Consider the following 240258-nt stretch of genomic DNA (forward strand, 5'->3'; position numbering starts at 1 on the left):
GAAAATACAAACCGAGGGAACTCTGGAAATGAAAATCTGGGTAAGTGAACAGAAACTACAGAGACAAGTATAACCAACAGAATACAAGAGATAGAAGAAAGAATCTCGGGTGTTAAAGATACTATTGAGGAAATAGACTCATTGGTCAAAAAAAACACCAAATACAACAAATTCTTAACACAAAACACTCAGGAAATCTGGGACACCATGAAAAGACCAAACTTGAGAATAACTTCAGCTCAAAGGCACAGAAAATGTATTCAACAAAATTATAGAAGAAAACTTTCCCAACCTAAAGAAGGATATCCTTATGAAGGTACAACAAGCTTACAAAACACCAAATAGAATGGATCAAAAAAAATCCCCTTGCAATATAATAATCACAACACAAAACATACAGAATAAAGAAATAATATTACAAGCTGCAAAGGAAAAAGGTCAAATAACATATAAAGGTAAACTTATCAGAATTACACTTGACTTCTCAATGGAAACTATGATCCAGAAGGTCTTGGATAGATGTGTTGCAGACACTAAGAGACCATGGATGCAAGGCCAGACTACTATACCCAGCAAAGCTTTCATTCACTGTTGAAGGAGAAAACAAGATATTCAATGACAAAAACAGATTTAAACAATACATATGCACAAATCCAGTTTTACAGAAAGTACTAGAAGGAAAACCTCAACCCAAGGAAGCTAACTACATCATCAATAACACAGACATCTGATAACCCCCCACCAGCATAACCCAAAAAAGGGAAACATAAACACTACTAGGAAAAGATAAGCAGAGCTAACAACCATTGGTCATTAATATTGCTTAATATAAATGGACTCAATTCACCTATAAAAAGGCACAGGTTAAGATAATAAATACTAAAACAGGCTCCAACATTCTGCTGTTTACAAGAAACACACCTCAACCTCAAAGACAGACACAACCTTAGATTAAAGGTTGGGAAAAGGTTTTCCAATCAATGGACCTAAGAAACAAGTAGGTGCAGCTATCCTAATATCTAACAAAATTGATTTCAAACAAAAATCAATCAGAAGAGATGGTGAAAGACATTTTATACTCATAACAGGAACAATTCATCAAGATGAAGTCTCAATCCTGAATATCTATGCCCCCAATACAAGAGCACCCACATATGTAAAAGAAACATTACTAAAACTTAAATCGCACATCAAACCCCATACACTAATAGTAGGAGATTTCAACACCCCTCTCTCAACAATGCATGGGTCAACCAGACAGAAATTTAACAGAGGAATAAGAGAACTAACAGATGTAATGAATCAAATGGACTTAACAGACATTTATAGAACATTTCACCCAAACAAAAAAGAATATACCTTCTTCTCAGCACCTCATGGAACCTTCTCTAAAATTGTTCATATTTTCAGTAATAATGCAAACACCCACAGACACAAAAAAATTGAAGTAATCCACTGTGTCTTATCAGATCACCATAGAGTGCAGTTAGGATTCAACAGCAATACTACTCCCAGAGAGCCTACAAACTCATGGAAACTGAACAGTCAACTACTGAACCACTCCTGGGTCAAGAAGGAAATAAAGGGGGGCTGGAGAGATGGCTCAGTGGTTAAGAGGATTGCCTGTTCTTCTTAAGGTTCTGAGTTCAATTCCCTGCAACCACATGGTGGCTCACAACCATCTGTAATGAGATTTGGTGCCCTCTTCTGGTCTGCAGGTGTACATGCAGGCAGAATACTGTATACATAATAAATGAATAAATATTTTTTAAAAAGAAGAAAATAAAGAAATTAAAACATTCCTTGAATTCAATGAAAATGAAGGCACAATTTATCCAGACCTATGAGACACTATGAAAGCAGGGCTAAGAGGAAAGTTCATAGCTCTAGGTGCTCACATAAAAAAAAAAATAGAGAAACCTCATATCAGTGACCTAACAGCATGCCTGAAAGCTCTAGAAAAAAAAAAAAAGAAAGAAGCAGACTCACCCAGGAGAAGGAGAAAACAGAAAATAATCAATTTGAGGGCTGAAATCAACAAAATAGAAATACAGAAAAACATACAAAAAAATCAATGAAACAAAGAGCTGGTTCTTTTAGAAAATCAACAATATTGGCAAACCCTATCCAAACTAATCAAAAGGTAGAGAGAGAACATCCAAATTAACAAAATCATAAATGAAAACACGGACATAACAATGGACACTGAGGAAATCCAAAGAATCATTAGGTTGTACTACAAAAACCTGTACTCCACAAAACTGGAAAATGTAAAAAAAAAAAAAAAAAGTGGACAATTTTTTGGATAGATACTATCTATCAAAATTAAATCAAGACCAGGTAAACAATTTAAATAGACCTATAAGCTGCGAGGAGATAGAAACTGTCATCAAAAAACTCCCAAATGAAAAAAATCCCAGGGCCGAATAGTTAGTTTTCATGCAGAATTCTACCAGAACTCCCAAGAAGAGCTAATACCTATACTCCTCAAAGTGCTCCACATAATAAAAACAGAAGGCTCACTGCCAAACTCTTTTATGAAGCTACAGTTACCCTGATACCAAATCCACACAAAGACTCAACCAAGAAAGAGAATTACAGACCAATCTTACTTGAACATGGATGCAAAAATTTTCAATAATATTGAAGCAAACCAAATTCAAGAACACATCAAAAAAATTATCCATCATGACCAAGTAGGCTTCATCCCAGAGACGCAGAGCTGGTTCAACATACAAAAATCTACCAATGTAATTAATCCATCATATAAATAAACTGAAAGAAAAGAACCATATGATCATTTCATTAGATGCAGAAAAAGCATTTAACAAAATTCAACACCCCTTCATGTTAAAGGTCTTAGAGAGATTAGGGATACAAAGATCATATCTAAATATAATAAAAGCAATATACAGCAAGCCGACAGCTAACATCAAATTAAATGAAGAGAAACTCAACGCTATTCCACTAAAATCAGGAACAAATATATATCTCTTCAACATAGTTCTTGAAGTCTTAGCCATAGCAATAAGACAACATAAGGAGATCAAGGGGATTCGAATTGAAAAGGAAGAAGTCAAACTTTTGTTATTTGCAGATGATATGATAGTGTCCATAAGTGACCCCACAAACTTTACCAAATAACTTCTACAGCTGATAAATACCTTCAGTGATGTGGCAGGATACAAGATCAACTCAAAAAAAAAAAATCAGTAGCCTTCTTATACACAAAGGATAAAGAAGCAGAGGGAAATCAGAGAACCATCAACTTTCACGATAGCCACAAAGCTAAAGCATAAAGTATCTTGAGGTAACACTATCCAAGGAAGTGAAAGATCTATTTGACAAGAACTTGAAGGCTTTGAAGAAAGAAATTGAAAAAGATACCAGAAAATGGAAGGATCTCCCATGCTCTAGGATTGGTAGGATCAACATAGTAAAAATGGCAATTCTACCAAAGGCAATCTATAGATTCAATGCAATCCCCATCAAAATCCCAACACAATTCTTCACAGACCTTGAAAGAACAATAATCAACTTTATATGGAAAAACAAAAAAACCCAGGATAGCCAAAACAATCCTATACAATAAAGGAACTTCCAGAGGCATTACCATTCCTGACTTCAAAATCTATTACAGACGTACAGTAATGAAAGCAGCTTGGTATTGGCATAACAACAGAGACATTGACCAATGGAATCAAATTGAAGACCTGGATATTAATCCACAAACCTATGAGCACCTGATTTTTGACAAAGAAGCTAAAATTATATAATGGAAGAAAGAAAGCATCTTTAGCAAATGGTGCTGGCTAACTGGTTGTCAACTTGTAAAAGAATGAAAATAGATCCATATCTATCACCAAGCACAAAACTCAAGTCCAAATGGATTAAAGACCTCAATATAAATCTCACCACACTGAACCTGATAGAAGAGGAAGTGGAAAGTAGCCTGCAATACATGGGCACAGAAGACCACTTCCTGTGTATAACCCCTGTAGCACAAACAATAAGAGCAACAATAAATAAATGGGACCTCCTGAAACTTAGTAACTTCTGTAAAGCGAAGGACACTGTCACTAAGACAAAAGGGCAACCTACTGAATGGGAGAAGATCTTCACCAACCCTGCAACAGACAAAGTTCTGATCTCCAAAATATGTAAAGAACTCAAGAAACTAGATGTTAAAGTTCTAAATAACCCAATTAAAAAATGGGGTACTGAACTGAAGAGAGAATTTTCAACAGAAGAATTTCAAATGGTCAAAAGATCCTTAAGGACATGTTCAACTTCCTTAGCTATTAGGGAAATGCAAATCAAAACAACTTTGAGATACCATCTTACTCCTGTCAGAATGGTTAAAATCAAAAACACCAATGATAACCTATGCTGGAGAGGATATGGGGTAAGGAAGAACACTCATCCATTGCTGGTGGGAATACAAACTTGTGCAACTACTTTGGAAATCAGTGTGGCCGTTTCTTAGAAAATTGGGAATCCAACTACCTCAGGATCCAGCAATACCACTCTTGGGAATATACCCAAGAGATGCTCAATCATACTACAAAAGCATTTGTTCAACTATGTTCATAGCAGCATTATTTGTAATAGCTAGAACCCGGAAACAACCTAGATGCCCCTCAACTGAAAAATGAATAAAGAAAGTGTGGCACATCTACACATTTAGAGTACTACGCAGCGGTAAAAAACAATGACATCTTGAATTTTGCATGCAAATGGATGGAAATAAAAAAACACTATCCTGAGTGCGGTAACCCAGACACCCCCAAAAAAACAAATATTGTATGTACTCACTCATTAGTGGATTCTAGCGATAAATAAAGGACATTGAGCCTATAGTTCGCAATCCTAGAAAAGCTAAGTAATAAGGTGAACCCAAAGAAAAACATATAAGATCTTCCTGGAAATTCAAATCAGATAAAAATTTGAGAGAAGGGAGGTCAGGAGGTAGAAAGAAAGGGAGAAAGAGAGGTTGAGGAGAACTTGAAGGAATGGGATAGTCAAGATATAGGAAGGACAGATATGAGAGCAAGAAAAGAGATATCTTGATTGAGGAAGCCATTATGGAGTTAGCAAAAATCCCGACTCTAGAAAAATGCCCAAGAACCTACAGTGATGACCCCAGCTAAGACCCTAAGCAATAGAGGAGAGGGTGTCTGAACTGGCCTTACCCTGTAGTCAGACTGATGATTATCTTAAATATCACCATAGAACCTTTGTCCAACAACAAATGGGAACAGAGGTAATGATGCACATCAGAGCACTGGACTGAGCTCCCAAGATCCAGTTGAAGAGTGGAAGGAGTGAGAGTATGAGCAAGGAATTCAAGACCATGAGGGGTTCATCCACTGAGAGAGTTTGCTTGAGCTAATGGTAGCTCACAAACTCCAACTGGACTGGGAGTGAATGAGCATAACAACCAAGCCCCTTTGAAGAGGGTTGACAGTTGGGGCAGACTGAGGGGCAACTGATAGTGACACTGGGATTTGACTCTACTTCATGTACCGGCTTCTTGGGATCCTATTCCCTATGATGTAAATCTTGCTCAACCTAGATGTAGTAGAGAGGGACTTTCCACAGGGTGGGGTGCATGGCCCTCTCTTAGGCTTGGAGGGGGTGGGGTGGGAGGGTCTGTGAAGGGAGAGGGAGGGGAGTGAAAAGAGGGGAGGGAGTAGGAATTTGGAAAAAATGTTTAAATAAATAAAAATGAAAGAGACTTATCTTTAAAACTAAGATGGACAGCCAGGCGGTGGTGGCGCACGCACGCCTTTAATCCCAGCACTCGGGAGGCAGAGGCAGGCAGATCTCTGGGAGTTCGAGGCCAGCCTGGTCTACAAGAGCTAGTTCCGGGACAGGCACCAAAGCTACAAAGAAACCCTGTCCCGAAAAACCAAAAAAAACACCTAAGATAGAGAGGGATAAAGGAAGACACTGGGCATTGACCTCTGGTATTCACACATTTGTATGTACACACATACACACACCCCACACATGCACACACACGCATGCACACACAGCGTACATATACACATTCATGTGCACATTCACACGTGTATATACACACACACACACAGTTTTCATTGTCCAGAAACAAAAACAGAAGTAACTGAGTTTGGGGGCCATCTAATGTCTATGGCTCTGCTGTTTGGTGCCAACATTGTTCTTGGGCTGAAAAACTTTTCTGTTCATATATGGGAAGTTTGATTTCAAATCAGAGACTGTGATAGAGACTCTTTCTGTGGAACCTCTGTCTTAGGAGAATTTCCTGAAATACGAGTCAGTCTATGTTATCATTTTAGCCACCAGAGGGCACCAACCAAGCCTCACTGTATTTCTCAGGCCTAGCATACAAAAGGGAACAAAAATTCTAAGTAACTTATCAAACCATTAGAAGACATTTAAGAAGTTCTAAGTAAACTGATACATTCAAAAGTTACTTTTTAGAATTAAATATTTTTATTTATTGGATAAATATCTACTCCTCCACAGCCCTAAGATGAATAAAATTACTCTGCCTACTATTAAACAACTGACTCTTGCTTCAGCTTTCCTCAGGTTGCTTTCCCTCACCACATCTATGCAACTATGGCCCCTGCATCTGAACCCTACTGTATCTGGACCAGTCAACGCACAGATCGCTGCTTGGGTTCCACACCTAATCTTAAACATCTCATAACAAGCTGCCTTTGCTTTCTGGCATCCTCCTCTAATCCTCTTCTGGAGGTCCTAATCCTTTAAACTCATCTCAAATTGGTGGAATTAAGGAAGAGCTGACAACATAGTTAATCAACTGAATGGATGAGTGAGGAGTTTAGTATTGGTTCATCCCTAAAGTTTGATATCTATTTCTCTCTGCTTAGGAGCCAGGTTTATTTGGGAACATATAGGAGAACTATCTGTGAAGATATTTTGGAGGCCTCTAAACAAAAGTAAAAGGAAGCAAATTTCTTCCCAGATATCTGCACCTTATAGAGGAAAGACACACCCAAGAAAGTTTCTTAACTACTATACAGTGACTTTGGCTACACAGTTCTGATCTTGCCCACTGAAAGATGAACACAACAAAGACAAGAAAAAGCTGAGATGTGTTTCTAGGAACCACCGCTGACCCAGGATCTTACTTCTGGTTCACTCTTCCCGATAATGAAGAAGGTGTCCCTTGGAAGGAGATGGAGCTGCCACATTCAGACTGGGATCTCCGAAGAAGCCACTCTCCTGCATTCCTCTCACCAGAACTGTCATGATAAATTATATTAAAAAGCTAAAACGAATAACCCAATAGTGAAAAGAGTTGAGGCTGGGAAGCTTACAATAGATGTGGGCAATTTCACAGGATCGCAAAGTTAAACAAGTTCATTGTCAATGGACAATAAAAATGAGAGTGAAGGGCATCTTGTTCGAGCATGGGAGTAAGGTGTGTAATGCACAAATATCAAACACGCCTGCCACTGAGGACAAACGACTGCAAGAATGGTTCCTTTCCTGTGGTTTTCTGTTTATTTGCTTGTTTGTAGTTCCAGGGATGAGACCCATGGCCTCATACATGATCACCCTTCTTTACCCATGCACCGACTCCCTCTGCCTTCTGATAACCTCCAGCCTTCTTCTACCTGCTCCCCATTCTTAGACTCTCTCCCAAGTCACCCAAGCAAGGCAGAAATCCTACAGGTGGTTCTCTCTGACATCCTTTGGCTGAGGACTCCTGAGCCTTTGAACACTTCATCTCTGGCATGAACGATAACGCCCTGAATTAAGTACACATGTGGCCTGGTGATCTTTGAAGCTCTGGCACCTAGGCAAGTGCAGAGGCATTTACCATGCATTCCAGAAGGGGAGTTCTGTAAGAACCGGGGTGACTATAAAGAAGCTGCTGTGGTGGCCTGCCAGAGGGTTGTTTTCAAAGAGTAATGACTAACAACCTTGGGGAGTTTTAACAATCACGTTAAAAAACAAAAACAAAAAACACCCGAGTGTTTTGTTCTTTGGTTCTTATGTGCATGGAAAACAGCGCTCTATCCTGAGCTGCATCCCTAACTCTTATTGATTTTTTTTCTTGGTTGGTTTGAGTTTTGTCTTAGTTTTTGTTTAGGGGACTAGATCTTTCTGTATACCCAGGCTGGCCTTGACCTTGCGATCCTCCTGTCATCGCCTCCCAAGGGCTGGCGTTAGAGTATGTCTTAATCTTGACTGCAGCTCCGGATGCGTCTTTTTCCACTCATGCACCAAGGATGATTTTGTAGCTCAATAGTATTAGAGCTACTACCTGGAAACACTTGAAAGCATATACTCTCGACTCCACGTTAACGCATTACAGAAGAAATCTAACACCCTAACTCAGAATCCTTCCTTTTCATAATACTGGGATTTTATTTTAAATACCTTTTTAAGATGTCAAGCGAAACCTATCAAGGTTTACAGAGATAGCCTAGAGTTCCTAGTCTCTTGAGAATCCAATAAATGCGATTTTACTTCCAAACCATCAAAGAAAGTTCAGCTCACTCTGGTGTTTTATTGATCGTTATAAAAAGCATAAATATTTATCAAACAAATGGCAGAGTAGAGACGGTAATCTCAAAGCTGTAGCCACAATTCTGCACTAGCAACTACTAGCCTGCTCTCTTTTAACAGTTTATTGGAGCAACAACCCTTTAGAGCCATCATTTTTCCTGATGAATTCCTTCTCTTTTAAATGTCATTGCTCAAGGAACTGGGTTTATATCTACCAGAAAAAAATAAGAGTATATATTATAATATATATATAATTATATATATATAGAGAGAGAGAGAATTATATATATATATATATATATATATATAGAGAGAGAGAGAGAGAGAGAGAGAGAGAGATACTATTTGTACATATGGATTTCTCAATGGACTTTTCCCCATAATTTTTTAATTAAAAAATTTAGCAACAATTGTGTTGTGATACAATCCATTTTATTACTGTGTCTCTTGAGGGCCCATAGCTTATAAGCATGTCCTTAATTTTCTGTCATTGTTTTTCAGGTAGTGATCACAGAACACAGGTATGCCTCCTTCTGAACAAATGATAGAACTATAGTGCTATCTGGGTTCTATAAGACTGCTTCCCTTTCTATTCTTCTCCAAAAAAAAAAAAAGCCTAACTTTGTAAATATATAAAAATTACTATTTTAATATCACCTGTCACATGCTGTTTCCTCTGGATGGAAACATCCCCTAACAGGAGGGTAGATAATCACAAGGCTCAGAAAATTCACAAGACACTCATAAGATGCACAAGGCCCCTCCCCAGGCTCTGTAATTGGCAAACAGCTGCTGGGGAGGTGACCTTTCCATGGTGATGACACATGCAAGTTGCAGAGGAACTGGTTATACAGTCTTTGTGAGCAATCACCCATCACATGGAGACTTAACCTCCATGGTGACACTTTCCTGTGTAATCTGAGGCGGCGTGGAGCGTGAAGCTTTGCTGATCAGGAGTCACTCACGTTCCAGAAAGTAGCCTCTTACATGTGTTCTCATGAGCAACCCCAACAAATTCATGGGTTGATCAAAGCTGGGTTTAGGTGGGAACCTATCTTTGGTCTATTGGTGTTCTGTGTTTGGAATCAACGAGGTATGTCTATGAATCCCCTCAGGAGAAGCACTGGCACTAGTAAACGGAAACATCACTATTCTTCGGTGTGAGAAGTCACATTTCTTTCTGAAACAGAACTGTTTTATGTTTTCATAAGTGCAGTCTCAGAATATAATTGAGTTTGTATGAAAGTATATGCTTAGTTTTTGTCCAAAAAAAAAAAGTGCCACTTTCCTGTTAGGACTTGAGTTTTCTTGCAGCCAACATCAGCAGCTTTCTTGGGAAGGCACATAAAGTCTTCGGACCACATTTTTATTAAAATGTTCCCTCTGCCAACCGGTTCTTAACTAAACTCCTTAAAATAACATTAGGTTGATGTAACTCGTCAGCTGTCCAGTTAAAGTGTTCAAACGCAAAAATAATCTAATGGTCTATGAAACATCATTCAAATATTTTCAGCATCCATAAGTACATTTTAAAATACTTGCCTTCCCCATAATATGGCCTAAATTATCACTAAGAAACCTGGAGTATTTGGAAGGATAGCCAGAGAGAAACTGAGGTCTGCAACAGAGACTTAATCTCAGGCTTCAAGTCTGCAAAAAGTATTTAGATCATCTACTTTTCTCTGCATTGTCCAGCTTCTGTGTCTGAAGTCAACATACCAGGTTGACTGGATGACTAAGCCATATCACCCTGTAGCAAGTATGGTTCAACTACAAATTCTGCCTCAGTTCGGGCAGACATGACTTGGGAACTAGGATTTGCATGTTTGGTGATGTTCATCTCTGATAAAATACACTTTAGCAAAGTAAAAAATAAAATAAAAAGAGCCAAGTGAAAAAAAAAAATAGATGGGCTCCAGCCTGATTTCCTTGAAGGAAGAGCACAGTCCATGGGAAAGAGGCACAAACTACAAATGCACAAACCTTGTACTGACAAAAGCTTTACTCATTGTGCCATCACTTGTAAATCCCAAGGTTGAAAATACTATCCATCAACAAGAGGAAGGCTATGAAAGCCAGGTCTTCCCCTTCTACATAAAGGGTATTAGGATCTGTTACAAAGAATACGTTTGCCTCTACAGATTACTATGAACATTGTACAGATATTAAAATATTCCTTGAAATATAATTTTACACTTATTGATACACAATTTTCAAATTTAGAAAAAAAAGAAATTAAGATTATTTACATTTGTCTAAGAATACATACATATTGCAAACGCATACATACACATGCATTTACTTACATATGTATAATTGGAGTAGTGAGGAATATCTCTGGATAAGGTCTCTGAAAATGGCTGTACCACTTGTCTCCAGGGAGCACAGTGTAGCTGAGTAGGATTAGTGGGCAAGGTGAGATTTCTTTGCGGGGTATGTTGAGACCTTGCTTATATTGATTTGGTTGCTTTTAAGAACCCTTATTTAATGAAAACAACCCATACAGCTTTGTGTTTTGAAAATACAGTTTACAAAATAATTCTGATCACAAGGCTATAATAAACAAGGACCCTGAACAAGGTCAGACCTCAAGTTAGACTTTATTAGTTAATTATTAAGGATCTTTTACAATGTGTTAGCTTTTTTCCAGACTGACCCCCACCAACACACCCAAAAAAGAAAAAGAAAAAAGGTCCTTTTCAGAACATAAGAAAGACTTTATTTTAATTGGAGCGAAATGCTTTGGATTAAAGACTGTATTTAGACATACAAGTATTAATAGCTAAATGTAGATAGATTGACAACACATGGTAAAGAAAAGCCAGAAGTAGGTTAAGGGTTAATAAGTATTAAGCAAAGAACATTAATGACAGTGTTGAGGAATTTAATTAGGACTTGTACATACCATGTCATACAGTGCATATCAGTATTTATTACAGCTAGTAAATAGCCTCCTCTCATTATAAATATGTCAAAACACTTGTTGTCAGACACAATTATTTAGAAGATTTTGATATGAAAAGATGCTTTTGAAGCTCTATCCCATTTTGTGGCTTCATAATAGTTTTGGTGATTTATCCTTTAATTTTAAATAAATCAGAAAATTAGGTTATCAACATGGCAACTTCAGATCGTTTTTCTTGATTTTTATCCTCACTTCAATACCTATACATATTGGAGGCAGGGTCTCACTATGTTTTCCCGGACTGGCTTGGAACTCACCATATAGACCAAGCTGGTCTCGAACTCAACAGAGATCCATTTGCCTCTGCTTCTCTAGTGTCAAGACTGAAAGTGTGCACCACTATCCCCCAGCCCTACTATATTTCATTTAATTACCCCTTTAAAAAACGTTTGTTTTCTGACTTCTTCGTTATTCCCCAATAAATTTAGTGCCATTCTTGCTTTTTTGTTCACACACTTTTCTTTCGTAAATGCCCTCTTAGATTAAGCGCTTTCACTGAATTTGATCCACTATCCCTGGTGAGTTGATAGCACAAAATGAAAATAATCTTAAACCTATATGCAGAATTTACCAAAGAGATTCAAAGTTTGTATTCTCAAGTTCATTGCTATCACCAAAAAAAAAATATTATCTAGGTAATAAGATAAAAAATATTATCTTACGATTTAGCTTCTTTTTACTGTTTTAATCTTTATTGGGATATCACAATTCTGTTTCTTTGTAACAGTCACAATTAAAAATATTGATGCCATCTATATGTCCAGACATGGTAGTGATAATCTATTTTCTGCCTCTGACCTAAAATCTGAGATCTTAAACATTGCATTTGCGGACTAGAATTTAAACTCTAGTTCTCTAGCATGAATAGCAGCAGTCCTTGCCCGTTCTGTGCCCCTCTGAAATCCTGTGGCTTGCTCTCTGGTTGACAGCTTTCTTATCCCATACAGTCACTTCTTTGAGTTAGACAGACTGTGCGCATTTCACAGCTGTGTTCTGACCTCCCATATTTAATTGTTACATGCCTGACCTTGCTGTGTCCTTTCACTTTATAACCAGCTTTTACCTGAAATATCTCCATCAGCCTTCAGTCCAGTTGACTGTAAGTTATTAAGTTCATTAAAACAGCACAATCTGAGAAGATTTTGGCAGGAAAACAAAGAGCAAATGAAAGAATGCATGTGTTTTTCTTCGTTTTTAAGGTTTGTATCTTAAGTAATGGGTTACACGGGTGTTTCATTTCCGTCTGAGGCTCTGGGCTTACACTTTTGGCATCCTTGCTGGGTTAATAAGAAGCACTGAAGCACTGATGCTGCGAGTGAATGTACCAAGTTGTAGCAGCAAATATTTTGTCCTGTCTTATAACTAGGTGAATTAAACTCTGACAAAATAACAAATCATTAACTAAGCACTTATTTGTGTATACTTTAAAAGATCACTAGATAACCTGATCTCTGACTCTGTTTGATATTTGTACATTAGTAAAGAAAATGAGTTTCTATATTAGTTGTAGAAACATAAGCTAATTGTAAATGCAAATGGGTTTTAATTTTTAACAACAAGTTTATTTCCCCAAGATGGCTAATTGCATTCAGAATAGTTATAAACCTTGCAACTTGGAAACACGTAAATTTAAATTATCATTTTCACTGGTAATGTTGTAGGATTATCTAACACAGCAGAAAGATAGAGAAATGTAGAAATCATAAATTCTGGGTTGCACTAAGATTGCATACAATAAGTGTTTTTGAAATACCTATGCAAAGGCAGAAGGACTTCCAGCCTGGAACAGCAGCCAGTTCTTGACACATCCAACATGTTCTACCAAAGAAATATTGCTTCTTTTGCTGTCATTGTGTTTGCTGTTTTCAAACATTCGTAAGTGGCAACATGGGATCATTCTTTCGATTCCATTGTGGCATTAGAACAGTCCTTAGTACTTAAGATGCTTTTTTTTCTGTGAAAAAGACAGCCAGAGATGGTTCTCATTAGAAATGTATAGCATCTAAAATTCTATTGCATGTTAAAAAAAAAAAAACTCTCAAGAAATATACTAAGCTGCAGAGACAAGACTTCAACAAAAAAGTAGTTATAGATGAAGGTAGAAGCATGAATAGAACTTTACATTTTTAAGTACTGTATTTGTTAAAGTGCTTCCCCAAGAAATAATCAGATACACAGGATTATTGCTAAGAAAACCTTACATATTATGAGTCTCCAAAAAAGAAGTCACGAAGGATGAGTCTAGAGTCTCTGCACATTATTGTTGTATGGCTTGCTTTTTGAGTGATTGTTTGTTGTTGTTTTCTGAACTTTATCCGTGAAACAGACATTTAATTCCTTACCTATGACTGTTCAACAGTTACTTAAGAAGGAGACTTCAAAGAGAGTGCGTGCTTCCATCAGGTGAATTCCAGCTGGCAGGTCAGGTTGTAATAAATGCTATACTTAGGGTGGCCTGGCTAGTACAGCAAGAGCACCATGATTGTCAGCAAGTATCCCAAGTGACAGCCGCTCTCTTTCACAAGCTGCCCAGCTGCTGGAGGGGTGAATAAGCCATGAAACAAACAGGAAAACCGGTTTCGCTCTAATTCTACATGATTGGCACAAGAGATTCCCATGATCCAGAGAGAAACATATACAAAAGGAATATTTTATGCAAACATGTAAAGTACAAAATAAATAAATGTATTATTCAGACGAACATGTGCATATATTGGATGACACTTTATCTCACAAGGTTCCTGTTCTGTTCTGCTTGTAAGCGATTTGTTGGGGATAAAGAAAACCCACAAATTACTTCTTCATCTAGGAATGAAGGAGCAAGAAACAACACGTTTCATTGCCTAAGCTATTCTATTCAGGCAATAATTTCTCAAATTTTCACTTTCTGTTTGACATGTATAGTCATTATCCAGATACACTTGGCTCCATTCTAATAAAATTTCTTGACTTTAGACTTTTACTTCTCCAACATATTTATTGAGTTAAGATTTATCTTTCTTGTGCCATTTTGTACGTATCCTCTCTTTTCTAGAAAACTACGTGCATGTGAGAATGCTTATTTTTACCCTCTCCCTAATCAGTAAGAGGTTTCTCTTTCACAAAATGCGTGTTGATGATCATTTCTAACTATCCAATCATTTTCTGAGTATTTGACTAAAACTTAAATTTATTTTTATGATAGGAACATCTATTTTCTGAATCCTTTGCAATATTGCACGTATACTAAGAGCTGTGACTTTTGTTTATGACCTCCAATATTAATCATCATGGCAGATATGATAACTATCGAATAAATTAGAAAACATTGTTTAAGGTTATAAAAAGTGTTCTATTAAATAAATATACTGTTACTATAATGGAAATTGTTAGCATGAGGAACTCTTTACCACTATTGATTTACAAAAAATTAAAGTGTGTAGCTCTGTAATAAAGCTGTATGGCAGCTATTTATTAGCCTGCATTGTGGAACACCATTTAAGAAACGAAAGTTAAGTATTAGGTAATGATACATATACTACAAAAACTTGCTTTTCAGAGAAACTACCATCAGAAAAGAGGAATAAGCCAAGCTTGACTGAGCATAACAATAAGAATATTCTCAAATATAAATATATAATGAATAAAATTACTAAATTCAATTGACAACTATCAGTGATAAACACATTTTTAAAATACCAGATTCCCTAAAGCAGCTCATATTTCAGAAGACACTTCATTTGAACCATAAAGTTAGACGACAAAAGAAATTGGAATATTCAAGTCAGTGAGGATTAGTTTTCTTCTAGCTGTTGTAAGAAGACATTTCAAAACAACAATCTTTAAATTTTTTCAGACAGAACAGAAAGTATAGTTTACCTTCGCTTTGGTCTGCCTGCTGGTGCCTTATTCACCTGGTGCCGAGCAGAGGCTGAGTGGCAAGGATGTCCCTCTGGTCCGGAAGCCTGTCATTACAGGCTGACTCAGTCCTCCAAGCTAAGAGGAGGCTTGCATTAAATCTCTTTATAATCAAAGTCAGTCTCCCTTACAACTATCCTAGTATAAATGAGCATTGCCTTCTTAAAATATCCAGTTTGAATTCACTGACTTAAGGAGAAAGAAGGAAAACCGATTGGGATTTCAGTGGGAAACAGTCAAGAAGGCTGTATAGGTAAGATTTCCAGACTGAAGAATACAAGGGGGTTGAAGGCTTTGTGTACTGTGTGTTACTTTAACAAACAGCCCCTAATGTGCTGGCCTCGATAACAGAATGTCTCTTAGTGGAACATCAAGTATCATCCTGAGAAACTTTATGAACAAACAAGACCTAGTGTCTCAGGACGGTGAGCCACTCAGATAAAGACGTGAGTTAATCATGCCTTTATTTAATGTGTCATTCTCTGCACGTGTCATTAGACAAAATAGATACAAAGCTGAAAACAAGAAGAGTTAGTGTGACTCACACTCTGAAAACAGATGAACTCGGATAAGGACATGCGAAAACTGAAACGACAGCACACAAGGTCCACGGGAAAACAGTACTATTTTGCCTCAGTTGTTCCTTTCCCTACAAAAGGATCCCGTGATTGAAAACAGAGGCCATGGAAGTGGATCCGAGGGATCAGTTGGAATACTGTTTACAGATATCAGAATCAGCAAACTACCTTCCCATTCCCACGGGTTGTGGAGTGGCAAGTGGGTTAGATATCTGACCCCAGAATCCTTAAACACCTCTTCCTGTATAGGACTACACTGGTGGATTGGACCAAATACAAAAGCATAGTTTAAATGCAGAACAGTTGTCTCTATTGTAAGCACAGAAATCAGGAGAGATTGCTCAGCTCTTGGGGAATTGCACTCTTCCCCCATGATAATTATGGGAGTTTCTACCAACCTGCATGTTTCCCACTCACGAGCACCAGAAGGAATGCCGCTCCTCTACATGGCCCCAGCTCCCTTCAGAATCCTTCTCCCGTGTAGCCCAAGATTCCTATTGAGCAAATAACTCACACACATCAGTGAAATTCCCTGTGACAGCTTTCTCAACCATTCAAGTCCTTCACAGGTAGAATGGCCAAGGACTACCAGACACACAATACTAACAGCGTGAAAGAGAAGAAATTAAGGAAGGGCACAGCTCATACTAGAGAATGGGGATGGGGAGGGGAAATATGTAACAATTAGCAACACTTACTAAACAGAATGAGGTGTCAAGTCCATACTCAGGAGGCAGAAGGATCCTGAGTTCAAGGCCAGCCTGGATAACATAAGAAGAACTTGTGTCAGAAAGCAGTCGAGCAATAACAAAGATCTCATATTTTGAAAAGATTTAAGGTGCTGTTAAGTCAGATACCAAAACAAAACTACCATGAGAAAAAAGAAATGACATGTTTCCTCCCAAAGAGCACTTAGAAACTGTTGAGTAACTAAAATGGTATTATAGAGAAAGCACTGAAAAAAAAAGTCAACAATACAAAGCAAAAGTTGCATAAAATCTTTAGAATACCAGAGAAAAAGCCACACAGAACAGATATAGAAAAGTCAGAAATCAAACCAATGGAAATGTCATAAGTGAACAGAGACAGTGAGAAGGCAGAAATCACCTGACAAAATAATAAAGAAAATTCTCCTGGGTCAAAGGCAGGAATCTGTATTTGAAGAGAACTTCCAAAGACATGGTAAAGAATGTTTTTCATGTAAAAATAAATACACCACAAATTTGCTATGCATCAAAGGGTATAATTATAGCATTGTGTTTGTGAGCTGAAGTGCACATTCTTTCTGATTGGAAAGAATGAGTGCTGTGGAATAGCGACGGAAAGAAGCAAGTGGCTAATGGAAAGGCTTGTGTCTAAGTAAAAAAGGCCCAAATAAAAGGGTTGGGTTTTGTTTTTGTTTTTTGCTTTGGTTTGGTTTTTTTAAAAACAATGAATGGAAAGAACAGTATCCTCAATGACAGGCTGCTGCTACTCATGTGACTCACATTAAAGATAATTGTCCTACAGGTTGCTTACATGACATCCCTGTTACAAGATGTTTCCTTCACTAAAGTCATTTGCTGTCCCTTATTAACACTGGACTAACAGAGGATCCTTTTGTTCCTTTTCCTTGGAACTGTATCTTAGATAGATATGAAAAAACGTATGTGTATATTTATCTTTGAGTTAAACACAGTGACTTCTCATTTTCAATAGACGGCTGATTAAGTGTATACCCTGGGAATACAAATGTATGCAAGCAAAAGGGACAACAAGGCCAGAAAATTCCTCATAATCTGCATTTGTCTTCAGATTTTCAAGCTACCATATGAAGAATCTGCCATTCTTCAAATGGCTGGTGAGATAGCTCAGCGCTGAAGAGTACTTACTGCTCTTGAAGAGGACCTGGATAGGGTTCCCAGCACCTGGGTGACATCTCACAAATGTCTGTGACTTCAGTTCTTGGGAACCTGAAGTCCTCTTCTGGCCTCTGCAGGCATTAAATTCACATGGTGCACGTATTTACCTGCATACATACATACATATATACAAGTAGTACAAATGTCTGCAGGCATACACACAGACAGAATATTGTATACACAATAAATAAATAAATATTAAAAAAACAAGTAGTACAAATGTGGCATTCTTTAATTGTATATTATAAAATAAATTTTAATATCATTCTTATTTAGAAAATGGTAAGTGACTGTGGTTGCTAGCAGTCCTTCTACTAATTTATCATGTTTTCCCCTTTCTTCTACAGGTGTCAGTCCTTTTACATGTACTAATTATTTCAAAGACATTTTAAACACTAGATTCTACCTCTGATGTTTTCCTTGGTCGCTAGACAAAGTTGGGCATGCCTCCATTATTCTTTATGTGTTTTATTTCTTTCGTCTTTAAGATGGTAGTAACACTTAATATTTGCCTTTCTCAGTTTATTGGAATAAGATTATTTCTGAACCCTGATATAATAACTGTTGAATAGTTTTCCCTCACTGGGAGACTAGAAAGAACCATTGTTTTCTGCCTGATATAGTGACCAGTTGAATACTTATGAAGAACATTGCATGCTCATACCTGAGACTCTAATTCCTGTAGACAGAGGTTTTATGCTACAGGAAACTGACAGGACAGGAGAATTCATACACACCCTTCAATTTTGTTTTTATATTTCATTGCTTCTTTACCTTTTACTTTTCCCCAGAATACGTGGAATAACTAATTAATGAGCCAATTAATGTTAGCATGAGAATCTGAATGTGACTTTTTATAAATTTCCACATGTGTGCGAGGATGTAGTTAACCTAATAGAACTCTATTTGGACCATATCAGGCAGGAAAATACGTTTTCTAGATTTAGAAAGTAAATAATATTTAGGTCACCACACTCTTTGTTGAATCTGTGAAATAAAATTATTTGGATGACAACTAGATCAATTCTAGTCCCGCAATGACATTTTCACATGAATGACCTTCCAGTGAAAACTGACAAACTGTTTTGGTATAGTGTATTTCAATAAACCAAGATTTACCAAATGAAAGAATTTCCCATATAAATTCTATCATGTAGGAAGCCAGTACGGTTCATCTTTTGGTATTGATGAGTCAAATGAATATTCAAAATTCTCTGGATAAAGTTAATCCCCACTGCTTATTTTTAAAGAGCCCTTTTTATCTCCACAGGTTAGTATCCTGGGGTGTGTGTGGGGGGGGTGCTGTTGCTGCTGGTTCTGGTGCTGCTGGTGTTTGTTTTGTTGTTGTATTCCTCGTTATTTGAAAGTTCACAATCCCCAGAAGACAAAGGATATTTTGGATTTTTGCTTTTTTTTTTTTTTTTTTTGAGACAAACTCTCACTATGTTATCTTGACTGGCTTTAAACTCACTATATAAGCCAAGCTGGCCTTGAAGTTACAATCTACCTCTGCCTTCTGGGGGCTCAGGTTACAGGAGGAAACTATTGTGTCTGGCTCCCTGAGAGTGTTGACCTGTTTCTTCGCTGGCTGACTCAGTATAAAGGCTTTATGTGACAATCTTACATAAGTTCCAAGTGCTCTCTAATCCTTCCTAAGGCTGAAGCCTGTTTTTCCCTTATTCTGTAAAGTACTGTCACAGCTCATACGTACACCTATTTACTGCTTCTTTGTCCTTAATCAGTTTCTAAGCTCCATGAGGACAGGTATATTCCTGTTACCTAGCATGAAGTGAACAGCCAACAAACAATGTGTTTGGAATTTAAGACTAAAAATTGTTTATAAAAGGGTTGAAATCAAAGAAAAATAATATTTTCTTCTCTTTAGTATTTTAAGAAAAAATTGACATTGTGGTAGGGAATAAGAAAAAAATTCAGCAGAATCACAGCTAACGTCATGCCAAGAAAAACTAATAGATTCGATGCAGTTGCAGGAGCCTTGCTCTTCTGCCTCAAGAGATTGGGAGCGCGAGATCTGCAGGACTCTCCATGCCAACCGTGGTAACAGTGGCACACAAATCCATTCTTCATAGTCGTTATTGTCTTCAGCTTACTCCTTGCAGAAATGACAAATCTGAAACCGTGGTCTGTGCCATAGTCCTTCTGGCTGTCCTCCGGCATGTGCAGATAGGAGGAGGACTTAGCTGTCTTTCGAACGCATCGCCCATGGCTGCTACACAGACTGTGACTGCACAGCTTGGCTGCGGATGTTACATTGAGCGCATAGGGGCCCAGCAGCTCTTTGATAGTTTGCTGCACAGATAAACAAGACTCCTGTAGGGAAAAAATTGAGAGATGCTTAAAGAACAGATTGGAGTCCAGAAATAAACACACACATGCACAATTAACTTTACTTTGACAAAAATGTCAAGAACCTATAACACAGAAAAGATTGACTTGTTAAAAAAAAAATGGGTTGGGATGAATTGTCCAAACAAACTTGAACCACTAGCTATACAACATAGGAAACTTTGCAAAAATTGGTTCAAACTTGAGCATTAAAAGCCAGAAACCAATGAAACATTTTCAGAAAACTGGGGTTTTTTTTTCCTGTTTCCTGTCAGTCATGACAATTCTCTTGCATGAGACCAAAAGTATGGGTGACAGAATCAGAAATAAACAAGTGGAACTGTCAGACTAAACACTTCTGCACACACACCGTTAACAGAATGAAAAGGCACCCAACAGAGTAATGCAAAATATGTGCAAACTCCTGTTTCCTACGATATCTGACAACATAACCAAAGTCCAAATGACCCAAAGCAGCACACATAAGAACTGAATAAAAAAATACACAAAGCATCCAAGTTTGGTGGAATAGGTCCATAATCTCAGTTACTTGGGAGGCTGAGGCAAGAGAATCACAAGTCTGTGGTCTGAGTGACCTACAGAATTGAGTTCACGGCCATCATAGGCAACTTTATAAGATCCTATCTAAAAACGTGAAGTAAAATGAGAGCTAGGAATACAGCTCAGTGATTCAGCCCTTACCAAACATATGAGGCCATAGATTCGATCCCTACATATGGATAAATAAAAAAGACTCAGGCATTAGAGCACACATCTTTAATCCCAACACTCAAGTGGAAGGCAGAGTCAGGTGGCGCTCTGAGTTCAATGTGAGACTAGTTTATATAAAAGTTCTAGGCTAGTTATATAATGAGATTTTTGTCTCAAGAAAGAAAGTTTGCTAACTCACCTTGTCATTTGTAAAAATAAATAGAAAGGACATGAATAAACATTTTTCATTTCCAGAAAAGTACAAATCAAAGCTACAATGAACCATTGCCATATACCCATAAGGTTGACTAATATTAAAACCTATCTAGAGATTGCAGGTGTTGATGACATTGTTTGGAACCCTGTCAGCCTATTGTTCAAATACAAAATGATATAAGAGCTATGCAAAACAGTATGGAAGTTCTTCAAAAAATTAAAAATAGAGTTATCATATAATGCATGCATATACATGCACATACACAAGTATGTACACATACACACACATATGGACATAGATACAAAGGGCTTTGAATCATGATCCGGAAGTGACATTCACACTTCTGTATTTAACGCCAGGCTATTCTTTGTAGTCAAGAACTGTAGCGAATCCAAGTGGCCATCAAGAGATGAACAGGTGACAAATTGGGACACACAGAATGGAATATTGTTCAGTTGTAAAAAATGAAGAAAATTCTGTCATTTATGACAATTCTAGTAAATCCGAAAGACGTTGTGCTAAGTAAACTAAAAAACTGAACAGGAAAAAATACTGTATGAGTCCATTTATGCACGAACACTCTAAATAGTCAAATCGATACATTGAAAGGTGCACTCGTGCTAGACAAACAAACACTAAATACCTGCTGTATAGCCTCATATCTATAATTAACAATGGTGGATTATGCATTTCCAAATTTGTTATCAAATAAATGCCATGTTAACTAGTCTAACTACAAAATTTAAAAATGTCAATCAACTATTACATATGTTCAATTTTCCTTTCATGTCCATTTTGGATTATGAGCTACCATCATCATAAAAATAATTGGAAAGAATCCATTCTTCATCAAAAAAAATTATTTTCAAATTTTCATAATAACTTGTGTCAAATATATACAGGAGCATCTTTTTACTAAAATTTCTGCATTGTGGATTTAATTATAGTCCAATTTTTAAATGAAGAAGGTAAGACAGAGAGCAGTTACTTAACATGCCACAAATTATCCCCTTGGAATATAATAATCGGTTTCTTACTTTAGGCTGTCCAGTGGAAGACTGTGTTTGTCCACCCTGCTGTTAACAGCAGTCTGGTATAGAATTGAATGATCAGCATTGGCCACTATAGCCTTTCAATTTTGTGATGGCCAAGGAAACAAACAGTGGGCAATCAACCGGTGTGAGAAAGCATTTTTTTTTATTATAACTCACTCTCTAGAATGCAATGCTAACAGAAAAATCACTACTGACCTTGGAATCAGAATATTCGTATCCTCCCCACAATATTATTCCTGCTGCCCCCAAAGCAGCACTTTCACCAATTGTATGAACTAGGTCTTCCTACAAAAGAGAAGGACCACAAGAAATTTCTGTCAAGTCGTGTTAGGCATTGCTTATTCATTAATATGTTTTTGTTTATAAAGAAAACAGTTATAGAAGAACTGAAAAGGGTGATTTGGGCATTTTAAGTTATCTGATAATAGCCCAGTGTCCCAAGAAACACTCTCAAAAATGAAGCTATGAAAGCAAATAGGTTGCAGTCTCTGGTCTGGAGTTCTGTAAAATGTATTTAAGGTAGACATATATACAAGTAATGAGAATACAGTGAAATGATGCCCATATTTGCATCACACAGTATATATTGATTAAAGGAACCATAGCACATTCTGAGAAGGTTTCCTTGAACAGAAAACATTTTAGGTAGGTCTTTGAGAATGAAAATGTTTTCATAAGACATAGGAGAGAGAGAGGAGTTGGTTTCCTGTTCAAAGAGAAAACAAAAGGCAAGAGGCTCATTCAATTAAGAATGCAGTAACCTAAAGAGCTGCATTGTAGGATAAAGCACACAGGATTTGGAAAAAAAAGTAAAAACATACAGGTCCTTTCCTATAAACAGAACCATGTGCAGAGAAAATTATTTACTTATGGGTATTGAGATAGTGCTGTTCCTAAAAGCCATTGCGTGTTGAACAAAAACCACAATGTGGACTGAGAGATGTCTCAGAGGTTAAGAGCACTGACTGTTCTTCCAGAGGTCCTGAGTTCAGTTCCCAGCAACCACATGGTGGCTCACAACCATCTGTAATAAGATCTTGTGCCCTCTTCTGGCCTGCAGGGGTACATGCAGGCAGATGCTGTATACATAATTATTAAATAAAGCTAAAAAAAAAAAAAGACCACAATGCCAGGAGTGGGGTACTTCATTATGTGCTGTCAGGAAGCTCTCAGAGCCTTGAAACATGGGCTCTTGCCTTTCCTCTTAGTTGCCCTGCTACCTGATGACACCTTAGTGATGAACACACCACATACCTTGCTTGTAAGACATACAAAAATAAAACCAAGACTGAACTAAAAGTTTCCTCCTGACAGTTAAATTTGTGAGTACCAGAAAGTGATAGGTAGGCTGCTAGGGAAGAAAGGGCATTAGTGGTCTCACTCAGCTGTGAATCCTATAAACTATGAGACCAACCTACCAGACAAGATATGCCCACAATTTTTATGGGGATAACCTGCTGATTTGTCTAGTTTGGGTTTGAGACCTGCTCCACAGGAGAGAATCCATGCATGTTACCATAAACCTAGTCAAAAACCAACATCTCTCTAATTAGAATTAAACCTGCTCAAAAAGCTCAACAAGAGGGAGATCATGAAACAAGTTAACTATTCAATTTGTGAAGACAGGTTAGTGGAGGAGGGCCTACAACTAGTAATTTACTAAACCAGCATAATCTCTAGCAACACCCAATGAACACTTGTCTTTGTATTCATGTACAAGTGCAGTCTTCACCCTTCATCAAGGGAACTTCTTTTCTCAACAGAGACATTTATATGGTCCCAATAAATACATCCACAAAACATTTCTGCACCTAAGGCTCAGAGAACATTGTGGGAGAGAGTGTGGAAAGATTTTTAAGAACCAGAGTGCCAAGGAGTTTACTGTAACATTGCATCCCCTAGAAATATCAGAATCTATAGCCATAAAGTCTCAAGAATATGACTGTCCATATGTAGGTTGAACAAAAATGACACCAATATGCATGCCAAACTGGACGGAGAAAAGCTCGTGAGGCCTCAACCCTACACAAAGAACTATAGGCAAGTGGGGGAAGCTGGGGATGGGAGAGGGGGCTATGCCAGGGAAGAGTACACCAATTAGTTGTCAAGTACCAAACATCAACCCTGAAAACATGCATATAGGTAGCATTATACAGACTGAACAGGTTACATTAGGAATGTGCATGTGAGCACGCATGTGTGTGTGTATGTACGTGTGCGTATGCAAGCAATGAAAAAGGAATTTGAAGGAGAATGGGGAGGGTATATAGAGTTATATGTGAGGGTGTAGAGGGAGAAAAGGGAAAAAATGTAATCAATTTATAATTTCAATAATAAAAATTTAAAAACCCTTGGTGAGGGAAGTCAGGCTGTATGACGGACCTGAATACTACTATTTATCCATACTTGTCTAATGCCAATCTGCCTTCTGAATATTTATGCTTATGCTCACAGACAAATGCTACTCTTAGCCTTAACAGAGAAGCTTTTCCTCTCAAAGGCTTCATGAATGCAGATTCATGGCTGCGCTAGGTGCTGAGAAGTGACAGTTAAGTACTCAGCTCTCAATATAACAGTTAGCCCACCCTCTCGAAGGTTTTGGATAGAAATATCGACAAAGGCTGCAAAAGTCTCTTTAAGGCATCACACAGACATTTCAAACATGATGTCAAAGCAGCGCAGTTGCTTTCACTGGAATAACACAAGACTGGACCTGTCAACAGTGGATCATGGATTGGAGGAGCTCATGGGACCCTACCCTCCTTGCCATTCTATTGGCTATTGGGAGATTCTAGCAGAGTCTGTCCTTCTCCAGTTATATATCCAGTGTGAGACCACCAGGTACCAATGGATGCTTCCAAACACATGATCACATGGACAACCCTTGTGAAAATCAAATCACAAAGCTAAATAAAAAGACATAAATATGGGAGAGTTGAAGAAGGGGAAGATTACTGAAGTGGGAGGAAAAAGGAGAGGGTAAAGAATGAGAGGTGTCAAATGCTTTATATAATGTATAAAATTGTCAAAGAACAAATGTTATCAATAAAAGTCTTACCCACAAGTACTTATTCCTGGAACGGTAATAATTTGCAACTTTAGAAAGACACAATTTTGCAGCCATGTAAAGAAAGCATAGGATAGGAACATCAAGATATTAAAAACCAAAGATAGCCGGGCGATGGTGGCGCACGCCTTTAATCCCAGCACTCGGGAGGCAGAGGCAGGCGGATCTCTGTGAGTTCGAGACCAGCCTGGTCTACAAGAGCTAGTTCCAGGACAGGCTCCAAAACCACAGAGAAACCCTGTCTCGAAAAGCCAAAATAAATAAATGAATGAATGAATGAATAAATAGATAGATAGATAGATAGATAGATAGATAGATAGATAGATAGATAGATAGATAGATAGATAAATAAATAAATAAATAAATAAATAAATAAATAAATAAATAAATGCAAACCAAAGATAGCTAGGGAAGATGAAAATTATTTGGGGAAAATTATAAAGGCCCAACAAATGCAATGTCCATACAAAAATAAAAGAAGAAGGAACCTATTAGAGAGTCGTTTCTAATTCAGATATATAATTCTTCATTGCCTGTGCAGCCTAATGGAAAGAAAAGAAACAAGTTCCTCAAGTGACTCCCAGGTTGGGTGACTGAGTGGATTGGATATCGAGGAGGGGGTTATGTTCAGGATTCTAGACAAAAAGCAAAGAAATGAGAAGCAGAAGGAGAGGGAAGGTAGGAAATGCCCTACAGTTTTGCTCCCCCGGGATGTATTAGAGATTCTTCGGAAGACTGGAGCACTCGAAGCTCAGATGGGCAAATTCCACAGCACAACCAAGCTTTCCTGCATTGCAGTAAAGCTCCTCCAATCACACAAATTGAATTTCTCTTATTGGAAATGCTTGGGACCAGAATCACTTCAAATTTCTGACTTTTTCAGATTTTAGACAATCTGCATATACAGAACAAAATATTGCAATGTGAAATCCAAATGTGTTTATTTTCATGTTTTATGGAGATCTCATACAAAATGCACAAAGATGATTTTATACAACAAATGTTTTTAATGTATCTCTCCATGTTTCACCGTGACCTGACCTGAGGTCAGGTGTAGAATGTTCCTCTTATTGCAGCAGGTCAGTGTGCAAACAGTTTTGTATTTTAGAGCATTTTAGGTTTAGGTATTTCTGCTTAGGGATGCTTCTGCTAATCCTTGTGATCTGTAACTTTTCTAAGTAATACAAGTAACACACTCATTCTTCTGCTACATAAATAATAGTACCACATTCCTTAAACGTAAGGCTAGTCCTTTGCTGAGGCATATTTGAAAGAACCAACAAAAATCAATTGCTTAGAAACAAACTTGATTTGAAAAGTTATGTTTCTTAGACAATAAGTGAAAATAATCCATACTCGGTCATTTTCTGGTGCATACAATCAGTAGGAAAGCATTAAACTTATTAATAATAGTTTTTAAGATATCACATAATGAGTACAGTATGTGATTTATTGGCTTGTGAAATAGAGTTCAGAGGGAAGAACCTGTAATTTACATGTAAAGTCTGCAAGTAGGTTCTGGAGAAATGCTTCAGCACTTTAGAATACATGCAGCCCTCGCTGAGGACCTGAGTTTGATTCCCAGCACCTCTACGCCAGGCAGTTCATAACTGCCTGTAACTCCAGCACCACACACCACAACACCCTCTTCTGGAATCCTTGAGAACATGTACTCATGTAGACATTTCACACACACACACACACACACAAGATTAAAAATAAAAATAATTAATCTTTTTTAAAAGCAGAAGAGTAGATAAAAGTGGTAAAAGTACAAGTTGGACTCTCATAAATATGCACATGTTCTCAAGTCGTCATTTACTATTACAATGAACCTCCTAGCTCCTTGGATTATTAGTTTTACTGTTGGTATTAATAATAGTATTCCTGTTTCTTTGTAAGCTTAAATAAATAATTTAGAATAAGTAACTATAGCCTAGTTTTTTATAAATTAGTTTCTTGAAATTTCCATACCATTTTATGCAAGGTGTTTTGATCAAATTCATTCCCCTCTCCCAACTACAACCAGATCCACTCATCTTCCCTCCCCACTCAACTTTGTGTCCTCCTGTTTTTAATTGTTAAAGTCCAATTTGTGCTGCCTTCATACTCCTGGATGTGTGACCATCAAGTGGATCGCGGTTAACCTGGTAGGTGTTATACACCTAGAGAAAACTGACTTCCCCTCTGCCAGTAGCTATCAGTTGCCAACAGCTCCTTGTTCTAGGGTTAGACTTTTGCCCACCTCCTTCCTTTCTTTATGCTGGAATTTTGCTTGGCTTGAGCTTATGGAGGTCATGTGCATGCTGCCACAATCTCTCTGATTAATGCAACACCTCTGGCTCTTACTGTCTTCCTGCCCACTCTCCTGTCATGATCCTTGAACCTGAGGAAGAGTGGGTGTAATATAGACTGAGCATTCCATGGTCTTTTATTATTCTCTGTACTTTGGACAGTTGTGGGGTCTCTGTGTTAATCACTATCTACTGCAAAAAAGAAGCTTGCCTGATAAGGGTTAAGAGATATACTAACCAATGGGTGTAGCAATGAGCTATCGGGAGTCAGTTTAACGCTGTGCCCATTTAGCAGAATAGTAGCCATAGTTCTTTGCGAAGGCCTATTACCCATCTTGCCAAATGTTTTTGAGGCCAATATTAGTGCTAGGCATAGGTTTCATTTTGTGAAATGAGCCTTAAATTCAATCAGACAGCAGTTGGTTACCCATGACATTGGTGCAATTAGTGCACAAATGGACTTGATGCCAGACTGGTATTGGTAGTCACTGTAGCTCAAGGAATCTCTTTGCCAAAAGAATTTTGGGGGAAAAAAGTATGTTAAGAGATCTTTTAGTTGAGGAATAGTTCAGTAAAATGAATTGGAAAAAAAAAAGACAAAATCTTAAAGTATTCAGAGAAGTGACTTTTAAAACAGGACTCATCATTATTAGGAGAGTGTGTGTGTGTGTGTGTGTGTTTAAGTGTGTGTTTAAGTATGTGTTTAAGTATGTGTGTGAAGATACACATGTGCCACAGTGCAAATGTGAAGATCAAAGGACAACTTGCATGAGTTGGTTCTCTCCTTCCACTGTGGATTATCAAACTCACGATGTCAGGTCTACAATGCAAGACATTTTACCTCCTCATCCTCCCAACACAGATCCAGAACCAGCTTTTAAAATAAAGATTTAGTCTATTCTGTACTGGAAATAGCATCAGAACTGACAGTACAAAGTTCTCCAGAGGAAAAGTAACTAACTCTACATGCTCAACAACTTCCTAATATTTAATATTGTCCTAAAATGTAGCTTTCCTTCTGGTACAGAGTAGTTCATCAAAAAAAGCTAAAGCAGAGACCAGACAAAAGTGGATCCATGTTTGAGTGAGAAGTCGATTATATACTGCAGAGACTCCACCAACACTTTTTACATTTTGCCCTAAACTCAGTGATGAATCTACCATTTTGAATGATATTAATAATCTTGTGATGATAAAACTATATTGTCTAATGAATAATGTATAATAAATATTGTATTAACAGGTTTTACTCAGAAATAATTAGGAAGAATTTTTACTGCATTTAAATGCACCTACTCTAACATAAGTGGTCTACAGAAACCAGTTCTAAAAGTCTTACCTCTGTGTTAGTCATTGAAATAATGGAGTTGTTGGCAGTCAGATAGGGGTAGTAATTTTCTCCTGTATCCACCTGCCTAATGATTGTGTCCATGCAGTAATGTCCTAAGTGACAATCTAGCTAATGTTTGAGCACCTCTAGAATCTACAAATTCCTTATTTCCCAAGCAAGCTCCACCACATATTTCCTTGCTTCATACTTGGTGTTAAAGATGACACTTAACTCTGTCCTGACTTCATTTCCCATTGCTGCAATAAAACACCCCAAGAACCAACTTATGAAAGAAAGTGTGGATTTTTAGTTCACAGTTTGAGGTTACAGCCCATCATTGGCAGGAAGTCAAGGCAGCAGGAACATCATGCAGCCATGCAAATCCAAACAAAAGTAGAGAAAGTATGGGTGCCTGCGTGCTTCCTATTCCCCAGCTCACTTTCTCCTTATTTGTATAGTCCAGGGGTCGAATCCAGAAAACACTTTTAGGCTGGGTCTTCCCACATCAACTAGCAGATTCAAGACATTTCCCACACAGATATATCTACTGGGCAACCCAACCTAAACAATTCGTCACTAAGAATCGCTTCCTAGTTGATTCTAAATTGTGTCAAGTTGATTACAACAATTATCAAAATATCTCTTTATATAAACTACTCAATCCATTAGCACTAACTAATCCCAAATCTATTTCCAATCTGGAAAATCACTAGAACCCTTATAAGAAATTCTTCTGAATTCTAAATGAGTTTTTTTATCTTCTAAAATTCTAGATGCATGTCAAATTAGCAGTTGGTTGAAATTTCCTTTAATATTAGAATAACATTTTAATTAGAATTAAATAACCCACAAAGATTTCTTTCTAGACTTTACATATATTCTATTAATCTTATATTGCTTTTATGTGACTATTTTTTTCTTACCTCTGACAGAGCTTCAATACTATGCAAATAAAATGGTCTGGAAAAAATAAAAACTGGCAAAGCGTAGTCCTTTCTAGACATTTCTGCAACTCTCAGGGCTTCTCTCACTCGGAAATGAACAAATTTCAGTGCATTTAAACTCGATTTTAATACTTTATTCAAATATATCGAAGAATAAAGTGCTGTGCTTCTCTCCCACAACCACAAGAGTTGGTCATTGCGGAAAATTTCATCATCTGGGCAATTACCTGTGTAGAATTCTGGATTTATCCGGTAATCATAATTGTAGCAATCTGGGTAAAGATAGAAGCCCCATAAACTCTTTGGTCTCATTTCTAAAGCCAGCGTGAGAGTAATGTTCATAAGACTCCTCCCAGCATTTTCAAACTCCTGTGTGGCAACTGCTCTCACTTTCGCTTCTGGCCAGGCAGGATGGTGGTGTCGGGTGAAAGCTAACGAGTGCTTTTGGTATATTACCCTGCCGCCCCAGTTCCGATCCCACTGGGGTTTCCAGCCTTCCCAGTCAATCACAGCAAGTCCATTTGATCTCCACCAAGTGACAGAGTCTGCAATGTCACTGGCGCTTTTCTTTAGGTGCTCAGAGAGGTTCACATTCTGAGGTATTCCACCATGGAAGGATTTTCCGTCTTCAGAGAAGTAAGGGTAATATCCGAGTTCATGTGGATAAAATATGGCAATGGTAGATCCACTCTGGGTTTCTAATGGATTCGAAATGATGTCAAATTCTTGAAGATTCATATTTACATCAAAATGATCCTTGCAAAACAAAGTAGGGGCAGCCCAGAAGATGTTGAAAGGCCGGTGCTTGATCACCGGAGGCATCGCTGGTTTGAGAACTGCCTGGGTGACCAGAACGAAGAGCATGAGTTCGCCAAGCTGCGCCACCCACAGACTACACATGGGTTGTTGTCTTCAGCATAATGGAACTGTACAAAAAGCAAGAACAAATATTTAGATGAAGGACTCAAATGCCTAATGAGTTTCATAGTGTAGATTAAATAAATTGAATATTTTCAAAGACTTAAGTAAGAGGTTTATTAACACACTTATCCGTGATGTCATCCGGACAAAAGAAGGAAAATGAGACTTTCCCCCCCCCTTGAAATATTGAGAGAACCTTGATGAATAAGGGATAGAAATTTAATTCAAATCTTCATCTAGGTAAGCCTACTATTTTTTCTGGATATAATTTCCTATAACTCTTGAGTTCATAACCCAAATCATCATACACCAGCAGCCTTTGGTGTGAGGTCAATTAGAAAAGAGCTTCTTAAGGAACTGTTACATTTTCCTACTAATTATTAGAAAAGGAACTCTAAGAACATGTGCACTTGGCAATTAGCAAACATTGGCACTTCAGCAAATATTATATAGGACAAAAACATAAATAACAAGTAATACCCTCTATAGAATTTGAAGTGTACTGACCTCGAGGGTTTGTTTATTTCCAAAGCACAGAAGAGTTCCCACTGTAATAGCATAATACGGCCCAGAAGCTAGAGGTGACAGTTACCTATTGTTGATTGTAGAGTTGACAAACACCTTTTCTTAGGCACATAAATAAACCTTTAAAGCTATTATTTCCTTAAGCTATCATTCTCCTATGGAAGAATGAGGCCATATTCTCAGTAGGTAAGCTGCAGGTAAAACTTGACTTATAATCACATATAGTCAGTTAAGACAAAAAACTGCCAAAGAATCTTGCCAGAACACAGGGACTAATCGGTGATGTATTCCAGCCAATCAGATCTGACCTTGAAAGCAAGATGGCTGAAGCTGCATAGCAAAGTTAGCTTGGTATGTAGTGTACAGTTTTTTAAAATAAGGTGGTGTACCGGTTAGTTTAGGCCGTCAACTCGACAGAGTCTAGAATCTTCTGGTAAGAGAGTCTCTAATTACAAATTAAGTAAATGAAAGTTAACCAGTGGCCATGTCTATGAAGTTTCTTTTGTAGAAGATTTTAATCTCCTTTTCTGTGTATATAAAGTAGTAGGGACGCTATCTTTGTCACTGACCTGGAGATAATACACTATTTTATCATTCTTTTTGTACCCCCGCACACATTTTTATAACAAACTTCTAGTATAGTAATATACTATATATTATTATTATTATACTATACTATGTGTATATACATATTATAAATATCATGAGTTTTTTAATGTAATGAAATCTTTCCAATGATTTTCTTTCAAGCCATTTTTGTTATTCAAAGCATAAAACCCAGTTTGTTTTTTGCCATTTATAACACATGCATGCACTTGAATTTATTAGCATCTGATATGTTTTAAACAATGTATTCTGTCAAAAAAAATGCTGTAACAAGACCAATATAACCCTATATATTGCAAAAATGATACAGATTCTTACAAGTACAAAATTATAAGACAAGAAGAAAAATACTTATCACCTTAGGCATGGAAATGCCTCTCTATGTACAGTATCAAAGACATAATCCATGAAAAAAATCATCAGTAAACAGTATCATTTAAGTAATTTTAAGCTGATCTTAAAGAGTGTAAGAAGACAGTGGTGAGCTGACAGCTCAGCAGGTAAAGCACACGTTATGTTATGTATATGAGTGCTTTCACTGCCTGTATGTTTGTGTGCCATGTGCATTCCTGATGCCCTTGGAGGTCTGGAGAGGGTTTCAGATCCCCTGGAGCCAGTGTTACAGGTCTACGGTCACTGAAGTAGAAATCAAACTCAGAACCTCTAGAAGGGCAGCCAATACTCTTAACCACTGAGCAATCTCTACACACACACACACATCCCGAGTAAGTTATGTGTTTATCTTACAAGTATGAGAGCCTGAGTTCAATGCCACCCAGAAAAAAAGAAAAAAAAAAAACTCAGTTAAGAGGCATATTCTTTTTTTTTTTTTATTAATTAATTTATTTAATTATTAAAGATTTCTGCCTCTTCCCTGCCACCACCTTCCATTCCCTCCCCCTCCCCCAATCAAGTCTTCCTTCCTCCTCAGCCCAAAGAGCAAGCAGGTTTCTCTGCCCTGTGGGAGGTCCAAGGACCACCCACCTCCATCCAGGTCTATTAAGGTGAGCATCCAAACTACCTGGGCTCCCACAAAGCCATTACGTGCAATAGGATCAAGAACCCATTGCCATTGTTCTTCAGTTCTCAGTAGTCCTCATTGTCCATTATGTTCAGCGAGGCCTGTTTTGTCCCATGCTTTTTCAGTCCCCGGCCAGCTGGCCTTGGTGAGTTCCCGATAGAACATCCCCATTGCCTCAGTGTGTGGGTGCACCCCTCGCAGTCCTGAGTTCCTTGCTCGTGCTCACTCTCCTTCTGCTCCTCCTTTGGATCGTGAGACTCCAGTCCAGTGCTCCAATGTTGGTCTCTGTCTCTGTCTTCTTTCATCGCCTGATGAAGGTTAATATTCAGGGGGATGCTTATATGTTTTTCTTTGGGTTCACCTTCTTATTTAGCTTCTCTAGAATCACGAATTATAGTCTCAATGTCCTTTATTTATGGCTAGAAACCAAATATGAGTGAGTACATCCCATGTTCCTCTTTTTGGGTCTGGCTTACCTCACTCAGGATAGTGTTTTCAATTTCCGTCCATTTGTATGCAAAATTCAAGAAGTCATTGTTTTTTACTGCTGAGTAGTACTCTAATATGTATATATTCCATACTTTCTTCATCCATTCTTCCATTGAAGGACATCTAGGTTGTTTCCAGGTTCTGGCTATTACGAACAATGCTGCTATGAACATAGTTGAGCATATACTTTTGTTGTATGTTTGGGCATCTCTTGGGTATATTCCCAATAGTGGTATTGCTGGGTCGAGAGGTAGGTTGAACCCGACTTTCCTGATAAACCGCCACACTGCTTTCCAAAGTGGTTGCACAAGTTTGCATTCCCACCAGCAATACTGAAAACGGCTTGGTACTAGCATAAAAACAGAGAAGTCGACCAATGGAATAGAATAGAAGACCCTGACTTTAGCCCACAAACCTATGAACACCTGATTTTCGATAAAGGAGCTAAAAGTATACAATGGAAAAAAGAGAGCATCTTCAACAAATTGTGCTGGCAAAACTGGAAGTCAATCTGTAGAAGAATGAAAATAGATCCATATCTATCACCATGCACAAAACTCAAGTCCAAATGGATTAAAGACCTCAATATCAGTCCAAACACACTGAACCTGATAGAAGAGAAAGTGGGAAGTACTCTACAACACATGGGCACAGGAGAACACTTCCTACGTATAACCCCAGCAGCACAAACACTAAGGACATCATTGAATAAATGGGACCTCCTGAGACTGAGAAGCTTCTGTAAAGCAAAGGACACTGTCACTAAGACAGAAAGGCAACCCACTGACTGGGAGAAGATCTTCACCAACCCCGCAACTGACAAAGGTCTGATATCCAAAATATACAAAGAACTCAAGAAATTAGACCGTAAAAGGTTAATCAATCCAATTATAAAATGGGGCACTGAGCTGAACAGAGACTTCTCAACAGAAGAAGTTCAAATGGCCAAAAGACACTTAAGATCGTGCTCAACTTCCTTAGCAATCAGGGAAATGCAAATCAAGACAACATTAAGATACCATCTTACACCGGTCAGAATGGCTAAAATCAAAAACACCAATGATAGCCTCTGCTGGAGAGGTTGTGGAGAAAGGGGCACACTCATCCATTGCTGGTGGGAAGAGGCATATTCTTGTAATTCCAGCCTGAAAGAGGCAGAGACAAACAGATCTCTGAGCCTCTCTAGACAAACAGCCTTGCCTACCAATTGTTCTAGACGAATAAGATATCCTGACTCAAAAACTGTGCGCATGTAGAACAATGTTTGAGACTGTTCCCAGTCTCCACTCATTCACAGATGTGCACGCACAGATACAGCTCACTCGGATGGAGATGAGCCATCAGAAACCCGGAAAGTCAGTGTTTATTCTGTACAGCACTGACAAGCAGCTCAGGTTGCAGGTATCCCTGGCAGGAAGTCACTGGTTTCAACTGGAGGTGAACTATTGGCAAGCTTCTGTACCCAGACCAGGAAAGACTTTGCTATCTCCACTGACATGGCCGTGCTCATGTCAATAATCCAGACTCACTAAGGACATCTGCTCCCCACACAGAGTAGTTATTTTTCCCTCTTTAGCAGTAAGTCTTGTGACTGTCTTCCAGGAAGATACCTTTTATATGTTGTGAAACTATACTAAATTGTAGAAGTAGGTTAAGTTTGAGATTGCATTCAGATTCACAACTTGAAAATAATAAATGTTTGTATCTATATAAATGAACACCTCTTTTAGCGTATTTCAGGCAAAGACAAAGTTTTCTCTTGAAGAGGATTTTGTTTCCACAGAACTTGGATCTCAGCTGAAGATATCAAGGTGTAACAGAATTTTTTATCTGAAGCTCTCTTATGGTTTTGATTTTTAGAGATATGGGGGTGGAAATTTCATAGAAAGGGAAAAAGAAATGAGAAATTAATAAAAAACAGAATTGACCCAATAAACTGTAGTGCTTAAGATTAGCCCATATCTCGAATTTTTGATAGAATAAAAAGTAAAATCAATTCAGATTTAATTAAGTTTGCATACTAAAAGAAAAGAAATAACAGATTTTCAGAAAGGAATACTGGGATTTTGTATTTTTCTGGCTTAGTTTTTTACAGTTTTGCTTCCTACTTCAAAACCACAATATACATTTCATAGATACAATAACATTATAGTTCATGGTTCTACTTATCCCTTTTCCTTTGAAGATTATAAAATTAGAAAGGGAAAATAAAACAATCACTTTTAGATATTATTTTTATAGAAAAAAGCAAAGTAATCTGAATTATATGAAAGAGCAGGCTAGTTCAACAGGGATTCATGTATAAAATTAATGAAGGAAAGTCAGATGTCTTGATAGCCACCAACATGACTAGAAAGGAAACACAGTGAGCAAAATATAAAAAACTTGTGCAAGATTCCTATAGATGACATTCACTAATCTTTATTAAAATAGAGTTCTGAGCCGGGTGGCGCACGCCTTTAATCCCAGCACTCGGAAGGCAGAGGCAGGCGGATCTCTGTGAGTTCGAGGCCAGCCTGGTCTACAAAGGGAGTTCCAAGACAGGCTCCAAAGCTACAGAGAAACCCTGTCTCGAAAAAAAAAAAAAATGGAGTTCTGGATTCTCCCATGTCTTCTATTCTTTTACCACAGTGCCTTGTCATTATTTTTTTTTTACATTTTTTTTTGTTTTTTGTTTTATTTTGTTTTGTTTTTTGAGACAGGGTTTCTCTGTATCTTTGCAGACTGTCCTGGAACTAGTTCTTGTAGACCATACTGGCCTGGAGCTCACAGAGATCCACCTGTCTCTCCCTCCTGAGTCTTGGGATTAAAGGTTCCAGCACCCACCACCCTGCCAGGCTACAATGTTTCTATTTTTTAGAAGAGCCAGGGGAGGAAGACTGGAAGTTAAGGAGGGGATTGTATGGAATCCTGCTGTGCCGACTCCATCTCCATTGATAGAAGTGAGAGTAGATCTCATGGATAACCTGTGAAATCATTGTGCATTATAAAGAAGACATTCAAAGTCCCTCAAAAGAATTTACTGGGAAAGAGAACATAAAGTTCACATGTAGCCCAAATTTATAGATAGAGACCCTTGGAGTCAACACAATTCAAGAAGCGTTTGCTGGCAGAGTTTGCCTCATTCATGTTACAGTGTTTAGCACCAAAACTATACAGGCAGCATTATCTCATTGAGCTTCATGGTCTGTTGTGTGGGGGTGTATGTATATACACACTGGATGTTTATGTCTGTGTCTAAAACAGCAGCAGTGAGGCAGAGAAATATGTACCCTAAGATACCTGCAGGGACTGAATACATTCTTTTCTTTAAAAAAGAAAAAAAGAAAAACTACCCCATACATTACAAAATTGAGTAAATAAAAAAATATAAAAATCAAAGTTAATATTAATGGCATTCTCCTTGTTATTCAAACATATTTTATATGTATGTCTATAGGCATTTCTCTATACTTCTCTCTAACCTATGGACATCTGCGTGGGTCATAGTTGAGACTGTGTTGAGGTCCAGATGGTCTGTAATTCCTTTCTAAAGCACAAGCCTTGACCCAGATGTGTCCTGTGAAAAACTGTAGGCACAAGATAAAACCTCAGAGGAGTGCCCTCCTTGGATAAACAAGGCCACATAGGCAGTAACTGCGGAAGGAAGAACTCAGATAAGCAGATAAAAGATGACTATTTGCAGGGATATGTGAAAGGAAGAACTCAGAAAAGGGTTCAGAGGGTACTATTTTTTCAAATTCTGCTTACAGTGCTATCTCTAGTAGTTAGCTAAACAATATACAAGCAACTGTGAGAAAAATAGAAACTGTTTATTCTCAAAATCAACCCAGAGTCTTGAGTCTCAGTCTACCATGACCAGGGCCTGTGATAGTCACAGCTGTGCTGGTGGCAACATATGTTAGATGAGGCATAGTCCCCGGCAGCATGGACATCTGGAACTGAGAAACACCACATTTCACAGCTACCTGGAGAGCATTAGAGGGTAAGTATTTAGTATCTAAAGTAGGTTACAGGTCACACTGAAAGAAGTCAGGACAAAACTCTTGATCAAACTCTGACAGTAGGTCATAAAGTAAGAACAGAAGGAAGCATTTAAAAATTAGATTGAAACATCAGGATCAGATGAAAAACTTCCCTCTCTCTTTCTTAAGATCCTCAATGTAAAACTTGAAGAGGCAACTAGGTCAAAAACTCCCACATTTGAGGTCTCTGAGCACTGGTGTTTGAAATCCTGCCACCAAAATTTTTCCCGAACGATGGATGAGCCAAGAAATATACATGTATAGCCATACTCATCATACACATCTTTACAAAGACAATATTACCCTAGATGTACCATTTGCTACTGTATATATCCACCCTGAGTCGGTAGTAGCATATGTTTTCCATGGTTGGAGAAGAATCTAACTGAGGAGAACTATAAAAATAATCTACATGTCATCTGGAGTAAAATCAGTTCCACGAGAGGTCATGTAAGTTTAAAATGTTACCCCACCAAGTATGGTTTCAAGGATCTGGATTCAGCCTGAAAGTAGTGCCTAGGACCTGAAATAGAGCAGAACTCCCAACAGACTAAAGATTACAGAGCTACCTCAGATGGAGGGACTGATAAGGAAAGTTATAGACGATGCAAAAGAAGAGAGGCCAAGACTGTGCCGATGAAAACAGATGTTGATTGGAGGGGCTTTATGTAGAGAGAGAAAGATGTACAATAGGAGGCCAGGTATCGTTCTGAAACAGAATTGAAAGGCCTCCGAGTTTAGCTGATAGTTGACACAGAGGAGGGAAACATCTCACAGAGAAGAGGTGAGGCCAGAAGCTGAGAGAGTAAGGTTCAGTGTGAAGAACAAGAAAAAAAAGAAACTAAATGTTTTGAAAATAATTATAAGGAGAGTGCCGTGTGCCTAAGATAAAGGACATATATTTGAGGAAGTTGTTTTAGTCTAAATATTAAAAAATTCCACAGGTTCATCTGAATGATTATTGCTCTTCTAATGATGGCATTATTTGTGAAGTTCTGGAAACTTCAGGAGGTAAGACCTACCTGCAGGAAGTAGATCACAGGGGGATGGGTTACTGGGGGTGTTGGGTTTGGGGCTCCTTCTTTTCTCCATTTCTGCTTCCTCTCTTGTGACTTGAGCACCACTCCTTTGCTGTGCAGTTCCTAACAGATGCTCTGCTCAACTACATGGAGCCATGAAACTCTGCGAGCCTCCTTCTGTCAAGTTTGCTTACAGTGATATAAAATCTAACACAGAAGAGAATCAGAAGAATGTTGTGTGAATTGGTCCAGTGAAGGCTTCAGTTTCCCTTACATTCAGTCTTTATGGATTCTCCATTTCTCCCTACTAGACTCTCCATTTCTCCTCTCTTTAGCTAGAGTAGAGAAGGGATTCCTTTCTCAAAAAGGAATGTTTGTGTGAGACAACTTTTCAACTTGGGTATTCAATTGAATTCACCCCTGAAGGGCTGAAACAATACTCTGGTGCTAGATCTAAATCTGTAGTAACTAATGAGTTATATGGAGCTTGGTGTCTTTCATTCCAGAAATACCAGGCAGATCAGTCACGTCCAATTTAAGATAGACAGTAACCCTGACTGATACACCAGGTGCTTGCTTCATTATCTAGAAAGATTTGTCTTATTAGGCATGTTGCTGTGCTTTCAATAATTATTTATTAAGATCTCTTATTTTTAAGCAATTGTGAGTATGAATGTCTTAATATTGTCGATTTTTTAAATATCTTCGGCTTCAGCTTTGAAAATGAAGGTTGAGTGGAATCATAGATTGTTATGGGACAATGGCCTTGTACCCTGTCACTGATATTGTTTTAATAAAAGGCTGATTGGCCAGTAGCCAGGCAGAAAGTATAGGTTGGGCAGCCAGGCAGGAAGTAGAGGCGGGTTGACCAGGCAGGAAGTAGAGGCGGGTTGACCAGGCAGGAAGTAGAGGCGGGTTGACCAGGCAGGAAGTAGAGGCGGGTTGACCAGGCAGGAAGTAGAGGCGGGTTGACCAGGCAGGAAGTAGAGGCGGGTTGACCAGGCAGGAAGTAGAGGCGGTGCAGCAAGAACAGGAGAATTCTGGGAAGAGGAAAGACTCAGGTTGCAGTTGTCACCCAGAAACAGAAGAAGCAAGATGAGAACGTCTTGCTGATAAATGGTACCAGGCCATGTGGCTAACACAGACAAGAATTATGGGTCAATGTACAATATAATAGTTAATAAGAAGCCTGAGATACTAGACCAACCGGTTTGTGATTAATGTAGACCTCTGTGTTTTCCTTTGGAACTGAACAGATGCGGGACCGGGCAGGACAGAAACCTCTATTAACAGTAGAAAAACACAGTGTTGATAGCAGTTTGAAGGTGAGATGCCCCTACACATGTGCGCAACAGTTGATTGCCAGCTAGTGGTGTTACTTGGGAGGTTTTGGACCCTTCAGGAGTTGGAGCTTGGCTGGAAGAAGCAGCCTTGATTTATCTCCAACTCTTCTCCAAGCTGGAGCACTCTATCCTGGTGGAGCACTCTATCCTGGTGGAGCACTCTATTCTGGTGGAGCACTCTATCCTGGTGTGAGTCAAGTAACAAGCATCTGCCTGGTGCTGCTACTGTCATCAACAGACACAGCTCCACCTAAAATGCCTTTGTCACCATGATGAGTTTGTGCCCTCTCAGACTATAAGCCAAAATCTTTCCTCCTGTGAGTAGTCTCTGCCAGGTGTGAGAAATGCAGCTATGGCAACATCTTCCAACTCCACTGTTTTTATAAAGAGGCCTTTAAAAGAAGAAAAAAATTACAAATCTGTATAATTTTACTTGTATTTTTATTTTATCTTAATAAATTTAGCTCAATTTTTTAAAAAAAAAAAGGTAGAAACTTTATTTCATCTAATAAAATTATAATTAATGCATAGAAAAAGTCAAGCATTCAATTTAAATGAGCTTTATTTGAGCAGAAGAGTCTCCAGAATTCTTTGATATATAAGAGTAAAGATAAAATGCTCCTATGAAAAGAGCATTCTAGAAAATATTGTTAAAACATTGATAGTAGTAGAGGAGAAAATAGTGATGAAATAATACATTTAAAATTAGCTTTCTGAAAGCCAGGGTGGAAACATAAAGCTAGCGTTAGAAAGCAGAGCTATCTTGTTATACAGCATTACCTTTTACAAGTGTCTGAAGAAGTCTTGTCAAAAATGTCAAAAATTACACCAGTCACTTGGGCAATGGTTATGTTTAAGGATTTCATGCTCAGTTTCTTCTGCCAGACTCATTGATCAGCCAGGTCTTTTTACCTCCTATGGAAAGCCAAAACCGAATATACAAAGAGCACACAAAAGTTATTCTGAAATAATATTCTAGATATTTCTTCTTCCCTAAGATACAAAAAATGTGAGGTAGGGATGTTCCCCTTACAGCTATGTATAGGATGAGCAGATAGTCATATTTGGTAGGGATGGTTTCCGCCCAACAACTTACTGTGATAATTAGCATATAATTATTAGAACTCAAAACTATCTTAGTTTAGACAAGGAAAAAACATTGTATGGGCACATCCCTACATATCAATTGTCCTACATAGAACCAAGAGATGTACAGTCATGGAAGTGGAAAGCTTTTGATATGTTTCTTGAACTTAATAATATGTTTCCTTCTATTTAGCCTACAAAATGCTGTTTAAACATTTATTTATTTATTTATTTATTTATTTATTATGTATACAATGTTCTGTCTGTGTGTATGCCTGCAGGCCAGAAGAGGAGGGCACCAGACCTCATTACAGATGGTTGTGAGCCACCATGTGGTTGCTGGGAATTGAACTCAGGACCTTTGGAAGAGCAGGCAATGCTCTTAACCGCTGAGCCATCTCTCCAGCCCCTGCTGTTTAAGATGAAAGAAAAGTGATCACAAGTTCACAAAATCAAAAGTGAAATAAAAGTGTTGAGTTATCAAATATGTATGACACATTGATTTGTCAACTTTCCTCTTCGTATGTGCAAGTTCTTCTAGAACACTGGGAAATGAATTGTAAGTTCTTATATTTTCAAACTTCAATGGAGAATCTTAGTAATCTTCATTAAGCCAATATATACTTTTTCATTCTTTCTCTTCATGAAAAAGGAATTTCAGGGAATCTCTGGTTAAATATAATGAATACATTGAAATATTTTAGTTCTTCTTAAAGGACCATAGATAGAAAACACTCAAAATTCATTTTCGATATTAATGATCTTTTAAAAATTATTTTTACTGAAGAGTAATTGTGTATTGTCCCTTGTGTCCTTCAGCCCCTCCCATTCCTGCTTTCACTCCCCCTCAGACTGATGGCCTCTTTTTCATTGATTATTGTCTTTACCTATAAAAAGACACACAAATATATAAATGACAAGACCGTGACAATGTATGTGTGAAAATGATTTTGTTTTGTTTTTGTTTGGGTTTTTCTTGTTACTGTTGTTGTTTTGAGACAGGGTCTCTATTTGTAACACTGGCTATCCTAAAACTCACTGTGTAAATCAACCAGGCTGGCCTTGAACTCAAAGAGATCCACTTGCCTCTACCCCCCAAGTGCTGGGATTAAAGGCATGAGCCAACATGCGTAGCAGTATTGATGATTTTTTTTTTGGGGGGGGGGGGTTTCGAGACAGGGTTTCTCTGTGGCTTTGGAGCCTGTCCTGGAACTAGCTCTTGTAGACCAGGCTGGTCTCGAACTCACAGAGATCTGCCTGCCTCTGCCTCCCAAGTGCTGGGATTAAAGGTGTGCGCCACCACCGCCCGGCCAGTATTGATGATTTTTAATGCCACCATCACTAGCACTTAACTCCATGTAACTTTAGAAAATAGTGATTTTAAAGTGTTTTAATAAATGTAATTAAATTTCTTCAGGTACTTTGTTAAGAAACCAGAAATGAATGGGAAATATAAAAGATGTCTAAATCAATCCCATTCTTATTGGCCCAAGAGTAACAAGGAATTACTTGCAGGTAAAGGAAGATTCATTATACCTAGTCTTCAGGGGATTCACAAGTAGTAGATGAAAGTCACAAAAGGCACTACTATGTAGTACATTTTATAACAAAATAGCATTGAGATTTCAAGGAAGTATTTTACTAGCAGGACTTATTGAACAGGCAGAGATTAGGAACTGACATTATTCTTTGAAATTATAATAAACGGCCGCCTTCTTTGGATTGTTGACTACTAGGAAAAAGGAAACATCTATTTTTGCTTGGTAATGAATTTATGAACCAAAAGAATTTATTCAGAAAAGAATTCGTATTAGTAGTGAAGTCGAAGGGAAAGCTAGTTTAAAAAGCATAATTTGCAGAAAATTATGTCCGAAAACAAAAGGTATGGAGCTAAGATGAATAAATGAAAACTATTAGCTAAAATGTTTAAGGTTATAAATGTTGTAGTTTTCAAAGTACTGTATTTTTAAAAGATTTACTTATTTATTATGTATACAGTGTTCTGTCTGCATGTATGCCAGCACACCAGAAGAGGGCACCAGATCTCATTATATATAGCTGTGAGTCCCCATGTCGTTGCTGAGAATTGAACGCAGAACCTCTGAAAGAGCAGTCAATTTGCTTAACTTCCAAGTCATCTCTCCAGCCCTGCCACAAGTATTGTACTTTTAAAAGATCTATAAAGTCCTGCTAACAAAAGAATAGAGTTGAAACTATTGTCTATAAGGAATCTATGAAAGTAATTTTTCCTATGTTTCAATTATTTTCAAGAAAATTAAAGGTAAAAGCATCTTTCAGGGAAATATAATTTCTTTATATAAAACTGTAAAACAATAGAAAGCAGAATTTTTTTAAACCAGATAAGTTGCTGTGAAAAATGTTATAACGGAGATTAAGCGGGTTGGTCAAGAACGCTTTCCTTTGGTGGTATCTGAATTGAGATCTGAAGACTGAAAAGGAAACAGCATTGCGATGATTAGACTCCGAGGAATGAAATTCCAGGCGTGCCGAATCAGAGCAAATGCCCTCGTGTGTCTGAGAAGTGCCAAGAAGACCTGGGTGGTTTCAGGTGTGGTGGTGCAGAAAGCACTGCGGGGGTGGCAGTTAGGGAAAGCCATGCTTCGGTAATAAAGCTAATGCACTTAGAATCTGTTTTATGCCTGTTTTAGGCACTGAGCCCAGAATCCAGAGCCTGTGCCTATGGGCAAGTCCTCTCCCACTAGCCTATATTCCCAACCCTAGAATTTTATTCTAAGAGTACAAAAAAGTCACCAATGAATTTAAAGCAGATGATTGATAAGATTTCTTTCATGTATTAAAAAATTCACGTGTATTGGGGAGTATTATTTTAAGGTGTGTCACTTTTATTTATGCTGTATTTGCTTAATTCTCTGAAGCTATGATTCTTTGTCTAAACACCTTATGGTCCTAATAAAGAGATGAACGGCCAATAGCGAGGCAGGAGCAAGGATAGGTGGGCTGGCAGGCAGAGAGTAGAAACAGAAAAAGAAGCAAGAAAGAGGAGCAACAAGAGAACAAGGAAAGAAGGACACTAGGGGCCAGCCAGCCAGCCAAGGAGTGAAAAGGAAAGTAAGACATACAGAAATAAGAAAGATAAAAGCCCAGAGGCAAAAGGTAGTCAGGATAATTTAAGTTAAGAAAAGCTGGCTAGGAACAAGCCAAGCTAGGGTTGGGCATTCACAACTAAGAATAAACCTCTGTGTGTGACTTATCTGGGAGCTGGGTGGTGAGCCCCCACCCCAGAAGCCAAAAGAGAGAAACACTGTACTACACACACTAGCTTCTTGGTTATAAGAAAAAATAGAATTCCTCGGAGACAGGAGAGTAAATGAGGAAGCCAAGATGGTTTTTAATGAGTTTGGTGAAGATAGAAAGACAAACACTAAACACCTACTTGGTAAGAGAGCCAGAAGGATTTCCTGGTGCATTCGACACAGAGTTAAAAGAAAGAAGAGATTCAAAGACAGTGAGAAATGGCTAAATTGTGAGGTCATGTATTAAAATGGAAGAGAGTGAGGAAAAACTTAAAATTGGGGTGAGCAGGAGTTCTTTATTCACCATAATTAATTTCTCATACTTTCAAAATACCTAAGATACAGAGTTAGGTATTCTGGAAATTGTAAGTTAATTTTTTGTTAAATATTTATTTATTTATTATAGATACAATATTCTGTTTGTGTGCATGTCTGCAGGCCAGAAGAGGGCACCAGACCTCTTTACAGATGGTTGTAAGCCACCATGTGGTTGCTGGGAATTGAACTCAGGACCTTTGGAAGAGCAGGCAATGTTCAATTAACTCCAGCCCTGTAAGTTAATTTTTAACTCAACATTTACTAAGCACTTCAGACATGTCACAGGATCATAAACGTTAGAATTCATGCCTACGCTTAGATATACAGACAATGTACTGGCTTTGTTTTATATAAAAACCACTCTAGTTTTCAGCTTGAGTCTCCTATATATGAATAGGAAACAATGAAAATTTTTTTTCACATTTTAATAGGACGATTTTATTTGAAAAGTAACTGAAGCAAGTTATAATAATTCATAACATTATGCCACAGATAACAGTTGACAATATTACTCATGAAACTTGTGTTCAGAGAGTAAGGCTACACAATCAGAAGTAGTCCTTCAACCCAGGTATAAACCTTTTCACCTAGTACAAAGGGAAGAAGAAACACATACCCCTATTACGCTACAATTCAGGTCACTGAGTGGATTCAGAACTAACATTGGTCTCAAAGGCGCCAAGGTCTAAGTAAGATCTACAGGGGGCAAGACAAACTGTCGGGGCAATGGAAGAGAAATCTGGCCAGCTCTGCCTTTCCTGGAATGCAACTCAAATGACAATTTTTAAATATAGAAGAGACAGGACGGGGAAGCACAAAATCAGCATCCCAGACAGAAGCTGGTAGACAGTGGCCCTCAATGGACAAAAACAGGAGTCATGGGTACAAGTGGAAAAGAGGATGTAAGTAGAAATGGATCACACAACATAAGCTCATGCCGAAGAGAGTAGGAACAGGAGCTCTGAAGTCACTGGCCGAGAAACTGAGTCCCTGCACTGGGGCTGCCTATGGCTGATATTGGTACTGGGGCTGCCTATGGCTGATATTGGTACTGGGGCTGCCTATGGCTGATATTGGGACATTAGTCTCCTGGTACACTACATCACATTTTAGCTCTTGTAATATATTATTATTATAATGAATAATTAGCAGCATATTTGTCTTTGTGTCAGCTGAAGCAAAGAAAAGATAAATCCCATGAGATGGTTCCAGATTTATCCCTTTTATTTCTGAAAAGGCCAGAACCTCATCACATCTCCTTTCATGCCTTAGCTGTTAGAAGGTTAATGCTAAACTTAGCCTGAAAAGTACGAAAAATAGTATTTCCTGATTTTGATTGCATATCTCACTTTCTAACCTTTAATATTTATTGTTTATTGTGGGCTCAACATTTACTTTTCCTTTCTGATGGTAAGTACAGTATAATTCTAAATGGCCCCATGGAAGAAATAGAAAGAATACTTTATATCAGGTCATATGAAAATATAAGCAGTGTAAAGCTACACACACAAAACAAAACATCATGAATAAGAACGTATAAAAAATGACAAGTGGGCTGATTGTCACTTATGATGGGAAATAGCAACTAAATTTCCTCTTTAAAGATCTGAAAAATATCAATTACATGAAACTTCAGAACCTGGTTGTCTGGAAATTTTCAAATAATCTACATTAAACAGTACAGAAAAAAATCAAAATGCCCCCAAATCCTACTAAGAATTCATAGGAAGTAATTATATTTAAAATATTGGAAACAATGAAAATTAAAGCCAGAACTGGTGGCCCAAGCCAGTAACTGGAGCGCTCAGAAGGCAGTGGCAGAAGGATCCCAAGCTGGAGGTCATCTTGGACTCTATGAGAGGCTGTCATAAAGAAAAAGTTAACTAAATTCCAACTCTGTTTAAATTCATTCTAATGTAGCATTTGACAAATACAATGTTCCTTTCTATATAATTAAAATGTCCAGTATCTCATAATCGCCTCTGTTCTTTTATGGCCCTTCTTAAATAAAATGTGTCGGTTTCTTCATTGTCGTTGCTGCTATTCTGGGGTTTGACTTTAGATTTTATTGGCATGTGAGATAGGATCTATTGAACTCCTGATCTTCACTGCACCTTCTAAGTGCTGGCTAAACAAACCTTTTATCTTTATGCCATTAGATGTGTCAAGCTCTTTTGTCATACTAAAAATTGAACTCAGGACCTCACCCATGCTCCACACACCACCAAAAAGCTACACCCCCCGCCCAGTGAAAAATGTCCTGCAATGGTAGAGTAAGTGCAAGTACCTTGTACAGCCAACCCTCCAGTAGCAGGAAAGAATCAAGAGTCTTGAAAGTAATGTTCTGAACCTCTAATGGTTCTCATATAATATTCTTTGCTCATCTCATGCTATTAATTTTTACTTCACACTGAATTTTAAATCTAGCATTGTATTTTCTAGCCTTGGCCACTGTCTATCTTGATCTTTTGCAGTCTGGGTTCAATGCTCTCACCTGCTAGTTCATCGAATACTCAGGGTTTGGCTGTGTCTCCCATGTGGTACATAGCACCTCCAAAATATCACTAGAATCCTTATTCTGCTGTGGTAACTTTCTCCAGCAAGCTCTCCTGGTGCCCAACAACTTGTAGGTCAGTCTTGATCACTTCGGAGCAGAACCAGCCCTGGAAAGCTATATTGCCAGGCCTTCTTTCCCTTTGCTCCGGTTTGACTAGTAAGTGACTCTGTCCCCACTGGTATATCAAACCAGCAGGTTTGATTCCTCCCTTCATCTCAAACATTGAGTGAGAGAGTATGAGAATCTCTCTCCGCTCTCCTTGCTCTCGATTGGTTAAAGAATGTCCATTGCCAGGAGAGACCAAAAACTCTAAGAGGGAAAACTTCACAGAAACACATCTGCTTCCCATTCTTCTCCTCTTCCTGTAATTCCTGTGAGGTCAAAAACAGTTGAGAAGTGCGCATGAGTGTCACATACCTCCACCTGGAAAAGGTACCTTTATCTGCACAAGTATATCATTGACCAGAACTTGCCCTTTCATACCCGTGTAATTATAAGGGAACCAGCAAGGTAAAAGAGCCAATGGAATGTTTGATCTATATCTGACACAGAACCAGGAACATGATTCATACACCCAGACACCTGCTGCCTCCTAATTTCAGCTTTCTTTTGCAAGGTTGCTTTTAGGTTCGAAATAAATATTATTATCCTTGGATAAAAGCAGTTCTAACGTTTGCGGGTTGCAAAGGAATATGGCAATATCATTATAAATCTTTATGAGTTTGACATAATCATGAGCATATCTTTAATACAGAATTTTTATAGCATGACAAAAACCTAGTCTTTCACTTCTTAGGAATAAAGTACAAAATAACTAGAAAGGTGAAGTTTAAAAAAAAAAAAACCCATGAGCAATAAAAGCTAAGCTTCTCTGTGTGTTGTTACTGGCTGGCCAACTTCCATTCACAGGTGTCCAATTATAAAATCCCTATTGCACCACAGAGTCTTGGATAACAGATTCCTGCAACTTTAAATAGTATTGACAGAAGGTAATTAAAACTCACTGCAAAATGTCCTTTCAAATGTGCCACTGACTTTGGGAAGTGTAAGGAGGTAGCACCATCTGGTGGTATCATTTTAGACATTTGTTAAGACTGGTATTATCGATGAAATATTTTTCTGAATGAAAACTTTCAGAGTGCTTTGGATTTGAGTCTTGAGAGACAAAAATCCTCTTTTCAAGAGACAGGATAAATAGAAGGAAGGTTCGGGACTTTTTTGACATGTGGCTTCTGAAGGATAACTACCCAAATGAAACCCAGGTAAATTAAAACAGGCTCCGGCAGTGGTGTAATGTTTCTTAATAATCACAAGTAATTCTCATCAAACAGCCAAGTGCCCCAATTTTTAAGAAACTTCTTGTTTAAACAAAAGTCCTTGGGGCTTTGTGAATCCCTGACTGACTGAAGAACTGTTAGGAAATGGCCAGAAGAGGGCCTTTACACCTGAGGGATATTTTGTTGTTGGTTTTCTTTTCGGGTTTTTGTTTGTTTTGATTTGACTTGTCAGCAATAGAATGAGTGGCTGCAGGTTTTGACAAAGACAATTAGAACAGTCTCGGGACCCCATTCCTTCAGCACACATTTTTTTTCTTGAAACTTTAACCTTGCTTTGAGAAATTAATCTTGAAATTTTATTTGATCATTGTTGAGAAATTAACTTAGAGCAGCGATGCTAGTTACATAACTAACAGTCACCCACTCCTAAGCTGTTTTCCCTCCTTCTCTATGGAACCATTCCTCAGCTTTCTGTCTTTATAGATTTTCATACATTAAAATCTTTGCATGAGTGGAAATCTATTTGTATGGATGGAATCATACATAATGGGGTCATCTGTGACTGGCAGTTATAATTTAACTAATATTTTCAGGCTCATCCATGTTATTGTATGAATGTAAGCTCATTCCTTTCTGAGACTAATTACTATTTACTTAGATGGGGACTTGTCATGTATCCCAGGCTGCCCTCAAATTTGTGATCTGCTTCAGACTACCATATGCTGGGGTTAATAAAGTTTAACCTCATCATACCCAGCTCTAAGGACTGAGATTTTACTAGTCATGCCAATGTGAGCTTGAAGTCTTGATATTTAAGACTTTATTATATCTGTGAACTATGCCATGGCAAGTAGAACCTAAGGCAAAATGAATTGTGTATAATTAAATTCCCAAAGTAGTTTCCAGAAGAAACACATGGGTACTTTAGCCAAATGCACAATGACAATAAAAGACCGACTCAATAATTAAAACTTTTATTCTGTTCCTAATAATGGTGATAAAAGGCACATAAACTAGGCAGTTGCTGTATGCTATGTAGTTTAATTGGGCAGTAGCATGATCTATGCAAAAACATTTCAGCTTTTTTTCCTATTATGCTCTTATCAGTTATAGACTAATGTCCAAGCCCCAATGGTCTGTAGTCTAAATTGCCCATATCCCCAAAGGAAGGGTTAGAAGGACTCATCTCAAAGGCATCTCCCAACTAAAAATTTAAACTGGGTTAAACACAAAAAGAGAATAAAAATAGAAGTTTGGGGTAAGTGGCCAAACTATGGTGTCAATTGCATGACTGGGAAAACAAGGAGAATGTGAATTTGTTGTGTATCAATTTTTTTAGAATTTAAACATTAAGACTCAAGAAGTAAACAAATTTCCTGGATGAAGGAAGGAAGGAAGCAATTTATAAGTCTCAGGAAGTTCCTAAAATTTGCCTGGTTTACAAAATCTCTCCTTGAGGTTTTATGAGCAGTACAGACTGCTGAGGAGTAAGAGGCTCCAATCTGTTAAACTATCTGAAAGTCGTGTAGGGAACCCTAGGAGCGCAACATTCATGAATGGTTATCTAACTGGTGTGAGCTTTTAGTGACTCTGCCTTTGAGTCATCTACGCCCTGTATCCTTATCCATTCTGTAAGTAACCCCACTAAAGTCATTGGCTTGCCAAGGTGGCTTTGGCAGAATAGTTTCTTTGGTTTCTAACTGGGATTTTGTTCATACCTCTCCAGGAAACTCGGACACACAACAGGGTTTCTTCAGATATGTAAACTCAGAATTTTAGAGCCATTCAATTCTAGTATAGAAATAATTGCCATTAATGGTTATATCCTGAGCATCTTGTATAAAATAATTGTGACTAAGTAGTCAGCAGAAAAAGATATTTTGAGTGGGCATCATAATAACCTTCCATGGAAGTCATCTCCTGGATCTAAAGTAGAAGCAGAGTTCAAACAGCAATGAGCATTTAAAAGAATAAGACACCACCCATATTTATAAAAGATGTGTACCAAGTGCCAGAGGAAGCCAAAGGAAACATCTTCGGACCAAAGTCTGTTCTCTCTCCCATCTTCCTAAGAGGGTTTAAGCCTACAGATTTCATAAACGTCAAAGAAGTTAGCTGCAGTTAGTAACTCATGTTGAACTTACCCCTGAGATCAATGCATTGTAATTGGAGATGGCTTCCTTTACAAAATGAAGACACATGAAATCCTTGCATCTTGAATGTATATCTTTATATACACAGTAAATTAGTCATATCACACATTACCAAAGTTTGATTATCTCTTTTTTACAGAAAATGAAATTAGCCCTTAAAGTTGAGCTATTCACTTCTGTCCACACAAGTCACAAACCTTACTAAATATGAACAATTTAGGACTTTCTGAGTTGTCAACATCATGAAAACCAACTCAACTCATCCACACACCTTAAAAACTAATTCAAAGCCAGGCGGTGGTGACACACACCTTTGACCATAGCACTCAGGAGGCAGAGGCAGACAGATCTCTGTGAGTTCGAGGCCAGCCTGGGTCTACAGAGTGAGTTCCAGGACAGTCAGGGCTGTTACACAGAGAACCCTGTCTTAAAAAATAAAAAATAAAAAAATAAATAAATTAATTCAAGAAGTCTGTTCAATAAACAAACTGGTACCTAACAAAAACAGAATGTATAATAGAATTTATTCTTTATTTTTTGGGTTTTTTTAGAATTGATTTTTTAAAATGAACATATAGATATTCAATTATATGTACAATATAATAGGGTTTTTTGAAAATAAACATCCCTTCAAATTAGCCGGGCGGTGGTGGCGCACGCCTTTAATCCCAGCACTCGGGAGGCAGAGGCAGGCGGATCTCTGTGAGTTCGAGACCAGCCTGGTCTACAAGAGCTAGTTCCAGGACAGGCTCCAAAACCACAGAGAAACCCTGTCTCGAAAAACCAAAAAAAAAAAAAAAAAAAAAAAAAAAAAAAAAAAAAAAAAAAAAAAAATTAGTTGAATATAGAGCATGTATAAACAAACGTATCATGAATGAAGTTACAAAAAAAGAATGAATCCAACAAATGCTCCAGGGGTTTAGGATCTAAGAGTGAAGGTGCAGCAGATAACTAGGTGACGTGCCAAAAGACACCAGCTCTGATTCTGTGTCCACCTGTACCCTCCTAGCTCCATAACCCTCAAGATTCCTAACTTCTCTGTGTTTCAATTTGCTCAGTTAAACACCAAGGATAGTCATATGTTCCTTTCTTTAACATTATATATCCAGAAGTGCTTACAAAACATAATGAACTGCCTAAATAAATAAAAAGTGACTCTTCCTCCTCCCATGTGACCTGCCTTTATGATTCATGACACTTATACATATATTTAAGTGTACACATACATATATAGTATTATATATATATATCCATATGTTTATATATGTGGTTCTGATTATCTAGAGAACTCTAATACAATAGTTGTTCTAAAGAATTTAGAATCATAAGATAATATAGAAAACTATAGTAGGGCGATGGTGTCACACACCTTTAATTTCAGTACTTGGGAGGCAGAAGCAGGCTGATCTCTGTGAGTTCAAGGCCAGCCTGGTCTACAAAAGCTAGTTGCAGGACAGCCGGGACTGATACACAGAGAAACCCTGTCTCGAAGAACCATTTAAAAAAAAAAGTAGAAAGTTAGCAAGGATTTATTCTCTCTATATTTTTGTTTGCTAATTTTTGAATATTTTTCAAAAAGCAAATATTAGCCGGGCGGTGGTGGCGCACGCCTTTAATCCCAGCACTCGGGAGACAGAGGCAGGCGGATCTCTGTGAGTTCGAGGCCAGTCTGGTCTACAAGAGCTAGTTCCAGGACAGGAACCAAAAAGCTATGGAGAAACCCTGTCTCGAAAGATCCAAAAAAAAAAAAGAAAGAAAGAAAGAAAAGAAAAAGAAAAAAGTAATAAAGTGTACATTTTGTAATGACAGCATCCATTAATCCATTATCCCACTGAAAAGGCACGTCCAATGCACTTATGTGGGTGATGTTTGCTGTCGTTGGAGGTAGCTGATTTTCATGTGACAGTTTGTTGGTTTGTTTAAGGTGTCCCTTAAATCACAATACCTTAATTGTAGTCACACTCCTGTCTAAATATGCTGCGATCTACTCTCTGAGGTGCAGCTCAGTGGCCTTCAAGACTAAATGTCCAATTCCTCTATCTGAATATGCTCTCTTCCTCTTCTGGTCTCTGTTCCTGGAATCCTATTCATCACTTCCTGCCCAGATTTCAGTCATGGTTATTGTGTGTTTGTGCTGTTTCTACTGAAATAGCAGTGCCCTAGAGGGTGGTATTTACTAAAAAGTCATAGTTTTTGCTATAACCCACCACAGCTCTTTGTCAAAGATGTCTAGATAAATACATGCTAAGTAAACTCTGGTGGGTCGTGTAAGTCCCCTGAGTTTCAGCTGTGTTCTCGAGTTGGTGCTATAACACATCCTATGCATAATTTCTATAAGCATGACTGTCATTTTTTATATATGATGATCTGTTGGGGAATATTGAGTGGATTCTGATAGGATGAGATTAGTAACACAGGACTTTGTCTATCTTTTTAAAAAAAATGAGCTTGACTATTGGAATAAATGGTATTTTAAATGAGGGAATTTTATTAGGAGAGGTTAGGGGGTTTTTTTCTACAGGCTTTGAAATGTACACTGGTGACTTCGCACTAATCAGGGGGCTTCCTGGTTCTCATAGAAAATGTTCTTGATATTAATCAGTGGTAGAAACTGTTTGCTAAAAACGTAACAAAAGCAGAATACGAGAGATCTGTGTACCCACCAAACATTTTTTTTTCCAATGGTATTTCTGTGCCCTGAATGAACAGTGTGTACTTTTCATCTACATTCAGAACACTACACAATATGTGGCACAAAAAGACAGAACATCTTCTTGGGGTAAGAAGCAGAGCCCAGATCTATTTTAGACCTCAGAGTTTTAAAGCTGCAGTTTAATGTTTGCCTTGTACATTTAGGGGGAGCACATTAAAATGTTACAGGTGGACAATGAATGTGTTCTTGAGTCCAGTTCAACTAATTACACATTTTAAGCAACCTAAAACTTCTTATGATAAGTTTATTGCAGAAGACAAGATATAATAATATAATAACTCACTGTGTGTTCAGTTCTTTGAGTCGTTATGTACTGGTAAATGGTGTGTAGTGTGTTAAGTGTGGAGGACTTATTCGTGAAGAAATCACACGCCTTACTCAAGACTGTTGGGAATGGCCACACAAGCCAGTAGAACTATGAAGTTATCATTTTGCTTACTTGTTGTTTGATTTCCCCTGTTGTTCCATCTCTTTTCGTGCCTCTTACCTGAAAAGACACAACTCACTGTCTTTCTGACAATTATTGTTCCTTTCCTGCAAACACGAAGTTGTTGTTGAGCCTGTTTGAAGATTATATACTTCCTCATCTAGGACTGGAAAGAAGTCACTGTTTGTGATTGAATCAGATAGAGTCTGACTCGTCCTAAAGAGGGTTTCCTTGGATTGTTAGGGGTGAGTCCTATTCCGGCTCTGAGGCTTACGAGGCTGTAGACCGGGTGGCAGCAAAGCAGGGGAAGGTCAACCAGATCATATGTGAAAAGGCCATAAGGAAACGTGATACTGTGTAAACCAATTAAAAACAAAATGAAAAGCGATCCAACCCACGGTAAAATGATGGCGAGAAATACATTAGTTACTCAGTTCCTAGTGTGTTGGTTTTCTGATCTCAGAAGACCTGCAGGACTGAAGTGAGTGTGCAGGAAGAAAGTAGTCAGCTCTAAGTAGGTCATGTGGGCTTGAACAGTTGATATGATGATAGGCAACTAGGAAAAAAACCTCCATATGCTTCCTCCATGATGATACAGAATGAGCTGTGTTCTGTTAATTAATTTTAGGTAGGTAGACCAAGTGATTTAGTGCAATATGTTTTGATATTTTAAAATAAAAGGATAATGAATTCTATTTCACTATTACCTAATGCACCAAGTTCACAACCTTTATACTTACACTAGATATAGATCTGTAAATACAGATATACTTGTAATAAATACCAAAGTAGAGACGATATCCTGTGCTAAGAGTTTCTCACAAGAAACTCCATAGTAAGGTGCATTTAGTCGTGTATTTCCTAATTGAAACCCGTGTTTAAAGCATATGTTTAATATTCTGTTTTGTTCGGTTAGTATATTAGAATCAGGTAGTTTTATAATTCATTTTATTGAACTAGGAGGAAAAGGCAGTATCATAGAAGAGCTGCAGGATTTTACATTGTGTGAGAGGCATCATGAACACAGTAAGGCCTGGAAGTGCGCAGGTAGACATTCATGAAAAGAATCATAATGAGTACAAGAGACCCTGGACATTGTTGGCAAGCTCAATCTGTCGTCTCTTTGAACCAAAGTAGTTGGTGAGCATTTAGAGGATATGGAAATCATAACAAAAACTTTAGGAGTTGAGAATGTAGCCAGTTCAGTTGATAGAATACCTGACCACATCACATCAGCTGGGCCTATTGGCGCATGCCTATAACCCACCACTCAAGAATTAAAGGCAAAAGATCAGGAGTTCAAAGAGCTTTCTAGACCAGCGGAGGCTGCAGAGAGTATCTGCTAAAAAATAAAATGTTGGTAATTAAAATTTTGCTTAGAGAATGATTTCTTTACTGCCTGCCTCTTCTTGGTCAAGACGTAGTCAGTTCAGGGGGTGGAGAACTAGGATCACATAAGAGCATATACCAAAATTAAATTTTAAATTCCAGTATACTTCTCATGCCCCAGTCTATGATTCCACACCCATGTGCCTGTGGGCAGCATGACCTTGACTCAGAGGATTTTTTTTAAAGTTGGAAATGAGAAATGTTGGGGGAGGTAGGGGAAGTTAAGAGGGAAAGAAGGAATAGGGGTGGATATTATTAAGAGGCATTATATCCATGTGTGGAAATCAAACAAAAAATTAAAAACTAATTCCAAAAAGTTTTAAAGATGAGCCATGTCCCTATTAAGGACTATTATGGGCCAACATTTTGGATCTTGGAATTTGGACTATTTAATAACTTCATGTATACAAAAAGCTCAGAAAAGATAGCTGATTCTTGCAAGGACCGTTTTATTTTGTTTTTTATTTCTGCACAGGAACTTGACTGTTTTGATAACAGTGGGCTGAAAGTTTTCACTTTCTGGAAGATAGCAGGTCATCATATGCTACGCGTACCGGCGACACCTTTTCCGTGTAATCTGTGCTGCAGCGCTCTGTAGGGCAGCATCCAGCACGCCATGTGCCACAAGATTATCCAGCTCAGAGGTTAGGGACTGACAAGAAGCAAGGAGGAAGCAGAGGTACATTTGAGGAAGAAATGAGAAGTCGGTGGTGGGGCACCTTATCGCTTCAATGGGATACTTTGGCACACTCTCTCGTAATCTTCAGATCGTCAGGACCTAAGTATAATCTTCAGATCGCCATGAAAGATGGTGAAGCTGAGACTGAGAAGTTTATCATGCTCAAGAGAGGTTAGTGATCACATGCTAAAGAAGTAGGAACTTGAGTGTCAGTCCTCTAACTTCTAACTTCCACACTGCCCTCTAGGCCATACAATAGGCACTGTGACCATCTACTCCCAGTCAGAGATTTTGGGTGTATTCCAAGAAAACAAGAGAGTTAATTTTTAATAGACAGTTATGCCTCAACTTGTTAAACAAATAACAGAAGGGGAGCAAAACAGAAACTGGTTTGGCCTAGAGAGAGCCGTGTTTCCTTTCCTGCACTCAGGAAGTCTACTGTAAATAACGGCCGATAGACGAGGTCACAGCTCAGGATCTAACTTTATTCTAAAAGGTTTACGGTATTAAGAGTGATGGCCACGTAACCCGGCCTTGCCACTGCCGGGGTGTACCACATCCTGGAAGGTTCCTTGTTTTCCATAGAGTTGGCAACCACCATGAAAATCGCCAAGAGCAAATCAAAGCTCATTACAGAGTTAAGGTAAGCATATTTATTTTAGCAAAATATACCCAACAAAAGCCTTTTGGAATAATCATCACTAAGTGAAGTTTCTGGAACTCTGTGGGTTTTTTTTTTTTCCTTGCCACAGAGTAATTTCCCAGTAATCAGTTTTGAATGCTGACAGGCTTGTTTTCTTGTCGGTTTCCTATTTCTGACCCCTCTCATTCCCTTCTTTTGCGAAAGAGAATTATTCCAAAATAATCTTTCCCAAGGACTCTGTCGGCAGCTGTTGTAAAACCTCTAAACTTCTGTTCTCCCCTGACCAGCCAGCCCTGCAGTGAGGTCACAGTGAGGCTTGTGGCTCATGTTCTAGTTGAGCAGAGCAGCTTTGCAGCAGATGGAAACTGTGAGGGTCTAGATGAGCCCACGGGAAGGGTTTTAAAGCTAACTATGCTGTTGCTGCTGGCTGTGCTAGCTGCACTGGAGCCCTGACTGCCTTGTAGTTTAGGTCAGTTTGGACTAGGGGCATGTGACAACTTACTTTCCTGAATAAAAATTTTCATGAATAAAAATGAAATTAAAGAATTTTTAAAAGATAACTAGAAAAGCCTCAAAATACCACGAAAAAATGGATTGTTATACTGATGAAAAACTAAAGGATATTCAAAGCCCAGAATTAAACTTTTATCTAGAAAAATATCGTGTTGCTATTAGGTGCTCTCTCTCTCTCTCTCTCTCTCTCTCTCTCTCTCTCTCTCTCTCTCTCTCTCTCTCTCTCTCTCTCCCTCACACACACACACACTCCACAGAGTGACCAAGGATTTCCTGGAGGAAGTTCTTGCTAAAATAGTTTATGAGACTCCTACTCCTTTTATTGAAAGGGTGTGTCCCAAGCTGCTGCTCACGGCGGTGAGTCAGCGCTTCTTTATTTCTCAGGTGCAGGGTTAGCACACCTAAGGAAGTTTCTCTTCAAACTCTTAAAGGTTTCGTTGTCCCTTTGTGCTGCATCGCAATGTACTGACTGATTCCTTACAGTCAGAGTAGTTAAAACCGGAGGTCAGATTTTTGTCTCCTTGAATAATAAAGAATCTTTATATTTTAATAACAATTGTGTTTTCAAAGTTTTGTTTCCCCATCTCCTTAACCTATTCCCAGCGGTGTGGAACACGCCTTACACACACTTAGCTGGGATTGCTGCTCTATATAGTTCTCTTCACGAAGAGAAGATGCACACAGCCAAGACGGTTGGTATTTTCATTTTCTTCAAAGCTTTACTCGTCTGTCATCCCCTTAGAGAAATATGTTACAATGATCCTGGAGATAATTGAGCAATGTAGTCTCTGCATCTTGGTTTTGTATTTTAGAAGGTGAAACTTTTTTTTTGTTTGTTTTATTCTGTGTCTCCTGATTGATTTCATGTAATCACAAGAGGCAGAGTTTTATTTCTCTGTCACTGCTTCCTTAGACAGAGTTTTGATGGTCTCCTTCTTAGCCAGAAAGGCCTCAGTTATGGTCTGGATTTAAATTATTGGCGAAGGCTCATGTGTTGAAAGCTAGGTCAGTACAAAATGTAGATCATGAGAGTGCTAATTTCATCAATGAGTTAGTTCATGATTTCAGTGATGAATTCATAGCAAACTGGGCTACAGTGAGGAGGTGGGGCCTAGATGAAGAAATGAGTCACTGAGGTATTCCTTGGAGGGGTATAAATTGTCCCAAGCCCACCCCTCTCTCTCTGCTGTCTACCATTAGGTAACCGGCTTTGCTCCATCACGTGTCCCCACTAGGATGATCTCTTTTACCTTGTTCCCCAAATTAATGGATCCATAGCAACTGTGAGGCAAGCTTTGCTTCCTTTAAGGCCATTTCTCTCAGGTGTTTAGTAGTCACAATGATGCAATCTGACTGACCGACACAGGCTCTTCACTATGCTGCCGGATCTTAGATGTGAGGAGGCTCCCCGTGGCTAGCCAGGAGCGTCAACCTCCTTGAGTCCCTCCAGCTTGTGTGTGTTCTATACAACACTAGAATCTTCTTGCTTCTGAACACCCTCCCATTCACCTTCAGGTACACGCAGTGGTACTCTAGCCTGTGACAACCTCTGACTAGCCTACACAGAGCCACATCTTCCTCGCAGTCGTGTTATCTTCACAGGCCTTAGGGTATTGACTGTACCCTTCTACTTATCTAAGGCTGCATGCTTGCCTCTCCACAAGCCATGATTAATTTCTGAAGCATGGAACCCAAAAGCAAGCAGTCAGAGGCTTGCACTGGATTGGCCCACTACTGATCAGCTTCTAAATCTGCTGGCAGATGTTGCAACTGGTAATGTCACCAGCCTCACTGAGATGCAAACAGATTCTTTCTTTTACACCACTGAGCAGACCCTGAAAGCAAGCCTCTCCTGATGTCTGCATTCTTAGACCTGAGGGTGCAGCTGGGGAAGGCTTCTGTGTCCTCAGAGCACATGCCTTATCAGTCTGCTCTACTAGTTTGTCCTCTCCCACTCTGTACTCTGACACGATCTAGAATTCCATCCATGAGAACCATCAACCTGAAAATAGGGAAAAGACATCACACAGAGCAGTCAAGCCAATGCACTTATTAATTCAAACGCCGAGGATAAAAACCATCTTTACTCATTTTACATTCTTCATTACAGCCCTCAGCTTGGCATATGTCTTAGTTTGAGTTTCTATTACTATGAAGAAACACCATGACCACGGCAACTTGTATAAAGGAAGGAATTTAATTGGGGCTTGCGTACAGGTTCAGAGGGTTAGTCCATTGTCATCATGGCACGAGGCATGGCAGCATGCAGGCAGACACATTGCTGGAGAGGTAGCTGGGAGTTTTACATCCAGATCACTGGGCATCAGAAAAAGAGAGTAACACTGGGCCTGCCTTGGGCTTCTGAAACCTCAAAGTCCACTCTCAGTGACACAGTTTCTCCAAAAAGGCCACGCCTACTTGAACAAGGCCACACCTACTCCAATAAGACCACACCTACTCCAACAAGGCCACGCCTACTTCAGCAAGGCCACACCTACTCCAATAAGGCCACACCTCCTAAAACTACCACTTCTGATGGACCATTTTCATTCAAACTACCACCCACATACCAGAGGCAAAATGTGAATTTTTAGTGAAATTAAATTAAATCTGAATTTCAGAGATAAACTTGATGGAGGTGGGTCTTGTATCTTATCTGTTGTTTTTATTGGTTAATTAATAAAGAAACTGCTTGGCCTTTGATAGGACAGAAAATTAGGTAGGCAGAGTAGACAGAACAGAATTCTGGGAGAAAGAAGCCAAGTCAGGCAGTCGCCATGATTCTCCCACTCCAGACAGACGCAGGTTAAGATCTTTCCTGTTAAGCCAGCTCGTGGTGCTACACAGAATATTATAAATGGGTTAGATCAATATGTAAAAGCTAGCCAGTAAGAGGTTAAAACTAATGGGCCAAGCAGTGTTTAAAAGAATACAGTTTCCGTGTAATTATTTCGGGTAAAGCTAACCGGGTGACCCGCAGCCCCACCATATCACAACATAAACTCAGAGTTTGTGATGATGAATTACGCAGGTAACTGTTTACCTCATTGCCTCAGCCTAGAAAACATGAGGGGCTAGTTACAGAAAGCACGTACAAAACTCTTCTGTTCCAATACTGGAAACTGATAAGCCAAAGAATATAAAAAAAAAAAAAAATCCGAGTATCCTGTGCTGCTTTAAAGTGTGTTTTGTGGGAGACTATTTTTTGCATGTAAAGAGGAATACATCATGAAATAAATTTAGGAAACATAGAATTAAACTCAGTTAAGTGTGCCTAACACTTCTTTGATGCTGGTAATTATGTGATTCTAGTATGTGATGGAAGATGATTTGTTTCCCAACATTATTTGACAGTGTCTTTTCATGAGAAGCCTCTTGTGAAGGATGTTCGCATAATTCAGTGCCCGCACTAGCACAGTTTTAAGAGAGAGGGAAAGCTGTTAGGAATTACGCCAGAGCCACTGCCTCAGACTCGACTGTGAAAGGGAAGTCAGGATGTGAGATAAGCCCACTCTTAAGGGATTTGTTTACTTTGGAACACACTGAGAAAAGCTACACTAGTCAGAACTTATACTGTTCCATATCCAATATTTGTATTTGTGCTGATAACAACAGCAACAGGAGGATCATAAAACCATCAAACATAATGATGTGGAAAAAAAAACCTCAAGTGTCCTCAACATTTCTACTGCTCTTTTCCTGAAAGTGTCTAATTTTTTAAAAAATATTTATTTATTATGTGTACAGCATTCCTTCCATTGTGTGCCCACAAGCCAGAAGGGGGCGCCAGGTCTCATTATAGATGGCTGAGAGCCACCATGTGGTTGCTGGGAATTGAACTCAGGATCAGAACCTCTGAAAGAGCAGTCAGTGCTCTTAACCACTGAGCCATCTCTCCAGTCCCGAAAGTGTCTAATTTGATTGATAGGATTGTCCTGCTGGAGAGAAGAGCACACTGTGAAAATCCTCACTTAGCAGCTCAGATGATAATTAAAGAACACTGTCTTCTTGCCTGGAAGACATCACACTGAGAACACAGAGACAACAAGATCAACCATGCTTCTTTCTCTTATATTGTGAGGATGGACTGCATGGCAAATGATTCCGACTGCAGAATGGTAGCAGCTCTCAGGTTTTGATGCGAAATGCAGGAAGCTCCATCACAGAATCACTGCTTAGAAGTAACGCAAGCTAGGGACGAGCCCAGTCCCTAGAAACTCAGTAAGAGCCACGATTCAGCAGTATGCAATCAAGAGACATCTTAACTTCTCTAAATACTGAGAGTTAATTTCAACAATGGCTAAGTTAGTATCTGTGGTGTTATTATTTCAGCTTAAAAAAACACAAAAATAATAATGAGCTATTTGAATATTCCTCCTCAGAAATACTTGTGAATCCTGGTGTGTGTTATACATATACAGTGTAGTTCTGACTGCCTGGTTTATGGCTACTGAATTAAAAGAAAGTTCTAGATACCTTTGACACTTTCTGTTAGCTGTCCTGAAGATTTCATATGTTCTTATAGAATAATCCCACGAAACTTTTCCAAGTTACTTAAAAAACACAGGTGAAAATAGCAGTGACTGACTTATTTTCCAAGTGACGGCCACTATATCAAGTGTTTCCAAAACATCATTTGATATAATTCTTTAATTTAAAGACTGCACCACTGAGCTACTCCCCGTATTCTCTTCTGATACAATTCTCAGGCTTTTGAGGCAGTCCTGCCCTGTTTTATAAAATAGGAATCTAAGGCTTCAAAAACTTAAACACTTGTCCTGGGCAAATAACTAGGCAAACATGGCAAGCCTATGCAGTTGGAAAGAACAAGAACTGTGGATCTGGACTCTCTGCTTCAATTGCTTGCTCAAATCCTCAGTGAAAATATTTTGGCAGCTTATTTGTTGTAAAAAAAAAAAAAAAAAAAAAAAAGCAACTGACTGCATCAATGCAACAATACAGTAAATAAGTTAAGGTAATGATCTGCCATAAAACTTGTCACAAGGGCTGGAGAGATGGCTCAGTGGTCAAAAGTGCTGCTTGCTCTTCCAAAGGTCCTGAGTTCAATTCCCAGCAACCGCATGGTAGCTCACAACCATCTGTAATGAGATCTGGTGCCCTCTTCTGGCCTGCAGGCATACATGCAGACAGAATACTGAGAATACTGTATACATAATAAATAAATAAATTGAAAAAAAAACTTGTCACAAATGAGCTAAATCATTAAGTGACTTCATCAGATTAGTATTTAATTTGCAAACTTTTATAAGATGTTCCCAAAGATCAAATCAGCAAATAATGGGTATTCATGTTTCAAAAAGTCAGCCAAGATAAACGAGTTTAAACCCTTTAGAAGATGACTACATAAAATGCAAAAGTCTATAATTAATGCAGACTTTGAGTAATTATGACACTTCAGGCAATTAAGATTGACATCACTAAAACACACTTTCTTAGAAAATGTCATAATTTAAAAATTTTTTTAATTTAATAAAAAAAAGAAAACTTGTCTCCTCAGTCCACAGAGTTAAACACACACCTTTAATCTGAGTAGCCTCACTAGTTGCCATAGAACCAGGCGGTGCATGGCTTTTATCCCAGTGGTGCACGCCTTTAATCCCAGCCCTAGAGAGGCTTATAAAGCAGAAGGAAACAGCTCTCAGTCTCAGTCTCATTCTGAGATTCCTGGAGGCAGGATTGCCATTTCAGACTGAGGTTGAGGCAAGAGCTAATGATGGTTGCCTGCTTTGCTTTTTGGAACTTCAAGCTGAACCTTAATTTCTCTCTCTGAGTTTTTATTAATAGTGCTTCAATGTTTAGTGACAAAACTTTAAAAAAAACAAAACAGCTCGGTGGTGGTGGAACACCCTTTTAACCCTAACACTCAGAAGGCAGAGGCAGGCGGATTCCTGTGACTTGAAGATCCGCTGCACACCAAGTTCCAGGACAGAAAGCTACAAAGAGAAACCCTGTCTCGAAAAAGAAAAGAAAAAAAATGCTTTATAACTGCTCAAATATACTGAAACCAAGGATCACGATCAACCAATCATATTGTTTTTAAAGATAAGAATAACCCATGGTATTGTGGGGTGTTCTCTAGAGAAGACTGCTGAGATGCAGGTTTAAGCTAGTAGACAAGACTTGATTAGCCAGCCAGTGACTACACTGAGTGCTCAGGATCCCAGTGTGGCACTAAACCTTTTTCAGGTGAGGTCTCAAGCACAAAAAGCATGTTCTAGGTTGTCATACTTCAATTAACAAGAACAGTTAGCCAGAAGTGGAACCACAGAAGTCAAAAGGCAAAGTCAGTAGATTCAGAGACTTTCCCAGAACTACGGACTTTGATGGATTAGGTCGTTGTTTTCATTTGGCAGGTGGTGGTGTCTATGTACTGAGTTTTATGGATGAATGGTACTTCCATCGTGGAGTCATGTACTAAAGTCTGTGGCCTACTAAGGCTTGTGGCCCTGATACAATGGAAAATGTCAAACCTACTTTTTTTAAAAAAAAAAAAAATGACTTTGTCATTGGCTTACTTAAAGAATATCAGTCTCAATTCTTCTTCATTGCCACTGTTCCAAGATATTTCTAGGTTGTAAAAATGTCAGCATTCTGAGGCACTTAGTGGGGGAGACATGACAGGGGGACGGGACACTGTTACAAGGGGGGGGGGCTTCGTTTGTCCCGGCCACCCGGCTAGCTTACACCGGAAATAACCACACAGAAATTGTATTCACTAAGTTACTGCTTGGCTCGTTATCTCTAGCCTCCTATTGGCTAACTCTCACATCTTGATTTAACCCTTTTCTATTAGTCCAGTGTTCACCATGAGGTCATGGCTTACAGGGAAAGATTTAGCATGTCTGACCTGGCGTCTCCATGGCGGCTCTCTCACTCTGCTTTCTTCCTCCCAGCATTCAGTTCTGTCTTCTCTGTCTACCTAAGTTCTGCCCTATCAGGCCAAGCAGTTTTCTTTATTAGTTAACCAATGAAAGCAACATACAAACAGAAGACCCTCCTACACCAGGACACCCCAACTGGGAGGGGAAGAGGGAGGGGAAACTGCAGTCAGGATGGAAAATTAATTAATAATTAATGAATTTAACCTCAGCCTTTTGGCTAAGATCAAGTGTAATTTTTAAAAACTTTTTTTAAATGTCTGCATTGCATTTGACCTTTAAAAAAACAGTTCTCATATTCTTTGTGCAATCTTGGATCTGAAACTCAGTGCCTCGTGTGTGGTAGCAAGCGCTCTACCACAGTTACATCCACGGCCTGACAGCTTATTTATTAAGAGGCTCAATGGGTTGGGTTTATGTAGTTTTTACCTCCTAATGGCTATGCACAAATTAATACTAAGAATTTTTTTCAATTCGTATTTCCTTTTGAAATAATAGTAGCTAGTTGAAATGTGGAATTCAAAACCTTCTGTAAACCAGTTATAAATCAATATAAACAAGCAATATATTTTTTGAGTAATCATTTTATTTCTCATATAAACATAAGCTCCTCAGTCAGGCAGTGGTGCAACCGCCTTTAATCCCAGCACTCGGGAGGCAGAGGCAGGTGGATCTCTGAGTCTGAGGCTAACCTGGTCTATAAAGAGAGTTCCAGGACAGGGCTACACAAAAAACAAACAAACAAAAAGCCCTGTCTTGAAAAATGAAAGCAAAACAAAATAAAAATTAGCTCTTAGGTAGAACTGGTTCACACTTTTCCAAATCTCTTCAATGTTTACTTAGTAGAATTCATTTGGAATACATACTGCATTTAATCTGTTAGAATATATTGTTTTGGATTTAAAATGTGAAGCAGTAATTCAAGAGAACATCAATACAATACAATACAGTAAGAACATCAGTACAAGACAATACAGTAAGAACATCAATTCAATACAATACAATACAGTAAGAACAACATCAATAAAATACAGTAAGAACATCAGTACAATGCAATACAGTAAGAACATCAACACAAGTTAGAAGTAGTGACATGAACTAAATGAGGGATTAGAGAGGCGAAAATTTTGTCTGTTGATTGTTGACTAATTACAACATAAAATAGTGCAGTTGTATGTGCAAAAGTCTGGTTACATCACCATCACCAAATACACATCCACAAAGAGACACCCAGATACCATGCCCTCCTGCGATCACAGCATGGCTTCTGCTGTTCTGTCCAAAGCCTCCTTACCCCCACCTTGTTGCTGGGAAACTGGCCTCAAAGGATATGTACAACAATTGTCCCAGACCCAAAAACATCAGTATCATAAAGGACGAAAGCAAAGGAAGACTAGAAATGGTTCTAGACTAAGGGAAATGAGGTGAGAACTGGAAATCAACTGTCAGGAATGCTCCCGAAATGGACTCGGACAGGTGGTAAGTTTTGAATATGTACTATACAACAGATAATTACACTAGGTTAGCATTAGATTTTGTGCACTTTGTCACTGTATTTTAACTTTATAAGAGAATATTCTTATTCTTAGTAAATGCTGAATTATTTTTAGGTAATGAAGTATAATATCTATAGCTATCTTTCAAATATTTTGCAAACTATTAATATAAAAGTAGAATAACAAGAAGAAAGAAAAATGAGGAGGAAAGGGGCATAATAAACATATTCTGCCAAAGGAGATAACCTGGTAATTTTCATAGAAAGTTTACAAGAATTTCTCACAATTATTACACTAAGTCTTCAGGAGAAATTTTACTTCAAGCCAACTATGGTAGCTCCTATCAGTAATCTTGCTATTTGAGAAGTTGATGCAGGAAGCTCATCATATGTAAGTTCCAGGCCAACCTGAGCTCAAAATGAAAGCCTATAAGATACATAATATATATATATATATATAATATAGATATATAATGTATTTGTATTTTTAAGAAATTAAAAATAATAATTGTTAATTTTAGTAATCAGCTAAAACTTTTCTTTATTATTAAAATAACAAAGACTTATAGAAATAAGTCAAAACATTGACTAAATCTGTTCAGTGCCTTTCTAAAATTTTCCATTTTAAATATAAAACAAGGAAGTAGGAGTCCAAGACACAATGAAAATAATTCTGCTATTTATTACCACTTCTTCTAAACTAAATAATCTTCATAACAATATAAATTTGACTTACAATCAAAGCTAAAACAAGATAAAAGTAGCTCATAGATGTATGAAAGTAAAGAAATAATCTGAATAAATTCAAGCCAACACATCTATTTTCAAACCAGGTTCTAACAATCTTTTAAAAACCTCAGGATAAAATGAAAAATAGAAACATAGAACCTTTCCTTTAGAAAATTTTAATATTATTAAGTCAGAGTTTCATATTAATGAATTAAAAAATGAAATAAGAGCAAACAATTTGGTGCCTATGTAATGACTATTGTTCAGCTTCATCCAATGGAAGGGTATAACATAGGTCACATGTATAATTTCTAATTTTCTAATAGACACATTGAAAAAATTAGACATCCAAAATAATTTATTAATGTTTTACTCAAACTAATCTATCAAAAATATTATTTCAAAATTGAATAGAAACAGAAATGTTACTATTTTACATGATTCTTATGCTGTCTCAAAGTTCTGACTTATATTTTATACTTAATTCCATGAAACACATCTCCAGTGTTCAAAAACACATGTAGCCAGTGCCTACTGTTTTGAGCACAGTATAAATAACGAAGGGAAAACTTCTCCCATGAAATGGCCCAACAGCAGTGTATGTCTTAGAAACTGGACCCATATAGCTTTTCCCAAATTCAATCCAAATTCCCCATGCTCTTACCAACTTGTGGACACAAATGAGCTTTTGTTAATAGTAGTTAAATAAAATGGCTTATGGGAACTTTTGTTGCAAAATTCCCCTTACCACAATTCTACTTTCAGAGTTTCCTTGGATCTTTTGTGATTAAAACCAATCCTTTTACCAGTCACAGCTGAAAAGCCCTTGAAGGTATACATCAGCTCTGACAACAGTTATGACTCTTGGACATCCTACGGATCAAAAATGACACCACCTTTCACAACTCTCTCTGCCATCACTGTTTGATTCAAAAATGTAGAAAACACCCCATTCCCAAACCTCGTCTGTCATCCTGATTCTACCCAAAACACCTCTCCTAGGGGCTCTGATTTAATAGAAGATCAGGGAACAGCTACCATATCTTCTCCTTCACAATTATTTCTAAATTTCAGGATCCCATGACTCAACCTCTCTAGAGGTTTTATAGCCCAAAGCAAAGGTTTTCATACCACCTATCCCACAAGAAATCATCCTCCCAGGCACGCCCTGTCACTTTTCAAAATCAGCATGGTAAGCACACACGCAGAGGGCTTTGGACCCTGCTAGAGAGAAATTTATTCATCCGTGTCCATTGGCGCTCTATTCACAGGACCTACAAGATAGAGTCAAGCTCATATAAATAGCCATTAACTGATGAACAGTTAATGAAAGCAGGATACTTATACACAATGGAATTTTACTCAGCTATAAAAATAAAAACCTTTTCAGGAAAGTGGATGGAATGGTAAAAAAAAAAAAATTATACTGAGTAAAGTAACGTAGGCACAAAGAAACAAATACCAGTGGTTCTTCCGTATGAAGGTCCTAGCTTTAAACCTTGAATTTTATGTGTCAATTCAGAGCATTTGTGGAAGCCTGGAAAGCTGAAGCAGGCCATTGAGAGGGGAATGCTGAATGCTGTAATGGAGGGGTAATAATAGAAGGTAGGTAATAGAAAAGTGGGAATACGGGGGTGAGTGGGAAGCTTTACGAGAAAAGCAGTTGCAGAGTGGGGAGACGAAGTGGTTGGAGGAAGGTAAACCAAGATGAAGGGGACCTACTATCATGTAATCAAAGTTAATAATATAATTTATAATACAAAAAATATTTTGAAGGGAGATACCCTGCACAACTGGAAGAAATTGCTCCAAGAAGCCAGAGGTTATTGAATAAACATCCTGGTTCCAAGAGTAGAATACCGAGAGAAATCAACCTGAACTGAGCAAGAAGTTGCATCCTACTGGCTAACTTTCACAGTCCTAGAAAGTACTAAGCAGTCTACTGGGGAAAAAAGAGCATCCATGGTCTGAAGCCTGTGATCTTCAAGACCAACCTTCCAGACAGGATGTCCATCAGTGGTGCTACTGCTAAGAGGAATTGCTAGCTGTTCTCTAATGAGGAAATTTATCTGTGTTACTATAAACCTGGTCTAAACCCCACAGTAGCAAAGATCACAGGCAGAACTGAATTCTGTTGCTTAGCTCTACTGACTAACTCACCAAACTAAATGGTATAGTTATACCAACAGAAAAATCCTGCCTTTTGCCTTAATCGGGGAAGCCTTTCTTTCCAGGGAATAGTGATGAATGCAGAGGCTTAGGGCTGTACAAGAGTGCTGGGGATAAGTGATGGTGTTCTGCCCTAAACAAGACATTTGTACTACTCCCTCTACAGTTCAAGAAACACTGTAGAAGAAGCACAAGAAAGAATGTTAGACTCAGAGGACAGGGAGAAAGGATGTGAAATAGCATCTTCTGGACATCACAAACCCAGCAGCTGCAGATACATGCACTGGATCTAAGCAAGACTGGGTCAGTTAGTACTCAGGAATAGACGGAGGAGGAGCTCAAGGGTCCCAGCACTTACGCTGAGCTATTTCTGCTGATAGGTTCACAGAGACAGGAAAGTATTATCTTCAGTAGTGTGTCCACTGGTGACCTCACCAGTCTCCAGAGAATACTTCCAGTCCCATAGTCACACGGATGTCTCTGGGTAAACTGAATGGGTTGTAAAAGGACTGGTAGGAATTGGGATGGGAGGAAGATTTAAAAGTAGAGGACTAACCAAAATCCATTGCAAACATGTTTGAATTTGTCAAATAACAAACTAGATAAGATGAGTAAGGGAATATACTCAAGTTAACATAAAACAAAGAGTGCAGAAACATGTGAACTGTATCTTACTTTGTAGAGAAATTTTCTCGAAACTTATAAAAATTGAAAAGTTCTAAATTGATACCTCTGAAAATGTGTTATGGGCTAATGAGTACTGGATATGCCTGGGAGAATGTTTCCAACTCAATTTCTTTCATTTTCCAGACAGATGTGGTGGCCTGTCCAGCTCTGACAGCGGGCGGTCTCCCAACTCTGTTCTACCAAGATAAAATTTGTTTGCGAAGTTTGCTAATTTACACAACTGTACTGGAAAATATTTTTCAAAGGTATGGGGTTATTTTGGTTTTTCACTTAATGAAGAGAAAAAAACACCAAACAAAATCCAGAGATTTGAATAAAAGAAGCTAAATCTAGGACTTTGCCACAGATAGGTTGCATTCAGCATTTGACACGTGGCACAGAAAAAGCCTGGCATATTTTGTATTGTTGTAGATACGGATGAGAAATAAAAACAAAACCATTGATTACTTTGTATATTTACTTCTGAAATATAGTAAGAACATGGTCTTTTGTGGCATTTTAAAAAGACTATAATAGCTTCATTTTTGTTTGTCTATTTGCGGGGGAGAGGGTGCTTTGAGACAGGGATTGCTGTAAGCCAATCTGAACTCATTATGTGACTAAAGATAACCTTGACCTCCGGTTCATCGTGCCTCTAGCTCCCAGATACTGTGATTGCAGGTATGCACCACCACACCCAGCTTTATGCCAGTTCTTTCTTAAATTAGTTGACAAATTGGTCTCTCATTCTGCAATCACATTTTTCAGGTGCTTGCTTAGCACCATGATGTACCAAGAAGGAAGCTAGCCTCAGAGTAAGTTGCTTATGGAGGGACACAGGAACCAATAAGAGGCACCCTTTTGAACCTGTCCACTGCAGAAGTGCACGGAGAAGAGAAATCTAACCCAGAGAAAGCTCTCAGATGCAAGGACACCTAAGACAAGACATTAAATATGAATTGGAGTCAGCTGGACAAAAGGGTGAAGAAGGAAGACCATCAATGCTGGGGTGAAGAGTCAGAGGCAAAAGGCCTCTGAAGACTCAAAAGGAAAAGAAAACTTGTTCAAAGAACAGAAGAGTTTGTGGGTGGAAGGAGACAGTGATGTGTGTATGAGGCAAATCGGGAAAAGCCTTGAGGAATGTCAATGAACTGGGCTTCCTCATGAAGGGGCATGGAAGATACCAAGTCTCCGTGACACAATCTGATTGGTATCTCAGAGAGTTCCTCTGACTGCAGAATTGAGTATGATTCATAGGAACAGGAAAGGTCCATTGCTTAACAGCTGCATTATTTCAATAACAAAAGTTAGGCACCTGATCCAGGTTGTGGTGATGATAAAGCCTCACTAGGAAGAAGAGGCAACATGAGTAGGACGGAGTCACTGAGGTCCAGGTAAGGGAGCAATTGAGCACAAAGTCAGAGCAAGGGCTGGGTTTAAGAGGGAGGCTGATGTTCACCCTCTGATGTTTACCACTGCCCGGCAGATAGGCACCCACAGCAGGTCTGAAGCAAATGTTTGCTAAACGGATGGGTGAATGTGGACCTGTTTCCTGAACGGTTGACCGCTTTCATTAGCATGACTGTGTAACGGCATTTGCTTAAAAGTCTCTGCTTCAACCCAACTGTGGGCTGGATTACTTGAACCCACCGAACTCTAGTGTTCAATCTCAATTAGTCATTAGTCACCTTGTCATGATCTCGGTTCCTCCTGAGCAGGCTTGCTACACTGCTCTGTGTCATTCCATCCTGCTCACCTCACTCCCCGTGCCTTAACTATATCCCTCCCTCACCCAGAAACCTCTGACTCACTCTGACCTCCCTTCCCAGACTGGCTGGCCTAGGCGCCATCTCTCCTAAAAAGCCTTTTGTGGGTTGCTTTGCTTGGTTTAGTTTCATGCAGGCCAGGCTGGTATTGAACTCACTCTGTGGCCAAGAATGATTTATTTGTTTGTTTAAATACACCTCTATGGTGGTGATTTGAAAATACCAGCCCACAAACTGCTGATGACAAATTTTTCTCTTGCCTGTGGTAAAATGAGACTGGTGAGGAGGATGTATTGGGTTTTTTTAAAAATAAACAAATAAATAAAAATAAAGGTCATATTTATGCAGTTCAAACAATTGGTCTTTGTTCTGCATTGTGTAATCATACTTCTTTATTTTTTAAGAAAAGAACTTGCAGTCAGTCGGACTGCAGTGATACACATCTTTAATCCCAGCACTTAGGAGGCAGAGGCCAGGCAGATCTCTATGAGTTCAAGGCCAGCCTGGTCTATGGAACAAGTTCCAGGACAGCCAGAGCTACACAGAGAAATCCTTTTCAAAAACAAAAACAACAAATATACTTTGTTAAGTTGTTTTAAGACAGAGTCTCCCTATGTAGCATAGTCTAGATCCCCCTCCCCCGGCCCCCAGCACTACACACACAAACAGCAAAGCCCTGTCTCTTCAATACCTATGTGCTTAAAGAAATAAAAGCATACTACATAAGTATTGCATTTGTTTCCAGACTTCTTTCCTGTATGCATTTGAGGCAGCTATTCTTGCAATGAGCTTCTCTGCAGAAGAACCTTTATAAATTGTAGTGAGTTAGCTGTCTGCACCACAGAACACCTCGTGCTGATGATCAGCTACAGTGGACACAAGGATCCATCACCCAGCTCCTCTTTGTTCCAGATGATTGAAGGACCATTGGCAAACATCTTCCAGTTGCCAACTCCTTCAGAATTCCTCTGCTTGCAGATAGCCACTTTTATCAAGACCGTGCCCCTCATGTCTGCTGGCACCAATGAGTACTGCTATCTTGAGAGTGCTCTGAAGGACAGCACGACTCCAGAGATTTCCTGGGATGGACCAAAATCACTGTCGGATCTGTTTCATTCAGCCTCCTCCTGTTCCACTTCCCTCTCTTCCACAGTAGAGATTTTTATGGTCATTCTTCTATGATGGCCTAATCATGAAACCCCACCTCAGAATTGACTTTCTGCGGAATACAACCTGTTGTTTTAACTTTTTAAAATCCAAAACCATGTTTTTAATCATTATATGCTCCCACGATTCTTACACTGTATTTTGAACATAGTAAACACTTGATTCAATGAGATGGGTTAACAAAGGTTTATACTCTTTCCTGAACCCACAGTTCTCCTTAAGGGAAAAGAATAGACTAAACAAACATAGGTTTAAAACTTCATTGTGTGTCCTCATTGTGACTATGTCATAGCAATTCTACTGTAACATTGCTTGATTGTTATGCTGGATTTATATGATGATATATAATTTAAAATGTCAAAATGATATGGCGTATTCTTAGAAAGGCTTGTGAGTCTCAAAAAAACTCTCTAGTATATAAAAAGAAAAGTCATAGAAAAATTGGAAAGTTTATACAAATCTTAGAATAGAAATGAGGGTACCTTTGTTTGCTTAGTTTCATAACCACATGGAGTTTAGACTGCTATCCCTAGAAACCACCGCTGGAATAAAGCAGTTTCTCCTTTGGGGCTGAACTAATGTCTCCCTGCAAGACTCAAAGTTCATGGAAAAGTGTCTGCTTGGCTTGCGTCACACGCCCACCTGTTTAAAATAGAAGTACCCCTGTATAAACATTTCTCATCCAGACTACATGCAACAGAGAGTGTAGTTCTTCACATGGCAAGTGAAGTGTTCCTAGTAAAGATTAGGGCGGTGCAGGTATACTGATGAATCTGCCTGCCTTACACAAGTTTGTCAGGTGGTATGAGCAAGATACATCCCGAGACTCTTAGTAACATCTCAAGACTCTTAGAAACATCCCAAGATGCTTGCTCCCAGGAGGAATCAAGGCAGCCTTGTAGCAGCCGTTTCCCAGAACAGGCAACCAAATGGCTACATAGTATCACGTGTTCACCAGCGCTCACAAGATAGGTTTTCATCAGATGGGCAAACTAAGAGCTAGAAAATAGAGACACTTAAATTTTATCAACTAACTCTATGAAAAAACATGAGGACACAAGCTTAAATTATCGAGCTGTAACTTGTTGGGTTTGATTAGTGGTAATTTTAATCATAAACCTAACTTTATTATTGCTACAATGATGTAATATTTGTATCACTCATAATTCTATATGGACTGGGTGACTGCTTGGTATAAAATTGCTTATTCTAACTTGTTGCTGAATTTACTTGGTGTTAGGGCTGCCAGATAAAATATACAATATCCGGGGAGAGCGGCGGGGCAGAGAGCCTGACTCGCCTGCTCCAGGGCCACTGGTTCGCGCTGTGCTTCCCACCGCTGACGCTGCTGTGCAACCATGTCGGAAGAGAAGCCCAAGGAGGGAGTGAAGACAGAGAATGACCACATCAACCTGAAAGTGGCGGGACAGGATGGCTCAGTGGTGCAGTTCAAGATCAAGAGGCACACACCACTGAGCAAGCTGATAAAGACCTACTGCGAGAGGCAGGGCTTGTCAATGAGGCAGTTTCGATTCCAGTTAGATGGACAACCAATCAATGAAACAGACACGCCAGCCCAGCTGGAGATGGAGGATGAGGACACCATTGGCGTATTCCAGCAGCAGACTGGAGGAATAGCTTCCCGAGGGACCATCCCCACACCCGATCATTGCCTTGACATCTGCTATTGAATGGTGACCATGCAGCTACACCAATCACAGAAGCATCAGCAGAAGCCAGAGTCCATGACTGGTTCTCCTTTTCTGATGTGCTTGGAGCGGACTACAGATATCATGGAGGGATGAAAGTGTTGTGTAGCGCATTGCCTTTAGGGGAAACAAGAGCAAGGTTTTGGGATTTGGTTATGCTTTCATTTCTGCTTCCTCCCATCCCTAAAATATTTTTCCCCCAAACTTGGAGCTGGGTGGGGACTCAGCCTGCCACCTGACTCTGATCCCCAGAACTGTGGTTGCTTTTAGAGTGATTTGCCCTGGTCAAGGAGAGCTTGTGGTCCCATGGGCTTGCCTATGGGACATTGAGATGGGAGAGAGGGATAGAATTGTTGTAGGTATGGAATATTAAAACATTGAAATACTATCAGCTTGAGCTTTGTCAAATGGTAAAGTTAAAGGGAAAAGACCATTGGAAGGAGTCCTTTTGTACTGTGACCCAACTTCTCCTGACATGCCCCCTTTCTACTTGGTAATGGGCACATAGGCAGGGTTGCTAAGACAGGACCCACTCTCTTTCCTTGTTATAATATAGAAGAAAGTAACTGCTATGTCTCATTTGGAAATTGAATGTGGCCTCAGATTATTTTCTAGTACTTGGTTCCAATGCATAATTATGGTTTCTGTGTAAGAAGGTAATTGGTTAAGTATCAAGCTTACAGTGATGCTGTGTAAGACCTGCTTTAAAGTGTGGTTGCAAAAGAAAGCCCGGGAGAGGTGACCTCATTCTCATGGATTATGCTCTGCGGCTTTCCAGATGTGTATTCAAATGATGCATCAGGGGGTGACTTCAGTCCTGCATTGTGGGATCTCTACCGGTTAGATGTGGATCGTCCTGCCTGTCATCCTTGTGTAAGGGTCCATTGCTGCTTGATGGCCATCTCTGCCTTTCATAGTCACCTGACACTGACCCACCATCTCTCGCTTGCTTAAAATCCCGAGGAAAATGTTGTTGTTTCCTGTTTTGCTGCGTGAGCTTGGGTGGGATGTCTGTTGGCTCTGTTGTGTTTATACAGTCTGTACATTATTTGTCATCCTTTACTACTGTAAACAGTAAATATAGTTTGGTAAAATATATATATATATAATATCCATTTAATTCCAGATCAATAGAAAATTGTTTTTTTATTTTTTATTTTTTTTTATTTTTTGGTTTTCGAGACAGGGTTTCTCTGTGGTTTTGGAGCCTGTCCTGGAACTAGCTCTTGTAGACCAGGCTGGTCTCGAACTCACAGAGATCCGCCTGCCTCTGCCTCCCAAGTGCTGGGATTAAAGGCGTGCGCCACCACCGCCCAGCGAAAATTGTTTTTTTAGTACAAATCTCCCCAAACACAGAAGGGGACATGCTTAATACTAACGATTATGTCCTTGTCTATTTGAAATTCATACTAAGTGCCCTGCTTTCTTCTTCTCAATCTGGCATCCCTATCTTATGATGCACACATGACATTTTACCAGGTAGTGTGCATTTCCCTGACTGCTGGTAATCACAGCCTGATTTTTTTTTTTTAGAAAACTATCTTCTACTCCGTAAATGTGTGTAGTGTGCATTCTTGCCAACCTTTGTTGTCACTGGTTTCTATTAAAGTGGACATTCTTACCAGCAAAACAATGTGTGTGGTGTGGGAGAGCTAACCAAGCTCCCAGGATGCATGACCTAAGTTTTATCTATGAAAATATTGCAAGTTTCATGTGACAGGGACTAGGTCAGTAACCAGGATGTACATGTTACAGACATCGAAAGCCTGAGTTCAGACTCTTCTTGCTCTACAAGTAGGAAGGAAGAGTTTTTCATTGTTTCTTCAAGATTTGTGTGTGGAAAAAAAAAAGATTTGTGTGTGTAGAAAAAAGATTTATGTGTGTAAATAAAAAGATGTGTATGTATGTCTCTCTCTCTCTTTCTCTGTATGTGTGTGTGTGTTTGTGTGTATGTGTACATGCATGTGGGTACCCACTGAAGCCAGAAGTTGGCATTGGTCCTCTAAAGCTGATTTGGTGCTGGGAACTGAACTTAGATACTGTTTAAGAGCAGCAAGTGCTCTTAACCAGTAAGCTATCTCTCCAACCCTCAAGGAGAGTTTTATCTTGGTGTTTATGTTTGCCATCTTGTCCCTTTGTTTGTCATGAAATAATTCTAGATGGATAATCGTAAATCCAGTAGCTATTTAGAGTTAGCACATGGGGAGCTCCTGCTCATGAATCCAAGCTACACAGAGAAATTCTGGCAGTCAAGTATGAGAATCAACAGGCTAGGTTTGCCTTCTTTTATTTTTAAGCTACACTAGCAGTACTTAGATTATATAAAAGTGATCAAAATTTTCAAAGTGCTTGTGTACTGTGCATCACATTTTGTTGTTAGCATCTTAGCAGACAGTAATAGAACAGGAAATAGGGGAGAGATACAATACTATACAACTACTTACAGGAAAAAAATCATGCAGTGCTTCTGGAAGGCCCACTTACTTTCCACAACTAAATTTCAACACAAGTATCTTATTTTGAACTTTTACAGAGAGACTGTTAACTTACATTACTCTAGAATATCCTCCACAATAGCATTATAAAAATATAAAAATAACCTGTATAAAGTTGAATTTCTGATTTTTTTTCTTACAGCAGTCATCCATTAAAGTTCAGAATGTTTAAACTATACCTTAGTGCATTTAGTTCTAAACGAGATATAAATTAATACGGTACAGCCATGCAGCCTTACTGGAATGCAATTCAATGAAAAACAAAAAACTTAGGCTACCTAGGGAATCCAGGGTAAAGCACTTCAATTCAAAACTTTTGTAAAGGCTTCATCTCTTACTGGGTTTTGAAAGTCACTAAACGGGGTATAATAAGGGGCTTTGCTGTTTGCTGGGGTTTTGGAAGACTGGTATTCTATATTGGTAGTTGAGGACAGGCTAGCGTGCTTTGGAAATCAAAAGAACAAAAGACAGCTATTACTAAAGATAAGAAAAGGGCTTTTTTTGTCAGCTCAAAGAGTTCTGTAGCAAGTACGGTCAGGAGTCTTTCCTACCAGGTATGATACGAACACAGTGTCCTTTAAAACAGAACACAGATTGTTAGAAAGCTGGGTGTAGGAGATCTTTTCTACTAGGAATTATAGGAACCACTGGAAAGAGGAAAAAAATAAGATCTAGTTGTTACAAAAGAATAAGTTTTATGATGGAACCTCAGTAAGACGCAAGGAAGGGAAAAGCCAAGAGCTGACCTTGTCTGAAATATCTTGGAAAGGAAATTGAAATAGCTTATGGAAGATCAACAACAAATAAAACCTAAGCAGCATTAAAGAGTGACGGAATGTTTTAGAATGGACACATTTAGAGAATACATGTCCTTGGAATAATGTTTGCCCTATTCAGGAAGCAGAAGGAGAGCATTGTTTGCTACTTTTAGATACAAAGCAGGTTGTGGTATCAAGAGGAGGCCTGAACTGTTGAGGTTGCAAAAATGGTTGAAGAACTGTTGCCCCTAGAAAGGCCCATCACAAAAGCAGTTTGTGGTTTCAAGCTTCTGACAAATGAAATATCAAAAAAAAAAAAAAACATATTTTCTTTTACTTAACTAGCATTCACCTTTCTTTGTTTTAATTTTGAACAGGTAAGTCATTTTGTTAGCGGACAATATTTCTGAGAAATTTGTGGAAACTGAGAAGGGAGTTTAAGGGTAGATCCTAGAAAGGCAGACCCTCAGTCCCTTTCTCCCTGAATTTCCCATCAAATTGACACTGTGAATACTGTGAAAAGTGATGCATTTTCTGTGCAATGTGTGATTTCATTTTAAGTCCTTAACTACAGAAACCTCTAGCGTATACCTCTTTATTGTCAAGTTTTCTCCTTATATATACTAACACGGCCCCCTCTTTCCTACCTGCCTCAACCTACTTAGAAAATAAAATATGTAAACAAATCATCACTTAGTTGCCATTTTCATTCCCCACAGAGAAATAATCACTTTCGTTGATCCATGAGTTAAAATCAAAATTTTCTAGAAATCGACTTACTTTTCCAAGAAAAATTGGCAACTATATATATGATCGTTGCTTCAATTCACACAACTCTATTTCTTTATTTTTTCTAATTTTCTAGCAAAAGATCCCTTAAAGGATGTTATGCTAAATTTTACATAATGGAAAAGCTGCATATGTTGTTAATGGTCAAAAGGAATTATGAAGTGTGTCCATAGCTCCCTGAAAACAACTTAAAAGTATAAAAAGAGGAGAATTAAGAATCTCTACATAATGCCTTAAGCCATGCACCTTTTATTGATGTCCGTGAGCAATCTGCTCTGGACAGATTTTGGAAATATGGCACCAAGGTGACCTTTGCTAAGGCAAGGTGAAAAAAAAAACAACCCTTGCACTGAGTTATGAAAAAGACCTGACCCTGTATTAGTTTGGGGTTGAGGATATGTTTGTGCCTTTTTCACAGGAAGAAAATAAAGCTGGACGAGATGACTGCATATACAGCAAAGGAGTGCCAGCCCTGATGACATCATAGCTGCTAACACCCCCACAGAAGAGTACCAGCCCTGATGACATTGCAGCTGCTGCTGATCCTGATTTCCTCGTGCCACCATGCTGCAGGCTGAGGAAAGAGGTAGCTGAACCAATGATCCTGACAAAACTTGCTGCAGTCTGACTAGGGAAAGAAAATTGTGGCAACAAGTGGTGATTTCCAGCCTCTTGATGGACTTGCTATGCAGACTTCCAGACTTATTGAGTGAGTCCTGTTTACCTCAGAGCTGGACCAGAAACGCAGACTGAACATTTGAATGTTTTACTCTTTGGGATAAAAGAATTTATTTTGACAGTATGATATTTAATCTACTGTTGAAATATAGGACCTGAGAACTGAGACCTAAACCTTCCCTTCAGGGGAAAAAGGACTCATTACAAGAAGTGTGAAGCCCCTCTTCAAATATAAGGAGGGTAGCCTGAGTTTTTGTTGCTGCTCAGAGACTGGTACAATTACTTAAAAGCATCAATGCCATTGGACTCTCACCCGTCACAGAAACCTTTCTTGTCTTTTGATTAGAATGGATTTAAGAGAATTGTGGTATGACAAATTTTGGATTTATTGCTAATTTCTATTCTAGAATTATGGTATTGACTGGTTAATGTTTGTAACTGCTTTAGTTCACCAGAAGATGTTAAGAAAAGTTTGACAATTCCTATGAGTTCTTAGATTTGACATATTTGATAAAAAATTTAGATTTTAGTACAGTAAAAAAAAAATTAAGAAATGCTCTAGACCTACTGATGAGGACATTCCCAACCCTGGTGATCCTCTCTGTAGCCATTAGGAGTGTAATTATTCACAAAACATTTTATTATTGCAGATATATTGATAATATATTGGCTCAGAGACACAGTAGTTCTCTCCTTTAATCCAGTGTTTACAGAGGTAGACTGTCAGTGACGGGTTTGATCCTTTCCGCCCCAGGCACTGAAGACACAGACATGCATAATTAGAATGGATGTTTCAAAGACAGCTAAGTATGGGAAAAAGGAAGTGTTCACCTGAGGCAGATGAAGTCATCTTTCCTGTTGCAGAAGCACAGGCTTTATTAAAATTAAAGAAAAAAAAAAGGAGGAATTGTGGAAGCCAAAAAATGCAGGCCCGTTTCCATCTTGTCTGCCAGTCAGAGAATTTGGAGATTTGACAAGCATAGTTGCCTGTCCTAACTCAGGAGGGAATTGTTTGGCTCTTTTGATGTTAAGATAGCTCAGTGTCATCCTGATGGGTGAGCAAGATGTGCAAGTGTACTTCTGCTCCTTCTATTGTTAACTGTGAGGTCGTCTAGGGAAGGGCGTCTTCAGCATACACCACCTAGAGCACCTTTGCTACCTAGGCAACAGAATGCTAATGATTTGATGTCTCAGAGTGAGACATTGACTGTGTGTCATGTTAATAAAATCTTTTGTTACCTTCTCCCCTGTTTTTGTTGGGTATAAAAGTGTTAGAAAAATAAACGTGAGTGAATTTCAAGATTTCAGTCGCTGGAATGTCCTCCCGATACTTTCTATGTTTTCTGTCTTATTATTTAATTGTCTTTTTTAAGTCACTTTTTACTTATATTTCTTCAATTCCCACTCCCCCACCCTGGTAAGAAGTATTTTTGTCCAGGCCAGTCCTCAACGTATCAGGAGAGTCAGTGAAAAGAAGCAAAGATTAAAGAGGAAGTTGTAGCTGACAAAATATCCGGGGAGGGAAGGAGAATTATGAAGTCACTTATCTGGTTTCAGGGAATAACTTTGGCATTTATAGTCAAATGTGTGGGAACAGAAATCACAAGTGTTTAGCACTGGAAGACCCAAGATTATTTATCACAAAAGGAAACAAGGTGCTACAAAGAATGTGGGTGGTTCTTAGACCTCTGAGAATCTTCTCTCTCTCTCTCTCTCTCTCTCTCTCTCTCTCTCTCTCTCTCTCTCTCTCTCTCTCACACACACACACACACACACACACACACACACACTCCTCTCTTCTTTAGCATATCTCTTTGGCTATTACTCAAAACTTGCATTGAGACTCTGCACTAGCCAGAACAGTGTCACCTTTATGAAGAAACAATTCCCATACATATATACTTACAAGTAGAGATTTTTAAAATGCAAGATGAATTGGGGGCAGTATAAAGAGACCAAAAACAGGAATTTTCGTTAAGTTTTCAACAATATTTGATTTGAGGTTTAAGAATAGATGAAAAGAAGTATTGGCAAAAAGTGAATAAGTTTGACATGATTTGGTAAGTGGTAATTAAAAGACAAGGATGGTTTGAGAAATGGAGGCGATTTTAAAGCATCAAACTGTAAGACTTGGTGGTATTTGGTATTCAATAAGACATAGCCTACAGGAAAAGGAGGATCTGAGATAAAGGGCATTGGTCCATATGTTCATAGATGATACTGAGGGACCTATCAGTTTGTGGCTGCTACTCTAGTCCTCAGGAGAGATATCCGGAGAAAGATTGGGTAATCAAGACATTAATAAGGTTTCTGATAAGGGTGTGGGTTCTGCTGCAAACAGACCCAGCCTTGAATCAACTCTCTTGCTGACATTGTGCAAGTTGTTGGAAAATGTTACTAATAAAGCCTGTAGAGGCCATGGAAAGCTAAATTCAGTCAGAATGTACCCAAGGCATCCACTGTAGAGTCTGAATTACAGTTCAACAGTAATTACTTAAATTGTTCCCTCAAGTAGAATTAACGAACTGACCTCTCATGAAATACTCTTTTGGGCCCTCTTATATTCAAAGCCAAATTAAAAAAAAAAGCAAAACAATAGATCTCCGTGGTTAACAATATTTTTGATGTACAGCCACAGAAAAGACAAATTGAGTGAACATTTGATTATCAGAGACAGACGTCATATTCATAGGTGGTAGAGTGCATGGAAAGAAGAAACAGATATATTTATCAATACCACATAACTGAAGTGTCAGATACTTTTAATGGTCTGTAGTCATCATTAGTTCTCTTAGTTCATGGAATATTGGTGGTGTAAATAAGATTACATTGCTTGATTAAAGAAAAAAGAAAAATGGGCAAGGGGGTAGATTACTCTTTAGAAATTGCCTATGCATGGAAAATACAGGCTAATAACTAGTCAAAGTAGTTTATTACTTAAGTTACTTTAAGTAAACAGTTTTATTTTAATGTGAGAGGTATTTGAACACACTTATACAACACATTTATAAGAAAGAACCAATGGATTTTTTAGTGATAGGAAGTAAAGAAGGGAAGTTTGAAGCTTTGGATGGAGCAGGATACAGAGAAATCTGGAGTACAGCAAAGCAGAAGGTTTAAGGCAACATGTGTGTCCCAGTGAACATGGGGAGGACAGACCAGCTGGGTGCTCAAGTTTCTTTTATTCACTTGAAGAATTACAAGGGATCTCAAAGAATTGTGGAGTCCTATGCTGGTAGAGTTCTATTGAAATCATGATACAGAAGATAAAGTATGCCTGAGAATGAATTGTATTAGCCAGGTTCTTTAGAGGAATAGAGCTTACAGAATTTTATATACACACACAAACACATATATGTATAATTATGTAAGTTCTGTGTGTGTGTGTGTGGATACACATTTATAAGAAAGAATTAATGGAGGGAAAGGGGATGGGTGGATTTATTGAAATGGTTTACAGGCTGTGGTCTAGCCAACACAGCCATTTTAACTTTTAACTTTTTGTTTTATTTTGTTTTACAAGACTGGGTTTCTCTGTGTAGCTTTGGAACCTGTCCTGGACTTCACTGTGTAGCAGGCTGGTCTCGAACTTACAGTGATCCACCTGCCTCTACCTCCTGAGTGCTGGGATTAAAGGCCTGCATAACTACTGCCTTGCTAGGTTTTAAGTTTTTGTTAAAAATCTAATAATACAGTTGATGTCCAGTCCATAAAGCTGGATGTCTCTGCTGGTCTTCAGTACACACCGTAGTCCTGAATAAGTAGGCTCTAAAGCCAGTGAATGCGTGGACCATCCAGTGAGAGCAACCAATCAGAGAGAGCTAACTTTCTTCTTCCACATCCTTTATATAGGCTGCCAGCAGAAGGTGTGGCATGGATTTAAGGTGGATCTTACAACCTCATAAAATCTGGATTAAAGGTGTGTCTTCCCACCTCAAAAGATTCACATTAAAAGTGATTTAACTAAGGAAACATCCTTCATTGGTGTTCCCAGCCACTCGGACTTTTGCTAATTCCAGAAGTAGTCAAGCTGACAACCAAGAAGAGCCATCACACAACTATAAATCAATCCACCACTGGAAATAAATAGCAATATAGGCAGTTTATTTGAAAACAGCAGCAACTGACCCAAGCTAACTAGGGCAAAGGGGCATTTATCGGAAGGATACAGTAAGACTTGGGTTGTCTCATTTTAGTGCAAAGGTTAATTCTCCTAGAGCATCTATCTATTGGCATCATCCTAGATCAATGCTAAAATGTCATCATGCTGAAATGACTTGTAAAACAGAAAGTAGTAAATTTATTAGGTTCTTGATCAAATCGATGATTTCCTAGGGAATAATGCTATAAATAACAACAGACAAAGTCTCAGGTACTTTGTAAACAATTCTAAAGGCCCAGTGGTTTGCGATGCAAAAAAATACATGCAGCTCTTTTGATAGATATGGCAATAGGTTCGGTTATGATTCAAACTGTTTATCCAATGATTACAAAATGGTCTTTAAGAGTGGAGGCAAAAGCAGAATAATGCCATATATTAAAGTGGTCTGTCAATAGTCCCTTAAGACATGCATGGTAAGTCTGTGGTGCTTGGACAGTAACACAAGCTTGTCCTAAAACAGGAAATTGTGAAAGAGTGACATTCTTTTCATATGTGTCAAACATTATAACACAGATCTATATCCATACCATCACTGCATAAGAACTGGGTCAACATGTCAAATCAGTTCTAGTGCCATGCAGAATCATTTCAGTATAGGAGTATTTCTGGAAAATACTCAGTATTAAACACTTGCCTTCTTCGCTTAGAGGGAAAGCGAACTGTGAAAAAGGGAGTGTGATTTAACTGTAATAAAATCCTTTGTCACATTTACTTTGTGCGTGGGGGGGTGTATGTATGTGCATGTGTGTGTGTGCCTGTGCGTGCATATGTAAATGTGTGTGCATGTGTGTGTGTGTGTGTGTGTATGGGTGCGTATGTGTCACAGACTGAAAGTAGAGGGCAAAGAACAACTTGCAAGAGTGGATTCTCTCCTTCTGCCAGGTGGGTCGCAGTGATGGAACGCAGGTTGACAGGCTTGGTGGAAAGTGCATCTTGCTCGCTTGTAATTTAATTTTTAAGTGATTCGTGAAAACATTGTCTTGGTATGAATTCTTTTATTTGAACATGATAGGAAAGCTTCTGGAAAAGTCTAAAACAAAGGAGGGAGGATTTATATAGGCTGTGCAGTATTTACACAGCGTTTCTCATAATTAGGGGCAGAAAGTGAAAGCAGGCCTTCTAAAGAACTGGAATCTGGACCCGTCCAGCTTTGGGCGGCTCCTACTTGAATCGCCTTTCCTCTCTACGTCTTCCTGTAAGTTTTTTCCATTGTGCTTTCTGGGTTAAAAATCATTTCCTCATATATTCTAGTGCACAGAAAACAGTCATAGCATATTCTCCAAGTTCCCGTATTACAACCTCCTGTAGTTAGTGTCTGGCAACATATACAGTGTACATATACAGTGCACACGATTCACAAATCCAAGGAGACAATGTTAATTGCACAGGTAGGGTTGAGTGACTAAAGAGTAGAGTGACAAAATCTAAAGGTGGCTGCTGCTGCCAGGAATTGTGGACATGAAGATTGCAGAAGAGCAGGTATCTGTTACAGGAAGTGCATGAGAAACATCACATAGGGAATCTTGTTATCAGCACATGATTTTAAAAGCTTGTAATGAACAGAAACTTGGAAGAGCCACGAGGGAATGAATCGGGAGATAGGACACATGCTGCTCTCTCTGAATGACGTTTAGGTACTGAGAACTCAGAAGGGCAAAATGCAGCTTCCACTGTTACATTAGCCATCATTATTTCGTCTGCCCCTGACTCTGACCCCTACACATCCTTTCCCAGCTTGTAAGTAAGGTGCATTCCAACCCTAAGAGGCTCGAGCAGGATACTGGAAGACCAGGCCAAGAAAGAAGTCAGGAAACTTTTCTCTTTTCTTGCCTGAAGGCTGTTCATCCTGCATGAGTCCACCGCAGAGACCACTAAGCATCTACTTTCTACCAGTAGCTACAGCTCGTCCTCCAGCTTCAACATCCCAGTGACTTTCTCCTTTTGCTGATCTCTGAGTTTCTTTGTGTCTCCATGTGGCCTCACTCCTATTAAAAGTCTGAATTAAGCCGGGCGATGGTGGCGCACGCCTTTAATCCAAGCACTCGGGAGGCAGAGGCAGGCGGATCTCTGTGAGTTCGAGACCATCCTGGTCTACAGAGCTAGTTCCAGGACAGGCTCCAAAGCCACAGAGAAACCCTGTCTCGAAAAACCAAAAAAAAAAAAAAAAAAAGTCTGAATTAAATTTATTCATTTATACTACATAAAATATTCTGTGACTTCTCAATTTGCAATCTGATCGATATATCCTACCTCAAATGACTTTCTTTTTCTTTTTTTAATATCCACGTTTCTCTGCTGCTATAATTAGGGTTTTGGGGACAACAGCTTGGCCTCCACAAAGCCCCACTAAAGCTAAGCTAGTCTACTTGACCCCAATATTCTAATTTAAAATGATATATAATGCTGAAAAAGCAGAATAGGGAGATTTATTCAATGCAGTCACTTTGGGAAGAAAAACTCCAAGTTTACCTCTGAGATAGTTGTTTGAGAAAGAATTGGAAGGATAGACTATGCGACTGAGCAGTCCTAGCCAAGGTGTGGTCTGGCTGCTCTTGTCCCAGGCTTGATTCTACAGGGTGTCCACCTGTCCTTATCAGTGTCATGCCTTCAAGGCATCTGTCTGGTTCCATGAAGATGGCCCCTTTTGCTCTAGATTATGACCTCACCTTTGTAGATAATGACTCTCATTTAAAAAGTGGTCTGTCCTACCAAGTTGTGTTTTGGGAACCCACAGTGGCCCAAAAGGAAGGCTTAAAAGGGCGACAGCATAGCTCTGCCTTGGTAGTGCCAATAAAGGGAACAGACAGACACAAGATAAACATACACTTGCCAGGTTTTCATACTGCTTTTGGTTGTACTGGGTGCCCAGGTAAGGAACCAATGCTCTTTTGGCAAACGCAGTCTTTAAGCTCCTTTTTCAAAGTGTCAGATGTTGGAAAGCTAGAGTTGAAGGCAAGAACGTTAGGTAAACCTAAATCGAACAGAAGCCTCCAATGCTTCAGGAACTTCAGAAAAGACTGTTGTGCTAATCGCTGGCAGCAAGTGATGCCAAGTTCCAGTAATTATCCAGCTGAGAAAAATCATGATTTGCTTTAGTGAAATGACAGTGTCTACTCAAATATTCTTTGTCCTTAAGCACTTGTGTCTACTGCCATCCTTGCCCTGCTTAGAAGCAGGTAACTGAACCTCTTCTCAGCATCTTAGGCTTCTGAACCTCACTGTGCTCCTCAAAGTTTCTTTGGGAATTAGCAACATATAGCTTCTTCCTAACACCACCTAATTGCCAGAGTCCACACTTTGGCTGGCAGAGTCGAGCCAATTTGTGTCCCTATAAATTTTTAAAACTATACTTTGGCATATGCTGGATGCAAATAAAAAACAGCTTTAGAAACCAACTGTTAGGATCTGCCGGCCTGATCTGTCACCTGGGTACACTGTCCCTTTAAGAGACAAGCCCCACCAACTCCCAGCCCCTCCCCTTCAACTGAGGGAAGTGGATATCCCATCCCCCATCTCCCTCCCCCCTCCCCCACTTCTCCAGCCTGCTTCTGTCTCTGTTCTGAAGAGGTGAATACTGTGTCTCTCTCTCTCTCCTCCCACCCTCTCTCTTTCCCTCTCTCCCTCTTTCTGTCTCTCTCTGTCTCTCTTCCTTCCCCTTCTCTCCTTTCCCCTCCATAACCCACTGAATAAACTCTATACCCAAACTCTCTTCATGATGTATCTGTCTGTCCCTCACCCACTGAGGGGACTTGCAGAGGCCTAGGGCACCTGCCCAGGCCTTGGGTCACTTGCTGCTATTCCTTGTGGGACCCTCGTGAGATCAACACCCCTCACCCCTCGAGGGACTGGCCTTCCCCACCACCATTATTATATATATTTTTTTTTGGTTTTTCGAGACAGTATTATGTCTTTAAAAAAGAATAACACCAACCTTTCAAAGAAACTACAATGCCAGCCCCATCACCCTGCCTACTTCATCACCTACTTGCCAAAGCTCTGAGTGCTTCCTGCTTACAGCAAGGCTCTTACAGGCATGTCTAATGGGAGCCACCACCCAAGCTGCTCCTCCTCCTCCATAATGACCTTCTTGCCTCAAGACAATTCTGCTGAGTGATTCATGCCAGAGCTACAAGAATTTATCCAAGACCGTGCCATTTGTGTTGCTGTTCCCGTCACTGTCCACCTTCTTTCATTTCTTTCCTTATGTTTCCTGAAGAACATTTACTCAATAATCATGTGTTCTTGTCTTCATATGAGTCTGCCTCTGAGGCAGTGGTTCTCAAGCTGTGGCTTGTAAGCCCTGGGGTGGGGGGTGGAGGTGTGTGGGGGAGGTGGTCAAATGACCCTTTCACAGCGGTCGTCTAAAACCATCATAAAAAACAGGTATTTACATTCCGATTCATAACAGTAGCAAAATTACAGTTGTGAAGTAGCAATGAAAATAATGTTACAGTTGGGGTTCACCACAACATGAAGGACTGTTTTACAGGGTCAAGCAGTAGGAAGACTGAGAGCCACTGCTCTGAGGACTCTAATCTGAGCGTTAAGTGTGGTTCCTTTCCAAATCCCAGCAAAGAACAAAGAGAAAGAAAGTATCAACAAATTAATTATGTTTGGTGATCTAGATTTAAGGTGCAGAGGTCTGATCCTAATATTTCAAACTTATGACTATTGAAAGGCAGACAGAAGATCAAAGAGGAGAAAGGGAGCTTTCTTTCCTTCCGCTCTCTGTTCTGGCCTTCAGGTCTTAGGTCTTTACACGCTCGGAGTACAAATGTATATAACTGAATGGTACAACATCTTCTTCTGTGGGAGACTTAGATTTTGGTGCTGAGTACCAGCCAGGTTTTGTGGCAGATGCTGTTACTATTTCATTGCAACTTTATGTCCTACAAGCATCTTAGGAAATGGGTTTGTCTCCACAGTACAGTGAAATTTAGCAATGTGATCACTACTGAGCCAGTCTTCAACCCAGGTCTGATTGATGGTCTGCGTTTGATACTTTACACTCTGCTGCCTTTAACGAACGTTTGAGAGCTATGTAATCAACAGCTGTTGCTCTGCGCAAACCAAAGATATCCACATATGCCCAGCCACTTTTCTCTCTTTGCCATTTTTAGACACAGGTAAATGAGGAGTTTGGACCGCATAATTGCTAAGGTTCCTGCCCACTCTAATGCATTGTTTCTAAATAAAGATACTGAGTCAAATGAGTTCTGAACAAGAATAAAAACTACTCTAACATGGTCACTGACTCGGACTAAATCATGTTAATGATCAACATGTTTTACATATTAAAAGAATTACCAAAAACAATGAACAATGTTAAATTCCAGCCACAATGAGTTGACTCGTTCCCACTGATTTAGTAATTATTAAATGCTATGTATGAAATATGAATGACATATGGCATCAGGCAGATACGCTGGAAAACAGGTATCATTTGTGTTTGCTACTCTATATTACTGCTTTTTGGGGGGAAAAGGCCTCAGGCATTCAGCGTCTTGGAGCTCCATCTGCTCACAATTAAATTAACTGTTGGGTCCCTTTTGAATATCTTTCCTTTCCCTCGAGGACTTCTAACTTAAGAAACTATAGATCCCTAATGTTGAGATTTAAATCTCAGACTCTCCTGAAGTTAGGGCACAAGTCTACACAAAACCTAGAACCCAATATGCATAACACACACTAGATCAAGAATTTCATGAAATATTAGTCACCAGATACCTATTCATTTCTGTTCTGAAGTCCTTTAAACAGATGGCATTTGAATTTGGTAGGCTATAATTCTTACTACCCTATGCAACAGTGGAGTCAGGCATAAGGCAGGGTTTATATATTTGGTTTATACAGCCAAAGTAGTATTTGTAATTGTAAGTGTTACAGTTCACAGGAGAAAAAACAGTCACGAGCCAAGGGATATCACAAAATCACATGGTGCAACAAACCTCACGCAAGAAATTTATTGGGAAATACACGGGAGGGTGCTTTGCACAGGAGAGAAGCAACAAAGAACTGGCCAGAGGCAGGCTTTATTGAGAGTTCCTTTGGTGTAGAATTTTCCAGGGTAGCTGGTATTTGTGGGATTTTGTGGCCTGATCTTGGTTTTTTTACTCTGTAGGGTGGGGCTTGGTCACCTGATAGGGTATGGGTCTGGCCCTTGTGGCCTTTAGAGTATCCTGTGGGCAAAGCCTGGGAGTTGGAGGTCCTCAGGGTCATGTCCTGGCCTCTCACATGCCTCGAGGGGCTTACAATAATAAAGAAAAATTTAATGCTATTTATGTTCTCTCATGCATTGCTTTAACCCCTTATGTTTCAAATGTTGCTTATTTTCTAAATCTGAAAACCTTGGTGTTGGTCATAGAACTTTGATCTGAAAATGACCCTCATGAGCACTAATTCATTCATTTCACAAATTATTAAGTATAATCATGCAGTAGTTCAGGTACTTTATTAGAATGTTGGGCTTGTTAATATCTGAATGATGAATTCCTTACTATAGCAGCTGTTTTGCCAGATGTGAATAAAGAAGATATTTGACCTGTAGATTTTACCCTATCCAAGCCTTAAGCTGGACAAGAATCCCAGTACTTCATCATGAAGACCCCATTCCACAGAAGAAATGAGATTCGGACATAGCCTTGTATACATACATGCTTTACAAGCTTGGGGAAGGGTGCTAAACTCAAGCCCTGTGGTGTTGTCCTCTTGCAGGACACCATCAAAATCTCTAGGAGCCTGCCTTCTTGTGCATAGATTAGTGAGTCTTCTCTGAGATTACTGATTCGGGTCCAGTTTGTGATTGTGAAATTGGAATTTCTTGCAAGTTTTAAGGTGATGCTAATGGTGCTGGGACAATCTTATTTCAAAACTACTCATCTATCTTTCCCTAGATCCTATTTTTTAAAATTTACTCATTTCTAATACTTTTGGGGTTATCATTCCTAGCTCCAAATATTAGTGGTGGATTTATAGAGTCTGAGCCCAAACATGACGACAGTTGAGACTTCATTGGAAAAAGAAACTTAGGCATAGTTTCTAGCTGCAAAAAGGACGAAGCAGGAAGTCTGAAATTTGACTTCCAAATCTCCCAGACAGAAAAGACAAAAAGAAAATTCAAGGGAGGAAACTATTTAAAATGTTTTTTTTTTTCAGTTCTAAATGGTATATGGATTTTAAATAAAAAGGATATGTGCAATGCCTTGTAAAATGAATGCAAAATATGTCCTCATGGATACATTATCAGATTACAGAGCTCCATGACAATGCTAGGAACCTTAGTAGGTAACAGTCACATACAAACACGTTAGATAAATTCTATCACTGTTACAAAATACCTGGAAACGTTTTATGGATTTGTCGTTCGTGGTCATTTGGCCCAGTTGATTTGGTTCTGAGATAGCACATACACTGAAGCAGGACCATATTTCAAAGGGTGTTGTTCATCTCATGGTGATAAAAGATAGTGGGGCATCTAGGGCTCCAGTGGTCCTTTCTGAGGTAGTACAAATAAGAAAACAATACAGATAAGACCAAGACAGCTTCTGCCACAGGAAGGAAGTGAAGTGATTCCACACAATAACTAAGAATAGGAATAGCAGCCCAACCACAGTTAAGATTAATATGGGATAATGAAGGGTAGATGGAGTCTACATATTAGTATGGGAAATAATTTAGAGATAAATTTTTTACAGCATTTAAAGAATATACAAGAAATGAAGTTGAGTATTGCATAGCTGCATTATTTGTCATAGTCAGAACCTGGAAACAACCTAAATGCCCCCGACCTAAGAATGGATGAGGAAAATGTGGTACATTTACACTATAAAGTACTACACAGCAGAAAAAAATAAAGACAACTTGAAATTTGTGGGCAAATAGATGGATCTAGAAAACACCATATTGAGTGAGGTAACCCAGACCCAGAAAAGCAAATATCACATGTACTCATATGAGAACCTAGACAACAAAGAGGACTGACCCTAATAGAGAAATACATGAATCTAATCTATGTGGGAAGCAGAAAAAGGTAAGATCTCCTGAGTAAATTGGGAACATGCGGATCTTGGGAGAGGGTAGAAGGGGAGGGGAGAAAAGGGGAGTGGAGTGGAGAAAAACGTATAGCTCAATAAAAACAATTTAAGAAAAAGGAATGAAAATAAAGTTTGAAGATATAATTGGGGGAACAATAAAATTTCTTAGGATATAATCACTGCATGACTTGACTTGTTAGAGAATAACACATACTCTTTTGCTTTATGATGCTTAAACACAAATTCTAGCATAACTCTATTAGGAAGTATGGTGGCATGCAAGAAGAAATGGTACTGGACAGGTGCTGAGAGTTCTACATCTGGATCTGCAGGTGATGGGGAATCTTTGTCAACCAATTATCTTTAAGAGGTGGGATCAAGTTAGGGTGTGGCTTTCTGGGACCCAGAGAAAAATGGGGGTGCGGCCCAGGTGTGCTCTCTCTGTGTGGTTTCCTTGCAATACATCTGAGCTTGGACTTCTCATTCCTGTTTTGCAAGTTGTACCTTATAATAAATAAAAATAAAATTGTTTTATCTTTTAGCTAGCCAAATTGAACTAACTTCAACAGTTGGCGCCCAACATGGGGCTTGGATCTCTAGCGACTCTAGCCACTTTCAGGCTCTGCATGGTGCATTTCGGTATAAGATTCCCTCCACAGCAACCCTGAATAGCTGTTAGCCTTGGTAATGTCTTGCAGCCGCTCCTTGGCCACCAGTGACTGCATGGCTGTCTTTTGGGTCCAGATTTTCTGTGCTGTGGAAATTCAGGCCGGGACATAGGCTTCCCAGGTCTCTTTGTTCAGTATTATTGCCTTGGTACTTTTGTGCTTGTGCGGATGACAACCGGTTAGGGACCTCTGTGGAGCTCACAGTCTGTGATTTATAGTAAATAACTGTTTTTAATTGAGTATATCTTTCCATATTTAACACTAAAATCAGGTTCAAGCCAGCCACACAGCTACAACTGTGCCATGACACCTACTGGCATATAACGGTACTTGTACCTACTCCAACTCAAACTCAACCACAGGTAAGATTTATAATTTAAAATATAAATTTATAATTTAAAAGGGCAAAATGATGGATAATTTAACAATACAAGAATTCAATAGCTTTTTTACTTATACTATGCATGATATTATGCAAGGTTTATATGATTTCCCTATTACATCCCTCTATTTGATTCTGAGTATTAGCTTTGTCCTTCATTTTTCTCCTTAAAACATGGTTTAATAATAGAGCTTGTATTCTATCAATCATGTTTTAAATAAACACTGATTGGCCAGGCAGGAAGTATAGGCGAGTCAACTAGACAGGAAGTAGAGGTGGGGCGATGAGAACAGGGGAATGTTGGGAAGGAAGAAGCCCATTCCTCCCGAGTTCTGCCCAGACCACCAAAGCAAGATGTGACCTACCCTGCTGTGAAAGGTACCGAGCCATGTGGCTAGCATAAATAAGAACAATGGGTTAATATAAATTATAAGAGTTAGTAAGAAGCCTGAGCTAATGGGCCAATTAGTTTATAATCTTATGGAGACCTTTGTGTGATTTTCTTTGAGGCTAAGCTTGCCGGGCAGCCAGGGCGAAAAACAGGCCCTCATGTTACAGAATGGTGCTCAACCTAATATTACAAGGAATGAGGCACTTTTAGAAATGATACAGTCCTTACAGACTGATAATGATCAATTAAAAGGAAAATTCAGCACTCTGGTGAAGTATACAACCAATTTGACAAACAAAACCCAGTCAATGACAGAGCTTGCTGAGACATTGTCTGAGAGAATTCATACTGTTAAATGTATTAATTGGACTCTGTCAAATGGTTATGATAGATTGATAAAATGTCTCTCCAAAAAGGTAATATACATGCTATAAAAATTATGTCCAAGGATGAGATGTTATCTTTACTGAACAGGTTTTACACCTTAAAATCCTCAATGAGGGTATTAGAACAAAACACTAGACAGGAGATCCAGACTTTACAAAAGGTAGTGGCAAAAAGGATTTTAAAAGGTTAAGGAATTTATCAAATTTGATGACCAGGGACAAAAGGGACAAAGACAAAATTTAGCCTCGCCAGTACAGACCAAACTCTAGGATAGCTCACCCAGAGTTCTACTGCCTATCCAGTGATATCGGAAAGAGCATCTGACACTAAGTACCCTAAGGTCTCTGAAAATTGTCTGTCAGCTGTGCTAGGCCTTAGCCAAAGTTGCTTGCTTCAATGTTGCAAATGAGTTTGGGTGATTGCTCAGGTAGCCAATTGTCTCCATCATATACTGCTCGCCTCAAGCATTATTATCTCCCTTCTCAGGCCTTCGATGGGGTTGAAGATTAGATAGTGGTAGTTACGACATCTTATAATTCAGCCAAGTCTATTTCTGATGCAAGTCGTAGACTCTTTGGAATGGAATGTTTATTAAAACATTTATCATGTGTTCCTTGCTTAATACTGTTTATGTTGGTTGTAATTTTACACTTGATATCTGTTCCTATTGTAGTTTTGTATTGGTTTTGGATTGCTCTTGTTTAGACAAAAGGGGGAGGTGATGGGGAATCTTTGTCAACCAATTATCTTTAAGAGTGGGGCCGGGCGGTGGTGGCGCACGCCTTTAATCCCAGCACTTGGGAGGCAGAGGCAGGCGGATCTCTGTGAGTTCGAGACCAGCCTGGTCTACAAGAGCTAGTTCCAGGACAGGCTCCAAAACCACAGAGAAACCCTGTCTCAAAGAAAAAAGAAAAAAAAAAAAAAAAAGTGGAACCAAGTTAGAGCATACAGCCCAGGTGCTCTCTCTCTCTCTCTCTCTCTCTCTCTCTCTCTCTCTCTCTCTCTCTCTGTGTGTGTGTGTGTGTGGTTCCCTTGCAGCACAGCTGAGCTTGGACTTCTTATTCCTGTTTCGTGAGTTTCCCCCTTATAATAAATAAAAATATGATTGTTTTATCTTTTAGCTAGCCTGGTTATTTCCTGAATTGAGCTAACTTCAACATGCAGGCAACAGGAAGAGAATAAGACACACTAGCCTGGCTAGAGCTTCTGAGACCGCAAAGCCTACACCCAGTGATCCAGTTCCTCCAACAATGTCACACTTAACTCTAATAAGGTCACACCTCCCAATAGTGCCAGTCCCTGTGAGCCTATGGAGCCATTTTTATTCACACTACCACAGACATCCAGGCTGTTTCCCTTTCCTGGATATTGTGAACAGGGAAGCAATGACCATGAATGAGCAGGTATCAGTGTCCATGAGTGATATAGATGGATCAGATGGGGCATTTATTTTTAGCTTTTTTTTTTTTTTTGAGGGACCTCTGCATTGATTTCTGTAGTGACTGCTTAAGTTTGCACTCCCACTAGCAGTAAGTCTTTCCCTTTCCCTATATCCATACCAGTATTTATTTTGTTTACCTCAGTCATTCTGACGAGGGTAAGATTAAAATCTCAAAGTACTTTTAATTTGCCCTGATTGTTAAAGATGTTGAACATCAAAAAAAAAATTGCTTTTCAGACATTTATATTTCATCGTTTGAGAACACTGTTTAATTCTGTGCCTCATTTTAAAAATTGGGTTTTCTCAATGTTGACTCACTTTAGTTCTCTTTTATATGTTCCAGATACTAATCCTCTGTTAGATATATACCTGGTAAAATATTGTTCTCCTTCTGTAAGCTGTCTCTTGAGTGATGGTGTCCTTTGCTATACAGAAAGTTTTTAGTTTCATGAGGTCATTTATTAATTGTTAACCTTAATACCTATGATATTGAGTTTGTGTTTAGAAAATACTTTCCTATGCCAGTAAGTTCAAATATATTCCCTAAATTTTCCTTTATTAGAGCCAGATATAAGGTTTTATTTTGAGGTCTTTGATCCTTTGGAGTTAAGTTTTGTGCAGAGAGATGCAGGTCAAGTTTCATTTTTCCATCATTATATAATTTTCTATCATTATATCATTTTCTATACCTGCAGCTATCAAGTTTGATTAGCACAATTTGTTGAAGATGCTGTCTTTTCTACAATGTGTATTGTTGGCTTCTTTATCAAAAAATTATGTGACTACATGAGCGTGGGTGTATATTAAGGCCCCCAATTCTATTGCACTGATGTATGAGTCTGAGCCTGTATTTATGCTAGCACCATGCTTTTTCCATTAGTATAACCCTGTAGGTATTACGGTATTACTTGAAATCCTTGAAGGTGGTACCTCTAGCAGTTGTGTTGTTATTTAGAATGGCTTTGGCTGTCCCAAGTCTTTGTATTTCCATATGAAATTTAAGATTATTTCTTCAATTTCTTTGAAGAACTGAATTAAAATTTTGGTGGGGATTGTTGTAATTTAGAAAAAGCAGTGTGCACAAGAAAGATGTCATGCAACAGAGCTCACATGGATAGGGTTTTTATGAAGGGAAAGGGAATATAAAAAGAGGGAAGGAGGGAGACCGGCCTCTGGGGACAGGAGCAGCAGAAGAGAAGAGAAAATAGAGAGAAGGGAGAGAGACAGAGAAGCAGAGAGAAAGAGAGAGAGAAAGAGACAGACAGACAGAGATAGAGAAAGAGAAAGAGAGATGGGAGGTGGGCAGGGCCCTTTTAAAAGGGAGGAGTAGTGAATGTGCACAGGAGATGCTCTTAGTGGTTACAATTGAGGGTGTAGCCTGTCAGAGCAAGGGTAGGCCAGTACAGAGGACTGAATACTAATAGGGATAGTGTTGAATCTGCAGAATACTTTTGGTACAATGGCCATTTTCACAATATTTATCCTGTCAACACATGAGAATGGGAGGTCATTTCATCTTTTGGTATCTTTAGTATCTCCTTAAGTTTATATTTTTCAATATTCTAATGTCTTTACTGTACAAGTCTTTCCATTCCTTGGTTAGATTTATTCCAAGGTTTTTTTTGTTTGTTTGTTTTGAGGCTGTTGTGAATGGTATTCTTAGTCAGTGTTCTATTGCTGTGAAAAAAACACCATGACCAAGGCAACTCTTACAAAAGAAAGTCTTTAATTGGGGCTTGCTTGCAGTTCAGAGGCTTAGTCATTATCCTCATGGCAGGGAGCATGGAGGCATGCAAGCAGACATCTTGGTGAAAAAACAGCTGAGAGTTCCACATCTGGATCTGCAGGCAACAATAAGAGGCAACACTGGGCCTGACTTGGGCTTTTGACAATTTAAAGCCCACCCCCAATGACACACTTCCTCCAATGAGGCCTGACCTACTCTAACAAGGCCATACCTCTGAATTCTTTTCAAGTAATGCAACTCCCTCATGACTAAGCTTCCAAATGCATGAGTCTATGGGGGCCATTCTTATTCAAATCACTACACACTACAACAAACAGCAATAATGCTGCTATAAACTAGACACCAGAAGTTAACAAATAAAAAGTGCCAGGAATTCAGTTACTTCTTTTGGAATTGTTGGGCAGTATGATCCCATAGACACCCAAACATTACAGGCTATTTCCACTGCTCTTTGTTACCTGCCCTTCAGAACTTGACCTTCAGCCTATTGCTGAAGACACCACCTATCTGAATCATAGAACGTGGAGAAATCAAGTTGGTATTGACCTGGATTCATTACTATTAGCTATCTTTCATAGTTGTAACCACGCTACTACAGGAGAAAAATAATCACCAGGCATATCCTGGTGGGAATTTTGTGAGCTACACTAATGACTGGCCTGGCAAGACTTTTCTATTAGATGGTGTAATAGTGGCACCAAATCATGCAAGCAACCAACTACTTTGTGATTGGATTTAAACCCCTCTCCATCAGATGAATCCCACACCTGGCACCTTCACTGGACCAAGAGCTTATGGCTACACAGGCTGTAGGCACTATGGGTGAATCTACTATTATTTTGGTAAATGGACATATAATCAGACAACTCTTAATGACTTCTCTTTACACTCTTAGATACTTTATCTCTCAACCCTCATCTGAGAAGCATGTATTTGCAGTAGATGGTGATTAACAGGGAGACCTACAACTTGTCAAAGTGTTGAAGATAAGAGACTACAGAATGCTCAACACATTCATCCATTCCTCCAAAGCTCAGCTTTCATTGTGGTAGAGGGGATGAGAAAGGTCTAAGAGTCAGAGGTGGCAGATGACTATAAGGAAACAGTGTGCTCTGGCAGGCAGAGCACCTGCACATATGCACTGACAGTCGATTGAGACAACATGCACCAAACCTGTGTGAGTTCAAACGCCAAATCCCAGCATAGAGTGAGTGTTAGTGATGAAACCCCACCCCTAACCATTGAGCTATGGGCAATTGTTAACTGCTGGGAGGAGAATTTAAGAGAGTGCCCCTGGAAAGTTGACTGTGCACCGGTAGAAAGCCACACATCTAAGAATATTTGGGCAGCAAAATTTGGTCTTGGTGGTTTTAAAACAGTAATTTGAAAAAGGACACAAAGTTGGGTGAGTAGGGAAGGGAAGGTAGATCTGGGAAGAGTTGGAGGAGAGGGTGTACACAATCAAAACACACTGGATAAAAATCTCAAAGGAATAATAAAAAATTTAAAATACAAATTAAGTTTTAAGTTATATGCAGATGAGACAGTATCCTTTACTATCTATCAGTGATGCTATGGAGTCCTCCAGCATCTTCAGGTTGTCGAAGAACTCATTTGCTAACTCACCTGTAAATTGACCTTGAGCACATTACAATAAAGAACTAATCTCTCCCCTCTCTCCTTTGGAATAATTAAAGTACCAGCTATTGAATATTCATTAAAGTTAAAGAGCAGCAGCTGGAACAGAAGTAAGCAGCATCATGGGAGCCTTAACGTGCTTAGCACTTCACATCACTCCATGAGTAAAAGTATGTTGTAGGAGTTTGGGGACTAGACCATACAGTTGCAACAGCTATCACGGGTAATTCACTAACACTGAGTAAGAATTCAATTTCGCACTAAAATCAATGAGGAATGTGAATGGGTTGCAGATAACCTATCAATTCTTTAAAAGCTAGACACAAAGTGACTTGTACTTAAAATGAATTTGAACAGGAGAAAAAAAATAGTTTGTCAGCTTTATTTTTGATAATAAATAAAACATTCCACATCTAACTGGAGAACATATGTACCAGAACAAATTCTCTCAAGCTTCCCCACTTATACAATGCTTACACAAAAATGTGCACAGATGTTCTACAATGTGGACATTTTATACCCAGGCCCCTTGAAGGCTGCAGGAAAAGAAGCCGTATTCATCTTCTCTGCAGCACCCAGATCTGCAGTTTTCTCTCTATAAGTGGGTTCTCCCACAGCTAGGCAACATGTCAGTACCAGCAATTACAGCTACAACAGCTGAATGCCGTCGATCCTTGTGTACTGCAATTACCACATTCTCCCACAGAGAAAGGTGTCACCACGGTTTAAATTATTAACCTTAACCGGGGCAGTAGTGTGTCTCACAGCACATGCACACTGACTTCTGTAAAGAAGAAAAATGGATAGCTGAAAACAGAACAAGAAAAACGTTCAAAGTGTAGATACAGCAGCATGGGAGACATCTGGAAATGCGCACTCACTTCCATAAATACGCTACTCCAAGGTTTTTTGTCAAAATGAAGGGTTTACCTTAAGGGATCATAGAAAAGCGAGACAGCAGAAAACAAAGTACTAGAAGAGATTTTAGTTTAGGGAAGGAAAACAACATGGAAGGAGTAAATGTAAGAGTTACTTTTTTTCTTTGTTCTATTTCTATACATTTTAATATAGCAGATGAATCTTAAAGTAAGGTAAAAACCCCTACTCTCTTTACCCTAGCTAACAAACTTCAAAATATGCAGTTGAAGGAGAATCAGAAGCTTATTTCCTGGACCAAATCCAGTATCTCAAACTGGGCAAGAAGAACTTGAGATAAGAAAATGACTTGCCAAAGAAAACAAGGAAAGTTCTCTTGTGCTCTGCTAGAAAAGCTAGGCTATCAAGAATAAGAGTCAGGACTTGCTGGGCTTTTGGAAACAAATACTGCTAATCCTCCTTGATCTCAAGATGAGCGTGGAAAAAAAGTATCCTTTGTGTACTGTAAAGAGGAACTTCCCCAACACATTGTTCACATGTTCAAATGGGTAAGAAAATCTCATTTTCAATGAAATGTTCATGCTTAAATTTTCATGCTTAAAGACTATCAAGGTATTGGGCAAAGCCCTGAGGAAAAAAAAAGGGGTCGAAATAAGAACCGAAGTTGTAATTTTGTGAACAAATTATTATATTTAAAATTTTGTGGAAGATATAAAGAAATAATTTGGGATTGGGGAAAAAGCATGATGATCATCAGAATTTTTAACCTTCAAGTCTAAAGAAAACAGACAATGGTGAACGAAAGCTGTACTGAAGTAAGAAATAAAGATTTCCTGAGGAGGAAAAGGGCAGGCAATGCAAACAAGAAACGCAGGCTAGCAAAACTGCATGCAATGACTGGAAATGCACAAGTTCTGAGACGCATTCCTACTGCCATTCACCTACCCTTCAACAGTGTTTCTTCATTTTCTCTCACATCTGTTTCCAAAGCAGTTCAGTGGTCGATGAGAGCTGGCATTTTTAGCTCAAAAATTGCTTCTAATTTTGTGCACATTTTAAAATGAAAATAGAATTACATCATTTTCTCCCTTCCCTCCCTCCAGCCCCTCCCAGGTATCCTCCTCCAGTCCCTCCCATACCACCTTCCCTACAGGCACTCTCAAAATATTTTTAAATTGCTTTTCCTGGCTTGTTTGTTTGTTGGTGAAGAGGACCGAATCCAGGACCGTGCACACTTTAAGCAGGCATCTCTGGGCTCCGTTCTAGCTTCTTGGCTTGTACTAATTAACAGGCCTAGCTAGACTTATAGTATCAACCGTTTGGGTATTTTAGCATAATGGGATAAAGCAACCTGTTTGGCAAAATACGTAGCCTGATCACTAAGGAAATTATACTCCAAACTCACTGAAATAAATTTGATAACTGTGAAAAGCTGTAGAGTTTTTGAAGAATCAGGCTTAGATAAAATGAATGTAAAAATATATACTTCAATACTTGATCCTCTACACCCGTGGTTCTCAACCTTCTTTTTTTTTTTTTTTTTTTTTTTTGGTTTTTCGAGACAGGGTTTCTCTGTGGCTTTGGAGCCTGTCCTGAAACTAGCTCTTGTAGACCAGGCTGGTCTCGAACTCACAGAGATCCATCTGCCTCTGCCTCCCGAGTGCTGGGATTAAAGGCGTGCGCCACCATCGCCAGGCCTCTCAACCTTCTTAATGTGGTGACGCTTTAATACAGTTCCGAATGTTGTGGTGACCATAAAATTATTTTGTTCCTGCCTCATAACTGTAATTTTGCAACTGCTATGAATCATAATGTAAATATCTGATATGCAACCCCCACAGGGGTCAGGACCCACAGGTTGAGAACCAATGCTCTACTCAAAGCCCCATATAACAAATAGATCATAAGCGATGAAGGTAAATGACAGACAGGCTTTGAGTAACCACTGCGTATCGGGTTATCTACTTTACAGTTCTAAAGCAGGTGTAACTGTTCCTTCCTTATTATCCTTATGAAGGAGTAATTTCATTATACATATGAGGAAGCTGAGACAGAAAAGCAATTCCTGCATGTATTTAAAAGGTCTAACGGGAACTTTATCCTTGAGCCAACTTCAGCCTAAGTTTTTGTATACGAAAGATAGCTGGTTTGAAAATGTCAAGGCTGAATCATTTTCCAAGAATTTCTGATGATGTCAGTCGGTTGTCACTGTACTTTCAGTTAATAAGAGGGTACATTTTAAATAAAACATAAACTAGCACCTTCCAGTTTTGTTAACTCTTGATTCAAAAGGCGTTTGTACCACTACTAGTGCCTTTTTAAACCTAATTATTTTATAAAGTCTTGCCACTTTTAAATATTAATTTCCCCTGAAAATGATGATTTAATTGAGAGATGGCTCAGAGGTTAAGAGCATTGCTTGCTCTTCCAAAGGTCCTGAGTTCAATTCCCAGCAACCACATGGTGGCTCACAACCATCTGTAATGGGGTCTGGTGCCCTCTTCTGACATGCAGGCATACACACAGACAGTATTGTATACATAACAAATAAATAAATATTTAAAAAAAAAATGAAATCTCTTTCTCTCTATATATATTATGTGAGTACTCCTAAGAGTATATGGTCTCATCTTCCTTTGTAGATTCGTTCGTGGTCACCCAATTTCACTATGGGCATTAGAGGCAGCCTTAAAACTTTTGTTTTCACTTTCCTAATAATGATTTACCAATGTATTGAGAGCCATCATAGATTTTGTCATAAAATTATATGACAAAAAAAACTAGAGTTTGTCATAAAATTATAATATGTAAGTGTATAATTGAAATTGAGTAATTAGCAAACATCATTAGTAAAATTTATGTGAGAAATTGAATCCTTAATATCAAGAATGGTGAGATGTACATTTTATATAATTCACTGCAACCTGATTTGTCATTTCTTTTCTTTTTTGTTTTTTTTTTTTTTTTTTTTGGATTTTTGAGACAGGGTTTCTCCGTAGCTTTTGGTTCCTGTCCTGGAACTAGCTGGAACTAGACTAGGCTGGCCTCGAACTCACAGCGATCCGCCTGCCTCAGCACTCGGGATTAAAGGCGTGCGCCACCACCGCCCGGCTTGATTTGTCATTTCTATATTACAATTTTTTTTGTAAAGTTTTCTAGTTTTTCATTTAACCGTATTATTTTATATTAACCTTTAATATTCTGAAACACCGTAATGAAGAAGTCTCAGTATTAACTTGTGCCGGGAATGTAGCTCAGTTGGCTGAATACACATCAGGCCTTGGTCCCAGTGCCTAGAAAACAGAACCATGAAATTAACTTGTAGGAATAGAACAGGTAAGGCATAGCCTTGTACATTCCCAAATGCGCATGTTTATCTTGAACAAAAAGACAAGATTTTTGGAATTCAAGACAGAGAACAATGTAGAGGGGGCAATTCCAATTCACAACACAAGAAATAAAAAAGTGGGATTAAGGGCTCGTGGGAAAATTCGAGTTAAATACTACACACACTTATCCCACGAGATCCACCAGACGGGTAGAGGACGTCTTTTGTAAGTGGGTCGGTTTTGGACACCTATGAAGATGTCTTTCCAGATCCCGGCAAAGGTCTGTTCCTCCACGCCCCCGGTGGCAGCCTGCACTGAGTTCGAGCATCCCAAGGCAAAGGGCCCTGACCGAAACCCCGCCGGCCGACCTTTCCATCTAGACCTGACAAGCGGCCTGAGAGTCCCATTCCAGACAAACACCGGCCACGCAGACCCGTCGCAAAGGTGTGCGTCGCGATGGGGAGACGGCCGGTTTGGCGATGCGCCTGACTCTGCATCCCGGCCTCGATCTGAGTCCGCGCACGCGCGAGGCGGACCCCGGGAGAGCAGCTCGGGACAGGACCCCTTCCCGGCTGAGCTGTGCCCCGGCCGCGAGCGGCTGCCGGAAGGGGGCGGGGGCTCTGGCGGCCACGCCCACGGCGCGCACAAGCGCGGGGGTGTCCGGCCGCGCCGCGTTTCCGGCGCGCTCCCCCGCGTCCCGCGTCCCGTGGTCTCGCCCGCCCCCGCTGCCATGTTGGATTGTGCGGCAGCCGCCGCCGCCGCCGCCGCCACCGCCGCCGCCAGAGGAGTGGAGGAGCCGCGAGTTTAGCGCAGCCGACGGAGTGCGAGGACCACGATCATCCGGGCGGAGCCGAGCCGGGAGGGAGCCGGGAGCTTCCCCGTCTGCACGCGGACCCAGGGCGCCCGCCGTCAGTTCCTTCCCTCGGCCTCCGCGCGCCGGAGGAGCGACGGGATGCTGAGCCTGTGACTGCCGGCCCGCGCCCCTGTCACCCCGAGTGGGACCGAGTGCTCGCCCACCTCCCGAGGAGACAGCCCTGGACGCTGCACCCCACCGGCGACACCATGAGCTCGGGCCAGCAGCCTCCGCGGAGAGTCACCAATGTGGGCTCCCTGCTGCTCACCCCGCAGGAGAACGAGTCGCTCTTCTCCTTCCTCGGCAAGAAATGTGTGGTCAGTGGCCGAGACCCCCCGTTGCCACCCTCAGCGTCCCGTGGCGGGTGCGGGCTGGGGGGGGACTGGAGAGTAGGAGGGAGAAGGGGGCGGGCGCGGTGCGCGGCCGGGGTCCCGCTGCGGGCCAGGCCTCCAGCCTCCCCGGGCCCTGGTGCTGCCCTCGCCCTGCTCCCCGGGTGCAGGCCGGCCCGGCCAGGAGCCGCCTCCCCGAGCTGCTGGAGAACAAGCGAGTGTCACCTCTGCAGGCCTGCCCAGAAGTTCAAGTCGGGGTCCGCGCCCTTGCTGCAGGTTCAAACTTTACTCTAGACCACAAGGGAATTTTCTTCGTGCACCAGCAGCTTAATCTCAGGACGGAATCCCGGCACTGGCCTCTGCTTTACTTCCTACTTCTGGATCTGGGCTGTCTTAACAATGCTAGAGGTTTTAGGAGTGGATAGATGGGGGGAAAGAAGCGCATCGGACTTTCGATCCTTCTTTAGGATTCCAGGAGAAGATAAAGTGGACGCCGGATCAGAGCTAGGGGCAGGAAATGCGTCTGCTCCCCATTGCAAGGAAACAGGGTTTAGTTCTCCAGCGTTCACGCCTAGGCCTAGTTTCTGCTCTACGCCCCACTGTTTTGTCCCCCCCCCCTTGCATTGGTAAGAAGGGGTGCCGCTCAATCATGTGTAAAGAAGCCCCAAATTGTTTTTGACTATTGGAGTCAGAAGTGATTCTGATTCTGAGTTTGGTCCGTGGGGCCAATCCCAACTCCAGATGGCGGATTGGGAGCGAGCAGTTCTGTGGGAAGGGGAATGTGTGTTGTTGACGGAAGCATTCATTACGTTGGCTGCAGGCGCTTCTAGGGCTGGGAAGGTTCACCCTGGTTCAGGCCTTATCTTGATCTTGCCTAGGTGACTTTTGAGTTAAAATGGGGGAAGGGGGTTGTTGAAATGCTGGATGGCCCCTTGCTAGCAGCCGCTGCTGAGTGTGGAACCCAGGAAACACTCAGAGAAGTTTCAGCTGAGCAGGACCATGTTATATTTTTCGTTAGCAATGCTGGATAGGTCAAATCAGACTACACCTGCTTAAGAAATTTAGAGTAGACAATTTCTGGAAAGTTACCGGCTTAATTGTTAACTTTGTGAGGTTACTCTTTGTATCTGCTTTTGGAGACTAAATCGTTCCATTGGACTTAAGATGTATTTCTTGTTCTAAAATTGAGACTTTAAAGAACACTAAGTCCATAACCAGAAGTAGCAAGCAGTGGTTCAAAAAAAAAAAAAAAAGATGGGGGGACAACTTTAAAGATGAAGAAAGTCCTTCCCCCTGTATAGTATTTTAAACAGATGAGAAAATGGAGCCCTTGGCCCCACATCACACAGTAATTTGGGAATGTAACTGGAACTGTGTGCCCAGTCCCTTTGTACTTTCCACTACATCATGTTGTTTGGAGAGGGTTTTTTTTCCCCTTAATCATTTGGTTATCAAAGTGGTGTTAAAGGAATAACTACTTCAATTTTATATAAGACTAATCTCACTGTAGTGTTAAGTTTCTTAACACAGCATTACTTTTTTGCGTGTTTTCGGTTTAGGAATGTCTCCAGCTCTTTTAAGGTGAGTTGCCTGCAAGCAGGGAAAAGGTCAATTTTGCTGGTTTCATTTAGCATACAGTCTATCAAACATTCAGTAGCTTAGTGTGTTCACATACCAGCCCCATGAACTTCAGGCATGGAGGGCATTGCATTTATGTGCCAGTGTACTCATTGCTCAGAGCTTAACTGTAGTGTTTACCCAGGGTTTCATGGAAATGACACACGGGGGATATATTCTGATAGACAACCATAGCATGGCTCACAGTAAGCACAAGTGGTTTGCTGAGTCGGACAGTGCCCAGTTTCTTTACATCGTACATTATTAATCAGCTTCACCTTTTGAATTATAGTAATTTAAAACCACATTGTTGTTGCCTTGTCTTGTAAGATGAAATTGTGAAAATTAAAATCGGGAGACTGGTTTAATAGAGAGTGATATAAAATGGATGTTTTGGAATAATCTTTATAAGCTTTGCTCTCTTCTTTGTTGTTTAAAACAGCAGTGAACTGCATTGTTTCATAAACCAGGCAATAAATTTCTAGGCCAGATCAAATGTAGTACGCCGATACATACATTCAGAGCTCTATGAAGTCAAGAAATGAGACTAGTTATATGGTGGCAGATTTTAACCAAGTTCTTCATTCCTCGTTTCATCGAATAAAAGTGTATTGAGTAATTGAATGCTGAGGTAAAAAAAAAAAATCAAGATTGATGCTTGCCCTCAGGGAATTGAGTGTCTGATAGGGAAACAGCCTGTAAAGTGATGGGCAAGTCAGTGTGCTTAAGAATACACAAGAGGTTCCTGTCCCAAGCAGAACTGCAGTCAGGAAATGTGTTTGAGCTCAAGGTCTCTTTGGACAAGCTCTTTAATGCTTTTAGAGATTGCCAATTTTAGAGATAGCAAACTAGATTTGCTTTTCCTACATGTTAAATTGGAATGCTGTCTCATGAAGTGGGTGTGTTGGTCAGAAGTATGTATACTACCCGAAAACCCATTATCAAAGGATGAGAACCACAGGGGAGAGTGGTAGAGGAGATAAGTAGTATGGAAACGATTGGTTTTATGGAGGAAGTGAACCTTAGATATCTGTTGTTGTGGTGTAGTTTTAATAATTAGACTTTATGTATATTAGGGCTTCATTTAAAGTTAAATGTAATATGTGAATATGTGTTATAACTTAAAATTGGGTTAGTAATTCTAATGGTATTATTACTTAGAGTATTGTCTCAAATTTAAAGAGCAAGATTCACTTATCTTTTTGACAAGGTTTCTCTGTGCCTTGACTGTCTTGGAACTTGCTCTATAGATAAGGCTGGTCTTGAACTCAGAGATCTCCTGCCTCTGCCTCCCAACTGCTGGGATTAAAGGTGTGTGCCACAGTGCCCAGCAGGATTCATTTATCTTAATTGTGAAGTCTGTTGACTTTCAGGTAGAATGATAGTTTGCTTGTGTAATTCTTGCCACGTGGAGTTTAATTTGTATAGTCCCAAATAAGTAGGGAGTGGGGGGGGACCTGTAGCTAGTTCTCTCCCGCCTTCTTTGTTCTGAAAGGATTGAGGATGGTGAGGATTTGTCTTTTTTTTTTTCCTGCCATTTTTTTTTTTTTGTTTGTTTGTTTGGTTTGGTTTGGTTTGGTTCTGTTTTGTTTTCACTGTTAGTGATTCTTAGAATTTTTTTTTTATTAATTAGTGTTAATCTTCATTTCCTTTACTTCTCGGCCCTTGTTTTTATTACTCATCTCCATTATTTAAATTGTGTTTCCTGACTTTGTACACAGTTCTGAGAGATGGACCTAAAAAAGCTTTGGTACTTTTCTATAGTTTTTACATCTCTCACAGGTGAGCGAATACTCTTGGTTGGGTAATTATAATTGCTCGTTTGATTCAGCCTAAGGAACCTGGTTGAATTTCTTACTGCTTGATCAAGTTGAAAAACTTCATACTCTTGGCAGATGCTATCTGGAGTTCAGTCTTTCTTTACTAAGTTTCCTTCTCCTGCTAAGCTAATATAGGTGGTAGGAGTGGCTGTCTGACAGTTGTTTGTTTTATAAGTCACACCTTGTGTGTGTAGCAGTTCTTAAATACATATAGAGGGAGACATGATAATCTTCTTGAAAATGGCCTGAATTAAGGCAGTAGTGGTAGAATGAAAGTGGGAAATGCCTTTGACCTTGAGGAGTGAGGAAAGAAAAATTCATGTCATTTGTAATACACAGCCATGAAAAATGCCCTCCTATAGTGTAGGAAGGTGAGCACCAAAGTATGATGCCCTGTGGACTAAGTGAGCAGAGGAGTTGGGGAGAACATAGCCTACATTGTAAGTCTAGTCATTTTTAGTTGAGAGTGGGCACGTTCTCAACTCAAGCATCTCGATCTCCAAAAGGCTCTTACTAAAGGGTTTAAAGAATTCCACAGTTAGATAAATCATGCTGCCACCTATGAAATACTTGAGGAATTTATAGAAGCGTATGAAGAATGTTGTTATTGATACTATTCAGTGTTTGTTTACATTTCCTATTGGAAATTGATAAAGGGATTTTAGGGTAAAAATTGCTTTTAGGTAAATCAGTTCTAACAATTTTGTTTACAGTTAGTTAAGTGTGAAGTCTATAAAGGTGAGCTTTTGATTACACCTCTGAAGAGTTTCTGAACCTCTGTACTGCGTCCCTCTTAAGCCCATCCCTGCCTACTAGTTCTGCCACTGCTTGGCCAGTTCTCATTCTATTATGGGACATTGTTGAGTATTTTATATAAAATACATAATTATAAAAGTTATCCTTTATTTAGTGTAAAAATACTACTTAATGGTTAATACCAACCTACCCAGTCTAGAAATAAAATGAAGTGTACTAGACTAATACAGCAGGCTTGGCTAGGACTTTTTATCAACCATGCTGGAATCTGTTGGCTGAAGTTCTGAAGAGGACATTTCCACCTGTAGTGCTGCTGAGCAGTTTCAGTCATGAGACCAGCATTGTGGCCTTCAGAAACAGTATATGTATTTTATTTATTTATTGAGGAAAGGTTTCTGTCTGCCCTCAAGCTTGCAATGTTGGCCTGATTGCGCGTAATTCCTGGCTCTTGCCTTCAGCCCCAGAGTTATGGGATTGCTAATATGTACATCACAGCCTGACCTTTAGGGCGTAAAGCATGATTTATTTTGAGTTTATAAAAACTGGGAAGACTAAGATTCAGATGAAACACATGCTGATAGTATTTATTTTATTTCTGTCCATATTCCATAGATTTTAAATACATGATTTTAACACAAGTATGATGTTAGCCTTTTCAATTTTAGGTAGAAAAATAATTTTAAAAGAGCAGATAGTTAGATTGTATCATATATTATTTTGTAGGACCAGAAGTCACAACTTTTTTTCCAGCAGGTGATAACCTAGTATTATGAATGCAATTCATTTTTACTATAAAAATTCTTATTCACCTTTATAAAGTCTGTACTGCTATTTGTAACTAAGTCTTTACTGCCTTACTAATAATCTAAAATAGTAATTCTTCAACTGTTATTAGTTATTAGAAGCTGTTTGGCATCTTCAGCTGTATTCACAAATGCTGCATAACAAATCAAAATGATGTTTATTCGCTGCATTACTGTCAGTCCTTGTAGAAGCAGTAGATGGCTCCATCATTTTAATGGTAATAAATGATAGTGAGAAAACAAATAGAAAACTCCAATCTCACTCTTTAGTTTTGTGTTATAAGTGTGTGACACAGTGGTAACCTGCCTAGCATATGGCAGGTTTGGGATTTCTAGGATGGCCAAAAGTAGTCAGGAAAACTCACTTTAGAAAGTAGAGTCAGGTGAGAATTATGTAGTAAGTTCATGTTTTAATTATCATTAACATTTAATTCATTATTCTAGACTCTAGGGTTCCTTTGTAGTAGTAATCATTTAGTCTCGTTTTTAACTTGTTATTGAAGACCATATCATATCTGTAAAAGAAATACCCATTGAGATTTGCTAGATTCATGCAAAGGGGAAATGAAAGAAGTCTAGAAACACATAACAATGTATTGGGATTATTACAAAGCTATAGGCTTAGTAACAGTTTAAGTTTTTATTTATAAAGTTAAACTTTTACCTTAGAAACTAGAACTGTTTACAAAGTCCTTACCAGATCTGTAGTTTCACATAGTATTATTGAAGTTTAGGTTTCAGGGTTACTGAGGGACAGTCTAGTCCTTGTTTGCCTTGGCCGACATAGAGAAGGATGGCGTATTACTTCTGGTTGCTGTGACACTGCACGTGGAACAGAATGATTACGAGGTTTCGGCCCATCTTAGGAAGGCACGGCAGCAGACCAGTGAGGCAGTAGGGTGGGGTGAGCACATGCTACTTCTTGGCTTGCTTTCTCCTTATGTCATGTTTATTCAGTTGGGGGCCCCCAACCTACTGGATGTTGCTGCTCATTTAGTATGGTTCTTCCCTATCCCAGTCTAGAAATGCCCTCACAGGTATGCCCAGAATGTCTCTCCCTAAATCATTCTAAATCTGGTGACGTTGACAATGAAGATTAATAATCACAATGATTTTTCAAAATGAGTTGGACTAGAGAGATGCTTTGTTTACCCAAAAAGTGGTATTTTACAAATTGTGCATCTTAACCTTTTTATGTTAGTGGTGTATTTCCTTGTCCATTTATTCCTATTGTCTTTTTATTCTTGCATTCAATACCATGTCATTATCTTTTATGAAGTTACAGTTATATGTAATTTATTGGTCTGTATTGATGCTATAACAAAATATCACAAACCAGGTAGTTTATAGAACAATTTATTCTCCCATTGTTCTGGACCTAAAAATCTAAAATCAAAGTACTAGCAGGGTTTGTTCCTTCTGGAGAAACAGAGTGAGTCTATTTCTTCTAGTGTATAGCGGTTACTGACAATCCTTAAGATTCCTTGATGCCAGTCTCTGCCTGTACAAATAACATGGCATGGTGTTCTCATTCTTCTCCATTTATAAAGGACACCAGTCATATTGCATTAGGGCCAGCCCTAATGACCTTATTTTATCTTGGTTATACTTGTAAAGACCTCCTTTCCAAGTAGGATTGCCTTCACAGATATGAGGATTAGGATTGCAAGGTAGCTTTCTGGAGGACACAGTTCTAGTTAACATAAATATGTATTTTGACTTTGAAAAGAAAGGTTCAGTAATGTAATAAACATTCAAATGTGTCCTTTTCAGTATTTATATCGAATAAGTGGTGAGGAAGAAAACTAGGACACACGCATCAAAAGTACTATGTGGGCTTCTTACTCCTTGGAGGCCAGGTAGGCCGTGAGGTCCACCACTCTGTTGCTGTAGCCAAATTCATTGTCGTACCAGGAAATGAGCTTTACAAAGTTGTCATTGAGAGCAATGCCAGCCCCAGCATCGAAGGTGGAAGAGTGGGAGTCACTGTTAAAGTCACAGGAGACAACCTGGTCCTCAGTGTAGCCCAGGATGCCCTTTAGTGGGCCCTCGGATGCCTGCTTCCCTGGACCACCCATCCCAGCAAGGACACAGCAAAAGAGAGGCCCTCGGCTGCTGAGCAGTCCCTGTCCTAACTAACCCTTGACACTGAGCATCTCCCTCACAGTTTCCATCCCAGACTCCCAGAATAGCAGGAGGGGCTTAGGGAGCCCACTCTCTTGAATACCATCAATAAAGTTCATTGCACCCCTTCAAAAAAAAAAAAAGTACTATGTGGGTAGCTAATGGTTAACTGCCCTCCAGGCAGTTGTTACAAACTACATTTTCCTCACGCCGGGTATTTAGAAAATGTCTTACTGCTGAAAGAGTCTCATTGTTTTATTTGTAGTTTTTGTGAAAGTGAACATCTTTCTGTTGAGCATGCATATTGTTCTTAGGCCATTTGTTTTTCACTTAGTTATTTGGAAGAAGTACTGGATAATAGTTCGTATCATACTATTTTGGAAACTTGTTTACCTTTTGCTAAAATTATCTTGATGCTTGTGGTCACGGTATAAATCTTAAATTTTCCTATGAGTATTATCTTATTACACCCTCCCCCCTTTTCAAAAGCTTTATTTTCATTTGGTTCAAGGTTCGGGAGTGATGGGCATGGGCTCCAGGAAGCTTACAAAGTTGTATAGCGGCAGGAGAGACTCAGGCATCAGCTGACTGCTCCAGAGTCCAGGACTTCTGGTAGTACTTGCCGATGTGCTTCTTAGACTTCCCCAGGGACAGCTGGGCCTGGACAGCACTGTCTTCTTAATAAGCTTTGTCTCCTCATCTGGAAGTAGCCCTTTGGAAATCTCAGAGATGAGAGATCCTTAGGGCAGAACCCAGGACAAGAAGATCCAGAAAGCTCTGGCTCTTCCCAGGATCACTACCATGAGCTCAGTTTTACCGCACTTAATCTAGAGGATATTTCTGTATCTCCTGAACAGCACAACTATGGAGCTGGTTTTGCATCTTGTATAGACAATCTTGAGCCATCTTTTCTTCACAGGACTTTAGGAGGAAGGGCCCTATTCATCTAGAACTACATTGTCTGAAAGAAATTGTTGCCCAGAGAGAGGCAGCTGTAGGGTTCTTGAAGGTTCAAAATAACCAGGCGGTTTCCTTTAGCCTCCACCTCTGATCATGGGTGATCAGTAGTATGGGAGGTAATCACAAATAGATGGTGGTGGCCTGTGCTGGGGCTGGGGGAAAAGTGCTGCTGGAGAGAAGATTGGAAGTTTAAAAGGAGGGAGTCCCAAGTCTGTTCTGTAGAAATATTAGTGAAACAAGACCCACATCTAGGACCTTGGGGTAAATACTTGTTATATCAAGTTTATTAATTAATTAAATAGATTTATTACTTTATATTTTTTACCTTTTGGAAATGGTACTTTGAGTTTCCAGGTGTACTTCAGCTAATTTTACATTCTCTTCTGTTTCTTTTGCCTGCTGCTTGTCTAGTACCAGTTTCAGTGAGTGTAACTTTGCAGTGGTGACACAGCTGGATCGGAGTAAGGCTGTTATTACCTGTGTGTCCTAATACTTCATTCTGCTTGTACCTAATACCCAGTGAAACTATGCTCTTTCTACCCATCACATCAGAAAATAGTTGATTTATAATAGCATTGGATTAGGTTAATTAGAAAGAATTGATACTCTGAGGTTTCCAGTCGGTTTTATTTCTTGTTGCTGTGACTAAAAGCATTCTTAGGGGAAAAGAATTTATTTGAGATTACAGACCACCATAGCAGGGAAGTCAAGTCAGTAGATAGATAAAACAGCTAATCTCATATCAATTAACATAATTAAGACTATCCCAGTAGACTTGCCCACAGGCCAAACCAATCTAGACAATCTCGTCTGAACTCTCTTCTCAAGTGATTGTGGATTGTGCCAAGTTGATAATTAAAACTCTGAATCTCCTTTACCATTTTGTAATTTTCTTAGGCACTAGTCTTTTCTTTAAGTATAAGAGTATTGCTCAGATATGCTTGTTTAAATAATATTTAAACATACATGTATGTATGCACACAACTGCACTGCCCAGAGTTAACAGAGGTTCCTTCTGGTTTTTCCTAGTATGATTAGGCTCCACTTTAAGCTCTTCTCAGTGCCTTGAGTCTTTTGTGTATACCTACATATGCATTCTGCATTTTATCTAAAAGGAACCACTAGGCAGTTTTATGAAGAACAGATATATGTGTCTCCTGCTTTTTAAAAATCATTATTATGGGTCTTAAATGGATGAAAAGTAGGGTAGAATAACAAATTATATGTACCATGGCCATCAACAGATAGATGTCCTGTCTTGATTGCTCTGTGTCTCCCCTCACCCTTTCCTGGGTTGTTTGTTTGTTTTGTTTTGTTTTTCCGAGACAGGGTTTCACTGTGTAGCAGCCCTAGCTATCCTGGACTAGCTCTTGTAGACCAGACTGACCTCAACCTCACAGAGATCCCGGCCTGCCTCTGCCTCCCAAGTGCTGGGATTAAAGGAGTGCACCACCACCGCCTGGCTTCTGAATTGGTTAAAGAGACTCTTCAGCAACATATGTCTATCATCCAGTCATTCTGGTGAAAGATTTATCAAGGTTACTATCTTTTAAACTAATCAGCTTTTAGTTCCATTGATTTTACAGTTTTGTTTTCTGCTTTATTAATTTCTGTTCTGGTTCTGTTGTTTCTCTGTGCTTACTTTGCATTTCCCAGGTTTTCATAAAGTAGCAGTTATTAAACTGATTATGGCCTATATTCTTATTTTTCAAAGCTTCATTTGGTTCTTATTTCATGTTTCTGTAACATGTCTAACCTTATTGTAGCTTTAATATTTGGAATACAATGTAGTAGGGTGTTGCGGGCCTCTTCCCACAGCCCGGCTCATGGCTGCCTGGCTAGCTTATGCCCCAAAATAACGACACACAAACGGTATTCTTTTAAGCACTGCCTGGCCCATTTCTATTCATGTGTGTAGCACCTTGAGGTGTGCTTACCAGGAAGATTCTAGCCTATGTCCATCCTGGGTCGGAGCTTCATCTCGTCTGCTGGGGAGAGGGGAGCATGGGGTCTGCTCTAGAGAGCAGAGCTGTCGAGTCTGAGCTCACTTCCTCTTCCTCCCAGCATTCTGTTCTGTTTACTCCACCCACCTATGTTTTAACCTATGAGGGCCAAGCAGTTTCTTTATTACTTAACCAATGAAATCAACAGATTGATATGACACTCCCACATCAATACAATATGAAGTCCTTTACTGATTGTGTACTAAGACCAAATTTTCTTGACTTCTAATTTCTGTTGAGCTATGTTCTTGCTTTTGTTGTAGGATTGGGAAGTTTTAGTTAATAACAACTATTCTAAAGTTTAATTAGCCTTAAATTTTTTATAATGTTTTTAAAAAAATTTATGTAACTATACAGCTACACATTCACATACACTATGTACATGTGAGTGTGTGTATGGAGGTCAGAGGTCACTTTGACGGAACAAGGGGCTCATCATTTGGGCTAAGCTGGGGAGTCAGTGAGTTCTGGAGATCAGCTTGTCTTCACGCCTATAGTAGTGGGGTTACAGAGAGTGTTGGTGCTATGAGTCTTGGTGCTCATTTTTCTCCTTGTTATGTAGTTGGAGACCCTGGCCCATAGAATGAAGCCTCCCATGTTTAGGGCAGATAACACCCCAGTCAGCCTAATCTAAAGAATACCTCATAGGCATGCCTAGAGAGAGGTATGTTGCTATGGAGATTCTACTTTCTTTACATTTCCTTACTTATTTTGTGTTTGGGGGCGAAGAGGGACATGATGAGTGTGCCCCAGTGGATGTGGAGGTCAGAGGACAATTTTAGGGAGTCTGCTTATTCCTTCTATCATGTGAGTCCCAGGGATGGAATTCAGGTCCTCAGGCTTGGCAGCAGGTGCCTTTAACCCAGTAAGCCCGTTAGGCTGCCCTTTGTGAAGATTCTAAGTCTCAGCAAGTTGACAATAAAAATTAATAGTCATAGTGGTCCTATTATTTTCCTACTCTGAAGAACTTTTAACATTTCTGATAAGTCAGTCTTACTAGCAACAAATTAATTTGTTTTGAAAAACTATTTATCCTTTACCTTTAAAGGAAAGTTTGCCGGATACAGAATTCTAGGTTGAGGATGTTTTCCCTAACATTATAAGTACTTCCATTATTTTTACTGTTTGCTTGATTTCTGAAGACAGTTCATTGTAATTCTTGTCCTTATTCCGCATGAGAAAACATTCTTCCGTATGAACTTTTACAATTATTTGAAGCACATTTAGGGAACTCTTACCATTTGAACCTATCTAATCATTATATTTTTCTATGTTTTGAGAAAGATACAGGCAAGTTTGTGGGGATTTTTATCTCTGGTAAATTTTTTCTAACTATAGTTTTATTTGTGTCCCAAAACTGCTCATAATACATGTCCAGCCAGTGCTCATGAATTTGGCTGTCAGGCATCCACTGTTGGACTGTGTGGAGATCAGAATTAGTTTCATGCATGGCCTTGTACGTTACCAGAGGACTCAATGGTAGTGTAGCTCTTTAAACTGACTTTTGGTATTGTTCCATAAGCTCTCTCAGCCCAACCTGTTCGTTTCTAAAAACAAGCTTCTTCACAGAGTGCTAGGAAACAGCTTAAAGTAATCCAGAAAGTTATGTAATACACAGCTGTGAGGTTTGGGAAAGGCTCTGATAGCAGTCAAGTGACTTATTTTAAAAATTCCTTTTTTCACGTTAAAAACAGTGCTTAGTGTTGAAGATTCACTATTGTGATAGCCATGTAGTGCCTGGTGGTAGTGACTAGCCATGTGGCTGCTAGACAGCTGAAAGGTGATAAATTCAAACTGAGATGTTCTCTGGACTGCAAGACAAAGTACAGAAAGAGTGCATCGTGCTATATTATTGCGCTTGATTAATGCTAATAGCATTGTAGGCACTTTGATTTTATTTAAATAAAGTTTGATAAAACTCATTTCACTTGCTCTGTTTACACAATAACTACTTAAACATTGGAAATCCCCTATTATCTATCATTTCTACCGAGGAGTACATACTTAGGTAGGTCGCAGAGTAGTCAGGATCAAAGTAGTAATAACCTATGAATTCTTATGCAGGAATAGTACTTATATTTTTGTCCAAATCGTATTAATAGGTTTTGTTTTACATGAATTGCTAAATAAATGACTACCCACACATGCACTTACTCTCAGCTGACACAATCTGGAGGCACACTTTTCCATTCATTCTTTTATGGACATTATTTCATGTCAGTGACCATGTCACTAACAAAGGTCATAATTATCATGTGGCCCTAATGCTTCCTGGGGAAAACATTAAGTCCATACATTCTAACAGTATAAGTGCGTGTTTCAGGTAGGGAGCGGGTGTTTGGTGAAAGCTGTTTTTGAACATGTAATTCTCCTGCCTCAGCCTTCCAAGTTGTCGGGATTACTGGCATGTAGCACTGTATGACAGACATCGGTTATTTATTTTACGATGATAATTTCCAAGAAATAGGGCTGCCTAGTTAAAGAAAAAGAACTTTTAAAACTTGACTTTACATTGCCAAGTTGTGCTGCATGATAAGTTGTGCCTCTTACAATGACATTCTAGTATGTGCTTTGTAGTTCTTGATAGTGCCTAAGCCCCATATAATAGCAAGCAAATATAAGGACCAATTTTACTTTATTGTATGTAAATGGTTTGCATTTTAAAATATTTCATTAAATGCCAAAAATGCTTTTTGTGAGCATTCTTAGAGATACCTAATTTTCAAATGAAATGACAAATGAGGTGTATATAGCAGTATACTTTCAATCAAGTATGTACATTTTTTTGATAAGTGAGGAGTTATGTTTCTTTCCTAAAAAGGAAGTAAAAATAGGTTAATATATTGTTTTTTGTTTGTTTGTTTTTCGAGACAGGGTTTTTCTGTGGTTTTGGAGCCTGTCCTGGAACTAGCTCTTATAGACCAGGCTGGCCTCGAACTCACAGAGATCCGCCTGCCTCTGCCTCCCGAGTGCTGGGATTAAAAGCGTGCGCCACCACCGTCCGGCTAGGTTAATATATTGTTAAATGGAACTTCTCTATAAGTTAGTCACTTCGAAACAGGATGTATTAAACAAAGAAGTGATCCGTGTTCTGTGATTTGCTCATCATTTTAAAAGTTAAGTTGTACAGGTTGGCTATGGTGGTGCTACTTTTAATCCCAGCACTCAGGAGGTAGAGGCAGGCAGATCTCTCTGAGTTTGAGGCCACTCTGGTTTATATAGCAAGTTCTAGCATAGCCAGAGCTACATAGACTCCAAAGAACAAAAGACAATTAAAAAAAAAAAAAAAAAGACAGAAAAGTGGGGCCTGAGAAGATACGGCTCAACATCAGGACTGAAGTTCAGTTTTGGATTCCCACTGTTCTTGTGTTTGTTTGTTTTTACTTTTTAGGGGCCCACCACCCAGCACCCAAATAAATACAAGAAGACTTATTCTCACTTAGGAATACAGATTTTAGCTTGGCTTGTTTTTAGCCATCTTTGCTAACTTAAATTATCTGGTTTAACTTTGCTTTGCCTCTGGACTTTATACCTTTCTTTATTCTATGTGTCTTTCTTTCCTTACTCTGTGGCTGACTGAGTGGCTGGCCCCTAGGGTCTTTCCTCCTGTTCTAACTCCCTGCTCTTTTCCCTAGATTTCTCCTTGTATGTATTCTCTCTGTTCACCATCCCTGCCTGTTTCTATCTCCTGCCTAGCTACCGGCTACTCAGTATTTTTATTAGACCAATCAGGTGTTTTAGGCAGGCAAAGTAACACAGCTTTTCAGAGTTAAGCAAATACAACATAAAAGAATGCAACACATCTTTGTATCACATCTTTGTATGCTCCACAGCATAAACAAATGTTCCACAACACCCCACTACTCACATAAAAGGTGGGCTGGATTATCAGTAATCCCATCTCTGAGGGGTGTGTCTGTGTGTGTGGTTGGTGGAGGTGATAGAAGTGAGGGATGGAAACACAAGAAACACGATCCCCAAGGCAAACTGGCTAGCTAAACTAGCTGAGTCAGTAAGCTCAGGCTGCACTGGGTGACTCTGCCTTCTTAAATATAATAGAAAAGGATTGAAGAAGGCACCCAATGTCAACTTCTGGAGTCCATGTGCACACATATGCAAACATGCATACTGCACACGTGCAAAAATTTATTTTAAGGTATAATTTACATAAGGTAAATATGCAGATGTTAAATATAAAATTTTCCCAGTGATATACTATGTAACTATTCCCTTCAAAATAAGCTTAAGAGTATTTAATGCTTCAAATAGTGTTTCTGTTCAGTTGTTTTCTTTTTCTGTCATTATCACTTTGTTTGGCTGCTTAGACATTTTTCATTCAGCATATTTTGAAATTGCTACTACCTACATTTTCATTCTTTGCTCGGCAATATTTTGTTGATGAATATACCATGATATGTTTATTCTCATATTTAAATCATTTATAGTTTTGAATTAGATGCTTACAGTGTTTCTGACTTACAGAAGAGGCTGCCATAATTGTTACACTCTTCTGTTTATGCACATCTTCTGTTTCCAGTGAGTACCTGAAAGAATTGTGTTCTCAAAGGGTAGGTGTGAATTTATCTTTATAGAGAACTGTCAGCCAGTGGCCTTGCCAATTTTGACTTTTCAGTGACTTTGAGTTAATTTGTCTTCAACATTTGATATGTGCTGTGATTTGGTTGCTGATAATGAATGTGGGATGTTCTCAAGTGACTCTTAATTGTACTCCCTTGAGGACTATTGGTGTTGAACACCCTGTCATATGACTGTTAGCCATTTGGTTCTTTATTGGTTGGCTTGTCTGCTGTTTGTAATGCTTTCTAGCTATTCTTTGTGTATTTGAACATATGACAGCACTTAGAAATGTGAACTTCTATAGTGTCTTACCTGGGTTGTCCCAGTGATGTCTTTTAATTGGCTATTTATTTTAATTATCATAAGGACTATTTTTATTGCTAAGAGAATTTGGCCTGTGCTGGACTCACAATGACAGTTTACTAGAAGTTTTGTGAGCCTGGACTTTTCTGTTTAGTGTTATGATTCACCTTTTTCTTTTCATAGAGAGTAAAAGAAAAGAATTCTGTGGGGTTCAAGTTTTTTCTATTTGCTAATTCATTCAGTACAGTACAGTTTGTTAAGCTTTCCTTCACAGAATTGTCTTGGAGCCTCTTCTCTCACTTAATGGACTTAATTAGTTCTATTAATTTGTGTTTTATAATTTTTTGTTTGTATAGTATTGATTTGATCATTGCATACTTACCCAAAATCTTAAATTTAGATATGATAAGTCAGCTTTTTTCTATCTAAGGTTGTCCTAACAGTTCTAGGAGATTTGAGCATCCATCTAAAATTTAAAATTCCTCTCTTGGACTTTTTCAGAAGCTGGTAGTTTCATTGATGTTGTGATAATTTACTAATCAGTTGAGGAGAGCAACTATTATAAGAACAAGTCTTCTAATTTATTAACATAGTATCTCAGTATTTACTTTTAATAATTGTTGATTGTTGGTATAGTAGGTTTTATGTTTTTAATCCACATAACCATATCTTCTGTGAAGAATGCAATTTTAGTTCTTCCTTTTCTGATCTTTGTGACTATCATTTATCATTCTTACTGGACTTGTAATAAGAATACAGTTGGTAGAAGCACACTTTCTTGGTATAAATGGGCAAAACAGGGTGTTGGGCGAATTCTAATTGGTCTTAATAATAAAAACCCAGAGTCTTAGGGGGTGAAAGCAGAGAGATCATAGAAGCAGAGCAGCCAGCTACAAGTTCTAAAATTCTCAGCCCCGGTGGAGTACCTGTCACTACTAGTCCTCAGATTGAATGTCTGTCTTCTCTGCAAAACCTCACATTGGATCCTGAACTCCTGTCTCCTCCTGCCTTACAGTCCTCTCTTCGCTTAGCCATATTACTTCCCATCTCCACCTCCCTAGTGCTGGGATTAAAGGTGTGAGCCACCACCACTCTGTTTCTCTTTTAGACTGATTCAATCTCCAGTAGTCCAGGGTGGCCTTGAACGAACAGAGATCCATCTGCCTCTGTCTCCCAAATGCTGGGGTTAAAGATGTGTACCACCATTGCCTGGCCTCTATGGCTGACTAGTGTGGCAAGCTCCGCATTGTGATCATCAGGCAAGCTTTATTTGTTAAAACACAAACAAAATATCACCACATTTCACCTTTTTTTCTCTAAAATTAAAAAAGGATATAACTAATATAAGAAAACCTATATACAATAAGTGCCATAACTATATACAATATATACAGGCAATAAGTACATCAGCAATATCTAGTCCGTTTGCATTTTGACAAATTCAGAGAAAATACTCTTATCTGTCTTATCTTGGTGAGTCTTGTACCTAATTCACTTTCTATTCTATCTTGCATTACCAACTCAAAATTACCTTTTTATGTCTCTCAACCTTATATACTTTACATTTTTTTAGTGAATTTCTTTTCTGAGTCTGGTAAACAAGGAAAACTATAACTATCTAGTCTTCAACTTCCTCAGAGACCCAAGAAGAAAATAATACTGAGTAAGCAGGAAGTGCAAGCAAGCAACTTCCAAAATATATGAAAAATGATAGAAACAGCTGGCAGCCTGTATGGTCACCCAAGGTTCCTCTGTAACGTTCAGGCATCCATTTTTGACCTACAGACCTAGAATATTTGACATATTTTTCTATGAAGCAGGATTTTTGAATGACTGTGTTGCCTTGTCTTGGCAAGGTTTGACAGTCACTCTCATTTGTGTCCTGCTTCTCCAGTTTGGACAACATAGTGTCAGAAGTTAAGGCAAGGACATTTTCTTCCTCAATGGCTGGCTTTTGCCACAAAGAAAGTAAACTCCATGTGGAGTTTTTTGATGCCCATCACTTTTTTGTAGTAGATTGTTGCTGCCAGGAGCATGCATGTCTCATTGTCATAAAAAAAGAGCCTGTGTTATTAAAACATCTTAGGTGCCATATTTTGTGTTTCTCTGAAGTGTTTGAAGACAACCTATCTATCTAAACTATATCTGTTTGACCTTGAAAACATACCTAATATGACTACAGGTTTGATTATAATAGGTGATTAATTGCTAACCTGCATTTCTTTACTTTCCCTAAATAGTTTATAATAACTTTCAAGAGCTAGAAATTGGCACGACATTGTTAAATGAGCTGTATAGGTACAATACCTTGAACAGGAGCAGAAATGTATGTAGAGTATGTTCTAACACAAATAATCTTAAATCAATATACAAAATATAAAATATAAATAGCCTTATCAATATGTAAAAATCCATATCAATGTAAAATATTTAAAACAAGTAGTTGCTTTCTTGTTTTAAAAGTAGATTCAATAATCTACCCTTAGCCTATAATATCTATATCCTTTTTTTTCTTTTCAAACCAAGAACCCTGAATCTAAACTCCTTTGTTCAGCTTTTTTCCTGACCATTACTAATAACAACTTGTAACCAACCACAGAAAACAATGATAATATCCATAACCCATTGAACGACCAAAAAAGCACTCACCCTACCTCTTGGGAATGTGGGCATCATGTTTTTAAATTCATTTCCTGGTGTTTGGGGTGGTGGCATCTTGAGAGAATTCTGAAAAGAAAGATTTGGGGTTGTCAAGTCCTGGGAGAGGGAGCTGTATCACCTGTTGTCCAGTCTCTGCATAATGGGGAAGTGCAGGGCTTGTCTCCAGTCCTGGTTAGAGTGGTCTGTGAGGCCGGACCATCTCAGCTAGGCACCTCAAAATTGTTCTGAGCAGATTGTAGTCCAAAACCAATTGTTAGGGGGTGTTTGTCACTTTAGTGTCATTGTCATAGTCCTGGTGGAATCATTGTTGTGGGATCCCATCATCTTTTTGGAGACTTTAGAGATCACATTAGGTCAGATTATTCCTTTTCTTGGTAATTTTTTCCAAGTTGTTCTCCCATCTTGGCTGCTTATTTGTCCAAAGGTCTTTAAATTCCTCAAGATGATGAATTTTATTTTCCTGAAAAGACAAAAACAAAACTTTCCCCAACCCTGCCTTTGGGGAGTTTCTTTTTGGCAAATTATATCTGATCAAATGAAAAGCATTTGTGAGTTTTATAAGTTAGTTTAGATTGAATGGTCACCCTGTTTGGTGAATTATCACCTCTTCTAATCAAGAGGTCTCTCTTGTTCAAGTTTAATCTATCAATTTTGATTTATGATTTCTCTTGAAACTTCAGTTTTATATTTTAAAGCTGCTCTGATTGTCTCCACAAGTTGAGGAAACTCTCTTGTTATGAGTAGATGTTAAATTTTGTCCCATCATTTTCTTATCGTTACTGAGATGACAATACTATTTTTTTTTTGTTCTTTTGTTGTTAATGTGAAGACTTAAAATGCTGAGACTGCTTGTATTCCTGGATAAATAAACCTTACGTGGTTATGATTGTTATTGTTTTCTGTGTTGTGTAGAATTGTGGACTTTATTGTGAGTCAGTTTGGTTTTAAGACTTATTCTCTTCAGTTGGTATTTATATCTGTGACTGAGAAGATTAATAAACATGTTTTAGTTTCCTCTTGTATGAAACCAGTGCCTTAAAAAAATACAATTAGTGTGTCATAATGATACAAGTATTCTAGTCCAAACAGTTGTTAATAATTTTATTTGGGATTCTGTAGAGAAGAAAGTCATAAGATATTTCAAAGAAGTAGTTTCATTTTCTTTTTTAGAAATGCCCCAAAACAAATTAAAAGCAATGCTTCCTAAGGGTAAACAGGACGTATCTCATGTTCTGCATTGACACGTTCTGAACCTGGGTATGTCTCCTCAGTGGCATTGCACTTCCCTAACAGGCCTGAGATCTTAGGTCCAGTACCCAGCACCACTTAAAGAAAATAAAAATGACATGGTTTTCAGTTAGTTCATTTTCTTCCTTTAAACACATTTTAAAAATCAAATACAATACCTGTTATATTTTTCAACATGAATTTGTGTATTAATAGATAACAGGCAAGAGGAAATCATGAAGTACAATAAACTGGAGGTAGAGTTACTCTGGAGGAGCTATTAAGATACCTCTGGCCAAAGGAAGGGGAGATTTCAGGTCTTGCTGTAAGTGGTATATAGTTGAGGGGAGAACTGAAATCTTCCAATCCCCTTTTAGAAAGTAGGACAATAAATATTTTCTGTGTTGGTGTAGAACAGTGCTCAGCATTGTGGGCTCTATGATGAGGCAATTTGAATGTCAGATCCACTCCCTTTTGTTGTTTACTACACATCTGTTTTAATTTCTTCTTGTGTGACGTTTGCTCTTTTTAGAGTTGCTCGTTAAATACGAAATGCAAGTAAAGTTAAGCAGCATAGACAGGCTGCAAAGGCATTTTGTTTTCTGGTTTCTTTGAGTTCAGAAGTAAAAGAATATGTGTACTTTAGGAAGTCTTTAAGAAGTATAGTGTTAGGTAAGGTATTTTTTTAAAAAAAAAATAATGAAACTGACTTTGACTGGCTTAATCAAAAAGGAATTTATTGGTCTCCAGAGGATTTCATGGAATCCAAAACAGGAAGATTAAGTCTTCAGCACCAGAAGGCTGGGATGCTCTGAATCAAACAGCAGGGATCAATGGAGCCTTCACCAGCTCCCTACAACACTTTCCACAACCCATCGCTGCTAGAACAAGTTCCTGGGAGGTGAACTGAATTGAATGGAAAGAAAGAAAAGGAGTAAAGAAAGCAAGTCGTTATCTTTATTAACGATTCTCTTATTTTGTTTTTTGCTCCGGTTAACCTCACTTCTCTGTTTTTCTTCCACTCTGATTGTTTATATGGAAGTCCAATAAATTAAACGTGGTTATGCATATAACACATAGGTACCTGTCTGAGAGAGTTAGAGAACATAGAATAACAAATACAGAATCAGAATACAAAGCCAGTTAGGTTTAACTGTGCTGGTTAAATCATGCTTAAGAGTTGAAAGCATGTGGCCTTAGCCGGGCGGTGGTGGCGCACGCCTTTAATCCCAGCACTCGGGAGGCAGAGGCAGGCGGATCTCTGTGAGTTCGAGGCCAGCCTGGTCTACAAGAGCTAGTTCCAGGAAAGGAACCAAAAGCTACAGAGAAACCCTGTCTTGAAAATCAAAAAAAAAGAAAATATGTGGCCTTCATTATAGATGAGCCATTCCCTGTAGAAGACAAAGCTTGCTTGTGACTGGATGCCTCTTTGGTTAAATAGCATGACATTAAGGAATCCTCACTTTCAATTTCTAAACATGTGGCTTAAAAGCTATATAAAATTTTCCTAGATTGCAGTTAGAAATATGGTCTTTTCAAGACTAATATGATGTGACTTGAACGGACCATTAAGTTTTAGAAATCTAAAACATCCACCTGATTTAAAAGCAAAAATAGGTATTTAAAAATTAGCCGAGAATCTTTTCTGTTAGTCTGCATCCCTCAACTGTTCCCTCTTTAGACACATGCGCAGACAAAAGGAGTAGGCAGGTGGCACCCGGAACTAGGTGTTTCGCCTTTATGCTTGCTTACGTAGGGCAATGAGAATGACTTACTTTCTTTCATCTGCTATACATTTGTTAGCATACTCTTGCGCTTCGTTTTACATCTTTCTTCACATAACCACCTTTATCCTAAATAATCTCCTCTCTTCTTTCCTTCCTTCCTTTAAAGCCACTGTATAATATCCTGTTGTATAGCTAAACTGGTTTGTTTGATGGATTAAGCAAATATTTTTTTTCTCCGTCATAGAGGAAATTTCTATTGTATCTATAATCTTGGATAATTTTAAGGTTTAAAGAGTTAAATTAATGTAAGGTTTTAAATCCCTAATGATCGAAAAACAGGTTACCCTATATTTACCCTTACTTAAATACACCAAATACTTCACTGAACTCATTTTAACACTTAAGTGATAAGACTACATTGTCTGTGTACACACTTGGATACGATCCATTTTATGCAATATTTACTTGGTCCAAAGTTCTTTTTTTTTTATTGTAGGACACAAACTATCTTATAATGGTGTTTCTTGGATGCATTCTTTTTTGACCATGATGACTGACTTTCTAGGGTTCTTGGTGACCAGTTGCAACCCTTTTTTATATATACTGTATGTTACTTTACTTCTGTAACATTTCTTGTCCCTTACAAACTTCAGTTTTAGTGTTTTGTGGTTTTGCTGCCCAGCTATAAAATGTATTATTGGAGCATGATTGCCTGTATTTTCTGAAGTTCAGACATGGCTGTAAGGTGGAGGAAGCTCTTGATTGTACCTGCCTTGTTCTCAGAAATCACTAGTGCCTGTCCCTGGTGTGAAAATCCTGACTGTACCAGTGGTCATCATTTTTTCCCCCTAAGTGAAATTAGTTTTCTTTCTGAGCATGTTTATTTCACTGTGATAGCTCTTTGTCTCATCTATTTCTTGGTGTTTCCTACCCACTAAAAATTTAGTCTAACTTTAATCCTCTAACAAACCAAGCCCCTGGAAAAGATTCAATAAAAGGAGAATTCTCACTTCTATTTTCTCTTGCACATTCTTGCTCTGTCTATAGGTTTGTTGAGGATGCAGCAAGAAAGTAGTGGTAAAGACATAGCAGAACTGCCTCTGAGAGAGGATGGGTGGGAATTATCCTCCTTTGGTTAGGAGAGCCCACCAGGCAGTCTTTGCCATGCAAAGGAGGACAGTCTTGATGGGTGGACATTTGTTTTGGGGGCGGAGACTGGATAGCTCTGTGGTAATAACAGGTGATGGCTACTTTTCATTGACTGCTCTCAGTTATATTGTTTAGCTGCTCAGAGTTGATGGCAAAGCCACCTCTATTTTGTGTTTAGGGACTCTTTCTGAACAAAATTCAGGCTGTGAAAACTTCTGGTAGGGAGTTGTTGTGTTTTGTCCATTAGCAGCTGCTGTTCTCCATTCCTCCAACAGAGTCATCAACTCAATTTGAGGAAACTGTTGGGAGGTGTTTTCTTCAGTAGTTTTTTGGAACTGAGCAGGGGCAACACAGGGCCTTCCCTACCTGTCATTTGTTAACTCTGACAAGCTCTGGGGAACCATAAAAAGAGAACTGTACTTTAAAATGCTTTCTTAGCTGGCCCAGGAAGCATAAGGGATCTGGGAATTCCCGTGATGGGACTTAATGGGCTTGCCAGCCCATCATCCTGAGAGGGAACTCTTGAACTTGGTATGCTGTCCTGGGCAAGTGCTTGGATGAACAGAATCAGTCTCAGGAGGTCTGGCCAGAAGAAGAGAAACTACAGTGCTCTAGCCTCTGTGGCAGAGTCTAGAAATTGTACTGGGAGTGGTAGATGATTAAGAAAGACAGACATCTTTCTGGGTGTTGTAGGAGATTAAGAAAGACACATGTAACATCAAGCTGGGATCTGGTGGGCCATGCATTCGGATGGAGATGTACTAGCTGTTTGGATGTTCATTATGTTTACCTGAACAAGGAAGTGGGGGTGGGGAGGCGTTCTCTGTAGGGGAATAGCCTTATAGGAGACCCAGGAAGCTGTGGTTTCATCACATACTGATTTTAGCTAAAAGGCAACTGTTTGTCACCATCTATAGCAGGACCAGGAAAGGCCACTGCCTTTTGAGGCATTGAATTTTTGACATGTCAATGCCTATGTTGTGAGTGCTCATTCATAGTGGGGTATACTCACTCCCCACACTGTAGGGTGTTGTCTTTGTTAGTTTTGTTAACTTGATATAGCCTAGAGTCATCTGAGAAAATTGCCTAGATTAGATTGGCCTGTGAGAATGTCTGTACAGGATGCAAGAGGGTCCAGTGCCCACTGTGGGTAGTTCCACCTCTAGACAGGTGGTCTTGGGCTATATAAGAAAGCTAGCATGGACCTGTGAGCAAGCCCCCAAGCAGTGTTCCCCATGGTTTCTGCTTATGGTCTTGCTGGAGATTCTGCCCTGGCTTCTCATAGATGTGGACTGTGACCTTTTGTAAACCAAAGAAAGCTTCTCCCTAAGTTGCTTTTGGTCATGGTGTTTTCCACAACAGTAGGAATGAAAGTAGAACAGATGTAAAAAAGTGTCTGCCCTCCTGCTCACAGTGAGAACAGAGATTGAATAGAGAAAAAGAAGTCCGTCCCTCTGTCAAGGTTAAGAGCAGTGGGCCACCCTGTTTCAGACCTTCAGACCCACCAGAGAATTGCCATGGCCAGAGATTTTGGGTTACTGATTAGCTATTAGTGAGTTTTTCATTTTCTGTGACAGAACACCATGACCAGAAGCAACTTAAAGAAGGAGTTTATTTTGGCTTCTGATTTCAGAGGGATGGGTCCATCATGGCAGGGGGGCGTGGTAGATCGCAGCAGGCATGGTGGCTGGAACAGGAAGCTGAGAGCTCACGTCCTTAGCTGCAAGAATGAAGCAGAGAACAAATTAGAAGCAGGACACGACTATATACTCTCAAAGGAGTGCCATAATTCCTCCACAAGGCTGCACCACCTATACCTGCCCAGACAGTTCCACTAAACTGATACGCAAGCCTATGGAGGGCATGCCTCATTTAAACCACCACACCAAGGGAGGAGTACCCTTCCACTGAAAGGCCTGTTAAAGAGATCTGGTCCCAGGGCTACAGGAATTCTCTGTGTAACAGTGAAGCTTAGAATACAGCTACTCTGGCCCCCGGCCTGGGGTAGGGATCACCTCAAATATCTCCTGGTAGAGAAGACAGTTTGTAGAGGAGACCAGATCACTCACCCCTTCGGGTGGTGGCAGACATGCACAGGAGCAGGTGGCCCCAGACTTGAGTCAGGAGAAATGTAAGAGTAGAATTGAGGTTACTGCTCTGCTTACAGGCTACAAATGTGGCAGGGAGTAGTCAGCCTTGTGTGGATTTGCTCATTAGAGCAGCGTAGTGAGACAAGGAAGCAGCAGATAAGGGCTGTAGCATAACTTCCTGATGTCTTGTGATTGGGATGGATTAATTTTCTTGTTAGGTAGGCTTATGTTGGGTATCTTCTCAGTAGGTCAAGTACTAATGCTTTTCGCTTTTAATATTTGTTTGAACCTTTGTGTAATTGTTGTGTGCCTGTAGGGCCCCTAGCTCAAGGAGATGACAATCTGGTAATGAGACCTAAGCGAACGGATTGTGTAATAAAGATGATGCCAGGCATTGCAGGAGCACATACCTGGGGAGGACAGATCAGAGCCTGAGAGAGGACCTTGATGACCCCGATACAATTTCTTGTATCTTAAGCTCCGTGAGAATGGGACTGTGGCATAATATTTTTACAATTCAAAGCTAATCGTTTCCCTTATCATTTTATACATACTCTGTACTTATCAGACATATGGAAATTCATTTTAATAAGGGCCACCAGATTGGTAGAGGGTTCATACATAACTTGGGTTAGATGGGGAGTTATTAAAAGTTTAGGTTGAGGAAGAGATGACCTAATAAGTAAACTTCCTCAGGGTATAACCTTGTAAAAGTCAGGATGTTATTGCACCTGTGCAGAAAGAAGCATGCTATCAATAGGGGGAGGGCTGTCTATCGGTGGTTTTGCCATTAACTACAGCAACTACACATGTCACAGAGTAGATGCTCAATAGAAATGGAAACAAGAATGAAGAATATAATGTCTGTGGGTGGGAATTGCCAAGAAAACAGCTAAAGAGTCAGTAATAAGTGTTTTTCTAATTTAACTGCTAAGTAGCAAAGTACTCTTAGTGTTGAGACAAAAAGATATTTTCCCTTGAGCTTTGAGCCTCCAGTACAAATCAAGCATTTAAACAAATGCAATGTAATCACTAAAAAGATTCTTGCACAAGTAGGAAGAATCCCCTCCCACAGACACCCAAAGGAGGCTCCTGCCTGCCCTTATGTAGTTGATTTTGAAATCCCTGACTACTGTTTCCCTAAGTAGGTGAGGTCTCTTGGGGCTGAGAGTCATTATTAAGTGTGCTTTGGAAAATGTTTTTTCTTTAAATACGAAATTCTGTTTTCTGATGGCATCATTTTTGTCTTAAGGCAATGTATGTTTTCTGTCTTGAAGTGTTTACAATTTGGAGGGACTCTTCAATGAAAGGTATCAAAATTAAATATAAAGTAAGCATTTATTTAGCATAAGAAACAATTCTAACAAAAAACAAATTCAAAATTCAGAAGGAAAAATACCCTGTTATATTACTGTTCTATTAAATGGAAGTGGACTGTGTGAGTGATAAAATTTATGATGAAATGATACCAGGCATTTGACTCTGGAATTCTGCAATAACCGAATCCCACCAGCAGCCACAATGCCTGCCTTCCCATTTTGTTGTCCCAAATTGTTTCCACAGGAAATGCACGGGAGAAGCAGTAGTAGTTTCCTGTTGTCAGCCTTCTTTCTTTCATGTTAGTCAGGGTTTAAATCCTAGCTCCTAAGGCTAACCTTTGGTGAGCTGAGTTGGAAACCCTAGGAGACCACCTAAATTCCCTGAAACTTCCAGTCCAAACTTGAGGATTTCCATAATCCAACAAACTTCTAGAGGGAGGCAGAAGAGGGAAAAGATGAAAAACTTGTTTTCTAGCTGTAGAAAAGGGAGAGCAAGAGAAGAGCACCCCATATCTGTACCTGTGCTGGTTAGCAGTGTCCCCTTGTCTACAGGTGACCATCCCTGTGGTGGGAAGCGTAGGAGACGTCAACAAGCCTTGTCGTTTGTAGTTACAGTGACTGTCCTTGTGGGTTTAGAGAATTCTAAAAGTCTGTGCAAGGTGATTTGTAGTTTAAGAATTTGCCTTTCAGGCACCTCCTGAGACTAGAGGAAGGATTGTAACTTTTGAGTGACCTTGGTATTGTATTCCTGTCAGTGTGATTTTTCGAGACAGGGTTTCTCTGTGGTTTTGGAGCCTGTCCTGGAACTAGCTCTTGTAGACCAGGCTGGTCTGGAACTCACAGAGATCCGCCTGCCTCTGCCTCCCGAGTGCTGGGATTAAAGGCGTGTGCCACCACCGCCCGGCGTGACTTTTTAATCTATAAAGTGTTTGGGGTTTCTTTTCATTGTTTTGTTGGTTTTGTTTTGCTTTACTTTGAGACAGGGTTTCTCTGTGTCGTGCTGGCTGCCTAGGAACTAGCTCTGTAGACCAGGGTGGCCTTGAATACACAGAGATCCGCCTGCACCTGCCTTCCAAGTGCTGGGATTAAAGGTGTGTGCCACCACTGCCCGCTTTATGAAATGTTTTTTTAAAAAATGCCTTCTCCCCACAAATCTGTTCTGGTTATGATAATAAGGCCTAAAATTTTTATGAATTACTGCCAATTTAAAGTATATGTCTGTTACAACTAAAAGCGTGATAATAAAGAAAAAAGCTAGAACTGTTTGTCACAGGTGATAGGTTCTTTAGTTTAAGCAATCTTAACAGTGCCCATTGCTGCAAACACTACTTTATGACTTGAAACAGAATAAATTGATTTCTCACTCTTCGACAAATAAGCTCATCGTTGGTGGCATCTAGACTTTGATCCCAAAGTTTTTAGAGCAATCCTGCCTTCCAGAAAAACAGTGTACAAGCACTTTCCAAACTTGTGTTTATCTGCTGGTGTCCTTTTGGTCAAAGCAGATGATAATGCACAGTTACAGAGCAGAAAGGACGACAGGTGGGAGCGTACTCGTGAGGCACCAGGGGCCGTTATAGAACTCCGTATCTGCAGTTAAGATTGCCAAGCTGGAGAAACCCTGTCTCAACAAACAGACAGAAAAGATTCCCAGACTGTATATGGCTGTTCATCTGTCAGACGGTGGAGTTGAGTGTGATGTTGTTTTAATAAGTCTAGGCTTTTCCCTTCCCTGTTTCCTTCACTAGCCAACCCCACACAGTGTACCAGACTGCCCTAGCGCCTTCCCTGCTTTGTTCCCCGATCCATCTATTTTCATCTTTTGAGTAAAATAATGCTTTAGGAAACCCTTCCTGTGGTATTTAGGTTTTTATCTTTTCCTTGCAGTACCACATTTTCCCTCTGTAACAGCTGCAGAGTGCTCTTGGACTCCTTGTCCAGTTCATTTTCTGTTCTCAGTTCCATTTTGGGTCTTGCCTTTACCTGTTCCTGTTACCATCCCTTATAATGTAGTAGATACTTAACGAACATTTGATGAGTCAATATCCTTCCACAGTGGTTTTTACATAGCTAATATGCAGTAATTGAGTGCGTAGAGATCACTTTGCCCATTGTGTCTGTTTTCATCTGGCTCCATTTTCTTCATTTGTGATTCTAGTTGTTATTTTTGCTGATAATTGTCCTGCTTTTCCTCTTCCCACCGTGGCTTCAGCTTTACTTTCATTTGTTTTTATGTTTTAAATTTCCTGATTCTGTTTTGAGGTTGACGGTGAGCAAAAGTATTATTTATTATAAAACTTCTTCATTGAAGTCACTTTAAAGTTAAGAGAATTCAACCAAATATTTTGTTGTTGTTGGTTTTCTTTTTTTTACTTTTCTGCTTTTTATACTACGTAGAGTAAAATTTCATTCCTAGCAATCTAGCAATGATGTTTATTTCATGTGGAGGTGTCAAGCATAGTATCAGTATCAAAATCAGAACATTCCATTTTTAACTGAATATTTTTTAGGAACAGAGACTGTAAATACAGGTTTGCAAAAGTATTCCATGTGTTGTGGGAAATGACAATATTTTACTGGGTATGAAATTAGTCTACCTTGGAGGAAGATCTGTGATGTAGCGAGATTAGTAGGTACACAAGAAAGTTCTGGAGAAACAGAAGAAAGAGCAGGCAGGAAGGGATTGCAGCCTGCAAAGTTAACCCTGGAGTATGACTGTGCTTTTCTGAAGGACAGTGGGGAGGAGAATCTCACTTCCCAGGATATGCCTCCCTTCCCATTGCCTCTGACAATGAGAGTTCTGAGAGGGAAGGCCTTGCTGAATTCCTCAAGGTCTGATGGTTCTGGTTCTGTAATCGTCACTGTAGTGTATTTGTCTCCTTCTGCTTAACAGATTCATGGCCTTTATTGGGCTATTAAGAAATGGATTTCTATTCCAAAGCACTTGTCCCTAGGTTGTTTTTCATTAATGTCTTCTTGATTGTGAGAGACAAGAGTAATATAGTTGATTAAGTTCAGTTACTTTAAAGGAATGGAAGGAATGTTTGTACACAGTTAATTAAGCCACTGTCAATCTAATTTAAGGGATCCTTGGTGGTTATTGTCAGAAATTTCTATATTAATGTTTTATGTCTAAGCTGTTTTTGCATATATTGTAGTTATTATGAATCAATCAGAAAAGACTTAATAAAATGCTATAATGTCATTTTTAAGCTTTGACAGCGTAAAGTAAAAATGGAATGGGTAAATTTATACTTATAGCAAATTTTTAAAAACATTTCTGAGAATTGCTTATTGTTGGGTTTTCCTTAGTTTTTCCTAGTGTCAGATTATGTGTGGAAAAATATAGCATAGTTGAATCTTCATTGCATACGCAGATGTTTTAAATTTTTGTCAAGGTTTAAACTTTTGTTATTTTCTTTGTGTTTCCATACACATCCAAATAGTGTTACACAGTGTTAGTATTGATGTTAGCAAAGGGTTTCTGACAATACAATTTCAGCCTCTAGGAAGACTTTTATTTTTCTAAAGCTATTACTCCTTGGTAACAGATAAAATAGAGAGATTGTCAGGTGTCCTGGGTTTTGTTGTTTTTGTTTTTGCTTTTGCTTTCCATAGATAAGCTTGGGTAGTATTATATCAAAGGGCTGTAATCGCTAAATTTTCACTAGAATACAAATTCTAGTTTTGTTTTTTGTTTTTTGGGTTTTTTTTTTTTTTTTTGCTTGATTTTTTTCCCCCCCTGCTTGGTATTTGGTTTTCTCTTTCTTTGCTGAAATTTTCCTTTTGAGGGTGTGAGTGGTGCTCAACCTTTCTAATGCTGTGACTCTTCAGTTCCTCACGTGGTGGCCCCAGCCATAAAATTATTTTGTTGCTGCTCCATAACTGTACATAGTTTTGCTACTCTTATGCATCATACGGTAAACATCTGCTATGCAGGATTTGATATGCAACCGCCAGAGCTGTGGTGACCTGTGGACGGAGAGCTGCTCTCAGGAGCAGGCAGCCTCTGGAGTTGTCAGCCTGTAATTGTGCTGCAATACAAGCATGTCTTCACTGGGCCAGTGTCTGAGAGCGCATACTCTGGATGGTCCTGGGTTTTCATGATTTTTAATGCTTCTTGTAGAAATTTCTCAGTTTCCCGCATGAAGCTTAGGTGGATTTTTTTTTTTTTTTAATTAAAAATACAGCATTGAGCTCTGTTACCCAGAATGTCTTTATGGACTTTTGTTTCCTGGTAGTATACTGATCTTACAGTCCTGATTTTGACATAATTAAAGGTTTGTTTATATAATAGTTCAAGGAATTCTTTTGACAGAGGGCAGTCCCCGATTGTAATTAGATAATACCAAATACCACACTTCCAAGTTGTAATATAGTCTGCTAAGTTTATACATTGACCATATTTTATTGAATTTAGACCTCATAATTACTTAATCAGGTCCTGATTTTGATTATTTAGTGTGCGTATGCTTAAAATTCCATGATTCATGACAGTGGGAACGGACTTATTGGAAAGAAGAGGATCATGAGGAGTAGAGAGGGCAGGGAAGATGAGAATACATTATGTACCTATATGAAAATGTCATCATGAAACCCATTCTTGTGTATAATGTATGCTAATGACTCTTGGAGTAATTTTATATTTACACTGAAAAATAATTGTTTTGGAAGCTAATTCCCTAAATTTTGGTTTAGGAATGAGATTAGTGGTTTGGAAACTATAATTATTATTTTCAGATTTGTTGGTGCTTTTTGTGAGTGTTACCTTAAAAGAAATAGATCAAGTAGCTGCCTTCAAAAGAAAAAGTGGGAGTTTGCATTGATTCATAATCATAGGAAAGCACCAGGTATCCTGGAATACCTGTCAGCCCAAGATGTCCCTTGTAAGTGGTGAGGTAACTCTTCTGCCATCTAAGAGCTCCAGTGCATCTGGTTCATGGGAGATCCGGACAGTGGTAGGTCAGATTGGGTTTTGCACCCTCAGAATAGCATTTTAATCCCTGGTCTACCTGTGCAAGTCACTTTAAATCTTTGCCATGATTTTATCATTTTTAAAAGAGGAGGCATCAACTATCTTGATACGTTTATTATTACTAATCTTGAATCTTGCTTTCAGATTTGATTTATTTCCTTTGCCATAAAGGGGAAATTGTTTTATGGAAGTAAGCTTTCCCTGATAGGACTGTTCCACTGCTTAAATGTTTGTGTCGTCAAAATGTCATACTTAAGGAGATGTGAAAATAGAAGTTCTGAAGTCACACATTTCGGCTTTCGCACTTAGCAGTTTATCAGACACGTTATTTATCTTCTTTAGTATTGTGTTTCTTAAGTGTAATGTGAAGTTAGAATAGTAATAACGATTACATGAGGTTAGTATTTTTAAGTATGTGTTTCCAGGTACATTTTTAAAAAGATTTATTTATTTATCATATATACAACATTCTGTCTCCATGTATGCCTGCATGCCAGAAGAGAACACCAGATCTCATTATAGATGGTTGTGAGCCACCACGTGGTTGCTGGGAATTGAACTCAGGACCTCTGGAAGAGCAGCCATTGCTCTTAACCCCTGAACCATCTCTCTAGCCCGACATTTTAAGAATCAATAAATGTTACTTTTCAATAATTGTTGATATGCATATTATATTAGTTATAACCTCAAAAAGAAGTAACTAACAATGAATGTAATTCATTGTATTCTGTTTCTGGAAGCTAGCTCAGTTGGGTGGTCCTGGTTGGTGCTTTGGGAGGTTGCAGTCAGAGCATTGGCAGGGGCTGGAAGTCCAGTTGTTTTGAAGGTAATGGTTGTGCATTGGTATTTTGCAGACTATGTCTTCGGCAGTGGTGCAGTTATATGCAGCTGATCGGAACTGTATGTGGTCAAAGAAGTGCAGTGGTGTTGCTTGTCTTGTTAAGGACAATCCTCAGAGATCTTATTTTTTAAGAATATTTGACATTAAGGTAAGTTTTGTTTTGATTTCATTTTAACTCGTAGGTGGTTATCTGCCTTGATTATAATTTAGTCTAGATGTTTTGATTGTCTTGTGTGTGTTTAAATTGATACACTTGAAGGGTGAAATTCATTGTAGATAATTAAGGATATTGGGACTCAGTGGGGCACCAGATAAGGATGTTGTGACCCCTTCTTTCCTATGGCTTTGTTTTCTGTCCCTTCTTTTTGTCAAATCCCAAAGAGAACTATTCGTTGTTAGTTTTATATAGCCTTTCATTACAGACCTCTTCTGTAGTTGGTGTGTTTTATTATAGTTCTTACTATACTTCCAGTATAGTTAAACATTATTGTAAGTATGTTTTGCGCAGGGAAAGCTATACATAGGCTCTAGACGTAAGTGGAATGTCTTAGAATGTGTACCTTCACTGACGAAGTAGACTGCAATAGTGCCCTGAAAGTAGCTTTATATTTCTTATCAACACTAAGAAGCACTGTTTCAAAACAAATGACTATGCAACTACACTAAAAAAAAGAAATGCCCGTGTAGCAGTCATAATATATTTACACCAGATTTTTTATATTCTTTCATTTTTTATTAAGTTATATTTCATCCACTTATCAAAGTTTGTCAGAAAACTTCCAGGATATTTAATCTTCATTCTTCAGGGACTGTTCATTCACAAAGAAGGCCACCATGTCATATCTTAAATTCCAGTGCCCTCACTCCTCATGGCCTCAAGGAGATGTTCAAAGTGTTCTTTTTTCAGTGGTGCCTGCTTTCCCTCCTTCAATAGCTTCTTCTCCTTAGCCTCATCAGGCAGGGCTTGCAGATGCTAAACCCAGTCCATCCAGAAGTGGTGACATGAAGAATAAATATATTTCTTTCACTGTAGCTGTAGATATGACAGTATTATGTGGATCTCGCATCTCTTGTTTAAATTTATTATTGAATAGCCTAAAGAAGATGTCTTTGATTATTCTGCATCTGTAAACTGAGGAAAAGAGCAAAAGATATTACTACAGTGTTTGACAAAAAGTGTCTTCAAAATTTGGCTAATGGACAGGCAGTGATGGCACACACCTTTAATCCCAGCCATCAGGAGGCAGAAGCAGGTGGATCTCTGTGAGTTCGAGGCCTGCCTGGTCCACAGAGAAAGTTCCATGACAGGCACCAAAGCTACACAGAGAAACCCCGTGTCAAAAAACTTAAAAAAAAAAAAATATTGGCTAATGGGGATACACATTGGTCATGGGTACTTCTCACTTGCTCATGTGGTCTTGGTAATCTAGTGAGCTTAGTTGTGCATAGTGAGCTTACTTGGAAATGCTTGCCCTGTTGAATGAAGCTCCCTTATATATGGATTTCACTAAGTTGTATGACAGTATATGTGTATACGGCATATATATGTTCCTGAAAGTTTTTGTTTATAGAAACGGTTCCTTTAATGAGTTGTGTACTTTTAGTCCTAGAAGTATTTTTTTTTAGTAAATTTCAGCCTTCTTTTTCTAGGATGGGAAATTACTGTGGGAACAAGAACTATACAATAACTTTGTATATAATAGTCCTAGAGGATATTTTCATACCTTCGCTGGAGATGTAAGTCTTACTCTTTTTGTCTTGATAATTACTCTGCTAGCTACTGTCTTAGTTACTTTTCTGTTGCTGTGAAGAGGCACCATGACCAAGGCAACTTATAAAGGAAATAGTTTATTTGGCGCTTACAGTTTCAGAGGTTGAGTCCATGACCATCATGGTGGTAATCCTAGCATCAGGCAGATGTGTGTGGCTCTGGATCAGCATTTGAGAGCTTACATCTGACCCACAAACAAGAGACAGAGAGAACAATCTGGGAATGGTACTAGTCTTTTGAAACTTCAAAGCCCACCCCCAGTATCACAGACCCTCCAACTAGGCCACACTTCTTTAATCTTTCCCAAACAATTCTATTGACAGGTGGTCAAGCATTTAAACCTATGAGTTTATGGGGCTATTTTTATTCATACTTAATGTTTAAGTTTCTGCCATGTAAGGAAGATTTTTCTAACAGTCTTTACTTTTGCCTAGGCTTTTTCGCTAAAAAGTTGCTTAAGTTCTAAAGTTGTTGGTTTTTTGTTTGTTTGTTTGTTTTAACTGTCAGAAACCAAACTTTCCCTCCTTTGAAATGTGCTTCTGTTGGTTGCCACTGTTGTTACATAAAACTAAATTCATGCACTTTGTTTGTTCCTTTTGATGGAAATATTTCAGACTTGTCAAGTTGCTCTTAATTTTGCCAATGAAGAAGAAGCAAAAAAGTTCCGAAAAGCAGTTACAGACCTGTTGGGCCGACGGCAACGGAAATCTGGTAAGCACCTTCTTGCTTTTCCTTCCCTTTCTGCACATAAAAAAAGCCAGCAAACTGTTTACCAAACAGATGTGAATCATTGGCTGTTACTTATAAACTGTCAGTATCTGGCTCCATTCATTCCTGTGCATTCAGTATATGGACAGTTTAAGTACTTTTATGTTTTGTAAACAAATACTTTTAAGAAGCTTAAGAACAAATAAGGAGAATTGCAGACTAAATCTGAAGATGTTGCTTTGTTTTTTTGTTCCAGTGCCGTACACTGTACAGTCATAAGGAACTTAATTTAATGCATAAGATAGCTTTTAACATATATACACCAATTAGAAAGTGATACAGGATAGTGTAGAAGTTTAAATTAATTAGCACAGAGCTATCGTTAGCTGTCCCTAGCCTTCCTGAAGTGAAATAAAGACCGATTGGGGAAGGTTAAGCGTATCCTGTTAAGCATATCAATCTCAGGGGTCTCATAGGAGTGACTGCTGAACAGATTGCTTAAAATAAGCCTCTCTGAACATCTTTGTGTACTCCTAAGGGTACATGTTACCCTGGATTGGAGCTAAGTGTGCTTAGCAATGAACGAAGGAAGGCACTGGATCTAGAAATAGCAATAGAAAAACAAACACTATTTTATGTGTTTTTATTGTTCTTTAATGAGTTCCAAGAAGGAAGAGACCCATTTGGTATAAGGAGAAAACAAACTCACCCAAGTTTTCCTTTAATGTCCACACATGATCTCAGTCTTGTGCTCTTTCTTTCTCTCTCTCTCCCTCCCCCCCACACTTTTTTTTAAAAACATGTTGAGATAAAGTAAATCAGCCTTCTCTTTATGCTGAATAAATAATATAATTAGAGCCGTGCAATTGTGCAGTCAAGAGCGGCTTTCTTGTCTCTATTTCAGAAGTATTTCATGTTCTGATACTGAACCTAACACGTAGGCTCGGTGTCTTTGCTCTGTTTTGTTTTTGCACACACACATCCCCTTTGTGTGTGGTGTGCTTGTTTGTGTGCGTGTGGCTGCTGTTCCCAGATGTACCTGGTGTGTAGAGGCTTGAAAATGGTGTCTTGTGGCTTCGGCTGTCTTCTTTGATCACTTTCTACTTTTAAGTCAGGGTCTCTGTCTGAACAGGGTCTCTGTCTCTGTCTGACTGGTCAGTTCTGGCTCGTCCAGCTAACCAGCTTATTCTGGGATTCCCCTGTCTCTGTCTTCTCAATGTTGGGATTATAGCCCACACTTGCAAAGCTTTTTCATGAATTCTGGAATCCTAACTCTAGGCCTCACACTTGCTAGGTGAGCACATTCCTATCTCTCTGAGCCTTCAGTGTCGTTTTTAGTGAGATTTTGTGACAGTCATCTAGTGATCTTTTGGGAAAACCATTAGTCAGAAAAAGTAACATTTTGAAGTGAAAAAGAATACAAAGCACTTGTTAAAAATAATTTTATTTGAAACAGGTAAGATCACAAGCCTTTTACCTAGTATAGGAATTCTACTGCATCTAGTGGCTATCTAAACTTTAGGTAAAATGTTTCAGTTGCATAGAGAACATGACATTAAAGACACGGCTGAATTGACCACTGTATAGTGCGTCTTCATACTAAGTCGAACCCTGTTTCCCTTTTTATCTTAGTCACATAGGTCAGTAGCATTAGATTAATCTGTTTTCTTTTCCTCAGTATGTACCATTTGTAGCCCTTTATCATATGCTCTTTAAGGCTTTTTCTTTGGTCTTACTGGTTCCATTTTTTTAAGGAGTTCTGTGATACAGTCTATAGATTCAGCCTTCCTAAGCACTGCATTCAGTTCACTAGGCTATGTCCTTTTCAGTGTGTGTTAAGGTTTGAACATAGTGCCCCACATTGTAGCATGAGTCGTCCTGTGCTACTAAAACATCCCAAATGCCAGACACACACTGTTCCATTAATGTTTTTAGCAAGTGTCTCCCATGTATGTCAGATTCTGTCTCTTCAGCCAAGCTGTTCTGCTTTTTTTTTTACTCACTTAAATGGCTTCCAATCATGGATATATATCTTCAGGAATTGCTGTCAAAACTTACATTTTGAACCTTTTATTTTTTTAAGTGGGCACCAGTCTGCATACAGAGACTAATATCATTTTAAAAACTAAAGATTAACAGTATAGAAATTGTTTCTTTTAAATGATCATATTGTTTCTTTATCTGATCACGAGCTAGAATGTTACACCTATGGTTCCCATTGGTAGGATTCTTAATTAGTCCACCAATAAAATTTTATTGTGTTTGTTATTATTTATAAGCTAGCTATTTTACTGCATTAGTAATTAATGTTTCTCTTACAATTTCAGAAAAGTTTGTATTAGAAAAATATATAGAAATTATATTTGTTTAAAATTATATAAATGCAACCAGTTATAGTGGTATGTGTCTGTAACCTCAGCACATGGGAGGCAGAGGATGCAGGAGATTTGTCCATGAATTTGTGGCTAGCTTAGCAATTTCTGTATGACCTACATAGCAAGTTCTGGGTCCACCAGTGCCTCCAACAAACAAACAAAAAATTGTTAAAGTGCTTTTTTTTGGAGGGGGAGTTCTCTGCCTTTCCCATTATTTTGCAATTTCACTTGTATATCCCTCAAATGCCCCTTAATTTTAGCAGTCTTTCTCCATATTCTCTCCCACTACCTCCTCTCCTCACCTCACCTCTTTACCTGTCCCTACTTGATCCTCCCAGAAATTCCTACCTATCTATCCATAAATATATATATTGTATTTTTCTTTCCTAATTCCTTAATCAATACCTTCCCTCTGTGGTTCTGTCTGTGGATTGTAGTTTGGTTATCATTGTCCTAACAGCTGTCACTCACATTTCACTTGCTTCCCAGTGCTGCTATCCATTTCTTCTGCTGTCTGCACACAGTACTGAGACTAGACTTTAAATGTAGATTTTATCATGTCACCTGAGAGCTTCTCTGTGCTGAGTGAACTTCAGTTCACACCTTCCACTATGGGTCTCTCTCCATGGTAAATCCCTGACCTGCTAATTGCCTTCTTTCTCTGCTCACTCCAGCCCAGTTGTCTCGGCAATCTCTCTCACTATAATCTTAAGCTTTTGAATGAGTTTTTATTCTATATGGATAATTATGTGATTTTAAGAAAGATTCCTTAGCAATCTCTACACATCACCTCAAAAGTAAGAATTTATGTAAATATGTTATCAAAATTTTACTTTTATTAGGTATGTGTGTGTGTCTGTATTTTATGTGTCTAATAAATGTTCTGATTTTTTTTTTTTAACAGAGAAAAGACGAGATGCTCCAAATGGTAAGCTTTTGATGATTATTGACAAAAAAATTTTTCAAGTTACAGTTTAATTATTGTAGAAATGTGTACCATGGGTTAATGCTTAATATTTATGATCAAATATCATAGTTTAATTTATTCTTGTTTTCAATTATGGAATGATAGACAAAACTTAGAAATTTACTGTTCATAATTTGCTTCCTCACCTAAGGTGAAAGTATAGTGTGAGCACGAGTAGTATTCTCTTCTGTACTCCCAAGTTGGTTGTTTAGAAAGTGCATGCGCTTAAGTCTTTCCTAAAGGCATTGCATTTTATTTGGTCTATGTGTTCATTTCTTTTTCAGATTTACTTCTTTTTTCCATTTTAAAACACTTCCTTTATAACATTTAATGTTTAATATTTGTCATGTGTTACATGACACACTTTGTTAAATGAAGACTTACTTGTTTAAGAGTGCTTAGTACTGGCTGTTATACACACAGCCCCCTGGAGTTTGGTGATGAACTCTTAAATCTGGTGAATAATCATTACTTTTTCTTCTTCGTTGTCCTCCATGTTCTTCTCTCTGGAGGGAGGCTCCATTACTTTGTTCACATATGAACGTGAGCCTTAAAAGTAAAATCTTACTGCTCCAAGAACCTTAATTATAAGAGGGATTTATCTGCTGATTTTGAAATGCCTTCCAAATCCTCTCTTCAGAACTGCAGGGAAATTTTCATAATGCAGAGTTGTTACTATAGGATGACCACTGATGATTATTGAGGTGTGTGCCCTTTAACACAGATAGATTGCCTTTTAATTTTGTCTTTAAGTCTGTTTTCCAGATACAAAACATGAACCAAAGATAAGATGTATTAAATTTTACTGTTTAACCTTTCAGTTTTTGAATAGGTAATTGCCTTCAGTATTGTTTGCTCTGTACCAAAGTTTGACATAGTTTGTCTTTTGCATGGAAATATTACTTATAATAATGTATAGGAATGCTGTGGGATATGAAAGATATTCAAAATGCTTAGCATAGCGGTTAATAAATGTCAGTTATCATAAAGATAATGACAATAATAGCAGGTTACAATTAATTATCATTTACCACCAGCCAGGCATTGTTCAGTAATCTTCTGAAGTAGGACCTGTTTTACTACCATGTAATCGATTACAAATAGGAATATAAAAGTAATTTGCTCCAGATCACAGCACAGTTAAGATTGGGGACAGAATTCTTCCCCAGTAACCTGACCCAAGAGTTGACCTTAATCATTGTCATGTTAAAATTGACTTTTATGGGGAAAAGCAGGCCTATAAGAGAGTAGATAGCACATCTCAAGAATGGAAGCTGGTATGTGGCAGAGGCAAAAGAAACCACTGAGTAAATGGGTTGTTCTTCTCTGAACCTTTAATGGAGTTGAGAAGTTTTTCCTGATAGGTGCCAATATTTTCGTGTTTTGTGTTTGGTGTAGCATCTAACTTTTGAGAAAATAACTTGAAATATTAAAACATTTATTTCAATGTGCACAACATGTATTTATGAACAGACACTTAATTACTATGAATAGATAACAATTTTAATATTCCTATTGAGTTCTCTTAGTTTTGTTTGGTTGCTTGACTTGGGTTGGTTGTGGGGGGGGGGTTTGTTTTGATTTGCTTTTTTTTTTGAGACAGTCTCTGCACAGCCATGACTTTCTGGAACTCACTGTGTAGACCAGGCTAGCCTCGAATTCATAGAGATCCTCCTGCTTCTGCCTGGAAATAAAGACTTCTCTTGGTAATCCTTGGTTTAATACTTTTAGTGTTTTGGTGTAATAGTCATAACTTGTTTTCAGTAAATAAGTGGGGAAGTTTTTTTTAAAATAGTATTGTTTTTTTTTTTGGTTTTTCGAGACAGGATTTCTCTGTGGCTTTGGAGCCTGTCCTGGAACTAGCTCTGTAGACCAGGCTGGTCTCGAACTCACAGAGATTCACCTGCCTCAGCCTCCCGAGTGCTGGGATTAAAGGCGTGCGCCACCACCGCCCGGCTTAAATAGTATTGTTAAAGGGCAAAATTATGCAGCCAGTATTGCCAGTGTATTCATACTTTTCAATTTATAAAAATATATGTGTGTCTTTATATCATATGCTTAGTAGTGCGTTATGAGATATATTATGAGAGTTTTAAAATTTTTGGCTTTTTTAGTACAGCCAGTTTTGTTTTCTCCACTGTGTGGAACAATAATTTTGATAAATTGTAGCTTTACTGTATTTCAATATGTCACCAGTAGGTGGCAGTGGACGCCTTAACTATGGTTTGCTCTGTCTGCTGGCATTCTCGGTTCCTCGTGTTAGCTTATCAGACCTTTTCAAATCGTAACTGTTAAAAAGACACTTTAATATAGAAGTTGCATATATTCCTATATTACCTACCTCAGTGTGTCTCCATATCTAATCTGTCTCTCAGCTATCTTGCCTTTAGTGTAGTTCTCTTTCATTGTAATTAAAAAGAAATTTGAGTTATTTTAGATTTGAATTTGAAATTAAGATTAAAATTAAAATGAGATATCTGTTGTTGATAAGAATATTTAAAACCCTTTTCTTGTGACAGTTGTCCTGAATTAGGAAGGGGTAGTTTGTATCTTCCTGTCATCTTCACCCATTTGCTTTTGTCTTTCTGTTTGTTGTTATTCATATAGAACAGTCTGGTCTTAAAGATATAGTCAGCTTTGACCTTCCTGGCTTCCTCTTCATTCTTAAACTTCCTCAGAAATACATTAGTGTCTCTTGCTGATATAAGCAAGGCTTTCAGATAACTTTAATGATTTCAGTACAATTGAGATTTTCAATATAAGTGAAGAGGTGCAGCTAAATTGATACTAAATGATCATTTGTTTTGTATCAACCTGGGACTCAGCAGTTCTCAACCTGTGGGTTATGACCCCTTTGACACCTGTCTCCCAAAATATTTACATTACGATTCATAACATTGGCAAAAATTATAGTTAAAAAGTAGCAATGAGAATAATTTTATGATTGGGGGTCACTACAACATGAGGAACTATGTTAAAGAGTCACAGCAGTAGGAAGGTTGAGAACCATTGCTGTAATTTGTTTGGATTTCTATTTGCTTTTGTTGAGGATTCCTCAGACAACTTTCGTGGTTCGGTATTCACTAGGAGAGCTCATTAGACTCAATATGTTGTTGTACTTATTGAAAATACCAGTATAGTGAAGAGATAGCAAGCAGAATAAATACAGAAAGCTATGTGGGATGAATTCTAGAGCCACAGACAGTGGGCTGTATCCCACAGTAGTGAATTGTGGAAGTATGTACAGTGTCATCCAGAGGAAAGGCTCGTTAGAAAAGCTCATTAGAGATTCAGTGCCTAGTGTTGTCACATAGCATATAACCATGATTCCAGATAAGTGTAATTTTTGTTGGCACAAAGTTTAGGCACAGTGAGCCTATCTTCTCAGGGAATGGTGAAAACCCTTTCAAAGTTTATGTCCCCACTAGGCAGCTAAGATGCCATCTGTCTGTTTTAGGTACTACATTTCTGTTGCTGTGATAAAACTCCATGACCCAGGCAGCTTATAAAAAGTGTTTAATTTGGGGCTCATAACTGTAGAGGGTTAGGGTTAGAGTCCATGACTATCATGGTGGGAAACATGGCAGCAAGTAAGCCAACATGGTACTGGAACAGTGGCTGAGAGCTTACATCTTGATCCAAAAAGCAAGAAGCAAAGAGAGAGCTAACTGAGAATGTCATGTGCTTTTGAACCTCAAAGCCTTCCTCCAGTAACATACCTCCTTCAACAAGGCCACACCTTCTAATCCTTCCCAAATAGTTCCATCAACTGGAGACCTAAGTATTCAGACATTTGAGCCTGTGGGAGCCATTTTCATTCAAACCCGCACACAGATCCCAGGCTTTGATTCTTATCTATAAGTAGTGGTGATATTTTGATACATTTTGAAAATTGTTAATGAAATGATCACACAGGAACTTGTTCCAAGAGGAGGTTTTGTCAGAGAAGTGTGTGTGTTAAAAATGGGATGTTGAGTTTGGGGATATATATGAATTTTTAAATTGACTCTGTTGCATTGAGACTTTGATTTCTTTAGAGTATCTTTTATTGTATGCAAGTTGTGGGCTACATCATTTAGTGTTTCTCCTAGAGATATTACTGACAGAAATCTCTGAAAGTCCCTGGGTACTTTTATCATCAGATCTTTGCAGAAGTTCTGAGTGTTAGAATTACTTTCAATTTAAGTATTTGAGCTTTGTGCTTCTGATAACCAATGTAACATATTTACTGGTGGGAAAATATTAGTGAACTTAGATCTGGCAATTTTGGGGGAAGATGGTAATAAAATATTTTAAAGTATCTTTTTTCTTATGGATAAATAAGCTTGAAACAAAGAAGATGGGATCTAGGATGCCATCAATTTCCTTATGAGTGTTGTTTTGTATTGTACATATCATTTTATCAGAATTACAGTAAAAAAGAAAAAATATTAAGGGATCAGGTTAATTAAATTTCATAGACATTACTGTACTTCATAATATTTAATGTTGAGATACAAGTAAGCAGGCATTAGTTAAAAAATAAAGTACAGTAAATTATAAATGATGATTATATAAAATCATGTTTTTAATTGTATCCCTCTCATATCATTTTGGTTTTCTTTGTAGGTCCCAATCTACCCATGGCTACAGTTGACATAAAAAATCCAGAGATCACAACAAATAGGTTTTATGGTTCACAAGTCAACAACATCTCCCACACCAAAGAAAAGAAGAAAGGAAAGGCTAAAAAGAAGAGACTAACCAAGGCAGATATTGGAACACCAAGTAACTTCCAGTAAGACTCTACCTTCTGTCACTTAAAAAGATAGGTCTTGTTCTGTTACCTAGGCTGGTCTAGGATATAGGCTCCTCTGCCTGAGCTTCCAGAGCTGTATCTGGGACTGCAGGTATGCACTGCTACACCGGCTCTATCTTTGTTCTTTTTTATGTCTTCTGTGCTGCTTGTGATTTTTAACTTGTCAGAAAAAATTGGTTTGGGGGTGTTCTGTGTAATAGTCACTTCTCTGATGCTGTGGTAGAGTATCCCAACAGAAAACAACTTAGAGGAGAAAGTGATTGCTTTGGTTTACTTTCTCCAAGGGGATGTAAACTATCATGGTGCAGAAGACATGGCTACACAAGCATAAGGGATATGGACAGGATGGGAAGTGGGGCCAGTCTATAAAACTGCAAGGTTCCACCTCATAACTGTTCTGCAACCTTTCAAATGTCACCACTATCTGGGAACAGTGTTCAAATACACGAGCCTATGGAGGACATTTCACATTCAAACTATAACAGGAAGGATGCGTATGTTCATTGGTTTTGCTTGTTTATTTTTGATTTGCACAAAAAGAATGAATAGGTGAGAAGGCACTCCCAAGGAACAGGCAGGCTTCCAGTGAAGAATGCCCACAGTCATCTCTTTAATAGTTAGAGATGTTTTGGTGGTATTTATGTTGTTTATTTATCAAGACAGTGTAGCCCTAGCTGGCCTAGAATTCCAAGTATCCAGGAATGTGTGTGCTACCAAGTCAGGCTTCTTCCATGAATCTGAAAGTTTACTTTTCTACCCATCTGAACAGAAAAGTTAGACGTAATTATTTTTTTATTCAACTTATTGTTGAACATGATTTTATTTTAACTTTGATGTATAAATAACCTGGAAGACGCCAGCAAGAATTGTCAAGAAGCGAAAGAAATTGGGCTGTATATAACAGATTTCAAGTGTTTTATGCATTATTTCACAAGCCCATGATGCATTTACTTTTCTAATTTCTTTCTATGTTCTATTTTAGACACATTGGACATGTTGGATGGGATCCAAATACAGGGTTTGATGTAAGTGTCTTTTAAAGCCATATTTCTTGTTACTAATATATAGGACTCTATGGCTTATCCTTGGATTTTTATTTATAATTTTAAAATCTAGTATATATTAGAATTGGAATAATGTGCTTTGTTTGTTTGTGCTGCTGAGGTTTGAATCCATAGTATTCTGCCATAGTTGCTAAGTCCCTTAAGATAAATTTTTTTTGCATTCTTTGATTATGTGCTAAGTAAGTACATTTTGTGTTTTGAATGCAAAAAGAAAAAATGTTATTTTTTTAGTAATAATTTTAGGAGAATCTATGAAATTAATGAAATAGTATAACCAAATTCTTAGTATCCAGTTTGTTTCTTCACTGTAGTTATTCTTTGAGGCACTGTTGTCACTCACTTGGTTGGTGCCGTACAACACAGAGAGGTCCTTGTCCTCAGATCTTCAAACTAACGGATAATTCAAGATTAAAGCTGAATCTTGTTAAGGACAGGTTAGAATAGATGAACACAGGACCTAGTCTTATGGATTAATAAAAATAGGAATAGAGTGCCCTCTCTTAAGGCATGGAAAAGATGAGACAAAATAGAAAAATTTCCCTTGTTCTTATCTTTTCATAAAAGAAAATGTGTTAGCATTTAAGTTACATAACCATTTTAAATGTCTGTGAATTTAACTTCAGAAGGACACAAGTCAATTGTAAGTTTTGTCAGGTTTGTTTTGGAAAAAGAATTGCCTACTTAGAAATTGTTTTGTCTGTTGTAGCTCAATAATTTGGATCCAGAATTGAAGAATCTTTTTGATATGTGTGGGATCTCTGAAGCCCAACTTAAAGACAGAGAAACATCAAAAGTTATTTATGACTTTATTGAAAAGACAGGAGGTGTAGAAGCTGTTAAAAATGAACTCCGAAGGCAAGGTAATTTTAGTTTTTTTGGCACTTAGCTGTTTTTCCCTTTTGAATTTTCTAAAATCAACCTTGTAGTGGACAGCTGTGCACCCATCCTTGAACAGAATGTTTAAATTTATAGATGCCAAATTTGGTCCAGCATCACTAACTTTAGCTTAGATATGGTAAAATGCCCTTTAATCCCAGCTGTCTGGAGGCAGAGCAGGCAAATTTCTGTGAGTTGGTCCAGCCTGGTCTACATGGAGTTCAAACACTACATAGATGGTAGAGAGACCCTGTCTTGAAAACACACATGCAAAAACTTGACATGATTATTGGTATAAAAACTCACCTTGTAATCTGTAATAAAATATTTTCAAAAAATTTTCTATTTCGAAATATGAATATTTTTTTTTGTTGTTGTTTTTTGCTTGGTTTAGTCCAGAATATAATACTTTCTATTGGTTCCTGTGACCACAGTTTTTTTCAGCCTTGTGGTATTGGGTAGTTTAAAGAACTTTGTGTTTTGGTAGCTTCCCAACACTTATGATAGTCAGGTGCATGGATAGCCTTTGTAGTCACGGTCACCATTTCAGCACCACCTGCATTTGGAACTGAGCTTCTCCTACTCTCTGTACTTACAGCAGTGTAACTGTGCTAAACTCCAGTTAAGTGCTCTTGAATCTGATTGCCATTTGAAAATGGGTATTTAACTCCTTTGTCTGCTTTTTTACTGCTGATACTCATTCAGTCTTTGATTCAATATGTTCCTCCTATTCATAGTAAGATCTGAGTCTTTAGAGCCAACTATGGAAGCAAACAATTTATGGCTCACATTGCTGCTGTATAACCACTGCTAGTTCAATAGGAGCTAGCATCGTTGCTCATTTATCTTTGTAGCAGACAATTCGCACTTAAAATGCTGTGGATTTTAAAGCATACTATGAATACAGTTTCATTTTAAGTGTGGACAGTCATGGTGACGGTTATGTCTAGGTGAAAAAGAAAGGTGTTGAGGACTGCTCTCTGCCACACCCACTGTTAGTGTTAATTAGATGCACTCAAGATTGTGACTGCATCGCTATCCTGTGTCCTTGATGCCCAAAGAAAAGTGGATCATACTAGACTGGATTTTCTTTAAACTTTATTACATATTTATATATTTTAGAGACAGATAAGGCCTTTCCTTAATTGAATTACCCTAAAAACAAAAAGTCACAGGCTTTGAAAATCATATTGGCACCAAAATGTCACAAGAAAAGATTTTTATATTACAAGAACCTAACTTTTTCAGTGTGGAACCTATCTTTTATACACCAAAGGATGGATTTATGTAAGACATTTATTTTCAAAGATTTTGTTTTTTATTTGTAATTATGTGCTTATATATACTGAGGGTGGAGGGATTATGTTTGTAAGATCATCAGTCAGTTGTGAGCTGTTCATCATGGCTCAGGAACTCAGCTGAGGTCCTCTGAAGCAGTCCATACTCTTAGACAATGAGCCGTCTCTCCAACCTAGACAGATTTTTTTTAAAAAGTAAGATAAAAAACAAATTATATGTTTACTTTTTTCTAATTAACAGATTTTTTTAGAGCACATACATAAATTAATATTCAAAAGTATAGGTAATACAGAAATGGGGAAGTTAATGAAATTTGACTTGAGCTCCTTAATTAAATCTTTTGTCATTTATTTTAAAAAACTATGGAATCACAAACAGATTTGTGATTTCCTTATCTCTGTGTGTAGCTATTGAAGTCCATTAACTTACAACAATCTGTTCTTTAGGTCCACCACAGTGGAGTGGTATGTATGTATAATAGTATTTGAACCACTGCTCAGAGTTTTGCATGATTTGCTGTGTTGATTTTTGGAGTAGCTTAGAGTTCATATGTCCTGCCTTCAAAAACTAACGTTTTGAGCATTAAGATTCATTTGTAATAAAAAGAAGTATATATATTTACATGAGTCAGAACTTACATATTGTCTATAATTTAGATTATTTTATTGAAGTTCTCTTTATTAGGAAATACCTTTGCCCACAGCACTCACATTTTCTCTGATATTAATTAAACTTTTATAATTGTTTTATATACTTTTTTAAATAATCTGTATAAAATATGTTTACATTGACTAGGATAAAGGAGAATTGAGTAATATTTATGAGCACAATGTCATATATCTACTTAGGGACTTCACAGTATTCCCATAAATTTAATTATATTAGATAATATTTATCTGTTATATATTCATGAGAGAACTTGATTATCAGTTTCTAAATGTTTTATGAATTCTAAATGGGAGGAAGGGAGGAAGTGAAAATTTTTGAATGGAAAAATTTGAAAAAGTTTTATGAATTCTATAATACTGTATATCTTTTTAATATTTTCTGCTTATAATTCTTATGATTATAACTATATAAGAAATAGAATTATTGACATTCTTAATATTGATGTTGATTTGAAATAATTTTTATGGGCCATGAACAGAAGGTTTTTTTTCTGTGAGATTCTGTATTCCTATAGATTAACGAAGGTTATTTATTGATATTTAACATGTAATATGTATTATATATTCTATAAAATCATTTTTATAGCTATCTTTTATGTTTTCCTCTTTGTTACTTTTTCAAAATTGAATAATAGCAAGTGTCATTTTCCTTCTGGTGTTTTTGATGGCTCTTAAAAGTTCTTCACACTGCTGGCTGCTTGGCTCCCATCTTGGTGCACTGCACTGTCCTAACAGCTGTCATCTGTCTTTACTCTTCTAGGTTATCCTTCCACAATTGTTCCTGTGATGTAGTGTGTTCTTTGTGTTAGATAGAATACAGACGATAAAAGCTAAACATTGGTAATAGATTTTTTTCTTAGTGTCACTTAAGACAGCAGAAGTCTTGTGTTAGAATGGTGGCTTAATAAGCAAGCACTGGCTGCTCATTCAGAACTTGGGTTTGAATCCCAGCACCCACAATGCAGCTCATAGCTGTAACTCCAGTACCAGGGGTCCGACAGTCCTGGATTCTGTCCATGGGCACTCATGGTAAACAACATACATGTAGGCAGAACACTCATACATGTGAAAAAAATGAATGTTTTTTTTTTTTAAAAAAAAAAAACAAAATAGCCAGCAGTGTGAGGGCTCTTTCCTTTTGTGCCGTTGTAGTGAGGCTAATAAGACAGACATCTGTAACAGCACGTTGACTAATGTTACTCAGTAACTAAATCTATAGCAGTTGTGAGTTCTAAGATCTCTGTGTACCCCTAAAAGTCAGTTTCTCTCATCAGTCTTTAAACAAATGGGAAATGATCCTTCTGGATTTGTATTTGTCACCAGTGAAACCATGTCTCCAGAAGTACAAGATTTAATCCTTAAAGGACTTACTTATATTTCCCAGTATATTCTTACGATCTTTTGGATTTGTTTTCCTAATGTGTCTTACATCTTCACTTAAGTAGACTAACAATAGAAATATTAACTACTGGGATAGTACTAACTTAATAGCTGCCGTCTAATTTTATAGTTTATAAAAATTCTCAGCTTGATTATAATTCAGTTCTAAATAAATAATCGAACCAAGCAACCACCTCTTCTATTACCATGTCTAAAACTGCTGACCAGTTCTGGATTATATAAAACACTGTATTATAAAGTAGAAGGACATATGTAAATTAGATAATGAAACTTTATATTTTGAAAGAAAGTGCATTATGTTGGGGTTTAATTTTAATTGATGTTAGAAAATTCTAATAAATTTTTGCCATACTATAAAATTTCTATCTAAATTGATTTTATACAAAATCTAAATATATTTAATTCTAAAAGGAAAGTTCATTATTAATATAAATTGTAACATAATGCTTACAAGCAAAGTGTGTATAAAATTTAAAAATGTATATTTTCTTAAATTTGTGTGTGTGTTTGTATTTGTGCACGCACGCATGTCTGTGCATGTTTTTGGGTACCTGCAGAGTCCAGAGGAACATTAGAATCTCTGGAGCAGGAGTTATAGGTAGTTGTAAGCTGCCTGATACGGGTGCTGGGGTCTCAACTAGGACCCTCTGCAAGAACAAGCATGGCTTATAACTCCTGAGCTGTCTCTGCAACCGTGTTTTTTTCTTACAGCTTCAGAACTGGTACTGAATCCGTATAACTAGATTCTGTTGTTCTTTGTTGACAACAGGAAGATAATCTTTAAGCTAAATATAATATTTAAATATTATTTTTTTTATTTTTTTATTGAAAAAAATTTTTCCGCCTCCCATTTCCCTCCCCCTCCTCCCGCCCCTCCCCTCCCTCCCCCCACTCCTCTTCTCCTCCCTCTCCAGCCCCAAGAGCAGTCAGGGTTCCCTGCCCTGTGGAAAGTCCAAGGTCCTCCCCCCTCCACCCAGGTCTAGGAAGGTGAACATCCAAACTGTCTAGGCTCCCACAAAGCCAGAACATGAAGTAGGATCAAAACCCCGTGCCATTGTCCTTGGCCTCTCATCAGCTCTCATATATATTTAAATAAATAAGTTTTATTATGTTCTTAATAAAATTGTATCATCTGTGCTCAGATATTTGTAAAATATATTGCAAAGTTTGCAGATTTTGCTATTTGCTTTGTACTGAGTTTATGTGTGTTACAGTAAGTTGCTTTATTAGTATGTTTTCATTTTTTCTGTATTCTTATTTCAGCACCACCACCTCCTCCACCGTCAAGGGGTGGACCTCCTCCTCCTCCTCCCCCTCCTCATAGCTCAGGCCCTCCTCCCCCCCCTGCCCGTGGAAGGGGGGCTCCTCCTCCACCACCTTCAAGAGCTCCTACTGCTGCACCTCCACCTCCACCTCCTTCCAGGCCTGGGGTTGCTGTGCCTCCACCCCCTCCAAACAGGATGTACCCTCCTCCACCACCAGCGCTGCCCTCTTCAGCACCTTCAGGCCCACCACCACCTCCACCTCTGTCTATGGCAGTGTCCACAGCACCACCACCACCTCCTCCACCTCCGCCTCCACCAGGGCCACCACCTCCCCCTGGCCTCCCTTCTGATGGTGATCATCAAGTTCCAGCTCCTTCAGGAAACAAAGCAGCTCTTTTGGATCAAATTAGAGAGGGTGCTCAGCTAAAAAAAGTGGAACAGAATAGTCGACCTGTGTCCTGCTCAGGAAGAGATGCACTGTTAGACCAGATACGACAGGGCATTCAACTGAAGTCCGTAAGTAATGTGGTCTTTTTAGTACGGTTTCTTTCTTTTCTTCTTTTTTTTTTTTAAATATTGTGGGCTTTTACCATACCTCATTATAAGGTGTCTTATCTTTGAAGCTTTTTCTTTTACTTTTTATGAATTTTTAAATGTTTGTGTACAGTGAAATTTACTCATTTTGGATGTGTACACATTGTAGCTGTGTAGTCCACACTTAATATCAAAATGTATCTGAAACCATAGAAAGCTACTGTATGCTTCCTCCCAGCAGTCAGTGATCTGATTGCTATGTGATTGCTATGTGATACTTTCGTATATTCTAAATATCACATAGATAGAATCTTACAGTATTTTCGTAATTAATTGTTCTAGACTTTAAATGAAAGATACTTTAATGAAACTAGTTATTAAACTGAGGGGAATTAAAAATAGCCCACTTGGAAGCAGTTGCAGTAATCTTGGGAACGTGTAACTTTATAAAAGTGAGAGCCTACTCTTAAACACTGATGTTTTCTATTTTGTAATTAAAAACAATAAATCAGACTCCAGAAAATTGAGATTCCAGCACTAGAATTCATAACAGTGATTGTGTATCAGTTTGGGTTCTCTGTCTGAGAATCAATCATTTCTTCATCTTCTAAAGGTTAGGAAAGCTCCCTGCGTTGCACTTTAGTCCGTATGAATCTTGCTGTATAGGGGTGAAGGGGGGTAGAGGCCAGAACTCAGGACCTAATACCTGGATGGCAAGTGCTCTACCCCTCGGCCGCCCAGCCCCACAAAAGTAGATTCTTTGCTAATGGTTTATCACTGAGCTCTGATACTTTCTTTTTCTAAGGTGTCTGATGGCCAGGAGTCCACACCGCCAACACCCGCACCCACTTCAGGAATTGTGGGTGCACTTATGGAAGTGATGCAGAAAAGGAGCAAAGCCATTCATTCCTCAGGTACTCTCCCATGAGCTGGAGGGTAGAGGAAGCGTGTTTATAGATAGATGTGGGAAGCTCTGCAATTTCTGCTTACTTTATGATTCTCTGTTACCTCTTGTCTGATAATTGTGCAGCTCATTGTTAGGAGCCTTTATAGCATATTTAATCAAATTCTGTCTTTAATGACTAGTCTGCCTAAAATTTTAATAGATACCAGAACATCACAGCCATACAGAAACTAGAGGAAAAACTTTGTAAAGAGTGATGAATTCATCTTCTGTACTGGAACACACTATAGAATCATTGACAAGCAGCCTCTAAATAAGGCGTGAGATTTCTCAGTCCCATTTTTATGATATTCTAGTAATAAGATTTATAGTGAAAAAGTGTTCTAGTTGGTTTTTTATCTTCAATCTTTGTGCCCCCCCCCCCCCCAGCTCCTAGATAGTCACATAGAGACTTATTCTTTCATATGAATGTCTGAACTTAGCTTGGCTTATTTCTAGCCTGGTTTTCTTAACTTAATTACTGCATCTACCTTTTGCTTCTGGGCTTTTTACCTATCTATTTCTGTATATCTTTTCTGAACTTCTCATTCTGTGTCTGGCTGGGTGGTTGACCCCTGCCTGGCATCCTTTTCCCTTTTCCTTTTCTTCTCTGTCTCTGTCTCTGTCTCTCTCTCTCTTCTTCCCTCCCCTCCTCTCTTCTTCTCTTCCTGTTTGTTCTTTATGCATGCCGGCCCTGCCTGTTTCTCTTTCCTAACTAGTTATTGGCCATTCATGTCTAGACAAATCATACGTTTAAAGACAAAGTAAAACTTGGATTGCTGGAGAGAGGCAATTTGTTTGCTTTTGCTTTTCTCTACCTTCTGTTACTTTTCCAGTGCTGATACTAGTCTTGAAATAGTTCCTTATAGGAAATCTGTCTTAGAGGGGAACAGAAGATACTCTGTGTTTTTATCTAGCCCATGTATGTAATGTCATATAGACATTACTTTCTGACTCTTTCTCATTTAAAATGTAAATATTCAACACCATCTTTCTTAACAAACTTGGCTTTCATAGGTTTTTGTGAGGTGCGGCTATCATGGAAAATTGATCGACTGTGGAAGTGCAGATGTTGAATTAGATGACATCAAAACCTGAACTCACTTAGGGACGAATGACTGGAAAGCCTCTACACAGAGGATTCTGCTGTGCAGGATCCTGTGATGTGTAACAACCAGAACTTAGAGTTTGTATTCTAGTGTGAAGACATAAAATTCATAGGCAGTCTAAGGAATTGAGGTAGAATTACGAGGAAAGGGAAATGGAATCGACAGTTACTGATGCTGGAGAAGTTACACAGGATAGTCAGGAAAAGCCTCCTTCGGGAGGTGGTTTCTGGGTGGGATTTAAATGATGAAACAGCCAGAAAGAGGAAAGAGCTGCTTCAAATGTTGTAACGTGGAGGAACAGTTCAGTGAGGGTGAGAGACAGAAAGGGAGACTAGAGACAGTGAGCGGAAGGATGGGGAAGGTGGAAGACTTAGAAGAGGGTGGAAGGGCTGGACAAATTGTGTGCGATGTTTCAGAGGGAGCTCAGAGTATGTCCAGACAGCAGAAGCCAGCCACAAGAGACCTTTAGGGAGAAGAAGGTGACATTTTAATCTTAGAATTTAAGTATCCCTCCATCTGCTCTGAAGTAAATTTACTGGAAAACAGCAGTAATTGAGGCAAATCCTCACAGTAGGTATGAACAAGATCCTTCCTTGATGGAGGGAGAAGAAAAGGAATTATTAATGACTCATGCCTGCTCACCTGTGAGAATGGTGATGTCATTAAGATGGGTAAAAGCAGATTGTGGGAAGAGAAGAAAACTAAAGTTCCAGGTTTACAAATTTATGTACAGAATATCAAAGTAGTTGCGCTCACCATGTGAATCCACAATCAGAAAAGCTAACTCTAGTTTCATTTGACACATTAAAAACAGGCAGGTATTAAGAGGCTAAAACCCACGTCTTGGCTATCCAAGTCTCATCTTTGATCCCATTCAATGCTATCGATTGATTCTATTGGATTAATTTTAAATCATCTTAGAAACTGGATTTGAGAATGTAAGTGTTACAGGAGTTAGTTAATTGGAGAAGTCACTGGAAATTATGTCACTGTTCATGTGTGTTTAACTCTTGGTTTTGGGTTTTAGATGAAGATGAAGATGACGATGATGAAGAAGATTTTGAGGATGATGATGAGTGGGAAGACTGATCTATATATTATATATATATTTTTAAGGTGAAACACTAAACACTACTTTCTGTCTGGATCTGTAAAATTACCATGTAAATGTTCTACCAATTTGCTGTATATTTTTGTTGGCTTTTTTGCTTTTTTTTTTAAATTAATCTGTGCAATACCTCATTTAATCTGTAAAGGTTTGTTATAATCCTATACAAAGCTACTCCCTGTTACTGTGTGCAAGTTTACAGCAGGATGCTCACGTGATTTGTGAATATTTTCATTCCATCAACAAGGGAGTTTAATTATGTGTGAGACTGACACAAACCTTAATGTAATTTAGTTAGAATGCCAGAAGGAGAACACTATTTTCATACCCTACTTTTTCTGTACCTAAATTTTCTTAATAAAATTTAGCATAGCACTACATTCTTTTTCAAGTGATGTAAACTTTAGTTTCTTTAGCCCCTTCGTTTTGAATATGATGCCACATATGAATGTTGAAGCTGATACATTGCACAATTCTCTAGACATCACTACACTGATACAGGTTTTCAAATTCTAGCAACATGTTCTGCTTAAAATCACTACAGAGATACTAATGAAGAGAGACAGTAGCTCACCTCTTCTGTAGCATTGCTTGCTGTTGGTAAGCAGTAGCATCCGCAGGCAGGAATACTAATGAGGCCTCATTCATCTGTACTTGACCAAGGTTGCTTTTGTGTTGTGGCAAATGTGACAGGCTCTTCTCAGCAAAGAATTAAACACTTTATTATCACTTCCAAAAGTAGTTTCAGTTACCATTTATGGAGGTTATTTCATGCATCCTAGACAGTTGTATTTGACTCAAAGTGGTATCAAAACAACGCTAAAATGGTATGAAGTATCCTTGTATTTTGCAGATTGTATGCATTGTTGTTTTCGGATATATAAATTATAAATGTCAGTTTTATTGGCAAAAGTATGCACAAATGCCAAAACTCACATTGTATGTTTTTACTTTGATGTTTTCTCCAGATTTTTGTCAAATATATAAAGAGAAGTTACATTTTCTTAAAAGATTGATGGTCCCAATGGCAAATTTCTTAGATTTGATAGTTTTTTTTTTTTTAAAGAAATAAAACCTTACAGCCTGCACATTTGTTATGCCTACTAGATGGTGTGTTAAAGTTAGGTTTTCCTTGCCTCTTTACAGTGCACTGATCTGCCTGAAGGTGGCCGGTTCACAATTACAGTGATAATTATCTTACCTACCTTCTTTAAATAAATTTTAGGTAGACAATTATCTGATTTAAATGCAGTCATATTTTTCTCACATTGAGTTGTATGCATAATGTAGCTTCAGATGTATTCATTATAGTCACAATATCCAACTAAAAATTATGCTATCTATATACCGACCAAAATCTAGTATTGACATGATCTTGACAGGCTGGACCTGTAAGATATGGCTTGAATTTTTACCAGTTTATCACATAATCTTTAGTGATCATGCATCTAGTTATCATCAGGAATAATTTAAAAGGTTTAGTTGCTGAAAGCAGTTAAGTGGTTCAGTAAGATAGTTAAGTTATTCAAAGAATGTTACCTTCCTTGCAAGAGTAATCACAGCACATTGGAAAGATTTTCAACTTTTTCTTGTACAAACAGTGCTCTCCGCTGCTAGGAATCTTTTTCTGCTTACTGTCATTTTCATGTGGCTTGAGGTCTGTGAGACTGGTGTGGACGAGGCTAGACAACTGCTACCCGTGGAATTAGGAGTTCATGCAACTAGTGATTATTTAAAATAAATAACATCAGGCTTTTGTATTCTTTTCTTTTTGACATTAAAAAAAATAAATTCCTAAAAATGTCTTTTGAGATAATGCCAATTCTGATGTCCCTTACCTTTTGGCCAAGAAGTTTGGGATTTTCCCAATTTATTTGATATTTGACCAGGAGCTTCTCTAGAGACTTTCAGTTCTTTGAGTCATGTATACATGGGGGGTATGTTATTTGCCAAAGGTAATTGAGTTTATTCTTTTTAATACAGAAGAGGGGTTTTGTTTTTGTTTTGCTTTTTATTTTTGTGCAAAGTCTAAATAACTGGAGCTATGGAATTCAGTTCAGGCATGAAGACTAAATCCACTCTACCAAGTAAAGTACCCGTTGTATGTCTCAGTCCTCCACCAAGTCTTGCCCTGTGGGTGGCACTATACCTGTGCATCATCTGGAAGCCTCACGGTATGTCCAGCCATGTGATTGTCTGGTAGCCTTTGCATTTAACAAACTAGCATGAGGCCTTTTATATCTAAATGCTATGTGATAGACAATTTCAGCTAGCCACATATTGTATTATGAAATTCATAAAGATTTTCAATCATTCAATTCCATTTATCAACTGAAATTTTGTTTAGTATGTGATTTTTTTTTTTTTTGAAATGTATAGTGAATAGGATGTTGCACTGGTGGCAATTCATCATGGAGCATAATAAAATTAATTTTACCCAAATAGTATAAAATAGTGTGCCTTATTTGTTTATTAAGACATTAGAACAGCCGGGCGGTGGTGGCGCACGCCTTTAATCCCAGCACTCGGGAGGCAGAGGCAGGCGGATCTCTGTGAGTTCGAGACCAGCCTGGTCTACAAGAGCTAGTTCCAGGACAGGTTCCAAAACCACAAAGAAACCCTGTCTCGAAAAACCAAAAAAAAAAAATAAAAAATAAAAAAAAGACATTAGAACAAAAAGTTTTAATTGTTGAGTGTAGCCAAGCCTGCACAGCAGTGCTGGGTAGTGGTTTTAGCTCCAGCCCTGTTCGCCCCGAGGGTAGAACACCATGAAGTGAGTGAAAGACCGCTGCCTCCTGTTGTGGGAAGCCTGCCCTGCTCGGCACCCGCTGTGCAGCCCTGTGCGGTGCAGTGCTTCTAAACAACATTTACAGTGCAAGGTCAGTGTTAGGACTCTGCGAGACCAAAATGGTAAGGTTTTCCAGACTGGAGTGATACTGGCATTTACTGGGAGCTCATGTGGGCCACAGTTTTTAGTAAACAGTGTTAGGAGGTGATGTTTATTTAAACTGGAAGCTTAGTTTTTGATAAGTGGGATGGGTTTTTCTTCCGCTGCTCCAGGCACAAGTGGAGTCTGAAGTTGAAGCTGTGCTTGGAATCCAGAGTGTGGGATGCTACAGAACACCTCCTTTTGAGAGCTTTGTTCTCTAACAGTGTTGTTTTGTTGTGCAGATATGAGCACTTAAGAATGTATAATACTGCCGGGTGTTGGTGGCGCACGCCTTTAATCCCAGCACTCGGGAGGCAGAGGCAGGTGAATCTCTGTGAGTTCAAGTCCAGCCTGGTCTACAGGAGCTAGTTCCAGGACAGGCTCCAAAACCACAGAGAAACCCTGTCTCGAAAAAAAAACAAAAACAAAACAAAAAAAAAGAATGTATAATACTATTAAAAGAATCGTTGCAGAGGCAGTTTGCCTTGGGATTATCCTGTCCTGTTACAGTTATCTAGATGAGGATTCCTGAAGTGAATGCTTTAGGATTGCCCTTCCTGAAGGGCAAGTGTATTGATAAGAAATGGCCCAACATGCAATCCTCTGCAGAAAAGTTGACAAATTTTACATTGCTTGGCACACAGCCCCCTCTACAACACAGTTTTTTCTCATTATCTCTTGTCATTTAAACCTGCGATTTAAAATGACTGGAGAGATAGGTGGCAGAGGTTAAGAGCACTGGCTCTTCCAGAGAAGCCAGATTCAAATCCCACCATCCCCATGGAAGCGCACAACTGTCTGTAACTCCAGTTCTAAGGGGTCTGACAAACTATTCTTTCCTTAGGCACCAGGCACACATGTGGTGCACAGACATACATGCTGCAGAACACCATACACATAAGGCTAAAAATAAAGATGCTTGTCTTGATTTGTATAGGTGTGTGGCTACAGATATCACCTTCCTAGTCTACTGAGTTGGTAGAAGCTACCAGCACCTATGCCCATCTCTGCCCAAAAAAGCTGGAAGAATCGGCCTTTTCCTGGAACATGTGGTAGTGTTTTGGCTCAGTGGTGATAGGCACCCTGCATTGCCCAGAAGTTTAGTCATCACAGGGTATTTAGGGGTTGAAATGAGGTTAGGCCTTTGACTGTACATCCAAATTACTTCATTATTTTCTTTGTAGACATCAGTAGAATTTGTTTTTGCTTGGACTTAAGTATTCTCTGAACTTTTACATTAAACTTAACCTAAAAGAAAAGTAGTTTTCAGATGTGAGTATCTGAATAATTTTTAATCAACAGAGACACTGCCAAAGACTGGGAGTTCTTCCAAGGACAACATGGACATTTAAACCCAATGTCCTAGTTTTGCTGAGAGAGGGGACATTCTGTTTTGATTGCATGCTCTTCACGTTTATTAGAGAAGGATCAGGAGGAGAACATACCTGTGTTTGTCAAGTTGAATGGGAGAAGTGGACTGAAAAGGTTATTGTCATGGAAAGTGCCTACTGGGGAACAGCGCTGATTGTGTAGCAAACGTGTTCTAGACAGCAAGTGTGAAAGGTGTCTGAATCGCCTCTGACCTTCAAAACCAAAACCAAAAACCAAGCTGGGCTAAAAAAATTGTTAGGCTCTTTCTTAAAAGAGAGGAGAATTTGTATTTATAAGCAAATATGCTCGCTTGCTCCTTTCCCTCCCCTTCCTCCTCTGACTGGAGAATTTGTAAGCCCCCACCAACATTGCCCAGCAAATTTTTAAATTTATAACCTGAAGGGTAATGAGAGAAATCCAGTAAAATGGTTTATTTGAGGAGGAATGTATATGTAAAAGGACCAGCTTTTAAAGTTGTACAATATTATTAGTTAAAGCTTAGTCAGTACCAGACCGTGTAATAACACTAAAAGTGTTTTATGTTGGTTCTGCCCCCAACCAAAAGTTCAAACAAACAACTTTTGAACTTACCCATGAATATTTGACAAAGGATGTAATATACTGAATAGGTAAGTATGAGAATAGTGAGCACAGTCCTAGAAGTCCAGCTGCTTTCTATGCTGTTGGGAAATAGGGGTATCTATGATGCTTCAGTGGACTCAGCCCATCCGTAGATGGAGCCGTGTGTGCTACAGTACATGCTATGGAGGACTGGTTGCCTAGGCCTGTTTGGGTAGCTACTGTAGGTTCTGAGCCAGGTGGATGGCTTACGACTACACAATTCCCCCTAATTCCTTATCTGGCGTGCCGGTGTATGCTAAATAGTAAAACAGCCAGTCAGCGTGTGCAGAGAGCAGCTCGGCTTCCTTGAGCATTTCCACACTTAGGCACTTTTATCTCTTTCTTATCCAGGACCCCAAACTGCAGAAAAATAGGTTTTGAAGAGAATGACTTATCTTTCTGCTATTTGTTTCCCAACCATCTAAATCTCTTTGAACCACACATTATTCCAAATAAGTTAAGAGAAATATATTGTACATTTGGATTATTTTGATTCTGCAAAGCCTACTTTACTAATTTTCATTTATTGCTAAATGATATTTAATGGGTTGGGAAAATTAGAATATCATGTGCATAAAAATGTGCTCATTCTTTCTACTGCATGGCTAATAAAGACACAAATTTAATACTGTTTTATCTCGGTACTTGTAATCTGTGGTTCCCACACATTAACTACATAACATGATAATAAACTTTGGGGGGGGGGGGTCACTTAAGAAAACTCATGGTATATGCACATTGATTAGATTTTCTACAAAATCAGATTTACAAATGGTCCTTTCTTTATAAAGCCTTTACAGAGTGTATTTGAGAATTTTTCCCAGAAATCTCTCAAATTCACCTTTATTGTTTTAAATACTGGTTTTACTTATTCTTTGATAATCCTGTACAATTTATTTAGATTATATTCATGTCCCTCTACCAATTACCAGGTCTCCCCCACTGCTTTCCTACCAACCCAGCTTCATATTTGTATACACACACCCATTTGTAAAACCTGTTGAGTCTAATTTGTATTGGCCAACAACTCCTGGACTTGGGACCTGTCCTGGTATGCTGGCTAGTTCTAAATGTCAACTTGACACACTAGACAGTCGTTTGCCAAGTGGAAACCTCAATTAAGAAAATGTCACCACATTGACTTGTGTGAATCCTATTGGGTATTTTCTTAATGGTCGCTGCGGGTGGGCATCCTACAGAAGTCAGTGTCATCCATCGGTCAGTGGCTCAGGGTCCTATAAGGAAACAAGCTGATAGATGTAGTGGGGAGGGCCTTGGTCCTGCCCTGCCTCAACTTGATGTCAACTCATTGACTCCGTGGGAGGCCTTACCCTCTCTGGATTGGGGGTGGGGTGGGGGCAGATGGGAGGAGTGGGGGAACTGGGATTGGTATGTAAAATGAAAATATATATTTTTAAATTTGAAAAATAAAAAAGGCTGAGCAGGCAAGTTAGCAGCACTCCTTTATGGACTCTGCTTCAGTATGGCCTGCCTTCAGGTTTCCGCCTTGAGTTCCTGCTCTGACCTCCATCAGTGATAGAATGTAGTCTGTGAGGTGAAGTAAACGCTTTCCTCCTCAGGTTGCTTTTGGTCATGGTGTCATGGTGGTCTTGCAGCAATAGAAACCCTAACTAAACAATGGGGTTGATCAGTGTACCAGATGCCACTCCATTGAAAACCAGCTTTCCTTCCAGTAGCAATAAAATACCGACAGCTGCTTGGCTAGGCGTAGGACTATTGTAGTGGTGCGCATTTGTAGATGTTGTGCATGCTACCAAAATCTGTGTGTTCATGTGTGTATCTGCCTCTTGCATCTAGAAAACAGTTTTCCTTGAACTCATCTACCTCCTCTCACTTTGCCCCCTTTTCTACATAGATCCCTGAGCCTTGTGGGATGGGGGTAGACCTCCCATTTGGGGCTGCATATTCTGTATCATTCTCTACATGTTGACCAATTGAAAGTTTCTTTATTGCTATCTGCTAAAAAAAAAAGCAGCTTGTCTGGTGAGGGTTGAGCAATGTATCATCTTTGTCTATTTAGTGGAATAGTAGTAAGTGGGTTTCCCCCTGGGGCCCATGACCTAATAGGTTCTTGGCCTCATTGACAGTATCCATGTATGGGTTTAGTCTCAGGGAGCAGGCCTTAAATACATTCAAAAAGTGGTTGTTTATTCCCATAACATCTATGCCACTATTGTACTAGTAAACACATTTGGGATCATTTTTGTAATTCACAGTATTTATAGCTGGGTGAGACGGATGATTCCTTTTCTACTATAGCCTGCACAGCACGTTCCAGCACTATAAACACTGTGGTGAGTAGGGATGACAGTTTCAGCTAGTTGAGTGCCAGCTAGATTTCTCTGTTCCCTTCCTGTACATGTCTTCAGCAATAGGGTCTTACCATCAAGCTCTGGAGGGTTTGCAGTAGTGTTGGCAGTAGCATGCCATGTTTGGAGATCTATGGGATCCCATTAGCCAACAACTCAAAAAGATAACCCATTGGTAGTTGGCTTTTGGTTGGAGCAGCATATGGTGTCTACTTAGGGTACTCTCCCTCACTTTATAACCTCCATTTAAGTTACTTTTACATATATGTATATTTTGGGAAGGTTCTCCAGTAGTAAGTGACCTTATGGCTTTCTCAAAAGACCTCTAGTGGTAAGTTATCCTTCCCTATTTCCCTCTGTACACTACCCTTCCACTCATTACACCATCCAATCCTTCCTTTTCCATTTTAACCCTTTCTAGGAAGCATTCTATATCATATTCCTCTCTTTATAAGTTCCCAGTGCCTGAAATATTTTCTAAACCAAAGGAAAATGTGCTTGAACACATGTTTCAGTATCCTAATGGCCTACAATAAAGGAACCTATTAAAAATGGTACTGTTAGCCAGACGGTGGTGGCGCACACCTTTAATCCCAGCACACAGGAGGCAGAGGCAGGTGAATCTCAGAGAGGTCAAGGTCAACCTGGTCTACAGCACGAGTTTTATGACAGGTTCCAAAGCTACAAAGAGAAACCCTGTCTGGGGGGTGGGGGGAGAAACCAACAAATGAAAATGATACTGTTACTACAAATTGAAAGTAAACAGAATAAAATCCATGAACTAACCTCTAAGGCACTGATTCTCTCCCAACCTTTCTAATGCTTTGAACCTTTAATACAGTTTCTCATGTTTTGGTGGCATAAAGTTATTTCAATGCTACTTCATAACTAATTTTCCAATGCTCATAAATCATAATGTGATGTCTTATGTGCTATGTAGTATATCTGATGTGTACCCCTGTGAAAGAGTTGTCTGACCCCCTAAGGGGCTGTGACTCACAGGTTGAGAATTGCTGCTCTTATCAGATCATGGTAATAGATCAAATCCATGTGACCATATATAAGCCCACTGAGGACATTCTATGTATGTATGTATGTATGTATGTATGTATGTATGTATGTATGTATTAATTTAGACTGGATCTTTCTACTTAGCCCTGGCTGTCTCTGGAACTCAATATGTAAACTAGGCTGCCCTCGAACTCACAGAGATCGCCCTGGCTCTACCTCCCAAATGTGGTGCCGCCATGCCCAGCCTACAGAGGAATATTATTTTTTAATTGCTTCCGGCTCTTTAGCAGGTTTTAGTAATTTAGCAAATTACAGGTTTGGAGGTGTGCTCACGATCAGTTAAGAGAGAGCAGCAAAAAGATATTCATTAGTGAAGTTAGAACCAGATGACTGAGCCTGGTGGTGGCGGCGCCCGCCTTTAATCCCAGCACTTGGGAAGCAGAGGCAGGCAGATCTCTGAATTCGAGGTCAGCCTGGTCTACAGAGTGAGTTCCAGAACAGGCTCCATAGCTACACAGAGTAACCTGTCTAAAGAAACAAACAAAAAAACAACCAGGTGATTGACACTAAATATTAGATATAGATGGATATGTTAGTTTCACGTTAAAGAGTTCTTGGTGTAAACTATTCTCTTAGCATCCTTGAGGTCCTGTTTTCAGCCATAGTAAGTGAACCTTGCAGAAGTTAAATAATGTGTTCAAAGCTAAGCAGCTGGTCAGTGCAAAGCTGGGTCATGATTGCCGTGGAACCTTCCCACAGATGATAATAGCTACTCAGTAATCTGAGTAAGAAATTAAAATGTTGCTTCATCTCTGTAGACCATGCTGGCCTTGAACCCACAGAGATCTGCTTGCCTCTGGCTCCTAAGTGCTGAGATTAAAGTGTGCCACCATCACCCACTGAACGTTTACTTTTGAATTATCATTTTTAAATACTTTCATTTAATCATCCCTTACCCCCATTCTCCCCTCTATTGCAGTTAAAAGATTTTCCATTTGAAATATTAGATTAAATAACTGTCATGTTTGAGTAATCCCAAATACCTAATAATTATGTAAGAATTACATAAGAATTTATTTAGGGGGCTGGAGAGATGGCACAGTGGTTAAGAGCAGTGACTGCTCTTCTAGAGGACCTGAGTTCAATTCCCAGCACCCACATGGCAGCTCACAACTGTTTGAAGATCCAGTTGTAGGGGATCTGACACTTTCACACCAATGCACATAATAAAGTTAAATAAACCATAAAAATTATTTTAAAAAAGAATTTATTTAGAATTACTGCAGAATCTTTCTTGTGAATTTAAAATAAACCCTGACAATATATGTCAAGAATGTCTTTACCCATTCCATATATTTTAGCAACTAAAGTCCACTTTTTACATAGAGGTTTGCTTTGGTTTCATCTCTTTGTTTTGACCAACAATGACTTGATTTTGCTTCGTTTTTTTGTTTGTTTGTTTGTTTCTTTTTTGATTTGCTTTTTTGTTGTTTTTGTTGCTTTTTTTAAAAGTCATATTTCATAAAGCAGTTTTTACTAGGGACATAGGCACACCCTCTGTAGGAAAATGACTTTAATCCATCCCAAATTCTGACGGTTTAATATTACAGTCTAGTGTTCTGAGTGTCTGGAAAGAGTCACCAGAAAAGAAATACTTGCGCCTGGATTCTCCTGAGTGGTTTCCTGTTGTCCGCTGTCTCTAGAGCCAGAACACCTCCCAACTGTGGTGTTTTGAAAAAAAAAACCCAGAAGTTGTAGAAGGCTAAAGCAACTTCTAGGAAGATATTCACAAATAGGTATAAACAGATGTGTTTTCCTCTGATTTTTCTCTTTTAGCATAATTTATTTTCCAACTCTCCATCTAAGTCAAGGACAATTTTGGGCTACTAGTTGAATCTTCTGGTCTTGTTATTTTTTATTGCGTTATTATTATTATTATTATTATTATTATTATATTGGTTTTTAATCTTGGGTAATGGCACTCCAAGCCCTATCTTGGATGAGGATTTTTTTTATAAACTTACAGAAAACAACCTGTACAATTATAACCTAAAGTAACTCTAGACATTTGCTGTTTATGTAACAGTGAGTAATGGATCATCAGATTTCATTCAGGAAGAGAAAGTTAGTACTCATGCCAATAACTGCTTACTCTGATGAGAGTGGATTGGAATGCTTTTCAGTTGGGTGCCTAATTTTTAAAACTTAAATATATGACTCCAAAATGTTATGTTGTTAACAAACATTTAACTTTTGATAATTATACTCCAGCTAATTACAGTGTTTCAGTTGGGAACAAGCTACTTCTAAAAATCAGTGCAGAAGAGCCAGTGTCAAAAGTCTCAGTCCTAGATACAAATTTATTTAATGACTTAAAAACATAAGGCTTTAAAGATTATGGTTACTTACCTCAGGAAGACTTCTTTTGAGAACAAGACTTTCATTTTCCAATTGAAAATTAGAGCCTCTCGCAGCTATGGTCAGGGGAACCTACTGACCATTGCTCTGGACTATACATGGAAGCAGGGTGCTCCCAGAAAAGGGCCCTGAAACATGCGCAGGGCATTGCTCACCTGGCTGCTCCCTAGCCGCACTCTCTTGAAAACCCAGGGATGGAGAAGAGAGGGGGAGATGGGAGGAGGTAGATGGAACACAATGTGGAGGAGGGGGGAGGAGGGATGGGACCCGGTCAATAGGCTTTTTCCTGTTTGGGACTTTGGGACAAGTCCTACGTCCTCATATTTCAGCTGTGATCCTTTTCAACCATATAACAACTTTGAATATGTGAATTGAACACAGCTAGCCTGTGTTCAGCTCAGTCACAGTGCCAAGACGTGGCTATGCTGTGTTCCTTCTACAGAAGGTACACCTTTCTAACCTCCACCGTGAACGACTGAGCTACTACAAAAGCTCTGGAACAACCCAAACAGGTAGGTTTCTCTCTGGATTCCCTGCCTGTTTGTGAATGTCTTCCTGAAAGCAAACTGGAGCTTGCTGGTTCAGGACCTGTTCTTGACCCTCAGTGCTGGGATGCCCACAGTAGACTTTTTATGCAGGCTCTGAGTTCCAAACCACATTCCTGACTGAACCATTCCCCGTGGCCTTAAAAGTTTAAGTTGGGAAAACCTATTTAAACACTTAACTTTTTATCAAGTTGTTGTTTTACAGAATAACATTAAATCTTGATTTCAGGCCACTGTGTGTACAATCGTCAAACTGAAATAACATCCCACATCATTGAACGTTTGTGGGCACTTTTGGGTTTGGTTTTGGTTTTTCATTGGTGTGTGTGTGTGTGTTTTAAGTCTGGTCACATTTGTATTTAAAAATCCATATTGTCATCCTATCTGAGAGGCTGCCCTTCTGTCTGGTCTGTCTTAGGTAAGGGTCTGTGGTAACATGTGGCTCACCAACAAAAGCCATCCAATGCCTGCTTTTGAATAAGTTCAAGAAGTGCTTGAGGCTCCTGAAAGAGTTGATGTCCTTGGCATTTCCACAGTTGATGTGGAGGGTATTTCTGATTCCTTGATATCCCCAGCACAGAGCAGGATAGCTCATGCTTGGAACTGTTGGGTACATAAGTGCACAGTCTATGAGGAATGCTGTTAGTGCCTCCTGACACTCGAATACAGGTTACGTCAGGACCAGGTTCTAGTTCCTTGCTTCCTAACTCGGTGTTTGGAAGAATGTTCAGATATGTAGTGAGCACTTGGAAAATATTCATGGAAATCACATGCATCGATCTCGGTGCCATTGTTCTAAGTTTCAGAACAATACTTGCCTTTATATCATGTTATCTGGTGATTAATGGAAATGAAAGTCTGCCTTAAGACCCTCATAGAAGGAAAAGATGGTGTTACTTTTACACACACGCACGCACGCACACACTTCCTGAAAAGGCTTATTCAAGAAAGGAAGTTCTTAGGAAATCTTTACAAGAACATACTGATTTACTCCAGTCTTTGAATCATCTCAGCGTAGACATGGCAGGTGTCCCTACTGCCTCCTCTCACTCCTCTGTAGTAAGTATCTCAGGGCGGGTGGTAAGTCAGGATCTTGCTGACATAGAGTCATTTAGCACCTGTGACCGTGGAGTACTGCCTGGGAAGCAGAGTGAGCCTCGGTGTTTTTGGCCCCGTTTTGAATCAGGATGAGGTGTATTTTCAGAGAGCGATGTGCACATGTAAATCACCACTGAAACACTTCATCTGGTCTTGGGCAGTCTTTCCCTCAGGGAGCTGGATGCTTTTTATAGGAGATGAGCTAATAGGCTTTGACCCCAGCTTTTGTGAGTTCTCGGGCTGGTGAGTGACGGCTGTCATAATGCCCTGCCTATTTGCAGCTCTGGACCCTGATAGAACATGTTCTACAGTGCTTTTCGTTGAGAATGAATGTGCTCACTGGATGCCTAACTACGTCATACTTGTCTTTATTCTGAATCTTGTAATATACTGTTTTGTGAGGGCCTATGTCTCTACATCCCACTTCTGTGGCATGCCTCCTAAGTCCTTCTGCATTCTCCTAAGGTTCACAGAGATCCAGCAAGACAGGCTTTTTCAGTGTACTGCGGAAACTTGTCGTTTAGTCCCTGGATTCTGGGGAGAAGACTTAGCCTCCACAGCTAAGCATTTCCAGGTAACACAAATGCTATCAGCTGTCCCCTCCTCCTTTGGGAAGTTCTGTATGGTCTTACTAATGATGTTGTTTATCAGGACCCTTTTCTCCTCTGTCTCTTCCCTCTCGCTCCTTACCCTAGGTGTACCAGAACCTGTCTCTTGCAAGCAAAGGTCAGGAAAAATGAAGGTCTGACTTTCTGTTCTGAGTTAACAGGAACAGAAGCATACGCACACCATCAACCTTACGTAAAACATGATTTTGCACAATAGTGGAAAGGGTGAAAATAGTGAAGACACGCCCACAGGGAACAGCAGTTTACACTGGCTGTCTGGGAATGAAGGCCATCGGGAGACTAGCATCTGGGTAAGAGCAGTGAGCAGCAGTGCACAGCAACCTAGGCTTTGCGGCCAGTGATGCCCAGCTTCGCATTAGCCGCTGCTCCTCCATTTCTCGCCTGTCCCATGGAGAGAGCCCCTCTTCATGCGGTGAAATATGCACAAAATAACTTAGTCCAGAGAATGACCCTCATCTACCGCCTGCTAAACATAGTCTCTGGAATCTTCTTTGGTTCCAGTTATTCTTTCTAAGAGATGGGATGAGTGAAAGAAATAATCCTGAGAATTATATGATCATCTTCATCGAAAGTTCTTTAGGTTTATCTTCTGGAAAGAGAACTGGCTAGAATTTCTTGGGCATGAAGAAAGAAAGCAAATGCTAAGAGCATGAACCCTTTTGGTGTGAGAACGTAATGATTTTAATATTTAGCAATATTACATACATAGCCAGCAGATGTATTAACTCAGAAAAATAATAGTTTCTCTTTAAAAAAAAAAAGAAAAAATTTAATCTAAGGTTATTGGGGTTACAAAAATAATAGCACATTTCTTTAAGTGATTTGCAGTCAGTCACTGAGACACCAGAGCTGCAAAGAAATCTTCCTGGCCTCTGCCCGCATAAATCTTATGACATTAAAAAAAGTTATTTTCATATTTACAGAAGAAACGTGCTGATTGCTTTTTAAAATTCCCTTTGGAATTCCACAGTGACACTATTGTTGAAGTCGGGAACATTTCAAATTAAAGAAGGCACTTTGGAAGCAGCTTGCAAGGCACCTCAGGTCACACCACTATACAGTTCCGGGTCCTCTTCTACAGACGGGTTTATCTCAGAGCCTCTGGAACTTCCACCTACAAAGACAGGGCGTGGCCTTTCAATCAAGCAACTTGAGTGTTCTAGTAAATCACCATCATCACCAAAGTCACCGCCACCACCTGTAGGGTCTACCTTTAGCACTTTACCCTGAGGGGAATTTGAATATAGATTATGATTACCGAGTGGTGATCACCCACATTTATAAATTTGGTAGTAAATCCTTTGCAGTTTTGGGGTGAAAATTCTAAGAAGTGTAATTCAGAATGCTGATAAAACTTTTTTTTTAATTGGGAAAATTGAATTTTTATATGTTGGAGTGTCATAAAATGATCCCGGCTGAGATAATAAGTTGGCACGAATGGAAATGTGTTCACTCTCTCACTCAATGTACCCACCCCTAATGCCGACTGACACACTTGGTGTGCCTGCTCTCACATGCACAAATATTAAAAGACTCGTAAGAATTTGGAGAGGTGGTTTTGATAGCATCCATCCGTGGAGACTGATTCATGGAATCAATTTCACCTTAAGGTTAGTTCTGGGGTGACTTACCCTCCGGAGCTGTCTTATGCTGCTCCCCCGGATGGCTTCCATGAGGTTCTCATGAGCTGATCTCTGTGGGGTAGATGGGCGGGAGCTGTCTTCCATTTTCTTCTCTTGCACTGACCTCAGAGAATTCTTTATTTCCTTTAAGATGTTGTTTGGCTGCTTCTTAACCTTCTTCCCTTTTTTCTTCCGCTGTCCATTTTGTAGGGCCCGCTGGGCATTTTCCTGTTGTTTGATGACTTCTGCAATATTTCGGGTGATGAGCTTTTTCTCTGGGAGTGGAGGAGGAGGGGGAGGAGGGGGAGGAGGCAGCATGTGGGGAGGAAGAGGAGGAGGAGGAGGGGGAGGGGCTACCGGAGATGGAGGTCTGCTTCTCCCAGTGTGGACTTTCTTGGAGACTTTGGGAGATGACCAGGGAGACTGCCTTGGAGAGGCATACGGAGAAGAGCCTGGCGTCCCTCTTTGCCAGACTTTGGTCCTAAGAGCGGCTCCTCCGTCGTACCCCTCTTGCTGTTTCTGCTCCTGCATGCGCTTTTGCCTCTGCTTATCCATATTCCTTGTTAAAATACTCGTCATACTCATTCTTGGTCCTGGGAGCTCAAAATGGTAGCCCAGCCTCAGCAGCGTGGTGTTCTCCTTGAGCAGCTTGACAATCTCCATCTCCACCTGGGAGCCCATGATGTGCCTCTGGTTGTGGAAGCGCAGCTCGGTGAGCACCGTGTTGTGCTGCAGGGCTCTCATGATGGCCAGGATCCCCTTGCCCGTGATGAAGTTGGACTCCACGTTGACACTGGTGATGTGCTCATTCATCTTGAGCATGTCTGCGATGGCAATGGCCGCCGCGTCATCCGCGTGCGTGTTGGCCAGACTGAGCGTCTTCACGACTGTGTTCTCCTTGAGCGCTTCGGCAAAGCGGGACAGGGTCTGTGTGGTGATGTTCTCGATATTGTTCAGATTGACTTCTGTTGTGTCAGGGTCATTGTTTTTAATCTTTTCCAGGGCATCCTCAATAACGGTGGGATTTCCACAAGGGTGAATGGAGGCAGGCGACTCTGTGTTCCTCTGTGTCCTTCCACCGTTGCTATTGGTTAAATTTATGTTTTCTATTTGACTTTTAAATGTCTTTGGCTTGGAGTTATCTGAATTAGCGCTACTGTAGTTTACAGTTCCGTTAATGTGTTTTGTGGCTTCAATTGTAGCTTCCTCTTCCTCACTGTCTTCTTCCTCCTCTTCCTCCTCTTCCTCTTCCTCCTGAGACTCCTCCTGCCCCTCCTCCTCTTCCGTACACACTTCCTCAGAGACTTCGCTGTTGCTTTCTGTGAAGATTAGTTCTTCTTCACTCTCTTCCTTGTCTTCCTCTGCAACCTAAGGAGTGTATTGACACCATTAAGGTTTCCCTGCAAGCACATTTATGAGTTTACAAAAGTAACATAAGTACCTCAAAGGTCCTGGGGAGAGTAGGGTTAGCAAGCCCTTGGTTCTCACCTCTCAAGGTCAATGTTTGGTTGCATAACCACTAACAGCTTTTCTGTAAACATTTATCTTCTACAAAAGAGCGGGCTTTTACTGAGTAAGAATATGTGATCATCTTCCTAGTTTGAATACAGAAGTCAGAGCTTCAACTATGGAAAATGCTGGATAAATTTTTCAACATTTTAGGCATAGCAAGATACTGCAACAGATAAATGTACTTGCAGCATAAGCCCAATGGACTTCAATCCCCTGGTCTTTCGACCTGTGCATGTGCCATCATAAATAAAATAAGAAAATACAAAAATTTTAGTATGTTGACTTCACGACTCATTTTGTTCCAGTTTTGCAAATCTCTCTGGATTACCCTGTCCTTTCCTATTTCTTACCAAACAATACAACAAAAATAAACAATATGGCAATGAATTCCCTGCCCTTGATGATCAAATTTCACCAGGCCTGTTGGCACTCACCTGTTATCTTGGCTAATTAGGAGGTTGAAGTGAAGCAAGAGGGTAGTGAGTTCAAGGCTTGTCTACTACCATAGAGAGAGTTCAAGGTCAGCCTAGGTAATTTAGTGGGACTCTGCCTCAAAAAGAAGGCCCAGGGCTGGGAGCACTAGCCAAGCAAGAGTGTTTATTCCCCTAATGTTCCATCAATTACAGATGTGACCAAGCCAAGTGCCCTCTGTCCTGTTAGTCTCCATGTAGAGAAAGCAGATGCGGTTTGCGGCTTCAGCATTTATCGGTTGTGTGATGACACCCAGCACAAACTCCCCTAGAGTCGCTGATCAGGGCAGACCAAAAGCTGCTCTCTGGGAAAACAAGCAGTAAACAAAACCTCTGGTGGATGCCATGGTAAAGCATGACCGCCTGCAGAAGGCTAGGCTCCCTAGATCCCACCCAGCAGTGCGCAGGAGCAGACAGCGGCAGCAAAGTTCAAAGCGGGTCTTTGCCCAGCCAACGCTTTAAACGTAATTAGCATTCGTCCCTTGAAAAAGGATTTCAGGTAAACAGGATATGATTCTAGCTTTGTCATTCCTGTTCACAAGTCCCTCTGCAGACTCCCCAAAGACTGCTTTCTCTTTGTCCTGTCTTCTTTTATTAGAAAAAGCCTTGGAAATGCCGAGAGTGTCTGTTTTACTCTCTTGTGAGTCTTTCTCCTTGTCTGGTTCGAAGCCCCATGGCCCTTCCTTCCCCCACAGCCTCTTCCATCCTCTACACTGGAAGCACTTTGGGTGCTGCTGTCTGTGGCATGTGCATGAGGATGAAGCTTTGGAAAACACTTCTGGTCTCCAGGTTTGTCTGCCCAGTTGTCACAAAGTAGCTTCCAGTTAGCTACAGTTGTTTGGAGTGACAGACACCAAGTGATGGCCTGGGATGACCTGTCCAGTCTCTGTTTACTTGATATATTAGGAGAAGAAGGGAGAGGGTGTCTGTCTGTCTGTCTGTCTGTCTGTCAAAGGGGTGGAAGGACAGGAGTCGTAACTCAATGCAAAGCAGGCAATGGACCAGTTAGACAGAGTTCTGATATCCCAACTGAAGTCACTTTGCTTTGTGTATGTTCTCGAAAGTGGGGTCTCCATCAGTTGTCTACGGGTATGTGCTGTGTCCTCGTGTTTTTGGACTGTCTCAAAATCCAGACTAGGCTGCCTTTCATACGACCACAAATTTTCATCTCCTTTAGCACTTAAAGATCTTTAAAGAACTCAAGAAACTAGACATTAAAATTCTAATTAACCCAATTAAAAAAATGGGGTACTGAACTGAACAGAGAATTCTCAACAAAAGAAGTTCAAATGGCCAAAAGACACTTAAGGTCATGTTCAACCTCCTGAGCGATCAGGGAAATGCAAATAAAAACAACTTTGAGATCTTTAGCCTCTCTCTACAAACGCCCTTCCCCTTCAAAATATAGCTGAAAAGCATGTCAGTTCTCTAGCAACGTGAGCTGTTACATAATGTCTGTTGATCTCTCTTCTAGGAGGCCGCCTTTTAACCCTTCCTGGAGTCCCTGAGATGTCTGCATTGACACTTCTCCCAATAAGCTACAGCCCACACTTTAACTGCTTGTTTGCCATTTTCTCCATAGACTGTTTGAAATGTGTGTAGGCCCATGTTGCTTTCTCACCTAGCACAGTACCTAGCATGTTAGAGAGGCTCAGTAAACATTCATTTACTGTATGATCTCAGTTGACACTGGTTAACAGCAAGCATCTCATACCTAGAGGAAATACTGATAAGGTCAGCTGGCATAAGGTGACCAAGTGCCCTGGCTATTTGCCCAAGCCTGGGGGTTTACCAAGATACAGAAATTTTTTAAAGCAGTCCAGGGCAGTCCGAGATTGCTGATCACCCCAGGAGGGGAACATATGGCAAAGGGAGAGGGAAGGGTCCAATGGCCCACAGGGCGATCCCTGCTCCTTTATAAATCAGTCCTACACCAGAGAGAAGGGCTCACTGGTTTCCTACATCTGCTGCTTTGGAGTTAGGTCTGCTCCTTTGGGGAATGGGGTGGAAAGGTGGACACAGGAAAAGGTGGGAGATGAGGTGGGAAGGACTGAGCAGACGGAATGCAGATGCTGGTGAACATGGAGAGTAAACAGAACAACAGCCAGGAGACAGCCAGCCTCTTCCGGTTATCTCCACAACACCATCATGGCTGTAGGGAAGCAAGAGGCTTGGCTTTCAGCTCTGGTCCTGGTTCTCCATGTCAAAAGCTGGTTGACTTTAGACAGTTCTTCTGGCCTTTCTGGGTCTCAAGTAATTGTGTGACTCTTATAGTCCTAAGGTTAGCGTGTGTCCTAAATTGCAGATGGGGTTGCTAGACCCCAGCTAGTTGAGCCTACCCTGATAGTTTCCCATCTGCAGAGCCTGAAGAGACTTAGAATTTGTGCCTTTTGAAGTACTAGACCATGTTCCTCCGGCAGCGGCACATCTGAAAAACTACCTTCATGCCAAGAGTCTCTAGTTTCAATCCCAACTTGACTGACAAGCTGCTACCCTCACATAAGTTCCTTAACTTTTCCTGGTCCTGGATCTCAAATGCAGAAAGGTAAGATGAGATGAGATAACGTGAGAAAAACCATTGGCCCTTGTGCCTTAGCCCCGGCAACTACTCAAGTGAAGAGAACTAAACCATTGCATGTCTAGGGTGCCTAGGGCTGAGGTAGGACACATTTATGTCAACCTAGATGAATAGAAAAAAGGCTGTCACTCAACAGGTGCTAAACAGACTGTTCCTAAACCTTCACAAAGCCAGTAGCCTCACCATCCCCATCTCATGCAGATCCTGGCTCCTTCTCATGGAACCTCTTTGTGCCATTGTCTTTGAGACAAGCATCTGCTCCCCTTTCCCCTCAGCTGCTTGGATGTTTTCCCTGCGGGGGGACTGGATTTACTCCCTCTGTCAGTCAGCCCACTTCTGCTCAGCACCCTTGTGACTACAGAGACAGCTGGCTGGGACTGTGAAGTGGGAGAAAAGTGAATCAGCTGAGAAGGGAATCAAAGTTCGTAAAAAAAGACAGCCTCTCTAATTGGACCGATAAGCCATTGGCAGGATCAGCAAAACCTTTGGCAGCATGAGGTGGGTGTCAACAACAGCTGACAGGAGACTTTGCCCTATGGTTCTCTCTGCTGTCATAACATTATGACATTAAAATGCCTTTGTCCTGTTATTGTTGTGGGTGCCTCTGTGTTCTGGCTTCTTAGGGATAGTTGCATTCTCAGCTTGGAGAAAATTTTTTTTAGCAAAAATAGTTAAGACGTCATTCTATTTCATCAGACTATTGACTCTTATTTGCATTCCAAACAAACAAACAAACCAAAACCAAATAAAGAAACCAATCAAATCCAACTTTTAAAGGATGGTCATGGAAGAATTGACTAACCCAGATCGCCACTGGTCATAAGTGTTCTCTCCTCGTCTCTCCCTCTGGTTTCTCGTGACTGCAGCCACAGTGGCCTTAGAAGATCCTGGCTTGGTCCCAGCGGCCCTTCCGACGATGACTGACACGGGCTAAGCTCACACATATCTTGCTACAAATGTGCACACAGCTATCGCCAAGATCACCACAGTTCCCACGTTAGAACTGCGGCAAGCTGGCCACCATGAGCCAGTTATTTTAGTGGCATGTACAGGCTTTTAAATAGTTGTTTGTAGTCTGTTTTCTTTTTCTTCCATGAACTCAAAGTTTCTTGCCTATAATAGCATTCTGCCACTATAATGACTTTCCCAGGGGTTAGTCTTTTGAGCTTCCTTACAGCGATGACTCATTGGGAAATTCAAAATGACTCTTGCCTGGGCAGCACACATGGGCTCCCTAGACCTGAGCTCTCCAACATAAGCGTGTTTTCTAGTCTCCGAATCCCCTTCATGGAGGAAGATTGTCATAGATGCATCTGTGCGCACATCCCTGGTGAGTTTTGTCATTTAGATTCTATGCTAAAAGCATGTGTTCTCTTTGGAGAAAGCACTAGAACTTGTTGGAATCTCAGTAGGGAGGGGGAGAATCTTATTCACAAAAGAAATAAAAAATGAACTCTCTCAGTGGACACATGGAATGAGAATCCTTGAAGGAACAATTGTCTGCACAAACTCTAACAACTTAAGGACAAACAGGAGGAGCAAAGAGGACTCTTGACTCTTATTTCCATGCTCGTCCTATAGCTTTGAACTTGGGCATTGGAAATATAAAGCTGCCTTTACTGCTGCCATTATTGCTGTTAAAGTATCAAGAAATAAATGTACTGAACTGAAGAAAAATTGTACCAGAAACATGCTACGCGACATCAGCGCCTCAGAGTATTTGATGAATCATTCAGACCAATACTCTCTGAAACAGTTTCCTTTCCAGGTTCCCATTTTAATCAGTAAAATTACTCTCACCAAGACCAAGGCCTGGAAAATAGTGTAGTAATGGACGCAATTGGGCTATAAGAAAATTAAAGTGATGAACACTAGGAAGCTGTATTCTCAGAAAACAGGGGTGTCTGGCTTTGGAGTTGGGGGTGGGGTAAAGAGGATGGGTACAGCCAGGGCACAGTCTTCAAAGCCTACCTTTCCACACTCCCCAAGCCGTTCCTTCTCCAGAAGTTTCTGGGACTCCTTTTCCCAATAAGCCATCAGCGCCTCCCTGCTGAAGTTCCCTGTGGGGGTTTTCTCCGTCAGACTCTTTTGCCTCATCCCCACAGGAAGGGTTCGGTCTGGTTCAATGTCCTCCAGCTCCCTCTCAAGCTCCTTAAGCTCCTCAGCCGAGAGGGAGGCCAGAAGTTCATCCTCATCGATGGATTCATATTTACTAAGTCCTCTTCTGTAGCCAAATGTAGACATGGTCCCAACCTCGTCAGACACCCCAAAAGCTTAAAGAACCAGGCATTCAAGGCAAGCGGAGGCTGACCCGGGAGGCAAGTGTCAGGCGAGTCGGCAGCTGGCGTGAGGAGTGGCCTCCGGAGCCTTTTAAGAGAGGTGATGCAGGCCTCTGACAATGTGGAGAGGCTGAAAGCATGGGCTGTTTTAAGCATCAGACGTCAGCTAGACATTTGAACACAAAGAATGTCACATCAGTGGTGGATGGAGGTCTCAGAACCAGCAGGGATTATTCACACAGTGGTCAGAGCCATATTTAGCTGAGCCTGATAGCTGGTGAGGACAGGCAGAGTGTTTCAGATAGGAGTTGACATGATTCTCCCTACTCTGTGCTCAACCGTTGGAGGGTAAACTTTGTTTTGAAAATGTCTTCTCGCACACATTGCAGCCATGAACGGATTCTTTCAATATGAACCCGGGTGGTATGATGAAGACAGAAGCTATGAAAATATAGGAATTTATAAATTAGCATGCTTTGTGGTATGTGAAACCCTGTCATACGGTCCCTTAGTTGTATGTACTTTAGAATTACAGTTTGACCCTCATTTACAGATTTTGGCAATTTGAAACTGAGAGAGTAAATGAAACACTTTAAGGCTGACAGCTGGAAGGACAGAAGGAATCCTCTCCACGTAAGCAAATGGCTGCCTTCTCCTTCCTATGTGAGTAGAAACTGGACTGTTCCAATGTATTAAAGACTTACACTGTGACAAACCAAAGCTCAACACTCTGTATATTTTATATCATTTAATCCCACAATCATATGAGGAATTATTATCATTGTCCGTATCTGAAAAGCGTAGACCCCTGAGAGGTTGAATAACTAGTTTAGGAAAAAAAAGCTAAGAAGTAGAAAGGTCTAGAATTTCAACCCAGATGGTATCTGGGCTGAAAACTAGAAAGACATTAATTTTTAATTATACATATGCATTCATTCTTGAGACAGTGCTATATTATCTATAGAAGTTGTAGAATTTCATGCTATTTGAGAATACAGATGTATAAAACTGCAGTGATAAGTGTGCATAGAAATATGCATATGTAGCCGGGCGGTGGTGGCGCACGCCTTTAATCCCAGCACTCGGGAGGCAGAGGCAGGCGGATCTCTGTGAGTTCGAGGCTAGCCTGGTCTACAAGAGCTAGTTCCAGGACAGGAACCAAAAAAAGCTAAGGAGAAATCCTGTCTCAAAAAATCCAAAAAAAAAGAAAGAAAGAAAAAAAGAAATATGCATATGCCAACACATACACAACTTATCATATTTATTCATTCAGCCAAGCTGCTGTGACTATTTGGGCTGTTTATAGGTGTGGCCTGTGAGGAATGCTGCCGATGACACTTTCCTGAAAGCCTTTGAATATTCATACTATTTTATTCCTCTGTAGAAGAAACATTAGGTTGTAGGGTAAACTCACTTTTAGTGGAGGTTCAAACCATTCATGGCTCAGCCATGAATACCCAACCGTGGGGAAAGCTCCAGTTCCCTTTCAATGCCTATTACTGTTTCTTTTCCTGGTCACGGCCGTTTCAGAGAGGACAAAATGGTGGTCTTCAGCTTTCTAGTTACTAATGATGTTGAGTGTACTTTCCTGTGCTCATTGCCCTTGATGACATACTCAAGTTTTGTGCTTATTTATATATTCAGTTGCCTTTTTACTAAGCTGTGAGCTGTTTATATATTTGAGAAACAAATATTTAAAGAGACAAGTGATTTGTATATATTTCCTCCCATTCTTTGATTTCCGTTTTAGTGTTTTTAGAAGAGTGATTTTTTTTGAAAATGAGGTCCACTTTATCAACTTTTATTCTATCAGCTGTTTCTTGGTGTTTATAGTTAAAACTTCATTTCTAATCCCACTGTGCAAAGATTTATTACTGTGTTTTGCTCAAAAGTTCAGATTGCTTTTTAGATTTAGGTTTATAACCCATTTTGACCAAATTTTTATGTGTGTAGAAAGTAAGATATACATATATATGGATGTATATATACATAGATTGATAGATATAGATGACTGAAGAGAGACAGACAGACAGACAGACAAATTGATGAGATAGATAGATATGACAGACAGACAGACAGGTTAGATAGATAGATAGATAGATAGATAGATGATAGATAGATAGATAAATAGATGATAAATAGATAGACAGACAGATAGATTTGATTGATGGATGAATAGATATAGATGACAAATAGACACACAGACAGACAGACACCTATTTGTCAAGAAGACTTTTCTGGTATTTTGCTTGGCATGACTGTGGAAAAGAAACTGATACTGATGTAATAACAGATGTCTAGGCGATTCTGGTCTGTTGATACGTGTCTGTCTCTTTGCCACTGTTCCATAATCTCACTTTCTGTAGCTTGGTCGTGCAACAGAAGTCAAAGAGTGTGAGTTCTCTAACCCCACTCTTGCATGAATGAGTCAGTTAAATATGTTTTTTTTTTTAACTCATAGTGTTCTGCCTTCAGAATCAAAGGACACATTCAGATAGAGAATAGAGAAACTATAAATGATTAACTAACTTTTAAAAATTACTTTTGTGTTTTGAAGAGACAGAATATTTGTTCCTACTTCTGAGGTTCAATGTGGTTGTGATTTGCATTGAATGATGGTCAGGTAAGGTAATTAACAGTATTGGCTTTCTTATTTTGAACAAGTAACACATTTTTTTGTGGAACACATGATACTTTTTTAATTAAAAGATGGATTTGAGTTTTGGCGGTGCCATCAAGCTATTATAGATATATAAATCTGGTGAATAAAATGAATTATTCAGCTTAACAGTGATTAACAGTGACATTTTACATACAAATAATCACAAATATGCTAAAGACTGCCTTTAAGACAATAAAATGTGTATAAATTTAGCAAAACTCATTATTAATGACACATTAGACACATGGCACATTGGTCAGCGCAAAGATTTAGGAGTAAATAATTATGTAAAATTAGGAGAACTATGTTTTACTCTTTTCCTTTTTATCTGATAGATGAAGCTCATTGTCTTGAAAATTACTGAATACACACCATATGTTAGAATTCATAAACATAGACAACAGAGTACAGCAAACAGAAGGACTACAGAGATAGGGGAAGTAAGGTTTGGGGAGGACAATATTTCATTTCAGATGATTTCTATAATGAGATGGCTTTTGAACACAGATCTGGAAAAGAGTTCTATGCATGCATATTATAACATACATGATGTGCGACCATGAAATAATTGCACTGATATTCTTAGGATAATAGACTCAGGTCTGAAAGGACCTTTGAAATGCTTAATTCTCTGTCATTTCCATCTGTGTTGTATTTGAACACCGTCAATAAAATATTCCTTGACAAATGGCTTAGGTCTATAGAAAACTCCTGTTTATATTGTACTGAAAATGCTTAGAAAACCACTCCTTATATTTTTAGTTTCCTCATTTTAATGATCCAGAATAGATATAGCCTTCCATGAGTTTCTTCTGTCAAGACTTGAGTGCACCATAAATGACTCTGAAAGTGACACCAAAGAGTCAGCATTAAAATGTCTTACCATATGGCAACATCATTGAAAAAAAACTTGTCTCTTGATAATACCTTCCTCTGAAGAACATCTTAGTATATTTACTGTCAGTCCATGTGATTCTAACAACATAACTCACAGTCCACCAGACTTCATAATATCTACTTAGAAGTATTTCTACAAACTTTAAACCCATTTGTTAAAATTCTGCCATGTAATTAAACACTGCCACCAATTCCTGGCTTTGACTAACATATGATGGATAATGTAAATTTTCTTGGAACTTTTTTTTACAGCAAGAAAAAAAAAATCCAGTTGTACATGTGTTCTAAGAGTCAGCATTTTCTATTTTGGAATTTTTTCTTGATATTTTTGTTCATTGTATTTAGAAACAATGATAGTATAAGACCACAAAGCCTTTTCAAGATTAGTATGCCTTATTTTAAAAAGATCACTGCCTTGGTGACAATTTTTCTTTGTGCTTGATTCTCTGATTCACTAAGATATATAATGTCTCATAATGATGTCATTTACTCGTTAAGGAAAAACTGAGTTTTCTCTTTCAAGTTTTTCCCCCCTTCTAGTTTCTCCCTGAAAGTGTCCCTGGCTGCTTGCGTACACAGTCACTCTCTGCTTGCTGTGGGATACGGCTGTGCTGCAAGCTCGGACTGCAGACAGGGAAATAGAAACCGATTCAGTTTCTGCCCTCAAGGAGTTGAGACTTGAGGGAGAAGAGAGTAGATAGCTGGCAAGAGCAGTGGAGAGCAGCCCAGCCAGGCGCCAGGGGAGGAGCCAGAGCCCCGCACAGAAGAAGATGTGGGCCAAGTCAGAAAGGCACTGGGGTGGGAAGAGGAAGAGAACAAGAGTGGACACTGTTTGACAGAGAGTGGGGGCGGAGGTGCAGCCCAACAGAATCTTCCCTGATGGCTTAGGAAGGTAGCGCTCACCACATGCTCTCATAGCTCTCAGCTCTGCGCCCTATTCGCGCTGAGGGCTCACAAATGTTGAACATTTGACGTGAGTTCTGGAGGTCAAGCAACAAGGTCTTTATTATCACCTAGCACTGTGTGCTTCTCTCCAACATTACCCTGTATATCTATCACATGTCAGGTTGCCCAAAAGGCTATTGTATAGGCAAGTGTCATGATACACATAGGGACTCCAGGAGACGGGGAGACAGAGGTCATCAGTCCAGCCAGAAGTCAGTAGTACCAGTCTTTCCAGAGGGCCAGTATTCTGCTTATTGTTTTGCTTCTTTACTTTTTGAGTTTTATTTGAAGATATTACACACATGATGGAGTTCATTGTGACATTTTCTTTATTTTTTTTTTTAACATGTTTGTGAGCTACCATGTACTGGGAACTGAACCTGGGTCCTTTCCAAGAGCCATTAGTGCTCTTAAGCACTTTCTAGTTTCCATGATGACATTGTCATATATGTACGTAGTATTCTTTGGTCCTATTTTGCCTCTCCTGACCACCAGTCCCCTCCTCTTTCCAAACGCTCTTTCTATGTTCGTTTTGGCTTTTCCGTGTGCATTCCTCATGCAAAGGTAGTAGCGGTGCTCTCCCAACGCCTGTGTGTATAGAACAACCCGCCTAACACTACATAGAGGAAAACCCCACTTGTTAGAGACTATTTTGGTGATGGTTTCTGTCCTACTGGTGGCTGATACTTTGGGGTGTGAAGAGACTATATCATTGCTTGTCTTTCTACTTTAGGATCAAATTTCAGGGAGTAACTTGGTAACTTCTAGAACTGTTCATATTTCAAGACAGTTTCTGTTACAGGCATTCTTATCTATCTGAAGCTACAAAAGACAGCACAAGATACACATTATGTGAATTTAATTTTAAATAATATTTAATATTTATGTTATAAGACATACAATATCTATTTGCTAACTAAAACTCATTTCTATGGACCCTGTCCTTTATGGTAAAATAGACCCCATCTCTATGAGATTTGGCATATGGTATTTAATTTCAGTAAGTGTAAGGGATCCCAAAAGTCCAGGATGGACACCAATGTGTTATCTTACTCAGCTAAGATCTTTGAGCTGAATGACGGTCCATGAAAACACCCAGATAATCTCCAAGTGTCTCAAACTGCCTAAGATCAGCTTCTTGCTTCCTCTGTCTGCAGTTTCTTCACCCCAGCGGAGGCTCACACATCCTCAGTCACCACTTACTAGGGCTTAGGTGTTTGTGTTGCTTCTCTCCTAGTGAGGTGGTGTGTAGGCATAGGTCTTGGTTTCTCTGCTCTAAGCGCCTCCGAATTCCTGATTTATTTCGGGCTGATCCCCTGTGCCTCTGCGCTGCTTGCACTCTCTGGGCTGCAGATAGCAATGGATAGCAATGGACTGAAATTCCTCTTCTGTTTTTGCCTCTTGCCCTCCCCCTCCCCCACATCTTCTACAGCACAGCCAGAGTAACCTTTTAGGAACACAGATGTCACCAAGTCATTCCCTGTCTAAAACTCCCTAACACCTTCCATTGTCCTTCAGTCTGAACCTTTAGCCAAGGTTTCTGACCCCACTTCCTGCTTTCTGTGGATCTCCTTCCAGAACCCCCACTTGAGCCCTCTTGAAGTGAATTTGAACTACTCTGATCTGCTCTGCCCATTATCCATCGCGCTTCCTCCCTCCCCGCCTGCCCGCAAAGCCTTCGTGTGGTTCCTGAGCTGCACTCAGGCCCTGAGACCCTAGAACGCAGAGCTCTGGTTCCCACAAATGTAGTTCACAGACTGCTTGCTTGTTTTCCGTAGGGAGCGCGCTTTTCCGAAGCCAGGAGTCCTGTCCGTTCCACTTGCTGTCTCCAAGGCCTAGGACAGTTATGAAGAGTTCAGGGAGTATTTCAAAAACAAAGCACAGCAAAGCAGTGGGACAGGAATGTTTAGCCATGAAATTGAAACTGTTGCTTTTAAAAATGACAGAAATCATGAGAAGCACTGGATCTGAGGTGATTCAAAGGTTTTTGTTTTGTTTTGTTGTTTGTTCTATTCTACGATGATTCATTTAAAAAAAAAAAAACAAAAACCATTATTTTTTGCAGTTTCCCAGTTCCCTTCCTCCTCTTCTCCCAGTCCCTCCTCCAACCCCCTTTCCCCACCTCCCACCCGCTCTAGGCAAGGTATCTCTACCGTAGAGACTGGGCTCTACAAAGTCAGTTCATGCATTAGAGTTAGATCCTGGTCCCACTGCCAGTGACCCTATATACTGCCCAAGCCATCTACTGTCGCCTGTACTCAGTCAGGAGTAGGTTATCTTCCACGAGTTTGGGTTAGCTGATTCTTTTGTTTGTTGTTGTTCTTTTTTTAAGATTTATTTATTTGCTATATATGCAGTGTTCTGCCTGCATGCCAAAGGAGGCCACCAGATCTCATTACAGATGGTTCTCAGTCACCAAGTAATTGAACTCAGGACCCCTGGAAGAGCAGCCAGTGCTCTCAACCTCTGAGCCATCTGGCCAGCCCCTGGGCTAGCTGATTCTGTAGGTTTCCCTTTGTGGTCAAACTCAAGGCATCTGGCATGCTAGGCAAACCAACACTATCACACTACATTTGTAGTTGCAAAACCCGACTGCGGAACCCCCAGCGCTAGGTCTTTTTGTTTACTGCCTTCAGAGAAAGCCTTCCTATTTGTAACACATGACCACCTCCCCTAATTTTCTCCTGCTTTTGGACACCCGAACACTGACAGGACCCACAGTCTATGCTTTTTGGTTACTGTTTGTTCATGGTGTGTGAGCTAAGAACCAGCCCAACCACCTAAGAGACAGTTCAACCTCAGGGTGATATCTTTATTCATATCATGAATGCCTTATATTTTATTTACTTATTTATTCATAGTGATTCTCTGAACTGGACCCAGGATCCTGTTCATGTCAATGAACCACTCTACCACTAAGCTGAACCCCCAGCCATATTTTCTTTTGAGATAGGATCTCACTGACTTTCCTAAGATTGGTCTTAAACTCACTCTGCAGTCTCAATAGACTTTGAACATGTGATCCTCATGCATTAACTTCCTATGTAGCTGGAAGTTCAGGCAACTGCCACCAGGCCAGACATACTTTTTATTTTGTTTTAATTGTCCCTAAGTTGCCTTGGAGACACAAACGCAGGGGGAAATGGAAAACTCTTTGATTCTACAAACGTCAAGGATTTTTGCCTGCTTTACAATTATTATTAAATTTTCCCTAACCCCTCCCTGTCTAACGTGTTTCCCACATGTACGGAAGGTCGTGAAGTTTCCACATCTCTTACAGATAGTTTGTAATGAGGCTGAAGCCATGCAGTAGTTCCTGAGGAAATTAAGCTTCCGACTCTGCTCGGGCTGCTTGTTGGAGCTTTTCAGAAGCCCAGGGAAAGACTCCCAGGGGAGAAGGTCGGGGAACGGCCAAACTCTGGACAGAGGGCAAACACATGCCCCAGGGATCAGATGAGAACTGAAGATTCCCCTATCAAGCCTGCTCTCTCAGACTTGGCAGACAAGCAAGTCTCCCAGCAATGCCAACTTGTGGCAGAGAGTGTGAGTCAAATTTAAAATTATTAGGGCTATTTATAATAACATCTTACAATTGTATAACACTTAATAGCTTACAAAACGGATTTTATAGCCAGTGTGCCAGGCAGTATAACATAATATGGTCTCCCTCTATTAATTTCTATTCTAACACTGTGTGAGATAGCCATTGATGAATAAATGTGATTTATTCCATTTGAGAAAAGATAAAATGGGTTCTGAGAATTAAAAAATATCTTTATATTCATCCAGCTAACAAGTGATGGTTATGATTATGGTAGCTCCAAGCTGCTTGTCACACTGGTGTTACTATACGGCATTTTAAAATGTATCAAAAGGAAAGACAGACACACTGAGAGATTGAACTGTGGAATGGAGTCTTGATGGTTGGTCACATATAGCTGATCCTATGTTTATCTGACTCAAACATATAAAGCTAATTGTAATGTGTGCAAATGAAAGATGAACTAGCAGTATTAAAACTGTCAAGCTAAACATATAAATTGGAGGGGAAAAAAAATCCAAAAACGAGAAAGAAATAAGTGAATTTCTTCCATCAAGCCTTTCACCTCATACACTTAGGAGACAGGAAACAGACTGTATCCTCACCAACTGAAGTTCCAATAAACAAAGTTTTGCTAGTGGTGGAGGAAAAGCTTTTTCATTGATTCCCGGGCAACCTGAGTTAGAACCCAGAGTGTTGGGGCAGATTTGCTCTTCCGTAGTGTTACGAAGAAAGCTTTAACCACACCGCGGGTTCTTTCCTTGGGACGCCTTCTCCTCAGCTTCAGGACTGCATCTGCCTAGAAGCTGCTCGTCCAGCTGGGAAACAGCAGCTGAAGCACTTGGATCCTGCGCTGAGGCTGGTGGGAGGGCACTGGGGTCAGCAGATGGCCCTGGAATGCAGGGAATGCTTATGCTCCGCAGACACACTGGGCTCTTTCATGGTGGTTCTGCCAGGAAAATCCAAAGCACTGTGTTTTCAGACTCACCGCTGTAACTGACCTTCCTTCTGAAGTTCTCAGGACATCTTGAGAGCCAGTCTTCATGGATTCTCCCCAGATATTCCCGTAATCTCCATCTTCCTTTGTTTCCTGCCTGGGGCTGTTTTTCATGGTAATTATACGATTCCTTACCAGTTCACACCCTTCGCAAGTTAGGAAATCTCACTTTTAGCTCTTCAAGTTTTACATGTTTGGATATTAGAGTGTGTGTGGTGATGGTGGTGTGCATGCATGCGTGCGTGCATGTGTGTTTGTGAGACCTTTCAGAACAAGTATGAAAATGCCAGAAGCTGGCCAATCCATTTCTGTTGCTGTGGGACTGGGGACCACTGGGATTGGTGAAAGCAGTGCTGCCTTAATGGATCTCATCCGCTGCTCTTGATGGACTTAACGGCACAGAAAAACACAAAACAAAACAAAAAAAAAAACCAATTGAATTATGTGCTACCAGCTCAAGGATTGAGCACTTTCTTCTGAGCCAGAAGACCCCACTGTTTAGGGGGCCAATGAGTCAAAGCAAAGCCTAAGCCAATGTTAGCCTCCTCCTAGCAAAGATGGGTGGAAGTATTTTTACATTAAAATCATTTTAAAGCAATTTAGCTTCAGATTTTCAGAGGTGTCTAAACGTTCAGGAACACAGATGACCAACCCCTGAATGCCATGCCTACTCACTGAATTTTCAGAGTATAACTAATACTGTGCTTGAAACGAGAACATGGACTTGAGTTCAAACTGGTGTCTCCCACTCACTCAACTCAAAAACAAATGCCCCAAGCAATATCCCTACACTTTCTAACTTAAGTAACTTAGGTGTCTAGAACACACTAGCTTGAACCTCCTTGAGAAATTCCAGCAGGGACAACTGACAAGGTAAAAGCAATGGCTACCTTGTTATTGGAATCTGAAGTGCAGAATGTGTGTTCCTGCCTAGGCCCTGTGATGGAACTGCCCGTCAGTCCAATGTTAGAACTCAGACACTCCCAGTGCCCCGATTCAGATTACTAGACCGTCTCCTGATGAAAACAGCAAATCCCCAGACATCCCCACCACTCCCTAAGGTTATACAACATGGGCTGTTGAGGTCAAATCAGTCTGCTCTTCCTCTTCCTACACCTCTCTTCCCATAAGAAGCCCCTTTCTTCCCTTGACAATAACAGATGATGAGGACTTCATAAAACCAGAGAAGATGGGAGGTTTTTATGTGCTAGGCTCAAAAGTTCTGTGCTGAGCTTTTATCCTGTGAATCTTCTCAAAATACTGAGAGATGCTAGCATACACGGCTCCAGCATAGGCTTGAATGTTCTCAGATGTCATCCTGACAGCGTGTAGTCCTATTCCTTAAAATTAACCTTTTTACTTTTGCACCTTAAGCGCTAATTCTGTCACTGGAAAATAATAACAAGTGAATGCAGGTTTCTCATGTACCTATTTTATGTATGTGTAATGGCTGATATGCTTATTGCTTGTTCAGAATCTAGAAACTAGTTATGTGTAAAGCGTATTATTATATACTGGTTCAGTGTCTGTCTTAATGATCAGATAGATGTATTTGCATGATTCATCTAAGAGTGCTAAAGCAGTTCATATTTTGAAAATGTTTGTTAGTTGACAAAATTCCATTCATTTATTGATGAGATAGAACATGCTGTTTTAAAATATGTATTATAATTATAGAATGATTAGATTGAGGGAATGAGCATATGTATTGTCTCACATACTTATCTTTTTTTATGGTGAGACTATCTAATGTAACATGAGCGGGCTGGGCCTGTTGGGGGTTTCTGTCCCGCCTGGTACCCCACAGCCAGCAAGCCCCAAATAAAATCACACAGAGATCTCTATCAGTTATAAAGCTGATTGGCCCATTAGGTCAGGCTACTTATTAGCTCTTATCACTTATATTAACCCATTATTCTGATCTATGTTAGCCATGTGCCTCAGTACCTTTCACAGCAGGGCAGATCACATGTTGCTGGAATCAACTTCCTCCTTCCCAGAATTCTCCTGTTCTCATTGCATCATTTCTACTTCCTGTCTGGTTTTCCTGACTCCAATTCCTGCCTGGGCCAATCAGCGTTTATTTAACACATGATTGACAGATTACAGACAATTCTCCTGCAATCTAAAGTCTTTTTCTTTCTCTTTTTTTTGGGAGGTTTTGGTGAGGGGAGAGGATTTGTTCTAGTTTATGGTTTGAGAGAATGTTGGGGAAGGATTGAGGGCAGGCAATATAGCGGGAGTACACAGGAACTGGTTACATTGGGTCAGCAGTCAGGAAACAGACACAGGTTAGGAAAGTGAACCTGGTTATGAAGTTTCAAGGTTCCCTCATATTTCCTCTAGCACAGTCTCACCTCCTAAAACTTCAATCACCTTCAAAATAGCAACACCAGCTGTTTAAATGTGTGTTCAAATATACGAGTGTTCAAGGACATGAACCTGTGAGGTACATTTTATATTCAAATTATAGCATTCTATCCCTTCCCCCATTGGCTATGTCCATCTCATCCTACAAAATGTATTTAGTGATATTTAGCCTTACAACTCTGATACAGTTTGAAAGTCCAAGGCCTCTTCTAAAACTCAAGGTGATGTCTTAATTATGAACCCATGTTAAAAAAAAAATCACAAAACATGTCACATACATCCATCAAACAATGGCACAGAGTAAACATTGTCATTCCAAGAGGGAGGAAAGAGACACAACAAGGAGAGATCACACTAAAGGAAGACAGCAACCCAGAAAGGAAAGTACCAGGCATTGCAGCTCCTGGTACAGGTCATGGGGTAACATCTGGGCACTAATGGGCTTAGGCAGTCCTTCTACAACTAGTTTGTTTGCGTCCTACATGGCCTTCCTCAGACTAGCTCCACTTGACACTTTTTTTTCCTCAGGAGATATTCAAATTTCTGGCATCTCCAGTATCCTAGAGACTCCACAGTAGCTTAGGCTGTATATCTACAGCTCTACACCAGCCTGCTCAAGAGTTCTTGTAGAGAATCCAACCTTGCTACATATTGTCTGGTCTCAAAGGCCTTCTGAAGTTGGAAGTAAGCTTACATGGCCCCCTAACTCTTGCATCTTGTGGGCCTGTAAATACAACACTGCATCAAGTTTTAGTGCCAGTTGAAGTCATATGTGAATCTCTTAGATCATAGCCACAGTCATTAAAATCTGTAACAATTGCATCTACCACACTGTCTTTAACTTAGGTTCAAGTATCTTTCCTTATCAAACACCACATTTTTCCTATCTTTCTGTTCTATTTGCTTGCCATAATCTGGCAAGAAGAAGCGAGTACAAACTATGCCACAGCATGGATATTATGCTGTATTCTTCTGCCAAAATACATAGTTTATTACTTTTTAATTTAGAGTCACTGAAAATTTTAAGACATGGGCAGAATGCAGTCTGATGCTTTGCCATAATATCATCAATGATCTCTATTCAAGGTCTTGATGTCATCCTTCATTTTCCTGTGAAAAGTCATGAGCAAGTTCGCATTACCTGTCTTTTGTTGACATTCCAGCTTTCAGGTTGTCATTAGAATCAACACTCTTGCGTGTTCTTGCATGTGTTTAGTCTGAAGTTCTAAACTTCCTCACTTCTACAAACTAGTTCAGAAAGTCTATGACCCACCTCAACAGCTTTAGAAAAGCAATGGCTCAACTACCTGGCACCAATTTTCTGTAATGGTTGTTTTACTAATTGATGTGACCCAGATACCAAACAAACATAAATTTGCGGGATGCAGAATTGATTTCACTCATGTTTGAAGAGATACACCCCCTCAAAGTGGAGAAAGCATGGTGGCAGGTTGCTTTATGAAAGATGAGTGTGGAGCTGAGCCTCTTCTGCAGTCCAGCATAGTAGAAAAAGGCGTGGCAATGGATGGTTTCATGGATGAAGAGTGTGCAGATAGGAGATGAGTGAGCAGGTAGGGACAACTCTTCTCATATCTCAGCAGAACAAGAAGCAGAACTCTTCCAGTAGTTTTTACATTGTGATGGCTAATCCTTGTTGTCAACTTGTCTGGATTTAGAATCACTTAGAAGACATACCTCTGGGTATGCCTATGAGGGCATTTCTAGAGAGGATTAATGAAGGAGGGAAGACCCACCCTAATGTGTGTGGTATTACCCCATGGGCTAGGGATCTAGACTCAGTGAACAAGCCAAAGGAAAGCCAGATGGGTACCAACTAAGTTTCAATATTCCGTTTCCTTATTCAGCCAAATGTGAGAAAACAGCCTCATGCTCTTATGGCTATGCCTCTTCCATCACAGTGAATTGGACCCTCTCAAACCACGAGCCTAAATAAACTCTTCAATCCTTAGGTTGCCTGCTTCCAAATATTCCATTAGAAAAAGGAGAAAAGTAATTCACATGCAAATATACACTGCATTTGTTATTAGTGACAGTCACCATGTTTGTATAAACATTTAAAAATTATTCATGTCTGATAATTGGTATCATTTGATTGAAATATATCCAATGTCCTATCTTACCTAACAATTTATGGTAACTCCTATTTTCTGCTTCTGTTTTGTCTTTTGGGGTTCTGCATATAAGTGTTGGAGGAAGGCCCACTTGTTCATCCCAGCCGCCCAGAACCGAAATAATCACACAGAAACTATATTAATTAAATCACGGCCTGGCCTATTAGCTCTAGCTTCTTATTGGCTAACTCTTACATCTTAGTTTAACCCGTCTCCATTAATCTGTGCATCACCACGAGGTCATGGCCTACCAGCAAAGTTTCAGCACATCTATCTCAGGCAGTAGCAGTTCCATGGTGTCCCTCGACTCAGCCCTTCTTTCCCCCAGCATCCAGTCCAGTACTCCCTGCCTAGCTCTGCTCTGCCTGCCCTGCTCTGCTATAGGCTAAAGCAGTTCTTTATTCATTAATGGTGATCACAGCATACAGAGGGAAATCCCTCATCAAGTGAGATCTTGTGATTTCTATCTTTCTGTGCCTGGAATATTGTACTTAAGGTAACGCATGCTTCATCCAAAGTACATGTTCTAGTATCATATACATGTACTGGTTAGTTTTGGTAAACTTGTCATAAACTAGAGTCATTTCCGAAGATGAACTGTCAACTGAGAAGATGCCTCCATGAGATTAGCCTCTAGGCAAGTCTGTGAGCCATTTTTTTTTTATTATAGATTGATCTAGATTATAGATCACTTTAGGTGGTGCCACCTCTGGATAAATGTTCCTGGATGACATACATACAGACTGAGCAACCCATGGAGAACAAGCCAGTTAACAGCACTGTTGTAATCTGCTAGCCTGGCCTGTCACCTGGGTACCCTGTCCCTTTAAGAGACAAGCCCCACCCATTTTTACTGAGCCAAGCTGGTCTCCAGACTCCTCTCCAGCCTGTGCTGTTCCTGAATGCCTATACTCTCTCTTCCTCCCCTGCCTCTCTCTCAGCCCTTCTTCTGGATAGGTAGCTTCTACCTCTCTCCTTTATCTCTTCTCCTCTTCCTTGATTCCCTCCCCTTCCCTTTCTCCTACATAACCCACTAAATAATCTCTATACCCCAACTCTCTCTGTATGGCATATCTATCTGTCTCTCACCAAGGGGACCTGCCAATGCCCCTCCTAGGGATCGCCCCTTGTGGGACAGGCCTCGGCTCACCAGCAATATAAGTTATAACAAGAACCCGTCCATGGCTTCTTCATCGGTTCCTGCCTGACTTCCCTGGATGATGGGCTACTAGCTGTAAGAAACCATTTTCTCCTGAAGCTGCTTTTGGTCATGGTGTTTTATCACAACAATTAAACCTTAACTAAGACAATATGACATTGCAATAGTATGATACAGTAGAGTGTGTGTATGTACAGAAGTGTTACATTAAGTGCACATATATCCTACACATGTACTATAATGCATTTATGTGTATATACATGTGTAATGTTAATATTTTAATGAATAAGTTGAAGTAGATATATTTTTTTTATTTATTTTAAAAAATTTGTGATTTGGGAGGTAGGTGCATACACAAGAGTAATGGGACTTAAAACTCAAATTTTGATAGGAATTTCTAGTCAATGGGATTATTAAAAAGATTAAGTATTTTCTGTCATGACTCTTGTATTTTTCATGCTGGCTGATGCATATATTGATATTTTAAAAAATCCCGCATTGAAGGCTGAGTTGCATATTTCAATAATTCTTTCCTCATCTTCTGCATTGTCTTTTCCACATGGAAATATGTCATATAATGTTAAAATGATTAAACCAAATTCTTCAAGAAGAACAAGGTTTCAAGTATGACTTGACTGCAGCCTATAGAAAAATTAACTCCAAACCCACTCGGCGGGGAGATCATTTCCACTCTTTTCCACCCGGGTTCTCTGAATGACTCTAACAAGAGCTAGAGTGACCAAAACAGCCCCAAGCAGCTTGGCAGCATGGGGAGACGGCACCTACACTTCGTCAGTGCACACTGGGGACATTGGCACCACTGTAGCATGCTTGGCTGCTTAGCCTGTCCGTGGGGAGTAGCTGTTGCCCTCTTCCAGATAAAGTGACATGGGAGGGTATACACGGTCCTTGTTAGGAATTCTTTCTTCTTTCCACCTGGCTCTCCTCAAAACAGAAACACTGTCGGAAAGGTCCAAATTGTAACAAGTTTCAGATACAGCATCATTTCTAATTCTTAGGAAAAATTCTGTTCTTTTGAAAAGTCAAGGCAATAACCTTAAAAACCTTACCATGTGCACCCAGTTTATATCTTTATATCCAAATAGTTCTTGCATTTATTTACCCCAAATACATATAATATCTGAAGTGTCAAACAGCAGACTTACAGCTTCGGTTCTATTTTTCATTTATTTAAAGCAGTATTTATAAGAATAAATTTTAAACACAATGAAGAAAGCAGTACAAAAATTATGAACTCTTATACATGAAACATCACAGTTCAAAGTAAATATATTATGATATGATTTGTATTAAAAATACTCAAGGAAATACAATACAGTAGAGCCATAACCCTAAGGATACAGATTTCTTTCCAGACCTACTTATTTTTCAAAGATAACTGAAAGCAAATGCATGTCAGAAAATTTACAAACTAGTGAGATATTACTACCAAGAAAATATTCCCTCTCACAACAAAATAAATGTAAAAAATACACTATTAAAATGTAAGAATAATCAATTTAAAAAATTACATTACTAAGTGTACACATCCAAGTCAGAGATTCAAACCTCTCGTTTCACCGTGAAGTCACTGATTATTTCTGTCTAGTTCTTGCATAACATTCACATTCTAGAGAATGTGTTTGGCTCTGAGCACACACTGGAAAACAAAGCGGACATGGTCCTGCCCTCATGGAGCTTCCAGTCTAGTGTGACGTAGCTGAGTACAATACCATATGAGCAGCTCTGGGCAGGGGCTTCCATCCAGAGGGAGCAACAGCTGAGCCAAGCTATGCAGTGTAGCAGTGGGAGAGGGGCAAGGAAAAAGAGATCTTCAGGTAGAGGGTGAGGGAAACATAAAGGTCCTGAGGTTTATAGTGATTCCCATCAAAGGGATCCTAAGACTTGGGGACCACAGTGAAGTTTAGCGTGTCACTGTAGAGATGATAACAGTGTGGCCAGTCTTCCAAAGCTAATGTCAATCCATTTTAACAACTGAGGGGACCGCCATCTTGTTGTCTAGCATTCTAAGGAATTACCCCTCTTAAAAATGAAATGGTGATTATAGATGGACCTTGTTTTTTATTAATAAAACCATAAAGCCTGGGGGATCTGCTCTAGAAGACATGGCTACAATGACTCTGCTGAGTGGGAGGGGAGATGCAGAGAGGCTAAAGAGAAAGGAGATAGGTAAGCAGGGAGGCCATGTGACAATTCAAGATTTATAGCTCACAATAATGGGAGTGATATTCTGCAAGGGAATGAACTATGGTTAAGTCTCTGAAAGGTCATCCTGGAATGCTGTGTGTAGACTCTGGAAGACAAAGGCAGGCGAGCCAGAGAAACAGTAATGTCTTGTCTCAGGAAAAGGAAGACTACAGTCAGATGGAGAGTGGAATTTGTGGGACTGGGCAAGAAATGGTGGCATTACGAGAGAAACTCAATGGCAGGTAGTGAGCTGGCACACTGGGTGAGCCGAGTGAGAAAATGCCAGGTGAGGGGAGTGCGGGTCAAGACCGATGCCAGATCTTTTTCTCCTGCAAAGAGAACTGATTGTGCTGCTGTCGAACTGCAGAAGGTGCCGAGGAAGTGTTTAGTGAAGGGAGGATTTGGAGACATGTTGAACTGAAGCTATCTGTGTGTTTCGATGTCCATTATGTCAATGTTTGCCACTGTCAGACCTGAAGCACAGGAGACAGAAGGTTGAACTGCATCTGTAAACGCTATAGTCCCCAGCAATAGGATCACAACCGTGAATGGAGTTTCCCAGAGCGCACGTCTCTAGAGGACTGGAGGGAGACGGACACGTAGCAGAGACACAGGCCAGGAGAAGGCCTGAGAGGAGATAGAGCGACATATCTGTATGACGAAAACCAAGAAAGGAACAGGAAATGGAGTTAGATGCTACAAGAATCAACAGGAAGAGGGAGTGAAAGTTGTTTTTCAAATTGAACAACAAGGAAGTTGTTAGGGGACCTGAGCCAAGGAGTAGCAGGCTGGGGGTGGGGGTGGGGAAGCCAGGTTACAGGGTGAGCCTGCAAGTACCCAGCAGCTTTTCTAGAACAGTGGTTCTAACAATAGAACAGGTCGGCAGCTGGCAGATAGATGTGTGTGGGGCTTTAAGAAAGTGGTTATTTGCTTTTTAGCCTAGACTCTCAGTCATTGACATTCAACTGGTAGGGAGGGTTTGAAGACTTGTAACAACTGAAGACAGTCAGTAGAAGTTCAAACACAGGATATTGCTTGTCTTAGGAACCTGAAAGTCTTTAGGAGTGTACATGTTCTTCCCATAGGGATACGACACAACTACCAGATTCTCCATGGATTTAAATACCCTTAAGAATACAAAACGATCTCAATGACTTCTCTAGGGGAACCACATTTGAAAACACTTTAAGAATCACATTTTAAAATATCATTTAAAAGTGATATTAACTTTAGCTATTGTCCATAGAGATCATATTCTTTAAATAACAAGTATCTTCGAATCGCTGCCGGCAGAGGAAGCTTCTCCATGGAGGCTGGCTGGCAGAGTCGCTGCAGTCCCATAAGTCTGCGAATTTTCAAGCGGCACAGGTGCTTGAGGGAGCAAGGATTCTCTAAGAGAAATGGGAAACAGGCAGGGAATTAAGACGTTCTACTGGCTTTACGTTTGAGATACAGGTTGTTTCAGAGCACCCTGAGCAATGGTTTCTGAAAGAGCAAACCGTTAGCAGCTGATGATTCTGACCTCAATTTACATTTTGGTGAAGTCCTCCAGCCCTTTCCTCCAGATTCCAGCTCCAAGAGGATGGGAATTCCATCTGCGGCTGTGCCAGGAGCCAAGCCCGGCTCCCGATGGCCGTCCAACTACAGTTTGTTAAAAGACGGATTTGATTTTCAAAAGCAAATGGTCACACATCTCTCTTTTTTAAATAACTGCATATTACACAGACAGATTACTTTACTTCCTCTCTTTTCTGCTAGTCTTTCTGAGGAATATCAGTAAAACATCACTAGATGATTTCATAAGTCACTCACAATTCATTCTTTGACTGGTTTCCAGTGTCTGCTACACACCAGATACTAACATTTATGTATCTGATGATATGTAAATCTAATTTTTCAAATTCTTACTTTATGTTAGAATTAAGCACTGATGTTTTATGCTGACAAAAAGAACCGGTGAAGGGGCAGCATAGCCCAAGTACACACAAGCAAATGCTGGTTCTGGGCTCAGTCAGCTGGGATTAAGATCCTGCCTGTGTTATTTTGTGTGACCTTGCACAAGTGTCTTAACCCATATAATTAGTATTCTCATTTATGTCAGATGGACAGCAATAATATCTCCTGCATAGTATTGTCTGAGGCTAAATATTTCATGTAAACAGCTAGATAAATCTTGATACCCTGGATCATAACATTCAATAAATATTATGGGAGAGGGAAGACAGCTCAGTAGGTAGTATGTTTGCCGTGTGAGCTTAAAGACTTGAGTTGTATCCCAGAACCCATGGGAAAATTCAGACGTGGTGTGCCTGCTTATAATCTCAATACTAGGGAGGCAGAAACAGGAAGATCCTTGAAGTGCCCTGACTGGCCAGCCTCCCTAGTCAGAAAGGCTCAGAAGGATGGCATCGGATGCTGACTTCTGGTCTCCATACGCACACACACATTCACTTATGCTGCCACCCTGCCATACTCATGTGGGTGCACACACACACACATACACACACACACAGACCAAAAGAAACGTTAGGGGCAATCCACTTCAATGATGAAAATCATTCCATCTTTGTTCTATATGATTATAAAATTTCAAATCACATTCTTCTAATATTAAAACAAAGTTAGCCTTGGTGGCATATGGAGTCAGCATTTGGAGGCCCAGACAGGAAGGTTACAGGTTTGAGAGCAACCTGAGATACATATATAAATTATGACATTTTCTATAAACTCGAGGTGAAAATACCATCACCAAAATATGTACCCTCCCCCCTTTTAATCAAAGAGGCTTTTTATTTTGTCCCTTAACAAACCAACTACCTTTCTATAACTGAAGGAACCCTGACATCCAGTGGTTTACCAGGCTCACAGCAACTAGCCAACAAGCTGGCTGCAGAAAGAAACCACGGAAACAACAGAAAAGCTCCCTGACTTCACCATTACCCGGAGTATCTTTCTAAAATCATCACAAATAGGAATTCAATTGCAATAAAAGCACCTGGACCATTAATTCTCATTTCCTGGCAAAGTCCATGCTCCTTATGACAGAAATAACAGTGATTATGGCAGGAAAAGATGAGTTAGCAAGCAATATAAACAAGGCTCAAATCCTTGCTTTGTATTCCCCGGGCCCAAAACTTTGGAAAACAATTTATGATGTAGTGGTGTTTTCATTTTGAAATAGTCAAACCATTTAAGCCTTTTGGGTTTGAAATTTTTAAACATGAGACTACCTACAAACATGCATAGTTTCATAAGGTACAAATGTCAAGCAGATGTGCAGCTTTTGCTAACCTCTCAGGTTATGAAATAGAACTTTGTCAGCCACAGAGGATGCTTGCACAGCCTTGCCAGCCTTCATTCTTCCTTCTCTCGTAAACCACCATGGCTCTTACTTTGGAAGTTTCCTCATCTAAGCAATCTGTCCCCACACTAATTATATGATGGAAAATCTGTGACCTTCCTGCCTTGGCCTCCAAATACTGGGATTGCAGGCACATGCCACCAAGGCTAACTTTGTTCTAGTATTCAAAGAACGTAATTTAAAATTTTATAATCAAGTAGAAGAAAAATGGGGTCACTTTCATCACTGAAGTGAACCACTCCTAACATTTCTTTCTGTTGTGTGTATGTGTGTTTGTGTGTGTGTGTGTGTGCACGTGCCCACATGAGTGTGGCAGTGTGACAGTGCAGACGAATGTGTATGTGCGTAGGTAGGCCAGAAGACAGCATCAGATGCCATTCCTCCGGGGCATTCCTGTAACTGAAGGATTAAAACGTTAGCAATATCCTTTAAAAAATCTTTTGATCTTCAAGCTCTTTTTCTATCCATTTCCTATCACGTCATTTAATCATTGAGGAACCCAAATGCCCATGTTTTCTCATGGCTGGAATGTATTGCCATGGTATAGTTCCACGTCCCATTGGATCCTCTATTCTTAGAAAGGTGGTAGCTGATCCACAGATTGATCACTCTTATGTCTGATCTCTTTGGCAATTAATTTATCCCAATTGGGACCTTCATAGTATGATACTGACAGTTGCCAAGGTGTAATGAACACATCCATTCATTTAATCAGGGTAGATAATGGTAGCTATGTTAATTTATACTTATTAGTTGAGACATGTTCATGAAGACTTTTTGCTCATATATTCTGATTATTTGTGGCATGTGTCATATAAACAAGGCAGAAAAAATTGTCAAGTGTTTTTAACAATTTTCAACATCATTGGTTTTCTATAATCCCTTTGAAAAGATCATTTTCAGGTGTTAAGACATTTTGAACATGTCTTATGTTACTCATAGAAACAACTGTGTTTTTGAACTTTCAGTGGTCTTGTTCGGTCACTGAATCACATTGGCTCCTGGACTCTGTTGCCCCAGTTCTGGTAGTCACTGAGTTTCTTGGCTGCCGGTGAGAGTAGATACTCCAGCTCATTCTCATGTGTTTCCTCCCTCAGATCGGAAGTCATCATTTATTATTTCTTTCCTTTTGCAGGAATTGGTATTTCCACACCAAATTTGGTGTGTGAAGGATCCTCAGGACGACTATGGTCACTGCTAATTGCAAGCTCTTCTAAGGCTAGAAGCACACAGTCACATTCACAACCACACATATGTAAACAAAGATAATTTAAAGTCAAGGAAACTTTCATTTTTACCTATTATTTGGCGGATTTCTGGCCACTCTCTCTGTACTTCGAGTGCAGACTTCAGTTTAGCACACAGAGGGACGTAATCCATGTAATCTATTAGTACACGGACGATGCTGCCCACCAGGTGCTTCAGCCATGGAACTGTAATAAACTCACAGAACTGAGAAAATTGATAACGGTTAATTTAGTGATACGTCAAATATCCCATACACACACTCAGCATTGCTATGAAAAGTTACTCTTCATCTTTTTACAGGAAGGAAAATATTCCTGTTTGTGAAGAACAGAACTGAAAAAGAGATACCACAATTATTTTATTGAACTAATAAGACTAAGTGCATGTTCAGGGCTCTCTTTGGAGTAGAGAGACCATGACATGGAAGACCCAAGCCCTTTTCCCTCTAGCCCCAATGTCCCATCAACTGGACACGAGTGAATAATTGCATACATTTTAAAGTGGCTTGGCACTCTCTTTCCAATCCAAGGAAAGAAACACCCTTATTTCCTGACCCACTCTATGCTTCTCTGTCTACAGTAATAAGTCAAAAATAAGAAGTATATAAATTAAAATTGATTTTAGTAGCATCTTTAAATGAGTAAAATTTTATGAATTAAACTATAGATTATATATTTTACTTAGAACATGGAACACTCTCCAGAACAGAGTATACATTGGGCTATAAAACAACCATCATACCTTTAATACCAAAGTCATTCACTGGTATTTAATACCACAATGGTATATATCTAGGAATCAGTAACAGGAAGACATGCAGAAGTTTTATAAATAAATAAAAGTTAAGCAACATACTCTTGATCAACTGGGGGGAGGTTTCAAAAAAACCAAAACTTGAAGATTATTGAGACATACATGAGTTAGGATACCAACCCAAAATGAAGAAAAGAATGCAACTCACTGGGTTATCTTTTATTACACATGATGTCCACCCTGGCAGTCCCTCTTCCTCTATCTCTGACCACACGAATGAATTTCCAAAGATGTCTCCATGCATGCACTCAAAGCACAGCTCCACTTGGTAGCCATTATTCAGCAGGAGTCTCAGCATGACCTCGTCATTTAGGGCATACTGGATGGCGCTGGGGAAGCGAGTGTCATTCACATGCATAAAATAACAGTTGACATTAGCCCCGTAGGAGAGAAGCAGCCGGACAATTTCATGGCTGTTGGCCCTCACGGCCACAAGTAGACAGTTGAGGGGATCTAAGTTGGGGTCTGCCCCTGCAGCCAGAAGGACTTCGGTGCAGTGAATGTCATTGTTAGAGACAGCAAAATAAAGCGCGGTCTTTCTCTCATCGTCGTAGCTCTGAGAAATGTGATCAGCAAGCAGGGCGTTGACATCAAAACCATTATCAATCAGTAGTTCCAGGCACTGGGCGTTTTGTCCATCTGCTGCTGAGTGGATTGGACTTAGGCCACTTTTCCGGATTGCATGTTTGGATGTTACTGGGATGAGATATTTCAGAGCCCTAGAGCAAAGAAACCACTCCATAAACATCCCATTGCATAAAAAAAAAAAGTGAAATAATTAACAAAATTTTCTCATTAGAGAAGTGAGTTCAGTTTGTTTAGTTGTCCATAATTCCTCTATATAACTCTATATGGACCTTTTAGTATTCGCAAGTCAAGAGACTCCTGTTTAATCTAATGTAATTTATCTGAGTTTTGATTAGTTTCCCATCCTAAAAATTCTCAAAGAAGATCAGGATCTTACATGTTTGGGTCTAGGCTTGAGTCCTCAGGACTTTCCTTACTTTAGAGTTTTGTCTCTTAACAATAAAACTTGTGTAGTCAATAGGTGTGATTGCAAAAATGCCAGAGAGTAGGTTCCTCTGATATCAGAGAAACACACTGCATAAACCTGACCACTAGAAACTGTGCAGTGTTGGCAAATGATCTTGAACACCATAAATATAACCCTTTAATTTAAAGATGAACAATAGAAAGACTTAAGAGGGAACATGACCTACTTGAGGTCAGAAGCTCTATACAGAAGGAAGGGATAGAGTTTTAATTTTTTGATTCTCTTAATTCTTTCTTTTTCATTGATTCCGAAGCCATCTATTAATTTTGCCCATGTACATCTTGACTCCTATACAGTTCACAAGTGAATTTTTGTGAAACGAAGAATCTTAATATTCAGTCAAACTTCCTTCCATCCCGATGAAATAACTGACCCTGGCTCGTGTTTCTAAATACATGTGATGAATACTTGTGAATTTCACACTTCACTAACCATCTAGGCATTCCTGAGGGCCACAAGCAAGGATAACTTGATCTCCTGTGCCTAATTCAGAGCTATCATGTGTGAATTTATGAACGCTGGGAGTAAATCCAGGTAGACTTTAACAACATGTCACTTCACGTCAATTATGGTCCCTTAACTTTGCCAGTGTGGCCACCAGATATAAGAAAGCCTAGCTACTTCAAACTTTTTGAACTTATGAGATGTTGTTAATTTCTTAAAACCATTGTCTCTTGGTGAACAGTTTAACATTGTGATTCTAGACTTCTGTCACTGTGTCGGTTATGACATACTTTATGATTGAAATGTCTACCCAACTGTTTGTGTGGGGAAAAGAAATTTAAATTTATAATGAATCTTTTGTATACAATAATACATTTACCATTATAGTATTATGTATAGCCTGGCAATGCTAGGAATTAACTGGAATAAATCACAGTATTACTACAAATTCTAATCCTCAGTCAATGGTAAAATATTTAGAAACTTTCGAGCCATTTGTCGAATCATTTTTGTTTTTTAACACAGAAAGACATTCTTGCCAGTTGGTGAAGATTTCTCATGTACAATTTTATTTCTCTATAAGGAATACTTTTTATTAAAAGAATAGAATAAATTCATTCGGTAGAAATCAAGATTATAGAATGAAAGAGGAAAAGCTATCAAATCAGTTCTAAGCACTGAAATATAAAATGTGTGAATATTTCCCTTTGAGATTTGGGGAATAGCATATACTGTGAGATTGTATTATATACACAACCTAAAGGGGTCACCTCAATATCTTACTCACAGATAATGTCCCTCATAGGCAGCTCGGTGTATTGGAAGATGCCCTGCTCTGTTGGGCACGTTGCTGTTTCCTCCATAGTCCAGCAGGAGAGAAATGCAGTCTGGGTTTCCACCTCCTGCTGCCTCGAATAACACAGATGCCCCATCGTCCGCCAAAGCAAACACATCCCCACCTGGTGGTGTAAAGCACGTGGCTTAGCCGGCTGTGTGGTGTTAAGTTAGTGTGTTAAAGTCATCTGTTATCCCTTCTCGGTTAAAGCTTTGCAATATAGAATTTTGACCATCTATGTTTGTCTTCTGTTTGTTGGTTGTTGTTTTTTTTTTTTTTAAATAGTTTCAATAACAGTTAAGCCACATGTTTCCTTTTATTAAACTTTCAGGGATAGGGAGTCACAAACTCCCTACGAATAAAAACAAAAACATGAGTGAACGCGAGTCAGCTTCCACGATGGGAGCATGCTTCCAGAAATAGGATCATGAGACTTTAGTTTGATGACAACACTCTTTCAATCCAACAAATATTTATGGATACCCATGAAGTATGGCTGCTGCGTGTGGCCCTATGCTGAACTGACCTGACTAAAGGAGCTGAAAGAGAAAATGAAGATGTAACAAGAGGACACATAGTATATGACACTGGGGTGACAGCTTTAGTGGGATCAGCTTAATAGGGGAGAGGGTCATCTTTGATTATGGATCTGATAATCCATATTATCTTCATGAATTGGGATGGGGTTTTAGCGTGTCTCAATTTCACTGTCTGTAAACTAGTGTTGCATTTTCTAGGAGTTATGTGATAATTAAGTGACTTTGGGAAGCACAAAAATGCCAGTTTTCACCCATGCAAGGTCCTTTGGGGATTGTGCGGTTCACTTATAGATTAAGAATCTGGGGTCTGGGCACTTAAGTAGACAAGGGTCTCATAAAGAGTAGGTGGAGCTAGGAGCTAGGCATTGAGCTTCTTCGTTCCTGACTGTACAGTTGAAGCACTATGAAGTCTTGGGGATCGGGAATAACACCATCTGTTGAAGAGACTTAGTAAAGAATTTATGAGAATGTCTCAGGAGATTGACTGAATTTTGCTAAATATTATTCAAAATGAGAGCAAGGATCTCACCTAAATTGAGGCAGAGAAAACACGCATATTCTAGTTTCCTAAAGTGGGGCACACAGGATTGGAATAGTAAAGTATAAGTAAATAGTAAAGTAAATCTGAAAAGCAATTCTAAATAAGGCATTTTGAGTAGAATGCATCATTGAGTCTGTAGTTGAGGGATGGGGACGAAGTTGTAGTACATAGTATGGATTCTCTGACAGGCAGAATGGAAACCTGGAGAATAGTTAGCAAAAGTGCACATGATCTGGGGAAGTTGGGAAGGACCTGACCAAGATGACAGACAGATAGCAACATGAAAACAAGATAGACCTTGGTACTTTGCAACCAATTGGGTTTGGGAAAGAAAGTAATAGATTTAGAGGCAGATCCAACCTCTCAGTCCCAGTTAAGAGAGATGACACCAACAAGCGGAAAATGAGGAAGAATTCAGCAAAGACGACAGAAAAGCCCTTCCCACTAAATCTATATGGAAACTAGACTGTCTGGAAAAAGCAATTAGGGCTGATCATGCAGATCTCTGCAGGTCATAATCAAAAGGGCTTCAACAGGGCTTGGGGGTTGATGAGGGGCTAGGACTTAAAGCCTCACCCATTTAAACTCAGGAGAGAAAGAGTGCATGGGTAGCAAAAAGGAGAGTCTGAGATCAGGACAGGATAACTCATTTCACATACCTTTGTGGATCAGATGCTCTAACACATCATAGTGACCATACTCAGCAGCAACCCCTAAAGGCGTGACTCCAAACCCATCTCTCAGGTGCACATTGCCTCCGTGGCTCAGCAGTAGGGCTATGATGTCTTTCCGGCCTTGCTTAGCTGCTTCATGCATTGCTGACCATCGCTTGACACAGGGTTGGTCAAGGCTGGTGTTGGATTTAATCAGCGCTGATACCATGTCATAGGAGCCCTTTTTTATAGCTTGAAATAATTTTAAAGAAGAACAGGAATATTACCATGAAGTTGCTGTATCAACGTGAGCACTTAATGTGGAATTAAACTAATATCAAAATAGATATAAGTTAATCCATTTCTTCTGTAAAAGGGTATATGATTTCTCTTTCTCAGACCCTAATTTGTACTTGTGAAGTTTAAGTCTTCAAGACTCAGAGTGGGGTAAGATCTTCATGAAAAATGTTCATCATCAAGATAGAAAGTTTTGTGAACTCATTCCAAACCTTAACCTCTTTTCAAAAAAAATGGGAACAACAAAAAGGTTAAATAATGTATAGTAACCATTTAGTATAGTACCCAGTATAAAATATGACAAATTATTCTTAGTATCAGTATCATTTTGGATTCTGGTGCTCCATATATAAATATTTATCAGATTTGCCCCCTGTAGAAACACGTATTATCTTCCCCACCAAAGATAGTATTTGTCAACAGAGTGTCCTTCAGTCAGCAGGTGAAGAACTGGACCATGCTCCTGTAGGGAGGTGACATTCATCTCCTCCTCCTACTGCACCGTGTGTTGATAACTGTCCATAACTAATTGTGGTGTGTTACCTCATCCTAGCTGCTATCACTGCAGAGAGGACTGAACCTGATTCTATCTTAGTGCCACTGTTTAAGGGATTTTTTGGGGGAAGAAAACCTCACAGTAATGAGGCTCTTCCCTTTAGGATGCTGCCCTTTTTTCTGCATCATGCGTGAAACACACGAGTAGTGAGATTTTTACTCCTTCATGAAAACAACAGTGTATGCAGGGAATCTTCAACTGAAAGTAATTTTTAAAAATTCATATTTTCACTTCTTAATTAATACTTTGGAAGAATGTATTATTTCACAGAAACAATAATGTTAATGGTGGAGAATCATTCTTCACAGGCAATCCATAAAAATAGTCTAAATCATGGTTCTCAACCTGTGGGTCACGACCCCTTTAGGGGTCACATATCAAATATCCTGCAGGTCAGATACTTACATTACAATTCATACAGTAGTAAAATTATAGTTATGAGGTATGAATGAAATAATTTTATACTTGGGGGTCAACAAAACATGAGGAGTTATATTAAAGGGTCACAGCATCAGGAAGATTGAGAACCACTGGTCTAAACTAACAACCAATTGAAGTATTTAAATCCATAAGGCACATTATTAGTTTAATACAGTTGATAATAAGGGACAAACTTATATATACAGTTTTATGCTTAGTCTTTTATGTATACTTTACATATATGTTCATATATGGAATTTGAAAACCACCGATTTAGAATTGCTCAGTATTACTTAAGATTTTCTTGGAAACTTGTGGTTTTCTGGCTTTCCATTTTCTAATTTGTCATTTTCTGCATATATAAATGATTTTTATAGTAGCTCCAAGTGATTTTTCTGACTCATAAAGCGCACAGAGAAGGAAGTTCCGAGATATCTGGGTACGGACTGGGAAAGTAAAAGAGGAAACAGCCGAGGAGGGTGTGCTTCGATTTGAGAGAAAGGAACTCACACTTGAGAAAGAAGTGACATGAAGTGCTGTGTGGATGCGGAAAGTCAAGGAGGGTGGAGGTCAGTAGATCCGAGAACCCATGGAAACAGTTCCCAGAGCTTCTTTCCCTCCCAGGCCTGGGTAAGGAAGACTACTAAGCAGAAGAAAGGTGACACCATATCCCTCAGATGAGCAGAGAGTCCATCCAAGAGCAGAAAAACCCTAATAAGTGTCAGATCACCACAAATCTGATACCTACCACTCAACAAGTAACACGACGATGATGTATAAAGAAAGCATTGCAGGTCAGCGCCAGATGGCTGGGTGTGAGGAGCAGCTCTCGGTAGAGTTAAGCTATTTTATTTTTGCCCATCTGAGCATACTTGGTGAATAGATACAAAGGTGAAGAATTAAGTCAAGAAGAATATTAAGAATGGAATTACATGGAACAAGGAACACTGGCCCTCTTATCTCTCCTTTGCAAGTTAATGAACCATGAGAGGCAAATTTCAAAGTAGCCCCAAAGCAAAACCGCTACACTGACGTGGATGATGCATTTCTTGTAAAACTTAAAAGTCCTGTTGATGACATCTCCATATTACTAAAGGCAGTTCATGGAAATAAGTCCCTGTAGAGTTTCTACAGTTGTGATGACATTTTACTCTCTTAATTTACTCTAAGTGTGTACCTTCATTGTAGCATCTACATTAACTTTTCCTCTTACATTTTAAGCCAAAGATTAATCAATATCTTTATATCCAGGGTGTCTAGCAGAGCATCTGGTTTTAGTATGACATCTCTTTCCCTGTGCAACCATCATATGTGAGCATGTGTGATAAGTCTCCCAGCCAAATATAAATCCACAGATCTCAAGTACCAAAGCCCAAATTCCTATTCCATTCTCGTGCCTCCAAGAAATGGCAATATTATCCCAGGTCACATACACACAGTCAGTCTAACCTCTTTCTTCTTCAGTCAGCAGATTCTCATTCAGCGTTTAGTAGAGGACATGACCCAGAGAAGCTGACGCATGGTAAGTTTCGATTGCCATTCTTCTTGCCCAGTGTCACCGCTGCAAACCCTTCCGGGCAGGCTCAGTGCCTCACTCAATCTCCTCTTTCCTTCAGTCTGGTTTAACTGTTCTGATGTGGAACGGGTGTCCACCATTTGCCACACCCTTCTTCTGAGAGCATATCACACACACAACCCTCCCTTTCAATTCTACCTGACCTGGAAGGTATTCCTTTAGACATGATGCCTTGCCACTGAACTAATTTATCTTCCTCTGGCTATCTGTGCTCTATATTTCTGAGTTAAACTCTGTGTCATCTTTCATGATACTCTTTGTGGGACAGGATAATGAAATTTATGGGCAGCTGAAATAGGGCTGGGAGCATGGAGGCGTGGCACCAGGGAAGGTATTCAGGCAACAGATTATAGCCAGTGTACCATGACTAAGGAACATTTGTTAAGTATTTACATTTGTTTCAAATTATAAAAAGTCTAGAAAAAAACAATTTACCGATCAGAAGAGGAGTCTCTCCTTTGTCATTTTTGGTGTTGGGCCAGACCCCTTTTTCTAGCAATGTCTTGACATTTTCCACCAGGCCAGCTTTGACTGCCAGAGTCAAGGGTGTTTCTCCATCACAAGTCTTGAATTCCCAAACTGTCTTATAGGATGCTGAGATGTGAAAGCATTTTGTTGAGAAGTTAAGAAACATATCTGCTTATGTGATTTTATGTAAATCAGAATCACCTAATACTATACACATAATATTGAGCAATGTAATTGGAAAATTGAAGGATAAGAGAATATACAATAAAAAGATTATCAAAGGCCAGAGAGAATTAGCAGACACACATAGACTTGCTAATCCAGTTGACAACTAAGAAACTAATACCTATGCTTCAACAAGTTTTTCCTTAAAATAGATCACTAATTCTCATTTCTGAATACACTGTCAATCAGTTCTCCAATCCTGTTAAATAGGTAAATGGAAATGAAATTGGTTTTTCAAATGGAGAATGTAAATGAGAAATATATTTGAATGAACGTCTCACTGTGTTACAGAAGAAATATCATAAATGCCATCTATATTTATTAGTTTAGTCATTTAATTCTCTAATTGGCTAATTATCAAATACTTCTCATCTCTCAAAGTACGGAAGCAACACTGAAGATTAAATAATAAGACATTTCATATGTTATATAAAATGCTGATGTGTGTAAAAACACTTAAACTATAATGTGTTAATTTATCACAGAGATTTTTTTAACTTTAGCCCATTTCCAGACAACATTTATTGCACCTGAGTTGTGTGCAGATGAAAATATTCTTCCATAGCCCCAAAGGTATCAACCAAGTTTCGAATGAGAGAAACAGATTTAGAATCTTCAACTGTTTTGCTAAATATAGTCTTGATCACATTGTGATGTTTTGGGTGACGAAAGACTGCGTATTTAACGACAGTCCCGTAAGATTACTGTAAAAGTCAGATGTGGTGGCTCATGCCTATGATCCTGATAACAGTCGTGAGAGGCGAGCAGGAGTTTTACTTCAGAATAAAGTCAGACTATTCTACAGTGAGACTCTGTTCAAAGTGTGAAAAATGACATCTAAAAGATTCCTGTTGCCTCGTATCACAGTAATGTTTCCATTACAAAAAGATTAATGTAATGTGAGGACAATTGTATTATTTGTTATAATACATAAATATATCCTTTTGTGGAAACTAGATCACGAATAGTTGAAGATGAAAGTTTTTTAATTAACTCTTAGAAATAGTTTATTTTTTTATTTCTCTATTCAGGTGTATGTGTGTGTGTCTATGTGTGCATGTGTCTGCTCAGGCCAGAAGGGGGCTCAGATCCCCTAGAGCTGGAGTTCCAGGTGGTTGTGAGCTGCCGGATGGGAACACTGGGGAAAAACTCAGGTCATCTGAAAGAGTTGCAGGTGCTCTTAACTGCTGAACCATCTCTCTAGTCCCTCAAATGTACTTTTAAAAGAAAAGTAACTTCCTATGTTAATCCACTAATTTGTAACCTGTGAAACACTTTTATCAGTCACGAGTGGCAGCGCTACCTTTCCACTGCCCTGTACCACATCCTTAGACTGAGTTGCAGATGCCACAAATTGTGCTAGTCTTTTGTTCTACTTTTTTATTTTTGCTTTTTATATTCGTTTGGAACTCACACGATATATACATTTCTTCTCTAGTTTTGTACAAAGGTTGTCCTGTTTTCTTACCGTCCAGAACAGTCTCAAGTATCTGCTGAATGGGTTGAACGACGGCTTCATGCAATGGGAACCATCCTTTCTCGTCAGCTTCATCCAGAGCGTATTTACATTGCACGTACTCCTGGAGCTCAAAAATGTGACCTACAGGAAACGTGCGGACCCGTTACCACTGGCCCTGACAAGGTGAACTTCCGGTTCCGCCTCGCTGTAGACCGCATGCCCACTCACCTTGCCTTATGGCCTCTACAAGCTTTCTGTTTTGGTCACTTAGTGGTACAAATCTAGCAGAGGAAAACAAGAAAAAAAACCAAGCCATATTTGTACTAGTAATGTATTTTAAGGATCTGAACAATAAAAGTGAGGTTTTATAAATATCTGCGATCATCAAAATTTGCAAGAAAATCGTATAGCTGATTTATTCCACTTTAAATTTCCCAGGAGTCAGGCAGAGAGGGTAATAGTGAAGAGAGCAAAACACCAGAATAAGAGGGGTTGGGAGGTCTCCCTAGATAATAGAAATGGAAGGAGTGGCTGGAGCCAGAGGCAAGGGCTCCGGTGCGGGCCCGACTTTGTGGCCCTGGGAAAGTCCATCAGCCCTTCTGGGTGTTGGTTTCTTCATCTGGACGGGGTTAAATAGGAAGATCGCTGAGACTTCTCAAACTTTCAACACTATGTGCTCGATAAAAGTTACTTGGCTCTTAGTAATTGCTGAGAGACACTTGGGAGTTTATGACACACAGGCATGTTAGAAGTATTTAATCAATTGATTAGTAGGTAGAACATTTACTGAATGTATGTCCAGTCAGTGGCCCAGCGGGTCATGAGTTAGCCTCACAAGGCAATTATCTGACACATGTACTTTTTAAATGGAAACAGGAGCCTCATAACAAAGGTGTTAGCTTTATTAAACAGGATCATCTGCTAACATTGTAGGGTTCTGAACGCCTTGTGGGGAGCTCTGGGGTTTTAAATTCTATCAAAGATTTCAGTACCATGAAAAAGTCAAAGACCAGAAATGTTCTGTAACATGCACACTTTTCAAAGTTAAAAGATTTATACAATCTGAAGAGAAGCCAGAGTATTATCACATGTTCACTTTCAAAAGTTCAAGAGCAGAAGATTGTACGACAAGTTAGCTGGCCAAGTGCTTCCTATGTAGGCATAAGGATCTGAGTTCAGATCACCAAATGTCTGTAATCCCAGCACTGGGGGCGGAGACAGGAGGATGCCTGGGGCTTGCCCAGTTAGGCAGTCTAGCTGAACTCATGTTCAGTGAGAGATCCTCTATTAAACAGAAAGGCAAGAAGAAGCCACTCAATATCGACCTCTGGCCTCCTCAGAGGAGTGTGCACTGTGCTCATGTGAGAGCAGGAACGAACACACGTGCACATGTATGCACACACACACATACACACGAGTATACTGCACACACAGCTCAAAGGCAATAATTTCATAGCAATGAACATACCCACAAGCACTACTAAGTTCCAGACTATAAAATCCTAAGCATGAAAACAGAACATAAAGGTAACTAAGGTCTACTTTTTTCATTATGTATCATGTATGACAGGTATTCATTTTAGCCGTTTAAGATTCTGGTGTTACTATGTTTGTAACATCAATTCCATGTCTGTTTTAATGTGCTTACTCACAAAGGTTAGCTGGCAAGATGGCAGAATGTATTGCATAAAACCTGTTTACATATAAATTTGTTCAGACTCTACACATTGTCTTTTTTAGCGGCACAATGATTTAGAATATAAGCAGTCTCTAAACAAATCCAGCTAGGAATTTCCCACTTGAAAAAATTTCCACTCTCTACATGAGATGCATATTTGTAGATCATATTATTAAAATATGTGCAAAGATGACATTTTAAAGCTGTTATACTTCATACCAGAAAAAGAGTATGTGTGCCGTGGGGGAAGCAAGTATTTTTATAGAGGAGGAGTGAGTCTCACAGCAAAATGACTGCCATGAGGAAATCTGTTGAGGGTAGTTGGTTGGAAGGCTACCTTTCAGGATGAAATACAGCCTGGCTTGCTTCAATGGATTCCTGAATGCAGAGTTGAACGTCATAACTTGCAAGATGGTCTTCATTAGGGTCATCATTAATATCCATATCTGCAAATAATTTTGAAAGAGGTAATTTCTTATACTCAACAAGGGATCCAGAACAATTGGTGTAATTAACATAACAAATGCAAAATGAAAAACAGAATAATTTGCCTCTCCTTGGTAAATACACACACATAGCTAAGATCTTAATCCACATACACGTTAACTCCATTTTATTAACTTCAGATGTTCTGCTGAAACTTTTAATCACCTGCCTTTTGAATGTCTGGGGCTTTGAACTTTGACTTTCCAGCACCATCTACAGACAGGCTTGTTGTCTTTAATCAAACTTCTAATGGATACTAACTCGGGCCCATCATTTTATACAGCACATTAGAAACTCGGAACTGAACTGGAAGAGAAGCGGTCAGTTCACAGTGGTCCTTTCATATTCCCTAGAGCCCTCAGATATCGGGTCTGCTGCTCTCAGATCATTTGCACATTTGAGTTGAGGATCATCTTAATGTCAGCTATTGACCCAGGGCCTAGTGCTTCTGGAGACGCCCCATTTAGTCCTCTGATCATTTCTGTTCATTTATCACAAGCCAGTGCTTTTGACCAGTCTGTCTCTCCTGAGGGTAATATGCAAAAATGAAAAAACAAAAACCTAGAAGGCTCACTGGTTTATTCTTACATTAGAAGAGTAAATACCTGTCTTTAATGTTAAGTCAGCTCCTTTGGTTATAGGCAGAAAGTTTAGTAAATATAGAAGCCGAAAATAGCCCCCGAGTGGTGTGACTAAGCAATATGAAATTGTGGCTCATTAGCAGAATTCCCAAGCCCAATGCATTCCTTCTGACTGTTGACACGGTACTGTGCCTTTTGAAGGGGAGAAACAGAAGCAAAGTCAGCCAGCAATTTCCAGACACAGTTGACAGACGCTGTTCGTCTTCTCAGTTTTCAAGGTCAGATAATCTTGAAAGACAGCTTTAGGCGTGCGGATATTCAAGGTCCTCAGCCTCTGGACAGGCTGCACAGAAACTAACTTTGTGAGGATTTCGTGCTTCATTTTTCTGGACAGAGCCTGGTCTGGTGGTCCACCCTCTGCAGTCCCAGCACTCAGGATGCAGAGACAGAAGAATCACAAGTTTCTGTCCATTCTAAGCTGTAGTAATGAGATCTTGTCTCAAAACGTCAAAGAAAACAACAACAACAACACATTGTTCTGTGTAAGTAGCAGGTAGCCTTGCAGCTGTTTTAGAACAGAGAGGTAAAAGTGATTATGTGGGACTGTCCCTTGCTCCACTGAGCATGCTCCCTAGCAGGGCCGTCACTGTCTCCTCCTCCGTCAATGTGCATATCTGAGATCTTCTGGCCAAACAGATTCAGAAAGTATTTATTTATTTATTATAAATTGGTCCATTGTCTCTTGTCGTCAGACTGTAACTACACGAGATCAGAGGACTAGAGTGCAACCTCAGCGTATAGAGAACACTTCTGCCTGGTCGGGGTCTTGACACGTGCCTTGAAGGAATAAATGATGGAGCACATAGATGAACGTGGAGTCACCAAGTTCTTCCGTGTTCTGACAACGGATCGTTTCTCTCAGGAATGCAGTTTTCCTTCCAGCTGAAGAGACTGACTGCTGACTCCATAGCTGACTTCATTTCCCTCTAGTTTGTGTGTCTCCATCTGTTTCTTTCTTCACAACGCTGTCCCAGCTGCTGTATGTCCTGGTCCCCACTGCCTTCAGCCTGGCACAGGAGGCTTCCTGCTCCAGCAGCCCTTGCTGGGATTCTCTACTTCCCCTTGCCCTCTTTCTATGAATGTTTCTTCTTACGTAACATTTCCTTGCCATTTGGATTTACATGCATTCCATTTCTGCTCTGCAAATTCTTCCAATATCCGTGGTTTTTGTTCTCACTGGACTATTGCTTTCCAGAGAGAGGGGACAAAGTCATTTCTTTCTTGCAGTGCTGGGGACTCAGGGTGGTCCCAGCACTGAACTACACCCTGGGCAATGCTTTCTCTTTTATAGAGTGTTCTTCGATATTCCCATTCCTAATTTATCTGTTCTCCTAAGTGGCAAATGACTTCTTAGGACAGGAAAGGTTCTTGACTCATTTCTACCGAGTCTGCACTGAGTTCTTCAGATAAGACAAGGAGATGATGCAATTAAGCCTTAAGCACTGCTGCCTTTCTTGCTGATGTAACTGCTCAGAGATGGGGCTTGCACGGTTACAGGAGTAAGACGGGATGGAGAGCCTCTCACTTCTTCAAATACCCCGTTTTAGTCTAACCCTGATGGAAATGTGGACAACCAGTACATGAAATACTGCATGCTCCTTAGACGCTGGAGTTGGTCTGTGAGATGCTTTCCCAACACTTTCCAATTGTCTTTTTAACTCTATCATCGTGAAGAAAGTTATCAGCCAGGCCTAGAACTCTGGAGGCATAGGCAGGAGGATCTTTGTGATTTGGAGGCCAGCCTGGTCTACAGAGTCAGTTCTAGGGCAGCCAGGGCTACACAGAGAAACCCTATCTTGAAAAAAACAAAACAAAACAAACAAACAAACAAAAAGGAGGGTGGGGAATGTTATCAGTGTTCTTAGCTCTTTTATAGCTATTGTAAAAACTTGGTAAAATTACAGGGAAACCAGACAGAACAGCTCCTACCTACAGGCTGTCTGCCACAGAACCGACAGTTTAGATGAGGGTTAGTTCTGTATAGACGTAGTCAGGTGTCAGAATGATCACAAAGGGTGTTATTGGGACAGCCTGGAGGTGTTAAGACACAGTGAGAAAATCAGGTCGAGAGTGACTGAACTGTATTGAAAATCTGAAAGGACGAGGATGACAGATCAACTGGAAATTACTAAGGAAAGTGCTGCTCAAGCGTTTGAAGAAAGGCCGGACAGCATTTTGTCATCAAGCCTCTCACTTCTCCGTCGCAGAGAAACTACTTGGCCCTCTCTTCAGAACAACGTGTCTTAGAGCACTTAATATTGTTCCAGAGGAACCAGTCCGTAGTGAGAATATCTGCTTTTCACTAGTAGCTGGCTTAGAAAATGATGGAAGGAACCCTCCCTCTTGTGTGGATGTGTGTTTGTGTGTGTGGTGTGTGTATGTGTGGTGTGTGTGTGTGTGTGTATGTGTGTGTGGTGTGTGTGTCTGTGTGTGTATGTGTATGTGTGTGTGGATGTGTGTTTGTGTGTGTGGTGCGTGTATGTGTGGTGTGTGTGTGTATGTGTGTGTGAGTGTGTGTGTGTGGTGTGTAGACCAGCAATTAAAGTTTCGTACCCTCCTCTATGGCTCTCCCATTATTTTTCTGAGATATCTTCTCACTGAACCTGGAGCTCACATTTTCTGTTTTCTTTTTTTAAAATTATTTTTCTTGAGCTATATATTTTTCTCCCTTCTCCTCCCTTCCTCCCCAAACCCTTCTACCCTCTCACATGCTCCAAATTTACTCAGGAGATCTTGTCTTTTTCTACTTACCATATAGATTAGATCCCTGTACGTTTCTCGTAGGGTCCTCTTTGCTGTCTAGGTTCTCTGGGATTGTGAATTGTAGCTTATATTTACTCAGCAGGCACTTAGCCTACTAATCAGTTTCCCAGCCCCAATATTAAGGAAATTTTATGTATATTGATTTCACTTACAGCACTGGTTAACCTTACTAAGGGTAGAAATGTATTTAGAGGCAAATTACGGATTCTCTCTCTGAAGGGACATATCAACTTTGAAGAGGTTAACCCATGAACACTCTGAAGCTCTTTTATGTTTTAGATAGTTAAAACAAAACCAAAACAAAACCAGCTAAATTCCAGGGTTCTAAGTGATGAGTCCCAAATGTTTAGTCAAGATTTAAGTGGTTCTTCATTTGTTTTACAGATGGGCTGGTTAAATCCCTCTTAGATGTGGAAGAAAGGAAAGTTTGGTGACGGTGAGAATTGAAGAATATGTTTGGAAAGGATAGGGGTGGTGAGAGTACCGTAGGCCATAAACCATCGGGGTCTGGCTTTGTCTCAAGAACCGAGTATGGGGCTGAGAGGTGGCTTGCGGTTAAGAGCACTGGCTACATTTCCAGAGGACCAGTGTTCAATTGCCAGCACCCACATGGGCAGCTCACAACTGTCTCTAAGTCTAGTTCCAGGGAATCCGACAACCTCACACAGATGGGTGTCATACATGTGGGCAAACATCAATACACATAAAATACGTTGCAAGCAAGTATGGATCATCGCAGAGAAGAGGAAGTTGAGCCTTAATCATTTAAAGTCACACAGCTAGTAACGGGGCCTGGGCAAGCGCAAAGAGAACATACTCTTCAAGGCGTTCAGAAGCCACAGTCTGCTGTCTTTGTCAGAAAACACTTTGATCCTGTTCTTGACAGTCAGTGACAATAACTTCCAAAAATAAATGCCAGCTCTCAAAGGCACATAAATCTTTGTGCTTGGCTCTGTACGGGGAGGTTTTGTGTTGCACAGGGTGAGGTTTCTTACGCTTGTCTTCATTCCGTACTTTTTGCTTTGGAGTCTAAACATCACTGTCTGGAAAAAAAATAAAAGGATCAGCCTGCCAGTTGGTGCCTGACTGAAGTGGTGAGGAGATTGGAATGGCGTCGCAAGGCACAATGCAGTAGAGGGCTCCAGGATGTGGAGCCTCCTGCATCTTCTACACCAATGTCTTACTGACAAGATGCTTGCGACACCCCTCAGAGCATTCCTCGGATTCTAATAGGCCTTGTGTCACGAAATCATTGCTCTCCCTTTTCCCATAAAAAAAGATAAAAACAATCGCACTTTTCATGAATTATTTTGTAGGCTCACTCCTGATTACATCCGAGTCTGTTGCCCCATCTGTCATGACTCTGTCTCGTGTACATCAAAACAAAAACCTTCTCTGTCAGTCAATAACAAGGGTGATGTGGGAATCAGCTGCGTGGACAGTTGCTTCCATGGGGCAAGGACTCTGTGTCCATAAATACACTGTCCTCAGTGACTGTCAATATCATTCTGCCACGTTACTGAGAGATTCTGTCCTTCAGGGCACACTGTCCTCTCTTCCTGTATCCTTTCTGAAAATGTCAGTAGCAGATGAGCATTGTGGTACAGTCCTGTAATCCTAGGTAGCATAGAGTGACTGAGAGACAGGAGAGTCTGAAGTCAGCCTGAACTCACTACACAGCAGAAATCATTTCAAAACAAACACAAACAAAGCAAAGAGCAAAATGCTTGTGGCACCAGGCTGGTCCCCACTGTAGAGCCAGGATTTCTAGAAAGAGTTTTAGAAATGGCAAATGGTTAGAGACCAGCTAGTTTCAGGACAGGCTCTAAAACCACAGAGAAACCCTGTCTCGAAAAAAGCAAAGCAAAAAAAAAAAAAAAAAAATAGAAATGGCAAATGGGTGGCAAGATGGCAGAGGGTCCCAGGCTGAAGTACGGTGGGAAGTGAAAATAGCCTAACACAAGGACAACCCCGGAAAAATTGGGGTTTCTTCCTTCTTTATGCAAGCGTATCCCGTAGTCAGACACTGGGTTTCCAAAAGAAGTGTGGGTGTCTGCTGTGTGGAAGGCTGAGCCTAGATCACAAAGGGATTTCTCTCTACCTTGGAAGTGTTGTGGTTCCTGACAGGTGAGCTGGTCTCCTGGCATCCCCGGGAGGAATTTGTGCATTTACCTTACCAGAGGAAAGGCAAGAGTTTAGTAGGAATATTTCCAATTTTTGGATTTGTTAAGAAAACAGTTATATTAAACAATGTTTATTTTTATTTATCTGCATTATGCCACTTGTAGTTATAATTTTAAAACATAGCCAGTTCTGTAAATTAAACACTTTTTATGACTTTGATGCTTATTGCTGGTCACATACACTTATTTTCTCAGTGAAAGGATCAGTCTCGGCTCAGGATCCCCAAGACCAAGTTCTCAGCACAAAGGAGATTTATTTGCCCCAGAGGGACAGAGGGTTGGGATAAGGCACAAAGACAGAACATAGTTGAGGACAAGGGGAAGGGAACAAAGAGAGAGGGCATAGATATTTGTTCCAGAGGACCAAAGGACTGCCTCTGGTTAGAGCAGGGACAGATGTGGCCCATAGGCAAACGGCAGTCTATCATGACAAAGGGGAAACCTGTGTTTGGCTGAGGTGTTTAGTTTTTATTAAGCAAGTTAATTATGTTGGAATTCAATACTTTGATAGCTGGATCTCGATAGTCAACCTCAGGAGGAGGAAGTGACCAAATAGGGGGACTAGACCTTGGTGACTAGCTTCAGGAATATAATCTAATGGTTTTTGGCTAGGCAGAGGGAACTGGGGAGAAGGGAAGGCTTGGCAGGGAGTTGTTTGCCAAGCCTTTAAGACTGCCCTTTACTCAGTGTGCTTTAGTACGAAGTAGCAAATCAGATACATGGTTTTAATTGCAGACTTGAGCAACAGAGTTTACTAGCCCAGAAGAGTTTCCAGGAGACATATACCTGTCAGAACTGGGCTCTACCTCACAGTCACGTGACTCTTCTTTATAACTAACAGTCCAATAATTCTTTCTTATGACTTTGCTTTTCCTATGAAAGAAAGACTAAAAATGACGGGAAGAATTAGATGCATTCAAATAGTGTCTTTCTTAATGACACAAGGTACCTTCTGGAGCATTTGATGCACATACACACACATGCACACCCATACACAAGCACACATACACACACAGACCTTAGTCCAGAAAACAAATATCATTTTAATGTTGCCTCAAAGATACATAACCTGGTATTTTGGGGAAAAGAGATAAAAAGGCAGATGTGGCAATGAATCTTAGGGTGACAGCTGATACATGGTGAGAATTTAGTAAGAATTGGCTGGATGAATGGATATTAAGTTGATATACACTGCTCTTAAGATGAGCTTGGAAGTAGATATATCTTACTTTTCTTTACATTATACATATTTTTTTTTTGCCAAATTCACTTCCAATTTTGGGCCTGCACCAATTAATATTTATTTTCGTGTAAATTCTCTATCAATAGGACCTGTTACACCAGCTGCGTTTATCTTCAGTTTCATATCACAAATGTTGACATTTCCCTCTCTACTATTAATTTCTAAGTCAAATTCATTTACTACAGAAAGGTAGGAGGAAGCATGCTGGCTTTGGAAATGACTCAGAGTGTAGGAAGGAGGTCTACATTCCTACACACAGGGACTTCCAGAGGAAAACAAGGACACGGGAGAGGGAAGAACCCTGCGCTAAGGACGACTGATAGATCCACGACTCCCGTTACAAGTGAAAGTGATCACAGTTAAAAAAAATCTTTTCTTCTGTATAACTCTCCATTTAGACATCTATCTTATAAAAATGGTCGGGATGTAGGAAAAGATTTATATATGAGAATGTTTATCTGATTTTAAACAGCGAAAACCTTTGAAAAAACTCCAATGATGAGTATGGGACATTGATACACAATCAATGGAATACAATACAGTTATCAAAACTAGTATATGAGAAGAACCCTTAGTGTCATACTCAATAGTGATAATCATTTAACCAAATATAATCAGAGGCTCTTAGTCCTTCGGTTTTACCAAGTCAAGGACAACAAGCCTTGGCTGTAGGAATGCAGTAACCTTAGGGCGCTGTACTTCTTTTCTACTGCTGGATAAAGCACTATGACAAGGTAACTCATGAAAAGAGAGGGGTTGATTTGGGGTTTCTTGTTCCAGAGGCACAAGAATCCATTACCATCATAGCACTGAAGTGTCGCAGCAGCCGTTAGACATGGCAGCAGGAACACCAAACAGTAAGTAGCTTGAAACGGCGCTAGGCTTTTAAATTTTCAAAGCCAGGCGCCAGTGACATACCTCCTCTAATAAAACTACACTTCCTACTCCTACCCAGAGAGTGCCACAGTCTGGACCAAGTATTCAAATGCCTGTGGATATGGGGAGCATTTCATCAAATCACCATAGGTACAGAACATGAAAATTCAATATGCATATGTATTGCAAAATAGTCACCACAATTTGAAAGTGCCATCTTACATAGCTACTCTTATTTTTGGAATGACCATTGAAAAAGCAGAAATGTAAAACATAGAGATAAATGATCTAGTCCATTTCTAGAAATTTCCACAGGAACCGAGATCTGTACTCCTGTGCCCACTGTGGCATCATTCCATTATTCACAACAACCAAAGGTGGAACTGATCTAAATATCCAGGGGAATGGATAAAGAAAATGCGCTATCTCCCGTGGAATGTTATATTGTCCTGAAAAGAGTGGAATGATGTCATTTGTGACAAGTATGATAAAATTGTTGAGCATTATATTACATAAAATGAATAAAACACCAGAGGAAAGACATTGCAAGATCCCAAAACATGGAATCCAAAAATGGATTCACAGAAACAGAACTGGATGATAGTAACCAGGGGCTTTGAAGTGGGCATTTAGGGAGATGTCTTTCAAAGGGCATAAAGTTTCAGTTATGCAAAATGAAGAAATTTGAGCATCTAACACACAGCGATGAGTCTACAGCTAACAATGCAAAATCCTATACTTGAAATGTGTGAGGGCAGAACAGAGGTGTTTTTTAAATCATCAATAGTAAGAGGAACTAAGATAAACCTTTTGGAGTCAAAGATTTCAAGCCCTCTTGGAAGCTCCCTGCATGTGCCTCAGGAGCTGAACCCAAGAGGAATGATCACCTGCATTTCAGGAAAGTGGGTGAAACTCAGTCGGGTCATTTCTTGGCTTGGTATGCAATAGGCATCTAACAGATTCATCCACTTACGTGAATTTCTCAAGCATAGATGTCATTACCTAAAACATTATATCTGTTCACATAAGGAGAAATTTTTATATTTTGATAACAAGAGGTAGCTCTCAAGGGAGATGATATAATTTTAAATATCGTAAAAAGCATCTTTGGCTTACACAGTTGGGAAAGGTAAGTGCATAAATGAGTTATAATCACAGAAACATTTCTTAAAGAGTATCATGTGCATGCATGCGTGTGTGTGTGTGTGTGTGTGCAGGGGTATGTATTGCGTAGAGGCTGGAGTGTTTTCCTTGATAGTCTTCTACTTTATTTGCTGAGGCAGAGTATCTTTCCGAACCTGGAGTTGGATGATTTAGCTAGCTTAGCTAGTTAGCTTGTTCTGGGGATCCCTGTTTGTCCTCTAGGAGGCTGGGAATCTGAACTCTAGTCTTCATGTCTGTGTGACAAGGACTGGATACATTGGGCCATTTCCTAACCTCCTATTATTCTTATTCATATATGCATATACACATACAGACATGGATATATATACATCTTCTTAAAATATTTTTCCCTAGGCATGGCTCATTTTGCTGGACACAAAAATTCCAGTGTAGTACTCAAGTCTATTCCAGACTCATTCAAGCAATACCAAGCTGTTGCATAACTTAATATCATATGCTAAGACTACGCACAAGTCATTAATTTCCTCCTGCTGGAGGCTGAACCTCTGCTCCAGTCCTGGCCTGCCCACATCATCTGTCTGGCAGTCAGTAGACACTGTCTGTCATTATTGGCTGGCTTAACTTCTCTGGAATGAGGAAGTAGGAGCCTATCATGTTTGAGCAATTTTGATTCAACCATGGACAGGTCCTCTAGTATCTCTGATATTTTATTCTTCTTGTTTTCCCATGGAACCAGCCACCTGCAGAGTTGAAAATCACCAGGTAGCCCACCAAAGTCCCATTTCCAGCACGCCTAATGCACGTCTAGCTAACTTCAGCTTCAGTACAGCAGCAGGGAGCTTCCTTATCTCCAAATGAGTCCTTGATGCCTTCTTTTGTGGGTGGGAAGGAGCATCAAACCCCTATGTCTACCTTGAAACCGAAATTCAATAGGCTCGGTTCTCTGTTCTTCATAATTGTGCTGAGAGACTGTGACTCTCTGAAGCCCTTCAAATACTTCTTTACAGGCTATCAGAACTCCACCAAACCTTCTCTTTCCAAGGTTGCACACTTTCTTTCACTGTGACATGACTGAATTTCCTTTGTCTTCCCAAAAGCTTTCCTGTGAACACACTCACACACCCACTGTTTTCTAAGAGCTTCTGAACTGCAGGCGAGTACAGCCCAACAGGTGCAGGCAGAACAGCACAGCATCTAGGGCTGGAGAGATGGCTTGGTGGTGAAAAGTACTGCTTGCTCTTTTTAAGGTTCTGAGTTCAATTCTTGGCAACCGCATGATGACTCACAACCATCTATAATGAGATCTGCTACCCTCTTCTGGCCTGCAGGCAGAATGCTGTACACAGAATAAATATCCTTTTTTTTTTTTTTTTTTTTAAAGAAAGAACAGCATGCTCACCTCTCTCTCCTTACACATTGCACATCTACTAACTTAGGCCAGGCCAGATAAGCATGGAGGCTATGTTGCTACACAACGGATTTGAACCTCTCCTGCCTCCAGTTCTACAGGCTGTATATTTCACACGTTTGGTGAGCCGTGCTCCATGTCACTCTGTGTTTATTCCTGCTGTCTTTCACCTGTTAAAGGTTGACCTTTATTCCCATCTGCTGAGACTGAGCACATCTCTACCTTCCCTACTTAATAAGTGTGTCCTCGATGGTCTCGTGCTCTGTTGAGAAGGACAAACGTGGGACAGAAATTAGCATAGGACAGAGGCCTCCAGGCTGGCACGGGTCTGTTACTTAGCACCCTTGACAAAAGCTGTTTATCCACTTACAAATCCTGTTAAAGACACTCCTTCCAGTGCTCATGTCTTCTTTTTAGGATTCTCACGTCCAATACCTTGTTGAAAGACAGATGCAGAATACCGACAACATTCTGCCACTGATGGACAAAGACACCAAGGCCTATGTTATCATAGGTTCTCAGCTGTTATCTTGCCAAGGGGAGTCAGGCTATTTTACTTATCATTCAAAAATACACATCCAATGTCGACTGTGTTTCAGGTTCAAGGCCCCCCAGGCCCCACCCACTCATACAATATCAACATCGTCAGAGTTTCTTAGTTTTAGAGATTGTGCTCTAGGTGCTGGGGGATTGCCTAACCAGCAAAGCACCCACCGCATACAAGTATGAAGACCGGAGTTAGGATCCCCAGCCCCCACATGAAAACAACCAAACACAAACGAACAAAACTCCACACAGGGTCACCTGTGTCTGTAACCCTACCACTAGGGAAGCAGAGACAAGTGGGCTCCTGCAGCTCATTCTCCAGGTTCAGCTAAAGATCCTGTCTCAAAAGACAAGGTGGAGAGTGGCAGTCGGAGATACCCAGTGCTGACCTCGGGTCTCCAGATGGATACGGGTTTATACACAAACACACATGTGCATGGGTAAATAAAAATAATAATAAACTTGGGCTATCAAACAGGCTAGCTGGTAATGTTGCTTGCTGCCAAGTCTGATCTGAGCTCAGTCCTTGGTTTCTATGTGATGGAAGGAGAGAACCCATTCCTGAAAGTTCCTTCTGAACTGCACAAGTGTGTCACGATGTGTATATATATATATATATATATATATATATATATATATATATATATATATATACACACACACACACACATGTAAATAAATGCAATGGAAAGTTATCAAAATAAATAAATCAAAACTTTAAAAAGCAATGCTTGGAGACACCATCCCCATTCTTTTTTCTCTCGTTCAGTGTTAGTCCTGAGGCAAACACACAGTAGATCCTCAGAAAGCATACATTTAATGAGTTTAATAATTGCCATAGTAATTGTCTACTGAGGCCTCCTGTACTGTGCACACCGAATGGGTTGAGTATTCCATGTTTGCAGCACACTTCTGCGGTTTTACAGGTGGAACCAAAGTTGAGTTGGTCGGGCAGCCTGCTCAAGCTCACCCACCAGACAGAGGGTGGAGATGGGGGTACAGGTCTGGTCCTCTCTAACAGACACACAGGTTGAGCTGGCTCACTACAGCGGAAGGATTCATGAAGCACAGGTCTCGTTTTATAACCTGTAAACTCATAGGCTTCAGAAAGAGTTTGGTAAAGGAATTTTTTCACAATCCGCAATTTGTGAATTTCACAATTCATAAACTAATCAGCTCCAGGTTAAAATAAATTAGACATAAATTCATGTGAAATTTTAGATATTCTCATAAGAACAAAATATAAAACTATGTTCATAATCCTTCCACTATGAAGCCATGATAGGTATTTTGTGGCTGTAAAATCATTTTCTGCATAGACAATTGCCCAGAAATTCTTCACTTAAGAACCAACGAGCCTTGGCAGCTCCTGCCTTTGAAGGTCTGGCAGCCTTGCTGTTCTCTGGTCTCATCTGCAGGAGTACATTTCCATATCTACTGAGTTCTGTTTCTTTTCTTTTACATCTTAAAGGGTTTTTGAAAAAGAAATCTGAACACAAACATCTATTTTTTTGCAGTTAATGATAAAAATAAACCTCCATAGAAATTTATGTTAAATTTCACAAAAGTCATTTCCACCCCATTAGAAACCATAAGAACAGATAAGGCCCTTTGGGATTCTATGCTATTCACATGGGTGTCCCTCGATAGTATATTCCTATTTTATCTATTTTTCTAATGATATGGTTCTGTAATGCATAATAATTGCTGAGTTGCTGCTCTATGAATCAATGAATCTGTCCCTGTTTTATGCTATAATTAGGTGAGCCCAGAGGTGATCAGTCAGATTTCAAAGAACAAGCTTTCGCCGCACCCTGTGTGTCCATCTGCTCGGAATATTTCCAATGCTGATATTCCATAAGCGCGCTGGCAAGGTACAGATCAAATATTTCATAATCTCACCTTTTGGAATGTTCGTCTCGTTATTCTTATCCAGGGCCTTGCCTTCCTAAACCAGAGGAAGTGCCTTGGAGCTAATGTGTTCCTCAGTGTATCTAAATTTAAGTATCCAGTCGGTGTTTAAATTAAGATCTGACCTTGGGCAGCAGAAGCACAAGTGTTCCCTGGCACACAGGAAAGAATTGCCCGCGACGGCTGCTGACTCTCATCAAAAGAAATGCAAGTCCGTAGAAGAATAATAAGATTTGCCGTGTTCTGGTTGGTTCAAAGAGTTTATAGAAAAAGACAGAGCTGCCAACTCAGCAGTAGGGAGGCTTCTTGCTGAAGGAAAAAGCCTTCCACCCACACAAGCCAAAGTACACTGTTGTAGGAATTCAGAAGGTAGATTGTGTGTCAGCAGATCCCCCTGCTCTGGGCAGGCTTCAATGCTCATGATTTTTTCCATGCTTCAACTTTTAGATCCAAATCTAACAACATCGGACAAGATCATCTTATTATCAATTTGCTGTCCTCACTGTGATTTGCTCTTGGAAACTGTCACTGTGACTCAAGATATGGATAGAGACCTCAGTGTATCCATGCTGACCCAAAATACCCAGGCTGACAAGGGAGTATATGGAATAGTAAAACAAACAAACTAATGATAAATTAATCACTGTAGATGTAAAGCAAGCAACAACAAAAAAAGAGGTTTTAGTGTGAGGGCCCTTTTCTTAAAGGACTACAAAATCAGAAAGAAGGAAATATTACAACCAATAAAATCTGCCCTCTTACCATTTCCTGATGTGGAAAAAAACCTGCCTTGTGGTTTTTTTTGTTTGTTTGGTTGGTTTTTTTTTTGTTTTGTTTTTTTCACAGGGCTATCTTTGAGTTACCCAGGCCACTGTCAACATTCACAAAGCCATCTGGCTTCTGTCTCTCCCTCTCCCCTCCCCCACTGACACAACCCTGCCCCAGCATCGGTCTCCTGGCTTCTGGGGCTGAGGGACACTCCTCATTCTATCTCAGAGTTCCAAGTCGGATTCAGTGGCTTTGATCTTCCTGCATTTTCTCCAGCAGGATTCTGAGTGCAGAAGCATGTTAGACTTGATTTTCTTTTTCTTTTCACCTTTGTCTTTGGGGTCAGTAGGTAAATATGAATACTGTAACCAATCTGCCATTGTTCTTAAACTCCAGAAAACACCTGCCTCTTCTTTAGCTGTAATAAACAAGGCGAGCTTCTCGCATCCTTGGGGCAAAACTTTGAAAAGCAATTCACATTTATATAACTGTTAACTGAACGCCGAAAGAGTAATGGTGGGGGATTAAAAAGTCATGGGCATTTTCTAAGTTATTAACCTGATTTATTATTAACCTGATGAAACTTTTCCATAAAATTTGTTATAAAAGGCACGAGAGATGCTCAATACTTCAATTTTCATACAACACTGCTTTAACGCTCACGTTAAAAATTCAAACAAATCTTCGGAGTTTAATGGAATTTATGGGAAAATGTGAACTCAACGTTTTCAAATGTGGTTCGGTGCATTGCAGGGAGGTGCTTGCTCTTAAATCACTATGTACTGTCACACGTGTAGAATAGCTACTGTAGACTGCTTCCAAATCACGTTCAATGCAGTGTTCAAAGTGGTTCAGGAAAAGGACAAAAATGAGAGACTTTGTGAATGGCCAAGCTACTGAGTAACAGCCTTACAAATAAATATTGCTTTCCCTCATGGTCTTTGACAGCTGGGATTTGCTTTAAAGTTTTGAGTCATGTGTAGTGGCAGATGCCTGGGGAGGCAAAGGCAAGGGACCATTTGCTCAAGGCTGTCTTGGGCTATAGACTAAGACCCTTTCTCAAAGAGCAAGAAATATTGAAACTCAATGTATTCCTCCCCATTACGGAAACAGCAACACTAATGTGACCAAGTCACCCACCAAATTTATAAGGCCTATCCTTCAAGTCAATCAATCATCCATACACATACGTCATAAAACCCTTTGAGTAAAGAGCCATCTTCTCGGGTATTAATAATCACCTTCACATTTGTCTTGTTTTAAAGTGTCATTTTTTTTTTCTGAGCAGATTTCAAACAATGCACCTGTGAAATTGTAGAATAATAAGAGTGTTTTTTGAAACATGCCTTTGCGTTGCTAGCGGAGGGTGAGATTCAGGAGAGGCATGACTGAACAGCGAGGGATTATTTAATAGCACCGTTCCCATGAGGGTGCACGCAATGAGACTGACACCCAGAGACACCTCCCTTCTGCTATATTTAGGAACACATGCATGTCCTGGTTCAAGATGATATTTATAGCAAAGGACATGGAGAATCTGAGGTTAGAATGGCTGAGATGTACTGTTCGAGGCTGCCCTTGGACTCGCCCGGTTCTATTTAGGGAATAAGGGGGTTTGGGTGGTATTGGACGGGAACTCCGAAGGAACACAGGAGCATCCCCGTGTCCGTGTTTAAGGCACCTGCTGGCCCTGACAGCCCCGTTTACCGCAGGTACTCTGTGTCCCTGAAAACAGGTGTAAGGGCTGCGGGCTTGTCATCATGAAATGAAATACATCTCTTGCTATCATTACACATAATCCACGCACTGTCTCTCGGAGCCATTTATCAAGCTCCCACTAGACCAGTTCATTTTTATAAAGCCCTATAGGAAGCGCACACTAAGGTCTCTCTTCTGAAAACAAAACAAAACCGTGTGGGGGGCGGCACTCTATGTTATCCTAGCATTGCGTCGACAGTAAGCAATACCTGTATGTATCCCATTCAGAACAAAGTAGACACGCAAGAAAAGGAAGTCATCAGTTTCCAGCTCGTCCAGCTCGCTGTCGAGTGCTTGGATCATGGCCTTGTTTTTTCAGGCGGAAAACCAAGGAACTGACACCGAGTCAAACGCTTTAGCACAAACTCTGCCAGGAGTGCTGACGTCACACACATGCGCGAGAATCCCCACTGCTGCCCTCATTCTAGTCACGGACAGGCAGCGTCACACATTCAAATGCAGGAGAATAGTTTTAAGGAAATTTCTCAGAACATTTTTTTTTTTTATTCATATGATCCAGTGTCAGAACCCTGTCAATAGAACAACCCGTGGTGAACAACGCCTTGGGGAACTGTGGGAGCGGGACCAGGAATAAGGGCCTTTACTCCAGGCGTATTTTGTTCCCTGGCTTGTTCCTGGATTCCATTTCATGGCTCCTACGACATTTACATTTAATTTATAAGACATGTTTGTTCTTGTTGGATGTTGCAATACATCTAGAGAACTCGATCTGGTCAGTGTACCCTGAATCTGGATATGTCCTTCTGCCTTGCTTTTCTTGCTTCCCATGATATAATCTATAGAATGTGTCAGACTTTGTGTTTAAATTGGTCTGTCCTGAGAAAGTTCTGTTGATATTTAGTGTGTGATTACTGACCTTTATTTACATGTTTTTTTTTTTTTTTTTTTTTTTTCTGAACTCAAACAACCTTCCTTGGATCACTGCTTTCTTTGTTACATTTGTGTATAAAGCACACTGAAACTGAAGTCAGGCTGTCTACAGCATTAGACTGTGGTCTGCCCCATTCTTTCCAGTCCCCAGATCCCAGGTACAGCAGACAAGATCTCACAGGTCAGTTGAAAAGTCAACATCCATCATTTTATTTCTGAGCACACGGCCACTGGAAATAAAAACCAACATCTCTAAGAGATATGTGTCTACCCGTGTTCACTGTAACACGATTCAGAGTAGCCAAAATAGGCAACCATGCCAAATATCCAGCAGTAGATGGCCAGTAACTATTAGAATGGAAGGTTATCCACCCTTACAAAAGAAAGAATCCTGCCATTTGCAGTAAGATGGATGAGCCATATGCTGTTATTTGACAATTTCATACATGTATACAAGGCTTTCTGAACACTCTCCCCACTTTTGTCTCTCCCCGATTGGCCCCCCTAGCTCCTGGCACCACTACACAGGCCTTTTCTAGTTTTATGACTTTTGATTTAGTTTTGGGACATATTTAGTTTAACCATGGACATCCGTGTGACCACTGGGTTACACTGCTATCAATTGAAGCGCAGTGGAGTTATTAAGTTGGAAATCTTTTAAAAGTAATAATCAGTGATAAGATTGAAACCTAGGTCAGACAGTATAAATGTTAGTGTGGTTGTATTATATATCAATTCTTACCTGTAACAGGTCTATACTGGTGATTCCTAAAGTGTTCTTTAGGTCAAAGGGGGAAGGAATATTCGCTTGTTGCATCAACATCTAACAAGAATAAACAGTTTAGCCGGGCCGTGGTGGCGCACGCCTTTAATCCCAGCACTCGGGAGGCAGAGGCAGGCGGATCTCTATGAGTTCGAGACCAGCCTGGTCTACAAGAGCTAGTTCCAGGACAGGCTCCAAAACCACAGAGAAACCCTGTCTCGAAACCCCCCCCCCCAAAAAAAGAATAAACAGCTTATTTTTCAGAACTATTAGTCTACAATAGAGTCTCTGTAAGAGGAGGAATGTATACAACTCAATGTAAGGTTATTTGATTTCTTTGTTCAGTTGACTACATCCCACTGAAGAACTATTAAGGGAATCTAACACCTTCATTTGCCTGTCTATTCCCTGTGCTTGTCCCACGGTATTTTAACTGTGCAGCGGCACATAATGATGTGACATTTGGGAGAGCAGGCTTTTATTCTTTATTTAAAAATTCTTTATGTCACATCTTGTTTCTTACACATGATTTTCAGAATCGTTTCCGGTAAGAAAAATGAAATTTGCAACTGAAAGTACCCCGAGAAAAGATTGATCTGGGGAAAATCCATCTGTGCAAAATATTGACTCTTCTCCCCAACTTATTTAAATTTTTATTTTGATAAAGTTTCAAAGATTCTTAATGAGATAGTGAACAGTCCTTAAATATTTATTTATTAGTATTTTATAATTTGTATTGCCTTGTGAGTAGAATTGCCTGTCTCTAATCTACTTAAATCCTGGCTTTGACGTATTGGAAGCTAACCTTGGTGTTTTAACTTTGTCTCAGTTGCTCTTCGGAGCTCTTATCTGGTTTCATGATTCCAGAGTGTTTTTTTTTTTTTTTTTTTTGCTTCCCTGTGTGTGTAGTCTCAGCATTACGGATGCTGAAAGGTTGGATATATGTGTTGGGGTAGGGGAGAGGATAGATTCTACTAAAACTTTTGAGTAAGAAATTAGTATGTAAGCCCTGGATGCCTGCTGAAAAGCTCATAAAGCGAGCACAAGCATAGGAGGCACTGCAGGACAGAACCTGATGGTTGAGCGAAGAAAGAAGGGTCCCCACCTCCTAACATCAGCTCCTGGATCATCAGAACAGAACGCCCAGGCACTGTCTTCCTTGGCCAAAGTCTTTCTTTCACGTGAAATGTTTGGCCTTTTCTTGGGCTTGGAGTTTGATGAGCTTTGATTTCTTTTTAACTTTAGGATCTAGAATGTTGTGGTTTGAAGTTCTACCTGTTAAGAACCCCCTATTTTACAGCTTGGGATTTCGCTAACCTATTCCTGTGATCTTTACCCTGTCTTACCCTTTTATATGAATTATATTTTGAATCAGAGGTGAATGATTTCTTAAGCAAGATTTACTGTGATTTCTTTCGTCCTTCCAGCCCTCTAATCACCTCTGGACACCTAAGTAAGATGCATCCCCTGCCTGTATACAAGAGGTCCAGTTATCTTCCAAGCATGCATTTACTGATTACCATGTGTCAGACACAAAGACAAGTTCTCCAATCAAAGAACACTGAGGGCTGGAGAGATGGCTTAGTCGGTCCAGTGCCTGCCATGAAGCATGGAGACCTGAGCTCTGAGCTTCAGCACCTATACAAAAGCTAGCAAGGTGAGGTATATCTGCAATCCTGGCATCAGGAGGCAGGGTGTGGAGAGAGCCAGATTCTTGGATCTTGCTGGCCAGTCAATGAACATCAGGATCAGTGAGAGATGCTGTCTTAAAAAAAAAATAACATAGACATCTATGGAAGAAGGCACCCAGTGTTGAGCTCTTGCCACCCTCTCCCAACACGCAGACACATGATTTTCTAAAAGGACATTTAGTGATTCTCACAAATATTTTTAGAAGCCAAAAATCAAGAGTTAGATGAATATACTTTTTTTTTTTTGCTGAGCAGGATTCTCTTCTGTAGCCTGAATCTAGGTATCCAGAAAATCATCTTTCTTAAATAATTGCATAACTAAATGGTTCTACCCCACCTCAACTCAATTACCAATGAGCACAAGAGCAAAATGAAAGTGTTATGTTATAAATGAATTCCTGATGATATTTTGTTTTCAACTGCTGAGTGGTTGGGAGGTTAGAGAGTTTCTGCACAGCTATAGACCCATAGTCCTCCACTGGCTGTGTTTAAGACTGTGGTGCAGCATTGACTCTCTGTGAGAGACGTGACATATCTGCCACAACAGAGAGCTGATGGAAGCCTTGGGGAGAGAACTATCTTGTGGCTATCGCTTTATCAGAAATAGAAGACTTCTTTAAAGGGAAGTGAGGTCTGCTATGGTTCACTCTGGCTGATGCTGTGCCTGCCATATAGCCAAAACTACATAGTGGAAGATGAGAACACGAGCATAGGTTTCTGTTCAGCCCACTTCTCAGTTATGTATTTTGAACTCTTCCAGGATGGAGCTGTGCATTGTAAATATTGGCCTCTTTTCATAACAGACACAATCATGTGGTCTCTTACGGTACTCCAGCACTGTTGCTTTGGAGTGGCTTGTCCCTTAATAATCACAAGGTTAGGTAGTATTTAGTGAGTTTTTGTTATAACTAAGCATTATTCCAAGTCCTCTGTGCAGGTATACAGCTTATGCTCTGTACGAAGACACTTGGGTGAAGGATCAAAAAGATTAAATTCACTTCCATCACCAGACCCCTATGTGGTACTTTGGTGAAGCATTGCCTCCACCAAGACAGCCGTTTCAGAATTTCCGACCAGCACAAAGCAATTCTTGTCCTCTATAAACAATCCCATTTAATCACCACAGCCTTCCAGAAAGGTTGGTGACATGGCCCAACACTGTGACCATTTTCCAGGGAGGAAGGAAAAATTAAAGGGTTAATGAAACTTCTGCAGAGTCATTTAGCTAATGAGAGGACCAGCTAGGATTTTAACCCTACAGAGATAAGCATTGTGCTAGATGTTCTCAGAAGTGCGAATGTATTTAGGAACAGACACTTCCTTGGCATAACCACAGCCCTTCTGCTCCCAGCAGAGCCAGAGACACTGTGTGTGTCTTCCCACCCGGATGAGTGGTTGCTCAGATGAAAGGAGGCAGGGGCACACACAGAGCTGTTCCATGCCTAGCAAGTTTAACTGTCATGGTTTTTCTCTCAGTGACTCCAGTCACTCAAGGAGCAGAACTGAGAATGTATCAGATCCTGTGGTAGAGAACCTGATATATGTAACACACCTTAGGGGGCCACCTGTGGCCTTAGGTAAACATTTCTGTCTCTGAATGGGCAGGTGTATGAGTCCTGAGCAGGAAGGAAAGATGGGTAAATTTCAGGGGCCCATTGGCTTGACCCCTCACCCCCAGGGATCTGTTTTTTTCATTTCTGGTTGGGTGAAAGTCAACAGTTTTCTACACAGCTCATGAACTCAAAACTGCTGTGAAAAAAAGACTATATAATAACAGCAATCTCTTTTTGGAGAAACATCATGAACAAGACTGTTAAAATGATAAATGATCGGGCCTAAAGCCAAAGCCTGCTCTCATTGAGTTTAACCTTGTTAGCATCTTCTCTCATTCCTGCGCCCGAACGCTAGCATCCTCTCTCATCCCTGCGCCTGAATGCTGCGCCTCACAAGCTGCTATACAGTTTCATTTGTAAGGGGAAATTCCTTAAGAGAAACCAACAAGCCAGCTCATACTCTTTTTTTTAAAAAAATATTTATTTATTATGGATACAATATTCTGTTTGCATGTATGCCTGCAGGCTAGAAGAGGACACTAGACCTTATTACAGATGGTTGTGAGCCACCATGTGGTTGCTGGGAATCGAACTCAGGTCCTTCGGAAGAGCACACAATGCTCTTAACCACTGAGCCATCTCTCCAGCCCGCCAGCTCATATTCTTAACCTAATTTTAATATTTACCTAATTTTAAAATCTTATTTAGTCTTGATTATAGTTTTTGTTTGTTTGTTTTGAGATAGGGTTTTTCTATGTAACAATCCTGGCTGCCCCATAACTCACTTTGCACACCAGGCTGGCCTCAAACTCACAGAGATCCACCTGCCTCTACCTCCAGAGTGCTGGGATCAAAAGTCATGCACCGCCACACCTGACTCTTGGTTATAGATGTTAAGGCTGGTCTACCTCTAGCTTAATGGGGGCCAGTACTTACATCTAAAGTATGTTATCACTTTCTTTTTTAAAAAAGATATTTATTTATTTATTTATTATGTGTACAATATTCTGTGTCTGTGTATGCCTGAAGGCCAGAAGAGGGCACCAGACCTCATTACAGATGGCTGTGAGCCACCATGTGGTTGCTGGGAATTGAACTCAGGACCTTATGCAGAGCAGGCAATGCTCTTAACCGCTGAGCCATCTCTCCAGTCCCCGTGTTATCACTTTCTTTAACAAACATTGTGTCACACTGACTCACCCAGTGTGGTCATTTTAAATGAGAATGGCCCTCATAGGTTCATGCATCTGAATATTTGGTTCCCAGGTGATGAGACTGTTTGGGAGAGACTAGGAGATGCGATCTTGTTGGAAGAGGTGTGTCTCTTGGGGAGGGCTTTGAGGTTTCAAATGCCCACGTCATTTGGGCTCACTCTCTGTCTGTCTCATGCTTGTGGGGGAGATGACTCTACTGCTCCCGCCCCATGCCTGCTCCCTGCTGCCATGCTCCCTGCCACGGTGGACATAGACCACCTCTGAAACCATAAGCCTCAAATAAATTCTTTCTTCTATAAATTGTCGTGGTCATGGTGTCTCTGCACGGTAATAAAAAAGTAGCTAAGACACCCGGAAATTATTTTCTTCAGAGTAGGTTAAGATACTGATCTCACTGAGACTCACAAGAGTCCTCATGCTCAGCTCACTTCCTCAGGTTGAACTTCTTTCCGCTCATCTGTTGCTTGGGTCACAGACCCTTCTCATCACTCCACTACTCCACTATTCCTACATATCTTTCTGTCCCTTTAAGATGGTCTATGCTGTGAAGAGAAACCATGACCAAGGCTACGAGTATAAGAGAAAGCATTTAACTGGGGGCTTGCTTACAGTTTCAGAAGCTTAATCCATTATCATCATAGGGGACACAGGATGGCACACATGGCACTAGAGCAAGTAGCTGAGAGTTACATCCTGATCCACAGGCAGGGAGGCAAAGCAAGCACACTGCCCTGGTATGGATATTTGCAATCCCCAGAGATGTACTTCCTCCAAGGCCATGCCTACCTCCACAAAGCCACACTTCCTAATCCTTCTCAAATCGTGCCCTCTCATGACTAAGCATTCAAATATATGAACCAATGGGGCCATTCTCATACCAACACCACAAAGACTCAGATTAATTAAGCCTTCTTTCACTTTTCCCATGAACTTCTCCTAATTTTTCTCTTTCTTCCTTCATTTCCATACCATGTTTAACTTGTCTTCAAGAGTAATTATTTATATCCATATATACCAGGTTTTAATGTTAATACTTGAGGTCCAACAGAATGACACTGTGCTTTTCACAGTGTGGACAATTGACAAAGTGAACTAACTGAAGGCCATGGGCAATGGCAGGGGGACCCTCCAACTTCACCATGTGTTTTGTGTGTTTGACTTCAACCAATATCTAAATAGGATTTTTATAATATAGGAAAACATAAATTGGTATTTTAAGCCAAATTAATAATGAATTCCACAGCAAAGTCAACTTGTTTTTAAATAAGAACCTAGTGAATAATTGATTTGTGTGATTTTTCAATAATTAACTTAGTTCCCTGAAGCTAAAGGACTTTATATAGATTTGTAAATCTCTTAGTACCAGGTAGATTGCAAATTCGATCTCAGTTAATTTTTAACTTTCATTCAGACTACAGTTATCTTCTAAGTCATCAAATAAGAGTCAGGCAGAGATTAAGTCAAGGGGAAACATAGAAAACCCACTCAGGTACTTCTGAGAGTATTCACAGTGAATTTTGCCTAAGAACAAATGGGTAATGACAAAGAATCTGGAAACAAACCTGACAAACTCATGACCAGAGTTTGTGAGTGTTACTTTAATAACAATCTTAGGTAAAGGAAATATTTACCTAAGGTATTCTCAGCTGAACTTTGAAAGAGTTAAGGGAAACACGATGCAAGCCAAGAAAATATTTTAAAGGTTAGCACAGTGTCTAACACACACATGTATCTACATGGTTATATCATATACATCTCAAACAGCTGAAGAAGGCCTTCATAGCTGGAGACCATAAAGATGAAAGATGGGAAATAGCAATCAAGAATTGAGACATACATTAAGGAAATATTTCTGGAGTATAAAGGTTTTTAATGGAAACAAAAGACAAGCTACAAATGCCAAGAAAAAGCCACAGAAGCTGTCATCACCACAGAGTCGTGAACTGGTAACGCCAGTGGATTTTGAAGAAAATATGAGTTCAGATTTTTTTTAAAAAAAAAAACCCTAATTACTTGTAAGAGGCAACATGCCTCTAAAGTTATGGCTTCCAAATTCTCAGACTTGTAACACTTGGGGCTGTTTTTCACCCAGTAAGAGGAAGAGTCCCATAAGACCTTCTTAGAAAATTACTAGAGACTGACTTCAATCAAATAAAGACAAATAAGTATGCGAAATGGATTAGTGAAGACCATGGAAATGTACCATTATAGGATTAATGATTAAATAAACCCAGGGCCTGGGATTACCATGTAGAATGCTGATGTCCTATGCTCTGAAATTAGAAGTGAGTCTATTATTACACTTGGGAGGCAAGGGAGAAGTCAAGTGCTATCGGGTGTCTCAGCAGGAGTAGCAAAGGTGAAAGGAGATATCCTGAATGATGAAGCAAATACTGGAAGCTCAAATGTATTTACGTGAAAGCAAATGCTAAGAAACACAAGCTTCTCTTAAAACCAATAGCAGAGGAGAGGCAGGGGAGACAGGAGAAAGGATGGGATATATTTTCCCTATCAGGGAACTGATAGGTGCTAGAGAACAAAACGGAACATCAAGGGCACCCACTAAATTAAAAGCACCAGTCTTCTTAAATATTTAATGAACTACAAATAATGAACTAAAAATCGGATATATAGGAAAACATTTTTTTTTTGCTATGTAATTTTAAACAACATTTATTTTTTTATGAATATCTTCTCTTGTAGATGAGTATCAATAATCACCTTTTTGAAGCAAAAAATATTATTTTAGATGTATTTATTTATTTATTTTTCTTTTTTTTATTTATTTATTTTTTTTAAATTAATTTATTTAATTATTAAAGATTTCTGCCTCTTCCCCGCCACCACCTCCCATTCCCTCCCCCTCCCCCAATCAAGTCTTCCTTCCTCCTCAGCCCAAAGAGCAAGCAGGTTTCTCTGTCCTGTGGGAGGTCCAAGGACCACCCACCTCCATCCAGGTCTATTAAGGTGAGCATCCAAACTACCTGGGCTCCCACAAAGCCATTACGTGCAATAGGATCAAGAACCCATTGCCATTGTTCTTCAGTTCTCAGTAGTCCTCATTGTCCATTATGTTCAGCGAGACCGGTTTTGTCCCATGCTTTTTCAGTCCCCGGCCAGCTGGCCTTGGTGAGTTCCCGATAGAGCATCCCCATTGCCTCAGTGTGTGGGTGCACCCCTCGCGGTCCTGAGTTAGGAAAACATTTTTTAAAATAACCAGAGTGCAGCTTTATCTATCATACTAAAATGTAAATAAATCTCATTAACTGAGAAAAAGAGTAACACATGCACATTGGATTTTTACCTTTTTCCATATTTTCTCTCTTCTGTGTCTTAGACTCTAAAGGGCCTGGGAATTAACAAGATTAATATAAATCCAATAAAGAATTAAAGGTTGGAAGAGGAAAGTAGAAAAAGAAATAAGAACGCATCAAGGAAAATGAGACAGGAGCCACATCCACGTTGTGTGAACTGTTGGCGGCTGGGTCAGGAGTGAATTTATTTCTCAAAAATATGTTACATGATACAAAATCTCTTTTACAAAGTACAGAGGATTGGGAGGAAAGCCGTAGAACTGTAAGATTGTGGGGAGAGAGAGGAGCAATGAAATCAACAGATAGGATGAGACACCATGTGAGAAGACCTCAAACATGGGCAGGCAGGGATGATGGTCCTGGCAATGGGGAGCTACAGCTGAGTCCACTGAGCAGGACAGTGACAGCAACAAGGTGAAGCAGTGTTTCTGGAGTGTGGCCCACACCCCCAAATATCAGCTGGGAATTTATTAGAAATTCAGATTTAGTTCTTACCCTACACTTCAAGACTCTGCTAAGCATCAGAACTAGGATTTGGGGGCAGTTTGGAGCAGGGGTTGGTTGACGTCCAATATTCTCTGTTTTAATAAACCTTTAGATGATGCTGGTGCCCTCTAAGGCTGGAGAAGCAATGTTTTGGAAGTTTTGTGGGTTTGTGAGTTACTCAGAAGCAGTATTAAAGCATTGAGAAACTAGAACAGTGTAGGTAGAAGTACTCAGACAGAAACTCACAAAAAGATGGGATCTGGTAGCCAATTTTGCATAAAAGATACAAAAGAGCTGGGCGGTGGTGGTGCACGCCTTTAATCCCAGCACTCGGGAGGCAGAGGCAGGCGGATCTCTGTGAATTCGAGGCCAACCTGGTCTAGAAGAGCTAGTTCCAGGCCTCTCTCTTCCTATCCCACCCAGCTTGCATCCAGAACCCTCCTCCCTTCTGTCCCCTTCCCTCTTTGGGCACATAACACCACCCTGCTCAGCCTGTCTGGGCGCTGGGGGCGAATCCTCAGGGCAAACAGGCGGGCGAGAGTTCCTTTGTTTCACTGGCCTGCCTGCACCAAGCAAGGTAGGTGCTTTGTTTATGAACTACCCAACCAGCACGGAGATCTGATCTCGGCACCAGGAGAGCCATCATTGGGGTGAGTTTGTGACCCGCGGCAGCAGCCTGGAACAGGGAACTCAGAAGTTCCTCATCTCCCCCCCCCATACTTCCTGGGCTCCCTGCAAGGACTCTACTCCCCACATACTGCCTCTCTCTTCCTATCCCACCCAGTTTGCATCCAGAACCCTTCTTCCTTCTGCCCCCTTCCCTCTTTGGGCACATAACACCACCTTGCTCAGCCTGTCTGGGTGCTGGGGGCAAATCCTCAGGGCAAGCAGGCGGGCAGGAGTCCCTTTGTTACTCTGGCCTGTCTGCACCAAGCAAGGCAGGTGCTTTGTTTATGAACTATGCAACCAACACGGAGAGCTAATCTCGGCACCAGGAGAGCCATCATTGGGCACGGAGATCTGATATTGTCACCAGGAGAGCCATCACTGGAGCACCAGGAGAACCATCACTGGGGAGTGCCACCACTGGGAAGGTACATCAGTAGGCAAGGAGACCTGATCCTGTAAAAGAAGATCCATAGGAGAGCATTCGGAGGAAGAGATGGGCAGGCGCCAATGCAAGAATTCACCCAACAATCTGAAAAACAATATGAAACCACCAGAACCCAGCGACCTCACAACAGGAAGACATGAACACCTTAATCATGAAGAAGTAGATAAAATTGACTTTATGAAAGTGATTGACGCCCTTAAACAGCATGTAAAAAGTGCCCTTATAGAAATGGATGAGAAGTATAACAGAAAGTTTGAAGAATTGAGTAAATCAGTGAATGATACCTTAGGAAACCAAGGAAAAACAATCAAACAGATAATGGAAACAGTTCAAGACTTGAAAACTGAAATGGAGGCAAAGAAGAAAACACAAACAGAAGGCCGGCTGGACATAGAAAATTTAGGTAAACGAATAGAGACTACAGAAACAAGCATAACCAACAGAATACAAGAGATAGAAGAAAGAATCTCAAATTCTGAAGATACCATAGAGAAAATAAATACGCTGATCATAGAAGAGCTAGTTCCAGGACAGGAACCAAAAGCTACGGAGAAACCCTGTCTCAAAAATCCAAAAAAAGATACAAAAGAAGGGATCCTAAGGGACATTTTGGGAAAAGAATATGAGCAAAGGAAAGGACTGAATGCCGAACTGAGCATCGCTGGAAATAGATGTGTTCCATTTTTCATGGAATTTCAAAATATCAGTTTCATCTGTCATCATCAAAGGTAGATAAAAGTGATTATCAAATAAAATTAAATCAAAACAATACGGTTACGTTTGCAATCCTCTTTCCTTTTACCCATCCCCCGAATAAAATAACGACAGTTTTCTGCTGCTTTGTTAAATTAGTAAGACAGAACCATGCTAAAAACTAATTTCAGACTTAGGGGGAGAGGGAGAGGTAAGCAAGCACACCTGCTAGAGGAAATGGGGAGACTTGAAGGCAGTCTCCTAGTATATTCAGTTTTACCTGGGTATATCTTAAACAGTCCACAAGAGAGAACAAGATGACCGAAGAGAGGCAAGTCCAGGAGGGCTCATATGGATCCAGTAATAAGAGTAGCCCTAGCCATCTACTGTGAAAGGACGGAATGAGACCCACCAGAAGGGCTAACACGGTCTGAAAGAGGGAACCGCCTTCTATACCTAAGGGCTGGCAAGTGTGAGTAAGCCTTAAGTATGATTGGCAAGGATTTAACCATACTCCATCTTGACACAATGCCCTTTAACAGAAACAACCGGAGCAATTGTTATTTGCTCCACATTTCTAAGAGTCTGAATCATTCACTGAAGTCTTTTTCACTAGGCTTTGCTTCCCCTCGGCATCCTTTCTTGCAACTTCCCAGACAACAGGTTTTGTTTGGTTTGCTTTCCTCTCGGAGTCTCCTAAGAATCTCTTCCCCAGCTCCCTCACTGCAATCATGGCTGTGCTCTTAAGACGGGGGTAAATTCCACTAACTTTTTTCTTCCACCTCATTCTTTGGTGTCCAGCTGCTGCGAACATTCCTGTCCTTCCTCTTGCTCAGCGGGACTTCACTGTAACCGTATATACCCCTTTGATCAGCCCAGTCTCTTCCTAGGCACTGACAACATACTGACTGCTTTACTCCCTTGTTTCTCCAGCCCCGTTAGTCAGCCTCATGAAGCCTCTATTAAAAATGCAGATGATGCAACACACTTAAATATCACATAAGGCCACATAGCTGGTGCTTCTCTAAGTTATTTACTGTTATTGTCTATGACTTTTTTGAATGGCGGGTATTGCTGTTTGAGTTTCTGCTACTTTGAGATTCTTTTCCCCACTATCCACACGATGCTGAGCTACTTGAGCCAGATTCTTTTATGCTTTACTGATTATATTTCACCTCAAATGAATCTTCCAGAATATGTAAAAGAACACATACCAAACAAACATTAAAAAAAAAAAAACAAGAAGCAAAAAATCATCTAAGTTGTAAGCTTGTCATTAACTTTTACCACCACCTGCTGGTCAAAAGCTGTATGTTCCATGGAGACGTTTGGGACGGTTCAATTATTTCTGCCTTATAGGATTCCCCGGAAGCACAGAAAGGGCAAATGTTTAGATATAAAGACTCTTAAGACTATTTCTTACTGCATTATGAGTTACACATTCTGTATTATGAAATATCTTATATTACAAACAAGGACACTCTTAGGCCCCAAAGCCACACTGACAGTGAAATTTTAAGGCTGGGGGGGGGGGGGGCAGGGGGAGCTACGTTTAAAATATTTACCAAGGCTTTCAAAACATGCAAATTAGTATGAAAATCCCACCCTGTGTCTTTGCAAAAGCTTTCATGATTTTATTCAGAATTTAGGAAGTTGTCAAGGTTTTCTTTCCCCAGATGTCAATGCAGATGCTGTCCACTTTCCTGTCTGTTCCCAAAGCCCGCATCAGACTTTAAATTCATCCCGTTTTTACCCCGTTGTACAGCTCTCTACGTGCTTTGACCGGTCCTATCGGGAAACATGACATTTTGTTATTGCTTACTTCTTTCCAGTGGAAATTTTCCGAAGAAGTAGACTTGGCTAAGGTGAAAGGTTCGAAAGTTCCCTTAGAGCAATCTGACAGCTGAAGGTTTCGCATTCATCAGAAGGCACCGTGGTTAAATAATGCTGGTCTTGAAGCTGCCCAGGGCAACAGGACTTTCCGTCCTCAGTACTTCTGTTCTGACTGTTCCCTCGGGCTGCAGCATCCTTTAGCTAGTTCTATGTAACAAGAGTTCTTTACTCACCTTCATGTCTCCACATAACCCCTCTCAGAGAGGCTTCCATGCCCTTATGCTGCACACTGACTGTTCGTTCTTGTTGGAGATGGTCACGGTATATGACTATATATATATATATATATTTTTTTTTGAGTCTGGCCACGACAAAGCTTGTTGGGGACCGAGACCCAACTCTCTCATTCCCACCAGAGCACTACTGTCCCCACTGGCTGTCACAGAATAAACCATCAGTACAACAGCTTAGAGAATGATTAGTTCAGCCTTGTTCTACGTCATTACATTTCAGCTCATTTGTAAAGTCCCTTCTGTATATTAGTCATTCTGTATCCAGCTAGTCTTATTTCACTTAATTTGCCATTTTATGTTGAATGAGATTAGCAAAGCAAAGTATTAACACGTAGGAAATATTTTTATTTTTTGCCATATTTAAAATTTTTCTCATAGCTAATTTTATCATTGTATTTATAAGTGTTAAAATATTTATTTTTAAAAAACATGGATTTTTATCTATTAGTATATTCTTATCATTTACATTGACTATGCTCATATATCTTGATACCATAGAATGTTTTTTAAAATCTTCATTAAAAAAATCCCTTTCCTTTTATAGTTTTATTACTTGATTTGTAAAGAAAGAAAAAAGTGTGCAGAAGTGGAGAGACACACCTTCCAGAACAGGGGGAGGTAGCCACAAATCTTTATTACTTGGGGCCCCATTGACTTTTCTCTCTATATTTTCAACAGAAAAGATATTAATCTCAATATTTAGCTTAATTTCAATCCAGACTGGAGTATTAGATGTCACCATCTTCACAGTTTCTAGAGATGTCCGTACTAAGATTGAAAACTCTGGGAAAAGTGTAAATAATTGGAAACAAACCCGTTTTTGGACAAATGGCATAAAGGGTAGATAATCTCCAAATGTCTGGGGTTTGGTTGTTTTCCTACTTTAATGATTCACTTACATCGGTCTTTTTATTTATTTTTTTCTAGCTTTTGGAGGGTGACACAAGCTCTCTGGTTTGGCATTATTTTCACGTTTTCTACCTGCTTATGAATGATAAGAGACAGATGTCAAAGGAAGGAGCTGTCCCCTTGGGCAGCTCCAGGAGGGGCCCCACCATTGCTCAGAACCAGGACTCTCGCTTCCAGTTATTTTCCTCATCGAGCCAGAGGCCTGGGTTTCAAGGAGACAGTTTGATCACCGAATTTTGATAAGACCGCCCCCCCCCCCCACACACTTCTATCACTGAGAAGCAGAACTGGAGGCTCCGACTCTCTTTGGACAGGCTAGAGGGTCCGAAGTGTAAATTCTGTAAGATGCAGGGTCAAAGTTTGGCTTCACCCTCCCGACTCTAATTTTTCTCAAGCATTTACAGAATTTCCTAACGTCCATCTTTCCAGGGACTGGAACATTTACTCCACTGGGTCATACAGTGCACCTCTAGCACCCGAGAACCCAGAACATTCTATCCTCTTACAATGTTTGTTAAGACATTCCTAGATTCCCTCTGATATCACAGATACCATGGGATGTGTCCCTTTATAGCGAATTCTACTGTCTCTAACTTAGAATACCACTAGCAAGCCTTCCTTCGCAGTGTGCCCCTCCACAAAGGGTTGGTTCTGAAACCTACTTATTTTTGTATTACACGGAAGCGATCAGTTTTGTAGTACCTTAGCCAGGATCAGTCAGGTCTGTCTCCCCTCGGTGTCTTTAGCAAATACCGCACAGAGATGCCTGAATCCAAAGTTACAAGGAACACATGCATCTTTTTATAAAGTTATGATTCCACATTCTAGAACACACCCAACAACCACAGACATTCTTAGCATCTGGAGGCAGAGGGCGCAGAGACTATGACCTCATAAACTTCCACTGAAACAAAGGCTATGACCTCATAACCTTCCATTCATCAGTTTCCTCAAGCGCAAACGGATGCATCATACGGTTAATTCCACTTTACAGCTTCCATTTATGAGAATGTATTCATACATGCGGAGGAGAGCATTTTTCATGATGCTCAGGGCCGGTTCTCACTCTCATTTCAATAAATTGAGGACGTGCCGTT

The 240258-nt window shown here is 39.7% G+C and overlaps 5 protein-coding genes and 1 long non-coding RNA gene across 6 annotated transcripts; 2 read left to right on the plus strand and 4 right to left on the minus strand.

Moving 5' to 3' along the window:
- Positions 1 to 19751: 19751 nt before the first annotated feature.
- On the minus strand, positions 19752 to 30734 carry LOC130862803 (hyaluronidase-like). The gene is made up of 3 exons (XM_057752649.1): positions 29814 to 30734; positions 22395 to 22484; positions 19752 to 20201 (listed from the first exon to the last, which is right to left on the minus strand). The coding sequence occupies exons 1-3, from the start codon at positions 30732 to 30734 to the stop codon at positions 19752 to 19754; spliced, it is 1461 nt and encodes a 486-aa protein (XP_057608632.1).
- Positions 30735 to 73062: 42328 nt separating this feature from the next.
- On the plus strand, positions 73063 to 73395 carry LOC130886607 (small ubiquitin-related modifier 3-like). The gene has a single exon (XM_057788570.1). It carries the CDS (start codon positions 73063 to 73065, stop codon positions 73393 to 73395), a length of 333 nt encoding a protein of 110 aa, XP_057644553.1.
- A 21938-nt stretch (positions 73396 to 95333) lies between these two features.
- LOC130882477 (uncharacterized) lies at positions 95334 to 101778 on the minus strand. Its single transcript, XR_009057838.1, has 3 exons — positions 101556 to 101778; positions 101095 to 101151; positions 95334 to 95438 (listed from the first exon to the last, which is right to left on the minus strand). It is a non-coding gene; the product is annotated as an uncharacterized LOC130882477 (long non-coding RNA).
- A 126-nt stretch (positions 101779 to 101904) lies between these two features.
- Positions 101905 to 156650, plus strand: Wasl (WASP like actin nucleation promoting factor). The gene is made up of 11 exons (XM_057773711.1): positions 101905 to 102357; positions 133336 to 133470; positions 134973 to 135059; positions 135708 to 135804; positions 139081 to 139104; positions 143752 to 143920; positions 144924 to 144966; positions 145712 to 145865; positions 150513 to 151030; positions 151854 to 151962; positions 154128 to 156650. The coding sequence occupies exons 1-11, from the start codon at positions 102250 to 102252 to the stop codon at positions 154187 to 154189; spliced, it is 1506 nt and encodes a 501-aa protein (XP_057629694.1). The 5' UTR covers positions 101905 to 102249; the 3' UTR covers positions 154190 to 156650.
- Positions 156651 to 167831: 11181 nt separating this feature from the next.
- Positions 167832 to 175665, minus strand: Lmod2 (leiomodin 2). The gene is made up of 3 exons (XM_057781660.1): positions 175314 to 175665; positions 168792 to 170150; positions 167832 to 168274 (listed from the first exon to the last, which is right to left on the minus strand). The coding sequence occupies exons 1-3, from the start codon at positions 175584 to 175586 to the stop codon at positions 168248 to 168250; spliced, it is 1659 nt and encodes a 552-aa protein (XP_057637643.1). The 5' UTR covers positions 175587 to 175665; the 3' UTR covers positions 167832 to 168247.
- A 17655-nt stretch (positions 175666 to 193320) lies between these two features.
- On the minus strand, positions 193321 to 221900 carry Asb15 (ankyrin repeat and SOCS box containing 15). The gene is made up of 10 exons (XM_057782747.1): positions 221873 to 221900; positions 209037 to 209145; positions 207250 to 207302; positions 207031 to 207162; positions 205305 to 205463; positions 202027 to 202272; positions 200240 to 200411; positions 198103 to 198673; positions 197192 to 197345; positions 193321 to 193923 (listed from the first exon to the last, which is right to left on the minus strand). The coding sequence occupies exons 2-10, from the start codon at positions 209141 to 209143 to the stop codon at positions 193766 to 193768; spliced, it is 1752 nt and encodes a 583-aa protein (XP_057638730.1). The 5' UTR covers positions 209144 to 209145; positions 221873 to 221900; the 3' UTR covers positions 193321 to 193765.
- Positions 221901 to 240258: the final 18358 nt, after the last annotated feature.

Source organism: Chionomys nivalis, chromosome 1, assembly GCF_950005125.1.
Source record: "Chionomys nivalis chromosome 1, mChiNiv1.1, whole genome shotgun sequence".
NCBI classification, from domain to species: domain Eukaryota; kingdom Metazoa; phylum Chordata; class Mammalia; order Rodentia; family Cricetidae; genus Chionomys; species Chionomys nivalis.

Coding starts and splice junctions, on each gene's coding strand:
- Asb15 (XM_057782747.1), bottom strand. CDS start 209,143: ATGGATATTAATGATGACCCTAATGAAGACCATCTTGCAAGTTATGAC. Junction 207,303..209,036: donor GCTGTATTTCATCCTGAAAG/GTAGCCTTCCAA, acceptor TTCCTCTGCTAG/ATTTGTACCACTAAGTGACC. Junction 193,924..197,191: donor AGAAATCCGCCAAATAATAG/GTAAAAATGAAA, acceptor CATTTCTCTTAG/AGAATCCTTGCTCCCTCAAG.
- LOC130862803 (XM_057752649.1), bottom strand. CDS start 30,734: ATGTGTAGTCTGTGGGTGGCGCAGCTTGGCGAACTCATGCTCTTCGTT. Junction 22,485..29,813: donor GTATTGAAGCTCTGTCAGAG/GTAAGAAAAAAA, acceptor TCTCTTTTGTAG/GAAGACCTAGTTCATACAAT. Junction 20,202..22,394: donor ACGAATATTCTGATTCCAAG/GTCAGTAGTGAT, acceptor TTTTCCCTACAG/GAGTCTTGTTTATCTGTGCA.
- LOC130886607 (XM_057788570.1), top strand. CDS start 73,063: ATGTCGGAAGAGAAGCCCAAGGAGGGAGTGAAGACAGAGAATGACCAC.
- Lmod2 (XM_057781660.1), bottom strand. CDS start 175,586: ATGTCTACATTTGGCTACAGAAGAGGACTTAGTAAATATGAATCCATC. Junction 170,151..175,313: donor GGCTTGGGGAGTGTGGAAAG/GTAGGCTTTGAA, acceptor TACACTCCTTAG/GTTGCAGAGGAAGACAAGGA. Junction 168,275..168,791: donor GCATAAGACAGCTCCGGAGG/GTAAGTCACCCC, acceptor CTGTCTTTGTAG/GTGGAAGTTCCAGAGGCTCT.
- Wasl (XM_057773711.1), top strand. CDS start 102,250: ATGAGCTCGGGCCAGCAGCCTCCGCGGAGAGTCACCAATGTGGGCTCC. Junction 145,866..150,512: donor AAATGAACTCCGAAGGCAAG/GTAATTTTAGTT, acceptor TTCTTATTTCAG/CACCACCACCTCCTCCACCG. Junction 151,963..154,127: donor CAAAGCCATTCATTCCTCAG/GTACTCTCCCAT, acceptor TTTGGGTTTTAG/ATGAAGATGAAGATGACGAT.